We start from the raw sequence: 246290 nt of genomic DNA, 5'->3' as shown, positions 1-246290 counted from the left end.
GCGTCCGGGAGCGGCGGGGCCGGGCCGTGACTCGAGCAGCGACGGCAGGCGGAGGAGGGGCTCAGCGGGGTTAGGGCCGCTCGGGATGAGCCGAGCGCCGCCTGCGAGCGGCGGGCCGGGCCGTGCGCTGAGCGGGGCTGCTGCCCTGCGCGTGCCCACCTGTTGGACCCGGTTCGCCCCGGAGCCCTCAGAGGCGGAAGGTGCTGCAGCTCCGGGGCCGTGAGTTGCCGCTGTCCGCAGCGCTCTGCCCCGCGCTGTCCGTGCTGCGCGATGCCCGCGGTTCGTGGGGACATCGGTGTCAGCGCGGATGGGAATCCTCGGCTTTCCTGGGCCGACACGAGGTGTTCCTGAAAGGCGCGGCTGCCATCCCTTCGTGTGCAGCACAGATGATTCAGGGGAAATTTTTGGGAACAGTCCACGGGTGTCATATCTTGGCAGGGAAATACAGGGCGAGGAATAAGACGTTTGCAACTAGATATGAACTGTGCTTTCTAAGCATGTAGAGACGACTCTTTAAAATGGTGGTGGAGGAAAAGTAACTTATGTAGCAGAAGGTTACGAAAGTTTGGAGGGGCGAAGGTACTTATTGTGCTTTACAGAGTTCTGTGTCTGCTGCCCACGCGGCTCCGTGCAGGTTCCTGGCAGTGCCTGGGAGGGCATCGTGGTTCCACGTGGAGTGCAGCCTTTGTGATGACACCTCCTGCTCCCGGAGTCACATCTGGGGTTTAGCAGCCCCTGTGCTGCAGCTTCTCCACGGTGTTTGGCATGCTGCTTTTGGATGCTGTGAGGAGCCTTGCTGGTTTCCTGCATCTTCCAAAGGTCACAACCTATGGGCACCTTTCCTCCTCATGCAGAACTGTTCTGGTGCCTTTTTAGACTGGACCATTGAAATCAAAGAAGCTCTCGTTAATTATTTTTTTCCCCTACGCTGTAATGTCTTTGTTTCTTTTCTGCTTATAAATTATGTGCTCTATTCAGAGCCTGCACTGAGGAGGAGATGATGCTGAGCATCACCGTTCTCAACTTAAAGTGCAGAGTTCACAAAGTGGTGGTGGGCTCAGTGGGGCCCATCTTCCTCACCCTGGTGAGAGTGGCCAGTGCGTGTGGGGCCTGGTTTGGCAGGTTTTCTTAGTACTAGAATCACATAACTGTCCCTGGAAATCTGCCCCTACACGTGTTTGTTTTTTTTATATAAACTTGGTTCTATCTCAGATCAGCGGTGGGAAAAAGCAGAAGATGCCATAAATTCAGCTGAGCTTGTCAGAGCTGTCAGATTGCCACCTGATAAAGTTCCTGCCTCCTAATGATTACAGCCATCAGCTGGGGAGGAAATGTATGCCAATGGGGCTTTCGAGCAACAGAGCCAGGGTTCAACTTTGTTAGACTTTAATGTAGTGTCATCTGGGGGCTCTGGCTTCGGTGAAAGGCAAAGCTTTGATCTGAGTTATTTCTTTAAAAGCAAACAAACACAAAACAAAACATCCAGAGATGTAGAACGGCGTGCTGCCCCTCTCCTACAGCTAGATTAATGGTGACTGCTGTATTTCAGCAGAGGTCTTCCGTGGTCCAATTTGTTAGTATTAGGAGTCCATAGAGATAATGTCTTTCCACATATAAAAGTTGCTATTGATTTTCTGTTACTGTTGTCCTGAAATGTGCACAGTGTGTCTATGGAGCAGTGACAATCCTCCATCAGTAGCTTTATGGGAAAAGAATGGTTATTGAATCTCTTCCCATAAAATATAATCTCTTTCTCTCTTCCAGAATTTGCCAACCCCTATGGGAGTCCCTCACGTTATCTCTTTGAGAAAATTGATTTTTTTTGTCTCCTCTTTGTACAATTGTGTCTAGTTTTATTTTTAATTTGGCTCATGTGATTTGAAATGGAGACTTCCCTAACACTGTGTGTTTTCTCAGTGCTGTATTAATTCTGTTTCTTATAGATTAACACTTTCAGAATGCTATAAAATAAAATAAAGCCGTTTCTTGGCACAAGCCTCTCTTGTTGGTGAGAGTTCTTTACTCTGAGTCATTGTCCTGCTTCTTTCCAGACGTGTCTGACTGCTTTTCATCTGCTTACAGGTAAATTTGGGGTAAGTTTCTAGAGTCAACACAGACTGATGAGAGAATGTAGGATGCATGACATTAGTAGAGAACACAGCTTGCAGTCCTGTCCGCTCGAGGAACCGTGGTCTTCAGACTCAACTAATGGCAAAGATATTGTCAAAGTTGTCCTTTCCTCTGTGTAGCAGATGACTGACTATGGGACTTTTTCCTTTCAGGAAGGAAACGGCAACATGAATTCATAGATGATGAGTAGGATGCCAAAGCCAGAGATGACAGTGCTCTTGAAGAAATGCTGGGTAGAACAAAAAGGTAAAAGCAACAGCTAATTGAGTGCATTTTGGAGCCTGTAGGACTTCATGTGTTACCTTTCCTCATGAGGCAAATGACGCATCCCCTTGAACTGTAGCTGAGTTTTCTGAGTTTCCTCCTCCTCACTTTTGCATGAACACCTCTCACTCTTGACCTACTTTTTCTGTGCAAGGTTTTCCCCCGAGCTTCGTTGTTCTATACCTACAGGCTCCCACCATGCTTACACATGTGCCCTTGCATGTACATTCTTGCAGATCCAGCGGCTGTCTCATCCTAACCTGCAGGTGACACCATCAAATTAGTCTAGCACTCATCTAGGTTGTCTGCTGCAGTATTTTGTGGTGAGAACAAAATATGTATGAGATGAACTCAACCAGTTAATTTGCATCCAGTGCCATTCTCCTAATGTGACCGTGCAGTAATTGGCTGTTCCAACTTCTGACCTAAGCAGATACATATGGTTAAAATGTTTGAACTGTCTTGCAAACAAGTTGCTTTCACAAAGACTTGCTACTCTAGTTGTTTTTACTGTGTTTTGTGTTCATTTTGATGAAGTGCTCCAAGGAATCACTTCTTATTGTCTCATTCATTCTGAGAAATTCTAACTGGGGTGTGACAGTCCACTTAGGGACTTTGGGAAGTGGATGTAATCACACCTGCACAGAGCCATGCAGTAGAAAGGCCTTGGTTATATTCATCCAATAGCAGCAAAATCTCGTGGAAGGAACTGGCAGGGAGAAAGAAAATCCTCATTAGTAAAAAATGTATAGGAATTACCTAAAGAACCATTTTCCACCATTAGCTCTTTGCATTTTGAGCTGTGATTGTAGCTGGAGGTAGGAGCCTGAATTCCCTACTGACTTTTCCATCTCCAAAGTGTGTCTCTACCTCACCTCTAGCAGAATAGCTGTATGAGAAGTTAATTTCTACTGTGTCAATGAAAATATTAACTGGGTTCAATATTATGGTTTGGCTTTGCTTCTATTTAGTAGAAATACTTTCCTATTTTTGTTGATGAGGAGTAGCTTTGGATGCTACAGGATGTGCTGAAGTCCTCATTACGTTTATGCAGAGTGATGTCACAGGGGAGGAACAACAGCTTCTCAGTTTCTTAAGTGCAAACGTAGTAGTTTGCCCTATGCATTTGGGGGAATGTAACCTATGCTTGAAATAACATATAAACAATATTATTTGAAGTACATATATATTTTTATGGTTATGAGTTGTGTAAGCTATCTTACAGTTAAAATATACAATGGTCTTGTTTTAATTTAAGAGTTGAAAATGTGTATGCTCTTAAAATATGAGTGAGCAAATTGCTGTTGTTGTCATTTTGGTGTATTGATTGGTTGTATTTTGGTGACTCTGATTGTTTTTTCCTTCTTTTTCTGCACATGTGAATGTTAAGGCTGTTGCTGTGTTTTCAGCTGTTTGTATAAACTCTGATGTAAATCTGTTATGCATTTTGGGGTATGAAATTCCTCACTGTTGATCTGTAACGCTTAAATGGAGTGCGGTCGGTGTGGGCACGTGCTGTGTCTGTGCAGTTGTGCTGGGTTCACAGGGCTGTGACTTCTGGCTGCTTTCTGTTCCAGCCCTTATGAATCCAGCAGCAGGGCAGTCTGAGGCAAAGGGGAAGCAGGGAATGGGGACTTGTTTTTTGGTATTTGCTGTGCTTCTGACAAAGAGCACTATATACAGGTCCTTTTACTATTGATGCCAGTAAACACTTAGTCAAGGAAATGCTTGGTGCTGTTGCTTTAAGGTGGCTGGTAGCCACTAGCTGTGTTCAGCATCATCTCTGCCAGCTCTGGCCTTGCTGCATGTGCTGTCAACTCAGCAGTGGCTGGGAAGCTCAGATAGGACCAGATTTGGCATCAGAATAATCACTTCTGCAGGCGTTGTGCCTCTGATGTTGCCAGCTCCTCACTTCTGCTGTTTTCTAGCACGTGGTATTTTATATGACCCTGAGGACAGACAGTTGCCTACCAGGGAAGCCTATAGGTTTTATTTTTCTCCTTTCCATCTTGTTAGCATTCAGGTTTTCAATTGCAGGGGAGCACTGGAAAACAAGTCTTCTATTCTCTGCTGCTATTGCTCAGCTTGCTGGGGCTGGTGAGCGATCTGAGCAGCGGGAGGTAGCATGCTGCCTGTCACCCAGGTGGCACGGTTTGATAGACACAGGTGGCAAAGGAAGGTGCTTATCTGAGAGAGAACTGCATCCAGGAGTTCAGGGTTGCATAGCTCCCTTACCACTTGTGAGCATGCAAGACAAGGGAGTGAATCGCTTACGTACTTGGGTCTTAAAGTTCACTATGTTACTCTTCCCTAAGTGGTTTGTCAGACAGAATGTCTTCGTCATTGTGTTTGAAGATCTCACCCTCAGTGTCAAAGACAGGACAGCTGGAGGAGGAGCAGCTAGAATCCCTCCAGCCCCGGATTATTCCATTTGGCTTAGAGTATTTCCTGGACTTGTCAGTTTTGAAATTTGACTTTGTGTAAATCGCTCTGAGTGTATTAATAATCTGCCACACAATTTGTCTGCTTCCAACTGTATTCATCCGAAGGATGGCAGCAGGTAACTGACTGTCAGCAAACAAAGGAGTGGATGATTTTTCCTTTGGTTTGTTTGTTCTGAGACAGATAACACAGGGTTTCCTGTGGTAGATGGTGGGTGCATACCCCTCATGCACCACTTGCTTTGCAGGGTTGGTGTGGCTAATGAGCTGTGTGTAATAGTTCAGTAAATAAGAGCTTTTGTAGAGTGAATGTACAAGCAAGAATATAATTTCCCTGACAAATAGTCCTTTAGATAAATGTTAAATATAGACTGTCTCTGTCAAAAAAAGGTGATGCTTATCACTTAGCGCTGATAAGGTTCATAGACTTCAAAAGGCTTTTTCATTTTTTATTTCAATAAGAAGCGTTGTCTGTATAGGGATATCCTGCCCTTGCCCACAGTGCTGACAGGTCTGCATTCCTGGTTTTGCATTCCTTCTGTCCCAAGCTGAAATACTTCATGTAACGTTGGGTTCTATACATAACTGACATCCCTTGCTTGGCAAGCAGAATCAGTGGCAAATTGTGTTGTTGAATAATAGGGTTCTTCCTCACATCTCAATTTTCACTCTGCTACTGAAGGTGTGGGAACTGATTTACTCCACTTCAAGTACAAAAAAAAAAGTACGATTTTCTTCAGAGGAGGAAGCTGAGGTGAAAAGGAAAACTCACAGCTTCAGCCATCTCAGTGAAGGTGCACTCTGTGGGCACACTGCTTTTATACGCTTCGCATTCCGTGAACTCACATATGATGCATGAGAAAGAATTGTTTTAATGATGAAGACAAGATTTAGATTTAGGCAAATCTAGAAAGCAAGCCCTACTCTGTAGGAAAAATGAATGAGAAAATACTGAAGTGTTTTTTTTCTTGACACTGTCACTGTCCTTAATGGCAGAGGGAGGATCTGTGCCGTGAGATATTGACAGGCACCCAAGAGATGCTTGAACAGCTGTGCTGCCGTGGCACCACTGTATGCAGGCCTCAGCTGATCCTTGTTTGTGATACTGGAATTGCACTTTGCTTTAACTATTCATAAACAAACATCATTTATTATAAGGGAAGTTCCTTCTCATTGTGAATTTATAGCATGGCAGAATCCCAGTCTTGGCTGAGTCCCTTAAAGAAATAAGATAATGATTTCAGTGATAATGCTTTTCATCTGAGAACCTTGAGCATTTTCTTGTTTGTTAATGACCTTTCTGTGTTAGAGTAGTTCAGTTTGAAGAAACCTACAGTGATCATCAAATTCATCTGGCTTACCACTTTGGGTCTAACAGGGAGACAAAACATATTATTAGGGGCGTTATTTTCATGTGTGTAGAATAAATAACAGGAGGGTGTGATGAAGCCTTGGGTTGATACCTGCAGGGCACATTTTTGGGTGAAGGGCAGAGGCTGGGTCATGCTGTCACTGGGAGCTCCTTGGGAGCAGGCTGACTCAGTTAAATTTGACTTTCTCTGTGGCTTTTGGTTCCTGCATCCGTGTGGCTTTGAGCATCTTCTGCCTCTCCGCTGCCATCATCTGTCTTCTCTTTCTTCAGTTCTTTGTTTGTCATCTTCTGTTACTCATTCTTCTGTTTTCAGTGCCTGAGGCTGACGTTTTAATGCCTTGGTGACAAAAGTTGGGCTCCTAAATCCATTTTTATTCAGTTAATACAGACAGCAGTCCAATTTCAGAGGAGTTAAGTATCCTGGAAAAGGTATTTATTTAAAGGTAGGAACAGAAATTTAGTAGTGTTCCTTTAGGGATTTGGGCTTTAAACATACTTTCCCATTATATTTACTTCAACTGTTGCTGGAGATCTGATACCAAACTAACCTGAAAATTACAGCATCTTGCACATGGTGAGAGGAAAGTGACAATTGCAGAACATGCCAAGGCAGTAAAAGCAGTTTTGCAGGCAATAGGGTTCTGGATGTGGGGGTGAAAATGTTTCCAGACAGTAACAGCCAGCACATACAGCTTGCCTCGGGATGACAGCTTTAAAATGAATGAAATGTATTCTTGGATGTACCTTATTGAAGGCTACCCTAAAATTATTAATAAAGCCACCATGGACGGCAGTCATATTACCTCCTTAAACTAAATAATTTGGTTGTCTTATTATAACAGAATGCAAAGAGAAATGTCCTGAATATAGTGTAGGAAATTGTCTTTACTAAATCTAGCGCAGCATTTATGAGTGTTGTATATATTATTAGATTTTGCCAGAATTACATAAACGGGGGAAAAATGTTAATATAAGTTGACTACCAGAGTAAATCACTGCTTAATTATTTTTTTCTGGCTAAAATTAGAATTTGATATAATGGTCAATAGCCATTTTCTTTAATTTTGGGATCATCGTTTCTAATGGCTTGTCCAGAAGAACTGGAGCAAGTTGCAGCAGAATTGAAAAAATAAATTATCTGAAGTTTATGGTGATTTACTGGTAAATCCCCTTAGCTGGAAGCTTTAATTTACCTCATATTTTAGTGGGTTTTTTTTCCTTTTCTATCTGGCTTATGAGTCTATATTATAGCAGAATAGTAATTTTCTTAGTGCAACCGAGGTGCTTAGAGCATCTACAGTGCACCAAAGTGAAGGCAGTCTGCCCCAGTCCAGAGAAGAAATGAAGCCCTAGGGACTGCCACAGAAGGAGCCGTGGGTCTGCAGCCGTGTGCCGCAGTGCAGAGCGTGGCAGGCATTCCCTGCTGCTGTGGCTGCAGCAAAGCCACCAGGCTGACACCCGTGGGCACCACTTCTGAAGGTGTTTGAGGTCGTACCAGGATAAACAGGGCTCCAGAACAGCAAACTGCCCTGTTGGCCACGTGTTTTTCCCAAAGACTCAGTGCCAGGAACAAAGCACTTGTGCTGTTGGCTTGGGTTAGACAGGGGAACGCCATGTTTAATGTTGAGGCGGCTGGCCGAGGCATCCACAGAAACTTCACAAGGCTTTGCTCAGCAAAAACATCTTCCTCCCAGGTCTGATACAAGGTTCAGGCTCCTGAGCTGTGCTTCAGTCTCGTATGAATTCCCTCCAGCCTGCAGAGTTCTCCTAGAGATTATTTGGACATAGTTTGTATTTGAGGGAAATAAATGGGTTCAGAGTTGCAGTAGGAATGGGAGGAGAATGTGTGCAACCCTGGACCTTGGACACTGACTCCCTGCTATGGTTGGATGCAGTTCTATCCTGCATGAGTGTGATCCGCTGCTTTTAGTTCCTGGAAATGCATATTCTTCTCCAGCTTCCACGCAGCATTTCAGGCACGTTATTTGGAAGGCTAAGTCTTAAACAGAGCACACATCTGTGGAAGACCTTTCAGAAGAAATGTTTGTTAGGGGATACTGACCTCGTTTTGATGGACTTGAGAACTGGCAGTTATACTTCACACATACAGTGAGGTAGCATTGGATTTATGCGTTCCTGTTGACTTGGTTGGGTCCTGTGGCTTTTTTTTTCCTAGATAAAACAGCTTTTGATTGTGTAGGTAGAGTGAGGAAAGGGCAGAGACATTTTTCTGTCATTGTGAGGGTTTTAAAACATCTCTATTTGTGTAGATTTTTACAGGATGTTTTATTTTTTGAAAGAACACTTGGCATTCCTTGCTCCTAAATCATGGAGTAACTCTGAAAACAATTCAAAAGAAATGGGGTTCCAACATTGTCATTATAGTTATTAAAACTGTCTGAATTGTTTTCATTTTCAATGCTTGCCATAGCAACTGTGGATGTGTAATTTGCTGAATATCCATACCAGGGCATTTGAATGTATTCCTTACAGTTTGACTTCTGCACATAACTATGCATGCAGAGTCATCAATTAACCGAGCCAGACCCACACCCGTTAGGAAATGGCAGTGAACATTTGTTTAAGGTACTTCGTGGTGTTTTACCTCCCTCTTAAACAAAAACAAAATCAAAACAGTTGGAGCTTTTATCAGTATAGCATTAAAAATTATTCTTGATTCAAACTGCAAAACTGCTGGCATGTCTTACATTCTCGTTGCTGCATGTTCATGCCTGTAGAAGACCCTCAGTGTGTCTTGTACCATGCATACAAAGTCCTTTGTGGGTCAGAACCTCTATGCTTCGATAGTGTTGAAACCATAATTTCAAATTTTAAGGAGCTGGGGATCTTTGAAGATACCAGCAGTACTTAAATTGAAGTGCTCCTTTATTGTGCAAGGAATTGCATGGAAATATTTGGGACTGCTGGTACGTTTGATGAAAAAGCCATGTTCAAAGAAAAACCACATAGATCACGTTGTTGAAATCCCTTATGTGCTACTGTTAAAATTACATCATTTCAGATATAAAAGATTCAGTTTATTAGGTTTTTTTCCCCTCCTGCTGTAAAAGCTTACATTAAGAAAGAGAAACTAGTTCATTAGCCCATATATAACAGAGTTCATTCATTATTTCTAGAACCACTTGAAAATACCTCGCTCATCTTCATCCCTCCAAGTTCCCATTGTCGTTGCAGACCAGGAAGGATCTAGAAAGCCAGGCAGCATTCTCAGAGATGCTTCACAGAGCCAGGGTAGGTCACGATGTTTTCTGGAATTGAGCTGTTTTGAATTAGTTCAAGTGGAAGTTCCTCCTTCCCCCAACTTGCAGTGCTGAGGGGAGGCAGCTGGTGTCCTAAACAACCTTGTCAATCAGGCCACATGGACCTCATTACTCTAATGAGCTGCTGAAGCACATAAGGAACTACTTCAGCTTTGAAGAGAAGGAAGACCTGGACACTCCTGTGCACATGTGTAGCTGATTTTTGCATTCAATTATATTTCTGGGTGATCTCAAGGTCTAACCCCATGTGGAGTACCTTATGGTTATTTGTTCTCAGGAGTCTGTAAGGGAACAATGCAGTGAGGGCTGTGGCTGAAGGAGCTGATGGTGCTGGCCTCCCAGAAAGGACCTGGAAGCCTGTTTGTGGCACCAGTTGTTACCCACGTGCTGGGGGTGCCCTGGGTTCTGGTGTGTGTTTCAACCACAAGCACTGGCATCAGCAAAGCTGAATCTGAATGGCTCCATCATTGTTTTGGGGAGCAAAGGGGGATCTTTTCAACTAAGATGTATTAGCTCTCCTTTTCTCTCATCTCTTTTTGTTATGTAATCTTGCCTGAATATCCAAATGGAAGGAGCTCTTGCCCCTTCTGAACACGTCTTCAGGGTGCTGTGAACATCTGAAGGGAGGCAGTTACAGCCGACCCCAGCGTGTTAATATTTGTGTAGGTTTCTCACATGAAGTACACCACATCAGCTGTGTGACTGTCAGCACTCAGCCTGCTGTGCTGACGCCTCTGTAGCAGTGTGCCTTTCACGCTCCACGAGATTAACAGTTGCTGAAAACAGGAAAAAGGAATTTTCTTTTCTTCTGCCTTAGAAGAGACCCATCCTACCATGCTCATCTTCTGCCTCTGCGCGGGAATGGCTTCAGACCTTGACAAAAGCAGGAAGTCAACAGGTCTTTCTAAAGAAGTTGAATTCTCGTGAGAATCTAAGGGAAAATATCCTTTTTGAGCGTTTAGTCACATCAAAGGAAACAACCGTTTCAATCTTCATTTGCATTGTGCAGGCATTAGATGTGGTCCAGTTACACTGAGCTCTGCTTGAGAAGGCAGAAGTGCCAGTACTCGTCAGGCTTTGATGAGATGGAGAGAAAACTCAGCCAGGCAAGTAATACATCACTCTTCCAAGGCACTTTCCATTTTTAAAAGGACAGAACAATTTACTTTGTTTCTTGGGAGACTCTTTACAGCAGAAGCTCCTTGACATCCAATTCTAAGAAGGCAGACTGAGCATCGATCCCTTGGCCATTATGTTCCTGAAGTGAGGCTTAACTTGCAGCGAGCTCAGGACAGCTGCTGGACCGTGGCTTTGTTCCTATGCTCAGAGGCAGCAGAACTCCTCAGGGAGTTGTACACAGCTCTGTGGAGATCCCTCAGCCCAAAAGGACAGCAGGAGGGTGAGCTGAGCTGCTGCTGTGCTCTTGCTGCAGGAGTCAGCCAGCTGCTGTGGTCTGTCAGTGTGTCACACTGGGTCGGGCTGAGGAGCTTCAGGTGACACAGCTCACAGTGCATAGCAGTTACGGGGGTTTTCTTTCTGCTCGTGCCCTTAATGAGGGTGTTATCTTTTTCACTCAGTGTAGCCGTGCTGTTACATGAGTTAGAGAGCAGAAAGTGGTCTGTGAGCACCGAGGGCACGTGCAGCTGTGTACCATCACCTCTGCATCACCCTTCCCACAGGATGTGACATCCCACCGCGGGTTCGCTCCTGCCCGATCCGCGGCCCTTCCTGCATCTCCTTGGTGACGGTAACGTGCTTTGTCTGCAGAGCAGAAGTCCTCATCAAGTGCGGCTCTCGCAAGGATCTTTCTGCTCGAGCTTCGCGCTGTTATCCCCGCAGTGTGCCAGAGGGCCCACGTGGTTTCCTTCTTAGCAGTAGCAAAGAGACGGGGAATTGACCCCGCGCTGGCGGTGTGCCGTGCACGCCTCCCGGAGCAGTGCCCGGGGCAGCGGGGCCGCGTTGTCGGGGACCGCCGGAGAATCCCCGCGACGCCCGAAAGCCTCGCGCTACTCAGACTTCAATTCATTACTTTCATATCAGTAGTCTCTGAATAACTGTGTTTTATCGATGAACCCTCAGTACTCCGCCCGCGAACCGGAAGGAGCGGAGCGCGGCCGGTGGCGGCGGAGCTGTGCCGCGCTCCGGTACCTCCCGGGCCAACAGTGCTGTGGGGCGGGGCTGTGAAACTTGGGCGCGGGTGGGGGGGTCCCGCCGCTCCGAGCCCGGCCCGCTGCCCCCGCGCGGGAGGGCCGCGACCCCGGGCCGTGTGTGCCGCGGGCGGGGATTGGCGGCGGGGCGGCACCGCGCGCCAATCGCCGCCTTTGTTTGGGGTTACGGGCGCGGGGCGTGCGGCCGCCGGGCCGCCGGCAGCCAATGGGCGGGGCGGGATCTGCGGCACGGCTCCGCCCCTCCCGCCACCCCATTGGTCCCGCGCGCCGTCGCTCCGCCGGCGGCCGTTCCTCGTTGGCCGCCGCCGCCGGCGGCGCCGTGCGTCAGCGGCCGCGTCCCTCTCAGTGCGCGCCGCGATTGGCCGCGGCGGCCGTCGCTCTCGCGGAACCGCTTCCCGGTTGGCTGTCGCGGCCGTCAGTGCGGCGCCGCGTCCCGCCCCCACGTCCTCCCGGCGCGGCCGCTTAGTGGCTGCGGCGCGTGTCACTGAGGCGCCGCCGGGCGCTCATTGGTGGACGCCGCTGTCCGTCGCGCCCATCCCCTTCGGCCGCCCGCCCTCGGCCCGCCGCGATTGGCCGCCGCGGGTGTCAGTGCAACGTCTCCCCCAATGGGCGGCGCGGGGTGTGCGCCGTGCGCGCGGGGTGCCCGGCCCGGCGGCGGCGGCGGCGGCGGCAGCGGGAGGAGGCGGCGCGCGCCTGGGTCCCGGTCGCGAGGAGGCGGAGGAGGATGTGGCGCGCGGAGGGGAAATGGCTGCCGAAAACAAGCCGGAAGGTGAGCGCCGCCCGAAGCGCGCCGCGCCGCGCCGCCGTCGCCGGGCCTCCGCGCCGCCCCCCCGCGCTGCCCCCGCTGCGGGGCGGCGGCGCCCGGGGCCGAAGCGCGAAGTTCCGTCGCGGAGAAGGGCGCCCCCGCGGGGCCGGGCCGGGGCGGCGGCGCCGGCGGCCATGTGCGGCGGGCGGGCGGGCAGGCCGCGTGCGGCGGGCCCCGCGGTCGGGCCGAGCCGGGCCGGGCCGGGCACGCCTCCCGCCGCTCGGCGGCACGTGCCCCTGCCGCCGCCGACATGGAGGCCGCGCCCGCCCGCCCCGCGCCGCCGCCTCCCGGGGTCACGGCGTTACGCGCGGCCCCGCGTCCCCCGCCGGGCCGGGCCGGGCCTGCCCGCAACGCCGCCGCGCGCCGTGCCCGCCGCCGCACGTGCCCCGCGGGCGCGCGCCGGTGACGAGCCGGGCGGTTCGGCCTCCGCGGCGGCGGGCGGGCAGGGGCGGAGCGGCGCGGCCCCCCCGGAGCGCACGGCCCGCAGGCCCCGGCCCGGCCCGCGGCGCCGCGCGGAGGTGAGTGCGGGCGGTACCGGGGCCGCGGCGTCGACCGCCCCGACCCCGCGGCGCCGCAGCGCCCAACTCGGCCGAAAGTTGGCGGCGGGGCCGAGCGCGGCGCCCGCGAGGGGGTAGCGGTGCTCCGCCGGTGCCGGGCGCGGCGCTCCGGGCGGGCGGTGCTCCGCGGTGAGGCGGGGCGGGCGGCGGCCGCCGTTCCGGGGCCCCGTTAGCGCCGGGGTCCGGCGGAGCTGGGCCGCCTCCGGCGCTCGAGGAGGGCGGCGGTGTTCGGCCCGGTTCGCTCCCGGCGGTCGCCTCGGCGGGGCTCGGGCTCGGGCTCGGGCTCGGGCTCGGGCTCGGGCTCGGACTCGGGCGGGAGGGGGCGCCCCGCGGGCGGTGGGTGGGGGCGGCGCGGCCGCGGGGACCCCGGGGGCAGCGGACGGCCCCGGGCTGCGGCGCTGGCGGAGCGGGAGGGCCTCGGGGCCTCCATCTGACGGGCACGGGGTGCTTCGCCTCCCGCACCTCAGCCGTTGCGTAACTGCCGTGGGTACGCGTGCCTCGTTCCTCTTGAATTTTTCTGCCTCCAGCTGCGTCCCCCGCTAACTTCGTGTGAGCGGGCGGGCAGCGCTGCCCCGCACTCCTTATCCTGGCCCTGTCAACCCATGGACAGAAAGCCCCTATAAGAGTTATGTCTCCATCTCCTGATGGTTTTTTTGTTCCAAGTGTTTTTGGGAATCTTGGGAGCTGTGGCTATTTGTGGCCGTGCCACCTTTGCTTTGCCTTTTGCCCCCGCCATGCCCGGAGTGGTGAAGCCTCAGTGCTCTACAGAAATCTAAATTTTAAATAGTGGCGGCGATTATGAGAGTATGTTGTCGGTTTCATCTTTTATTAATCTCTTTGATGCTCCCAAATTCATTAGTTCCATCTTTCCTGTGGTCTGGAAAATGCTGGGCTTCGTTCTTTTCCCATTGGCGTTGAAGTGAATGTTTAATTCCGCTGAAGCAGTGAAACACCAACTGGCAAACGCTGGTGTATGTGAGGGGCGCCGTGGGTTTTACCTTGGCTTTGTCATTCGGATGGTGATGTTTCAGTTCTTCGGCTGTCAGCAGCGCCCACCTCAGGTTGCTTTTTATTTCCTGTTTGGTGCCATTTTTGTTGTGTTCTCACCGGTACCTGGTCGTGCTGGTCGGGTTGCTCATGTTCTTGCAGAAACTGAGGGGTTGGATCCATGGTGCTCGGAGGAAGCAGCTGTGCAGTGGGCTGTGTGCCCGCGTGGCAGGGCTGAGCCTGCTGCTGCTTCAGCCCCTCACCGTGCTCCGCACCGAGCACCGCGTGGCCCCGCAGGATGAGCCCATTTTGTGGTGCTCCCAGGGGGCTGAGACAGGAACCCTTCATTCCTCGGTGTGCCAGGAGCTTTAACAGGCACAGCATTGAGGTGTGCTTCAAGAGAAGTGTTTCAGCAGCACTGGTCTACTCCTTCCCAGCAGTGGCTTTGGGGCGTTCGCTGGGGGTTTGGGCATTGGTCAGATTTTGTTCTTGAGTGCTGGAACGGGTTTGCCAAGGAACAGCTTTTGAAACCAAAACGTTTTTGATTTTGTTGTTTGACAGCAAGTATTTACCTCCCTTTGTGGAAGCGTTGTGTAATGTTTTCTGACTCAAACCTTCGCTTGCTGTGGGGCTGAGGCACTCTGCTGTCTCACCTGGTGGCACCCGGAGGAAGTTTGACATTCAGTTCACTGCAGAATTGCCCTGAAATTTTGGCTGAATTTCAGCAGCTGAGGTGTTAGCAACGTCTCTGCTGTCAGGGGCAGAGCTGAACTGCCTTCTGCTGGAGTTGGGAAGCCTCAAAGTGCCTGTGGCACAGCAGTGGGAACCATGCCTCTGTTTGAGGGCAGTATTTTTTTATTGTGACCGTATGGGTACAGCTGTTCTGTGCTTGAGAGGACTCCTGATGCAAGACGTGGGTCTGCAAAGCTCAGGTTCCCTAACCCAGTTCTATGCCTCCCGTTTTTAATCAGTTTCCCAAGGACTTTTACTCAGTCCTGTGGTTACTTTGGTATTTTCTATCTGCCATGGAAGGTTTCCTATAGGTGTTGTACTTGGAATTCATTTTCTGTATCGGCGCACAATGAAAGCGTTATGGAAATGTAAGGTTGCACCAAATGTTTTTAGGATGCATTTCAGGACTAGTTGTTAAGTTTACATCGCTGGCACTCTTAGAAGTTTCTTCCCAAGCATGCAGTCATCCAGAGGTGCTACCAAAGGAGGAGATGAGGAGGGGAAGGAGCTGCTGGCCCCCAGGCAGCCTGCAGGAACAGGGAGCGGGAACGTGACCTTCCTTGTTGGCGTCCCCTCTGTCTCTGCTTCAATCAACCAAATATATCTGCAGGGAAGAAAACTTCCCATGGAGAGATACACAGCTGGGAGAGTGCATTGTGGAATGCAGTGCGCGCTTCGTTAAAGCACAGAGCTTGCAGCAGCCTCATGGTGTTTCCTGGCTTTCCCGTTCCACACCTGGCTGACTTGTGTTGTTTTTTGCCCCCTACTTTGACTCCTATAGCTTCTCTAGCACCCTGTGCCCTTGGGCTCTGGGCTGTATCTCCCGTGTTGTAACTCCTGCAGGCTGCTCAGCCCTGCTAAGCACAGCAGCTGTCCTTGTCCCCAGCAGTGGGGGTGTGTACCCGGTGGTGGCGGTGCTGGCTGAGCAGGAGCTAATTACCAGCATGGTAGTGCTCCTGTTCTTAATGGGAATGGAGAGCTGGGCGTCCTTCTGCTCTTGTCTCATTGTCACCTCAAAGGTCCTTAGTTTTTGGGTTTTTCTCCCGAATAGGTTTCCAAAACTGAAGACTCAAGTTGCCCATAGTGAAGAATAACTATATACATATATATGTATTGTGTCTGGTGACTGCTGTAGTGTGTAGGCCCAGCAAGGCTCTGTTCACTGCCACCCAGGTGAAGTCACAGATGGGTTTTTGCAGGAGCAGTATAGCAAAACTCATGAAGGATAGATGAGCCCAGTGAATATTGGCACGGCCGCATGCGGAGTGTGAAATAATTGCATTAATTTATTCTCACTGAATACAGGTAACTTCTCTTTTTGTCTTACTTCTTCGTATACAATCTGTTGGAAAATTGACTCAGGAATTGTTGGAAGAGGAGGAATTGGTTTTGTTTTGTTTTTGGAAAGAGGCGTTTCAGAAGAGCCAGCTGGATGAGAAACGTGGCTCAGGCGGAGGGACCGTGGGGTTGGTGCTCGGGGCTGCTGTCACTGCAGGAGGAGGTGCAGCGTGTGCTCAGTGCTGCCCTGTGCCAGGCCTGGGTGGGTTGCACCTCTGGCCGAGCTGCCTCGTTGCTCCTCCCCACAGCGGAGTGCTGAGGGGCAGCTTTGGTTATCCGTGAGCTCCCGTTGCATTTTAGTGGCTGATAATAGCAGCACAACTTTAACTGCTTGCAGAGAAGCACCTGTTGGCAGCACTGAGATGCCTTTCTGTTGGGTGGGTTAGCCAATGGCCAACCCTTTAAGTTATTCCTTCATAAAAGTGAGTATTTGAACTTCTCTTTGTGATTTTATGGGCTCGTTGTTTGTCTTTACATGCGCTGTAGGGCTGTCTGCAGACCAGCACTTGGTCCACGCCCGTTTGGCCGTTCCTGTATTCTCCATCTGTATGATGTATTGGTAAACTGTGGTAGCTAAGTGGCCTGGGGGTCTAAATTCACCTTCTGGATCACAGGAAATTTAGGATCCAGTTAGAAAAAGGAGAGGGAGTGTTTGGGAGCGGGGGTGGAGCAGAGACTCGCTGTGATTTGCTGTTGTGCACTTCAAGGTTTTATGGCCCGCGTTGCATCCGCTGGGAGGATAAGGCATGAGGAGCACGAACAAACCCGAAACGTCACGGAGGGTTGATGCGGTATAATTAATGTGGAACTTTCTATGAACTTCATAATAGTTTCACTTCCTTAATTTGACACGAGTGTTTGGCTCGCTAATGAGGAATCTTGACCACTGCGAATGGAACTTCAAATCTGGGTTTCGGTGCGGGGTTACAGCGCGATGCGCTGCAGCGGCGTGAGGCACGGCGGTGTCCTGAGCCGGCTGCGCTGCCCCGGGAGGCGTTCCTGAGCTGAGGCCAACCTTACACTAACAAACAAATACCACGTCATAGAGCTTTCCTGGCAGATCCTCCGTGTGCCAGTGCAGCTTTGCTTGCCGAGCACTTTCCATCGACGCTGGATGGTTCTGCAGATCACAGCGTTGTAAGTCACACCCATAGCGAAGTGCATACATAAAAAACATAGTGCAACTTCTTTGGTTTTTGTTTTTGTTTTTTTAACTGCAGAGGAAAATTTAGTCTGAGCAGATGTGGGGTATTCCCTGTGTGGTGTTGGGGTTGCTCTGCGGGTCCGACACGAGCGCTGCCTCGTGAGGATTCCCCCAGCTTCGTCAGGTTGGTGGGTGGTGGTGGGTGCATCAAGTTAACTAGAAAGGATGGGTTTCTTTGGGACCCAACAATTTATCTTCTTTTTTAGTGGGAAGGATTGTGGTTGTTTTGAGGAACCTGAGCAGCGCAGTGATGCCTGGAGGCACTGAGGGTTTTGCTAACTCGTCTGCAGCAGTGACCACCACTGTGACCACTGATGAAATCTCTGTGTGAAGGAGGAGTCCGAATCTTGGAGTGGAGACCTGGTGGTGCTAAGGCCTGCCAGCACCAGTGGGCACAGCCAGGGGAACAGCCCTTGTCTTCTGTGCCAAGCCTTGCCATTTGGTCCACAGTCCTCCATTTGGAGATGTGGACTCAACCAAAGCAGGGTTAGTGCCAATCCCGGCAGAAAACAGCAGGCAGTGGTTGTGCTGCATCTCATGTGCTTTACCAGCAGCACTTCCAAGTGACACATTTCTGTATTGAAGCCGGATCACAGAAGTACAGTAGGTAGATGCAGAAGAACCATTTCCAGGTTGGGGTTATCCCAATTAATTCCACTGGATAGAAAGGGAACTTGTAAAGCAAGTATGCATGCATTGCTTGGGGTGATCCACCTCTTAGTCCTTGCGGCTAGTTGGCCATTTCCCAAGGTCAGACCTGTTTTAGGGACGATCACATTTAGCATTCATTTCACATAACGTGGTTATTGTGTGTCCTTCTGACCACGCACCTGAAAGTCTTTATCAAGAAGGCTCAGAGGTAGGGAAGCTGGCGGATGTTCTGGAATGAAGAAATGTCACTGCAGAATGCAGAGAAGGGGCAGATGCGTGGCAGTCACACTGCAGGATGAGCCTCCTGCTGCTGCAGAGCAAAGGGATGAGCTCCTGGCAGTAGGAGTCGGAAGGTTTGAAGTCAGCAAGTTCTGAGAACTTAGACCAAAACATTGTGAGGGGATCTGTCCATAGGCGGTTTCTGGATTATTAATACTGATAACTGATGACAGTGGAAGAAAGTTAATAAAGCGAGCTGAATAAGTGTAGGTCTGCCAGCCTTGCAAAATAATGGAATGAATGATATGGGACTTGACTGATACGGAGGTAAGGGGAAATAATACAATTAATGTCAATTAAAATGTGCCTATGGAAAATAAGCTGATGAGATGTAACTGGGGATGTGGTTTGGCTGATAAAAGCAATAATGTGTGGTGTAAAATACTTGGCTTTCTTTATGAATTGAATGGAGTGCAAAGCACTGTTTTGAATGAGAAATGAAAACGACACCAAATCGGGAACGTTGAGCAGCTGCTGGCTGAACTGGGCCAGTGCTGGGAGGTGCGGGGTGCTGAGCTGTGCTGTGGTCCCCTCTGCCCATGGGGTGTTAACTGGGAGGGGGCTCTGGCCCTGTCAGCCCCACACAGTGAACACTGAACTCCCAATCACTCCTGGAACGCACAGTGCTCGTAAATTAGAGAGCAGCTCACGTTTATCATACACATCACTGCTTATCTTGTAAACTCATCTGCTGTGCTTGCACGAGTAGTTGATTTAACAGCATGTATATTGTTGAACTTGACACATCTAAGAGTATAATCAAGCTCTAAAAATACCGGGCGTGTTTAGCTCCTGGTTGCACTCCTGCTCTGCTTTCTGCAGTGATTGCTGCCTGGCTTCTCGTCTGTTGGCTGCAGGTCACGGCAAGTTTCTGTACTGCACATAATTAGAAAGGAGTTTTATCATGATGCTGGCATCTGTTCAGTGACATAAAATGATGAGATGTATAAAAGGAAAAAGTTGATTTTTCTCGCCCTGTATGTTTCCAGATGAGGGATGACTGTAAGTTAGTTCTGTAGGGTGAAATGCAGATCAGAGGATCCGCGTGCGAGGGATTCTGGGCAGCAGTGCACCAGGAGAGTGAGAATAGCAGGGAAGGGAAGGAGGGGAGGCTTAAGGGAACTGCTGGCGGTGCTGCCCTGCTGTGGGGCTGGATGCAGCTTGCTGTCAGGCTCCTCTTGCCCGGGTGCTATGCAGTGTATGGCAGAGCCATCCTGGTCTTGGTGCTTACCCCTGCTGGGCTGCTGGTGGGGCTTTGGTTTTTGGGTCCCTTTGCTTTTAAGGGACATCGGTGCACCTTTATTTCCATCTCTAGTGGCAAAAAAGAATCCCTTTATGTTCTTTGGTATTTATGCTATTGAGACTCGGGTATAGTGAGGCAGGAAGATTTCCATCCCTGTATCTTTCATTTTGAGGAACTGTGTTCTGCTTTCTGAGCTGTCGTGGAAAGAAAAGTAACCTGTTTCTGAATGGGCAAAGTGCATCTTAGTGTTTTAAAGAAACTAATAGACCTTGAGTTGCGTTTCTGCTGCTGCTTGACAAAATTACAGCAGGTAGAGGAGCTCTGCAGTTATTTACTTGCAAATCCCATCTAGTGTGGACTTCGTTTATGCCTTTCCTGGCAGATTGTACTGCTGTGGTCACAGCTTCTGTAATGGCTCATTGCTATTGCTTGTAAAAAGTTCTCACGTAGAGAGGCAGTGAGCTGAAAGAGGCGCAGGTGGGCACGTGCACATGCCTGTGCACTAGTCCTTTAAAGCTGTTCTCAACTTTGCAGCCAATAAAGGGTAAAGGTGGGACTTAAGCAGAAAGCCATATTCTTGGCACAGGGGCTCCTTGTAACAGAGGTCTCCTGACAGAAACCGCAGGTTCTGTTCCATGTATGTCATGTGTGTTCTCTTCTTTCCAGATGATCATGGGAACAGCAATGGCAGTCATGTAAAAATCTTTTTACCGAAGAAGCTGCTCGAATGCCTACCAAAATGTTCAAGTTTACCGAAGGAGAGGCACCGCTGGAACACTAATGAGGTAATTAAATCTGCTGCTCTTAAACAAACCCATCTTTATCATCACGGGTTGTTTTTTGACAACGTGCTATGTAAGTTACAGAATCTGAGTTCACTTGCTCTGAAACGTATTGTTTAAATAATCAAATCATATTAAATGTTGGAAATGAGCTTTTAGCTGTACTTGAAGGCAGATGTGGAAGCTGACTAATGGTGTGGTAGGAGTCTGTGTGTATGTGTTTGGGGACTGCTGAGTCACTGCCTGAACCACATGGAGCGCCTGAAGGACCCAGTCAGCCCTGGGAGCACAGGTGGAGGTGATTCACCTGCGTGACCAGAAGGGTGGAGCCTGACTCCTCTTGGACCTCGTGTACGGGCTGACTGCCACTGAGGAAGGATCTCTTGTTGGAGATCCTTCCTATGGAGTTCTTGCCCTGCAAGCCCAGGTCCTCAGAGGGGGGTGGGCATCCCTTCTCCTTCCTTTTGTAACACCTCCTTGTCTGCACGGGTCCCTTTGCCTTTACACTGTGTCACTTGTCTGAGTCAAATTATTTTTGTGTCATCTTAGGGGTGTGTTTCAGAATTGCTAGAAGCTTGGTGTCCAGGCGCTGTGTTAAGTGCTGCCTTGCCATTGGGAGTGTGTGCAGCTCCGGGGGCTGCGGGGCCGCTGGGGCTCCTTCCCAGCTGCTTGTTCTGCCGTGCTGTATGGAGACGCTTCAAGGAGCTGTGCACGGCCTTTCTGTGGGTTGTGTGTCCTTAGAGTGCTGCTCAGGCGGATGCAGAGGGCGCGTGTTGCACGTTAACCTGCCGGCCCGGGCTCTGCTGATGGCTTTGTTGCATCTGAAATGAGATGCTGCAAACACTGAGCGCAGGGGTCAGGGAGCAGCTGGGGTTTGTTCGTTCCTCTACCAGGGCATCACCATGGGAACGCAGGCAAATAACTTTTTCTGAGCACTTTCATCTGTAGATTGAGGATAATGGTCGTGTGTTGCTCTGGGTTGGGTAATGAGAGTGGAGGAAGAATATCCTCTGAGAGCCGGGTAAGTTGTGGTTGACTTTACGCATAGCCAAATAATGCGGTGAGCAGCAGGAGACATGGAGCATTTACAACCACTTAATGCTGAGAACATGTTGCTGAGATGTTTGCTTTGAGTCCGATTACGCAGTTTTAACTAAAATGTTCGATGGAAATATATTTCCATATCAAAATGTCATCTCTTCTTAAATCAAGTTCATGGTGTTTTTCTGTTTCACAGAGAAGGAAGTGTTCCTTCCAATTTAATTTTTTTCCCCGTGATGCACAATCATCAGTCTAGCCAAAGCCATTTAATTACAGATCTAGGTTTTTTGAGATGCCTGTGGAAGTTGTGAGCTTCTATTTATTTTGCTCAGGGGACTAGAAAGGGATCTTCACATGGTTCCTCACACGAGGATGCATTAGTTAATTGCCAGAAAATTCTGCAGACCCAAGTCCTTGAGAGGCACAGACAGCACTTGGGTACTGCTCATGGCTTGCTGTGAACTTGTGTGAGCTCGTGCCAGCCCCAGAGCTGGGGGAGCAGGCCTTCCCCACGTGGGCTGCAGGGCTGCACAGTGCTGGCTGTGGGGCTGTGGGGCTGCGTGGTGCTGGCTGTGGGGCTGCAGGGCTGGCACTCATCTGCACTTTGTCCCCTAACGGAGGCGGCAGAGGTCGCGGGCTCGTTAGCTGGTAATCGCTTTAGGCAGCGAGAAGTGTTGTCTGCAGGAAATTCATCCTGCTTCTTCGTGTAGAATGATCAGATTATGGAGGCACCGGGAGCTTCCCACGCCGCAGTGCTCTCGGTGGTGCAGACAGGTGTGGGGCTGCCGGGGTAACCTTGTCTTCGTGCCGTGCCTGCCAAGCGCGGGGTGCAGTTCTGAGATGCCTTTCATTAATGGGGTTGGCAGCCACAGCCATTAATCATCCTCGTAAACACTTAATGACACAGTGAAAGGGAGACGAAAAAGTGAAACACCCGAAGTATTACTTAGCACTTCTGTTCCTGGGCGCGTGCTGTGCGGGCGCGCCCTGAAGGGACGAGCCGGAGCTGTGGCGATGCAGAATGGCAGTGGACACGTTCACACTTGGCTTGAAGGGTCCTGCAAGGGATGGCAGTTTCCTAAGGAGTATTGACAGCAGTTTCTTCATTTCGTTTTTTATAAGTTTCATGGTAATGTGCAAATAAGAGCAGCTGTAATTCATTAACGTGTGAAGAAGAGCAGAGCCGTGGCTGAGCTAGCTCTTGTGCTGTGGCAGCCACGTTCCCGCGGTGGAGGAGCTTGGAGCAGCACTGCTCTGTGCAGTCCTTCCATCCCTCGGAGCAGCACGCTTTCCATGCAGTCAGTCTGTGTTGCAGCCGTGCAGAGTGAAGGTGCAGCGCAGTGTTTTGTCTCCGATGGTGTCTTGCATTCTTGCTTTGCTTGCAGGCTGGTGACATTCTTCCTTTCCAGATGACATTGAGTTATTTCCCATCTCTTCTTTCTGAAGTGCGCAGTTGTAGGCTTTGCCTGGGGGTGGTGAGGGACCCCGCTGCAAGGGGAGGGGAGGCTGAGCAGGGTGTGAGGAGGGGACATTGCACTGCTCTAACCCAGGCAGTGGCACCAGGCACTGTGCTGTCTGTGGGGGCAGTGGGGCATGGCTTTCTTGGGTTTTCTTAATGCTTTGAGGTGCGTTTTAGAATCGACACTTGTTTGTTGTCTCTTTTTCCTGTAGTACACCTGTGGCTTTCAGGCTTTGCTGGGTAGCATGGCACGCTGTGGTGCTTTGCTGTGTTTGCATGCTGGTGTGCACGTTGTTTAGCAGTGGTGCTGCAGAGCTGCGTGTGAGCACAGCCCGTTCCCACGCTCCTTGGGGCAGCACACGGCTCGTGCTGCACGCGTCGCCGTGGTTTGAGGCTGAGCAGTGAAGGAGGTGGAAATGTGTTTAACAGAAGCACTTCATTATGGGTTTATTTTGTGAAATTAATGAAATTCTGCGCTTTGCTTAATGTACAGAGCAGAAGATGTGCTATTGGCTTTGCTCCTGCAGTTTCTCAGTCGTGTTTACATAATTAGTGAATGTAGTGTGCGGGCTCCGTGATTGAGCAGAGCTGAAAGGTTATCACTCCTGGCAACGGCAGCAGAAGCCCTTCAGGACCTGCTGCACCCCCGGGGGCTGCGGGACGCAGCTCCTCCTGCTTCCCCTGAGGAGGAGCCCACTTATTTCCCTTCACCTTTGTCAGTGTGAGAGCTGACTGTAACCGTGTGCAGTGAGTCTTCAAGGGCAGCTGATGTGCAGTTCTGTGCTGTTAGCGTCGTGCAGTCCTGCTACCAAACTGAGTGCTGTAAAGCAAAGCAAGGCGGTGGGAATGTGCCGTTTTAGGCAATGCTTTGCCCTCCTGCTTTTATTCCAGGTGAGCCTGACTACCCTGCATTAATTGATAGCTGAAGGAAGAAAACATCTTAATTTGTTAGAGCTTATTCTGGCTCAAGCCAGTGCCATTCTAGCATGACATTGGACTGTGCATCTGTTTGTGTTTATTGCAGTGTGAGGGAAATGCAGAACTCTGCAGCCCTGCAGGAAGGGGCAGCGTGGGGGGCAGGGGCAGCCCCAGCTCAGCCCAGGGCTGCTCAGGCACAGTGCTGCCGTGGTGATGTCTGTTGCTGCAGAGAAAAAAGGGAAAGCTGCCTTCCAGGCATGAGGGTTCTCCCTTTAAAGACTATTTTAAGGGTTTCCCATGTTGGCAGAGACGCCTGAAACCATTTAAGATGACTCTGTTTTAGATCTGTGGGGACACTCGTGTCTGTGCATTAAAGCTTCTTTCAAAAATACATATCTATTGGTAGGGTGGGTGCAAAGCTTTTAATATCAGGGCAATAAAGCTTCTGGAAGCTGCAGGGAGCAGGGAGGGTGTTCCTGAGGATCCAGCTGTTTGCCCAGGAAGGCAGTAGGAATTAAGGAAGATTTCTTTGCCTGTCAAGCAGCTCCCCTTCTCCGGCGTGGCAGTGCCCAGTGTGTGGGTAGCTCCTGCTCCGGGCTCAGCTCGTGCCTGTTGTGTTGGCTCAGCTCCCTCTGTGTGAGGCACGGCCTGGAGCTGAGGTGCTGGGAGGCAGCGATGGGAGCACAACTGAGCGACGGTGTGAGCTTTGTTGGTTGGGGCAGGTAAGGCAGAAATGAGTGTGCAACTGAGAGCACCTCTTGTCCAGATGGGAACTGACCAGCAAAGTGTGCCTGTTTATTTTCTCTGCTAAAGAGCTTCCTTATTATGGGATTTAGGTCTGTCACTCAGCCTGGCATTCTTAAGAGCTTGGGCTCATTGTAGTTGTTGCCAGATAAAATGAAAAAAAAAATCATTCTTTTGAAGATGGGAACCAACCTATAAAGGACGAATCCAGAAAGCTCAAAAAGCAAATACTTGTTTCAGCCCCTACCTGGAAATCCATACAAATGCAAAGCTGATTAGTCGTCATGGGTGGGTTTAAATGTGCCCATCAACTTCTGGATTCTCCGCCGTCTGCTTCTCCTCGCTCACATCTTCTGGTGCAGGCACTGCTCTGAAATGCCCTGTCAAAAAGCACAGAACCCTGCAAGGGGGGTACGGAGTCACAGTTGCATTTTATGTAAACCATTCCTTGGATATGAGAGGGCACTGATTTAATAGGTGTTCGTGTAAGGCAGGCCGTGGTGCTGCATTGGGCCCCTGGCTCACAGGGCCAGAGGATGCACTGCACTGGGAGCTGTGCTGTGTGAGGAAAGCGTTACAACAAAGTCAATCCACAAAGCCAATTTCAGTGTCTCTTTGCCCGAGACTGGCGTGTATAAACACAAATGAATTGGTTCACTTGTCAACTGAATAGAAACAGGATATTACATTTTGTAAGTGATTGAAATCCTGTCTTTTCCATCTCACATATGGTACTTCCAGGGGTGACTGTTTCATTTAGAAGAGGAAAGTCGAGGAGAAAAAGGAGCACCAGATATCAAGGAACAGTCAGCAGTGGTGAAAGCGCAGATCCCCCGTGGGGACGGTGCCTGGAACAGCACCGAGTGCAACAGAAACTTGTTTGGGGCACCAGGAGTGACCGTGGGGGCTCTGCAGGAGTGGGGGGAGAGTGTCCTACAGCAAAGGGGAGGTGGAAGAAGGGTTTGGAGCTGAGTGCTGCACCGCACGCGGGCAGACACTGCGTCACGAGGGGGACTGCGTGCTTCCCAGGCGTGTCGGGGTCGGCTGGTCGGTGTTTTTCCTCTCCCCATGGTGTTACACAGATGTGTGGGGCAGGAGCGGGGCAGGAGGATGCAGTGCTTTTTCTGGAGCAGTGCACACGAGAGCACTGCGTGCGCTTCAGCTCTGAGCGTGCTGATCTCTCCGGCGTTGGTGGCTTCTGCCCCTGGCACGGTTGGCAGGGTTTGTGCCTGCTGCAGGCAGGCTGTGTTGGTGCAGGTGAGGCTCCTGAAGCCCCACGCCTGCAGGGGGGGAAGGGAGGCAGCGGGAGCCGGGCTGCGAAGGGCTGCGGTGCCCTTGGTGGGTGTCTGTCTTTAAAGCTATCTGATGTAAATATTACGCTCTCTGCATAAATTTAGGCACATAATTGACTGTATCTTGCTGGAAAACGGGTACCAAAGATTTTTTTTTATAGCTTCTGTGTAATTGAAATTCTAGCAGGAGAGGCCTTTGTCTCGGCAACCACGTCTGAATTACTTTTTTATTGTAGTGTTAAACTGCCACGTTACGATGTTAGTGACTCAGTGTAGGTATGTGTCAATACTTACAATATTTCCAGTTTCAAGAGCTGTGCTCACCATGAGGAGCAGTGGGTGCTGGGGGGCTGTCCCGGGGGCACAGCTCCGTGTGCTGCCCCTCCGGCGTGGCTCTGGCGCTGGCTCAGCAGCTCTGGCCCTCTGCAGTGCTCCAGAAGCAGCTCTGGATGGAAGGCGAGGCCGTGGCTGCGGGAGGGCGGTGTCCCAGCTGCTCTGTGTTGTGTGTGAATGTCAGCGTGTGCTTTGATTCCATGCAAGGTGTCAGTTTTACTTACTGGAGCTCCTTTGTTTTGCAGAGATCTTGATGCAGACGTCCTTTTGGATTTCTTTTTAATAATGTGTGACCCTTCACCTTTGATCCCCTGACCTGCATTACTTTGGTAACCATTTCATTTTTTTATTTCATTTCACTTTTAATTTTGCTGTGCAAGCTGTAACATTCCATCGTTTTAAGCTGTAGTGTTCTTTGACTTCCCTGGGTATAGCTTTCCTTCTGTGAAGGTGTGTGTTGGCTTTTCTCAAATAAAAATGATTGCAGTTGTTATAAGAAGAAATAAAGTATGTTCTTCTCATTGGCTTTTGCTTTTTAAGTTTAATGCTGTGCATTTTGCTGTATAGTACATTGCTTTGATTGTGTTCTCCCAATACTTTATCTAATTTACTTTGACGTTTCTGTACATCTTTGGTTTTATTTTGCATCTCTCTACATTTTTTTGGTCAGTGATATGTGTATGATGTTTGCTGTGGTTTTGTTGTTCACCGGTCAATTCTGACAGCCCATGGCCATCACAGGAGCAGTTAAGGTTCTCTTTTGAATAAAAGATATCCGTTGCTGTTACAGTTCTGTTCCACGTCCCGAAGATGACTGCATGCAGCCCTCAGCTTAGAACTGACAGCTGCTCTAATAAAGGCGTTTTAGGCCATCACTGGGAAATGACACTCAATCACAGCCCAGTTTGCTTTTATTTTTGCACTCAAAGCCAAAAGGGAAGTTACTGGTGCTGAGATCATCAGTCGTGGTGTGCTCATGGAGGCAGTGCTGTGTGTGTGGGGACCCCAAAGGGCAGCAGCCATTTCTTCCACTGTTCTGGTGAGGGCTGGGATACAGATGTGTTTGTCTCGTAAAGGACAGCACGGGATGCACTGAGCATGGCCCCACTGAAGCACAGATTATTTTTTAAGTGTCTTGTTACTTTATTCTCTAACATTTAATGCTGAAGTTTTAATTGCACACGTCTGAAGTTGCAAAATGAGTGCTGTAATGGATTTAGGTCTTCTCTGAGCCCTGTTGCTGCTTATAAAAGTTTATCTCTTCCATTAGAGCCACGAATTAAAGTTCGACCTGTAGGGAACCATTTGCAGGAGATCCCAGCGGGCCTTACATGGCCGCTGCCAGCATCTGTTCATTGCTGGGGGACACGAAGTGCATCCCAGAGCCCTCCTGCTGGTGTTTGCTCCTCGGTGAGGCTGTGGCAAGCATCGGTGCTCCGAGGAGCACCGCGACGGCTGCAGCTTCTCGAGCTGAGAAGTGAATCAAGTCCGCTCCTTCCAGCAAAGCTTTCCTGCTCATCACATCGAGCCCCGACATCGCTGCTCTGGCTGCCCCTTCCCGGACACACTGCTGAGCTGGGGTCGCTGGGAGGAGCACCGCGCGCCCACCCGGCGGGCAGCAGGGCAGGGCAGAGCCGGGGCAGCAGCGCTGCCAGCGCCCATCTGCTCCGACACAGCGGGGTCGTATGAAGCTTCCTCTTGATTTGCACAGTCACCTGTTGCAGTGGTACAGCACTTGTGAGCACGCTCTGAACGCTGAGTTTGGCTATTTCCCCCGTGCTGATGGACGTGTTTCTTTTCGGCCTGATGGTTGGAGCTGAGGAGGACCACTGACAGCCTGCTCCCTGCCTGAAGCGTTGCGCTTGTTTCCTGCTCTCCCGTCCTGCTCCAAACACAGCTGTCAGCGTTGTGCAGACCTGGAGCTGTCTGCCCGGGATGCAGGGGCTGCTCCTGCTGTGCTCCCCTGGGTGGCTGAGCTGTGTAACGCTGCCCCTCTTGGACCTTATCCTCCAAAGCCACCTGGAGCTGTTTCTCACATCTTCAGAACATGGAGTAGTGTTCTTAAAACTGTGGAAAAAATGTTGATTTTGTCCAAGAAAACTTGAAGACTATTTCTCTCCTCGTAACGTGTTTTATGTCAGCAGCACTCAGACTCGAGTGCTGTGGCTCTCTAGGAAGCCCTTCTTGAGAACCTTCACTTGATGTCAGGCAACCAAAGGGAGCCTTGCTGCACTCTGCAGAGGGCTGTACCCCACTGATGGAAACAGCAAGGGGAAACGAGCGAGGAAAGAAAAAGGTGTGATGCTGGAGTCAGCAACATAAGGATGTGTTCAAAGGAGGCTTGGAGGGAAGGGATGGCTGGGAGGGAACAGGCTGGGTGCCTGGAGGAGCCGCGCTGTCCCTGCACTGTGACTCCCACCAGGTAAGCACTCCTCGCTGTGCAGAGTTCACCTCGCAAAGTCCTCGTGCCCCGGGATGATGTGTTCTCATTGCTTCTCCAAATGTCTGCAGCTGCAGTTATTCTGTCACTGCTGTTTGCTGTGGTAATGGTGAATTCTGGTCGTTTGTGTGACATACAACCTGGGAAGTTTGCGCTGCAGTGTTTCACGTTTCCTTTTGAGCTCTCCAGAAGGAGCTCCTTTCAGGAGTGCTGCTGGGCCGTGCAGTGATGCAGCAGAGGTGTTGGTGCGTGGCAGGCAGCGTCAGCTTTCGGTTCAGTGCTGATACCAACGCTTAAAGTTCAGCTGTAGGAATTGTTCTCAGTTTCGTGTGTAAGCAGCACTGAGCATTAGTGAGCAGAGCTGCTCTGTTGGCCATCACCATTTTCCATAACCTGAATTCTTTTCTCAGGTTTCTGCTGCGCTGTTATGGGATGACAGTAAATCTTATCAGCATTTACCCTTTTATATCCAGAGATTCCAGAACTCGATTCCTTTTACTGAATGTGGTTTTTCGCTAAGTAGGAAATAAAACACGTTTTAATCAAATACTTGATCAAAGAAGTGCATAAATGCCACAGAGCTCTGGTAAGGCAGAGAGGCACTGTCGAGAGAGATGTGCTCCGACGTCGGGAGAGCGCTGCGTGGGAAGGATCCTTTCTGCTTACGAGGTTCTTCTGCTATTCAGAACAGAAATACTGATAATATCCACTCCTGAAACAACTCTTAATACTGAAATTCATGCAATATTTTCTCTCGCTGGATGCTTTTATGTGCTGGCTTTAGCATAAGGCCAAATGGCTGAGATGAAATACTTCGCACATTCTCCAGATTTAGAGCCCTGCATGTGTGCGTTTCAGGTAATGCAGCCAGAGCAGAATTAACCTCATCTCCTTTATTCAGTCTGATAGATGTACTTGTGTATCAGCCTCGTGGTCGTGCTGGTTGCTTAATTAAATGCACATGGGTAACAGACAGGTTGCTCACTTCAGTCTGGACTGCTTTGACAAACACGTGTGGGTCGCTGTCGGCTCTTCCTGTTGGTGCAGCCCGTGTGAGCACGCAGTGTGAAGGAGCACAGCATGGGTTTCCTAAAAGAACAACACTCCAGGATCTCTCTCAGCACACTGAATTTCAGTGGTTGTGTGCCTCCCCCTCTGAGTGTGTTTCGGGCCGGCCTGTGGACGTGGCCGCTGCTGTGAGCTCCCCAGCCCTCACTGCTTGCTGCTCTGCCTATATATTGTTTTGGAAAGCACTGAAATAATTTAATTACTGCTATTGCTTTCATCTTCAAATCCTCAAAATGCATTAAGGACTTTGATCGCTGAGTTGGGATCCGATGCCTATTGGGCAGCCTTCCACGACTCGCTTCTGTGCTTCTGTTTTTACACTGCTGACAGAAATAGCTCATCTATACCCATCAAAGTGCAGTACTTTGCTTTCTTTGTGTGCTAGCACCAGGATTCTCTGCCTTTCCTTTGCCCTTAGCTGCATGCCTTGGGTGAAGAAACAAGTGATAAAAATGTGGCTTTATTTCTCCTTTAGGCTTGGCTTATCTGCTTTTCAGCTCTTCCAGACATTGAACGTTCCAGTTTGTTTTTATTTTCTCTGGATTCCTTCCCACGAGACAGAAGTGAATCCAGCGTGGCTGGGTGGGAGGAGCACCCTGGCTGGGAGCACGGCAGTGAGGCTGCTGGCAGCCTGGCTGTGCCGCAGTCACTGCTGGTTTCTTTAAACTCCTTCACTGGCACTCTGTGTTTCCTCAGCCATAAAATACGGGTAATTACCTCCTTTGTAAAATATTACGGGGTCTACAGGTAATTGTATGAGTGAAGTGCTAATTACAGTGATTATTACTTGGACCTAGTCTAGATCTGGGAGATGCTCTTGTTGAGATGAACATGTGAAACGAATCCTGCAACTTGCCTTGGCTCTGTGCAAGGGGCCTGGAAGGGGCTGTGCTGCTCACGTGTGAACTCCCAGTGAGAACTGGTGCTCATCATTCTCCCAGGTCAACCTGCTGATGTCCTTTCTCCTTTTTCATCACAACTTGGCAGGGGAGCAGGCTGCTGAGATGCTAGGGAATGGTGAGCTCAGTACTTGTGTCCACGTGTCATTTGATAACGGAGTTTATGCTTCTGGCATTCACTTTGTCTCCTGGAAACAGATGAAAGCAGATTGGGAGCAGTACTCTTCAGGACATGGTGTGTGGGTTTGGGCCAATCTGCACACTACCTTATGGCCTCCATTCCTCTGGGGTTTCTGACCTTGATGCAAATAAAGCTGTCGTATCAAGCTGGTTTTTTGTTTTTTGTTTTTTGCAAGTAAAGGACAGCCTGCAAGATTTTATTATGTGATGCTTAATTTGCCCTTCTTGATGTATTTAGGGCAGATTTGCTTCATAGCTGGGAATAGCTTTGCTATCTGCTAAGCCAGGTTGAAGAAGTAATGTTCTTTAAGGTAAACATGGAGTGTTCTCATCCAGAAAACAGTGCTGCTGCTGCCAGGGGTTGTGCTGCCATTTGACAGCAGTAATAATGAGTACTATCTTGCATTGCACAGAGGCTCCCGCCCAGTGCAGGCGTCCTCCTGAGCACACCTTTTGTGGCACAGTGACACAGAACACGTTTGTGGTCTCAGTTGTTTCACTGCAGCCCTGGGGTGTTCCCATCTGCTGCTGCGCTGCCGGGCTCTCCGGGGTGGGTTCCTGTCCTCCAGGAGCAGCAAACCATGTCTGTGCTCTTGGGGCTTCCTCTCTGTGCCACAGACAGCAGTGATGGCTGCAGACGTGGATTTGGTGGCGAGCTGGAGTGGTGCGATGGGCAGCTCTGATGGTTCTGTGGTTGCAGAGCAGCTTTGACCTTCTAAGGGATGATTTCAGTCACTGTCCAGTTACAGAGGCTTAAGCTGAGGCTTTCCAGCAGCGGAGGGATGCAGTTAGAGCCAGACATTCCTCTCTGACAGCTGATTGCTGATTGATGTGGTACGTTGAATTTATGCATATCGCATCCCTGGAATATTTCAGTTGTTGGCAGTGCAAAATGCATCTCACAGTTTATTGTAATGTCACTTAGGGGATAACTAAAGGAAATGAATGGTTTCAAATTTGAGTATTTTCACGTTCTGAGCTTAAAACTTTCTACGTCACAGGTGAAAAACCCATGAAATACTTCCATTTCTGTGTTGTTTCCCCTCCGAGGCGACGTGCTCCCTGTGCTGTGTCTGAGCTCTCTGACTGCTCTGTGTGTGTGGCAGTGTACTTTGCTGCTGCTGATGCTCATGTCCGCTGCTTTTTAAATGCTCTGTTTTGGAAGCCAAGTGCTTGGTCCATAGATGCATCAACTACTGAGGGTAATTAATTTGGTGTGGGATGCCTCAAAGGTGTAAGCACGCGCTGTGCAGGTGAGTGGATCCGTGTGCGTTGTGCTGAGGTTCGGCCGTTCCTGCTCCCAGGGATGGGTTGGCAGCAGAAGGGCTCTGGGAGACGTAACTGAAAGATTCTTTCAAGCAGCGGTGTAGTTTTGTCCTCTATTTCTGGCTGATTTTAAGAAATCCCTCCTTCCTTAAAGTGAATACCTCCTAACATCAGAACTCTTCAGCTTTAAGTGCAGTTAAGTGCTGCTGTACCAGTTTGACACTGCCTTTCTGTTGAATGCAAAACAGTTTTTAATCTTCTCGTTTAGATGTTTTAATAGAAAGCAAACGTTGAACTTGCTTTGCTGTTGCATCCAAATCTTTAATCCACGGGAGCGTCTATAATAAAGGGAGAGCATGGCTTTGTTGAGGCGAAGCGTTCCCGGCCGTCAGGGATGCGGGAGCTCTGAGAGCACCATTTCCCGGGTGCCCGATGCTTCAGGCAGTGGTGCAGTGGTGGCTGCGTGGTGCTGGGCCCGGCTGGCTCTGCCGCTCCCAGGTGGAGCTGGGCTCCGTGCATTCAGCTCCGCAGTTCGGCTGCCCTGCACTGCGCTCAGTGCCGACCTGCGTGTCTGTGGGAGCAGGTAATCCAGGCTCAGCGCAGCCGGGGCTGCCTGCTGTGTCGGGAGGGGTGTGAGGCGTTGGCACCTGGCAGCTCGTGCCTCCGTCACAGCGTGCCGCGTTCAGCTGCAGGGGAAGCAGAAGCGGGCGCAGGCGGAGGGCTCAGGTGCTGAGCAGGTGCGGGTGTCAGCTCCGGTGGGGAAGGCAGCAGCAGCAGCTATTGCCACACAGACACATTACTCACATCAGTGGAAGTGGGGACTTCTCAGACTGACGGGCGCAGAGGGGCTGAGAGCGCTGCGGTGCCCCGGGCTGAGCGCGGGTGTCTGCGGTGGTCCTTCCCCAGGTGGGAGCTGTGTGCCACTGCAGTGCGCTTCAGTGTGAGCTCTGTGAGCTTTGCTGCCATCGGTGCAGAGCTGGCTGCAGCATCCCACATGGAGTGTAGTGAATGCACTACTTGGTTCAGCGTTTGCCAGATTTCCACCATTTATAGAGTGCATTCCTATAGGTTTGTCTGGATGAATAAAGTGTGTGATACCCAGGCTTGTAAGTTGTCAGGCTCTAATTATGTAAGTGCTTTGTTATAAATAGCTCGGTACATCTGGCAAGCCTCAGTGCACGCCGGGCTGGCGTACGCTGTGTAGGAGCGATCCGGTGGTGTGTTGGTGTTCCCCGTTCTCCTGGGGCCCTTTGATCCGATGCACAGTGCTCCCCCGGGACTGCCAACGTCACGAGCAGATCCTCTTCTGACCTTAGCTGCAGCCACAGGTCGCTGTGGGGCAGCACATGGAGCAGAGTGGAACGGGTCCGTGTGAGCCGCGTTGGACCCCACGGATACAGAAAGCGAGGCTGTGCCGCGGGGGGAAGCATCGCTGGTAGGTTTTGTCATATAAACCCACAAGTTGGGCGCTTATAATTGATGCATTTGGATGAAGGCAGGTACATGGAGATTACTGAAAAGAACAGAGCGGGGCCGGGGGGACTTCTGTCTGCATTCCTCTCGTTTCTTTGGTTTGTGGTGCATACACAGAAAGTGTCATTTCTCAAAGCTGCACCTCTGGGAACGCTGCTTGTCCAGGCTGGAGCTGCGATTCACATGGGCACTGCTCTGCTCGGCTCTGCTCGGCTCAGTGGGGCAGATGGGGAAGGGGTTGGGTGGTCCTTGCACAGCACCACGTGTGGTTTGGGAGCTCCCGTGGAAGGGCCGTGTGCATCATTTTTGGCAGTCGTGTGTTCTTAAAACACTGCATCATCTCCTGGTGGACGTGACTTTGATTTATGGGAGCAGAGAAAGGCAAAGTTGTTCTGTTGTGTGCTTCCTTCCCGCAGCCAGCTGAGCGGGTTTTATTGGGTTACAGAAAAGCAATTTGGGAGTGGGGTCCGGTGCGGTGACGGCAGCGGTTCGGGCAGTGGGGGGGCTGGGAGCTGGGCCTGGGGCTGCTCTGATTGGCGTTGTTTGGCCAAAATGAGACGTGTTCTGTGTTCAGGGTACGTAAGGACACGAGCAGAACTGCTGCTCATGAATGGCTGGCCGCGTTTGGGCTCTGTCGCTTTGGCTGTGCGGCAGCTTCTGAGCTTTCCATGCTTGGAGCCATCCTCAGTGTTCTCCTTCTGGCGGAGCTGGCAGTGGCTGCTTTCAGCCCCAGGGAGCAGCGCTGGAGCTCCGGGGCTCCCCGTGCCCGTAGGGATGGGTGGCAGGCAGCGGGGCCGGGCGCTGCGTCAGACGTGTGCCACCAAGCAATGGAGGTGTTCTGGAGGCAGCCAGGTGTGCGTTCCCCTCTCGGAGTGCCAGAGGTGGGATCCTCCTCCCGCACAAGGCCAAGTGACTCTTAATTCATCCCCTGGGATTTCACGTTGAAATGTGTTCGCTGCCAGCTGACAAAAGAGTCAAGCGCAGATTTATTACGCCGGCACCTGCAGTAAAAAATGACAGATGATGAAAATGTATTTAATTATCATTCAGTGCCACATCTCTGTCTGCTTCAGTCTCGGTGCTGCAGCTGTTGGCACACACTTTATTTTAAAGTCAATGTGCTTATCTGGAGAAGAGCCCGATCTCCCTGAGCAAACTGACTGTTGGGAGAGGGAGAACGGGGAGCTCTGCCGAGGAGCAGCTGAGCAAACGCAGATGGGAGCTGCGTTCCCTGCACTGATGGTGCGATCTGTTCGGCCCCGGCCACGTCCTGCCCGACCCATGGGAGCACGGTGCTGCCCGGGGCCTTCCCGTGCCCCCAGTGCCCACTCGCAGAGCACTGTGGGGCTCTGCCCTGTGTGGGGCAGTGGCTCTGGCGTGTGGGCACAACTAAGGCATCGTGTGCCAGTAATTGGGACAGCTGTTTAAGGGGAGAGACGTTTCTCCGTCAGAGTTACGGCTCGCAAGGTCAGGGGAGATGGAACGTGTCATTACGAGCTCATCAGCGGCACCGGGCGCTAACGGGGCTCGTTCCAAACGAGGAGAACTGCACATTCCTCCTGCATTAATTTTTATTAAGCGTTTTATGTTTTAATACAAAGCTGCACGCTGTATGGGGAGCTTCAGCGTGTTTTGTATGCGCGATCTATTTTGCGGGTACTCCGTGGCCTGTGCCAGGTGTGCCAGTGGGACTCAAACGTCTCCGCTTTGGGCACAGAGGAGTGCAGCACTGGGAGCTCTGGGGCCGGGACGTGGGGCTGTGTGCTTCCAATGGCCGGACTCTTCCCCGCTGCTGTGTGCTCTCAGGACCTTCAGCTCATCCCTAACGCAGCTTTCACTCCAAAGTTTGGACTCTGCCCCACATCCTCCCAAGCCCTTCCCTCTGCCAGGCCCTGGGCTTCTCCGTGGGGTCTGTGCTGGGAGCAGCTGCCCCAGGGCTGGGGCTTGTCCAGGTGTGTGCAAGGGGGAGCTGGCAGGGCTGTGGGGGCACAGGGCGCCCTGCCATTTTCTCCTCCCCCAGCCTCTGCACGCAGGTGAGTGCTCCTTGTTGGGGTCGCTGCTTTGGTGCCCCGGTGCCTTTTGTCGGCCTTGGGACTTCACTGTAGGAGCTGTTGTCTTGGAGCAGTAACGCGTGGGGATTAATAACGTGCTCTGTAACTCCCTGATAACAGCAGCATCGTGTCTGTGGAAATTGCCAAGGTAGGAGACGTTGTTTTTCATTACCGGGAATGGAGGAACACCTGATGTATGCGGACTGTTGCATAAGTCACTGCTGTTGTCTGCAACACGCCGTGCTTCCACAGGGCCCTTCGCAAACAGAGCCCGGTGTTACGGGGTGCTTCTGGGGTCACTGCCACCCCCCAGCTCAGCTGGGGCTGGGGATGTGTGGGTCCTGTCTGCTTGCTGTGCGTGGTGACCGCTGCTCTGGCTGTCCCTGAAGCTCTGCCGTGTCCGCGCGTGGGGCTCAGAGCCTTCAGAACCGTGGGGGCTGTGGGGATGGCTGTCCCTGTAGCACGAGGGCTTCCTGGTGCCGTACGCAGTGATTAACTCTGCAACATCAGCGTCACATTACTTGATGGGACACTAATGCAGGAGTGCCCTGCCGAGGGCCTCGCCGCAGCTGGTGTGGGCAACGCCGAGGTGTGCACAGTGACCAGAAGAGCAGAATTAACTTCTGCACAAAGGCAGACGTGGAGAGGTGAACACACTGCCAGAGGAAACCACTGAGTCCTCTGTATCCGCAAGGACATCGCTGGCTGGGAGAGGCAATCCAACCCTGGGTAACCTGCTGCTTGTGTCAGGGCAGTGTGCAGGCTGTGGTGTGCGGGCTGGGGATGCTGAGCCTCGTTCCTGCGTGGGGCAGCTCGCCCCAGCCCGTGGCCTCACCCCGTGTGCCCTGTGCTGCGGTGCCGGTCCTGGTGCAGCCGCTGCCTTGCAGGCTCGTTGGTGATCGTGGAGAGGTTTGTTCTTGGAAACAAATCGTCTTGTATCGATATTAATTATTTACTCTTGATATTATTGCCTCTGTATAATTGATTGCGGGGAGATGGAGCTCACACTGGTGGCAGTGGGAGCAAGGCGGAAGGCGCGAGGCTGTGGGGCCGCTGCCGCGGTGGGTGCTGGGTGTCCTGGAAGCATCCCCACGTCGGGGGGTGGTGGGGATCCCCGTGGGCCGGAGCAGTTGGCCCAAAACCATCGGGGGAATCGGACTTTGGCAAAGGTGGAGAGGAGTCGTTGAAATACATTGATGTGCTTCCCCAGCGAGAAACACGTCACGCGGGACGGAGGTGCAGACACAGCGGGCGGGGCAGCCCCGAGCCCCCAACGTGAAGCACTTCTTAGTATTCATGAGAAATGCTTGTGACGGCCCCACCACGAGTAATGAGAAACCACCTGCAGCTCGGAGCAGTGCTTGATAATGCTGTAATTAGATTTGAGATGCAAAAAATCTCATTAAAATTAAATAACATATTTGTCACTGTTTTAAGAGGTACAGATTGCCGAGAACCATGCTGGTCTCTCGACCTTGAGTACTTCGCTGCAGTCCTTGCTGGGAGAGCCTGAGAACAATGGCAGTGCTCGGGCAGCGATGATGCTCCGATGCTCGTGCTTTGGCTTTGAAGTGAGGTGGTGGTGCCGTGCACTGACAGCTCCGTGCTGCCAGCACAGCTCCCTGCCCACGTCCCGTGCCTCTGTGCCCACGTGCAGCTCGTGGCAGCCCACGAGTGGGGCTGAGCTCAGCACAGAGCGTGTCATGATGGGGAAGGCAGTGCGGGGAGCAGCGGGCCGGCCGACTCAGCACTGTGCACACTGCAGGGCGCGGAGGGGAGGACGTGGCTCCGGGTGACAGCTGCTCCTTTCCTCCTTGCCCCCGTGAGCTGCGCCTGCAGATGCAGTTGGGCCGTGAATGTGTGCAGTGCAGAAACGCGGCGGCCGAAGGCATTCATCTCTATCTCTTCAATTTTTGATGAAATACAATAAAATGTGTTTTAAATCCCCTTCCTCCCTCCTGCCCGGCGAGGAGCGTGCAGAGCTGTAACGCTGTCTATTAAGAAGACTGTAATTTTCTAAAATTAATTTTTAATGACTAATTTGTCTTGTTTTCAGATGCTTTACACAACACCTATTGTTCAAAGCACATTCCCTTCCCAGCAATGTCACCGTGAAGGAGAACTGCGTTGTTGCTGGGCCCCCCAGCTCTCGGTGTTCGGGGTGGGGTGGGTCTGGGTGGGAGATCCCCCCCAGCAGAGGAGCGGCGGTGGCGGGGCAGCGGGCAGCAGCTGGGGGTGTTTGCCATCCGGACGGAGGAAGGATGATGTTACGGCACTGCTGCTGCTGCGGGGAGCGCGGTTTGTTCCGAGCAGCCCCGTGTGCCGAGCTGAGCTCATCGCATCGCTGCGTGCAGCCGCGGCAGCAGTGCCGGGGGACACCGGGATTCCCCGCCCCGCAGCAGCATGTGTGCGAGGGAGGGAGTCTGGAAACTGAGGCACCTAAAGGGGCAGATCCAAACCCCCTGGGTTCTGCCTTCCCGCGGGGACGTGTCGTCCACCCCCCCCGTGAAACGGAGCGGCTTTCGGGGTCTGGAGGCGCAGTTCGTGTGCAGATGAAGGTCGTTTGAAAGGTGTAACGTAGTAAACAGCCGTTATTTCATTTTGATAGCGGTACTAAAATTATAGCGTTGGTTGAATTATTTTAGTGTAGGACCATTACCGTTCCCTGAAACGCTTATAGGAATTTTTATATCAACGCTGCAGCCCCGAAATTAGAGGAGAATTAAAAATCCCGCGGCCGTGAGGGGATCTTCTGAGCCTTTGTTCCCTCGCTGCTCCACCACAGAGGGATGCTGCTGGCGGATCGCTGTGCCCCCTTCGCCCCAGTGATGCGTTTCTGCTCTGGCTGCACGCTGTGGGAGCGCTGCCCGCGCGGGGCAGATCAGCGGAGTTACCCGTCTTCCTTGGAAAAAGCGTAACGCAAAGCAGCACAGACAGGAAAAAAACGATGGCAGAGTGCTCCGGGGAAACCCTGGGGAGGTTTCGTGGATGTGCAGGTGTGTGCTGGGCCGGGTGTGAGGCCGTGTCCACAGCACCGGTGGTACAGTGCTCCCACGGGGGGGAACGGGAGCCCGGAGCGCGCGGTGCTGCTCTGCGTTCTGCTCTGAGAACCTGTCCCTAACGAGGAGGACCCACGCTGCGAAGAGCTGAGAGGGGAATGTGCCCATGTGCGCATCCCGGTGAGCTGCTCCTTCCCTGTGACTGGCTCTGATCAGCACACCGTCCCCATCGGGGCACTGACAGCTGGCCGGGGGTGCTCAGCAGCTGGGAGAGCGCTGCAGTAATGCTTGAGAAAAGCTGAACTCTGAAGTGGCCGCTCTTCCAGCGAGCTGTATGGTGTAACTGCCGCGGGATGCGCCCTCTGCCGTTCTCCTCCTTGGTGGGACACCCAAAGCTCCACGGCACTGAGTGGGTCAGTGTGTCCAGGCTCCCACCCAGCAGGCACACAAACGAAAACACGAAATACAGGGATTGTGAGCAGAAAGCAGGTGAGATCCAGTGCTGTTTCCAGGAGCACTTCCCTCTGAGCTCAGCTGCAGCTCATGGCACCTCCGTGTGCCCCCACGGGCGCACTGAGCCCACGTGGAGCCCCCCACGGCCCTCGGTGTCACAGCCCCAGCTCTGCTGTCGCCGCTCGCTGGGCTCCCACGCAGGGGAGCAGCTCTGCACTTCAGATCCCCCTGCGTTTATTTTCTTTCAGGAATACGTACAATAAAGCTTCGAGCTGATAGAATGAAAATAATTTCTACAATGAGGGTTCCAGCAGATCCGAGCTTGCCGGGTGAAGGTGGCTAGACAGAGTAAGGCAATTACGGCTATTATTAGCACGCGGTGGAAGGATTGATGTACAATGGGCTGTGCGTAAGCAGGAGCCGTCAGACGTGAACTAAATTTTAATAGTGAAATTCTCATAGATTATAGCTTCCTTCATTAACATTTTCACACTTCGCTGACTAACAAATGAGGAAAAAGGGCTTTCTGTACCGGTGGATTTATAATGCTCCCGACGCTCTCTCTACCTCTGCGTGTGCCAAAGCTTAATCTGCCCTCACCTTGGCTGCAGAGGATTAACTCCTCCTGCTTCGAGTTCCCCTCTGCTTGGGGGAAGGGCTCTGCTGGTGATGCCCCACGTGAAGGAGGGGGACAGGTGCCCACGGCCTCGGTTGGCTGCCGGAGGACCAGAGTGGGACCACGCGGCCCCGAGCTCTCCTCCCAGCCCCTGCCACCACTGTGCTGTGCTGCACACCTGGCAGGGCCCAGCAGAGCAGCCACGGTTCTTTGGTGCAAGGACGTGGATGGGAGCTCATGTAGTGGTCTGCAGCTCTCAGAGCGGAGGCTGTGCAGTTAGCTCAGAATAACCCAGGAGAAGCAGCGTTGTTCCTCTGCTCGAGGAGCATGGTGTTAGAGGGGAGGAAAAGCCGTGTGCCACGATGTCACTTGGATGGGAATGCTTCCAGCAGGATGCTGCAGGCCTGCTGGTAGCAGTGTCTGCATGCAGAGCTCGTGCAGGCCACATGCACACTGCAGCACAGTGCCTGCAGCCCGGCTGGACTGTGGTGGAGGGCACTGCGTGCACATGTTCAGGCAGTATCTTCACTGGGAATCTGCTGGTGATGCACTGGTTCTCAGCAAAGGGGAACCCCTGGTGCATTGAGTGCAGCTCTGGACGTGCTGGTTGGGATCAGTGGCTCTGGGAGGCTGTGGGGACACAGCTCCCCATGGCAGAGCGCGGTGCTGGGGCCCCTGGGAGCTCCTGGGGATGTGGGGCATGCAGGGGAAGCACTGCACTGTGCTTCTGGGATGGGATGCCCTCAGAGATGGGTATCACAGCCTGCTCCGTATTTATTATGGGCAACGATTTGACTAAGGGAGAATTTAGATTAATAACGTTCAGCCTGGAGAAGTAATTTCCTTTGAGAAAGCGATTTACATGCACTCTGCCAAAAAGAGCCGTCACCGCTCTCTCTTGTCGTGTCAGCTCAAATAATGAAGTTGAAAATAACATGGAAGGTTAATAGGTCCTACTTATCTCCTTAGAGCCGAAAAGGAAGATTTACAGTGTGCAGTCTGTTTTGCATATATCCACTGGAAATGGAAAGGCTTTTCCCAGACAAGATTGATGGGAACCCGTGCGTAGGGGCGTTGGCTGTGCCATCGCTCATCACGATGCTGTAAAGCTCTCTGTCCTGGGGCTGCTCTGCCCCAGGGTCAGCAGCACGGGCTGTTGGAGGCTGCTGGAGCTGCCATACAGGTGGGGATGTGTGTTATGGCCCTCGGGGCTGCGAGCAGCCGGCCGTCCCCGCTGTCAGCCACAGCATGTTCCCTTGGTTAGAGGTAGTAATGACCTTGTCATAACCAGTGAGGACGCTGCTGCGTTATCTTTCGGTAGAGCTGGAAATCACTTGAGCCTCCCCTATAATTACACCTTTCTTCCCCTTTAGGAGCATGTATTACGTAGGGATGACAGTAGCGTGTGCAGGAGGGGGCAGTGCTCAGGCGTTGGAGCTCTGTCACTTCACAGTGCTTCTCCTGAATTCCCACACAGAGTGGTGCTGCGTTTTGGCCGCTGAGGCTCAAATCGTTTGGGGCAGCAGAGCTGTGCGCAGGTTACAGCAGCAGCCGAGCAGCTTCAGGATTCTGCTGCCTTCCCACACCCTCCATGGGCTGGTGGGTCCTCCAGACTGGAGGTGAAAAAGGGAGTTGAGAATGAAATAAATCCTTCCCTCCTGATGATTTAAAGCACATAATGCGCTGAAGCCCACTTTAAAGAGTAACTCTAAAAGGGAAAGAATTTTTAATAAATGTTCTGTCTAGCACAAACTGTAAAATATTCATTTAAGTTGGTTATTTCACATTACTGAGTAAGTGCAAGAAGAATTAAATTTCTGAGCGGCGTAAGGTACAATTCTGTAATAAAATGAGCCATTTAATGAATGAAATATTTAACGTAATTTGCATACAGTAAGTGATGGAATGCAGCACGTACCAAATGCAGCCCTGGGTTGGGAGGGCAGAGCGGAGGGCCCCGAGCAGCAGCAGCCACCCCTGGGTGCAGGCACAGCACTGCTGTGGGTGCCCCACGGACCACGACCCGGCTCAGCAGTGGGGGTCGGGGCTCCAGGAGCCGCCTTTCCCGCTCTGTGCAGCTCCCCGTGCCCCTGAGCACAGACTATTTTTAATCTAATGCTGTTGAGATGCACATGAGAAGCTGGGGGATCTCTGCACGCCAGAGGCTTCTCCGGCAGCGCAGCGCTCGGTGCGGCAACACGGAGAGGTTTGGGGGCTGCTGTGTTTCAGGGGGACCCGCGGGGCCTCTGGCTGCAGTTCTGTGCAGGTCTCACCTGGGCCCCAGAGGGCTGTCCTGAGATCAGCCCCACCACGGAGCTGTAGGGCGAGGGTTTGGGGATTGTTGAGCTGAGAGCACAGAGGTCTGTGCAGTGCAGTGCTCTGCAGCCGCTCCGGGCTCGTGTCGGAGCTGTGCTGGTGCATGCAGAGCACGCACGCTGTGTCCTGGAGGGCCTAGAGCCCCGAGCCAGCATTTCTTCTGAGCGATTACGAGGTAAATTGGGGCCAGGTAAGGCAGCAAACACCACAGGAAAGGAAAATGAGGTAAACCTTGACGTTTTCCCGTAAAGGCAGAGGAAAACATTAGCGGGCAGTAGGTGACCAAGCAATTAGTGCTCAGCAGGTCACTGCAGGGGGAGATAGCTGCTAATTTATGTGTGCCCATAAATTGCAGTTCATAATCAAAACAGCAGTGGGGCTGGGTTCTCACTTATGTCCAATTAATACAGGATTTCCAGTTACTTTTCCTTAACTTAAGTGCTCTGTAATTCACTGAATTCTCTCCTTTCTTCTCCGTAAGTGACCATCATTCTGGAAACTGTGCAGTGCAATCACGCACCCCAAGGAGTAAAAAAGATATCTGCCTTTAAAACGATCCCCCAGTGACCAAAGCACTCTGCTGAGGGCAGGCAGGACCTCCCGAAGCTCATCACTGCAGCAGTTGGGTGCTGCCCTGGGCTCCCACTGCGCTGTCCCACCCCGACCCATCCCCCCGGCTGTCCTTGTGCTGCGTGGCCTGGGGGTGATGCCCCCATCCCCCCGGCTGTCCTTGTGCTGCGTGGCCTGGGGGTGATGCCCCCATCCCCCCGGCTGTCCTTGTGCTGCGTGGCCTGGGGGTGATGCCCCAGCTCGGGGCATGGCAGGCTGTGTGCATTGGGTGCCTTGTTGCTCTCATGCTGGTCGCTCACCTAGTTTGGTTCGGACTCTCAGCGGTTTTTCCAGCCTGTCTGATCTTGACTTGCAAATGCCTTCTGTCACATTTAAATTTCATCTTCTCTCGGCTCACTTTCCTTCAAAGGTTGTTGGTAAATACTGAGCAGTGTGGGGTGTAGATGGAGGGCTAATTACAGACGGAGTGAGGTGGGGAAGCTCCTGGACCTCCTGGATGTCACACTGCCTCGAGCAGCCACGTGCTGCCAGCCCGGGGAGGGGGGGGGGCGGGGGGACCTCGCACAGCAGAGCAGATCCGTCTCCTTCTCTTCGTTGAACAGAATTGAAAAATGGTACCTGACTTCGGTACTTTATGAAATTAACACATTTCTGTCAGCGTGAAGCACACTCTCGGATGCATGTCCTCTCGGTGGCTGAATGTGGAGCTCCTCTGAAGAGGGAGGGTTGTTTTCATCTGCCCCGACAGCGCGCTGAAGCCAACAGGAGCATGGAAGCATTCTGCTGCTGTGATGGGCAGTTGGGGTTCTGCTGAAGAACTCTGCCCTCAGTCGGGGTTCGTTTCTGGAGGCAGCCCCAGGCATCACGCTGCAGGCCCTCAGGTCCCGGCGCTGCTTTTAAAAGCTTTCTCAAAAACTGAGAGCTCAGAGGTTGGAGCTGGGGGAGCTCAGCGGTGGAAGGACGGAGGTGTGAGAGGGGCACAGTGCTGCCCGTGCCAGCAGCGTCCTCCGCAGGGCTGCGCGGGCCCTTGGCCTGCCTGTTCTCTCCTAAGTGAAGTGAACCTCAGGACTCTGACAGTTCCCCGGTGGGTTTCGCTGTTACTTTCTGCCCTAAAACTCCACATAGTTGGTGGGTGAGCCTCCGACGAGAAATAGATGGCAGCAGCAGCTCTGCCGTGGGGGTCAGCTGTGCTGTGGCTGCCCGGGACTAATGGCGCAGGATTAATAACACTGCTTGTTTAATATTCATGGCCTGCTACTTATGGAGACCAGAAATATTTTCACTTTTATGCGCTGCACAAAGCTGTGAAGGGAGGACAGTTTCATTGCAGCTGTGAGCGTAATGAGTTGCACAGGAGCTGATCCTGTACATTAATCAGCGTTTGTTAGCTGTTTCTAGAAACTTGACCTATCGTTCCCATTACTGCTAAGAACCCACTGATTTACTAGATCAGATCTGGCATGTACACGCAGGACTTGAAAACCACAGCCCAGCAGCACTAGGTTGGAATTGGAAATTGCAGCCAGGTTCTAATACTCATTTTTCATAGGGTTTTTTTTTGTGTGTTTTTTTTTAACCTCAGGTAAGTAAAAGAAGGAGGAAAATCTTAATGGGCCAAGAACACTAAAAATGAGGAAAGAGAGATTTAGGTTTGCAGTACGATTTACCTGATTACCAGCACAGGACGGAGAGCGGAGCTGAGGAGCGGGGCGGGCACATGAGTACAGCCACGAGCTCAAAGAGGCGGCAGAAAGGGGAAGGCAAACCAGGCCCCTGCCCCAAGACTGCTGTGTAGGATCACAGAATCACTGGGGTTGGAAGAGCCCTCTGAGATCCCCAAGCCAAACCCCAGCCCACCCCTGCTGCGCCCACTGGCCGCGTCCCCAGGTGCCACCCTAACCCTAACCCGCCATGGCGGTCTGTGCCAACACATCACTGCTCTTCCTGGGAAGAAGTGGTCCCACATATCCACCCTGAGCCTCCCTTCTGGGATTCCTGAGAGTACTACCGCTATTATAATTCACACGGAGCAGTGAGGATCAGCGTTCATGCACACGTGTTATTTAAGTATAAGCAATCAATGTAGCAGCCTGAAAACACTCTCAGACTATTGAGTCTGTAGAGGAAAAGCAAAAAGAAGGTGAAATATTAGCACTACTTTTCAATGGCTTGGAAATCAATAGTTGCCTGCTCATATTTTCACTTCCATTTAATTTTTTTCTCTACACTCGAGCCCTGTTTTCGTGTACTTTTCTAACCCACCCTGAGAGCCACGTTTATATCTGCTGCTGCTGGGGACCCTCAGTTCTGCTCCAAACCACTTCTCACCCACCCGGCCTTCAGAGAAATGCTTTTCTGACCATCAGTGTGAGACCGCAGTGCTGGGCCGCGGGCGGACGGGGATGGAAACCCCCCCAGCTCCACGCTGCCCGGAGGGAGGTGGGCGTCATTCTCAGTGAGCTCCGTAATGGGATCATTTATAACGTTTTAGGTGATAATATCAACACTTTCAAAAGGTCTTTGTTATCCCATTGACATTCTGGTTTTCGTTTAGAGATTTATTTGGATTAATTAGGTGGATGTTTGGGAAGGAGAACAAATACGCGCTGATGTTTGATTTCCCTCACGCATCTGTGTGATGAAGAAAAATGGCAGCAGAAGGCCTCCCGCTCTGTGGGATTGTCTCTGGGAAGGTTTGTGAGGGATGTGTGGGTCCTAAAAATAGAAATCTGGAGCCTTACTGCTGCAGCCAAAGAGTTTTCGGGTCTGTGTTTGGGGGCGACCTGCAGGGCCTGCAGAACTGGCGCAGCAGTGTTGGCTGCGGTCACACGCAGAGGCACCGCTTCCCCGTGCTGCTTCGGCTCTTTACATCTGCAGATGCTGCATGGCAAGAAGCTCATGATCTCAGCTAAGAGACAGGCCTGCGGACTGCAAGTAATGAGTAATTAATTTGCATAAATATTTGAAGAGCATTCATCTGGTGAAGTTTCTCCTCTTGTTTACTGCTGTGTTTAATGCAGGTCCGCCTTCCATTTAGATGTCTTTGCTGCTTGAAATAGAGCAGCACCCGGCTCTGGCACAGCTCCCCATGGCCTCTGCCATTGCTCTTTCCATAGGTCTCTTCCAACCATGTAGCAGAAGTGCTCAGTCATGTCCTGAAGCAGTGATGGAGCACTGGTGGGAAGGCAGGGCCAGCCCAGGGGAGCTCAGGTGCATGTAATGCATGATGGAGCAGAAGGGATGGAGCCGGGATCCAGCCCTTCCCAGCCCTCATTTAAGGGTTGGCAGTGGAGGTGAGGGTTTCTTTTGCTGGAGGTCCCTGTGTGGCTGAGGCCTTCTGAGGGCAAGCAGCTCTTTTCTCTTGTTCCTGTGGCTGTTGTTCTGGGCCTTGTCCTCACTTGCTGCAGCCTGGGACTCTGCCTCCCTGCTCTCAGTGCTGTTTTCCGTTGTGTTACAGCATTACAATTGGTCTCTCCATAGTTCTCCTCCCTCCGTATCACTTTGCTTGGTTATGGTGCCCCAAAAGCTGCAGCATCAAGTTTTTATCAGTGCAATTTGATCTGCTCGCAGGCACAAAGCATTAAGAATTATTATAAGGACGATAGCGACTGGCTTGGATAAATTTTATTTATTTTTGAGTGTTGTTTGCACAAGGATATGGGGGCATTTATGCTGTATTTTCACAGCCCCTTAGACAGCTGGAAGCGTGTTCTATGTATATAGATACAAGAGGAGTAAAAGCATTAAATAATCATTTAAGGTAAACTTACTGCATTATTTAGATAGGTGCCAGCTTCCAAGATAACATTTTGCAGTAATTAAGATTTGGGCACAGGTTGGAGAGCACTGCTGAGCTCAGTGTGGGGCAGCTCTGCTTCGTCAGAGTGTGGAGCAGAAGGGGAAGGCCCTGGCTCTGCTGCTCTCTGCTCCGTGGCCGTCTGACCCACGTCATTGCAACGTTTTACCATGGTTTAATATGTGTCTTTTGAGAAGGATTTTAATTCCTGGTTTGAAATAAGAAAACTCCATAAATCAGGCATGGAATCTTTTAACATTTACAGTTTTAAATGAATTCCTGTTGAGAGTCTCTTAAGCCAGATTTATATCTGGTTCTGCATTGAACTGTGTCGTTATGTGGGACTGAGAAACTCTTACAAAAATTAGGCATAATGCAGAAACATGCTGAAAAGACAGTTCTGCAGGAACGTGGACCGTTATTACAGTAGAGAATATTGGAGTGAAGAGTATGCAGAAAGGGACAATTAGTGCTGATGGTTTCCTCCTAATGAACCCTGCGGGGTGAGGGGATTGTGACGTCTCCTGGCAGCAGGTGAGCTGGGGCTGCTCCCACCTCCAGCATGTTCAGGACTGGGAAAGCACTGAGGAATTGCAGCTAGATGCCCTCACAAGTGGGTATGTATCGGCTTCCCATAAATAAACCTCCGCTTCATGAGCTCGCATACCTTATACATTTATTGCTGTTAATGAAAAGTCTATAGCAAGCTCGAGGATTATGAGAGCGGTGCCTTGATTCTGCAGATGAAATTGCCTTTCACCAGAGAATGTGCCCGTTTGTATTGACAGAAGTTAATGTAAATAGCTGTGCAGTTTTCCCTTGCTATAGATCTCCTCTGATATCTGCTATTGGATCGTTCCATTGATAGGGGCTTAGCTTTAAGCACTTCCTTACCTGCAATGAGCTCGTGCTTGCCATTAAAAAATGGAAATCAAGTGAGTTTGAATTCTTCCAATTTAGGCAGAATATAAAACGTTAAACTTGGTGCATTTGCTGATGATGTGGTACTTAAACCTGAATAAAGGAGGGAAAAAGATTAAATTAATAACACGGATACTGCCTGAAGTATTACTGCAGTTACCACTCATCCAACTTAAATTAACTTTGCTGTTGTACTGAAAAAAAGCTGGAAGAGCTAAATATTCTCAATTTGTCTTTCTTGATTGAAGAAGACAATAAAAACATGAGGTACTGACTGGGAAATGCTCAGTAACAGCCTCAATCCTCAGCAGGGAGAGGGCTTGAGAGGTGGGGGGAAGGACAGTGGATGGAGCTCGGGGTGTGGATGGCAGCACTGGGCTGAGCCTGCGAGCTCTGTTGTGCTGCTGGTTAGGCCAAGGTCACTTAAAGAATGGTAATACAGTTGTGTAATGATTGCAGGTGTTTGCCAGCTGCTGTGAGTGTTATTTAATACCACTTGGTTATCTGGACTGCCTCTCAGTTTCGGGTTTGAGGCTGTAACCCTCTGTAAGGCCACGGGGTGTGATGCAGGCAGTGCGTGGGGCTGCAGCCTGAGCCAGGAGGACACATCTGTGTGCACGTGCTTTCCTTGAGGATAACCTATCGATGTCCCTGCTCATTGCAGGGCCCTTAAGGGTCCCTTCCATCCCACATGTGTGTTGGAGGCTGGTGTTGTTCCAGGGCTGCCAGTTGTTTTGCTCTTCTGCATGTTGAAGAGCTAAAGGCAGCCGCCCGCGGGGGAACCTGACGCGCTCTCCTTGCGGCAGCAGATTGAGTACATGACATTACTGTGGAACTTCTTCACAGTCAGATGACTTTATCAGCTAATCAGAGCTCAGGATTTCTAAATGTCATCTTATAATGTCTAATTAAGGTTGCAGTTTGAAGACATCATGTACTTTAATTGAAAACTGTAAGAGTAATCTATTCAATTTTTTTGGTTAAATTAATAGTACGGACCTTTAACAGATGGTTAGTAAGACATTGTTATTAATGAAAACACCCTACTGTTTGAAATCCAGCCACTCGTTGTCTTGTGTAATGGGAAGAAATAAGGCATACATCTCCCAGCCCAAACACAGGTTGCACTGCGTGTGTTACTCCTATGACTGCACTCAGCAGTGCCAGCGCCGCCGCTGTGCGGTGATGGGATGTCCTTCCTGCAGGGCACAGCCAGCGTGTGGACGTGGCAGTGCGTGAGCCTGCTTCAGCTGGAGCCCCAGCAGGGCAGTGCTGCTCCAGCACGTTTTTCTCTTTTCCCATGGGGCGGCCTGTGCCGTGCCACTGAGCATCACCCGGACCTGCTGCGCCCCACCAGCTGCAGAAGCTGTGCTGGCAGATACTCGTCCGCCCAGCACCGACCTGATGTGTGCTTCTCTGGTCTGCACTGAAAAGTTGTTTGATTTCTTGTGCTTCTGGTTCCTCTCCAGCACTGGGGGCTGTTCCTTTCTGTACTTGATGGCCCCTCCAGGTGAAGCAGCCAGACAAACGCAGTCATGTTGCATTTGTTGTCCTACTGATCTCAACAAGGCAGCGTGAGCTTGCTGTGTGCAGCTTTCAGATCTGCTTGTATTTGTAATATTCAGAACGTTAATGGCTTTGAGGATGGAGGCTGCTAGGAAGTGAGAACTGCTTGATCCTAGCGGAGAAGATGCTCTGTAATCATCACAACTCTGTGTTTTTATTTGAGTGGCAGGACAATAAAAAGGGTCTGTGAGGTGGAATTTGCCTCTGTAGCAGTGAGGATGTGGAGATTTCCTAAGAGAATAAATGTGCTTGCTCAAGAGATCTGTTTTATTAGCTCTGTGGTATGAATTCAGAGATGTATATGAGCTCTCATGCTTTCTCTTAAAACATGCATATATTCTACATTTATTAATTTGAATGTGCATAATTCATAGAAATTAATAGCTTGAAATGTAGGTATTGTTTTTAAACTAGTGATGTATTACTTTGAGACTACACAGTAGCCTCAGGTCACTGGCACAAATGGTGGGAGTTGTGGTTTGGTTCCAGGTTCTTCTTTACAAAGGTCAGCTGGGAATCTCTGATGCATTTGAAGATGCAAAGAAAAAACAGGGGGGGTGGGGAGGTCAAGCTGCTCCTTGAGCAAGTGGAGCTGGACTCGAGCATCAAGTACAATTAGCTCAGCCAAGGAGTGCCTGCACTCAGTGATTTGGGGTTGGCCATTCAGGATTATTGCCTGCGTGCATCTCCTGAAGGCTGAGATTGCCTTCTGCCAGACAGGGCTGTGCACTGTAAATCTCAGAGCGTTTTTATAGCTCTTCTTAATTTATTTTTTCTTCCAAGCAGTGTCTTTGTTTTGCTGCAAGTCTTTCAGCTCAGAGCGGAATTAAGTCTGCAGCTTTCCTGCGAGCAGGATTTGAAGCAGGCTTCCCTGCAGTCAGCCAGCATTGGATCCCTGCCCGTCGTGCCTTCCTGGCTCCGTGCTGATGCTCTGTGCAGGGCTGGGTGCTGGGAGTCCGGCTGCTGAGTGATGCTCCGGGTGAGGGCTGCTTGCCACGTGTCCAGCTGCTGTCTTCCTCCAGCTAGGCCTTCCTGGAGGGTGAGATGATGCCTTGCAGCCCAGGACTGTGTGCACGTGTGCTAAATTTCTAATTAATCAGGCTAAATGCTGACAGAATGGCTCCCGTGGAGCTAGTCATTCATCTCCGGTTGATGCCATGACAAGCCCTGAGGAAGCTGAGCAGGACAGGAGCTCAGCTTCAGGAGTACAGAACGTGTTTTCCCTCCATCTCTAACTTTCTCAGCCTTGGTGAGCAGTGTGCTGGCTGCTCTGCAGTGCTCGTGGCTGTTCAGTTGTTGGTCTGTCAGTGTGGCTGTGGGCAGTGGTGCTGCCACACGTCTGAGTGCTGTGTGTGAAGGAGCACTGTCACGCACTGAGCCTTACCCACGCTGCAAGGTGAGCGCTGTGTGTGTCCTGCTGGCATGCAGCAGCTGGATCAGGTCTGCTGCAGCTCAGTGTTATGTGCCCTGCTAAAATACTGAAGCACCGAGGAGCTGCAGTCACGTAGCTGTGGTCAGAGAGCACCGTTCTGGTTCTGCCACCACTGCAGCACTCTGGGCCCCGTGTGCTGACCCTGCAGCCATAACATGATCAGTTATAATTGCATTGCTCAGGTTCCACTGGGCTTAACAGTGGGACTGCTGTGGGGAGGCTGTGGAGAGCAGCTTCCAGGGCATCACTTACAGTAAATCCCAGCACTGGGAGAGGGATGGGCGCAGGGAAAAGGGAACGGCCACGACCACGTGTCCTTTTGGCTTTGCTCTCTTGATAATTGAACAGCAAAGATGAGGACAGAGTTGGGTTTTCAAAGCCTGGGTCTTTCTCTTCTGACCTTGCTGCTGACACGCTGCCTTTTGTTTGTAATCTTGGGCAAGAAGCGACTGAGAGTTGGTTTGATAGGATCCGAGTGCAAACAATGGCTCGCCTGGAAGATACGATGAATGGGATTTAATTGAATTTTTTGTGAAGACATTGATTTGACCCTGTAAGACACACAGACTGAATCATTATGGGAATTAACACACATTAAAATGCGGGGATTTTTTTAATCAGGGAGCTTTTATTGTGCATATAGTTTTGTTTTTAATTATTTAATGACTTTGTGTCTCATAGTGATAAATCTATTTCTTCCCCCTTTTCTAAGGGAAAAATGCTGTTGGTGTCATAAAGTGGTGTGAGCAGTGCTGGTGAATACTGAATCCTCATTACCAGCCCTGCTTGTACTGTGAAGCTGAGCACCCATAGCCTCACGCTCCCAATGAGCATCTTCAGCTGCTGCTGAAATATCCACGCTGGACCACTTTCTTCTCATCCTTTCAGTTTTCTTTCCTATGTGTATGGGTCACGTCTGAGCAGGAGTGCTCTCCTCTCCATCCAGAATTGAAAGCCTGGTTTCCTCTTCACGCTCCGCATGCTGAGGGCTGTGCTGGTTGTTGGCAGCAGGAGCTGATGGGCTCAAGTCTGGCAGCCCTCAGCCCACGTGTGAGTCAGAGGGGCTTTGGAATGGGAGTGGCAGTGGCTCTTGTGTGGATGCTACAGGAGCAAACCCGAGCAGGTTTAGGTTTGGTGGGGGCTGAGGTGCAGCTCAGAGCCACTGGGAGTGGGAGGACTGGGTTGGCTGGCTCCATCTGCTGCTGCGGTGCGCTCTGACCTGCAAGCAATCCCCTGCTTGCTCTGTTCTGCTTTCATGGCTGCACGTGTCTGTGTCTGGAAGGTCGGCTCTCCATCGCTCGCTCTTTCTGCTGCAGTGGGTTTGCTGCTGCATCTCATCACTGCGGGTACAGATATCCCTTTGTCCGCTTATCTCTTCTAGCATTAATTTGTTTCGTTGGTAATGTGACTGCATTAAGGGTTGCTCCACAGCCCCCGAGCTGCCAGCGCTGCTGTTGGCTTGGTGAAATGAATTTCTTTACTACTTTAGTTGGGTTTGGGGGTGTGATGATGCAAGGCTGATGGACACTTCAGCACTGGCTGCTCGTTCAGCATCTGTCCTGGCAGCAGCTCGTCCCTCCCAGCAGAGCACTGTCGTTCCCCCAGGCCTGCTCCTGTGCTGTGGGGCACCCTCAGCCTTCTGCCAGCCCTGCTCACTTCATGCCTTCTGCTGAAAGCTCTTCTTTTTTGTCTGCCTTTTTTTCCCTCAGCATTTGCTCCAAGTATCACTGAGCATCACTGAGTCATCTGTTTCTTGCGGCTCCGCTACAATGTGAGGTGGTAGACAAGAGATTATTTTCCCAGATTCTCGTTGCTTATGTAGTGACAGAAGTTGGCACATAGGTGTCAAACTGTAAATAGGAATTTCTGCTCGTCTGTGCTCCGCGTCGTGTGGAGCAGTTTGACTGGGATAACTTGCAGCCATTTTAGCAGGAGCACTGCTGAAGTGCTTTGGTCTCATGTATGCTGCAGCTGTGGGCAGTGGGGCAGCAGGAAGCGTTCTGCTGGCCATGGGGCTCAGCCCCATAGTGTGTGCAGGGGATGCTGGGGCTGTGCTCATCCTGCCCTGCCTCCCCGGCTGCGTGGCTCCTGCTGGTTCTGCGTATGGGGAGCACACGGAGCGCAGAGTGCTCTGTCTTCTTGCCGTACGTGTTAAGTTTCTACCACTGCTGTGAGCTTGGTTTTCCTTGTTATCCAAGGTATTTCCTCTGGAGGAGGGAAATCAGGCTGTAATGTATCATTAAGCAGAAGGCCTCTGGGAACTCCTATCCTGGCTGATGTGAATCCTGCTTTTATCCTGTTAGAAGAATTGAATTATACATTTTGAATTGTCGGAAGATGTAGCTCTGGGTCTGGCTGGAGCCACTGTTCCTGTATTACCGGAGCAGGGGCAGGAGGTCCCGGGCCGCCTCGGCGGGCAGCGCGCAGCGTGCACTAGCCGTGTTGCTGTGGCCCACTCGTGTCCCTGCAGCACTGCTTGCTGTGTGTTCTGTGCTCCGTGTGGGGCCGTCCCAGCACTGCTCTGCTGCCGTGGGGCTGACACAGCTTGCAGAGTCAGAGGGCAAAGGCACTGATGGTGCGTTCAATGGAGCAGTGCTCCGGAGCTGGGTGAGCACGGCCCTGCACTCTGCTTTAGGGAAGTGCTTTCTGCCCTCAGATGTATGACCACGCTTTTCTTGTGCTCTTCTTGGCTACCTGAAGAAAGAAAAGCCCTCTTCACAAAAGCAGGAGCTGTATGCCTCCGGCACACGGGCAGTTATGTGGCTGTTCTTTATCTCTGACGCTTCCGTTTGTCTGAGTGGGATGATAATGGAGACTTTAAATCTACTTATTCTTTTGTCTGCTGAAATGTGCTGAGCAAGTCCAGGTCAGCCGAGTGGAGGTGAGGGAAAACAATTTTTCTGCCTTTAAATAGCAGCGTTTTGTTGCTGCAGTTCTTCTCTTCAGTGACAGTTTGGGGATGAAGACCTCAAGCACGCGGCACTCAGACCAGCTGGGAAGGGAAAGGAAATAAGGCTGTGGGTGAGGACTTGGATTTGTGAGCCCGAAATGCTTTGCTTTTTGGTGCTGACAGTGCCGTGGTTCGGGGTTGGTTTGCCATCAGAGCTGCTCGCTCCTTCGTTCTCCTCGTGGTAAAGGAGCATCGTAAGAACAGGCGCAGTCCTTGGCCAATGTGAAACGCACAGAACCCGCGCGTTGCTGCGGGACCCCGAGGGTGGAGCGGCACAATCCCCATCTCTGCTCGAGGGATCTGTCGCTCCCAATGCCTGCTCACACCACCTGCCACGGGCAGCTCCACCTCAGTCATCAGGGTCTGCAGCCTCCACAAGCTGCGCCCTTGGGTGCGGGTGCACACCACCGCGGAGCGCCGGGAGGACGCGCTGTGGGCCCCACGCGGCAGCGTTGGTGTGGAGCATCCCGATGGCAGTGCCTCTTTCTGCACGCTGCCGGTGTGTTTGGAAGGGTGCAGGGGCTCTGGGAGGATTTATTTGCAGTGTAAACATGTTGGTTAGGAGTCATTAATATGACATTCACACAGCTCTAATAAAGCACGGAGCGCGGAGATCTGGCACCGCTGAAACACCCGGAGGACATTACGGATGAGTCTTAAAACCAAGAGTATTGGAAACAAGATATTTTTACGTCTCGTTTGGGAGCAATATAATTGCGTTGTGTGGCTCCAGCAGATGCTTGGGCCAGCTGGTTGGAGAGCACTGCGGGCTTTTTTTTTTAGCTTTGGTGCTCTACAGATAAAACCCTGATATAGAACTCTCATTAAAAAAAATCACAAAGCCCTTTCATGGTGGGAAGTCCAGGCCTCGTGTTGGCATTACACACAGCCTGAGCCACAGCCACCCCACCCTGCACCCACGGCTCTGGTGTGGGGCCCACGGCCCCACGGTGCTGCTCCTCCCCCCCAGCTGGGCTGTGGGCTGTGCGGCCCTGCAGGTGGGAGCAGCGACTGCTGCGGATGTCACCCCCTGGCTTTTTATGGCAACAATTAATAATTCAGCAATTCTCTCCGCAGTGATGTTGTTCTATTTATAAATATTTAATTCAGCTTCAAGTGTCCGTGTCTGCACTGCCTTCCCCCCTCCGCTGTCGGGTCCCAGCGTGGGCGCTGCAAACCCTGCGCTGCCTTTCTCCTTTCTTGTTGTCTTTGAGGTGGGCTGTGGTGCTGTGGATCTGTGCTTGTAGGGTGGCACAGCCGAAGCAGAGTGGGAAATAGTTGCACTTTTAGCCATAATAAGGCATGCTCTAGAACAATTCTTAAAGATCCCCATCCCCAGACAGAAATGCGTTGTTGTTATTGTACATTGTAGGAACTTTCATGGCAAAAGGTGTGAATGTGGTTTGAGCTGCAGGTGGACGTGGGGCTGCACTGGTTGGAGGCGTTCAGAAGGGTTCTGTGTTATCAAACTCCCAACTTTCCCAAACAGTGACACCAATAACTTTTTTTTTCTGCATTTCTTTTCAGGAAATTGCAGCTTATTTAATAACGTTTGAAAAGCATGAAGAATGGCTAACAACCTCCCCTAAAACAAGGTAATGCTGCTAATAATTCAGCCTCTGAAATGTACATTGACTGATTTCCACTGACTACTTGACTTGCTAATCAATTCGTTGGCCACAAAGTGAGAACTCCCAGTCATGCTTGATGGCTTGTGACACCAAAGTCTCATTAATTGACTTAATGAGCGTTTTATTGAATGGGATCAGATTGATTAAAAATAGAACAGCTGCAGTGTTGACAGGTTAAAGTTTTAACTTGATTGTTCGACATTTAATTGTATCCCCTCAGATGAACGGGTTTTAAGGACTCTGAGTGAGGTTGCAGGCTATTCATCCTGACAGCACTCCCTGCAGCCTCCAACTTTAAATAAATAAAAAAGCACAAAGCCTTCCCCTGTGCTTTGCCTGTTGAAAACGCATTCCCTGGGATTGTTTGCATTTTGGTGTTTTTCTTGTTGGGGTTAAGTGTTTGATGGCGAGGAGATCCCAAAAAGCCAAATTAACAGACGTGTTTGCAGTTTATTATTCAGTAAATGTCATGTATTCTTCTCACTGCCATAAATGTTTAACTTCTCCAGTCCCATGGGCACCGGTTCGTTAAGTTTAGGCTGCAGATGTTTTCCTGGTATTTCTTGCTCTGTTAAGACTCCGAGTTTTGTTACTTACAGAAAAATTACACTTGCTTTCCAACACTGCTTTGCCCCCCCACATTTCAAATCCACCTTCTAAATTGGGAACCCATGTTCTTCTGTATCAGTTCTGTGGTGGTTGAAGGGCCAAGAAATGTGGAGAGCAGACCTTTCCTGCTGATGACAGCAATGAGTTTCTTTTTTTGTCTTTGGAGTGTGTAAATGCTATGTTTCACTCTGCTCCCTGGCTGCACTACATCAGGTAATACAATAATATTAGGAAAGATTATTTTCTGACCTGGCTGATACTCCCAGTATTGGAGATGATGCTGGTATCTTTGTGGTGTTGTGCTGGGCAGCCCCATTCCTCGGCCAGGAAGCACCATGCGTGGTTGGGGCACACACAGCACTGTTCAGGGCAGATTATCAGAGTTTGTAGTGGTGTTTCATGACTTTAAGAATTTGTTTTGCTAAAGGCAGTGCGTGGAAATGCTTTTCCTATTAATATTACAATACCTGCATGTTTATACTTGAAAGAAGTAATGTCCCAGGAGACACGGAGTTGTGATGGCTGTTCAAGGCCCTTCTCAAATTGTTGAGTTTTGATTTTTTTTAAATTTATTATTATAATTAATTGGAGCAGTTTAATGCTGAGTTGATACAATGAGGGCTCCTGGTATTAAAGAATTAATGACATCGATCTTGCACTGAACTGGAACATTCTCTGTTCTTTGTTTGCTGCTGTGGGTGCTTCTAATTTCCTTTCAGAAATTTAATAAAAATGAATCGCACCACTGACACTTAGAGAGTTTCTTAATACAATGATATATAGTATGATTTGAGGAACCACAAGACCTCCTGCCGCTGTCCCAAGGGGGCTGCTGGAGTTGTGCTTCAGGGTCAGGTTGGTGTCTGTGCTGCTGTCTGCACGAGGAGCCCTGGGCAGGCTCGTGTTCTGGGAGCGTGCTGTAGGATCCTGTTGGCCGGGGCAGGTGGGAGAAGGGCTGGGGATGCCCCATAGCCCTGCTGTGCACAAGCACGTGCTCGTCTGCTGATGTCTGCCTACTGAAAAAGCTCCTCCAGCCTTGGTTTCAAGTGTGGCCTGGTATTGCTTAGGGTTCCTTTAAGCGTGGGTAGTTGCGATCTCTGGCTTGGTTGTGTGTCCCAGAGTTGGGATATTGCGGAGCGAGGTGTGTGAGTGCTGGCTGCTGGGTTTCATTGCGGTCGGGTTGAAGTTGTGGCAGAGGAGCTGTCAGCGGCCGGCTCAGCGCGGCGTGGCCTGGCAGGCAGCAGGTTCTGCAGTGTCTGATTGCTGATCTTAATGCACGTGGTGGGAGCAGAGGGGACAGTTCATCCCGAGCCGGAGCTGCGTGCCCGCACCCCCTCCTCACTGAGGGGCTTTGGTGCTCACGGTGCAGTACGAGTGGGATGCAGTGGTCCTATGGCAGTGCTGTGGTGGGGTTAAGGGAACTGTAAGGGAACTTTTAATGGTCTCTGAAATGGCTTTTTTATGAAACTTCTCGTTAAATGGCTCTAGCTGATAAAATATGCTAATAAATATACCGGAATATTATTAAAAGTGTCTTTCAAGCTTTCCAGTTTATCAACAGAAATTAACAAGCATCTCTCACTACGCATCGACCTTGATGTCTCCTTGTAATGGTGTTTGGTTACTTGATAATTTGCCAGATAATCCGCAGTGGGTATTCCACTCATCAGTGCAAATTGGCGAAGCTTTTTTTTTTTGCTAATGCAGCAATACTGAAATCTCTGACATTTCCAAGTCAAAATGCAAATCATTTAACAAAAATTACTTGACATTTATATATCAAGTAGAACGTAATCGTTATTTACACTGGCATTTCAATGACAAAGCTGGCTCTCTTCGCCCAGGAGTTCAGTCCTGTGGAGGTGCTGCTGTTGGCTTCCCAGTCCTCCAGTCGCTGCCTCAGCTTTGCACGATGCACACCTTGCAGGGCGCAGTGCTGTGTGGGCAGCAGGAGCCGCACGGGGAGTGCTCCGCTGGGCGCAGGGCTGTGGCCGCGCGGCCTCGTGCTCACAGAGGGAGTGCTCCGCTGCTCTGGGAAATGCATTTCGGGAGTGTGGAAGTTGCAGCGCTGCTGCAGAGCCCTGGAGGTGAATGCTGCTCGGGCAGTGCTGCAGGAGCTGATGCTGCAATAAGCCATCGCTCACACCGAGGGAATTCCCAGGTGTGGGTTTTAAGCCCTGGAAGGAACCGAATGCCATTTGTAGGCAGCGAGACTTGGCAGTGATGAATATTTCTGGAACGAGAAAAAAGTTCAGTTGCAGCACACCCATACAAATCAATAGCGATTTGCATACGCTGTCAGTATCCATTTGCAGTAATTTAGTCGTACTTATGCTACCTACTGCGTTATTTTTAGCAGCTTTATTTCCCTCTCCTGGCTTAAGGAAAACAAGCGTTGCTTTTCATTTAATAGACAAGGACAGTGGGGCCATGCCGCGTTTCCTACTGATAAATTCTGACCCAATAAATCACCACGTTGTCAGGACCCGCTTCGTCGCAGCAGCTCAGGAAGGTTTCACTCCGTTGGCAGCATCTGGTGGGGACCCCCAGAGCTGCCCTGACCCCCAGAGCTGTGCCCGGTGAGTCTGGGCAGGTCCTCCCGTTGGGCTCTGTGCTCTATGGCATCGTACACATATATCATAATTACATTACATCTCCAGCAGCCATTTCTATCGGAGATTGCCGGGGGCTTCGAAAGATAAGTTGAGATTTTGCAGTATATTAATTTCGTATTCAATAATTAATAGTAGAATTAATTGAGTTATTCAATTTTCAGGTAAAAAAAATAGGGTGATAAATATTCATAACTTATTTTATTAAGGGAATTTCCATTTCCTGTGTCATTAAAGTGAGATTAGCTAAGGTTGGTTTTAGTGAAGGCTGAGAACAGCAGTGCTTCAGAACCCATTGCTGTGCTGGGCCGTGCTGCGTGTTGTGCTGAGGCTGCTGTGTTGTGTCTGTGTGTTTGCTGCATTTACTCAGCTTCTGATGAAGGGGCGGGGGGAGAAGCACAGTTTGTATTTTTTTATTATTATAAAAATCTCAAAACTTAAGAAATGATTACCATAAGAGGTGCCCTCGGCCCCCTCGTGAGCCCTTTAATCTCACCCTGTTGGCTGCTGGTTACGTCGCAGTGCTGCTGTAGTTCACCCTGATGTTTCAGTTGTGCAGTGAGAGGCAGTGCTCCTGGTCACAGATGAGCTCCTATTTTTGGCTGCTCGTGAGAAAACTGTTGAAGAAAAGCCCTGAGTTTCCTGACTCTGAAGCTCAGTGCGGGTGAGGAGAGCTCTGAAAGGGCTTAAGGCTCTTTGCTGCTGCCCAGGCCTGAAGAAGTGCCACACTGGCACGTTCCTGGCTGCAGGTTTTGTAACGCTACTCTTTAGGAGGTGAGAAGCTGCTGCTGTGCTGTCCTGGAGCAGACGAGGTGGGGGATGGGCTGCGGTGGGATGGAAGGTGCTCCTGAGGCTGGCAGCAGTGCAGCAGAGTGCAGGACACGTTGGCTGAAGGTCACACGAAGACAGCAGCATGGTGGCTGGTCCCAGGGCACCCTGATCTGTGCTTGTTCACAGCAGTGAAGAACTCAAACTCTTCTTAGAGATCCAGCTCATACTTTGGAGGGCCTCGCTCATTCTTGCAGCCCATCCATCCCACAGGATGTGTGACCCTCAGCCTTCCCCATGTCCAGTGCTGAAGGTCTGTGTTCCCTGCCCTGCTGACAATTCTGTTTACATGTTTGGGGTCCTGTATGACCTATTTTTCCTCCATGGAAGGAAATGTGCGAGCTGTCAGCTTTTGCTAGCTTGGGATGCTGCTCGACATAATCCCTGCTAAATATGGCACATCTCCTTTTACACTTTAACGGTTTCATGGCTCTAAATGCTTTCTTCTTGCTGCTCTCAGTATCCCCAACTTCTTTTTTCTTTCTTCCCTGAAGAGGATGAACTGTATGGGGATGGTTTTAATGGACATTGATTTGTATAGATTTTTAGCCCCTGTGGTCCATTGGAGTTGAGAAGCCAATAATTAATTATTTCAACAGCTCGTTCCTTTTGTTTTAAAATGACCAAATAGCAAAATTGCTGGTAGCCATCAGGACACGTGGCCCAGATCTGGTCGCTGTCTGTAAGTATTTCATTCAAATGCTCTCCATGAATTATTCAGACAGGGTGGCAGGTGAACGCTGGTGCTACTGGCAGGCTTGTCTCACGTTGTGTTTAACTGGTGACTCAGGAGAGTGGCAGCACTGTGAAGGACAGAGCTAGGGATCTGCCACAGACAGCACGAGCCCTGCAGAACGTGGACTCATCAGGAAGAGCAATTATCTGATAATACAGTGATTGAATTATTTGGCAAACTGCTGTCTGCCTTGAGCCCAACCCTTGGAAAGCTTTGTCCCATCGATAGACACGGTCCATGCAAACATGTAGTGTTTCTTTTCAGTCAGAAGTGGCATGCAGAATTTGGCCAGACTCCGATTATCTCTAGGTAAAATCTAAGAGGGACTGAGAGGTTGGTGGGGGTCTCAAAGGCGGAGTCCTCGTGCGGGGCTGTGTGGTCTGAGCTTCACAGACCATGAGCTGAATCAGATAATGGCTGCTGTTGTCCTGCTGGAAGAAAGATTAAAAATGCATGTGGAGATTTTGTTTTGGTCTCCTGGTGGCCAGAACCAGACTGTCTGACACGGTTACGTACCTTGTTTCTAGGGTGAGGAGTATCAGGGAGTAGGGATGGTTTTCCTGCTTCAGAGAAGCTGTGCAGAAGGACTGGGAAAGCAGTGTTGGTTCAGAGTGTTTTGGAAAGTAGCAAAGTTAAAACTTCTGTCCTGTTTGAAGTGCTCTGTGGCTGAATTTATATTCTAGTATGATAGCAAAGGAGCGTCTTTTGTCCAGGAGGTGAGATATGCAGAAATAACCTTTAAGTTGTTCTTAATTAACCTTTAATGATATTCTCTCGCTTCTCCAATACATTCTCTGCATCAAAAACAACATACAGAGAGTGTCTGATGCTGCTTGTTGCATCTCAATGGCCCTCAAATAGCAGCTGATTAAAAACAAACTATTTATGGGTTTATTTATTGACAAAGACTTCTTTCCTCGAGGAAACCTGGTGCTGGAATTTAAATGCTGATGGGGAAGGCATGTCTTATGGCCAGAATGTGGATGCTTCTCTTTTCAGACAGGGACAGTGCTGGTAGTGTGATGCTTATCATAAATACAGCACGATTTCAGCTGTGCTCTGGTGTCAGTGAGTGCACGCTCAAGTCCTATAACTGTTTCAGCACCGTGTGAGAAGAGCAGCTTTGATTGAGGGGAGCTGTGCGTAATGGAGGACCTGCTATTCAGGCTTGAAGAATACAAATTGATTTGTATAACAAACTGTGTTTGTCAGAAGATGAGGAGCTCACTGCAGAGACTGATTTTTGTGCTGAATAAGAGTGCGTGTAGGTAATGAGTAGGCTTTATCTTCATGTGGAACGAAGGATGATTTGCTAACCAGGTATCTGCTGTGTCTGACGGATGTGCCGGCTGCTCACATGCACGCTGCTTTGCTTGTGATCTCCTGTGCTGATTCTCCTCAGTGGGTTATGGTCCTGGTGGATATTTACAGAAAATTCCTTTCTTTCCCCCCTGGAGGTCCATCCCTTAAGCCAGGAGTTTCTATTTTCAGTTCTTGTGTACCTGAACAGCAGAAGGCTGCTGTTCTCATTGCGAGGCACTAGCTTCAGCTTCTGGTTGTATTCTTCCCCCTCTCTGAGCTTGTGCAGAACTGTGCTTTTACGGCTGAGGTGGTGCCATCGTAGGCTGTTTTGCACTTCTGCTGCCAGAGAAGCAGCAGGAAAGGTGACATCTGCAGCCCAGGAGGCATTTGCCTTGCTCTGCTGTCTTTGAAGTCAAGGAGGATGCCATAACTCAGGTGATCCATGGTGAAACTGGGACCTGTGGCTGTCACCACAGCTGACACCTTGCAGTGTCTCCTTTCTGTTTGCTGTGTGTTCTCCACTGCTTGTGGGATCTCTGTGAGACTTCGGATGTGTCCTACTCCTCCTGCTGGGGGGATAAATGTTTCATAAGAGCAGTGTTTAGTGGTGAGGCCTGTGCTGCTGCCTGTGTGCCCGCACACATGAGAACGCACTGTTTCATCAGTGGGTTCCTGCTTTGTTCCTTGCAGAGGTACAAGGATCCTGCAGCCCTGCCACCGGCACGGGCTCTGCTGGAGCTCGGAGGTTGGCTGCTGCTCCGGAGGAGAGAACCACCACACGGCCTAGAGATCTGTAAAGTGCTTTGCAAATATTCCATGGGAATGTGGAGAGCTAGTGGCTCTAACAAGTGGCTGTCACCTGCTGTGTTTACCTGTGGAGTCAGCGCTTTTGCATCACTTCCTTTAAGCATATTAACACACTGCATCTGTTTTGCATTTAAATGGAAAGATTTTCCAGTGTTGTAATGGCACGAGTGGGGCTGATGTACAAAAGGACAATTGTGGAAAGGAATGTGTAGGGCATCCGTCCCTTGCTGGGGGCAGATGCACACGGGCTGGTGGCACTGCGATGGGTCTCAGTGGTTTTCATTTGCCCTTGGTGTGCAAAACCCTGAAGTTGAACTCTCATGAGATGACCGTGAGCCTGGGACGTGGTGCGCTGGGATTCCTGAGGGCCTGGTCCCCGTGAGCTGCATCCCGTGCTCAGCCCGGCTCCCAGGAGGAATCCTGTGTGAATTTCTTTTTAAGACAACATTCTTCATTTTAGACATGTTGCTTCCAAATTGCCAAGTGCCTATTTGTTCCAGACAATTGTGGATACAATCAGCAAAGTAAGCAGCGCTGTAGGCTTTAATTATTCGACTAATGGGCAGTGACTGATGAGTGGGTGCCCCAGCTGTGCAGCCCTGTGCTGCACGAGGGATCTGGTGCAGCAGTGCTCCCTGCAGCGCTCCCATGTGCACACCGAGAGCTCACAGCCCTCACTGGGGCTCTTCAACCACAGCAACACCGATAGTTTCTCATGGTTGGAAAAGTGCTCTGAGCTCATGCAGTCCATCCTCCATTCCACCCCCACCACTGCCCACTGGTGCACGTCCCTCAGACGCCCCCTGACCCCAGCAGCCCTGGGCAGCCTGGGAAGCTCTCCCTTATGACAAAGCTCATTATTAGTGTCCTCTTCCTGATGTCACCGTCAGGTGCTTAAGGACACATTTTTCCATTTCCTCTACTGTTGCTTTTCTGTGCTTCATCCGCTGACTATTATGTGAGTGATATTCTGTTTCCCTGTGGCTTTATATACTTTCCTGTGGGTATAGATTGGTTTTGCAGTGTCTGTACATCCCCCTGCTTGTATTTACAGGAATCTGCTGTGGGAAACTCCTTGTCCATATCAAACCAACAAGGAGCACAGCTGCAGCTTGCGGGGTTTGGCTGCGTGTGAGGCTGATAGGAAAGGATGCTGCTGGTAGTCCTGCGGACCCCAGGATTTGCTCAGTGTTTCTGATAGCTCATTACCAAATCACCTTATGATGATTACTTTTCAGTCCTGAGTTCTGTAGCTTTACAGGAGTCCGGCAGCGATTCTCACGGGGGTGCAGTTGGTGAGCACTCCTGCACTGCAGCAGTGCTCAAAAATAATTAAATGTTAAATTCCACGTGGAATCTGGTGGGTCGGCAGATGTAGCGGCGTGTTAAACTTTATGTCACTTAAAAATGCTTTTCGAGTACATCAGAGGGAGATCATCCAGCTGTAAAATTATCTGCTTTATGACACTGCATCACAGCTTTGGTCTTATTTTAATTAAAAGCGTACCTTAAATCTAACGTTCTCAAATGGCTTTCCCCATGCCTTTTTGTCTCCTGTAATTTACTGTCAGAATGCTGAATTTCGTGGTCCTTCTGAGAGCTTTTGGTGCTGCTCATGGTGGAGGAGAACTTTGCTCATGGAGATGTTAGCTTGTGCAGGGCAGTGCGTGCCATGCTGGGTGCGTGCTGGACTGCAGCTCGGTGTCACGGGCCCGTGGTCATTTGATGCTTGTCCCCAGGTTGGGGTGGGATGGGATGCATAGGGGATGTGGATCCTGAAGTGGCCTCGGGGTGAGGAGCCGAGCAGCAGAGCCCTGTGGTGTGCTGTCTACAGAGCACAACTACAAACCATTAACCATGCAGGTTCTGGAATTAAATAAAGCTCCTGCTCCCAAGGCACTGCACGTGACGATTCACCAAGTTTTGCAATGTGATTTATGTTTAGCTGTAGGATTATTGTTTTCTATTGATTCTGAGGGAAATAAAACAGCAGTAAAAGCCCATCGTAAGCCTCCCAGTGGAACCTGGTAAGTTGAAGCTTTCCTACAAGAAATACTGTGGTCTCTTTGGTGGGGGACTTCTGAACCAGCAGCCCCACATCCTGATAGCGTCAGGTCCCCAGCTCTCAGCCCAGGCCTGGCCAGCTTTGCCTAAAAGTGACTCTGCTTACCTGGAAAGCACCGACGTTGCAGTCCTCCCTAGCATGCCATCCTGGGGTGTCTTGTTTGCTTCTTGCATGCCTGGCACTTTTACAAAATGAGTAGTGAAATCTATCGAGTCTGTCAAAGCTGTCATGGCTTTTTGCTGGGGAGCTGAGCTGTGCCAGTGTGTACTGCTGGTGTTTTGTTGTTGTTTTCTGGCCTAATTTAGCGTTGCTGTGTGCAGTACAAGAACAAGCTGGCTTTATTTTTAAAACAAGCAGTGAGGATTTCTTGAAGATGACTTGGGATGCAGACAGGGGCGAGCAGTGCTCGGACTGCACCGTGTGCTGTGGTGGAGCAGAGGAGGAGCTCTTGTCTGCACTTCCTTGTAATGAAAATGAAGGCTTGGTGGATGCAGTCAGTCACATATCCCTGTGCTGGGGTCAGGAGCCATGGGCACATCGCATCTGAAGCCTGGATACCAGGCTGCTGGTGTCCTTGCTTTACAGGGAGCCCAAAGGCAGGGCATTCCCAGTGTCCAGCTGCTGGTGCTGGGGGTGCCACAGGGCTGTCCTGGCCCCTCCAGCTCGGCTCCTGGTGGGCAGCAGTGCTCTGCTTTGTCAGGATGCACCCGACTGCTGCCAATGAGAATGAATTGGCCGTAGCGATATTCCTGTATTTGTTATAAGTGTCAATGATGAGCTAAATTAAGACAAATAAGGCTGTTGCACTCACTGTTTAATTTGCAGATTTTTAATGAGACTAATAACATCTGTACTTGTTCCATCTTTCTGCTGTCTGGTGGACTCCTAGCAGGGCTGACGGTTCACGTCCAGCTTGCTCTTCAGCAGCACTGAAAAAAATGGGAGTTTGCAAATGTTGTATTGAGTCATTTGCTTTTGCCTGTCTTTACCTTATACTGGTGGGGAGGTGGTGCAGGTGCCAGAACACAGCATTTACACGTGGAATTGTACACTGCACTGCAGCAGCAGAGATGGGCCCGGCCCGCCCTGCTCCCCCAGAGTGGTGACTGCTGTCTCCTGCGGTGCTCCCATCGTAGCTGCTGTGATGTGTTGGTTTGAGGATCGAAGTGATGCTCAGCAGAGTCCACGTGCTGCTGTTTCAGTGCCCTCTGACAGATGACCATTTGTTTCTCATCAGCTGAGCCTCCAGCAATGCAAATGTGTTGTGCAATGGGGGTCTTCTTGCTGGATAAGCAATTAGCTAAAGTAAACTACTCAAAGGGCAGATCTTGCAGGGCTCTCACTCTGTAACAAATGAATTCATTGACTTTGTTTTGTGTTTGTGGCACGTTCCCTATATTTTACTTAACTTTCTCACTAGCTGAAAAGCTCCTGTGCTTCCTCTTGCTCTTTGCTGCCGCACTGAGCAAACAGGATACTGTGACTTGATTTACAGAGATACACATAAAGGAGGTTAAGTGATAAGAAGACGTATAAAGGCTCTCTCAATTAGGAGAGACAAAACTTCTTTCAGCAGAGTGTCTGCGAGTATCTGTGGCATCCCCTTATCTGGGGTGTCATCAGACATTGGCTGCAGCTCTGCAAAGCCTGGGCAAAGCAGTCTGTGCTAAAACTGCAGGAGGCTGTGGGGTGGAATGGTGGTCTGTGCTGTCCTACAAAGGGCTGTGATGTTGGAAGCACTCAGTGTGGCTCAGAGCTGCCCTTAGTGCTCCCTGCTCAGAGCTGGGAGGTGAGTGCTGAGCACAGCCTCCATCCCCAGCGCATCCATTGGGTGCATGCAGTGCTCGTGTTGAGCACTGCTTTGTGCGGCCGCGCTGAGCATCACGTCCTTTGGAAGTGGCTTGGCTGAGCTGGAACACTGAGGAAGCAACTTCATTAAAGAGCAGTTACAGAATGATGAAAGGTGCCTGCCGTGGGAATGAATGGAGCCGTGGTGCTGTGCAGCTCGCTTTCATTGCAGCGCTGGCCGGGTGTTTTGTGTGAGAATGGTGCAGGGCACGCAGGAGCTCACTGAGCTGCTTCCAGAAATGATCCCTTTAGTGTGGGGTGGGAAGCTGGCAGCACTCAGCACCCCCTGCCTGGAAGCACCCGCAGTGCCCCGAGTGCGGCACTGCCGTGTGCCCGGGAGCCGCGCGGGGCTCCTGCTGGAGGGCAGTGCCATAAATCTGGTCGGGAAATGCTTTCAGTTCTTAATTTTATAAACTAACATCATTCTGTTATTAATTGCTCTCTGTGATTTAAACTCTGAGGTGACGTTAACACCGAACAGATTTTAAAGGTTTTATTTGAATCTTCACGCTGTTATTAGCAGTGCATTACCTTAGGTTATAACACACAGCTTCACCTCATGCTGTCGGAATAAGGATTACAATTTTCTGGCCCCTTTGGTGTCCCGGGTGACTCATTAAATGATCTGGCCAAGTCGTTGGATTTATTTACAGTAAGTAAATTAAAGCTGCAGTACAGATCTTCGCAGTGTAACGGGATTTGTGAGCAGCTGAAGGAGGTTGAAGCTGTTGGACCAGTTACCACGAAAACATTTTGTGTGTGAGGGAGGATTTGCTTCACTGAGCAGCACATCGTCCTGGCCGGGAGACGCTCGCGTTGTCTTTTTCATCGTCACACCTCTTGTTTCTGCTTTGTAGTGCTCGGAGGGAAGCTCCTGGGAAGCACTGGGGTGGTGCTGTGGGGCAGGGGCAGTGCTGGCCCAGCAGGAGCGGCCTGCTCGCTCACAGCCATCCCAGCAGCTCTCACTCCTGTTGGGTTGATGCGTTGGAACTTCAAAAGTCCCATCTGTATATGGGAAATCACTGCCTGAACTAGCTCTGAACCATCACTGAGATTCCTTGAAGCAGTTTGGTTTCAAAAGTAAAAATATGACACACAAAGCATCACTGCTTTATTATTATTATCTATCAAGTTATTTCTTTCCTAAGCCCTCCTTCATCAGCAGTAAATCTGTTTCCTATTCCGTCTCTGTTGCCTGGTTCACTGTGGATTAGTGTTTCTCGCACTGCCGAGCGTTTTTGCTCTGAACCAAATCTCTCTTCTCACAATAGATTGCCATCATATAACATAGGAACTATTCCTCCATCTCTTTAAAAGCCCTGCTTCATTAGCTCAGTGACTGGTTGGTAATTTGCAAAGTCACTTTCCTAAGTTTTAATACTTGCTGGCAGAGCGTCCTTGTAATAAATGTATTACATCTCAATAGCGTTAGGATTCCATCAGAAGTGGGAAAAATCAGAAGTGGTTGTTAGGTCTGACCTCGGGATCAGCCATGCCAGGGGAAGAGGGGATGGGATGGAGATGGGGACCTGCGTGCATGGGAGTGTTTTATATTCATGGAAAAGGCCAGCTCCCTGCTATTCAGAACGCTCAGTTGCAATGAAAGTGAATAAATTGTGTGTGCCCTTCCACCCCTGGCAGTAAAACATTCCCACCATCTTCCTCCCAAAAAACTGACGTAAAATTAAAGGTGGTATTTACATATTTCAGCGCGGTTTCAGTTTGGTCAGCGCTGCTCAGAACGTTGGGAACACTTCAGTTCTGCTACCAGGATGGCACCATCCCTGGAGGTGCCCCAGGCCGTGGATGGGCCCTGGGCAGCCTGAGCTGCCGGGGGCACCCAGCCCACAGCGTTGGGCTGGAACTGGGGGGGCTTGGAGGTCGCCCAACCTCAGCCGTGCCATGGCTCCATGCTGCGGCTCTGTGATGCTGTCACAGTTTCACTCTGTTGTGGCAGTAGCTCCTCGTGCCCTGCAGGGCCCGTGCTGACCATGGCTGGTTTAGTGCTGCACAGCTCTAGATGGAAGCGCTCTGGAATACGTCACTTTATTTCAGGAAAGTATTCATGAGAGATTTTTTTTTTCCCCTAAATGAAAATCATAATTAAGTTCCTTAATTATTTTCATAAATTTCACAACATATGCATACGTGGGGACGTTTTTTCTTTTTCTTCCTTTTTTCCTTTAGTTGCTTTTTAAACGAAGAGACCTTTCTTGCTGAAACAAGAAGGATGAGATGGCAGTGCTGGCTTGCACGCATCCTGCATGCTCTGAGGGGGACGGTGCAGTAACGCTGACCCGGGGAGGTGCTGCTTTTGGCAGAGGAGCACTGGCTGTGTTTTGGTTGGTGTTTTTAAACCTGCCTTGTGCCTTTTTTAGCAGTGCTTCTGGTGCCAGCGTGTAGGGAACAGCAATCACCTGACTGTTCGCTGTCAGCATGAGCTGAGAAAATAACAGAGGAAAGAGCCAAACAGTGGGTCTTTAATTAAAGAGTCAGCCAACATTTACCCTTAGATGTCTGGCACGCTGCACGAGGCTTTGAAATTGCGATTGCAGCTTGCCATGTGGGTGTGACGTGGAGTTTAAAGAAGAGATTCACACTCACTTAGTTGATCTCAAATTAGGGTGCGATGGAAAAAGGATTTGCTATTATTAAAAGTCAGCTTCAGCTAAATTAATCTGAAAACATGTAATTTTATCTCAACTAAAAATACCACAAAGTAATTAAATTCAGAAATGGGATGAGCTGGGAAGGTATAAGGAACGATAACCATCCGAATAAAACAATAATTGAGTTGCATTGTAAACAAAGTCCTGTAGGATTTAAGGTGCTTTTAGAAAGTTGGTTCATTATCAGCTTTTAGTCAGGGATGCCTCACGGCTTGGCACGTTTGGAGACATGGATGCTTTTGTGTGTTTGTGTGTCAGCACATGAAGGACCATCCGTGTATGAGAGGGCGGTGATGGGGAGCTCTGAGGATTCCTGGGTGGGGGATGGAGTGAGGACGTGGGCGCAGTGCAGCTCTTGGCTTGGCCAAGGAGCCGGGTGCTGTGGGATGGTGGGGTGCTGGGGACCCTCCCGTGACCAGCTTGGAAGTTGTGTGTTGGTGATATTGCCTCGCCTGCGTGGCACCACTGTGTTGTATTGTAGATCATTGAGGTTGGAGAAGACCTCTAAGGTTTGCAGTCCGATTGTCCTTTCACCACCAGCAGTGCCCACTGACCCCGAGCACTGTGTGTCCCCTTCCCTTAAACACCCGCAGAGATGGTGGCCCCGCTGCCTCCCCGAGCAGCACTGCACCACTCCTTCATCTGGGAAAGGTTTGCAGGAGAAAGGCAGAAATGTTTCCTTCCCATTTGCTAAAAATACTTTGCTCCTAATTCTGAAAAACAACTTTATGGGTCTCCATATTTCACAGACCATAACTAGATTACTACCTTTTACTGGAATACTCTGTGTTAATGAAGACCGACTGGGATTACATAATAGATTTCCTCTGAAGAAGGCATTATGTGGTTATTTTTTACTGTCTGGCATTCTAGTTAATTGCATTGTCATCATTAATTGATGGAACTAAATTGGTATAAATAAATAGATTACTTTCTCGAGGTTAATCTGGAAGATGGGATGGGCTCCCAGGGGTGCTCAGCCACGCGTCCCAGGCAGCACACGTGGTCAGTGCAGTGGAAATGGAGCACGAGGGGTCGGCCCCACTGAGACGTCTGAGAGCTCACCTGGAGCTGTGAGCATTAGGAACTGATGAGGGGGCGATGGTTCCTTCTGTATGGGAGCAGCAGTTTGAGCGGTGCTGGTCTCAGAGCTGTGGTTGGGCTGGAGAAGGGATCTTCCTCATGTGAAGGAGCGATGGGAGCAGGCAGACAGATGTGCCTGAGCCCATTTTCCTGGGTGCTAATTTTAAGGGCATGTAAATGCACGTTGTCTTTAAAATGTGCAAACACATGGATGCTCACGTAGACAGAAATAAATTATCAAATACTGCAAGGCTCAGCTCCTGCTGGCCTTCCTGTGGAGCAAAGTTGTGCTTTTCACAATTTTAGGAGGTAGCTGTTGGCATCTTTGCAAGTTCGACTGTCATACTTTTCTGACCAAATCAGAGCTGTAGGTCTTTGGCATTGTGACTGTGTCCACCAAGAGAGCAATCAATAACGCAGAATGATAAAGCAGTTCTGGAAACCCCATAGGTCTATTTGGAAATACAGATGAGATGGACTCCCCTCAGCACAACAACAGATATTGGGATGATTAATATGGAAGCAGCATAAAGCATTCATGAGTTGTGAGAAGTGATTCTCAGTAAATCAAGTAATGTCCCCGTAGGAGTAAGGACAAATTGAGGGCTAACAAAATTGATAAAGGTTCTTGAGCAAGAAAGAGATGAACACCAATTCTTTCAAAATTATATTTCAATGAGTAAGGTTGATTCAGCCATCCTTCCCTGTGCCTTGTACTAAGATTTAGGTCTATAACACGTCATTATATCAAGAAATAATTTTCCAGAAGCCCTTATAGCATTTTGTATGCATTTTCTTTAATGACAATTTTGATATTCTAGCTTTTTTCCTATGTTGTTACAAGGAGGTTTCAGTTGCATGGCATACTGACAAGTTGATAAAAATTCTTTCTGATTTTTTTTCAGATCTAGGGTAGAGTTTTGAACCATCGATGTATGAACTATCACATTATTAAAAAACGGTTCCAAATAGTGTTGTTAGCCTGCAGCTTGGGCTACAGATTGAGCTCTGGGACAACATGGTTTCCAGAAGCGTATTCCTGTTCAGTGAGCCTGATGAAAAGGTACAAAAAACAAGTTCTGACTTATTCCTTTGATAAAAGCAAAAGAGCTCCTCTGTCGTGTCAGAGAAAACCATGGGCATGAAGGGTATTCCCATTACTGACCAAAAAAATACCAGGCATGATTTCAGTGGTAAGAAGGGGGTGGCAGGATGCTGTGGGGCACGGTGTGGTGTTGCGAGGCGTTGCGAGGGCTTTCAGCCCCATTTGGGGAACTCGGCCCAGTTGCCAGGAGTTGGACTCTGATCCTTATGGGTCCTCCCAACTTGGGATGTTCTATGATTCTGTGATTCTGAGATCACATCGGAAATGTTAAAAAGCCATCTGGTAATTGAACTCCTCCTTATTAATTCTTTCTTGTACGGATACTTTTGTGATAAATTAATTTCTAAGTGTGAATTTCCAGCTAACAGAAACCTCAGAGCCTGAGTCCTATCTTTCATTTGGAGATAGAGGAGAATAAAAATCTTCAGCGGGCTGGTTGTAGCTTTATGTGTGTGTCAGATAGCAGAGCAAGGAAGACTTATCCCAACAAAAAAAAAGTTTGGAGGATCACCTTTAACTGTACCCAACAAGCCAGATGGGACTGGTGCAGCCATGCCACGTTGATAGTCTGAAACTGCATCCTCGGCGAGGGCTGATAGAGTCTGTATTTACATAGGGAGTGCTCTGAGCCAAAGGCTCTGTTTGGACTCCAAAATCCATGAAGCTAATGGAAGTTCTTCCTCTGACATAAAGGGTTTGGAGTGAGGCTGCTCTTCTGCAGAGCTAATTTGGAAAGCATAGACCAGTGCTCGCAATCAATATGGCATATATTTATCCGAGCAAAGTACATCAAACCACGCTGTGTGCAGAGTGATTTAAAGTAACGCTTAACCTATAGCCTCCCTGGAAATTCTTTCAAGCTCTGTAATGAAGCATTTCTTCAGTAGATGTTTATTTTCCTTTTGTTGATATGTTTATGGTCCTGAGATGCAGGTATTTGAGTCACGAAGCATGTCTGATAAATGGAGGCAGAGGAACGAGTTGTGGCGATGTGGGATGCTTTGTGGTTTTGCCAATGCAGGTTCTGGCACTGCTGCTCCTGCTTCTGCATTTCCAGCCTTTGAGAGGTTCTTAATGTTCGATATTTTGGGCCATTTAAGATCATAATGGCACACAGAAATTGTTTCCCAAAAAAAAAAAATTGTTCTGAGTAAGAGTTTGGCTGTCAGCGTTTTCCCAGAGCGCTGTTTGTTACTGCAGAGCACCCTAAGATGTGAACTGACAAAGGAGGGCATCCAAATGGAGCTATGGAGGGACGGTGGGCAGCCCATCCCTGGAGGTGCTCAAGGCCAGGTTGGCCCTGGGCAGCCTGATCTGGTGGGGCACCCAGCCCACAGTGTGGGTTTTGAAGGGGATGGTCTTTAAGGTCCCCTCCAACCAAAACTGTCCTATGGCTCTATGAGAAAAGAGCAAGGAGTGCTCCTGAAACTAAAGCACAGAGGGCCCTGAACCTTCCTGGAGTGTGGCACGTGGTGCCAGCACAGCTGGGAATGTGCTCCCACAGTCCACTGTGGCTGTTTCAGTTGTCAGCATTTCCTGGTTCTTACAGAAGTGCTTCACTTGGCTGCCCATCAACAGTCCGGTCATATCACACTGATATGTGCCTGTTCAGTTGTGTTTGGTTGGAGCCGTAGGTAATTACTCTCATAGTTAATGAACAACATTAGTTTTATTGATGAACACTGAGGCTTCATGCTGGAAAGAGGAGGTAAGGATTAAGTTTTATGGCCTACTGCTGCTATGAAAAGGAGCATCGAGACACCAATTAATGTCCCCTTGATGGGATTAGTCATTGCATTAACTGCAACTCTGGATAGAACTGCTAGGTCTGTTATTTTGGGTTTTAACCTCTTGAATTTTGTGGTTACCAGGTAAATTCACTTTTCTCTTAAGCGCAGATTATATTTAATGCTGAAGAAAGAAATGCAGTGTGTTTACGTTTGTGTTGGGTTTGCATCTCTTCCTGCATGGGTGAGAAGACCTCTGCCCAAGTCTTTGTTTCGTAAGGGGAGGCTTCAAAGGTCGGAAGATTTCAGATGGGGGATTTGGGGTTCCTTCAGCTGCCAACTGAGCACCTCGACCTGGAGACGTGCTGGAGCGCTGCGGGGGGGATGCTGGTCTGTCGCTGCTGGAGGTGGCTCGTTCTGGGCTCTAATCTCCTGGTAAGCCATTGGTGCGGTGGAGGAGGGATGTCAAGGCAAATGAAGACTTGCAGAGCAGCATTTCTCAGGGGAGAAATAACTTCTGTCATCGGATTTTTTTTCCCTGTTATAACAAGAAATGAGAGATGAGGTATTTCTAAAAGTTGATGTCAGTCAGAAGGAATCGCAGCTGACAGTCGCCATGTGTCTCTCCTACCCTGCAAGTAGGAGCTGTGATACAAGGGCTTCAGATGCTGCACATAGCACAGAGAGGAAATTAATAGAAGGTTTATTTGAAACCCATCATCCGGAATGTTTGATAGCACCCAGATGGAGCAGAGCTCTCCAAGATAAAAATGTGCTGCCTGGATCTCTGCGTGCCGTGGCTTTAGCCGGGATGGGAGGCACTGGGAGCTCCTGCACAGCACCTCCTGCTCTCGGCAGAGCTTCCCTTCCTCCTCCTGCGGGCAGCAGAGAGTGTGGGCACTGCAGGTGGTGGCTGCTGCTGGTGGACGGCTTCAGGAGGAGCTGACAGCGTCCAGTGGGGCTGGGGATGGACTGGATGCGATTCCCAGCAAAGCAGTGCGACCCGGAGATGTGAACTGAACAGATGATGCTTTTAAGCAAATTGACTGAGTACTGGATGAGGGATTTAGGGGACTGCATCGTTCTTTTCAGATGTTATTATGTACGTTCTGTGAGTGTAAAACGCCCCGTGTTGGCCGCACGCTATTTTTCTCGTATTCAGAGAGGTGTGTGATTTCCCAGGGGAATCGTTCCTCAGTCCCCCCTCTTTAGTTTAATTAAGTTGAGGAGAATATTTTGAGAGGGGCTTTCTTTCTCAGCGTGGCAGAGTACTCCTTAGGATAGAACTCCTGCCCTTTCCCCGCTGCCATCCCGTGCAGCCGTGCTCGTCTCGCTGCGCTGACGCTGTTCGGAGGCGTTTTCTGCTCTGGAGCTGTGGGTGCTGACGGCTTCTGGTAATCTTCAGACCTTCTTTTGTGGGTTTGCTGCTGTGAAGGACAGAGCATCCTTAAATACTGTGTTGGTGGGCAATTGAAATGATGGTGGGATGATGCCATAAAAGCCATTTTTGGAGCTGTGGACCTCCTCGGGGAAGGGTTCTCTTTCTGTCTCTTTTGGCACTGCAATATCTGCAGTTCCCTTTCGGCAAGGAGAGCTCCCTCGGCAGTAAAACATGGTTTTCATTAAGCAATATGTCTGACATTTACCAAATCTTTATGGACAATTTAGAGGGAACGAGTTGCATTGAGCAGCCTTATTAATACTGCAGTAACGTGATTAGGGGAACATCTCGGTCATTTAGGCCGCGGGGCTTTAATTTACGAGCACAGCAGAGAGGCGGATGTGAAGCATCAGCTGACCAAAATATCTTAACCTTAATTTCTTTTCTCTTTGCTCTCTCCTTGTGTGAGTTCCACGTTCACAGCAAGATGAGAGTGCTTTGGATTTTTTAATCACATTATTTGCTGGGATAAGAAGCAGAAGCCCCTCCGCTGGGGCTGGGGGCAGAAGCGGACACAGCTCTGTTCAGCCCCGTGCTGACGTTCCCTGCAGAGCCCACGGGGACACGCTCAGAAAATAAGTGTGAACGTGGAATGTGGTGTCTGTTTCTGGGCCATAGCAGGAACAAGTTGGGCAAAAATAGCTCTTCTGCCGCTGTGCCCATTTATCTGAGAGCTGTGGTGGTAAATAACAGGAGGAGAGAGGGAGGCATCTCAAATCTCATCAATACTTAAGACAAAAGGCTCTCTGCTCTGCAATTATTCTTCCTGTCCTTTTCCCTCCTTGCCCCAGGCCACAAACAAGCAACCTAAATAGAGATCAGGCAGCTTTTAAATGCCACAGACTCATAAAAGGAAGGAAATTCAAAGTTGTAAGGGAGCCTTCTCTTCGCATGCTGGGTGCTATTCCGGGCTGTGGTCAGGCAGGCTGTCCTGCAAGCCCCACGCCGCGGGGCCGGCGGAGACTGCGCCGCTGTGGGCTCCGATCCTGCCCTGCTGGCCCGGGGCTGCGGGAGCGTGCTGGGCTGGGGATGGGATGCTGCACAGTCACATGAAAATGCTGTTTGATGACTTCGTGTTGTCCTGCATTCGTGAGCCGCGGTGCTGCAGGCTCGAGGCTAATCCAGCAAGCTGCTGTTAACGTTCCTGAGCTGCTGCTGTGGATCCAGGAGCAGCTTTAGTGCAGGAGAACGATTGCTTTCTGTGAGTGATGCCGTGCAGAGGATCCCACCTTACTTAGGATGCAGACTTACAGGCACCACTGAGCAGACTGGTGGGAAACTGCAGCCCCAGAGCAGTTGGTGCTCAAAGTGTGCAGCTCCTTCCCCTCTTTGAAGGTGCAGGTGAAGCCTCTGCGTTTGGCTTCAGCAGTGCCACCTCTGGAGGAGACCTGAGCTCCGTGCCCGCTGTCCCAGGGCTGCTATCAGCCCTCCATCTGCACACATCAGTTTATTGCCCTCGGCTGTGCTTGTGCAAGAGAGATAAGCGCAGGAGATCTTCCCTTTCTATTTTTTCCCACAGGAAGAGAAATATAGCAGCAGTGTATATCAGGTTAGAATTGCCTCTCATTTTATGAAGATATCTTTAGAAACCAGCTGTTTTCCACAAGCGTTGAGCCGACTCGATACGCTGCGGTCGGAATCGACAGCTCCAGAGGTGCTTAAGAGATTTTGGTCCATCGTGTTTTATTTTGTTTTGTATAAATTTTGTTAACTGCTTTCCAGTGACCTCTGACTCTGTTCTTTTTTTACCACAGAAATAAAACAACATGAAACTGATTTCAGCCTTGCAAAATCACAGCAAGGTTGCACAGCTGAACCTCGTGCTCTTCTCACCCACTCCCTCTGAAATGAGGAGTATTCGACTTCCATGTCAAAAATGTTCATGATCTCTGTAGCAGAAGTGCTCAGTCATGTCCTGAAGCAGTGATGGAGCACTGGTGGGAAGGCAGGGCCAGCCCAGGGGAGCTCAGGTGCATGCAATGTATGTGATGGAGCAGAAGGGATGGAGCCGGGATCCAGCCCTTCCCAGCCCTCATTTAAGGGTTGGCAGTGGAGGTGAGGGTTTCTTTTGCTGGAGGTCCCTGTGTGGCTGAGGCCTTCTGAGGGCAAGCAGCTCTTTTCTCTTGTTCCTGTGGCTGTTGTTCTGGGCCTTGTCCTCACTTGCTGCAGCCTGGGACTCTGCCTCCCTGCTCTCGGTGCTGCTTTCCATCGTGTTACAGCATTGCATTCTCTGCAGGCTGGTGGGACTTGTCACAGTTAGTTGGTAGATTTGTTGTCTCCTTTGCAGGATGGAGGAGAGGAGGAGTTGCTGGGGAGCACTTGTGGTTCTGTCACAGGTTATTATAGGGTTAGGGTTATAAAACATTTGCGTGTGCAAGGAAAGCATCCCTAATTTCTGTACTGACGAGGGCTTGTATCATTGCAGCCTTAGGAGTGTACCCATGCCATAAGGTCTGTGATCTGAAAGGTTTTCTTTAGTTTTCACCACATCCCATCCTGGGAATTAATAGGAATGCAGGTGAGAAACCAACCATGGGGAAAGCAGTGTCACGGGGGTGTTCCCCTCTGTCTGGAGGGACTTTTGTCCGTGCTGTTTGTATGGGTCCAGGAGCTGTGCTCCATCGTGTGTCTCCGGCCAGAGGCTTCCTATGGAAGTTGTTTATTGCAGCTGCTGCTAATGTTGTTGTTTTTCTTTCTGTTCTTGGTGTTCTAAAACCAAATTACTGTGACTAATGTACCACTGTAAATTTCTGCAGCATCTCCAGCACTGCTGTCTGCGTGTGATGCATGGTGTCTTTTTAGTGCATTTTTAATATTACAGCAGAAATGCCCCTTCAGTGCATCAGCTCAGCGGATGGCAGAGCGTTCAGTGCAGCACAGCACGGGGGGGGGAACTGATGGACTACGGCGGCATTTCTTCATTGATGCTCTGTGGTGTCAGTGCGTTTCTCACGAGGAAAATGTTTTCCTACATCTCCGAGGTCACACTGCTCAAAAAAGAGAGTTACCCCACGTCTGCCATCGGCCGAAGTGCGAGCGGTCGATGTGATGGATCAGCTGATGCTTTTCTCTGCAGCTCCTTGTTGGTGCTTCTTGGAGCCAACGTCCGTGTCCTGGTGCTGTGTGAGGGGCACAGGTTTTGCCTGGCTCTGGGGCAGTGAAAACAGACATTTCCCACCACAATAATGCCCTTTTATCCCTTCAATTTCTGTCTTTCTAATTTTGCTTGTATTTGAACCCAAAGATAATAGCCCTTGTGAAGACATCGTTGTACTTCTTCCCTTTTTATTCTTGGCACACAAACTTTGTTCCGTGCAGGGATCCAAAGTAAAACTTCATAGGTTGTAAAACATACTTAATCCAATTAAAAGCAACAAAAGGTGGGGAAAAAATGGTGCCAGATATGGAATATTGCTTTTCTGCAGGGATCTCATTGCTCTGCAGTATGCTGCTTCCGATGTTCTCTTTGAGTGTCTTTTGCTTTATCTCATTCTTCGTTGTTTCTGGTTTGCAGACCACAGAATGGTTCTATGATCCTGTATAATAGGAAGAAGGTGAAGTACAGGAAGGATGGATACTGCTGGAAGAAAAGGAAAGATGGGAAAACCACCAGGGAGGATCACATGAAGCTGAAAGTCCAAGGAGTGGAGGTAGGAGAGCTTTGCACGTATTCTCTCTTTTTTTCACGTGGAAGCTTTGAATGTATGGGATTGGTTCTCACCAAACAGGTACTTTTCACAGCAATTGCCATAGTTTTACGTATGCTTATTAAGTATTGCTCTCAGAAGGTGCAGAAATAGATTTTTCTATTGAATTTAGACCAGAATCAGACTATGCTTGAAAGAACAGTTTGAAGGAGACTGTTGCTCTGCTGAAATTCCTTAGCAACTCCAGAAAAATGAGACGGCTCGTTTCACCTGACGTGGTATTTCTGGAACGAGCCTGTTTGTTCTGAAATATGTCATCGTTTGACATAACCATTCTCTTACAATCTGCGTGTGTGAGGAATGAGCTATTGGATCTCATCAATCACTTCTGATGCGCAGATGTGGATAAAAAAAATATGGGTTTGTACTTTTTTTTTTACCTTATTAAATGGGAACTGTGTATTCTGGTAGCTGAGGTTCTGATGCTGAGTTAGTTCTTAAGACAGCACGGCTGTGTTCCCGACCTTGGGCCAAAAGGATGGTCACGTGTTCCCAGGCAGGACATAGCTGTGTTATCAAGAAATACTCTGATTTCAGTGAATGAATAGCAAAGCTGTAAGGGTGTATGTTTGTATAATCTGTATTGATTTCTGTAGTTAATGGGCTGTGAGCACCGCTGTGGATCTGAGGCTGCACCCACTCACGTGGGCATAGTGCAGAGCAAACTGTGGTGTTCAGAGGAGCTGGTGCTGCTCGTGGCTGGGGGTCCTGCCCGTGCTCTCCAGGTGGATGGCAGCGTTGGCCCCTGGTCCCACTCATGGGGTCTGTGCTGAGCTTTGGTGCTGGTGCTGCGTTACGCATGCGGTGCTCTGAGCAGTTGAGTGCGTGGGATACGTTTCTGCTCCCGCTCCCTTCGGGCAATTTGTCATTCTTACATTCTGTCTGTTTTAATGAGGTTTTTGGTTTTAAAATAGTATTAAATGGATTGCATTATATTACACCAGGGAGACATAACTTTGTTCCATAATTTTTACATCCAATAACAATGCTTTATTATGACAAGCCAAAAAAAAAAAGTCAGCATAATAGAAATTGTAGTTTGTTTTTGTTTAGTGTTTGCAGAATGGGATTCAATTAACTTCCATGAACTTTTAACGATGCAGAATACCAAAACCTGTGCTGCAAACTTTAGCTATAGGACAGCGGCCACTGACAGCAACACATAACACAAATATGGTGTTACTTAATGATCCGTGATGTGCAAGGGATGGGGAATGCAGAATTTGAAGGTTTCTTTTGGTGACTGGTTGCTTTCACCACTTAAGAAAATAAGGGTCAAAGTAATTTCCTTCTGATTTGAATGTGCCTGGGTTCAGCCACTCACTCTTCTGTCTTTCTCCACTTTAAGAGCCCCTTAGTACTTGCTCTTTAACCTCCAGGAAGATACTTGTGCCCTCTAATCCAAAACATCTTTCCATCGTCTTATTGTGACACCTAATGGGTAGAACCTGGGTCTCTTTGCTTTGATAAATGTGGGACTCACTCTGTGCTATGGTGCAGAGGTCTCCTGGCAGATAATGTGATGTCCAAGCACAAATTTGGTTCCTGCATCAATGCTGTGAACACTTAATGGGGTTTTCATTGGCCCCCAAACTGTGGAGCACAATTTCTACATAAATCTATGTGTTAGGTAACAAGAGGTACCAGAATCCACATTGATCATCGAAGCGTGTAAAAGAAATTAACATTTTCTCCCTTGGGGTATCAGAACATGCAAGGGAAGCGATGATTCAGATAGCAGTGACTGATGTTAGGAAAGACAGGAGAAAATAAACTCACGTGAACAACCAGAGGGAGATTCAGGTTGCAGTCAGAAAGTTACAGATACTTTGGAGTAAAGAGAGTTGGATCCATTGCAGAACTCACTCCTGTACTTTGAGTCTGTCCCCCTTCGCTTGTCTTTCAGTTTTGTTGACTTAATTCCAGCTGAAAAAGACAGAAGTGACTGCTAATAATAACAGTCTGGGTCCGTGCACCATTCTCATGTTTTCCAGTGGCTGCAGGACAGCTTTCCCTCCGGGACACGCTCAGGCTCACTCCACCTTGCTGCACCACGGGTGGTTTTCTCTCCATCCTGCTCTCTTGTCCCATTGCTTAATGCTTGCTCATTTTGCTGACAGCGTTGCATCCAGTAATTGCTACAGATCTGAGTTCTGTACCACGTAGAAAAAGTCAATTTTCTTGACCTCAAAATGCTACTTGGAAAGAATTATGTATTTTAACCTTTTTAATTACTTGATCAGTACACCCTGCGCTGCTGCTTCATGGATGGAGTACATTATTATGTTTCTGATACCATCCTAACTGGAAGTGATGTTCTTTACTTGGACGCAGGCAACAGATTTAAAATAATAAAAAAAGACCCTTTTAAAAGTTGGAATGATATTGTTGTTAACCACATTAGAGTTTAACAGGGCATGAAATAACTGTCTGCCTTGTGGCACTGCCAGATCATGTTCGCTGTTCTTGCAGCCAGAAGATAAATAGGTATCATGGCCACAGTGATGGAAAAATACAAAGACAGCCAAGAACACAGATCGTATCCAAATGAAGTTTTGAGAATGGCAGTTAGTAGGGGGAAAGGAAAAACGTGTTGGCCCGTGCGAGGGCTGACCAGCCAGTTCTGTTTGTATGAATAGACTTTATCATTAATTGCTTTCTGAGGCTGATAAAGACAATGGCTTCTCTGTCTGTCCCAGTTCTGGGTAAGGAAAAAAATGAAATAAGTTTACCATGGGTACCTGAGGATCTCTGTGATCAGCAGCACTGCATGGAAGGGTTTGATGAACATGGACATGGAGTAAGGAAGATCTGGGGAGGGGAATAAACTAATTAATCAAGCAGACGTTAAATGATAACTGCCTGCAATGCTTAATACTGCCTCACTTAGCATTGCTATGAGTAAGGGGTTCTGATATTACTTGGTTAATCTGGTGCACAATCCTCTTAGAAAATGCTTGATAAACCAGAAAGAAGTTAATTTGGCCTTTCCCTTAATATACATCTTTGTGCAATTCTTTGTGGAATCTATTAAAAATCTCCAGTCCGTGATCCTTTTTAGAATTCTAATTAATTAGGATCCCTGGTGATATGTTCCTAATCAATTCACATAATTAAAAATTTTAACTAATAAATAAGGAGTGAGTTGAAATAGCTGTCAAGTAATTGCAGGCTGGTACTGCTGCGATGTGCACGTGGCTGGCTCAGCTGTAGTGTGTTGGTGCTCTCTGCTCCTCGTGCCTTTCCAGGTGTCTGCAAACTGCACATTCACACGAGCTCATTGCAAACTGCTTCTACAATTAAAAGGCAGTTGTGTTCTTACAGTAAATATCCCTGTGCTTTGGAAGGCTGGCACAGATGCTCTTGCTCTTTATGCTGTATTGAAGACAGGTTTGTTCTTTCCAAATCCCATTGCCTGAAGAGAAGCTGGAGAAAATGGCTCTGTTAAACTTCAGGCAGAGCAGTGACCTGCTGAGTGTGAGCAGCAGTACCTGCAGTGCAGCTGTGCCAAACTGCTGCTGTGAACCTGGTGCCCCACCAGAATCCAGCAGTGGTGGCAGCAGCAGTGGCACCGAGTGCTCATCCTCTGTTTCCATGCTTGTGTGGAGGAGGGAGCAGTGCTGTGAGCTGGACACCCTTCTGCAGCCCTGGTTTGGTGGCAGGGCGGGTTCATCTGCTTTGATATAGTCTGACACCACCGATTTCAGATGGCAGCGATCAGAGAACAAGATGAATGTGTTGAGCCCGTAGATTTGAGATATCTTAATGTACAGATGTGGTTATCTCGGTACAACGTGACAATCTTGGTGAATTCCTTAAGAAAAGGTAAAACTTGATCTAAGTCTTATTAAGAGAGGAACTCCCTTGCGGGGATGGAGATGCAGAACACCAATTCTGTATGCAGGACTTGTACTTAATTATTATCATAGCAGTCCCTTAACACTGTTGCAGATTAGTCCACGAGGACATGAATGGAGATTTCAGATTATTCAATTACTGCAGAACCCCTGGAACATCTCTGGCAGAACTGCACCAGTTCCTCGAGTGCAGTGCCCATCCGGCGGGGTGGGGTGACCAGCTCTCACAGCCACTGAGCTGGGAGTGTACATCACGCTCACTGCTCCTCCCATGGGGCTTTTCCACATTATGCAAAAAACCCATTGTGGAGTATTAAACCAAAAATGTTTTTACCTTTCAGTTCCCCATCAGTGAAATGTACGTGTGAGTTATTACTGGAGGGTGAAAGCAACAAGCAACTTCTGAGATCGCACGCTCAGCAGCACTAATCCTGTAAACTATTCCTAGGGCAGCCTGATCCAATTCGCTTTAATTTACATGGGCTTTACTCCCCCTCAGAGGTGAGCTGTGTAGTTTGCAAACTAATTAGGATTACATTGTTCAGTCAGGCTGCTTAATGCATTCCAGAAAAATACTGCGGAATGGCTTTGGAGAAGAAATTAGAGTTTAATGTGAAAGGCTTTCTGAAAATATTACACACATATGTGCATACATTAACACAAAAAAGCACAGCCCTGAAATGAAAGGAGAAAAATTGCTTGGGAGTAGTGACAGTTCCTATACAAATCTATTCTTTATCATCACTATTAAAGATTTTTTTTCCTTAGGTCGCTTGAAATATTTAACTTCTGCCGTATGATTTCTAACCAGGACCTCCCTTCATCTCCTGCAATTCATGGGAGGGCACAGAGTGTAAGAGCGTTTCCCTGGTCACGGTTTGGGTCCCACATCTGTTTTCACCCATGAACGTGGCTCCCAGCTCCTGCTGCTCACGGAGCTGCTGGAGGGCACCTTCTGCCCACGGCACCCCCTCAAGGGGACGTGCATTGTCCTTAGGTCTGGGGTGTGTCACCACGAAATGTGTTCTGAAGAGGTCACACATATCAATTGTTTGTGTATTGGGGTCCCAGCGCGTGCACTTGCAGTGGCATGAGTTCACAGCAACTGTTGGTGTGTTGTGGTGTCATGACAGCTTTGACCCCATAACCACCCAACCTTCAGCTGTCGTAGCACATTCTGTGGTTTCCAGCTGAGCCCTGGGCTGCCAGGAGCAGGGGGAGGGCCGTGGGGGCGCGAGGCCTTCAGCACGAGCAGTGGTGGCTGCCACTCGTCTGCAGTAACGGTGCAGGAGATGGCTTTGTGAGGACCACCCCTTTATTCCTGTTTAATTAGCGGGAATAAAGCCGGACCACGTGCAGCAGCATTGCAGTTCCAGTTCCGTTCACTGAAGTCTGAGCATTCTTCATTTCGTGTTTGAAGGCAGTTTGTACGTCAGTTGTTCCAAGGGAATCCCCGTGGATGAATGACATCGGCGCTGGGACAGAGTGCAATTGGGTGATAGATGCTGCATCGCAGTACTGAGAATCGTAAGGAGGAGGGTGGGCCGAGGACTTCTCCTCTCAGTGATCCTTCTTAAATAAAACATGAGAGCAGTGCAGCGATGGGGCCGAGCAGCAGCCCCTCCTGCCCTCATACCTGAGGTTGGTGTCACCCGAAAGACTGCAGCACAAATGCGCGCTGACATTTATATTGACTTTTTCCATTTAGAGAAATTTGAAATTAAATATATTTTCTGCCAGCTCTGTGGAAAAATCCATTTATGAAAGCAAAATCCAATGGGAGATGTAAAGATTGGTGGGCAGAAATGAAATATTTCGAGAATAAAATATATGGAGATTGGATTGTTGGATCTATGCTCTGTAACGTGTTGGGGGCTGGAGAGGAGAGCCGAGGTTTATTGCTCTGAACTTTATCCCAGTGGCTGCAGTTTAGATGGGGAACTTTAGAGCCAAGTAAGCGTGAGTAGTCGGGGGTCAGGGGCAATATTCTGCGTTCACTTTGCCAGACCACCTTTGGCTTCTGCACGTGTCCGTATACGTGCGTGGGAAGGACTCGGGCTGGGTTGGTGTGGTTTGGGCTCCTGGTGCTGCAGTGACCTTGCAATAGCCACCGTGTTTCTGTGCCACTGAAGAGAAACCGCTGCAGAGGGGAATGCTGCACTTCCACAGGAGGTGCAGAGGTTGAAGAGGTTCCCTTTTTTCTGCGGGGATCCGTGCTCTTGCAGAGAGGATCCAGATGACGAAGCAGTGTGTGTCTTGTAATCTCGTAATTGCGCTGTTGGCCGTGACGGAGAGAAGAACTTCCCCTGCGAAGGAGGAACTGCATTGCTCTGCTGCACTTCGGGCTCTGTGATGTGTTTATAGTTAGTTATTTATTTGGTGGTGTGTTAGGAAATCAAATCACATTTGCTGTATTGCTGCTAATTTTGTATGCATCAAAGATGCACTAAACATTTTAATTTCCTGAGTTCGTGTTCAGAAGACAAAAGCGTACTGTGGGAGGGGAAGCAGCAAGACGTGAGTCACGGCCAGAGGTCAGGAGGTCCTAAATGAAATCTGGTATTGTCTTCGCACGGTAGAAAATAACCCAAGGGCACAGGAGCTGCAAATGGAGGGTGGGAATGCATAAAGCCAGTGCGGTCCAAATCGATTGATTCACTGGTAGGTGGTGTGGGGTACAGCTGTGTGGGACTGGTGTGACCCAGCAGTTCGGTTAAAAAGATGGAAAGAAAAGCAGGAACTGTCTGGAGCGCAGGAAAGTTGGGCTGTCGGCGGTGGTGCTTTGTCTCTCCCATCTCTGTGCTGCCAGTGGGGTTTCTGTGCTGTGCTGAGGCTGAGACGTAGCATCTTTTGTTAAAATTTCCTTTAGCTGTGCACGTTTACTGTGTTTTGGTCCATAGCTGTAAATATGGGAGTGGGGAAGGAGCTGCTGGGCGGACCTGGTGGGTGCAGCTCCTCCGCGGGGCTTTGAGCTATTGGCACTGTTACCCGTATCCAAAAAGCAATTTTTGTTATGTAACAGAGGATACTTAACACAGTTAATAGGAGGGAAGCGGACAGAACGGGGTTCAGTTTGGCACTTGTCTCTCTGTGTACGCTCCTTGATGGCTGCCGCTTTGTGGGGTGGGATTTACTTGCCTTTTTTCAGACAAGAGATGTGAATTAGCCAGTGTTTGCACACCTCTCTGAAATACAGAGCATTAGCTGCAAACTTATACCCTACTGTAAGAAACAGAACTGGAACGAGGGAAATGGAGCTCTGTTGGCCTGTTCCCATTTCTAAAGCCTCGTCAGAATGACACTTAGAGTTCAGGTCGTTCCTCGGGGCACACTTTTACCTCTTCCATATGTTCTCATGTGCACTCACAGTCCTCCAGTACACCAGTTCTCCATGGCAAAGCTGCGTGCACGAGGGCTGTGGGACTGAACCCCCCCAGGGTGGGGGTGGCAGCTGGCAGTGCTGGCTGCCTCGTGCGCTCCGTCCGATGGTTGTGGACGGCGGCGATGGTGGTGGTGGTGATGATGGACGGTGTTGTGGACTTGAGTGGCCAACTGTTTGCAGAATAAGAAGCGCCTCGACCAGCTCTTGGAGAATAACCTTGTTGCAAGAGCGTTTAAAGAAAGAAAAAGAGAACAAGCAGACAGTCATCTAAGCTAAGGAAGCCCCGGGAAGCGTTATCCCCTCGCAGCGTAGCTGTGATCGCTGGCGGCGTGGTGGAGCTCACAGGGCTGAGGTCGGAGTGCAGCGTTTGGGGCCGCAGCGAGCCAGGGATCTGTTCTGCAGCAGGGAAGCACGAGTGGCCCTGTCAGCAGTTAAGGTAATGTAGGAAATGTGTATTACTGTATTTGAGGGAAAAAAATATTGTTCTGCTCCCTGCTTGTCTCAGAAACGCCACGGACATCAGGTTGCGTTTAGCAGCCGCCTCATTTGGGCGGAATATCTTTCTGTTATAATTGTATGATAATGTATTCGTTGGTTTTGGTGTTTCCATATTTCTACTGCCATCGCGTGGCTGCCGAGGATGAGCAGCACTCTGAGGGCAGCAGAGCCCCGGGGCTGCTGGCAGGGATGCTGCAGCGTGTGCTGCTTCAGACAGCTCTGCAAAGGGCCTGGGGTTCTGCGGGCGTCTTCGGGCAGCCCGGTCCTGGGAGAGGCATTGCTGCCCCCGGGAGAGCTGCGGGGTCATGCGGGCTGCCGGGCTGCCTTTGGGATCTGCCAGTGATGTATGGGGCCACGAGTCCCCTCTGGGGCTGCTGGTGTTTCCCACCCATTGAATCTTAATGAGCACTGGAAGGAATAGCACGCCCACCTTGGGCAATCTGGTGAGACTTCAGTTTTTCACTCTTTTCTGCATTGAGGTAAGAAGATAGTGTTCGTGTGAGGCAGACCTGTGTGCTGTTCCACTTCAGAGGCTTCAACTCTCGGCTGTTTTGTGTGGGACCGACTGCTATCTTCCTAAGTGCTTCTGCTGAGCACTTGAGGGTGGGGGACAGTGGTGGTCTGTGAGAGCAGACCCTCCCTCGCCAGTGGCCGAGGACAGCGCTGCCCCTCCGTGTCGCTGGTTCTTGCCCCACACTGCAGCAGATACGGTGCGTTTCCCATAAAAAGGGCCCATCCTTGTAAGGACTGCAATATTTTAGAGTACTATAAATGTTCTGAAGATTATGTCTTCTGTCTGACCTAAGTATATTTTATAATACCGCGTGGGTGTTTCTGTTTACGGTTACACTTTGCCTGCAGTTTTGATATGCCTATTGCCATAAACAGATTCTGAAGAAATGAGAAAGAATATATGTATACATCAGCACGGGAAGGTCGTTACACAGTGCTGTGGTTTGGGTGCACTGGCTGGCGTTCCTACTGCTTTGACTCAGAGTTCAGTGTGCATGATGTAAGCAAATGCTTCGCCCTCTGTGTGCCCTTTTGACAGCCAGGCCCATTGTCATCCTCGGGGACAGTTTTCCCAGCAGTGTGTAATGTTTCTCATCATGGCCAGAGACATTTATTTTAGTTCATTTCTACGAAGTAGAAACAAGCTCCTTAGCTTGAAAACACATCCTCCTCTCCTGCACTGCATCAGTTCCCTTCGTACACATCCTCTTCGCAGAAGGCTTTGCCCGATGCTCATTAGACCTAATTTTAACAACAGTTCTGCTTTGTTCAGCTTTTTGTAGGCTCTAAGACAAAGAGGCACAGACCCCTTCAGAAAACAAATCTGTGGCATCAGGTGTAACTGAACTTTCTCCAGAATGCATGGGGCACCTCAGGAGTGCTGGAGGAACACGGGACCACTGTTCTGTGCTCGGGGCCCTTTCAGGTTTCAGTGCCTTTCCAATGGCTCCATGTTAGAGTAATGAAGAACACAGTCATAATTACAAAACATGGTCCATTTTTATGTTTAATCGTGAACTTTCTTGTGAACATTTACTGAAGTTTGTGTCCCTGGCTCCAAGCTCTGTGGAGCAAAGCCACGATTGTTCCATTCCCATCCTTGGGGTGCAGAGTGGGCAGGGAACAGTCCCAAACACAGAGGCCTCTCTGTGTCTGTTTTTTCACACTTTGGAATTAACATTTTTTGTACAGTAGTGGCATACAAAATATGGAAAAGTTTTGATGCAAATCTGATATCTAACGTTTTATTAATAGCTGGAGGGCATTGGAATTTAATACTTATGTGAGTTCTCATGTCAATTCAAAGCATTTAAAAATCCAGCAGTGGTTGAGATTGTTCTATATATAGCAACTTTATTTGAATAGTCTACGTAGCTTTCAAAGTAAATATTAATTCCCTTATGCTATAAACTGTTATTTATCATGACAGAAAGCCATAAAGTTATTTTACTAGAATGTAGCCAGTAAATTGCACATCCTAGATGAGATACAGCACACATTGAATTTCAGCAGCAATTACCCAACATACTTTAGACAAGTCAGTATTAAACACACTTGAATATGAGTTGCAGCCTGAGCTTATGCAGAAAATCCTCCTTAACCATTCTCCAGCCAAACCGAGATGTCAGTGGGAGATGGCCCTCAGGTTGCAGCAAACACAGCCCAGAATCAGAGACCAGAGAGCACAGAGCCACGAAGCAGTAACTCATGGGTAGCATTCCTTGCATTTTGACTTATTTAATTACCTAAGTTACTCGTTATAAGTGCCTTATAATTGCCCGACTCTGAAGTACTGCAGGAAGTCGAGGTTTTCTTTGTGCTTTTTTTCTTACTTTTTAAGACGTAGAACATTTAGACTTGTACAAAGCATTTGTTTAAAAAGATTGAGTTTTACTAATTTTTGTTCTAAATGAAGTTAGTTGTCCCATTCAGGAGCATGGACATCTGGTGTAAGTGGCCAGAGAAGCATTTCTCAGGTATAAGCAATGGTGCAGAAGCAGAGGAGCTGATTGCTGTACCTCCATGCGGCCATTCTGGATTTGCTTTAGAAATTAACATGCAAAGCTGAAGGCAAAAGTAGACATAAGCATTTCATGTATTTGCATGAAAAGTGGGAAGAAGAGAGACTTAGCTTTGACTATAAGATAACTGGTTGCTTTCAATACCAGAAAGATTCAAACCATGAGATCATTGCTGAGGTCAGATAGCAAAGAAACTTGTCAGCATGCAACCAACTAATATCTGAATTGGAAAAACACCTCTGAAATTGCTCAAACTCTTCATTAGACAAAGGAAATCTCAAGGGGCTTCTAATGTTAGGTGGTGAAAATCAAAAAGTCTAGTGATCAGTGTCCATTGCGGGAGGAGAAACCCAAGCAAAGGATTGTTAGCTGTAATGCTTCTTGATATCTTATAATCAGAAGGGTACGTTAATTAAAATATAGATCACAAGGTCAATAAGAACTTCTGTGATCATCTGACCCGTGTAACACAGATCAGAAAATTCCACCTATTGATTTCTGATTTAAGCCTTTACTTTCTTGCTGAGCTACTCTTTATCTTATAGGATGTTGGCCACAATTTAAAAATATGAAAAGATGGAGAATCCGCTGCATTCCTGGGATTAATGCTTGGGGCAGCGGATGGCTTCTGCTGGTCAGACACTTCATTTCTCACTACTCCAGATCTGTGGAAGCACAGCTTCAGCTGCCAGGCACACTGCTCAGGTCGTACTGCTTACCCACCACCGCCCTCGTGTCTGTGGGATTCCTGACTTCCAGAAGTTTTTCCAACTGATCTGTAAGGTGTGTCTTCCCCGTGTGTGCTCCTGGGGAGGCATGCTGTTGGAAAGGGTACTTTTCTTCTTCTTCAAAAAAAAAAAGCAACGTTCTGTTCTTGTTTGAAAAACAAATCTTGCTTTGGTTTAGGTTGCCACGGACAGCTTTCATAGGACAAAACACCAGCAAATTCTGAATATAGGTACATCAGGGGCTGCTCTTCTTGGCTGATAGTGCTGTGCAGGCAGAGTCTCTGGTGATGAAGTGATGCACACGGGGAAAAGGTTCTGTAAACTTGGTCTGTGTGGTGTGAAGGAATAACACAACTGGTGGCAAGAGTACCAAGCTGTATGGAGAGAGTGTATCAAACAGATAAAACCTAATTACAGTATGTTATAAAAATATCATGATGGAAAATAGCAGGGTAGAACAGAGTGCACTTCTGCCAGGATCAGTGAAGCTGAAGAAGCAGCATGCTACAGGTCAGGCTGGTGAGTTAGCACGGGAATGAGTTTGGGAAATCAATGCATGTCCATTGCAAGTGCAGGTTGGAGTGCTCCAAGTGCTGCAGAGGAGTTTGTGACAGATGAGTCACCCCACTTCTGAGCGGGGAGAAGCAGCTCCTCGAGAAGGACATCCTTCATAACGCTGCTAACGAGGCAGGAGGGAAGGGCAGTCAAACCGGCAAGCCAATTCCCGGCCCAGATGATAGGAAGTTGCTTGACATACTATCCTTCAATACAAGTTTGGTTTAGTACAAATATGCCCAGATGCCTTGGAAATTAGAACAATACAAGAGGGAAAATTTGAATGTCAAAAGGCCGCTGACAGATTGTCTTTGTCAGGAGGATGTGTTTGAGTCTGGCAAGTCTGGGACTTCAGCAGAGGAGCAGGAGTCAAGGCCATGCCCTGTTCAGTCCCTTTGGCAAGCAACATGAAACCCGAGAGAGTTGGTCAAAAACAAGAGCCTGAATTTTAATGTGTATCTATAAAATGTTTCTGGCAGTGTTGCATAACAGATGGGTCAATTCTTGTACTTTCTGCTGCACCACATTAGTTCTTTTATGTATTATTTCTGATCTGATAGAACATAAGTAACAAGCCCTGCACACATGCTCAGGTTAATATTATCTCTTCCTATGGAGATCATAATTTTAGATAAGGGGCATGCGAAGGTTGGAGAAGTAGAGGCTCTAAATATAGAAGAAATATTAATGCATGAGCTCTGAGCTGTTATTGGTTAGCATGTTTCTTGGAGGCATCGCAGCAGAGGGAATAGTGTAACAGCACACAAAATGCTGAGGCTGCTCTCTCCCCAAACGGTTCTGGCTTTCCTCTTTTTTAAGCTATTTTTGTCATTCTTTCTAGAAAAATACTCATGTTTTCTTATTCATTACAGTTGTTAGTGCTGAAGGCCTTCCTGTATACTGTGATAGCCCTCTTGTTGTTTCAGCCACTTCCCTTTGACCATTTAAACCAGTTCAGAATTGTCCTTGCCTGCCGGTCCAATTCTGCCTCTTTCATTCATTTCAGGGATTTCATATTGGCACTGTGGCTTTTTCTGTATTTGTTTCAAGGCCTCGTTCTTCTCCTTTCACGTTTCAGGGTTTTGCCCCATTCACAGTCTTGTCCTGATTTCTTGCTTCATTCTGTAATCCCCTTCTCTCCTTCCAGTTTAATTCCCCGGTCCATCATTTCCCTCTATTTTCAGCCCTATCTGTCTAAGATTATACCAAGCATCTTTTCTTCCTTTGTCCTTGTATGCCTTCTCTGTACAACACTGCATATTTTTTGGGGCACACAATGTACTTTCTTTTTTGGAGGATACTGTGTACGTTTACAGGCTGTATAAATGATTAACCATGCTGACGACAAAATGTAGGGCATGATGTGTTTTTGGAGAGGAGCTACATTGCCATTGAGAATACACTGCACCAAGTGATGCAAATGCCTTTCACCAACTAAAAGAAAGGCCTCGGACCTTCACAAAGTCCTATTTTCTATAGAGAGAGGCTCACGGTAACAAACAAGACCTTGAAGTGCTTCATCCTTGCAGGCACGGGGCTTTATTGTGTGCAAGCAGAACTAGCTCAGCTCTGGATTTCAGGTTTTGCTCCCCAAGGACCAGCTGAGTGGGGTGGGAGCACTCCTTCCTCTGCTTTGTGCGGAAGGAGAGCACTGATTTATTTACCAGCACTGGGAGCTCCTCTGGAGCTGAACTAGAAGCAAATACACATCCGAGTTGCTAGTCGTAAAGCGCTGGAAGAGGTTGGTGTTGGAAGCTGTCTGTGTAACAGCCTGAGCGTGAGGGCTCCATTTCCAAGGCGTCCAGCAAGGTGTGGCAGCTCCCACCCGGGATGTCCTGTGCCGTCGATGGGTGCGGGACGTGGGACGGGAGCAGCGTGCCGAGTGCTCCTGGGAGAGCTGCACCCAGGCCTGCTGTGGCAGGAGCAGGTCTAACTGAAGAGCTGCTTTTGTGTACAGTGAAAGAGTTTCAGTAACGCTTTGCTCTTTCATAACGATGGCCCAAAATGCGCAGCGTCCATGTGGGAGCCATGCCTGGCTGTGGGGCTGAGCTCAGGGCCATTGCTGCACGGCGAGGCCAGGGGGGTTGGACAGCTCATTTCTGCAGGGCTGGGCTGAAAAGTCATGTCTGGAAGATCTGGGGAATAAAAGTAAGGCGCAGAGTTGATTTCTTACGCCTTCCCTCTGTAATTAATCAGCTGTTACAGTCTGCCATTTAGGCTGAATGGGAAGCAACACGTTTCTGTCACTTCAGTGGCTTTGGTTGAGGTGTTTTCCCACAGGTCAGGCTGGCAAATATAACCAGGTTTCGTTTCCTCTTTATTGCTTCCCTCCCCTGGTTAGCAAATCAAGGAAATGGGCAGCACTGACAGGAACAGCACGTGCCATGGGCAGGAAGGTGTGAGCAGTGTGACAGTCCAGGAAACGTGGAAATGTTTGGAAGCTCCAGGAGCCCAAAGGTGTGGAAAAGCACAGCCCTGCAAGGTCAGCACGGACGCTGGGACGTCCTCCTGGCAGTGCTCACCAAGTGCTGCTTTTGGTCTTTACCAGAGCACGGGGAAATAGGCACATCCCCAGAGCGGAGCACATGGTGAAGTGTGGGCAGGGTGCGGGATCTGCGCTGTGGATGGTGCTGGTGGCTCTGCCCATTGTGTGCTGCGTGGTTCACTTCTGTAAATGCTGTACCTCTGTGGGCGTGTGGCGTGTCTGTGCCGAGGGCAGGATCTTCATTCTTCAGGGTCACCGTACTCTGGAAGCTTATTCTTTGGTTCTGGGTTGATTTCAGCATCGTACCCCCAGAGAGATTTGAATGCTATTTGAAGATGTGCTTAAATGCACCTAAAATAAGCGTATAGCTGCTGGAAAATATAAAGCAATTATTTTAATCACATTTTTAGTTACTTAATCACGATAATTAGTTGTTAGGGTCACAAGGGCCGCAAGGAGCGCGTTCAGCTGTAGCAGTCTCGTGTCATCCCGACTCCTTTTGCTGGTTTTAAGCCCTGCTGGAGCCCCGTGCTTTGCCTGCTGCCTGGGCAGGCTGATGGGGGTGGGCAGAGCACCGGCCACGCTGGGGAGCCTCAACTCACCAGAACGGTTATTGCTAATTATTTCAATTCCCAAATATATTTCTGTGGCAGGTGTTGAAAAGTGCTACTGGTGTGTGAGCCGTCCTCCTCGGGGTGGGGCTGGGCTGGCTGAGGAGCTGTGTTGTGTCGGTGCAGTACAGCTCCCTGTTCTTCACAGCCAACCACTTCGAGATTAAAAATGCATTTGTCTAGTACTGCTGAACCTAAAAATACACTCTGCTACTTGCATAGCTGCATTTCTCTCTAGCACGTTATCACCATGCTTTGTTTAGATTTGTTCACCAGTGCACACCCAGAGCTACACAGTTAGAATGAGAGTCACAAATTTCATGTTAAAATAAGCACAGATGTCAGTTATTTCTCTTGTATTCTGGCTGTGCTGCTGGAATTGTATGAGATGCTCCAGTCTTGTTTCTCACAGGTGAATACTTAGTGTTTATCATCATCTGAAGCTTTTCAGGCACTCATAACTTGGTTATAGTCCCACGTCAGTGTTGACGGCTTACTACATACCAACAGAAATAACCGTAATTAGTTCTAAGTGTGTTACTGGATCCAGAGTTGTAATGAGCAAATGGAGTAGCCTTGTTTGCAGCTGTCCTCTGACGCATTGCCTGGTGAATTGTACAGTGGGTCCTTGTTGGCTTTGGGTGATTTATTATCATTTTTTTGCCAGTACAGTTTACTTGAGAATCAAGCCCAATGTGATGAAATCATCCTGGAAAACATGGCCGAGCCAAGTGAGAGAGTATTAAAAGCCCTTCATACTGTAGTGCCCTGATAAAGCGTTTCCTACCAGGAAACTTGGAGGGATGCACTTATTTTATGAATGACTTGAGGGAGAGGAAAAATCCCCACCAGGAAACCATCAGGGAGGATGGATTTAGTTATGTTTTGTCAGTAAACAAAAATGGGTACATTTAAGACTTGTGCAGATCCTGTGGGACCTCTCTGACTGATGCAAAATGACAGTTGTCACAATATTCTGTATAAATATCAGTCTATTTGCAGGTGTCTGTTCTATTTTTAATGTAATCTCACCTATCTTGCAAAAAGTGGGAGAAATGGGTGATGGATGGAATTTTGCCTATATCGATCATGTATATTGCTCTGACATTTACAGGAATTCAGGGCTGTTAATACACTTAACCAGCTGTGTGCTGCCATGGCTGTGCACATCAGTGCTGCCGAGCTGAGTGCTGCACAGCCCTGCGTGGGGACACAGCACCGCGTCCTTTTGAGCAGATCATAATTTAAGGTCAAACTGAGGTGCTCTGTCGTGTTCGTGGGGAGAGTGAAAAATGGAAGGAGGGTTTGTAACCCCGCTGTGACGGCAGGTGCCGCGGGACTACGACCGCTCTGCGGCGTTTCCATCTCTTTACCTTCCCTTCTAGTCGTACATGCTGATCGGATATTAAGCAACCGTTCTTATGCTGCTTTTCTTTTCCTGGTGGATAACTTGAGCCTTTCCTATATTAATTTGCATATCTACATATATATACACATACATATTTTTATGGCTGTAATTTACGTGCGCGCATCAGTGAATATTCATGAGGGACGTTTGAATTTTAGTTTATCTGCTTCTTATCAGAGACTGTGAAGGTACTTCTGAGCTCAGGCAGAAGTTCACCGTGGTGGTGGACACAGCTCACAGTGCGGCAGAGAGGGGGTGGGGTGCAGGGGCACTGTACTGGTTTCTATCGAAACCCACCCCTCACTCAGCAGCGGAGGGCCGTGTTCAGGTGATGAGAAACTTCTGACAAAGTGTGAGCTAAACCCCCTGTGAAAGCCTCCGTGTAACAGGGCACACAGTTTGAATTCCCTGTGGTGTTTGTGAAGACCTCTGGTTTCAGGAGCCTGGCTCTGAGGATCCCTGCAGCGAGTGCTCCCTGGCAGACCCGTCCTACGCTTCAGTGGTGGTGAGAGGTGTGTACTGTAATGTTGACCTCTCGTGGAGCGTGCTCCCCGATGCATTTACATGCAGTGCTGAGTTTGAACAGCCTCAGACAGCCTTTCTGTATGACTATAGAATAAAGAATCTTTTGTAGCCTGCTCAAAATCTCCTAGCTCTGTTTACATTTGAAGAGGCACTGCTGTGGAATAGAACATATTTTTATTGCTTGCATTTGTTACTAAGAGCAAAAACCACGTGCCTGGTTACAGCTTCCAAGTTATCAGTTGCAGTGGACGTGCTCAGTCATGTCCTGAAGCAGTGATGGAGCACTGGTGGGAAGGCAGGGCCAGCCCAGGGGAGCTCAGGTGCATGCAACGTATGATGGAGCAGAAGGGATGGAGCCGGGATCCAGCCCTTCCCAGCCCTCATTTAAGGGTTGGCAGTGGAGGTGAGGGTTTCTTTTGCTGGAGGTCCCTGTGTGGCTGAGGCCTTCTGAGGGCAAGCAGCTCTTTTCCTTTGTTCCTGTGGCTGTGGTTGCTGTTCTTGGCCTTATCCTCACTTGCTGCAGCCTGGGACTCTGCCTCCCTGCTCTCGGTGCTCTGTGTTCCATCGTGCTATAGCACTGCATCAGTAGATGAAACAGTTTAGTGGTAAATTGCACCAAAACTGAACGCCTCAGTTAACCGTGTTGTGTCAGCATCTGATTGCTTATACGCATTAGCAGAAAAACAAAAGAGCTATTTAAAAATGATTTTTTCAGCAGTGTGTGCACGGGATGAAATGAGCAGGAAGTGGAAAGTTGCTTTCCTTTGTTCCGTGCCGAAAGGGAGACCTGTGTGATGCTCAGACCTGACAGAACAGCAGAAGGATGGAAGCTTTCCGAGCTGCTTATCCAAAGTGTTGCAGTGGAAGGGCACTTTGCCTTTCGCTCGCATCTGAGGTGCTTTGCTCGGTACCGAAAAAGGTTGAGGAGAGCAGATGCAGTCTGACTAAATGCTTTTTGGGCTCTTCAGTGGGGTTTTCTTCTTGTGTGATGCTCCCGTAGTGCTGCTGTAAGCAGGAGAGGTCTGTTCGTCCTGTGTGTGCTCAGTATCAGCTCTACTCAGTGCATCTCTGGTGGTGGTGTGATCCACAATCAGCCAAGTCAGCTATTGCCATGCTGCACAGCCCGAGCTGCCAGCTTTTCCCCAAGGGAAGTCTCTCCCTCCTCTCCTAGTGTTCCCAGAAGACGGCCAATTAAAACTACAGATGCAGTTTAAAAATACACTTGCCAGATGTTTGTTTAAAATGACCTACAACTGACAGCAAAAATAGAAAAGGCCGAGCGTGTTTGATGCCGTAACGTACCCTTTCTGTGGGCTGCCACTCTGTATGCTAATGGAGCACAGCTGAATTCCAGAGCCAGACCTGCCAGGCCATAAAGCAAACTGCTCTGAAAGCAATGCATCAGTAATTCTTATCACCTGGCATCTGGAGCGCCTGTGAAAGCCGACTCTCTAACTAGAACATGGCATATCATGATTTAGGAGGAAGCTCTGATTTTGCAATCTGCAGGCAATTTGGGCTGATGGATCTGCTTGCTAAAGCAAATACAGGTCTGCTCAGGACAAACAGCTTTGTTCTGCAGAGCCTCAGCTTGGAACGCTGTGGTACTGATCCGGCTGCAGTGTGGCTGTTGGATTTGTGCTGTCCCAGCGGAGGCACGCGCTGCTCACGGGGTCGGGTGCGTGAACTGCAGTTTTGGGGTCAGATATTGAACTGGGGTTCATATTTTGTTTTCTGACAAAAAATAAAAAATAAAATTGATAATTGTTTCCTAATCAATTTTCTTTCAAGCGAATTGACTTTGTGTTTTCCTCAGTATAACGATTTATAGGCAACAAAATGCCTATTGGCTCATATATCGAAGAAAAAAGCATGGATTAAATTACACTGAAAAATAGATATTTTCACTCTGTAGTTATTTCAGACAACTTCTGTAGCTGAAGTTGAGCTGCTTTTAGATGCTGATCCTGTGAGGCATCAGGCTGATATCTTGTGCCTCTCTAATCACCCGTGGACCCTCTGATGTCCGCACGTCTCCGTTCTGTGCTGTGGCTGCGGTCGTGCCAGGGTGCAGGAAGCACTTTGTGTGCATTGGGGAGCGTTGCTGGTGTGACTCTTGTCTGTTTTTTACCAGTAGCCATCAGGGGGAGCGCTCTGTGGGATGCAGCTGTTACCCCAAATCCCCAGGGGATAATGTAGGGCTCCCAGTGTTACACCGCTGGATCCCCACTGCAGGGTCAGCGTCATGCTGGTGCGGGCTCTTCCCAGACCCACTGCTGTGTGTCCCTGTTGTACTGGTTCTTCTTTAAAAATCGTTGGCACTGGGAAGATGTGGGATTACGGACTGGAAGGCCAATAAAAGTGTTACTTATTGGGATTTTAAAATAGCAGTACGTTCTGACCTTCAAAGTGAACTCTCCGAAGTGATCTGTAGTTCTTGAAATCAGCCTTTCCTGCAGCCACTCAGAGATGTAGGGGCTGTTGAGCATTGAAGAGGGGGAGTTTTCCTTTTGCTTTTACCTTTCCCCCCCTCGCTGACAGAGCAGGTGGTTCACAGGACTGACTTCCTTCCAAGCTCTTCTGTGTTCTGTCTGCTCTCTCACTCTGTGTTTTCTGTGCCTGTGTTCTGCTTCCTTCGTGGAATCCCAAATGTTGGAAAGGAGCTCCGACATCATCCAGTCCCGTTGTCCACCTGCCACCAATCTTTTCCCACTAAACCACATTCCTCAGTAGAACACATCAGTGTTTCTTGAACACCTCTGGGTGCTGTGACCCCCCCATGTCCTAAATCCCAATGATGGGAGTGAGGTGCTGGTGTCCGTATGGGGATGCAGAGCAGTGTGAGTCCCCTGGCACAGCCTGGCAGTGGGGAGCTGCCACAGAGCAGTGGGCAGTGCTGTCCTCCTGTCAGGTTATCCCATCAGAGCACGGTGGTGGTAAATTGCGTGAAGGCTGAGAACTAATCCTGCCCACAGTTAACCCTGAGGAGCTATTGGTGGTGGTACATGGAAGGAGTGCGTTTTGTGCTTGAGTTGCAAGGTGAGTGTTCTGCAGGGATGCTCCAGAAGGATGCTGCAGAAATGCAGCTGTTTGTGCACAGTTCTCATCCAGTCCTGCTGGCCTTCCGTAGCACACAACACGAGAGGTGCTCGGAATGAATGTCTCATAGTTCTCCCTCCTCATAAACATCATCTGCATGCATTAGCTGCAGACAGCCTCAGCTCAGCAGTTTGGTCAGAGTCCAGTGGTTTCTCTGCAGAATGCTAAATCATGTCTGTCTTGGTCTGGGCTTTTTGCCCTCTCTGAGGAGTAAATAAGACTCTGAAAGGGACAAATGTTGTGGCTTACACAGCAAAATGAAGCTTAAATGCATTAATAGTAATATAAATGCTTATTATAAACTGAGGGCTCTATAAAATGAGAAACAGTGTTTGATTTTTTGAGGTTAAGAGGTCTCTTTTTACGTTGGCTGCTGAAAAAGAGCATCACGGGGATTTGTTCTGATTTCATAACACTGCTCTAAATTTTTGGGTTTCAGCAGCTCCTGATTTACCTTCCTGCTGAGTTCAGAAGTGGCTCTGAGTACACAGGGCTTTTTTTTCCCTCAGATCCAGAGACATGAGATGCAAAACCTGCTTGGTGTCATGCACAGCATACGTGAGATTCCTTCCTCTGGTTCTGCTGTCGTGCTGCCCATGCTCATGTTGGTCTTACCCAGCAGTGCTTAACTGACCACTGAATGCCACGTTGTGTGTGCAGGTTTGCAGCCCAGTGCATTGCTTGTGATGTGTTCCCTGCCTGGCTCTGAACCCCTCCTGTGGCAGCACTTGGGGCTCGCTGGGCAGCCCCCATGTGCTCAGAGCCCAGTTAGCTCACCCCCCGGAGATCCATCATGCTGTGCTTTGTGTCTGTGCTGCTGTCTGGTGAAATGCAGCACAAGGGGCTGAAAGTCACAGTGTGAATGTCAAGTTTATCAGTTTTATTTCCAAGCTGTGTGGTCAGTCTTGATTATGTTCATACACTGCTGGGAAAGATGAGCGGGGAGGAAACCCACTGCTCAGGTAGGGAGGTTTCCCAGCGTGGCAGTAAGACTGTCACACAGCTTGATTTTAAGGCCAGTGATCCCCAGCATTGCTGGTGATTAATTGCCTTTTAATTCAAAAGTTTTTGAAAATAACTTTGAAAATGATGTGTAATTTAATTCCATTACATTCTTACTTCCTGAGCATGCTGTTAGGACTTCTGTTTTCAACTCGTTTCCTCTGCAGTGTGCTTGTGAACAGGATGTTGAGCATTTTGTGGTTTCTGCAGGGCATGTAGGTATGAAGAAAGGAATGTAAGAGGTAACGTTAAAAGGATTTGCACTGCTGGTTTCTCATGAGCAAACCCGAAGCTGCATCGCCTTGAGAAAGGCTGAGCATTGCTAGATGTTAGTGAGCCTCGGTGCCCCAGGCCCATTGTGATTCAGCAGTGGCTTCAGCCAGAATAATTCTCTTGTGGGGATGCAGTTTATTACAGCTGTTCCTCCCGGTGCCCCTCCTGCATTCTGCTCCTTGGATAAGTAAAGAGAGTTCTGCTTGAGCAAAGCAGCAGGTTTTTCTAACCAAGTGGGCTGGAACGTGCACGATTTCTTCTTACCCATGAAGATGGTAGACTTTTTTTTTCCATTTATCTGCACTTCTGATTGCTTCTCGTGTGCTCTGGCTGCTTCTCAGCCTTTGGAATGGTAATTTTCCCACCTTCCCACCTTGGTAGGGATGGTCAATGAAATTGCACTCTGCTGTTTTATCAAGGTGGCCTTGTGAGCCTGGTGAAACCAGCCTTACTTCTCAAGACAACACATCACACGGCAGGAGCCCTGAGGATCTTTTTCTTCTGACCTCACTCACCACTCAAATACTGTCCTGTGGATATCAAATGAAAAGAGTACAACCTTATTTTTTCAAAGATCAGCCAATCTGGCCCAAAGGTATAATAAAATTCCAAACTTTGCTTTTAGGAATCATCTTTTATAAGCAATATTTTTCGGAGTTAAGTGGTAGGTACATAGCTGTGAAATAAAATAACGAGGATCAGTGCCTTGAAGCTGTGCAGAATTTTGTGTTGTGGTGACTTGGTTTCATGGGGGGGGTTACATGATGTAAAGATGCCCTAGAAAGCACTTCAGTACCAACGCACTCTGTCCTGTCCTGCTGCTGGTCCCTGTGTAACATGTTTGGGTGTAAACTGCTGCTCCCCATAAGAGTTCAGATGCTTATTTGGCCTGAAGCTCTCTGCCTTTGAAGTACAGGTGCTCTCCGGTGACTCCCATTGATGTGGGGGACTGCCTGGGTTTGTTGGGGTTAATGCAAAGGCAGAGGTGTTGTGTGCTGGCCCAGCACAGGTCAGCTGTGAGGATCCCGGTCCACACTGGGGGAGAAGGAATGGCTTCTGAGCAGTAGGAGTTCTGAAATATGCTCTGTGCTCTGGCTGCTGTGCGGTGAATGGAGGAAGTGTTATTTCCCGATGTGTAAGGGGGATGCTGTTTCTCATGCACTGTCTGCTGCCACTAACAGCCGTGTACCTTAGAATGTTTTACAGCCAGGTGGATTTAGACAACAAATCCAGTCTACAACATGAATGTGGCCATTCGAATTCTACACTTTTACACGTTAATGACACCACAGAATAGTGACAATCATACGAAGCATCATTTAACATTGTTTTGTACTCTTAGGTTCATTTATATGTTTCCATTCATAGTCAATGGCCCCACACCTTCAGGAGAGGCCACAGAAAGCATGTGCTTCTTGGAGGTGTCTTACTCCACACACACACAGCTGCGAGGAATCCCCTGCACTGTAGAATAAGCTCTTCTATTTTACTTTGGTTCAGCACTTATGGAAGTGTGAATGCTGTGGTGTTATGGCCTAATGATGAGGTGTAGACCAAGGGAAAAAGCAAGCTGAGAGCGCCCAAGTGAACGGAGCCTTTGTACAAGGGAACAAAGTGATGTGCTCTGGCTTTGAACAGTACAGGCTATAAAACAGAAGAGCAAAGAGCAGAAAATTGAAACCATCATGGAAGTGTCAGGTCTGGGGCGTTGAATACAAAAGTCTATCCTGATAAATAAGTGGCATATGCTTAGGATGCAGTGGATCAACACATGACTGGGGGAAGCATTTACGCATTGAAGCCTTACACCATGGAGGCTTTTTGTGAGGTACTGCGCTGCGAACAACAGAGACACTTCTGAAAACTCTGGGAGAGACCTCTGTTCTGTTATCTTCCGAGCTGTCACACGCAGGAAAATCTGCTTGTATCTCTCTGGCCATGTCTGGAAATCACTGCAGAGCCTCTGCAGGGTGGCCTCTAAATCTGGGCATTGCTTTGTTGCTGGTGTTGCACGCCGCTGGCACATTGAAGAGCGGTGTGTTTGGCTGGAGCTTCACAAATGGCATTTACTGGCTCTGTGGCATGGAAAATAAAAACTGATTTCCAAACTTAAGTAATTTTCTGGAATAAAAAAACAAAGCATCAAAGAGCCTCAAAGTTATGGCTCTGTATGTGGAGCTTACGCTGTCTGGAACATGAATGTTAATTTATACATAGTGGTAATCAGTCCTTAAAGGGAAAGGGAAGACACCCAAGTCGTGCCCTCAGCTCCGTGCAGGTCGGTGGGAAGCCTTTGGTGCATCCCTTATGTGTGCTTAGAGCCCTCGACTTGCTAAATGACCTTGAGGTGTGTGTTATCTGCACGTCACAGGAGCAGATATTAGGAATGGGCTTAGTTTTATTTTACGAGGGGTCGGGGCACATTGGGTGGTAGGATGTGCATCCTGCAGAAGGGCCGTGCAACGTCTTGGAGTCTCTTTGTAAACTTTCTGCTGTACCTGCAGGAGACCTTGAACTATAAAGCAGCATTTTATTATCGGCGTGATGCTGGACTCTTGCTGTAATGCCAATGTCAGAAAGATTGTTAATAAATAATGAACAGCAGAATGAGCCAAGGGCTGACCTTTTGTAGAGCACCATCTGTCACAGGAGCTTCACTTGATCTTTACTTCCAGTGTTGATTTCTTTTCCCGTTCCCCTTTGGGGATATTGTAGTTTTCGGTCTTATGAGCAGCTTTTGTCTGACTTGTAAAAACTCTTGTAAAATTGAGAGGTTCTCAGCTTTCACGGGAGACAAATATTTGGGGAACTAAATCACGAATATTTGTGGAGCTGCCAGCAGCTGTAAATTATCCTCCTCAGACCAAGCAGATGTAGCAGAGGAAAGTCCCTTTAAAAGTCCGTGGCTCTGGTGAGTTAGAGGGAATGTCTGAGAGCTTCCTTGGGACAGTAGATTATAACCTGAATTTACAGCTGCTGCGTTTTCCACCTTCTATATTTCCTGGTAATGGTAAAGTAGGGAAGAAAAAATACAGGGAAAGAGTTTGCTTAGCACGTATTTTTCAGATGGGGCTTGCTCGTGGGACCTTAGATTGATTTGGCGTGAGTGTGGAGGTTACCTGTGCACAAGCAAATGGGCTGTGGTGGGTGAATGCTCCCAGCCCACTGTGTGTGCCTTGTTGTACAGTGTGGGAGGACACTGCAGGGAGGTACGGGCACTGCTATTTCAGCTTGTTCCTAGGCGAGTCCTTTCTAAAAGCGTGCAGCTTCACTCCCGTATCTCCTCCTGTATAAAGCTGCCATAAGGCAGCGTGGTTCCAGCGAGCTCCCTCCATTCCTGGCAGCAGTGCCATCACTTGAAGGAAATGGTAATCGAGTGTGTTACAATACAAAATTTCCATTGTTAATTCTTTGTGATTTGAACATCTTGAATCGTGGAATCTAGATATAGGGAAAACGTATCCTGTGACTTATCCTGTCTTTTCAGCCGGAATTGGATTGTGCCCTGAGGTGTATTTTTTGATATTGTGTGGAATCTGAAATGTTTCAGATGATGAACCTTCCGACACTTGGCCGGGAGGTGATTTTAAAATGTCATAAATCACAGTGCCATGAAGATTTCATAGTGTTCCACCTGAGCTGAAAAGGAATTTCCTTCTTTCTACACTCGATAAATTTTTGTCCATCTACAGAAATGTTGTGTTTTCTCCCTCGGTGTCTGATACTCCTTTTTGTGCACAACTCCAGCTGCGTTGTGCTTTCTTTGCTGGGGCACAGTGGCAGGGATGCAGTGAAGCTTACTGCGTATTGCTGACTGCTTTTTGTTCCTTCTCCTCTTAGTGTTCATTTGAAGGTAGTTTGTGTTTAGCTCATTTCAGTCTCTGTATTGTGTTCACATTGACTCCTTGCTTCCTGTGACTAAAGGAAACTAATTTCCAGTGCAACACGTTGCGTGGTCCTATTTCAGAACTGTTTTCTGCTTTGATTTGGCTGCAGTTCAGATGTGAATTATTCCCCCTCCTACGTGCTCACACAGAATGATGGTTGTAATTATGTTTGCCACGTGAGAGATGCTGCAGGGATGGACCCAACTGTGTGTGGATCACATAGGTATGACTCGGGATGCTGAAGGCAAGGAGAGTGTAGGAATGGATGAAAAGTTTGGGTGTAGGGATTCTGATGGAGATGCCTTTTGCAATCTCAAGCAGGAAAGCAAATCTTTGTGCTCAGGAATCCTCCGTCGGCGGTGTCACTGTGATGTGACCTTTAGGCAGTGCAGCACGGGGTTGGCTAACTGAGAAAGCAGGGAGCTCAGAGAGCAGCACACGCCTGGTCCCGATGGCACCAGGTGCAGCACTCAGCCAGCCTGGGCACAGGCTGTGTCCTCTCCACGCAGGGTGGCAGCTCAGGGTGTGCTCTGCTGGGCAGGCTGCGCTGTGTCAGGATCGGTATCTCCAGGAGTTAATTCTGGACCCGGCTGTGCATCAGTAGCCCTGCAATTTATGCAAGAAGTGACCTTTGCCTGCATTTTTTTTCCCGTTTCTGTCCTCCCTTTACAGTCTTTTTCTCTCCTAAAGAGTGCTGACGGGAGCTTTCTTCTTGTCATTTTGGAGATCGTCAACAAATTCTGTGGAGAGGTGACCTCCATTACGAGAGAGAGATCGGCATTTGGACGGAGCCCAAGCTCGAGTGCCAGAGCCCTCCTTTGACTGGCAAGGTGACATTGTGTGTCATATCAGCATTCACGACCAGCTCCCTTCTCCGCAGAGAGTAATTATTTCTTTCGGAGAGAAAGGTCCAATTTGCTGCAAAGAACAGAGCCCCAGGTAACAGCGGCAGGAGCCTGCCCCGAGCTCCCTCGACATGAAAGCGGTTCAGAGCCGAACCTCGCGTTGCAATAGCCACTCCTCTTGATTTATTAGCTTTATTTTTACTTTCCCCCTGTCAGATGGGGTTGGGCAGTTGACACTGCAGCTCAGCAGGCGGGGGCTGCTGAATTGCAGGTGACACCACTGCTGGTGCTGCAGCTGCCCGCTCCATGCAGGATGCTTTGGTGTGGACTCTGCACCTTTCATACGGATCGCAGGGTTTATTGCTTTAAACTGCTGCTCAGCTGAAGATAATAAATGCTCTTCAGCTTTCTTGCAGCATTAGTATTACAGTGCAAGCACAGGGAGGCAGCCAGGAGCACCTGCGAGCAGAGAAACTGCCATCTCCTATCCTGAATTGAAATGAGGTACAAGAAGAGAGCTGTAGGTTTCTGAAGGCAGGGTTCTGGTAACTTTATTCTGGGGGCTGCACGTTGTAGCTAAGGTGAAGCACTTCCTGGGGAAGCATGCTTGTGAAGCCCTGTAGGGGTCTGCACTGTGGAGGAGCCACACGAGTGTCCCTTGCTGGGTCAGACAGAGCGCAGCGTGGGACGCCGTGCCCAGCAGAGCACCGTGCAGCTCTTAGCAGCCTCTTAACTTCTGCTTTTAATTGAGCCTACAGTTTTGCTGACAGGACTGCTTCTCACAAGAATGAGAGATTCTGCAGTCCTCTTAAACAGAGGAAACAACTTTATTCGAGTCAAAGTACATGGAAAGATAAAACTTGAAAGTCAATTGACTCAGATGTGGGAAAAAAAATGCAGCTTGGTTATTATGGCACATGCTAAATTTTAATAGCATTTAGAAAGTGTTTTGTGGGGTAGAAAAGAGAAGCAAGCCTATCAAACCTCAGCTGTGTTCTGTTTTATAGTGCAGAACATTTTTCTACTACCATCCAAAGGCTTTAAAACGTAATAACACATGGTTGAACCCAAGAGTCGTAAGATATATGTTAAAAGCATGCATACAAGGGAGTGGAAAGAGTAATTCCACTGCAGAGCAGGTAGGATTTAAGCAGCAGTGCTCTCAGCAGAAAACCCTCCTTGCTTTCTTCTGCTTTGCAGATATTTACTGACACATACCACCGCCTGAAGAACAACATTTTGAAAACTTTTGACGTAAAAATGTGAACCTGAAGAGTTTGAACTGCTGCTCCTCATCTCTTGAGCAGGCTCTGTAGCAGCTGATGTCTGGTTTTCATTTGTACTGCTTGTTTTTCACTGTATTTCCTCCTTAAAGACACAGTGCTTCTTTTGCACAGGTCTGTAGTCCTCTTGTCTTTATCCACTGACAAGGAAGCCCTTCTGCACTTGCTGCACACGGCTGCAGAGCATTATGCTGGTGAGCCATCCCTCTGTTAGCTGAGTTGCTCTGCCTTGTCACTGTGTGCCTTGCTCTTAGTAATGGCACCAAAAACTAAAGACTCAGCTGCATTCTGATCTTACTTCCAGTGATGTAGCAGCTTGTGAGTGGCTTTCCTGGGTAAATCAGTTGAAATGTTTATTTGCACAGCACTAGCCATGAACTAGCTCTGTTACTTGAGGTTTTAAAAACAGAATTCTTAGGTGTCTCAGAGCAGATCTGCGGTGCTCTGTGCTCCAGCCATCCTAAATGCTGTGCGTATTGCAGCCGTCACCCCCCATCAGAGGTGTGAACAGCTGATGCCAAAAAGACAGAAATCAGCCGTGCTGGAATGGTGTTAGAGGGGGCAGCTGTCAGCTGGGCTGGAGAGCTGGCTGTCCTGGCAGCCTGTGGCTCTCGCCTCGGGGGGGCTGGCGTAGCTCTGAATGGATGCACTTTGGCAGATAAGCTTCTGCTATTTATGTATTTTCTCCTCTGTCTGACTGAGTCTTAAAAATGGAGCACGCTGCTCATGCAAGGTGAAAAATCTGTCTGTGCAGCCTTCGAGTGGAAGGAGCACTGCTTCTCTCTGCGTGCTGTGTGTCCTGGCTCACAGGAGTCACCCCAGGGGGCACAGTGTGGTGTAATGGACCTTCCGTGGCAGCTGGGACACCAAATCCAGAATGTACCTTTAGAAGCACTGCTATGGATGTATTCTTTAGGTAATGTTGCACTGATAATGTCAAAGGTTATGCAAAGTAATCACTGGGCCATCTTCCTGGATGTGTGGCAGGAGGATGGGTTGACCAACCCTCACGGCATCCCTGTGCAGCAGAGTAGCAGTTTCTTTCTTCAGTCTTCAGGGCCAGAAGGACTGACGCTAATCAGCAGGTTTTATATCCTGGGTTTTTCTTTCTTTTCCTGCACTGAAGGCTCCTCCTGTTTCTGTGGAAAGTTACAGCACCCATATGCAGACTAGCTCATTTCTTTAAAAAAGCTTTTCCTTCGCAGTAGCAACTCACCTCTGGCTCTTGGCAGCTTAATGGAGGTGAGATCTGAGCGTATTAAAACCCTTCTGTATAAATCTGGAAATGGCTTGCCTTTCAAGCAGGAGTCTTATCAGATCAGGACTATCTGAGAAGTTAATCTGACGTCTGTTTCTATGGAATCCATGTAATGCTATGAACAACAGCATTCCCTCCTTGGTAAAGCATCCCTTTGAGGAGGAGAGAAAGGAGAACAAGGGAAGGAAAGCAGCTCTTGCTTGGTGAAAGTGGGAGACCAGCAAGGCTGAACAGGCACACAGCTAGTGAGGTGGTCTGTGTTTCCTGTATGGATAGCGTCCTGTGGGTCAGGCTTTAAATGTTTCCATGCATGTTAGTTTACAGGTGTATTTAATGATGTTGCTTGTGCACATGACTATTTGAATGCACTCGTGTAATGGGGAGTGGAGCTGTACTGTCAAAAATGCAGCAGTGACTGAAAAGACAGGAGAGCACTTCTTTCTCTTTCACTCCCTGTAGCTCTAGCTATGGAAACCTACACATTACCTGAGGAGCAGTATTAATCCTCAGCTCCTAAACAAAGATGCTGCCTTTAATAGAGCTTGCTTTGAAACATAACTCATGGAGTTGTACAAATACCTCATCAATAGTGCAGTGGCTCATTGCATTGTCCTTAGTGCATGGAATCTTCATTATTTGCACTGTTGATAAAAGGCAGCATTTTTAGCAGATCTGCACTACTCCATTTAGCTGAGAACAATGATTTATTCCCCCTCGCTATTGGACATCCTCTGTTTCCCTGGCTAATAAAGAACACTTGCTCTGCGGGAGTGAATGGGGAGGAATGGCTCTGTGCTTCTCAAAGGCAGAAAAAGAGCAGAACCAGGCATAGAGAGTGGGAAAAAAAACATATTAGAAAAGCTGCTTCTCCCTGTGGAAGGCATCAAAATAGATGTGCGTGTGTAGGAAGGTTGGCTTTGCCTGTGCTAAATGCAGAAGGTGCACTGAGTCTTGCATGCATGGCCTGTAGGTTCTGCTGCAGTGTGGCAGTTTGTGGGTGCTGGAGATGCACCTCCTTCTCCAACACTCGCTGTTCAGTTGTTATTTCCAGTTGACTGCTGCTATTGAGATCTGTCAGCTAGCCAGCTTTTAATCCATTAAATGTGTGTGTTGCAGATAATGGATAGTGCTATTCTTTTTATATTAGAATGCTGTTTGCTACTGAGTAAAATGCTGTACAAAATTTTAAGTACCTTATAAATACATTACCTTTGTCAGCCCAACTTTGAATATCCTCAGAGCTATTTCCCATAGAAACCAGTTGGCATTAATTATGGTCACATCCTCTAGTTGCTTTTTAATTGAATCCCGCGTTCGTTTTTCCACTGCTTTGCCTGGGTCTGATGTTAGACCAGTCAGCCCAATGCAGATGAGTGAGAGGTCCATTCATTCTGCTTGACCTTTGTGGGTATGTTTTGCAGGATGTAGGCTCTGGGTGTAACTAAAAGGTAGCTCCCTTGCTGCAAGGACCAAGCGCAGCTGTGTGTTTGTTTCACTGCGTTACATAGTTCTATGTGCTGCATACAGATATTCAGTATAGTTAGTAACTAAAACCAGCCAGAAATAGTGTTTCTGGTTACCTTATAAAATGCAAAGAGCCGTGATGTAAAAATAATCTCCCTTAGCACTCCTGCAAGTGTTCAGCATGAAAATGGGGTGCGCTGCGTGAGATAAAAGGCTGCAGAATGGAGCAGGAGGTGCAGACAGGACGTGGCTGAGTGCACGGCCGGCCCGCAGCGGTGCTGCCTGCTGGGGTGAGCAGTTGTGCTGGGTGTAGCGGGAGGTGTGCTGGGTGAAGCGCATCAGTGCAGTTAACACCATCCTGGTTTCAGCGGGGATACAAAAGGACCAAAAAGTAGATTAATTTTTTGGCTTCCTCCAGGAAGACATTAGAATAAAGCAGCAGAGAAGCCTGTGAATTTGCTTAATCCTAGAGAAAATATTCTTGCTTCAAGCTAAAGAGCGTTCTTATTTGGGAGTATGTTTGCAGTTATTTGCAATGCGCTAATTACCCGGTGGCAGAACCTAAGTGGGTGTAAATTGTCACATCTCTGCTGACTTCAGTGGAACTGTGGCAATTTGCACTTCATGAGGATCTGTCACCCAGATTGGTGCCAAATTGGAAAATCTCTTTGCTCTAACTTGGCTGGGGAGCCTCAGACTCGTGGGAACGCAGAAGCGAGCAAGCTTCTTCGGGGCTTAAAATTCTGTGTGTCTCATTGATTTGTCAGCATTTGTATTTGTTATTCAATACACCACAGTAATGTGTAATGGATACTTGAGCCATCGCAGCCGACGAGAAAGAAATCCTGCTTCAGATTGCCACTGTTACCATGGAAACTGCTGCTGTGCCCGCAGCCCTCCGTGAGCTGGAGAGGGGAATTCTGTAATAATTCATACAGAGGTAGCAGCACATCCAGCCTTCAGAAACCTCTCTGAACTTGAAATTGCGGTGACGGTCTGTGCCTTTCGTTGCATCTTCTGACGTGACAGTGCATCTGGACAGGGCTGCCCAAACACCATGACAGCTGAACCTTGCATTGCAGAGCAGCACGGAGGAGAGCAGGCTCCGTGTGACGGTGAGCTGTCAGCAGGGAGCTCCAGGCAGAGGGGCATAACTGCAGAGCTGTTGGCCGTGTCACATCCTGGCGTTTCCTGTCACAATGGCTTTTAATTGATGGATCCAAATACCGAAGATGGTGTTGTCTGCTCCCTCCGCAGCTTTCTCAGCTCAGTGCCATCTTGGAGGCAAAAAAAAATGGCTTTGCAGGGGTTGGTCTGAAATGAAGGGCAAGTGTCAGGAATTGTAGAACCACAGAATCGTTAAGGCTGGAAAAGACCTCTAAGATCCCCAAACCGAACCCTGACCCGTCCCCTCTGTGCCCACTGACCAGGTCCCCAAGTGCCACATCTCCTCCAGGGCCGGTGACCCACTGCCTCCCTGGGCAGCCTGTGCCAACATATCTGCAAAGAAATTCTTCTTATCCAACCTGAACCTCCCCTGGCTTGACTCGAGGCTGTTCCCTCTTGTCCAGACAGCAGAAAGCATCAGGTTCACAAAGAAATGAACTGGAAATTAGTTGTGCAAAATGTGTCTGGGGACCTGCTGAAGCTTCCTGGCTGATCTCTCCCGTAACAGAGGATTGAAGTCTGGCTGCGGTGGCTTCAGGCTGTGAGGGTTTTCTCAGTCTGACATCTGAAATGTGACATCCGTGTGGGGAAAGCCTTGCTCTTTGAGCCTGTGGCTCTGACTCAGTCCTGGTGAGCATCACGCTCAGTGCCTGCATAATGGATGCAGCCCTGGTGCTTCTGCAGCAGCTCTGTGTGAGTCACCTTACCTGAGTGTGAAATGCTTTTTCTGTTGGTTAGAGCCAACTGTGTCTCACACCACTGAAGTTGCTCTGCCAGGTGACTGCACAGGCAAGCTGTCACACGATGAGAACCAGAGAAGGCACTGCGCTGCAGTTGGCAAACTGTGCTTTCCACCCTGTGTCTCTGCCTCCAGTACAGGTTCGTTGGGTTTTTTTTCTCCTTTTGTCTAAAGCTGCTGGTAGAGACCTTCCTGCCTGCAGCCCTCTTCCAGGCACATTGATCACAAAAGCTTCCCTATAAATTCTGGGTGCCTGTTGACCTCCTGAATGGTTTTCTCTTGGGATGTTGCAGTCAGGCAGCCAGCTGGTTTTCTGTGTCTACAACTATAAAAGTGTTTCATGTAGTGATATCACTGGCTGGATGATGCCAGGAGCCTTGTGAGCCTCTGCCCCTGCATCGAGGAAGCAATTCTTGCATCCCCTCTCTGTCTGTTCGTTGGTGGGTACCACCAGTGGTTTTTCAGTATTTTAACAATAAAACTTCCCTACAAATCACTGGGTTGTAGAAGCTCTTCTAAGGTGATTTCCTGTGCTAATCCTTCCCATTTTTCTAGGTAGTTCTTGCTGGCTGGAGTTATTCATGTCTTGCATGGCTTTGTAAGCATTGGTACTTGGCACTGGGGGGGCTGAAATGATACAACCTTCTCTTACCTTTCTTTTACTGTCTCCGGGTTCAGTTGTGTGGGCTTTGTTAAAGAAGATAAATTCACATGCAGGAAGAGATTTTCCAGACTCTTGTTTGTTTCCTTGGATTTGATAGGACCAGAGGGAATGGGCTCAAGTTGTGCCAGGGGAGATTCAGGTTGGAGGTACAGAAGAATTTCGTCTCAGAGAGAGTGATGAGGCTCTGAAATGGGCTGCCCAGGGAGTGGGGGAGTCACCTCCCCAGAGGTGTTTGAGAACTGTTCAGATGTTGTACTGAGGGGCACGGTTGGGGAAATATTGGTGGCAGGTGGGCTGGATGATCTCGGAGGACATCTCCAACCTTAGTGATTCTGTGATTTCTCATCCCTTTCCCGTTTCAGGGAAACCTAAATATTGCAAGACTGCATTTCCGGATGAAAGAGGGACAAATGAGATGGATGGGGAGAGCAGAATGGGCTACAGGGATGGCCTGCTGCCAGCACCTTCTGATTTACAGTATCTACCTGCCTGGCTCTAGTTTATGAGTTAATAAAAAATATATAAACATTGATGATTTTTTTTAAGGTCTCAGGTAGCAGATTTTTATCCACATTGGACCTAATTCATTAACGTTTTGCTTGTATCCTTATCTCCATGTGGCTTCTCTGTTCAGCTGTATGGGTGTGTTGGCTGCACAGCATTTATCAGCAGGGATGCGGCCAACTTGCCGTCTGGGTGATGTCCAACTGCTTGAAATACTTTCTGAAGCAGCGGCTTTCCCATGAGCCGTGCATGTTTTGTCTGTCTCAGCATTTAAGCACTTCTCGTGGGGTGGAAGTGGCTGCGTTTGCTGGGAGTTTGCTGTGGGAGCCACAAGCCAACTCTGTCCTGTGCTGCGTGCATCTGCACGCACAGTGCTGCCTCCTTCATGCCCTAGAGACTTCTTTGTACCCTGGAGCACACGTGTGTCATGGACCAGAGCACAGTGAGCAGTGGATCTTTAATTCAAGTTCACCTCTAACACTCGGGCTTCTTTTTACTTCAGTTTCCAGCCCCTTGTGGTGGATCCTTATCTTCAGAGATGAGCTTTCCTCTGAGACTTTGCTTCTGTGTAGGAGCTTAAACGCAGGGAGGCACCGAGAAATGCGCACTGACCGCATCTCCTGGCTGCTGGCAGCAGATGCTCTGGCAGCACTGTGTCTGGGAGCTGTGTTGTTAATCACCTGCAGATAACTGTGCACTCTCTCACGCTTTGCTTTGGTTGTGAGCTCTTGTGAGTGTTTAATGCACAACCCTTCAGGCTCGGATCTGGCAGACACAAGCAGTGCTGTTAGATGCCTGCAGCTGGGCTGCTGGCTCCGCCAGTTGTGCACTGCATTCGGTGCTCCTGCATAGAAAGTTTCCCTCTTTGTCCTCTGGAAAGATGTTTCCCTTCTCTTATTTCTCCTGATTTTGCCCCGAGGGCTCTGCTGTGGTCCCGTTTTCCCTCCATGAAGCGCAGTATTATGAAGCTGTGTTTAAATTACAAAGTATGTGTTGCTGAAAGGAGCAATCTGCAGTCATAACTTCAGTAAATATGTGGTAATGCAATGAGTTGTACAGTGCCACCGGCAGCAGTGGAGTTCTGGGGAGTTACACTGAAATCTAAGGAAATTAATGCTTATGATATATAACACTCGGGATAAGAATACCAAAGTGGAGCACCTTATGTTTTGACATTTCCATTATTTATATGCAAATTCAGTCTTCTCTGCAGAGCTTCCTTGGAGATGAAATATTTTACAAGGAAGTTAAGGAAGAGGACACAATATGTTCCGTTGCTGTTATCCCAACTTCCTTCCAGCAGCAGTACGACATTGATTTGTGAAAGTCGCATCAGTTTTATTTAGCACTTCCCACCCACTGTGATGACAGAGCAAGGTGTGTTTTTATTAAGCAAATGAGAAAAAGGGCTTATTTCTGAGAGTTCCAACAGAAAATGATATATATTTGAGGTTAATGACTCTTTGGTGGTGTTAGAAAGGCAGATGTGATCCTGGGATGCTGGGAGGAGGGGTAATGGATGGCCACAGGGCGCTGAGCAAGGCAGTGTTGGTATGTGCAGTACCACACGGGGGAGGACAGCGGTGTCCAGGGAACCTCAGCTGAAAGCAGAACAGAAAAGGACAACTCAAACTTAGGAGGAAGATGGGTTGCTTTATGGGAGGAAATAAAAAACTCATTTAGCTTGGTTAATCTGGCAAAACAAAGGCTGGGAGGTGGCATGGTCACCGCACCCACAAATGTCACAGAAATAAAGTGAGGTGAGAAAGCCAAAAGCTGTGTAAACTGAAGGACAGCATTGGCCCCGGGGTTACCTGGAGCAAGAACTGCAGTGCGTAGAAACACAAGCTGAAGATGATTTCTGCTTGGTAAAGCCTTGAGGTCGTGGACGCTGTGGGTGTGGGCAGCTCGTGTTAGGATGGAGCCGGGTGTGGGCTGAGCAGTGGGATGGCTTGGAGTGTCCCATGCCATCCTGGGAAAACCCTTCCAGTGCTGCCCCACGTCAAGATGAAGACTGGGAAATGTTTGTTGCAGAGAGGCTGAGCAGATGGAGGTGATGCTTGGTGCTCCTGCTGAGAAACTGGCGATGCTGGTGAATGCCACCAGTATTTCTTGGAATAAAAAAGCCTGCACAGATATTTGCTTTGGGCTTTTCGCTGTAGGTTGGAGTTTGTTTTGACTTGCTTTTTGTTTGAGTGTCTTCTCTGTAGGGATGGTTGAGGTGTTGAAATTTCCCAGTCAGACACCCACAGCTCCATCAGTGCTCACAGCCCCTCCAGCATGACCTTGGCTGTCTTGGGGAAGGGGCACCAGCACCTCTCCAGACAACCTTTGCCAGTGCCTTACTGCTGTATTGCAAAAATCTTCCTTATTTCCCATCTAATGAGAATGGGATGCTGTTACTCTGCAGGTTAATCCACTCAGCAGGGACACTGCCAACATCCTAATCCTGTGTGACTGGTGTCTGTGGTGTCCAGTGCCATAGAAAGCAACAAACAGGGCACCCCCAGCTCTGCCCACCGTGCACCCAGCATGGGAAGCTGGCACACGTGTCTGGCTCACAGCCCTTTCCTTTTCCCAACCACGTCTCGTGCTCAGACTGGGGCCTGGCACAGCGAGGCTGGGGGGAGGGGGAACCCTTCCCACCATTCTCTCATTTTCCATAGTAGCAAAACAGTTTGATGAGGTCTGTTCTCATAGAATAAGGTAATTGATATAAGCAATTTCAGTTCCCTTGAATATAACAGACCTCAAGTGTGAAACCTTCTTAGTTAATGATCAGCATAAAATAAAAGTCTTTTTTTAGTGTAAGTTCTCAGTTAATTTTACAGTTCAGTTGAAGTGAAAATATCATTAAATAGGGTAGCATTAAACTTGGTACTCATTGGACTTCCTGTCCTCAGTGTGAGAGGAGCTCGGTGCGTGGGTCACACGGGGGGCACCTGCAAACCAAAGGATGGATGAGGTTGGGTCTGGTCTGCAGTGTGAGGAGGAGATGTCCCAAGGAGTGGTTCTCCCTGAGTCCCTGAGGATGCTCAGCAGGTGATCATAAACAGCTTCAGCCATAGCACACAGCAGTCTTCCTCATTTCTCGACTATTTTACTATTTTATCCCAAACTAAAGTTGCACGTGCACCTTGAAATAAGTGATGCTCACATTTTAGAAACCAAATGCTGTCCTTTATGAGGTGGCATCCCTAATAGTGAGCGATTGCAAAGGTAAGGCCTCATTTATTAAGAGGGTATGAAAAAAAGTAAAGGTTTGAAGATAACTGTTACTGCACTCAGCTGTCCTTCTGCTTGGTTCAGTGCTGACTTGAATCAAGGCTTCAGTGTTGATCTGAAAATGTACTGGTTGAGGGTAGCTATGAAAGGAAGGGTGAATTGTGAAGGAGGAAGAAGGAGAACCAGCACGGGTTCCCTGTAATCGTTCGCCATCAGCCTGGAAAGAACAAGGAGCTTTGAAGGGTGCAGTCACCACGAAGCTTTGTGTCCCTTACAAAGGACGAAGGATGTGGTTTTAGCTTTTCATCCTGCTGCTTTCCTTTCCTTCAAGGAGAGTATTAAGTACACATTGTGATTGATTTTGCAGTGAGTCAGGTAAGAGCAGAGTTCCTTCCTGAAGGCAGAATAGGTGCGTGGCCACATGTTTGCAACTGCTAAAGCCAAAACGGGTACTGCTAGAGCATACCAACACAGCGTTACAGCCAGTGAGCACGGAGGGGTGGCAGCAAAACAATTTCCAGTTTAAACATTGAACACTGTAAAGAAAAAGGTAATGAGGAAACAGTTCTTTATGTAATCTGTTTGGACATCTCTTAGCATTTTGGCACCTCTAGACAAGGAGCATTGAAGATAAACTTCTAAACAAAAGCAGAGTGGTGTCTGGTTGCACTGTCTGAGAACTGGGGACTTTCAGTTGTTTTTGCATGACCACTGTTGAGGACCTGTTGGCTTTGGTCATAATGGAGCGTGCTGTTATGGACTGGGGACTTTGGTGTTTTAGATGCTGGAAAACCAGGGGCTGGTACTGGGTAAAGTTGGATTCAGGAGTGCAATACAAACAAAAAGAAAGTTGACCTCTAGCTACTGATTTGAGCTTCTAAAACACTGAACATCTTTTTCTTGACACAGGGAAGGGGCAGAATGAGAGATTGGTGAGCTGCCTTTAATCTGCATGAGAACTTGCTGTCTATTTTTGGGGCATGTCCCCTCCACATGGCAGCAACCCAGAGCTCCTCCTGTCAGAGGCATCCTGCCGTGGTGCCCAGGGAAGCTGCAGTGTGGTTCGTCTGCTTTCACCTCAACAATATCACATCTTCATTAGCTGCCGTACTGGTAATCTGCTGCTGATGGAGATGAATAGAGAAAATATTTTCTAAATATTTCTGTATGCATTTGCATTAATCTTATGTTCAGAAGATTAATCTTGTGGGGCGACCTGCAAAAGGTGTTAATTGCAATTTTCGATGAGAATCCATCAAAAGTTTGAGGAGGTGCAGTAACACGTGCGGAGCGGCAGCGCGGGTCCCGCGGGAGCCCCGCTGTCTGTCGGGGTTTGGTGCTTAATGGAAATGAAAACATTTCTTCTTAAAAGCTCTCCGAAGCGCAGTGCAGTCCTGACCCAGCGTGGGCCACGTTCCTGCCCTTCGGCTTCAGTGTGGGACGAGAGTGGAAAGAACAGATGAATTATTGAATGACTGCGTCCTCAGTGCTGTGCCGGTGCTTCCGGAGGCCGCTCGGACTCTGTGCCCACAGAACCAGACGTGGGGGCCGTCACCAAACCGTCAGCAGTTAAACAAAGCTCTCGTGCAGTTGGAGACTGCATCCCAAAAGCGGGGAGCTGCCCCCGCGCTGTGATGTCCCACTGCTGCCTGGTGCCTTCCTGCAGAGCTTCGCTGCTGCTGTCCGGGTGCTGTGTGCTGGCCCTGCAGAGGGAAATGAGCTCCCTGCAGTCTGTGGGATGGAGGTCGGGATGTGGTTGCCCTTATCTGTGGGGCTTAGTGTGTGCAGTGCAGGAGTACACAGTGCATTCGGTCTTTCTGTTGTGGTGTAGCGCTTCGGAAGCCAGCAGTGACCGCGTGCCACGGAGGAGCTGCTGCTCATGTGTCTCTTGTGGGAGAACGTGCCCTGGAAATGCATTTGTCCATGAGGATTTTGTGCTTAAAGCTGTTATAGCCCACGTAGAGTGGTGCTGGGTGGCAGCAGGGTGAGGTGCTGACAAAGTGCCCGAAGCATCACGCTGCCACGCAGCTCTTGGTCCTGGCAGGGGGGGAGAAGGCTGTTTCCAGTCAGAGCTGGTCAAGGAGAACGCTTGGTTCTGCTTGGTCAGGGTGGTTTGTTCATGCTATCAGCCTGATAGAAACAGACCTGGTGGAAGTAGGAAACTGGCGACGGTTTACATGTGCTCAGATGTTACTGTCAGGCTTTCGGTGGATTGTGTGTGTTGCTTGGAGTCATCGTGGAGAAGGAAATGGCTTTTTGCTGTATTTCATCCGCTCCGTACAGGAGTGTGGCTCCCGGGTCCCCCTCTGCTCTCTGACACCTGCATAGGTCCAGGGGGTCTGGGAGAGCACAGTGCCAGGAAATTCTTTTAGGATTTATTTTTGATTTATTAATATTATTATTTTACTTTTTTTACAGTTACCAATAATGAAATTTGGCACAAAAGTGAAACCTCACATGTTGTGTGACTGCTGTCGGTACAGTGATGATTTATTGTCCACTTTTACTTATGAAAGCCCACTTGGTAAATTCCCTGTGATCTGTAAACCCGCAGGCAACGTGTGGGATAGAAATGATGAATTGGACGACTGAGGGAACAGATTTCTGCCCACTCCTGGGACTCATTTCTAATGACGCCTTCTGTAGCAGTAACGTACGGTTTGGGGAAGCCAGCAACACAGTTTTCTTCTGATTTTTTGGTCTTGGTTGGTTTTCTTTGAGCTTTAAATGTGATTTGGTTTCAGTGACTGAGACAGCACTGCTCTTGGGTTTGGGGCTAATAAATTTCTGTTTACCAAAATGAAACAACACTTACACACAGTGTCCAACAGATCGGGTTCGTCGGGAGGCGATGAGCTACTTGTGGAAATATTGATCTTTTAATCTGTATCTTTAGCCACTGAAAATTGTAGAAAGCATTTGAAGTTTCTCTGTGCAGTGGCTCTGTAAGGGAGGAGTGCTCTCAAGGGATGGATTCCACCATTGCAATCCTGAAGAAAGCCTTCAAAAGCCACAAATGGCACAAAATCCTGCGGGAGAAGAGGGCTGGGGAGGACTAGAGGGACTGCAGAGCTGTGCTGCTGTGCAGCACGCACCCACGCGGGGCTCCCTGCGGCTGCAGGCCTCCACCAGCACTTCTCACCTGGCGCCCAGGTGAGCTCTGTTCTGCCATTCCGAATGAACACAGTGTCGGTGTTCTTCTGCTTATGGGACGTCAGAAGTGCTCCTCTCTGCTGGCTGTAAACCTGGGGGGCACTCATCTTGCTGTTGGGGTTGGTGGGGCAGGATATCCATTTGTTGATTGCAAGCAATAGAAACTTTCTATTTCCACGACAGCTCATCTGGAAAGATGTTCTTAAATGCTTGCTTCCTGTAGTTCCTGCCAACGCGTGTGAGCGATAGCAAAAGTCTGAGGATTTTAAATTGGAAAGGAGATTTAGTATTGGCATACACAGTAATTTGTTTTAGGTTGTGTAAATGCTTTTCAATTAAGGGATTCATTGGAAAGAATATGGAGTGTACTTGGATTCGGTGTTTGGGATTCAGGGGCTGCTGAATGCATTAAATGAACTGACACAAAGGGTATTCTCAGTGCTGGAGAGGTGGATGCTGGCTTCTGAGCTGGCATCCAGGCGGCCCTGCTGTGGCCGTGGGGCTTTCCCACAGCGTGCAGTGGATTCTGCTGTGTGTGTTACTGCATGTCTGCGGAGAACCGAGTGATCGTGAAGGGAAGACTTGCTGTGTTGGGTGTGCTGAGTGTTGAATCACCAACTCCGGTGCTTTCTGGTCTTAAATAAATAAGCTGTGAGTAGAGAACAGGACCAAGAAGTTGAGTAGCTCACAAAGCACCTGAATGTGTCATTTCAGAGGCAGAGCCCGGGGATGATGCTGGGGCTCATTTTGCACAGGAGAGGCTGCCAAAAAGATTTCAGCTAAGACTTCTGTTCCATTCCAGCACAAAATTAATCCATGACAAATCTGTGTGTGTAATTCGTAGCTCCCAAAAGTTATTTCAGACACTCAGATATTTATCAGTTGGATTTGGTCTGCATCCCTGCTGCAGCTCTGTCCCGTGCTCTCCCTACCACCATCATTGTAACCCACACAGCTTTTCTCTGTGTGTGAGAGGTATTGGATCAGGAGCTTTTCACCAGCTCTTGTGTAGTTTCCCTTCTGGCCCTGTGCTGTATTGGTCTTCTTACCCCCAGAAGGACATTCCATAGAGTAATAGCAACTTCTGACTTCAGCACAGCCTGACTGCGTTATGGCCGCGCCGGAGGTGGGAGGGCTTCAAAAAGTGGTGTTTGATGTCACTTTTTGGGTATTTGATGTTTTCACTCTAAGCCAGCATGACCTTTCCCACCCTCCTGGCTCCCTGTCAGGTCCCCATGGGATTCGTTTCCCCATAGTCTCTGTGGGTGTTTCTATTGAACGGTGCACCTGAGAGCACCCAAATAGGAACATAGCTTTGCAGTCTGTTTTGAAAGGTTCAAGGTCAGACAGAATATTGATGCTGTCCTCCTTGATTATTCTTGCCCAAGCTTTCGTCATAACGCTGCTGTGCTGCGAGTTGTTCAATTATTCAGCCCTCCCTTTGAAGTCCATCTCCAGCACTGAACTCTCCCTTTTTCCCAGTGCTGACTTCTAAAGCCTCGATGTCCAGCAAAAAAAAAAAGTCTGTTTCCTTTTTATTCATTCTAAGTTTTTCAGACTTTAATTTAATCAAGGGATCCTTTGTTCTTTTATTACGTTTCCTTAGAAATAAAAGTGTTCAGTCTCCTCCCCACCCTCGTTAACCTCTGCTGAATCCGTTCCTCTCCACTCTTCCAGCAGCCAACACAGCTGCTCATAGTACAGGTTTGTATCTGATTTTCCATTTATGTTGCAGTAGACATGATTAAAGCCTTCAAGTAAAACCACAGCTAAATCCTGTCGTAGCCTCGGCCATTACTTTTTTGTTCTCCTATTAGGATTTTAAGCATTTCTTTGACGTATTTTTATTACTGGATTAGGAAGAAAACACTTGACTTGTTTGCAACATTCTCATTATATTCTCTTTATAACATTCCTAAAAGAGAATAAATACAAAATGCTTTTGTGTATTGTGGTCATATTTCAGTCTGACTTTAATATGCCGCGTGATTTCCCAGCTCACAATTCTTCCGACCTGGTGGTGGCAGTCAGGAGATCCTCCTACCTGGAGAAGGGGCACAAGCTGCTGGAGCCCGAGCGAGGTGCAGGTCCTGGCTCTGCTGCAAAGCTCCAGTGTAGGTTTCATGTACCCAGGTCAGGATGGGCTGTGGTGAGAGCTCTGTCTTGTGTGGGCACAGCAGCCTTTCCCTTTTGTTAACCCGTCTCTGATGCCAGGGGCACCGGAGTGCTTTTCTCTCACCTGGGAAGAAGGGAGCCTAGGTTTTACATCAGGCTTTGTCCAGCCCTGTTCTTACAGATGTCTTCCCAGCTCAAACTGCTTCGTGTTGGACAGGGTGTTGTGAAGCTGTCCATCTGCAGTGCAGACTGTGCTGTTTGTGCCGTGTCCCTGTTGGCTGTCTGTCTCCTGCTTGCTCCCAGGACAGAGGTAATGCTGTGGATGTTAGATCTTAGTAACCATCCTGCTGCCGTGTGCCCGCCTGGAGCTGGGCTGAAGGGGAGCACTGAACACCCAACGTTTCCCTCTTTCTCATGTTTCCAGAAGTGCTTTATAGAAGTTGTGCCATGTGCTTATGCTGCTCATTCACCACCCCGTGTTTTTGTTCACGTGCCTGCAGGCAGCAAGGACCTGCGCTGGTGCTGGAGCAGTGTTGCACACTGTGGGATCTCTGCTGGCTTTGGGTTTTGCTGTTTGGTGGCAAATGGGCGACAAGAAATTAGTTGCATGGCAGAGTCCTTTGTGTCAGGTTAAGAGGTGGTTTCAAAAGGATATTTTGTGCCTAATTGACTGTGACTGCCAGCCCTAAGGAGGCTGATGGCTCCTGGAAGCCGTGTAATCCTGCCGGGAATCCATGCACGCTCCCATTTGAACTGTTTTGGAGGTGGAGCTGAAATATTTGTTCTTCTACATCTTGCAGTTTTGTCCGTGTTGAGGCAACATCCCTTTTGTACAGTTCTCACTAGGGCTGGGGTGATTAAGCACTTAAATTGATTAATCAAATTTCTTGTGATGAGAACTACAGTCATTCATTAATCTGAATGGGATTATAAATAAGAGTTGGCAGGTACAGGAGACAAACATGTTGACAGCTAGACCTGGTGGTTGGAATACAAATTGCACTATTGCATCTGGAGGGTTTTAACTCCTGGCAGCTCCAGGACATGGCTTTCCTGAAGGTAAAATCAGGCTGAGATTAAGGTATCCCCATACTCACAAAGAAATATGCAGTTGTGAACAGACAGCAACTACAGGTAGATATGTGGGACTGCATACCGATTATCCTACGTCAGGACCCGGCTGTGGATTTTGTTTCCTGTTTAATTCAAGAGAGATGTTATGAGATTAGCTTCAGTCAGAATTCAGAGGTAACCCAATTGCAGTGTGTCTAATATCAATTTGGGCAGTAAATGAGCAGGCTAGCGGGGGTGGTTCCTATGAAATTGTCTTGGAATTGGCAGCTCTGCAAGTAAAATGCATATCAAATTTTGCACTTGAAGAAATGCTGTCTAATGTTCCCTTTTTGGAGCAGCAGAGCCTCGTGATTTTAATATTGTGACAGAGCCCGGGACGTTGTTTAGGTGACTTACAAAGAAGGATGTTGAAACTCTCACCACGTTGAAATCAGTGGCAGAATTCCCGTCAACTGCAACAAGACTGGGATTTCATCTTCAGGGGATTAGGTGACTCTGCACGTCTTGCTGCTGTCCCCAGAGTCGGGCAGGAATGCTGCAGAGCGTGCTGAGATTAAAGCGATCGTGTCGTGTTGAACCGGCCTCGTGCATTTCTTTTCATAAATATTTAAACAATTCTTATTAAAAGAGTTACTGGCATAAAACATTAAGTGCTTGGCAGCACGCAGCGTGCTGCCGTGTTGTTTCAGCTTGTGATAGAAGGTCAGGGAGCTGCTCGCTGTCCAAGGAAAGAGCAGCGATGGGAGACATCACTGCTGCCCACGTCCGCAGCGGACGGTGCTGCTGCCATCTCAGTCTGTGTTCACCTTCAGGGCGGCTCTGGGGTTCCCTCTCGTCCTGGAAGGAAGGAAGGACCACAGCAGCTCCTCAGCCCTTACCCCACATCTGCAGCTCAGGGCCCAGCACCTCTGGGTCTGAGTGCTGCAGTGATTGCTCTGCTTGCCCTCACCTTGCAGGAGGGGCTTCCACCTTGTGTTGCAGAGAGCCTGAGCCCCGTCCCCACTCGTCATTCTGTGGGTGGCACAAGTAGGAACTTATTCTGTTGGCTGCCTGCTTCTGTGGATCAAAGCCGTTTCCCTCTGGCTGATACAATCAAACCCAGTAATGGTGAATGGATCAGCAGCCAATGCCCACTTCCAGGCTCCCTAAGAGAGGCAAGGACTTGCACTGAATGTAAACAGCTTGCTCAAGAAGGCCTGACCTTGGACTTTAATTTACTATTGAGCTGCAGGTAAGAGATCAATGGGTGAGTGCCAGAGGATTCAATAGTGAATGGATAGTACCAGAAAACACGCAGGCCACCAGCATAAAGAAAAGGTGTAGAAAAGAGAGCTTGGGGCACGCTGGAAAATGTGCAGCTACTGACTCTTTATTATTACAATAATTCATCATTTCCTTCTGTGTTATATATGTAGTGCAGTTTGGCACATCTCATTTTTCCCATGCACTGAGGTGATACGTAGACACTCTTTGTCAGAAGATCAGATTGGAAGGAAATGGCAATCACTGGGAAAACCCGAGGACACGCTGCAGCACGTCCCACGGCAGGGACAGCGGTGGGACGGTGTCACAGGAGTAATGACAGCGGTCAGCAGAGGAAAGCCCGCCGTCCTTGTGGTGGTCGTGGAATTCCAGAGAGGAAAAAGCTTTGAAAAATCACCCGTGGAACAGTGAAATAACCCATTCGATATTGAACACTTCAGAAAGTGCTTCCTAATGAGTTAGGAGGTAACAAGAAAAGTCCTGGGTGAGAAAAGCTCCCTGCATGGACCGGGCCCCTCTGGGAGCACAGCTTGGCCCCGAGCTCTGGGGACACAGGGAGCACACAGCAGTGCCATTCCCGGTGCTGAGATCTGAGTATTTCCTGTGGCACAAAGTGAAAATGTTGGGGGGAACCTGAACTCTGCTGTTCCTCTAAGGTCAGCAGTGAGAAAACCTGCTCAGTGGTGGTTTAGTCAGAGATTTGCTGCGGTGGAGATAGCACAGCAGGCGATGTTGGATGCCTCTCTCTCTTGTGAGATGTTTTTCCCTTTTAGATCAGAATAAACCCCCGAGTGTCACCCGTGTGCCCTCCTGCAGAGCTGCTGGGATCAGCACTGTTACTGCTCCGTGTTTGTGAAGGCTGAGCTGGGTCTGATGTGCACAGAGGGGTGCTTAGGTTGGTTTCCCCTCTGGTACTCATCACCTTGGTATTGTTCTGAGAGTTGGCAAAAAAAAGAATCTGCTCCTTTGGCCAAGGCCCCGTCGTTGCTCTCCCCCTCCCCAGTTGCATCTTACTGCTCAGGGAGAAAAAGGAAGATTGATGGCATTAGGATCCCTGTGTGGGGTGTTGGCATCGAGTCAGGGGATTTCAGAGTGGCATGTTGGCTTTTCTCGCTGAATTTTGATTAATGGAGCAGGCTGGAGCTGCTGCTGTCTCCCAGCTCCTTCAGCTGACAGGGGCGAGTGTAATCTGATGTTTAAATGGATTTGGAACGTGTCTGTGGCTTTAGCATCCGTGTCCTGAAGGAAAGACCATCTGCTACGAGATAACCCGATCTCAGAGGGCACTTCCCTTGGATTTGTTTGAGAGGAGGGATGGCACACACTGAGGCTGAGGGTTTTCCCCGGTGCTTACCAATTTGGTGGCAAAGTGGCAGCTCAGCTGAAAGACCTGAGCCTGCAGTTGCCCTGCTCTCCTAACCATGCTCTGCCCCACGGACAAAGCTGACAGAGAATTTTGTGGGTGCGTGTTACAGATGCAGATGGAAAATGGCTCCTCCGTGTGAAACAAACACCTTAATACAGACAGCCAGCAAACGTCTGCGTGTGCTGTGTTCTGCCTTCCCTGTGGCTAGGAGCTAACGTGGAGGCTGAGGTTGAGAGCAGAACTTGATTGGACTCAGGTACCGCTGTTAATTTAGGAAACCTGTATCTTCAGAATGCAAAGAATGAACCTGAGGCCTCATTTGGCTTTCCTGGGAGGTCTGATCCACAGCAGCAGCAGATTCTGCTGCGAGCCCGATGCTGTTGCCTGTGGAAAAGGAGAGGCACCAGGGCAGCAGCACTGTGCAAGAAGCCAGGGCTGTCCCTTGCTTCCCCTCGAGCCCCGGGGCCAAAGGGCCTCATCTGCTCCCCCTGTAACCTGTATGGGGCACACTTAGGGTGTGTGTAAGCTGCTGGGATACTGGATGTTGAATGGAGCCTTATGCCATAAAATGACTTGAGTTTATTTTAATAATTTAGAGCCACAGGTCTTACTTGGTTTGTTCTCTAAAGATTGATTTAGCTTCTTATTAAGGGAATTGGGAATTCAGTGTGAAAATCTGAACAAAATCTAGACTTTTTTTATATAAATATCCACTAGTATAACTCACTGGGGAGGGAGAATTTCAAAGCCTGACCAACCCCATCTTGAATTTTTGATTCCTTGCTCTCCTGTTTCCATTCCCGAGGTGTTCTTGTTAAGGAAGAACACCTCAGCATTATTGTATTATTTTTAAATAAGCTGCAATCACTTTAAGGAGCTCAGGATGAAAAATCCACTAATACTTTGATTTTTTTTTTCTCCAGTTTTCAGGAGTTTGATAATGCAAGATGCGAAGTGCATATAAATGGAAGGGTAGGCAGTTCTAAGTGCCCAGCTGTCCCTCTCTGTTCAGTAGAAGCCCTTTCTTATTCAATTATCAGTCATTTTCAGGAAGGTACGAGGCGAAGCCGAGCTCTTCCCCGCTCTGTAGGCTCCTTCAGACCATTGCCTCCCAGCAAACATCCTCGTGGTGTTTTTGGCAGGAGCCTTCATCTTGCTTGCAGCCTGCCAGAGGGCTGCTGGGGTATGAAGCTGTGGCTTAAACCTCTGAATGCCATGTAATTTGTGAAGCCAAGCACCCCTGGAAGGTGACTGTGGCTCCCAGGGGCTGTCCCGTGGTACCCACCACCATCCCAGTGCTTGCTGTCAGGTGGCACCAGTTTGCAGGCTGGTTTTGACGTGGAACCCATAACCCACTCCTTCCAGTCGCTCGGAGACGCTCTTTCTTTGCTCCTGGAGATCTTGTAAACTTAAAAAGAGAGTTGGGAAAAAATGGCTGTCTTCTGTCCAGGCCATTAATTCAGCATGCTCAGGACAGAATTAACCTTGGCAAGCCTTGTAGAGGAGAGAGTAATTCTAACCTTAAAAATCTGCTGATTAAAGCTGGTTTCAGGAATTCGATTTCACTTAATGTGTTGGCTGAGAGCCCAGCCAGCATTAACATAGCCACAGACACACAGGCTTCGGCATTTTTTACCTCCCCCCATTAAAAAAAAAAGAAAGAAAGAAAAAAAGCCAGAAGGCACAGCTAATGAAACCCCTTTTGTCTGAGCAAAACATGGTTTTAAAGACCCCTTTAAGTGAAAGCATTTTGCATGCCATAGTAGCCTGGAGTGGAGCTGGGGGATGCACAGGGCACAGCATCAACCAGCATGAGGAGGAAGCCTCCTCTTGCACCTGCTTTGTGCCATCGGCCCTTCTGGGATCTGTCGCTTGCTTCACTTCAATTTTCTGAGGTCGATGTCCTCTCCCTTCTGCCTCGGGCTCCGTGTCGGGCAGCGCAGCGCTGGATGCTCACGTTGGGACGGCCTGGAGCTGCACTGCCAGGTCCTGGCTGGGACACGGTGACCCTGAGCTGCTGAGCTGCTCTCCAGCACGAGGACGGCTCTGAGTCAGCACAGCCACGCGGTGCAGACCTTCAGAGAGGCACAGGGCTGCAGCGCAGCCAAGGATCGCTGTCAGGGATTATCTTAAGCAAACAGTCTGCTTTTTTCCCATGCTGAATGGCAGGATTAAGATGTTAAGCTTTTCTTTGAATTCTTTTTTTTCCTCTCTTTTTTTCCTCCTTTTTTTTTTAGCATGTGAGTCGTACCTTTGACACATTTTGAACCATTGTTAATCTTTGCCGTCTGTGTTTTTAAAAGAGCTCTGTGATGGGAGCGGGCACGCCTTAACACCTTCATGTTCAGGCTGACCTCGTGGGTGGTGATCTGCACCCCCCCGTGCCGTCCCACGAGGGCACCCTGCTTGTGCCGGGGTGTTCAGGTTGGGTGCTGGGCTTTCCTCTCCAGCAGAGGCTGCCAGGGCGTGGTGGTCACTGTCCCCGGAGGTGTTAAAGTGAGGCAGGTTAATTAGGGATGTAGGTAAGTGGGTGAAATCCCTCTCAGCTGGATTCATTTTTTCCTTCTGCAGTTGCAGAGTCCTGGCATGCCTGAAAACACTCATTTTTGGAAAATGAATCACCTTTGGCAAAGGGGAATATATGATCATGCACACACCTGTCCCCATCCCCACGTATTAAAAGCTAGTGCAGTCAGAACATAATATTGCTTTCTTAGCAATAAAGCTGTTTTGTGGACAGGGATTGTACTGGGATCCTTTAAATTAATAACAGTTCGGTGTGTTGGTTTGTAATGGGCACAGCTTCCACCTGACAGCGTTGTTTTAGGATTTTAACGCAGTGGAAATTTGATTTTGCTATGGGAAGAATTATTTACCCTTACTCCTTTTGGGTAATTGGACAAGCAAGGTTCATTTGAAATAAGGAATAAGAAAAAGAAAGAAGAAAATCCCAATGTTTTTTCATTTTGCTGCATGAAGCAGTGAGCAGGGTCACGTGCCCTCTGGTTTCAGTGCACATAGCTGGGTGACAAACCAAGAGGCGTTGGGCTGTTACGTTAAAAGAAAAAGAAAGGAAGTGTTGAACCGCTCGGATGCAGAGCAGTGCAGGCAGGCCCTGCTGTTCTGCCGTCCCTGGGGATGGGCGCCGGGCGCTTTCTCTGCCCGTGTGGATGTCACTGCCCAGAGGGGAACCACGGCTCTGCAGGCAGAGCTCCCCGCTGCTTTCAGGACTGGCACGAGGGCCGAGAGGATCTGTGGGTCAGCAGCTGGGGCTTCTGCCCATGTATAAACAGGAGAAGCGTGTTAAGTCCGTCCGTTGGGTCTTCAACCTGTAGCAGTGTTCAAAACGTATCCTCCTGAAATGCTGGCGTGACGCGAGCTGCTGTTCTGTTCTGGCAGCGGAGCCGAAGCCCTGGGCGGACTGCAGCCAAGACCGGCGTGACAGCAGATGCTGCCTGGGAAACCTGCTCACCATGAGCCCAGGCAATGATTTCCTTCCCTAACCCTGTCTCTGCTTTCTCTGTTTCTGTCCTTAGTGCTTGTACGGCTGTTACGTCCATTCCTCCATCATCCCCACGTTTCACAGAAGGTGCTACTGGCTTCTTCAGGTAGGACGATGATGGATTCCTTCCTCCTGCTATTGTTCCACGTGAAGCTGCATGGCTGGGCGTTGGATGGTTTGGGGATTTTCTTGTCTGCAGGTGATGTGGATTTCCTTAAGGTGGTACGTCTCTCCTTTCTCTAGATAAAGTTTCTAGCAAATACCGAGCTGCTGCCAGCTTATATGTGCCCTAAGCGGGGTCAGCTGAAATGGGACTTTTTCCAGGTTTTAGTTGTGTTTCTCCATTTTGGAGCCAGCCATGCAGCAGGATTCGGGAAGCCAGCAGCTGCAGCAGTGTGCAGTGTCGTGGGAGAGAAAGCAGCGCTGGGGACTCGTGTGAGTTCTGTGTAAAGCTGATGGCACACAGCTCAGGGTGGGGGTGGGGCAGTTGGTGTGGGGGGTTCTGTCGAGTTACTTGCTGACTTTCCTCCTCATTGCAGTGGGCACAGCAGAGCCCCTCGAGCCCTCTGAGCTCTGCAGAGCGTGGTGCTGGCCCTGGGGCCGTGGTGGTGTGCTCGGATCCCTTGGCTGCAGGAGGGCTGGAGCCAAAGGTGTGCTGAGCTCCCTGTACTGACTCGTGCTGTTGGTTATGACCACTGAATATGCGGAAGGAAAATGGAAATAGTCCTGTGTTTTCTTCTTGGTTTCCAGTCACGTTTCCATGTTAAAAAAAAAAAAAAAGATGGAGCTGTTGCTGGCAGCTGCATGAAAGGACACCCACAACATGGCAGTGGTGGCCGCTCTGAGGAGTCATCAAAGGGACTGTGCACAGTGTCACTGTCCTCTCTTCATAAGAATGAATGCGTATCCCTTTCACTGCTGCAGTCAGAGTGGTATTTTGCCCCCATGGGGGGAAGTGCTGGTGAGTGAGTGCTGAAAGTAGAGTGCAGCCACCTCGAATCCATCACCTTAAGGCCCTTTCTTGCAGCAGCTTTTCCCCACTGCCTGCGGGTTGGATGGAGCAGGCAGTGAGACAGGGAGCTGTGCAAAGGCACGACTAAAGAAGCCATTAAAAGTTCACAGTTCAGTGCACTGAACTGAGCAAAATCTCTAAACTTAGAGTCCAGTTTGCCTTGGGCAGCAGACAGCTGTTTGTTTTATTATTTAGCATCTGTGTGCTGGTGCTGGTGATGGATGATGTGACACGAGAATTCAGAGGATATTCTAAATTCATCCCAGGCTGCAGGCACTGCACGGTGCGGCACAGTGCTTCTCCCAGCTGTCCCTGCTGAAGGCCATGGGTGGAGCAGCAGACAGCTATCACCCCCGTATCTAATTACTTGCACTGCAGCATCAGAGAATCTTGCCTGTATCCTGAGGTCTGGCTCTTCCATGTTCAACACTGAGGCCATCTGTGCGCTGATAATCGATGGAGATGGGCAGACTTGGAGCTGCACTCCTCGTGAGCCCCTTCGTGCAGGACGTTTCGTTGTGGATGTGGTGTGTTTTTATTTAGAAACAAGGACACATTGTGAGTGAGGAACGTGAGTCTGTGATTCATGAGTGCATCTTCCAGGTGTAAGTGGACATCCTTCAGTCGCACTCTGAAGGTTATGCAGAAAGAGAAGAGCCAACAGCAGATGATGTTCTTTTAAGGTTTGCACAGTGCTTCTGCGCAGCTCCGTGGTGACCCTCTGGCTCCTGGAGGGGCTGTAGCACGCGGACAGTGCTTGGGGTGCAGTTCGGCATAGTCCTTCCAAACAGCACCAGATTTTCTGTCGCTGGAAAGGAAAAATGTTTGTACCCATAATGACTAATGCAGGAAAATGTGGATTCTCAGAGAGAGTCTATTTTCAAACACTGGCACAGCTGAATACCAAATGCAGAGTTCCCTTCTGTGCGTGGTAATTGGCACCCCAGGAATCTCAGATGGATCCCGTGCCAGGTTCCCGGGGTGGCTGCTGTGTGCAGTGGCTGCTGGGAGCAGCTCTGTGCCCACTCACAGCTCTGCTCTTGTGCAGTGGGGCAGTGGGGCAGCAGCGATGCCAGCTGTTGGCATGGCATGGCTTGACCCGTCCTGTTCTGTGCTGTGCTGCCCTTGGCAGAGCACTGCTGACAGATCAGGGCATCCTCTGCTCAGCTCCCACTGCCCTGAGTCAGCTTGACAATTTCTGCCTTTTAGGATATGTGCTGGAAATATTGCAGGCTCATGAAAATTCTTCAGACTTTTGCTCAGTGATAGTTTTTGTTCGGGTACAATAGAAATATCCAGGCAGTAATGTGTGTGGCTGCACGTGCAGGTGCTGCAGGGCAGGGGAGCATCGTTGGGCACTCAGTGCAAAGAGCCTTTCTGCCTTTTCTGGCAGGGGATGTGGGGCTGTCAGGCACTCCAGGTGTCAGCTCCACGCCGGCCTGCTATACTTGAGAGGGGTGGGTGCAGCCCCATTTGAAGATGTTTCAGTCATCCTCAGTGTTCCTGCCCTGGCGTTCAGAGAAGCACAGTGCTGTGCTCCAGTTCTGTGATACTTTGCAAGGACAACTGTGCTGGGTATCTTCTCTGTTTCTTAATGAAACTTCAGTGTTCTTCTGGCACGGTGACCTTTACCTGAACACGTGGGCATACTTCAGGGCAACTGCAGCCTTTGAAACCCACCTTCAGCCTTTTAAATAGCAGAGATGTAAACATAGATGCTTCCATGTCACATGCTCTTAGGTTCTGTTAAATTGAAGGCTATTTTTGCTTTACTTTTCCTCCTTCAGGTTTTCCTTGCTTCTCATAGGGTGCTTCCCGTCACTGAAATTGAGTTCCATCTGGTGGAGCTCATCGTGAGCTGTCTTCAGTGAGCTCCTTCCCCTCCGCATGAGCAGAGCTGTCCCTCCATCATTAGAGGACAGAACTCTGAGGGGGCAGCACCCGTGAGCCCTCTTTGGGGTGAAAAATGTTTTTCATGACCAAAGTCTGTAGTAGGTGGAATTGAACTGCAGCTCAGAGCAGGCTGTACCCTTCTGTCAGCGGATGCCTTCAGCTTGAGTAGAGCGTGGCTGTGTGGAGATGCAGCAATAACCTTCCAGTGTTCAGCAAAGGGGGAAGGAGAGGATTACAAATGAAGTGGTGTTGGGGAGGCTGGGAACGGGCGAGCAGGAGTGCTCTATCTTTTGTAACGTTTTTATAAATTATTTATTAACACACTTGCTGCATTTTCCTTAGAAATTGGGCAGAAAAGCAAAACGTATGGCCGGCAGATTATATTCCAGAAGAAGGATGGCACTGATTAAAAAACAATTTCCAACAATTTCCAACGTATAACTTTATTTTAGACGAGTACTCTGCTATTTCTGTATCGCACTCCACCATTTTAAAGAAAATCCAGGATTCATTCTTGAGATATACGAGGAGAGTGACAGTAATGCAAGCAAAGGAAAAAGCAGTCGGAGTGCTTTAGCTGTTGCTTAAATAATCTGTTGTCATTTATAGAAGAGATGCATTTCCCAAACTGCTCTGGGACGTGCTTTGGTTGCTAATCAGCAGGAGTTATTGTAGGGGTGACATAACCAAGTCCCAAACATGGCTGACTGCTGCAGAAGAGGAAAGCAGGTTTTATGCTTTTGGCTCTTTGTGAAAATGATGCACCATTTGCACTTTACATCTGACTTGGGGGGATTGAAAGCGGCGCATCCGTCACTTTATCGCTGCCGTGTGCTGTGGTGCAGCTGATGCAGGGGGAGCAGCACGCCCGTGCCAGCTGTGTTAGCAGGCAGAGCTCTGCGTGTCCTTTGGGTGGCACAGCACCCGCGTGGCACTGCCCGTGTGCAGACTGCTCCCAGCAGCTCCTTCCAGCAGTGCCTGCGTTACTGGAGTTGTATTTTACCCCCGTGATTACAAAAACAACAGAAACGAGCGTTTCAGGGATGCCTGGGACCCCTGCTGGGGTGCTGCAGAGCCGTAGGATGGCTGAGGTTGGGGGGGACCCTAAAGCCCCCCCAGTTCCAACCCAGTGCCATGGGCTGGGTGCCCCCAGCAGCTCAGGGCCCATCCGTGGCCTGGGGCACCCCCAGCTCCTTGGGCAGCTCACCCAGGGGGATCCCACCAGAGCTGTGTGTGCTCAGACCCGTGGTGTTACACCAAGGGATCCTCACTGTGGGGATCACAGCCACGCGGCAGCACAGCTCAGTGGGAAATTAAATCAAACCAACTCCGAGTCACTGATTAACATTTTCTGTATACTGGGGATTAGGCTTTTGGTGACACTTAAATTGAATTCTAATACTATTTTGGAATGTATAATGGGCTGAATTTACTTCACCTCAGGTTTGAGTTAATAGCTTATTAAATTAGGCACCTTGCAGTAGCAGAGTTGTTTGCTGGTGTAGGACACTCAGCCTTACAGAAGGAATGCAGCAGTGTGCTGATCTCATCTCGTATTCCCTGCTCAATTATTAGGTCTGCAGGTGCCCAGGAACATGTTACACTGTCAATTGAAGTTCCACCCTCACTGCAGAAGCGTCATGAGGGAGAGCTTGGAAATCCGTAGTGAAGCCAATTAACTATTGCCAGCACTGAGGTCTCTCGTTCCAACACAGCACTTCTTTTTTCTTTCTTTTAATATGTGGTGTTGGGCTCTGCTGTGAGTCCCCTTTCTTGGCCTTCTGTCTGTTCAGGCGCTCTTCTCCGTGTTCCAGGTAAACCTGCTCACCTGCGGTCTTGATGCTGTTCTCCTGCCTGCGTGAGCTCCCTCTGGTTACCCAGGCTGCTTTCATTGTCAAAATCATCTGTTTCTGAAGGAGTATCTGTCTGTCCCTCTTTTGATGAAGTGAATGCCTTCAGTCACCTCCCCCAGGCACTGACCCTCAGAAGGCTCCTGCTCACACGGGCACAGCTCCAGCATGGCACTGGGATGGCTCAGCATGGCACTGGGATGGCTCTGGTGTAGTGTCCAGGACTCAGCAGGGGTGTGCAGCCCTCAGTGTTCATCATTGTTGCCCATCTCTTTTCCTGCCCTGTGTCACACATCAGGTGCTCCGTAATCACAGCCTTTGTTCACGTTTGTTTCTGCTCGTAGCCTCCATCTGTGTCTTCTTTAGGGATTTTGCTGTTCTTAAGGCACAACACCAGTGTCTGTACTGCTGAATGTCACCACGTGCATAAACTTCCACGTTCTGGTACAAAGGTGCATGGAAGGTCTCTGGTGAGTTGTGAAGACATTATGGTTCCCACATTTGGTATTTAATACGTTGGAGAATTGTTGCCTTCCTGAAATGTAGCAGTCAGATTTTGCTCAGCTTGGGCTTCCTTTTCTTTTTTTTTTTTTTTTAGATAGAGAATGAAAAAAAAAACACAAACAAAACTGAAAAAACCCACCACCAGTGCTCAAGGATGGCAAACTGAAAAGCTGCATCTGTCCTGATAGGAATTTGCCTTATGTATGTCGTATGAAACCTGGTAGGAAAAGGAATTCAGGTGGAAAATAAATCCCCTTTTCAGCCTACACAGAAGAGAATGGAGCCACTACATCAGTTTTGATGTGAATGGGTTGAGTAAGGTACAGAAATCAGCCCTGAACTCTTTCTGCAGTGCTTGGCACTTGCACAAATAGCTTGAGCCTGAAAAGCTGTTATTCTTTCAATTTTATTGAACATTAAATCCATCACAAAAATATGCAGAAAGAAGAATGAATGCAACGCCTTTCAAGGTCACTTATGAGGATTGTTTCTTTGGAGGTAATGCATTGGGCTTTCTGTAATAGAGTAGCGCTGGTGCAGGAAGCCATACATTTCATAGCACCAGCTCCAGACCGTACAGCAGTGTTCCTCTCTTTGTGAGAAAATAGAGATGCAGTGTAACCTGCTACCTGTGCAGAGAGGCACTCTGATTAACTGTGATTATAATTATTATGGGATCTCATGTCTTAACTGCTGTTCGTTGACCTTTTCTTTAGTGTTATTTTCTTCTTGGGTGCCCATGTACTGCACATCCCAGGACACGTGGAGCAGTGCGGTTGGGGGCCCACGTGAGTCCTGAAAGGCTCCTGGTTTTAAACCTTTGTAGTATTTGCGTCCTGCTGATAAACCTGAGTGTGTTTGGGAAAAACAGTATGCTTTGTCCCAAGTTTATGTGGTCATAAAGGACAAGGAGAGTGTTTGATAGATGCTGAGAAGCTGCTAGAAGAAGCTGTCTAGAACAGCTTGTTCTGTGTGTAGCACCACTCCTGGGAAGTCTTTCCGAGCTCGGAGGACCCGTTGCTGTGCCCGTGCAGTGGGACCTGCTGCTGTCCCAAGGAACTGCTGCTGCCTTTCCTGGCTTTGTAGAACGGTGCACCACGAAATCGGTGACGCCGTGTGAAATCTGCAGTCCCATTTGTGACCTGTGTCGTGGTTTGAGGGCTCTGAGCTTGAGGGAAGGAGCAGTAGTGAGTTTCGGTGCGGTTTCCTGAAGCTGCAGGATTACGGTGAGCTCAGGACTGGAGGAGCCATGCTGTTTGTCACGAGGCTGAGGATCCATCTTTGGGCGATGAATAACCCGTCCCCGCTGTGACCTTCAGCACTGCCTTTGTCTCAGTGCTGCCTCTGGTGCTTCGGCAGCCGGAGCTGCACGGGCTCCATTTCCAGCTCGTGTTGCAGGGAAAGGGAGGAGAGGCAGTGGAATGGGTTTGATTAAAAAGTGCTTTTGCTTTTTCTCGGGAAGGATATTTGTAGTGAAAACCGTACGTGAAATTTATACCCCTCTCGTATGATTTTGACTGGTTTTAGTGCACAAATTCTCAGTAGAAAATGTATTCAATAAAAATTTGATGTGGAACTATAGCTCAGCAGAATCTTTTTTAAGGGATCCAACTCTGGAATATTTATTTTGTATCTGGTTTCAGTTTTAGTGCCTATTCCTTCTGCAGATGCCCTCGTTAGCCTGCTAACAGCTTATGAAGAGCAAAGTCATCAGTGCCTCTCACCCCCATCTCTGCACCGCGGTTCTTCAGCGCCTGCCAGGGCGGCCTGGGGGAAGCACAGCTGCACAGTGCTGAGAGGGCTTTGCTGGTTGGCTTTTTAAGCAAACAAATCACTGCTCATTGTTAATGACGAGACTAGAGGGCTTACAGCTCACTGGTGGAGAGCGGGTTAGGCCTGCGGTACGCAGCACTTTGCTGTGCTGGTGGGCGGTGATGGGGCTGACAGGAACTTGGGGAGCTTGAGTCTACTGTGATGCCGCTTTAGCAAGGAGAGTGCAATAAATTGGGATTTATTCTCCTTTGATGCCAAGAATGCAAAAGGAGACTACTTAGGGGAGGTACAGAAGGGATCTGGGACGGCTGCGATGAAGGTTTCAATCTGAACCTGACAGCTGTGAGTCGCTGAAGTGTTATGTCTTGCTGTGGAATAATGTGTGTTCTGCGTGAGGAAGTGGAATAGCCCCAGCATTTGGGATGAGCCAACTCAGAGGTGGTGGGAAGGAGTGATATTTCCAGCCTTTGTGCCAAAAGGTTCCCGTTTGTTTCCACACTTGGAAGCAAGCGCTACTTCATTAAGCCACAAGTGATGGCTGTGACAGCAGAGGGGGAATTCCGCCTTCAGGCACCGAAGGATGGAGCAGGATGCAATCCTTCCCTGATCGGATTTGGAGCAGAACTGCTGCAGTGCTGGGAGAGGCAGGGAAAGGCATCCCGGGGGGAACGGAGCCCAACGAGCACAAAGTGAGCCACCTCCAAACGTAAGGCTGAAGGGTGAAGGCTGTGTTTGGCGTTTCAGGGTCACGGTAAAGGTTTCTAACAAGTTTCTGGCCCAGCAGATTGCAGGAAAGCAGATTCTGAGCAGTGAGATGGAGCACTGCCTCTGTGAATTATTGTTTTTTCAATACGTTTTTACACAGAGCTGGAGGCTCAGAACACTGAAAGCTTTTTCGTAATGTTTAGTGATAAACTTTTGTCTCCTGTGAGTAAACAATCTGCTTTCTTAGCCACTTTTTTTCAATTTAAACGGGAGTACATTGAAGCCCTCTTGCAAAAACATTTATTATGTCAAAGCAAAACCGTAGGTTTGGGGTTGTGTTTCACTGTTCTTTTTTTCTATACTTCTAGTGCTCTTATATCAAATCTTCACTCCAGAAATACTGCCCCGAGGCGTGTGAAATGGCACACGGCTTTATGAAATACGCCCGCGCCCGGTGATGTGCCATGTTTTTATTTTGTGACAGTCCAGGATTCAGTGCACGGCCTAAATATTGTGGCATCCTATTTGATTTTTGGATTGTTAGATGGACGAGATGCCATAGCTCATGGGCACTGTGGCCATTTTTCCTTGTAGTTTACTCTTTTTGCAGATTACTGTCTGTAAGTTTCAAAATGGAACAGGATCCCTCAGTGCTTTATAAATTAGGGCCATATTACTGCAGCACCCAATAGTGCTGCTATATTTTAGAGGGTGTCAGAGTTTCTATTATAAACCTCATTTTTCAGAGGTTTATGGCTCGGCTGTAAAGATTTGCTGTATGCTGGGACTCAGAATGGAGGAGCTGCATCTCAGCTTCACGGAGGGTTGGTTTGCATGCGTCTGTTTTACGTGGAGGTCCATGCAGTGATATTAAGAATCAGTCTTTCTCAGCACTGTCTTTTTATTTCAAAGTGAATGACATCAGAGTTGGAGAGCACCCCGTTCTTGGCCACCTCTGCTACTTTAACTCTTCCTGTTCTGTGTGCTGAGGGATGGGACCTTCCCAAGAGCAGAGTCTGACAGATTCAGCTAGCTCACAGGCGCCAGTACAATAGAAGCAGTATGAATTGTAAGTGCTGTTCTTGCTTGTGGAGGGGTCCCTGGCCTCCACTGTACCAATTGCCCATAAAGATTTCCACTCTATGCACAACCAAGTGAAAACGTGCTCGCAGCACAGGCTGTGCCTCCAGCATGACCTGCACGCCTAGCAGTCTTTTACCATATATCACCTATAGGATTTTTTATAGGCCTGAGATGCCAAGTCGGAGTGAGGCTGGCTGCAGCTGAGTGCATCTTTTATGGCGTTTCAGCATGCATGGGCTGCTTGCTCCCAGCAGGAGACCCAGCAGCACAGGGGTGCACCAGAAGGATGGGGCTCCTCCCAGGAGCTCTCCTCCCATGTGGATTGGAGCTTCAGCATCAAGCAGGTCTCTCTAAACTGTCTCTAAACTTGGATTTTGCTGTCCGTAGCACATTTTAACCCTTATGCCGTCATCCTGCATTAATTCTGACAGTCAGATTTCCTTTCAGGTGCTGCGGCAGCAGGAAAGCATTGAGAACTGCTTTGGTTTCAAGTCGCATTGAGTTACCACAGGAGTGGAGTTGTGCTGCCTCTTTCCCAGGTGCTCCTCAGTGTTTCTCGTCTGAATTCAGATCCGAGCACAGCACGTGGTGTCTGATGACTGCACATTTCTGGCTGTGCAGCGTAGGGCTGTTCTGCTGCAGCTAACCCTTAATCTGGCTCCCTTCAGAGTGCACAGAGCTTGAACTCCTTCCTGAGCACACCTGCACTGCCTCGTTAACTAATAGCATGTTTTACATTTCTTTCTAATAAGTTCTTTTCGTTACGGAGCTTGTTCCTGCAGTAGGAAAAATTGAAATGCTTTGCAAGAATATTATAATTAAGACATAGCGCGACAGGAAAGAGTGCGTCGTACTTTGAAAGTGTCTCCCTCTGAGCTGTGTCATTAAAGGGGAAATCTGTGTGCAAACTTTGTGATGGCGTGTGCTTCTGAAGGCTTTCCGCCTGAGGCGCTGCGTTGGCCTCATGTCGTGCCCCTTTGTGTAGGATCACTGAGGCTGGGAAAGGCCTCCGAGATCACCAGTCCACCCCACTGACCGCGTCCCCGACGGCCTCAGCTGCGCACTGCAGCCCTGCAGGGTCAGGGGCTCCAGCACCTCCCTGGGCAGCCTGTGCCAACGCGTCCGTGTTTCACAGAATGGAGAGCTGGAAAAACATGTCTCTAAAGCATCCGTTCCCAAATGTTTGGTCTCACCAGGCCAGTAATGGCTCTCAGATGTGCTCGTGGCCAGGCAGGGTCACGGCAGCGAGGCGGTTTTCATTCATTTGGCTCCACAGGTTATTTAGAGCCCCACAAGCCACGGTTATCTCTGGGAACTGCTCCCGGCTGCCACAGAGGCCGTGCTGATGGCGTCAGAGGTGTGGCATACGGAGCTGCGGGAAAGCCAGCAGTGTGACAAACTCCGAAGGTGAGAAGTGCGTTTAGGGATTTGGTGTTCGGAGCTCAACTCTTAGAAGCACTGAGGAGTTGGGATCAGTTTGTTTGGTTTAGTATAAAATAGCAAGAGTGGAACTAGAGCTGTAACGTGCTGTTATTTTAGGTGTGTTCTGTGTGTTGTTTCCATAGCTTAAAAATAAATACAGCTCGTATGTACAAGGCTGTTCGTAACGGGGAGGTTAGTTTTGATGAACTCGTGGGAACCAGGGATTGCAGCAAGATTAAAGCAGCACTGTGCGGGTAGGACTGCTCAGCAGAGAGGAGTTAATCGTCATGTCAGAATTTGTAAATGGATTTCATTTTCTTTGACAAAATGTGATGTTTATGAAACCAGACAAAGCCTGGTGTAGACAAAATCTTGGAGATGGAGTTGAAGGGAACAGAGGATGCTCAGGAGCAGTAACATCTGAGCCAAGGAGGGGAAGATGAGTGCACACACGCAGAGTTCGGCCCTCTTCCCCTTTCTGTAATGAATGTATTGTGAAATAGCAGTGGTGCTGCATGTCCAGCGGTGGCCATGGGCACCTTGAGATGTGTTCAGGGCTTCAAGCCTTGCTGAATTGACAACCCAAAGTGACAGATGTGTTCACAGCTGATTATTTATTAGATGCATAATTAGTGTGAGATGATCACAACATTTTAATGTTATTAGTTTTTACACTCTAAATGTAATTGAATGAGCTGGTGGTTGCAGCACCCTGGTTTGAGCTCTGCACTGGAGATGCTGCTGTTGGGCTGCGGACCTTTTGTGTTCCAGTTCATTGCCTTGAACTTCTGTGTTGTCATAAACTTAGAAAATTCAGTTTCGGACATTCTGGATTTGGTGATCTTGAAGGTCTTTTCCAACCTGTTTCATTTCTGTGATGATGCTCAGCTGTTTCCTGCTGTAGGCATCGTGCTACACTCTGAGGTGCACAGTGTCTGCTTGTTACATGTTTGAGGAAAGCTTAGGAAAAAAAAGAGACAAAATTGCAGTGAAACTGTTGGGATTTTATTTGTGTTCATTCTGAAGGGGAGGAAAGAGCAGGCTTTGGTGGAATTTCGGAGTCATCCTATCAATCTGTGATGCTTCTAGGGCATGTAAGGAGGAGTGTTCTTCAATATACTGCAAACAATGGATGAAAATATTTGGTATTATAACACAGCTTATCCCTAGGCACTGTGTTCTAAACAAACACCTTCTGCCTCTTCTGATGAGATGAGACTTTGTCTTGACTGTGGTTTCCTTAATTGCATCTTCTTTTCAGTCTTTGCTGGGAAGCATACCTTGTAAATTCTGTATTGTGATTAATTTATATGGAGGATGCAGTATTGAGTTTCACAGCTTCTTTTCCCTTGTAAATATATTCATTCCTCGAAGGACCATATATTTTGGCATTTAGACCTTCTACACCAATAAGAATTCAGGTTTGTCTAGCAAATATAAAAGCAAATAAGCCTGGGAATGCAGCATTTCTTTAGAAGTATTTCTTTGTGCCGTACTGCGCTGCTGATCCGTGCTGAGGCACTTCCAGGCGGGCATGCTGATGGCTGCACATGCTCTATCCATTTTCCATCAGAATAACGTAGCAGATATCAAATCAGGAACGTGGACACGTCTTTCATTTGGTCAACAGGGCAACCTTAGAGCAGAACGCAGGGGCTCTCTTCCAGGGAGGATTCCTCAGGCACTGGCATTGCCTTGTGTGGGTACTGGTGCAGGGAGAGACCCAGAGAGGTAAGCAGAAGTGGCACTACCAGCGTAGTTCAATGAATGAGAAGAAACAAAGGAAAAGAAACAGCTGTTGTATAATGGAAAACAGTTATTTCTGCAAGTGTTGGTTTCTGAGGCGTTTTATGCTAAGTGAGTGTTGCTGTTCGGTTTCTGGAGATCAGTTTTAACTTCCTGGTGTATTTCTGCTTTCAGTAGCAAGTTGCAGGGTATGAGTAAGCTGAGCCTCTGCACACCAACCTAGTTGTCTTCATTAAAGCAACGATAAACTTAAAAAGAGCAAATCCAAATGTATTGGATTCTGTTCATTAAGAGACTGACGGGTTTCTGGCTTTGTTGTCTTTTAATACACCAAGAACAGATGCAGGTTGACAAGTGGCATCAGCCAGGGGACACAGTTTTATAAGGTTGTGTTGAAGCAGGGCTTGGAAATAGCCAGCTGAAATCTAATTTGTAGCCAAGTGGAATAAATTGGAACTGATAGTTATTCAATTAATGGCATGGGCGGCAAGGTGAGGTCTCCTCTCAAAATAGCAGAATAAGGTTTCTTGACAGGGAGGTTTGGGAAAACAGGGCATGGCACCAGGTTTTCAATCAAATTCCACCATTAATCATCTAAGTAGCAGGAGGGAGATGTGATTATTATAGAGAGGCTCAGCAAAATGGTTTGATTGAGCACTTCCCAAAAGGGTGAAGTGTGATGGAATCTAAAACCAAAGCAGAAGTGCCCACCTGAAGCAGAAGGTTTCCTTGCAGCATACGTGGATGCCCTGTCCCACAGGACATGGCAGCAGAGGCTGCAGAAGGAAATGATGGCATCGCTGGGACAGAGACAGGCTGCGTTTTGCTGTTATACACTTGGACCTCTTGCAGACTGCCGCGGTGCAGTGTTTCAGATCTTTGCATCATCTGCATAGTGATGAAGCTGCCATCTTTATTTCCACCACAGCAAGCCAAGAATTGTAGAAAGGCTTCTTTTTTTTTTTCTTATCAAAAGGAAAATGTCTTCCTATGCAAATAGCCTCAGTAATAATATTATCAGTGTTGCCTCAGGCTTGCACAAGCTGACTGGAAGAGAAGCTGAGTTTATGGTTTTCAGCAAAATGGTTTTAAGCTTTATCAGTTCAGTGTATAAGTAGGAAAGGATGAGTTATTTTACCTGGGATAATGGGATTCTTTGGTTGCATTGAAGGGCAAGCCAAACAAGTAATTCAACTATGAAGTTCATGTCTGCAGCTGAAAGCTGAGCAGGTCCTCTCTGTGCTGCTGTTCTGGGGGCACTGGGGACGTGAACCAGCACTGCTGCGCCCCGAGCCAGGCTGCAGCTGCACCCCTCCTCTGCAGGCTGCCAAACCAAGAGCAAGACTCGCTGTTGCTTCTCCAGCACTGAGCAGTAGTGCTGGATGTTCCCTGGGGAGGTTTTGGCACTGAGTCTCACCACTGTGAATAGCTGCAGTCACAAATGTGTGCGGGTTACCTCAGATGCTGAGCTCAACAGGAATGAACCACGAAGATGAAGTCTGAACTGTGGAACATTTCCTCGAGTTGTAACAAGAATGTGGCCAACGTCTGTGGTCCTTCATTAGAGAAGAAATTATGTAAGTGAGATTTTGCTCAGTGACACTGTTTTGGTGACTGCGAAGTCATTAACGATTTGATAACGGAGCTTTCTCATTATAAACTTCAGCAGAAAGAGAGAATTAATTTTTCTGTGCAGTCAGAAGTTCTCTGAGCAGTTCGTTCCCTTCCTGCATAATCAGACCCTTGCATACATCATCAGCCCCTTCCCGCTGGGGAATACGTCAGCTGAAGTCACACTCCTAATTAAACTTGTGCTACAGAAGAGAAGTGTAAAAATAATGCAGAGTAACAGTGGTGGGCCTGGAGGAATTTGTAGGAGTACTAAACGAGGCAGAAGGTAATAAGTCATGTGGCTTTCAGATCAGGACTCCAAAGGTGAGTTTGCTAGTGGCAAATCTCTTCCACTTTTACATAGGATGATTTCTATGAGCACGAACGCCAGGAACAGCGTTGGGTTTCCTAACAGCAGTAACACACGGAGCTGGCTCTTGATGTACAAGCACTTCGTCATCTCCCTGGGAAGCAGAAGGCAACCAGGACAAAAAGTAATTCTTTCTCTGTCATCGCTCCGTGTGGTCCCTTTGGAACCTATTACCATGTACACACGTCCCATGCTCCGTGTTTTTATGGAGCAGTAATGGTACTGAAGCACACGTGACTGTAAACTGGAGATGAGTAAAGAGAACCGCTGCTGCTTCCTCATCCCATCACGGCCTGTTAGCCCTGACTGCAGCAGGGAGTAAAGGAGTGGCCCCTGCCTCTGTGTGCACACACGTGTGCGTACAGCACAGCCAGCGCACACGCCTTCCCCCCCAAGCAGTCTGTCCTCGTTTTAGGATGCCTCAAAATATGTATAATTGCATTGTGAGGAAAGCAACTTACATAAATAGAGAAAATGAGAAAATGTTCAAGCGGTCTTATCTAAAACGGATATCAAATTTACAAGGCAGACAAAATTTGTGCTCTCAACAGTGCTTGATCTCACCAAGTTGAATAGTAGTAATGATGAATATTTCTCTTTGGCGGTGTGATATTGACAGGGGGATTTACTTGCCACGGTTGTGTTCTCAGAAAGCTCGGGAGAGCTGCAGGTGTTCTCTCTTTCATATTGCATTGATAGCCTGATGGTTTCTTGCTGACAAAACTTCCACAGTTCTTAATATCAGCCTGTCTGCATTCATCAGCTGCAAAGCTTTTCCCTCCTGTCGTACTCTGGAATAACATTAGACAGAAAATGGGGAAGGCGTAGGAAGCCAATGTGATCATTTTTTAATCTAACCCCCATGTGCTTGGGAGCTCCTTGTGCCGTGATGGCTGGAAATTGTGATGCAAAGTGGAGAAGGGCTAGGTGTCATTTTGGTGAAGCGTGCAGCAATATTTTTCAATATTCTGCCTGTGTCCAGCTGCAGTGTTTTTAGTAAAGAAAAGAAAAAGCAGCCGATGCACCACTCCTGTGCAGGTCCAGATAGGGATTATGCTTTAGGAACATGGAGTGACGTTTCGAGGGTGCTGCGGCATCCATCCCATAATCAGTGTCCGTGCCCTGCTCCAGCATCCCTTCAGAGTTGAAGGTGGAGAAGTGTTGAGGCATTAGTGAAGAGTTTACAGCCAGAAGCTGAAGGGGATTGAGCAGAGATTTGATCGCAGGCTGCTAATTGCATTTGCATTTAGGCAATTGTCGCAGACAAAAGCTGAAGGAGATAATGGCACCTCCAAGCTGCAGTCAGCAGATTTACAACTTGGAGGTGTGTTTACAGTTTGAATGGATAAGCACCAGATAGGAACAATAGGGAGCAAGGCATTTCCCTGTCAGTTTCAGTTGGAGACTTCTGGACACAAATGCCCTTTTAGGGAAGCTCAGGTTCAAAACACAGCCTTCTATATTTACATGTATTAAAGCAGTCCTACTCAACCAGTACTGCTATAAAACTGATAAGAGGAGGGCAACATTAATGGTGGCAGAGGGTATAAACCGTCCATAGAAACACCATGGATTGCTCCAAGCAGAGCTCTCAGATGTCTGCATGCAGCTCTACTCAGATGCAGCGTTTGTTAAAGGCAGAAAGAAAAACAGGAGGAAACAGGAGCCCCAGGGGTTCCAGCACCTCTCCCTGGGATGTGTCGTCCCCTTCCTGGTGACCATTCACTTACACTGCACTGTGAGCAGGGCACAGTGGGCAGCACTGTGAGTGCCACTGGGGAAGCACTGAGGTTAGAGATGGCATGGGAACGGTGCAGAGGAGTTCCCCTTGCAGGAACAGTTTGATGGAACAGAGGAGACACCTTCAGCACAGTGCTCCAAGTGTCTGCTGATCTCCACTGCTGCGCTTCGCATCTGAAAACGTTTTGAAGTTGAGATGTCGATAAAAAGAAAGCTTCATAAAAACAATGCCAACAAAAATAAATGAAATCCTTTTATCTGATTCCCAGCTGGTCCCCCGAGGTCTGGGAGACATGGGGCAGGGGGACTGCAAGGTCATGTGCAAGCAGGGAGCTGAAAAGGCTGCTTTATATCTGCATGAGCAGTTAACTGGAGCACACTGCAGACTGTTTATGGCAGGAGTTGGGCTTTACAGTGGATTGAAAAGATTTTAAAATCCATCTGCAAAATATCTCAAACTTTAGTGGTGTTGCGTGCCCAAAATAACGTTCGTCTTTTAATGTTTGATGCCCTGGGAGCCTCGGGGGGATTAAAGGACTCCAAAATGGCAAGAGGAGAGAGGATGGCTCTTGGCACTAATGGGGCACTGGTAGATGGGTGATATGGGAGCACCTGCTCTCTGCCAGGCAGGGCCAGCAGTGCCAGCCCACCAGGACAGCACTGCCCATCCCACTGCTGCTCCTATGGTCCTCCATTGCAGGCAGCAGTGAAGCAGAGTCACACCTGCCAATATGAAGCCATACCTCTATGCATATGACAAATCTCTTTTTAATTGCCTCAAGGAAGAAATCCATTAGTCTTCCCTTTACGTGAGAATCATAGTAAGATTGGGCTGCTCATGGGCAGGGTGCAGTGCAAACAGTGCAGGCTCTGCTGCTGCTCTCAGTGTGCATCACTGTCTGCCTGGGGCATCAGATCCATCCAACAGAAAGGAGCTGCCTGAAATCCCTCCCTGCCCCTCCTCAGTGGGGAAGAGATCCCCACTGACACAGGGAACGGATTACAGCCGGGCACTGATTGTCAAAGAAATGAAAAAGAGAGACCAAACAAAACAAGTAATTTAACTTTGATCTGTAGAACAGAATCAATGAGTGGGAACTGAGGAGCAACACAGGCAGTCTGACAACCCTGTACAAATTGTACTCTTTTACTGTGTTATTTAACTTCGTTATTCTTTAGAAACAAATCTCTTTCCACTCACCTATTTGCGTGCAGAGAAATCCTGTTAATATTAACATTTATTATAGGGTCCAATTGTTGAAATTTCAGCAAGGAGTCCCAGTTCAGCATCCAACCTGTAACACAAAATACTTCCCTGGTCACAGGTCTTTCTTGCTTGTGGGACCAATAAGTGAATCCTCATTTGCAAGTTAGATAAATCTTTTGAATGTATTATTGATGCAAACAGATGAGGGTTTGGGCTCTAGACAGTACCTAATGAAGCTGACTCCACACAGGCTGTTCCCACTGAAGGGTGCCAGGTTTCAGCGTGCAAAGATTGATGCCTGTTTCATCCCATAATGATCCCGTGCCTTGCACTCCCTTTACACATTCCTTGCCTGGATGCAAAACGAAGGGCATCACAATGAGTAATTAATTACTGGGGCTCCACTGGCAGTTGCTATAAAGAAGATCATGACCAGCTGATAGCTTGTGACTGTATCTGCCCTTGGATCTCTGTGTAGACTCCAGTATTGACTCTTAATTATTTTTCCTAGTGAATACTGCTGATCAGATCCTTTGAAATAGGGCTGTGCTGTTACCTTTTCTGAATTTTATTGCTTTTTTCAGCTGTGGACTCCAACGGGTGCTAACAAACTTAGCTTAAAAGCCTTCTTTTATGCATCTGACTTATAAGTAAGGTCAGCATTGAAGTAAATGCCAGAATGCCAGCTCAAAGGCTGCGGCAGTAAGCAGGGAAAAGCACCTTTAACCTGTTGAAGAACTGAGCATTTCCTTACTCTGACAAGAGAATCACCTGAGAGCAAAAGGTCACTCTCCTTTTATACCTCTAAGGAAGGCATTTCCAGCTTCAGGACTATTACCCAGAAAACAAATCAGACGTTTTAGGCTATAGGGTAGGGCAAACCTGCTGCATATGCTTCAAAACCGCATCCACGGGATGTAAGAACCAACAACATCTACACTGAAAATGAATGTTTGTGATATTGTAAAATGGATTCAGCCCACGTTAATAGGATCCTGTTTTCTCTCCAGGCATTTCTGATCTTGGCTCAGTTCTCCAGACCGCATATGTATGCATGCTGTATCTGCAAGCATCCTGCAGAATGCAGAGCACAGCGTGCATTCATCAGTGCTGTCACGTCGGCGCTGTGGATAGGGGCTCCAGCCTCAGGTCACGGCTCTCACCCTGCTCATGGATTTGTGGAACTACTTTGAATGTGTTACTTAATCTCCCCATCTCTTGGAGCCATAGCTGCAAAGGAACCTCGTCTGTCCACATGGCAGCTAGATGCAGATCTTCGGAGTCTGTGGTGGCAGAGGCGTAGCAGCACTGGATATGAGAGATGTATGTGTACAGCGAATGTAGAGAGCCTGATGGGACTACAGATTTTGTTTTCACTGATTAGAGGCAAGTGCAATACTGTAGAGATCTTCAAGTAGCCGGAAGATAGCCCTTACATCTTCCAGAGTTCTTTGTTGGTCCTCCATAAGCGTGCAAGTGAGTGAGACTCCAGTGGGTGACATTCTCTAACACGATTTAGGAGGCAGGCTCCATGCCTATCAAAGCTGTCTGAAGTGCTGGGGGAACATTGTACATGTACAGTGTACATGTACTTAATGGCTCTCCACTCCTTAGCTACTGCTTTTCAGTGCTCTGACTCCAGTGTTTCACAGAGATGACATCCCAGAAGTACCATCCCTTAAAGGGCCACAGCGGAGCTCCTTCTCCATACAGGATGTGCTGTGTGGAAGGTCATTAACTGTAGAAAGACATCATTGGTGCAGGGCAGGGAAGAGCAGTGCTGGGTTGATGGGAGCCCACACACAGCTCCATCCCATGCCTTCTCCCTTGCACAGGGCCATTGTGTTCCTGTGTGTGAGGACCTGTCAGCAGAAAGGTGTCCCCATGGAAATCAGTGCAGTATGAGAGTTAATGGGCTGCTGGCATGAGCTGCAGAAACATCTCCAGGAAGACAAGTAAAGTGGCACTGAGCTGGCCTCTCATTCCACGGGCACAAGGGAGAAGAGCTTGTGAAGTTTGCTTTGAACACCTTATTTTGAGAGTGGCAGCTGGAGTTTGCCTGTTTCTCAGCTTTGATCCTCACCAGCAGCAACTTGAATTCATGGATGTAATTGCTGGTTCTGTCCTCGGTGCAAGTGGTGACCAACTGGCCAGTTGGTAATGAATAATGCAGCGGATCGAGGGCTTCAGAGGGATGGTTGTGTGGTCAGGGAGGTCACAAAAACTATTGTCGAGGCCCAAACACTGAATGGAGCTGTAGCAACTTGATTAATTGACCAAATTAGAGAGGCTTTGACCTGCTTCTCAGAAGTTTAATGAATTAGTTGATTAGTGATGGAAAGTTGTTCCACACAGAAAAGCTGAGAAGGTCATTGGGCTCCAGAAAATGACCTGCACTGGAAACTGCCAGAACGATGCTCTGGGACAAAATGTTTTCCTCGCTCACGGGGTGAATGAAATTTCCAGATCCCGTGCAAAGTAAATGAAGAAAGAACGCATTGAAATCCTGCAGATCGCACTGTGCATACTGCTCCTGTCACTTCGTAGCATCCCAGCAGCAGTGAGACTGCAGTTAGACCTTCACCTAGAAGCTTTGCTACCAACCCACACTGCAGGATGATGCTGCACGTCTGCTTTTTGTTTGGCATGCTGTCGTGGAGCACCGGCAGCTTTAGGTTCTTTGTGCTGAAGAGAGAACCATTTTCTGTAGAGACACTGAAGTGCAGCAGTGCACATTTGGGCTCCTGCCGGTGCTCAGGATTTTGGGGGATAAAAAGCACAGCTAAGATTCAGCACAGGACGGCCGCTCCAGGTTGGAGGCAGGAGGTTTGGTGTGCTACAAAGATGGATGGAAGAGAGCTGCTGGAAAACGTGCCTGGGTGAGGCTGCTGGCTCCAGGAGGGCGTCTGGGAACAGGGCCGGTCCGTGGGAGAGCTGGAGGTGACCCCACAGCACTGCTCTGCCTTCCCTCTTGGTTTCGGGGATGTGCCAGCACTCCGTGCCCTGCTGCCAGGTGTGGGGAGGCCGTGGTGTGCTTCCAGTTCCCCTCGAGGCACTCAGGTGTGGTTTCTAATCAGGCGGAGGAAAAAGGGGCCGCTGCTATTAGCATTTTGGAGCTTGCTAATTACGAGCAGTTGCACTTTTAAAATGAGTTTCCATTTACATTTTTGCCAAAAGGCAGCTGTGAAAAAAGCCCTTGGACTAAACTATCTCCTTAGGGGGTAAAGCAACCTCCAGGATATTTTAATGGATTCTTGTCAAATTACTGATCAGAATAAATCCAAGCACTCCTGGAGACCAAATGTTTCTTCTTAAACTCTCCAATAAAGAACAGGATTGATCCAGAAATGCCACTTGTGATTTAACAGCTTAAAGGTAGGGACGTCAGGATGTAATTAGTAACCGCTGATTTCTCTTTCATTTGTTCTTTGTTGCTGGAGTGACGGTGTGACACCTCCGTGTGACTTTCCCAGTCACTGGTGGTTCAGTGTGGGCTCTGTGCATCCCTTACCCACACGGATGGGAAACCCGAGAGAGGGATGCCTCTGACTGCCTTTTTCTGCTCTGCTTGCTGTCTCCGCACTGCCACAGCCTCTTCAAGGTGACTGCTGCTGCCCTCTCTGCATCAGGAAAGTTGTGAAGATTATCCCAGCTGCGCTCTGCTGGGCTGGTGCAGGAACTTAAACCAGCAGTGGAAGGAGATGCTGTGTCTCAGGGGACTCCCCCTCCGCCAGCCCCGTGCCCTGGGCTTTGTGCTGTTTTTCCTTGCGAGGAAATGCAGGCACAGAGAAATAATGAATTGCAGTAACTCCCTACTGAGCCACAGAGATGAGTTCAGCCCTCACCGACTCTCGATGCTGGGCTGCCTTCCCCTCCTGCACCGAGGCTCATTAGAATGTATTTAGGTGCACTTTCTTCTCACCAACCTGCACACGCAGCGTTAACTCCGTCCCTGCTGACACCAGACAGCCACAGGGACATGTCCTTGTCCACCCTGCTCTCTCCCCCAGGAGCAAAAACCGTTTTTGAGAAAGCTGCATATTCTCCTCTAACGCAGATGGTTCAAACCAGGACCTGCTCTTGCTGCCCTGTGACGGTAACAGTGTTCTCTTGAGGAAAGTCACCAAAAACGCAGTCCTGCTTACAGAGTTAATTAGCAGCCAACGTCAGTGTGGTAAGTCAGTGCAGTGTGGGCTGCTGCTGACTTTCTGAACTCAGATGTACTGGAGTGGAAAGTCCAGAGCTGCAGCTGTGATCTGAAGAGGCCTTTTATAAAGGGATCTTCTTTGGAAGGCAATCGTGCAGCAATTGTAAAATTAAATTTCAGGCAAACAGCATCCATTGTGTTTGAGATTAATTCTTCTGGAAATTCCATCTTCCATTACTCGGGGTATTGCTTTGGAAATTAACTCCTTTGTTTCTCAGAGGCAGAATGTGATCCTATAAACAGAAACAGTGCTGCGAGTTCAGATTTTGAAGTCACCAATATCAAATATTGGAGAGGCAATCTTTGAAAAAGCATGAGAATGCTCCTCCTGCAGCTGCAAGAATCTTACCATGCACCCAGCAGGGTAAGAAGGCCCAGTCTTTTTTTTTTTAATTATTATTAATACAGCACAGCACTTTTTAAGGACCACCTGCCCTGTTCTCCATCCCAGCCTTGCACCGGGGTTGGTTATTTCTTCTGTTTATACTTGATCCGCTGAATGTGCATAGCATTCAATTTCCTCTCTGCACCCTGCAGACTGTTATTCCTCACCAGCAAGGGGATGCATTCATTCTGCCCCCGATAACTGTGGATGGAGGATAAGCCCTTGCTGTTAGCATGACTCCAGCGAGGTGCACTGTGTGCTTTACTTGGAAATGCCCAGCCTTAGCTGCTCCTGGGACAGCTGGAATGTAGTGTTGCAGTGAGTGGGCTTCCTTAGAGGGAGAGGCAAAGAAGATGCGTCAGCATTTCAGTCTGAACTGTGCTGAAGGACTTTGCTGAGGTCGTGGAGGGGTTAGATGAGCATAAATGCCCAGTGCAGCTCAGATTTCACTTTTAATGGAGTGAGAAACATCTGCACTGGGAAATCTGTCAGTGCCAAGGAGAGGTGCAGAAACCAGGTCGGAGTAAGTGGTCCCCCGTTTCCCATACTTCAGCTCAGTGAATCCATGTAAATTTGCATTTTTGTCAGGATGCTGAAGATGTCTGTGAGCGCTGTTTCATAGCAGCAGTGGTCACAGAGTCTCAAACCCAGTTCCTGGAGCAGAAGGTTGGAATTCTGTAGTTGTGCCAGCGGACAGTGCTCACGGCTGTGCTGTCACATCCTTTCCCAGCTGTATGGGTATCAGTCATTCTGCAGCTGTGTGCTCCAGGAGAAACACAGTGTTGGACAGGAAGAGCTAGGAGCTGACAGCAGATCTCTGCAGGGCAGGCACACACACAGGGTTACCTTCCACTTTGCTGCTGCCACGCTAGGTATCCAGCCAGGGATGCAGGGCAGGAGCTCCTCCACTGCTCTGTGTGGGCACTCAGTGCTGGTGAGCTCGTGCTGGGAACCATGAGCCACTGCTGTGGGGGGTGAAGGTGGGCAGGTGTCTTCAGGCATAGATGGTGCAGCACAGTCCTGCAGGGAGCACTTCTGGGCCTGAGTGATGCCTGGACAGCACATCTCTGGCTGGTCTGGAGGAGAAAAAAAGGAAAAATCCAGCTCCCGAACAAGTCAGAATGACTGCAAGCAACAGGGGGAGAATGTTGATGCCTCTCTGATGGGAGTAATACAGCATATGGACAGTGTGAGGCTCCTGGCACCTGCAGGGGACAGACAACAACATTAATGCCTTTTACAATCTGTCAAAGCAATTGCTGGGCAAAGCTCTCAGTGAGGCCTGCCCTGCTGGGCTGTAGCTGGGTCAGCCCCACCAGCATCCCCCTCCCCCTGCAGCCATGCAGATGAGTAAGGACATATCCCTACAGGAACTGCATGCTCTTCATGTGCCACAGTCGAGCTGTGGGTGCACAGTGCAGGCTGTCCTGTCCCAGAGGCCCTCACATCCCTGCAGTTTCCTGCTCAGAGTTGCAGCATTACGTGTCCTTGTGGAGTCCTTTGTCCATCGCTGTTTTTGTAATGCTCCTCCAAGGCTGAGGAGTAAACGAGTTCAAAGAAGGAATTAAGTGACCCAATGCTTTGGAAGGGATTAGCAACGACCGATGCTGCCCCGGAGGGAGCAGGGAGCTCACTGGTACCAGCACAGCAGGCTTTGCTGAGTGGCTGGAGTCCCCTTGCCATCTGCACGCTGTCCTCAACGCTGCTGTGCTCCCGGCCTCGTTACCAGCTTCCCAGGGCTGTGGAGGAAGCAAACTCTTGGTGCTCATACTCTTCGTTTGTGCTGCCTTAGCCATTTTTTAAAAGAGAGATCTGCATTAGTCATATTCTACAGCACTGAGGTGTTTAATTCAGCACTTTTTCTGGGTAGTTTGAAGACATCGCCCCCTGCCCAAGCTCAGTCACTGCCCCCTCCCACAACAAGCTGGGAGAGAAAATGCCACCTCATTCCCTGCAGAGCTGTGCCAGAGGGATGCGGTGACACCAGCAAACAGCTGACAAAGGTGCTGCATTTAGGAAGGATGACTGCAGAGCTCTTCCCCTGCCCGACCTTCCCCCACAGGATCTCCTCACAAAGTCTTGAAGAGTGATTGTTGAGATGCCCTGATTAAAATTTAATGAGGCTCGATATTACTGAGGGCCCTTTGGTGTCAGTCCTGCATTCATCAACAAATAAATAAATCAGCTGGCAGTGTGGGGGTGAGCCCCATCTCCCCCAGCAGCCCAGGCTGACACCAGGTCCACCTCTGCAGGAGCTCGTACATGGGGAGCACAGCTCAGGCCAAGGTGGGGAGCTCAGAGGCTGTTAATTTTCCCCCTGGCATCAGCTGGAGCAGGGGTTCCCTTTTATTTGTTATTTGCATACTTTAGCCATTGGAATTGAATTTGTGCCCATTAAAAGTAAATTAGCGCTGCCTGGAATTTTAAGCAGGCTCTGGCAGAGCAGCCCATTAACTCTATCAGAGCAGTTTCTGCAGATCCTCTGTCTCTGAACCAGGTACACAGTCGATGCTGGAAACTACTTACTGCTGAAGGATATTTGCACATTCCTGAGGGTAATTGAGAGCTGACGTCAGAGGTGATGCATTACGGTTTCTGAAAGCTGTCACTGTGGCACAGAGCAAGATTTATCTTCATAAAAAGTGTGGTGTAAATTATAACCAAATTGCTTCACAGTTCCTTCATCTTCACACTGCGTTGTCCTCCATGTTCTCCCAGTTCCATGTGCAGTCACCACGCAGCAGCCGTGGGCTTTGCCCATCACCACCACTCTCCATGGGCTTCTGTGGCCACTTCCTCCCACACTGTGTCCCCATCCCAGCCACCAGAGGCCCACATTGAGTTGCTTGTTCCTCTCCTGGAAGAGATTCAGGACTCAGGTGGCCTTGCCAGCCTGGGCAGTACTCCTTACCCAGCATCTCTGTGAGTAGGTAGATGCTCCATATATGATTTGCTGTTAAAATCATTGCTTCTGTTCAAGAGTCTTTAATGAGAAGAGAGGAAGTACCTGAACAAAGCAGCACATCTTGATTATAAAGTGTAGAATTCAATTTAAAGCTCATTCTTTGCTGAAAAAGAAACCCTGCACGTTCAATCAGCCAAAGATAGAGCACAGTTTTTAAGACAAAGCTTGGCTGCCTGCTCCCAGTAGCAGCCAGGATCCCTGGATTCTATTGCAATATATATTGGATGTTCTTCATGATTACTGAAGAAGTGAATGGAGCATCACACTGGTGTTCTTCCAATGTTCCATCCTTCTCAGCTGTCCTTGCTTCAGCCATTTCCCAGGCATGCTTCCATCAGGTCCCTGCATTGGCTTAATTTTGCTTGGCTCTGTGTGTGGGTCCATACATCAGCAAAATAACCAGGCAACATCCTCATCTGAGCCCTGAGAAATGGGTCAGCAGCATATAGAGGCAGCTTTTTTTTTTTTATTCTTCTTCCAAATCAGGGCTTCTCTGTTTCTGGAGCATTCAAAGAAGTGTTGTGCAGAGCAGGAATGGGTCTGGTGCAGAGGTGCTGAAGCCAGAGGCTGAAAAGCAGTGCTGGGTCACAGAGTGCCCCAGGATGTGATATTGTAGGATGAGTACCTGGAAAGAATAGCACCCACGCAATATAATGAAGATAGACAGTATATTTTTGGAAAGCTTATCCAGATGGCATAAAGACAACCAGCAAATTAAAAAGGACTCACCAGTTACTGAAGGTTGAGGCTCCACTAGAACTTCACAAGAGAGGGATCTCCAACAGTGAACCTTCCCCACTGGTGGTCAGCCCTTAAATGGGGTCTGGGAGAGGTGGAGCCAGACTCCACCCCTTCTGCCACACAGGTACATTGCCTTCATCTGTGGCTGACTCAGTGCTCACCTCAGGTGATCCATCAGTGGTTCAGGCCGTGATTCGACAGTTCCCATACAGATGTAAAGTGGCCAACATGACTCCCATGTAATTGCTTTGAATCCAATTAATGCTGCCTGAGTAGATGTTAGGAATTATAAAGAAGGAATAAAGAGTCTGAGCTTGTCACTGAAACTATGATAATATTCCTTCAAAGGAGGCATATTTGCAAACATTATTAATTACCTGGGGAACAGTTCAGTGTTCAAACTGAATTAAGGGAGAACGCTTTTTTGTGATTTTGGATCTGATTGAGAGATTTCAGTACTCTCAAATATTGGAGCCTTTCTTTGTTATAGACCTGCCAGCAAAACGTGGAGTTTGTCTGCACCGAGTCCCCCACCCCCAGAACCAATTTACCAGGAAGGATATTATGCAGTAAAATACCTGGGGCCAAAAGAGCTTTCAGAAATGTTTAGCATAAGTTCCTCTAATCAGAAAAATACAGGAATGCTTAGCTAAAATCCAGCTGTCTTGATTCGGATGAATGTTTGGCGTTAGGATGAGTTAGAACCTTTTTGGCTTTGGTTATTCTTGGGGTTGCTTTGTGGGATCTGCTGCTGGGAGGTGTGCATCTGGCAGCCCCCACCACTACATGGCCCTCCTCAGCCATGGAGCTCATGGGGTCATTGCAGTTGGACTACATTGCAGTCGGTTGCATTGGACTTAAACGGGATGACCCTTCTAAATGCTATGATGCCATGAAATAGTGCAGTGTTTTCTGCTTGGGGTGGGCAGACACGTCCAGCTTTGCAGGGGCCTTCACACCTGAGTAGGTTTAGGGCTCTAATTGCTGTGATGCAGAGCCCAGCTGTAGGGCTGCTTTTATAAACCCTGACCTTGGTTGGTGCCCTTCTTTGAGGGGGAGGCTTGGCAGATGCAGTGTCCTTTGTTCTGGAGCGTGCACTCAGCATTTCTGTGTGAAGCTGAGGTGAAGGGCTTTTTCTTAAAGAAATGTGGTGGGTCTTTTTAACAGTAACATTAGTTCTTGTGCTAACTGCATTTGAAAGTACTCTAAGAAGGTGTTTGCCACTTTGCTCAGCTGTGAGCTGATGACGGGGCTGAAAAGGATTTGGGGGGACTCAGCTGAAAATAACACCGTCCTTTGGCTGTTGAGCTGCTGCTGTCACCAGAAGATAAGTTTTATTTTACTTTCTAAGGTGGTAAAAAAGGCAGCGAGTTGGGCAGAGTTGCTCGCTGTGTGTGAGGAGCCCGCAGTAATGTTCCTGAATTGCTAAGCAACTGTGGCCCATTTGCTCGCATGGAGCAAATTGAAACATTGATTTATCTATTTGTTTTGCAACGAGCGCTAGGGCTTCATTACTGCCTTCCCTTGGGGTATACTCCCACATGCTCAGACTGGAAATTAACTCTTCTTACCAAAAAAGTGTGTGTGGTTTTCTTCTTCATTGTGAGGAAAAATCCAGAGGTTTAATGTCATGCTTGCTGCCTGTGTTTGCACGTGGCTGTGGGCCACTTCAGGAGGAAAACGTGCAGCCTGTGTACCTTGGGCTGCTAAGTGGTGGTATTGCAGGTCTGATCCAGGATGTCATTTGAGCTTCATGTGCCATCTATAGGTCTGTGATGTATGTTGCTTGTAACTGTACCACAGCCAATTACTGGGAGATTCACCATTCGCTGCAGGCAGAAGGGTGAATTCAGCAGCAATACAGACAGAAGTTTTAAACGCTGCTCAAAGTCAAGTGAGAAGGTGAAGTGACATCCCGAAAGCTAGCAAACAGCAGGTGACCAGGGGAATGCAGGCATTAAAGGACAGCAGGAATCTGCACAGGAAGAGATGGATCTCATGGACAGATGTACATGTACAAATTTTGTACCACAGAGGTAAAATGCAGTGGTCTTACTCTTGCAAAACTGTACAAATGCTTGGCTGCAGCAGCCCTGGTGAATGAAGCTGTTGCTTCCCAGCACTGTGCTTGAATCATAGCAAATCTGTAGCCCAATAGATTTTGTTTGCACTTAGCTGTGGGTTGTGGCAGCTGTGGGATCCTCTTCTCGTAGGAACTGGAGCTGGGGCTCTCTCGCAGCTGCTCCAAATGCCATCTTACTGCCCAAAGGTATTTTTAATTGTCATCTGGACTGGGATCTTAGCTCCAGAAATACTTACAGCAAAATCGCCTCAGGACTTTTTTCTTTTCCCTTAGAAACATAATAGCTGAACTTTCCTGCATCTGTGCTGTTCTGCCCATTTCTCACAGTACAGCTCCCCAGGCTCACAATGCAAAATAAAACTTCTGCTCTGTGTTTGAGAGCCTGTACCATGCACAAGCTGCAGTCCCACAGGCAGCTCGCCTTGGGCTGGGCTTTTTGTGCCTTTCAGGTAGCATTGCTCTCTAGAATTTCTCCTTTAGGCTTAAAGGAAATGCAAATAGACAGGAAATCTGAATAATCTGGGAAGAGGATGCATCATCAGGTTTGAGGATTCTGGCCTAATAAATTAGGTAATAGAGGCAGTAGATTTGATTGTCTAGAGCTTCCACAGTGTCAACAAACAAAAAAATATTTGATCGTTAAGCCAAAACTATGTACATGATTATTTTTCTTTAAAATTCTTGTAAGTGCTGCTCATCCTGAGGTTTCCTTTTGGACTAGCTGTGCAATCAAGCTTCTGGGCTGTGCTTCAGATAGCCATTCCTCACATGCAAGATGCATTATTAACGTGCACTTAAGCAAAACCCAGCAAATGGCTCCCCTTCTCAAAGCTGGATGTCTCTGCTTACATCAAAAACAGCCAGCCACTAAAATGAAGTAAAATATGGGGTTATTTAAGGCTCAGTTAACTGTCTCCTGTTCACTGTACCTCAATGTAAAAATGATATTGGAAAGCCAAGGCATCACATTTCTTGGTTCATCTGGAAATTTTAAGAGATCAGTGTGTGGTTCTGTGAAGCAGGTGTGATGTGATCTGATGTGATTTTATCCAGTGACTAATTGATGTCTGGTACCTCACTTGAATGAGTCCCAGAGGGTGGGACATTGCAGAATGGGACTGGGGCATCCCATGTGTGGGGCTCTCAGCTGAGGCGTCCAGCAGCACTTGGAGTGAGTCACGGGTCATCATTTTTCCGTATTCAATCAAGACATATAGACAGTTATTACTCAGGTTTATTTATGTAAAAACAGAGCTGTTCTCATAGCTTTACCGACAGTCATATTGTCACAAAAGCACATTTTGGCAATAACATTACAGTCTTAGAAAGACCCCCCATGTTCAGTTGGTGGTCCTGAGAACACTCCTTGTGCTGCAAACAAGGCTTCAGCGACGTCTGAGCACAGCTTTGTACTCCATAGGAAAGGCGAGCATCACTTTAAGGAAACATGAGTTATTCCATAACGGAAATTAATAACCCATATTCTATTTGATGTTATGTCCTGGTAGTACATGAGTATTACACATGCTGCGTATCCCAGGGCAGCTCTTATGAGTTGATAAATGGTGACATACTTCTGTTTGCTTTCCTTTCCCATGAGGATGTTTCAGTGCTGGTGGAGATGCTTTAATCCCTTTGTGCTTTGGTCACAGCATCCAGGATCCCATCTGCCCCCAAGGCGCTTCTCAGCACGCAGTGAAACGCACCTCCCTGCACAGTGTGTACAGCTGACAGTTGTCATGTGCTCTCACTCTTCTGGAAAAAAAAAACAACACAAAAACATGAGCAGAAAGCTGGGCTGGCTTTCCATCGTGTTTTCTGTTACCCATGAATTCCAGCTGTGAAGCCAGGGCAAGGAATGTACATTGATGTCGAATTCTTTCTAAATCACAATCAAGCTTAAATTCTTCTTATTCTTCACTGTAAACCTGTTCCACAGTGGGTTAGTGGATCAGAGCAGATTTGTTCTGTTTTATTTATAGGTTATTTCCTTTAGGTTCTTGCTGCTTGGCTGGATGCTGCTAAAGAGGACTCCATGTTCCAGCCGTCTTTCTTTGCTGTAACTTTTAAACTATTTTTGTCCATAGGAATCCCATCTCCCTAGTTCCCTTCTCTGCTAAAATCAGCACACTGGTACTGCTGAAATATTTTCAGGGTGTGCAATGCCAAGATCTAACTATGATGAAGAATGCCAAGCTGTTCTGTTAGCATGTGAGCCCAGCAGCGCTGCAGCCCCGGCTCTGCCCGTGCAGAATGGGCAGCCACCCAACACAGACACCATCCTGCTCTTCTCCCAGGGCCAGCATACTTCAGAGGACATCCTGCAACAAAAAGGCTGTTTTCATCTGCCAGGAGGATGGCCTGAGTACTGCTACAGAGCACTGCTCCCTTTTGAGCCAGGTAGCAGACCTCCTGAAACAGAAGCAAAAAAGCAGTTGGAGTGCTCCTCCCCCACACCATCCCTCCAAAGCAGAAAGGGTGCAAGACTCCCCCAGCACTGACAAAAATCATGCTTTCCCTGGGATAAGTATTCCTTTGAAATATTCCAGCAAGCTGGCTGCCACTTGTACTCTTCCCTTTTAAGCCAAAGTGATGCTGCCTCATGTGCTGTGCTGCGTGTGTGTTGGGATGGTTTGTGGTGGTGCCTCCTGTCGGGTGTCTCAATGCAGTTTGGGATCATTTGCAGCTCTGAGGTGTGGGTTCAGGCTGCCTGTTCTGCTGAGCAGCAGCTGGAGGATAAAGACTTCCAGATCTGATGGCTTTTGGTTATCAGACAGCAAGGTAATAGCTAACACTCAATGCAAAGCCTAAATCTGGCCTATGAAAATAAATGAGTTCTTTCTAAAGTGCTTCAGTGCTGAGACGCATCTAAATCAGATTGTTTGGCATGGGGTGGTTCTCTGCCACTGGGCTAGGAGCTGCTCTTAAGCATTAACTCTGTGCGATGCCTGAGCTGAATACCCTTCAGAGCTATTTAAGATGTTCTCTTTTCCATTTTGGTGCTATCTTTCTAAATTGTACATTAAACTTAGCAGGGTGAGTAATGCATCACAGCTTCTCCATGTCAGGCTTAATGTTACTTACTCAGCTGCAGCTTCATGTTTACAGGAGGAAGCAAATGCAATCCCTCCTCCTCCATTTAACCACAGGCTGTGTGCTGGGGGAGCAACCCTGGGTCCCCCCAGGCTGTCGAGGCACTCTGTGCTCCAACACGTGCTCAGCTCTGTCTCTTCACCAGGAGCTCATTTGCCATAGAGGAAGCAGTATAACTTAGGGTATGAGAGTGGAGTACTGCCTCTGATGAAGGCAACCTTGCTTCATGAGACCAAGGCATATCATGCTCTGATGGCTGTGAAAGGGTTTTCAAGGTGAAAGATACCTAGAAAATGGTGTTTCCCATCAAAACCATCTTTCTTTTCTGTGGAGTTTGGGTGCTTTGATTTTACTGTGCGAGTAAATCAGCCAAACCATCCAGAGAACTTCAGATGCCTCCCAGAAGGCAGCACGCAGGCAGAAGCTCACAGTGATTTATCAGCATTGGCTTGTAGGTAACGAGGGCCAGTCAGATAGCTGCTGTGCTTTGAGGTGCTCCAGGAAAAACAGGTAATTTGCTCCTCTTCCTTGCCACTAGGTCCAAAGACTGATAGTGTTTGGTTAAGTGCAGGTTTAAAATTGAAACCCAAGCAATTTTATTTCAGTGGCTTTTCAGCATGTTGTGCAGCAAGAGATAGCTATAAAGAAATGCATCTGTTTCACATGCTGTGTGTAGTGCTGAGGCACTTTTTGGTGAAATTACTAGGTTTTGTTGTAATTCTGTTCTTGCGTCTCCCCTCAGACAAACAGTGCTGTGTCTTGATGATGTAGTGCTGATGATGAGGCTCTTTCTAGAGCTGCTGTACTTCTGAAACACTGATGTTATGAAGGGAGGACAAAAAAAAATTGTTTTTCTCTCACCATCTCTTTTGTTATGTTGCTTTTTGCATTTTCTTTAACTTGCTCCCAGGAACTGCTGAGAGTATTCATCATTGCTGCCACCGCCTTTAGCTCCATCAGTCTTATTTGGACTCCCCCACTTGATCTCCCTGGCTCTTTGGCCAATCCAGGCACTTAATATGCAGATGGTCTGCACTACTGGTGCTGTTTCCAGCTGTCCTTCTACAGTGTTCCACTTTGTTTGCTTTTGATGTACATATAAATAACTTGATGCATTTGGCAAGTTGCAGCTGTGCTCCTGAGCCCTTCCTCAACTGTTTTTTCTCTGCCTTCGTTGTAGGCATCAGTAAGCAGGTGTGACAGTTGGTGTTGCTCTTTTAATGCATGCAGTCACTCACATGTCTTCAGCACCTGAGCATTTATTCTGAGCAGCAGTCAGCTTTTTTCTTTTCTGCTTATGTTTATATTTCTGTAGCAAAATGCTGCATGTTTTCAGCAAAATTAATCAGTGTAATTATATGTGATTTCCAGTGTCAGGTTCAGCTGAAGCATTCATTGAGGGCGGTGATTAGCCCTACCAGGATGGAGAACTTACCTGTGCCTGGAACTTTGAAATACACTGTTTAAGCTCTATTCATAAATCGAATATTTCCTCCAAACTGCCACTTCCAACCAATTTGAACAGAAAATGGAATAGAAACTAATTGGCAGCACACCTTGTTTGTTATAGATTGCCTCTTTGCTGTTGTTGGCAGAAGCTGCCATTATTCAGATGGCAGGAGGGGGCTGAGCAGACATAGGTATTTAGTAATGAGACCTCTGAACTTTTACTTGGCTTCAGCAAATCATTTGAGCCGTGCAGCTTTTCAGAGCATTTTAAGGACATTTAGCTCCAAGCAATTAATACAATTTTAGCTCTTTAGAAAGCAGTTATATAGAAACAAAGTTCTTGCCTTGTGTGTGGGGGGAGGGGAAAGTTCAGATCAATTAAAACAATTTACTTTGTTGCTAATGACTTCAGACTGTTGTAATTTATAGGTAAATAAGGGACTTCAAAAGCTCGTTCATTCATTGTGCAGAGGAAATGTTAACAAGCTCTTGGATGGATTAAGTCTGCAGTTTGGTAGCAGACTGCACAACATTTAGAGTAGGCTTGCCACACAGATCTAAGGATTCCAACTTTCAGTGAGTAATTAAAGCTTCTGATCAGGTTTTCAGCATTCAGAGAAATGCAGATAATGAGAGCACTCACCTGTAGAATTAAACAGGTAAAAAATCCAAGCAGGGTGTCCCTGCTGGCTTTAAGGTCTTACTTATCCTACAGACAGGTCTGATGCAGCTTCAGTTTGCCTGCGTGGTAAAAGAGGCTGTCACATGCCAGGGACAGCTAAATCTGTCAAGCTCCACACCGTTTTCCTTTATTAGTTTTATTGGTTTTATTGCCTGCCTTGTGCTCTGAGGGATGATGGTTGTTCAGTGACAAGAACCTGGAAAATCATTCAAGCTGACAATGCTTTCTAGATTTCATTTTTCCTGTGTCTCTATCTTTAAAAGAAAAAAAAAGAACAAATTGAGAACTTATCTTCAAATTCTTGGAGCTGCTTTTGTTACCACCCAGATCTCACGAAATTACAATATATGCTCACCTGCAATCCGAGTAACCCTGGTTGTGGTGGTAAATCTGTCATGCAAGAAGCTGTACTTTGCTTTTCAGTGAGCAGAGCTGAGATAGTGCCTCCAAGATAAGTCCTCCCCACTTGTCTAGCCCAAGGAATGCTGGTGGGTGTGTGGAGCAGAGCCTGCACTGCGCACACCATGCAGGTCACCCCTCTGGTGCCTCCAACGTGTCTAGCACGTGTTCTAGCTCTTCCAATGAGAGAAATACTCAGAGGACTAAAACTTCCATATCCTCATAGTTCTTGACCCTCCTCGTGGCCCAGGTGGCACAGCTCCCTGAGGAGCTGAGTGTTTGGCTGCTGGCAGTGTTTGCTGAGAGCTGCATTCCTGCAGGCAGTGTCTGCCTCACACCCCTGGGAGCTCAGCACCTGCACTGTGATCAGCACGGGACCCAAACCATTGCTGGATGCTGTTGGTGGTGAATTTGGCAGCTGCTTTGTCCAAAGGTTTCCCTGGGACTTAGGGAACCTCGCATACCACGAAGCTTCAGCACACGGCTCATGCAGCAGCGTTCAGCTTAGTGTGCAGGCTTGGTTTTGAGTAACTTCGTAGTTAATCAAGTACTCAGCAAGCATAGTTGTCAGTGGACTGTGCTGCGTGGGGGTGAGGAGCTGCATGGCTGTGCTGGCAATCCACAGTATGCCTCTGTAGCCTCGGATGCTACACTCAGATAATCCTTCATGTTTACTCTCTTCTATGGAATAGAGAAACAAGATCCAATCGGGGTACGACAGATCTTCCTAAAGGAAACCCCAAAGACCAAGAGCTGTACGATTAAAAAGGACTCAAAGTCCTTGAAAAGGTATGATAAGGAGATAACTGTTCTCATCAACAGGTCAGAGCTGCATAACAAAGCTTTGATGAGGTTCATGTTTCCTTTTAAGATTTCAGGGCATCCACTTGGGAGTCTCAGAAATCCGTGCAGGAAGCCTGGAGAGCTAGATTCAGTAACAGCCAGCAGCAGGAGCTCTTAGATGCTAATCTCTGTTTGTTAATCTCCTCAGTCTGGGGAAATGCAGGACTTCTGAGTGATACTGAAGAAGAAAGGTGTCTAATAGTCTTTCTCTTGCAATTCAGAAGAAATTCAAGTCTGATACTTCTTTGTCTAGGATTCATTGTTTCCAGTCTAAATGCTGTATCAGTTCCCTGCCGGTTGCTGTGAGTCCTTTTAGGACATTGTGCCGAACAGGTCGGCACCAGCAGATGGAAGGGCTCCCCCTCTGAGGAAGGAGACAGTGCATCTTTGGTGCTGCAGGTTGGCACATCCCTGCTGCCTGTCCTGGTCTTGCTGTCTGGCACGTCTCCAATCTGGGTAGAGCATCGCTGGCCTTCCTGTGCATCTTTGATTTGAACCTTTTTTTTTACCTGGGCCTTCAATGCAAAGTAAAGGTGGACTCCAAAATGGAAAATATGTACCACAAAGGAGAACTTTGGACTCCTTGACACTGGGGGTTACTTTCGCCTAGAAAAATGATAAAGGCACAACAGAACCTTCATTGAGTAACTGTTATATAGCAGTGTCAGAAGGGTTATGCCATAGGAACAAAAATATTGCAGGACTATCAAAGCAAACATTATGAAAGTGTTCTGGATGTTACTGATGCACTTCTCCTGGGAATTGTATTACCAGTCACTGATATCAAAGGTAACAAATTTAAAGAATCTATAAATGACAGAGCCCTCAGAGCCTGACCACAGTGTAAAGTAAAAAGGACTCATCGGCTGTTATGTACCAGGGAGACAACGTGGAGCATTTGATGGAATTTATCTGCCATTGCTCCGGGTGGGCAGCGAGGTGATGCATCCTCTTCTGGTAGCCATGCATGAACAGACTTGTGTGGGGCTGGGAGTCCATGGCACCCTCTGAAATGCTGAGCTGCTTCCCTTTTTCCTTCTGACACCCATCCAAACCCTTGGGCAAATCCTTCGCGCTACCTTTGCTTCTGTGTGTTGAGACTGATGAGCTGCGGCTGCAGAGTGTACAATTTTGGAGGGGTGATTGGCTTCCAAATGCTTTTGAGATGCTTGCATACATGTGAAATAACTTTGAGCTCAACAGTGCTTTAGGATCAGTGCTGGGGGACAGCGTGTCCCTGGAGGGAAGGCTTTGCTGTGAGCTCTGGGTGCTTCTGGGCTTTTCTTTTTCAGTCTTTTGAAATGTCAGCTTCCTATTTCTTGGTCAGCCTACAACATTGCCATTTAAAATATATATCTTCAGATACATGTTGAGTTGCTCTTAATTCATAGAAATGCATTAATATTTAAAAGTTAATAGGCTTATTTAGGCAAGTGAGACCATCAGAGGAGAAAATTGCACCATCTGCATTCAAAACAGAGTTGGAAGCTGCACGTTCTGCTGTTAAGAACTGTGAAAGCGTTTGGTGAATGTCAGAAGAGCTTTGAACTCAAATTTATTTCAGAGCAACTATTATTGCATCTCTAGCTTGGGTGAGCTGGGAAAGGGGAGGAGCCACTGGAGGCATGCTTCAGTGCTGGTATTTCTGGAGGATGGAAGTGTTTTGAGTTTAGCTCTGTCTAAGCCTGTTTGAAATGTGGCAACTGAATTTGCATCAGAGATTGCTTTAAGAACAGAGGGAGGAGGAGTAGAATCTGTGCTTCTGGATGATGAAAATAAAGCAGGGTCCTTAGAAACGTCAGCAAGGGGGATCTCTGTCTCACACGTGTTCTTCCTTTGATAGGGGAAATCCAGTCTGAATACAGGAGTAAATCTTCTGCAGGGTGAGAGTGCAGAAAGAAGCTGGTGCTGCTCAGTCATGCTTGCTCTCTGTGCATCTGTTCTATGCGCTGTACTGATGTGGTGCGTTCTGCAGCTCCTCCTGCAATGGTGGAGCAGAACTGAGCTGTGTGCCCTGGTTCTCGGGGGCAGGATGTGTGCTGGGAAGTGCTGCTGTGGTCACACGGGAGTGTGGGGAAGCCCTGCAAGTTGGTTTTCCATTGGAGAGCCTGCAGTGCCCTAACTGCAGCCACAGCCTGGGTTAAAGGTGGTTTTTGTGGCGTGTCTTAGGTTGGAGGGACCTTAAAGATCATGGCAGAATTCTCTTTTTCCCACCAGCTCTTGTGGAGCCATCTTCTGTTGTACTTTGCTGTAGTGTAGGAGATGTTCTTCTGAAATGGCCCAGATGACTCTGAAATCACTTACTGCTGGGAACTTTGGGGGCCATGGGATTACAGCGCTCCATTTTCCTACATTCAAAGTGCATATTAAATAAATGTGATCCCCAGGAGAATTCAGAGGCAGCTCTTTGTATATAAAATACTTTAAAATATCTCACATTTGATGATGTGTTAGTAAGCGTTTGGGAAAACCTGTGTTTTTCTAATGCAGCCCCTGCCCTGCAGTGGCTCTGTGCCCCCCAGTCATTCTTCTGAGACATAAATTGCAGAACAGTGCAATTACTTTTCTGATTACACTTTATCTTCCCTTACCAAGGTATTAAAGAGGAACTGGGGAGCATAATATAAAACATACAGCCCTATGAAATCTTGATTCCCTTAAAACATTTGCAGGAAAGCTCACATTTACCTGTGTGTACAAAATCATTTTTTAGACTTCCCAAGCCCTTTGCAGTTCCTTGCCTTGTGTGTGGTACGTGGATCAGCCCATTGCCAGTTTCTCACTCAGAAATAGGTTGATTTAAAAAGAGTATCTCAGGAGGTTTTAACGTGAGGGACTGGTGGAAGTGCTGGGGTGGGAGTTCTGCACAGTTCTGTTGGAATCTTTTTGGTTTTGCTGTTGCAATGAAACATTAATGTATTATAATGCATCAACCTCCAGGTTGTCGTCCATAGCAAGGCTTCAGCTGGAAATTAGTTGAAGGGGAAGACAGTGCTGGTGTTAAGACCAATAGTCGTGTCTAAAGCAGGGGTGAAATTGAATTGGCTGCCTCTCAAAGCTGCAGAAACCTTTTGCTTTGTGTCTCCTGGGTGATAATCTGTTAGGTGGTAATCCAGGCTGCCCCATGGTGCTGGATGTGCATCGTCTTCCCTGCAAGCTGAGAATGCTTGGTGTGATTTGAGGAATACAGAGCAAACTTCATGAACCAGAAAAGAAAACCCCTTCTTATGATTTCAGCAATGAAATGAATGGGAAGTTATAATTCCATGAATGTTCTCTTTTAGTTTCTGCTGTAATCAGTGGTTGTGTTGCAGAGAAGCCAGCCCTCCTGAAGGGGGTTTGGCCCCCTTTTGTTTTTCTAGCAAGATGTACAGTTGCAAAACATTCCCTCACAGCTCAGGAGTATTTTTCCAGGTGAAGTATTTTCAGTTGTGGTCATTGGTGGTTTGGAAGGCCCTGCTATTGAGGTTTAGCTTTGAGCAGTTGGGACCTGGCCTTTCTTCATCCTGGCATTTTCAGCACTTCAAGGACTGGACCATGCTGTTCTGTGTTGCCTGTCTGCTACTCTCTGGGAGCTAGAAAAGCTTTTCTTGTTTCAGCTTTTCTGCTAACACCAAAAACACAGTCATGAGAAGGGCTGGTGGAACAAACAATAGCTGATTTACTTGGTTAATTTAAATGGCACGTAGTGGGTGGCTGCCTCTCTGCTGGGAGGTCTACAGCACCATTACGTGCTATTATTACTTTCTGGGTAATATATACATTTTCACTATAACATATTTTTTTCTCCTTCATTTTTCATGAGAACTGGCACTAGATTAATGGTTAAGCCATAGAAGAAAGGTAACGCCACGCCAGTCTGATTTATTGACCACTTAGTGCTGATGAAGCTGCAAACTAGAGTCAGACAGATGTTACAGCAGCATTTTTCTTTTTCCAAACTAACAGCTTTTTGTGTTTTTAACCATTTCTTGCACCAACTTCCGCCTCTCCTACAATGTCAGGAGTACTGAGACAAGTCCCTCCACAACCTGCTCTGTAAAATGGCACTTGTGAAACATGCCAACCTTGAAGCTGAGTTTTAGAGGTAGACACAATGAACAAACCTGTTGACTTTGTGTTTATTTTATATGCTTTTGACATCTCCTTACATAAAGTCAAGTGCCAACCCACTGCTGTGGCCCACGAAGTTCTGCTGCAGCAGGCTGGGAAGCCTTCCCATCCTGAACTGACGACAAAAACTCCCCCTCACCCGAAATAACACCGGGAGCACACGTGTACCACTGCACTGCCCAGCAGCACTGTGTCCTTGCTCTCCTCTTCAAAGCTTCCCTGAGAGCAAAGAGATGTCTTTCTATGAAATCTCTGAAGCGTATTACTTTTTATTACTTCATCATCTAAATCACTAATTAAGTTAAATTAGCTGATGGAGACTATTTGGGTGTATAGGTAATCATTTTTATTATCTGGATCTTTCCTGAATTACACATGAGGACAGCCATGTATTGAGGCTTCCCACACTGCTCTGGGCTTTCCTTGGCCAGGTATCTGCTCACTGCTCTCCGTCTCTGTGGGTTTCATAAGTGAGAGCTCCCATCAGCACACCCTCTGCAAGCAAATGATGGATCGCGTTCCCAGTGCTGCTCAGAATGGGGCTCTAACATAATTAATGAAACATTAGAGTTTTAATTACACCATTATCCTATTTATTTTTATAAATAATTCCAAAGCAGTCATTTAAGTTTGTGAACTTAGGAGTAAATGACTTAAGGGAAAGAAATCAGCTTCTCAATCTTGTTATTATCTATTGTACGCTATCCCAGGGATGCTGTTGGGGAGCTGGCTGAGTTGTGTCTGTTGCTGCTGTTAGGATGATTCATTTCCTCACTGTGTAACACTGCTGAGCTCCTGCTTGAAACGCCCGTGTCAGTGGGACAGCGCTGCAGTGCATCAGAGCAGCACTGTGTTTCCTTTCTTTCCCTCAGCTCCTGTGAGGTGCATTGGGAGGGAGAGCAGAGCCCTAAACAGCCGTGCAGGAGCAACTGCCTTGCAGTTGTTCCAGAATTTGTTTGCAGCAGTTCTGCAAAGGACACAGTCTCCTCTAATCCCAGCACTTGCAGCTTGCTGTTCTCGTGACAAACCTGCAAATTCTCCGAAAGATAAGGAGTTACAGGCTTGTCTGGAAGGGACCCTGGGGGCACTCTGCCATACTGTGGCCCCTTTGGCTAACCTCTTCCCTCCGTCTTTCTGCAGCTGTAACTGAGAAGTGCAGCTGTTACTGATGCTCTCAGGTGAGAGCTTCATTTACTTCCATATATACGAAATAATCTGGTGTGGATTTGAACTTTTGCTATATCTTTTGCAAGAGCAGCTCTGGTCTCAAGGGAGCCTGGTACATCATGGAGTCTAACCACGATGCTCTCTTGTCCTCATTTTAATTAGGAAAGTAAATCCAGAGAGCATCGAGTCTGGTAGAGGTCCAACTACGTAACCTGTGCTCTCTGCTCTCCCTGTAGAACCCAGACATTGTGTTGGTGCACTACCTGAACGTTCCTGCCATCGAGGACTGTGGGAAGCCCTGCGGCCCTATCCTGTGCTCAGTAAATACAGACAAGAAAGAATGGGCAAAATGGACAAAAGAGGAGCTCATTGGACAGCTCAAACCCATGTGTGAGTATCTGGGCTTTTCTTCCCTTTGGATGATTAATTTAGAGTACAGTGCCCGTCCCTGCCGCTGACCTCTCTGAAGGAGTCATTTGTCACCATCAAACTCAACTTGTATCTGTGTGCACTTTCTTCCTGGTGAATCTTATCCATGTATCAGTTGTCAGCTCATTCCACATTAAGTTGTTTTTTCTGAGAACTTATTTACATACTAGGAGAACTGTCTAGAGTGTCCCAAAAAGGATTATGGTAAGTTCCCCTCAGCACACTCCATGCTATGGAAGAAGTATACCTGTGGTCTTACATTTTTCACATGCCATTTCTAGGTTTCTACTTGCTCACAATCCAGTCCACTGTCTGCCCAACAAAACTGGAGTCAGGTGGCTTGGTGGTGCAGAACTTCAGTGCAGTCACCTGCAGGATAAGTTTGTGTCATAATCTTCTGTCCAGCTCCTCTGTACAACATGGTTTGAAACTCAAGCTTGTTCTTGGAAGTTTTAAAGCTTAGGAATTTCTTCTAATCCCATCTGAAAAAGCAGTGGATAAGGGTGTATTTCAGGACACGTATCATTTACTACTGTTCTACACTCTATAGTATAAAAAGAGGGCTGATAAGGTGTGTAGGGTGACTGGGAAATTTCTCCTCGACACGAACAACTCTGTGACCTCATGCATCCATCTTGAAGCGTAATGTTTTCTAAAACATCAGTGATACGGTATGGGTATAGTTTCCCTTGAAAATTCATCTGAAAAAGCACATGGAGTTGGGCAATGAAAGATAGACTGGGCATAAAGGGGGGTCTCTAATCAAGAGAACATTAATTGCAGGAGCCACAGTGCCAAATCTTGGTGCTTACGTCTGAAGCAACAGTACCATGTCTGCTTCCCTCACTCACCCCTTCCCCAGCTGATGCTGCTTTTGTGCTCACTACTGTAAGTGCCACTCGCCTCACCAACTGATTCTGCTTTCTGTTATCTTGCTTCTGCACCTCGAGCAACTAACTTCCTTGTTCAAACAACAACCCCATTTCTTTTTTGGTCCCCTATTTATTTTTCATGCAAAGTTGGAGAGAAGAAAGCAAGCAGAAAAAAAACACAACACATTTGCTAAACAGAGTATTGCCCTGGGACCAATAAACCTTAGACAGAAATCCAGGATGTTGAAAGGACAGCTGGGGCTGAACAAGAGCCTTAACATTAAACAGGAGGGGAAGCAGCCACTGGTTTGGGGGAGGGGAATTATAAAAAAAAGAGGCTTGCAGTGCATCAAGAAAATGACATGAAAACTACAGCAAAGTAGCTGTAAATTTAATAACACTTGGCTTTTTTATGTCTCAGGAGGGAAGAGTGAAATTCTGTACAATTATTCAGAGTATGTATGCAAGTACACGTCTCTGTTTATGGATACGTATCCAGGGAAAGCACATCCTTAGAAATGCAGCTACTATAAAAGCATTATATTCTGATCAGACTCAGAGAAGACACAGATAACCATGTTCAGGGAACACAGAGGGATGCTGCTTGCCAAGAAGCCATCAGATTTCTTTCCACTTTGGGGTGTGCCATGAAATTATGGAGCCAACTGTCTTAGTTCCATCACATTTTCACGTGGATCACATTCTTTCAGTGACATCAGTTTGATTGCCTGATATGTCCAGATTTCTTTGCCTTAAAGCACATCTGTCAATGACTTGTGAGCATCACACCTTCCCTACGTGCCTCCTGTTGTGGCTTGGTTTTGTTCCCGTGGACTTTGAAGTTGTGTGAGTTTTCTTAAGAATTTCACATTCAAGACAGGTTAGTGATGGAGTAGCCAGGCTGTGCTCAAAGGGCTGAGGCTGAGTGCTGTATCTGTGAGGAGATTTTTCACATCTGTGGGAACTTTGTCAGAGACACCCATACATCATCTCAGTGCCTGATAGGAACAGTGGGCCTCAACGTGATCCTGTTCTCCTGCTTTCTTCGCTGGGGGAATGGAGGTTCCACATGGTAGCAGTTGAACTGTAAGACCTTTGGGCATTTCTTGTCTTGTGGGTGCCCCCATGGGTTGCTCTGCGTGCATCAATAAAGCAGCAGGAGACTCGTGGAGGTGACTGCATCCCTGTTGCAAATGGGAGAGCACTGAGCACTCAGAGCCCAGTGTGGAGTTTCAGTATAGCGGCACAAACGTGATTTGAAGAAGTGAGTTGTTGGGTTTTTGTTGCATTTTTTTTTCCCTAGGCTGACTTAAATTTATGTTCAATATCAGTAGTGGTTTAGGATCCTTTATACTTAAAAGTTAATGGTGAAAATCATCCTCGATAGCACAATTTCCCATCCGTTTGGCAGAGCTCCAAAGTGACCCCCAATGGAAGCTGAAGCCTCCCGTGACCCATTTACCAACAACTGCTTCTCCTTGAGGGCACCCAGATAGGTTTTGCCAACAGAGCTAAAGATCCGCGTGGAAAATTACATTCGCAGAATCCTTAAACGCGAAGCGGATGGGAGACCCCACGCGCGCGTCCCCGCGGGCCGTGGGCGCCGTTCGTTGTCGCCTGCTGCCCCCTGGCGGCCGACGCGAGCACTGCAGCCTTGAACTTGGGCGGCGTGCCGAGATTTCCTCGCGCGTGTCACTGTGAACACGGGAGGAGGGACGTCCTACCCGTCCTCTCTAAGGGTAACTGAACCGCGCGAGAATCTCGTGGGTGGCAGCCCGGCCCGCGGCCCCACGGCAGTGGGGGTGGAGCTAGGTGACCTCTAAGGTGCCCTCCAACCTCAGCCATTCTGTGCCATTTCCCATTAGCTGGTAATACTCCCCAGCAGCTGTTTAAGGAGAGGTTTCTTTTTGGAAGAAAGACTTTAAAAAACGGTAAAGATTGAACCTTCTGTACACAGACATGCAAATTCAGTAAGCAGCGTTAAGAACTGCTAAATGTGAGAGTTCACCTGCATTCCCAGGCTCAGGAAATCTGGCTGTGCAGGCAGTGATGGGAGAAGCAGAGGGCTGGGAAATCAAAACTGAATTGTATGTAGGTGTCTGGATAGGTTCAGGAAGATCACAAGCTTTGGCTTCTGCTTGATCCTTGCAATAGACCCGTGATGGATCTTTGTTACACTGGAAGGACCTGAAAATAATAGGCAAGGTGCTGTAGGTATGCAGCCATAAAACTGTCTGTGGCTTCTTAGCTTCCAGCTTGCAGCTTGATTCAGGTCTGGCAAGAACCATCGTGAATACACAAACTGTGAGATACGATCACTTATCAGACTGCTCTCTTTAATACTCTGCTCATCTCTGCATTTAGTCATAGTGGGAAGCAAGCTCTGACATACTGCTGTGAAATAGGACTTCTGTGCACAGCAACGTGTGTCTGAGCTTGCTTCTGCAGCCAATAATTTTGGAAGTAACTGGAGATAGCGTGGCACGAAGTGTCTCAGTAGCAATTACAGTTCAGTGACTGTATCCAGCACAAAAAATACTCCGAAGACTTCAGTGCTGCTTCATCTCAGCTCCACAGTTTTGGTTGTTTTACTTTTTTTTTTTTTTTTTGCAAAACTGCAGTTTTAACAGGAACTGCATTTCTTGTTAAGCTGAACATCACGTGTGGCAGAATAATGTATTGAGAATAATAAAATGAATGTGAGTGGAGGAGCTGAAGCAGGAAGCATGAATAAACCAAACCTTACGTGACAACAGGTACGGAGCGTTGCGAGGAAATGCAAAATGTGAACGTACTATAAAGCAAAATCTGTTGGGTGCAATAACAATAAATGTGGTTGTCAAGCAAGTGTAGAGGGACTCATTACTAAACCAAGTGCAACACTTTAAATAGTGATGGAGGAGAAATACTAGTAAACCTTATTTACAGCGTTTCTGCAAGTTTCTCAGCCAATGAAAATACAAACTGTAATACAGAGCTGCAGTGAGATGAGATGCTGCTAGGCAGTGTTCTGGGGGGTGAGGAGGCAGTGTAGGAACAGGTGATTCAAAGAAGCAGATCCAGGACCCCTTCCCACCGGCTGCTTATGGCTTACCAAAGAGAATAGGATGCTCACATGCCATCTTCACTCTCTGACAGCATTGTCAAAGTGTTGTGGGCGTGCCCTCGTTTGCTTCTGGCTTCCTTGCATGAAGCAACTTGTTGATGGACGGCCTGCAGGTCTTCCTGGCTGTGTGGTGAGGATCAGTTCCGTGTGCTGCTGCTGGCACTTCATGCTCAGTTTGAGGACTTCACTGTGCAGGGATCTGCAAATGGAGAGGTGAAGTCAGTGGGATTCTTACCTTTGACCTGGTGTTCTCTGGTTAAGGATTTTAGATTTTAGGAGTCTGCTTTTCAAGAGTACGACAAAGACACTGAAAAAAGCTTTTCAAGCCTGAAGTGCCAGGGAAGGGGACACCACAGGAATAGTGCTGCCACCAGCCAGCTCATGGCAAAGTCCTCTTGTGAACCCTACTACACAAACAGGATGCGCACAGAGTGTGCACGTAGAATTGCTTAGAGAAAAATAAAAGAAGGTTCCAAAGTGTTCCTTACAATGAATGTTTTACTTCAGTGAAACACAAACACTCTGATGTTTTTTTCAGGTTTTTAATGCAGTGGGTAAGCCTATGGATAGGAAACCAGGAGAAGAGTCAACCAGTAACCATTACTGTTACTCTACGTAGGTTTCATCAGCTCTGAGTAAAGTCAGCAGGAAAGACTTTCTGCTGTTCTTTTGGGATGATTTTTGATGTTTTCTGGTGTGTTTTGAAGTTCCTGATGAGTTTTACTGTTCTCTTCACAGTTCATGGCATTAAGTGGACGTGCAGCAATGGAAACAGCAGTTCAGGGTTCTCAGTGGAACAGCTCGTGCAGCAGATCCTCGATAGCCACCAGACCAAACCGCAGCCTCGGACACACAACTGTCTCTGCACTGGTACCTTGGGTGAGTACCACAGGAAGGCATAACGTGCTTGCAGTTTAACCCAGGCTTGGAATACTGTTTGCAGCACTGAAATGCTGAGTGCTGAATTGTGGAGTATTGAGACCCAATGAGTTCAGAGGAAATAGAAGGCTTAACGCATCTGGAATTTGTGTTTTAAAAACAAACAAACAGTGAGTACTTTGTACTGTGCCCTCTGTATGTGATCTGCTTAGAAAGGTGTGCTCTCTTCTACGTGCTCCAGAATTTGCTCTTCTTCCTGGGTGTTAGAGCTTTGCACAGCGAGTAGGAAGCAGAATGATTCATTTTTCCATCTCATCTGCTTTATAGCCACCCCTTCCTACTACTTTGGTCAAGCAGAATATATCATATATTAATTAGTCTTCAGAGAAATTTCTAAAGGGAAGCTGTCTGTGCTTCAAAGGGTTTATTTTTTTCTGCTTTTTTGGGCAGTTGTGTTACACAATCGAGATTTTAAGTAAGAATGATGACCTCTGAAATACCTGGGTTTGGATTAAAATTCAAGCCTGAAGGCTCAGCATTTGATCCAGGCTTGCAGATCTGAACACGAATCCTTTTATGCTTCCCTTTGATGTTTTGTCTTGTGCTAAGTCTGCCTCATGGTTTTTAACATAACAGTCTCACTTTGTTTTGCAGGCTGGCACGTTGACACACACATTCCCAGTTCCTTGCAGTCATAGGCAAAGACTGCAGTGTGAAAGCTTCTCTTGTTCCTGTTCCTCTCTGTACCTAAGAGAATAGAGAGATTTAATACTGCATTTAGTCTCAGAAGCGCTGTCCTGAACTACTTTAAGTGACCTGATTCAAATCTTGAGTGCATAAAAGAGAAGTTCCCCTTCAAGGGCATGGAACAAAAGCTTTGGCAAATTACAGTGCCTATGCAGACACTTTGTGTTGCCCAGAAGATGGCATTCATAATTGTAGCCATTAGCTACGAGGAGGAGGTTTCTTTTCCCCATTAGTCATTATACAGTACAATAATTGTTGTCCTTACTGCATTCTAGTGACAATGAATCAATTAAAGAACCACATCAGGGGCTGGGCTGTTCTTTAAACAACAAGTGGCATTCTTGCACTGGAGTTTGTGGTTAGGATACCTATTCAGAGAGAACAGTTTACTTCAGACTGCTTGATTTCCAATCTCCTGGAAATTAAGGTGATGTTCATCTTCAGTTGTCAAAGCATCTGACATCGGCCATTGGGAAGAGCAGAGCATCTGTGTCACCTGGCTGGAGATCTTGTCCATGGTGCAAATGGAGCAGGGCCTGCAAGGCAGAAACCCTTTGCCGTAGCTGACAGCAGTGGTCCTTGCTTTGCAGACTTTGCCTGTGTTGAATATCTCTGAAACTTGGCACAGATGCTGATTCCTTTCCTCTTTATTTGTTATCAGGGCAGGAGGAAGTAAGGTGTGGGAATGTGCTGTGTGTGCATGTGTTCATGTTTTGAGGGTTGTCATTGTGCACAGTGGATCGATGGGTTAGATGGAGAGGAAGCTATACGTGGGCACGAGCAAGAAATGACTTTTATTTCCACAGTGCCTCTTGCTCTCTAGTGTGTGTGCTTGCTCTCTCCTTCCCTCACACAAGCACCTAAGTGTGGCTTTTCTTTGCTATACCTGTAAGAAGTGTAACCAGCATTGGTTTAATTTTTTACTTACCGAATGACCAACGTTGTTTTCTGGCACAGGGGCAGGAAGCAGTGTGCATCACAAGTGTAACAGTGCCAAACATCGCATCATTTCACCAAAGGTCGAACCAAGGACAGGTGGGTACAGCACTCATTCAGAGGTACAAAATAACGATGTCTCTGAAGGCAAGAACGAGCACAGTCATGGCAAGGCCTCCAGCCGGGAGAAGAGGAATGGCAAAGTGGCGAAACCAGTGTTGCTCCATCAAAACAGTACTGAGGTCTCTTCCACCAACCAGGTGGAGGTCCCTGACACAACCCAGAATTCTCCTGTGTCCATCAGCAGTGGATTAAATAGCGACCCGGATATGGCGGATAGCCCAGCAGTCACTGGCGTGTCCAGCATGGCTGTAGCATCAGTTATGGGAAGCCTGTCACAAAGTGCCACAGTATTTATGTCAGAAGTCACCAGTGAAGCTGTGTATACCATGTCGCCCACCTCCGGCCCAAATCAACACCTTCTGTCCTCAGATGCAGCTGCTCAAGGACTGGTACTTGCTGTGAGTTCAGATGGACACAAGTTTGCTTTTCCAACAACAGCCAGTTCAGAGAGCTTGTCCATGCTGCCCAGCACTGTCTCCGAGGAACTTGTGCTCTCCACAACTTTAGATGGAAATAGAAAAATTCCAGAAACCACCATGAATTTTGACCCAGACTGTTTTCTTAATAATCCCAAGCAAGGGCAGACTTATGGTGGAGGGGGTATGAAAGGTGACAGCATCAGCACCAACATAAGGCAGTCACCCACCACAGAACGTAGCTTCAACTTCAGTACTACCCTCACAAAAGAAATTAAAACCGAGGACACATCTTTTGAACAACAGATGTCCAAAGAAGCATTTTCCTCCACTTCTGCATCTAACACTCTCACCCTCACTACTGGTTCAGGTTTGCTTCCATCTGGAGGAGGTCTGAGCCCAAGTACCACCCTGGAGCAGATGGACTTCAGCGCCATTGACTCCAACAAGGACTATTCTTCCAGCTTCAATCAGACAGTCCAGAGCCCTCACGTTCATCAGACCCCTTCCCCCAGCTTCTTTCTGCAGGATGCCAGCAAACCTCTTCCTCTTGAGCAAAACACCCACAACAACTTGAGTGACACAAGTGGCTCATTTGTGAATACAATAGGAATCCCCAGTGTGAAAACAGAGTCCCCATCCCAAACCACTTCCAACTGCAATGGCACAGTGGAAACCAGAATAGAGTCCACCTCTTCTCTCCAGCTCATGCAGTTCCAAGCAAACTTCCAGGCTATGACTGCAGAAGCTGAAGTTCCCATGGAGACCTCCCAGCAGGCAGAAGGGAATGAAAATCTACTTAAATCAGGGGATCTTCAAGCCTGCAGCACAGAGCACTACTTGCAGACTGAGACCAATGGAGGTATCAGGAATGGGAACAATCTCCCTATTCTCCAAGGAAACATGGTACAAGGACTCTATCCTGTGGCCCATCCCAGCTTAAATAACTCCTCCAACATGGAGCTTAACTTGGACCACTTTGACATCTCCTTCAGCAACCAGTTTTCTGATCTAATTAATGATTTCATATCTGTAGAAGGTGGGAGCAATGCCCTCTATGGACACCAGTTGGTGTCGGGTGACAGTGCCGGACTCTCTCAGCCTGAAGACAGTAACAGAACAACCTACAACCAGGCTGAAATGTGCATTCCTTGCTGCAGTCCTCAGCAAGCCAACATGCAGCTCAGCAGCACAGAGAATGGAGCCAGCACGATGGCATACATGCATGTGGCTGAGGTGGTCTCGGCAGCTGCAGCACAAGGCACTTTGGGGTTGCTACAGCAGAGTGGGCGCTTGTTCATGGTGACAGATTATTCACCAGAATGGTCTTACCCTGAGGTAAGTTAGGACTTATACTCCTTAACATTTACTGCCTTAACCTTACTTGCTTTGTTAATAACAGCTCCAAGAACTGTTTTCTTAAAGCTTTGACAAGGTTTTTAAGATATTTCTCTTAGAAGAAAGAGCACCCGAGGCCATTTGCATGTCTTAGTGTACTTTTAATTAAGCACTCTGTCACCCTGACAGGGCCCTTTCTTCACCTACAAACGTCTGAACAGAAATGTTTAGTTTCATTGGAAGGCCAAGCATTTCCACGTGATGGCCTCGTGTGCTACTCTGTGCAGGTGTACTGTGCTGATCTGTATGTGATGGATGTTGATAATGATGCAAAGTGGTATTTATCCTATGTCAGGAATACATCCTGCCACAGCTTTGCACTCTCCTCCTGCTCACACGTGTGAGAAGAGGAACGCTCCTGTCACGAGGGCTGGCATGGTGAATGGTGGTGCCCAGCTCCCCACTGGGCCTCACTGGGGGGGACAGGGACCACAGGAGGAGCTCGATCCTACTTCTGCAGATCTGTGCTGGATGCAGCTGGTGCCTTTCCTGCCAGCAGGAGAAGCAGATGCCAAAGCTGTGTGCTCCTGTGGCTGACACAGCACTGCTGAGACCCATGTCAGGGCAGGGAAAGAGATCTAGGATAGGCTTGGCTCAGGTTGATACAGTTGGGGCTGAGAGAGCCCTTTGCAAATGCAGCCCTGCTTTTGCACGTCCCCTTCAGGGTCACCCCTGTGTCATCATGCTTCCTTTGTAACAAATTTCGTGATACCCAATAAAGTGTAAGGTGTATCACTGCCAGCAGGATGAGAGAACAGAGTGAAGAGAAACAAAGCTGCTCTGTTATGTCTGTATTTCTCCTACAGTGTGAGATTTGATGACCAAAGGAGTGCATGCCACAAGGTATCCCAAAGGCCAGGCTGCAGCAGCAGCTGATGTGAGCAGAGCAGGCCTGGTGGGGCAGGTGGACAGTGATGTGCAGCCCTGCAGAGTGCTGGGACATCAGTGGTTACTGGTGCCAAGGGATCTGTGTTAGCTTGGTACTTGTATCTGCCCTCGTGATTTTGTTTGCTGTTCAACCATTTCAGTGCAAAGTCCTCTCTGGATAGGGCTTTTTTCATAATGGTTCCTTTTTTTCCCCTCTTTTCATTGTAGGGAGGAGTGAAAGTTCTAATCACTGGTCCATGGCAAGAAGCCAGCAATAATTACAGCTGTCTGTTTGATCAGATCTCAGTGCCTGCATCTTTAATTCAGCCAGGAGTACTGCGCTGCTACTGCCCAGGTAAGGAGTGCCTCTCCTGGAGCTGGCAGCTTCAGAGGAAATTCTTGATTTTAAATATATGCAGAATAACTGATCCCCATTGATTGGCCTTGGCTTACTACTTGAAATGCAAGTTGGTTAATCTTTGGGCACATACCATCCTACGTCCTGCCAGAAGAGCCTACTGTCTGGCTCTTAAAAGTGCTCCAAAACCTGCCTGTTTTAAAGGACAGATTGACTCTGCAGTTGTCTGCTCACACAAATATTGTCCAATGCTCCCTCTGCTCTCGTTGCATCTGCTGTCAGCCTGCCCAGGGGGAGTTCACCAGCAGGATCACGTTTTGCATTTCTGCAGGGAGGTCTCTGTCTCAGCACTTGTTTTTCTCTTTTAGCTCACGACACTGGGCTCGTGACTTTGCAAGTTGCCTTCAACAATCAGATCATCTCCAATTCTGTGGTGTTTGAATACAAAGCCAGAGCTCTGCCAACCCTGCCTTCCTCCCAGCATGACTGGCTGTCTTTGGATGGTAAGAAGTGCATGATATTCTTTAACTAAGCTCACCAAGTGGTAGCACTGTGTATGAAGGGAGCAGCCCCTGATGTTGGGGAGGGATGCAGAGGGCTGAGCCTGTGTTGTGGGGAAGGTCTGTTGCTCAGTGCTTCATTAGTGAAAGCCCCCTTCCTGTTAGCAGAAAAAAAATGCATGAGTGATCAGAACAGAACTGCTGTTAACTTGATGTCAGCTCTGAGGGATGGGAATTTGGACTTTAGGTTTATGTGATAGCTGTGCTTACATTTGGGCAAACCCTAAAATGCATTTTATAGAGGAGAGATATGGGAGGAGGAATAGTAGAACATAGGAGTGTGGAACATCGGGCTGGAGGAACTGAATATCTCTGCTTACCTGTGCTCCCCAGTGCTCCTTCTAAAAGCTATTGGAGAAAATGAGAAGTCAGTGCAGCCCCCAAGGAGGCAACTGATCTGCTGGCTGGTCTGTTATTTCTGTACTGCTGCATGAAATACATTGATTTTCTCTTTGGCTGAGAAGTCACCAGGGTGATAGTTTGATCAAGATGGGCAGGATGTTCGTTTCCCTTCCTGAGTGTGTGATCACTAGAGCAGCTTCCAACTCAGACCAAGGAGATCTAAGGAAGAAAGCTGGTTTGTGTTAACAGACATGACAGGATGGAAAAGAACAAGCAATGCTGCTTTCATCTTTTTTCACCTGAGAGCCAGCTGCTGCAGCACTGCATTTTATGCAGTCTTAGCAAAGCCCTTATGTTCGTGGTAGGTGACCCATTTGTTAAGTGCCTGTTTGCTCTGCTCTGTACAGGAGACAAATGTGGTAGGGTCAGATCCTAAGTCTTCAGAGATTTCGTTGCTGAAAAACTAATATTAGTGGTACAAAGCGTTACACAACAGAAATCACAGGAGCAGTTGTTTGCACAGGACTGTGCTGAAGACAAGAGCAATAATGAGCTAATATACCAGTGGTGTTTGTTGCTCAGTCAGTTAACCTCATCCAGTTCTGTCTGTGAGCTGCCAGCGCAGCAACTGCAGTTGGAGCACAGAATCATCACAGAATTGCATGATCTTGGAACTACTGTGGATATATTACTTTTGATGCGAGTTTAATAACTTCAAAATATTGCTATCACTACAAAGATTTGAAACGTGTGTTACTGTGTTATTGTTATGTATACTTTGACAGATTTGGCAAAGGTGTGGAACTGATTGACTTTAATGGGAGAAATACTGAAGAGTTTTAAGGTTAATGTGTGAATGTATAAATGTAGGCAGGCTGTGTCTGAAGGGATTTTGGTGGGCTCCTTTCTTCTGTCTGGGAAGCCGAGGCAGGAAAAGCTGCTCTCATTAAGATATCAATTAGATGCTTCCTCCGTGCTGTTAGCAGCTGTGAGTCTGGGGACTGTCACACGGTCACTGCTGACAGTCACTGCTCATTAGTGCGGACATAGATCGTCAGTGGAGCTGACTGTGGGATCTCTCCGATGCAGCGTGCAGAGGGGCTGCATCTGGAAGCTCCTCTTGGATGGTTCCCTGAGTGCTGCCCGTGGAGCTGCTGCTGTCTGTGCTGGGGAGCGGGCAGCTTTCCACGGTGTTGTGATGTGGAAGGGAGGGGGACTGCAGCAGCGAACAAATTAGGGCATTGCTAACGGGGAAAAAAAAGGAAAAGGACCACTGCAATGCAGAGGCCCTTCAGGGAAAAAGATGGAATAATTGTATGAACCGTGAGCTGTCGGAAGGCTCTGTCCTGATGCACAGTGCTCTGAGAGCAGCAAATGATGTTCTTTTTAATGGACCGGCAACATCTTTGCTTCTATTCCAAGAGCACAGATGTGAGTTTAGCTGTAAGCTAATGTGGATTGATTCCATCAGCAGGATAAATACACAAACCCTCGTCTTCTCTGTTTGCTTTGAATTGCACTGCATTAAATCCTTGTCCTACTGCTGGTTCTGGAGTCTCGAGGGAAGGATGTCAAGGGCTCTCCGTAGTCGCAAAGCACTGACCGGAATTTTAATATTCTTTTTACTTAAATCCAAAGAAGCACTCTGAGTGCCTTTGTGCTACGGGGTTCGAACGCATTTGATTACTTCAGCCACGTGAGCACTGCAGGGTTAAACTCCACCGTACTGCAGGAATGGTGTCATCCCCAAATCCCTTTAAAATAAAGGCAAAGGCATCCTATATAGGGATGTGTATTTTCACTCTGAGGCAGTGATAAAGCAGCTGTCTTTTCTCAGCTCTGCAGATACTGGAAACCTTTAGCTTCAGGAAGGAGGAATCACACCTCTATAGAAGTTTCCATGTTAGAACCAGCAGGAAAAAATGAACGTGAACTCATGGGCTCATTGGGGTGCATCAGTGCAGCTCCCATCCCTGAGTAGTGCCACGAGATCCCCCTGTGCAGCATCTCAGCACGATCTGCCCCTGCTTCCTCGCGTTGCTGTCGGTAGAGAAGTGCTCTCAGAACAAATGAAAAGCAAACAACACCCCTTCTGACCTGGAGGACAGAGACCTTACGGTGGCAGACAGCTAGAGAATTGGAAAGGCTTTTTAGTACAGGCTTCCAGTGTGTTTGCCTCCCACTGCAAAATTTGTGCATTCACAAAACGCCTGTAGTTGTGTTTGCTCGGCATGGGGTGTGATCGGGCATTTGGAGGAGGCCAGGATGTGTGCTGCTTGGGGCTATGCTTGGGCACCTGCAGGAAAGAAGATGTGAAGGAATAAGTTAAATTCACACAGTTTGGAAACATGGGTAGGGGACACGTGAGCTGGCTGAAGGTTCGGGTGTGTGTAGGACGGGCAGGGTTGTGGCTGGTACTGAGTGGCCCTGATAGGGGGGAGTGACAGCCTGCAGGTGCTCAGCCAGCTCTGGCTGTCCTTCCCAGGTGGAAGATGCAGAAGTTCGGTGGCTCGGTGCTGTTGGCTGACACGGACGGCCGTGTGGCACCCAGCCCCCAGGCTCCGTGTGCAGCGGTGGTGGGATCCTGTTCATGAGGACCCGATGCCCGTTTCTAGCATAGAAGTGTTGTGAGATGGAGACAACACGACCTTGCAGGCACCGTGCGCTCACGCTGGTGAGGTCTGAAGATGCGTGGAGGCTTTATCTGTTCCGTGTTCTCGTTGAGATTTGCGTTTTCGGTCCCTTTACGCACAGATGCTAAGGGCAGGCAGCTCTCGTGCGCCTGGTTCAGGAGAGCCGCGCTCCGATGCTCCGACCGCCTTTCCCGGTTCGGCTGCGGTGCGATGCGCGGGGATGGGAGCGGTGCGGCTCCGGAGGGCTCCGCGGGACCGCACGGCGCTCCCCGGGGATTCTATGTTGGCTTTTATGGACGCGAAGGAGCCGTTAACGTTTATTAGCTCCGCGCATCGGGCTCGGAGCGCGCACGGAGGGACGAGAGCCGCAGTGCCGGAGCTCGGGCGCTCGCAGCCCGGTGCTGGCGGCGGTGATGTCACCCGGGCGGGGCGGGGCCCGGCGGCGCCGGGAGCGGCGCGGAGCGGAGCGGGGCAGGGCAGGGCCGGGCCGCCGCACACAATGGAAGGCGGCGGCCGCAACCTCCCGCCGCCCGCAGCCCCGGGCCGCCGCTGAGCGCCGCCGCGGGACGGGGCCCGCATCCCGCACCCCGCACCCCGCCATGGCGGCGCCGCGGGGCCCCGGCGTGGGCTGAGGGCGGCGAGTCCCGGGGCAGCGGAGCGGCGGTCCCGCATCCCCGTGCAGCCCGGAGGCGGTGCCCGCCCCGCTCCGGCTCTGCCCGCCGCCGCCGCCGCCTCCTCCTCCTCCCGCCGTCGGAACATGTCCCTGCGCGCCGCCGCTCCGTGCTCCGCCGCGGGGAGCGCTCCGCTGAGGCTGCGGCGCGCCGGGGAGCTGCGGCTGGCTGCCGGCATGCCATGAGCCCGGCGGGAGCCGCGGCACACGGAGCCGGGCCCGTCCTGCCCCGCCGCCGGGCGCGGGCTGGAGCCGCCGCCGATGCCTCTGTAGGCGCCCAGGTCAGTGTCCGAGAGCGGGGATCGCCGCTCGGTTCGGCTGCGGGCTTCGGGAAGGGCTGCGGGACGGTGCGCGGTGTTGGTTTGGGGTTTGGGGGCCGTGCCCTCCTCTGCCCCGGCCCTGCGGTCGCTGCAGCGTCGCACGTGCGGAAGGAGCGGCAGCGCGGACCCGCAGCTCGCGGTTTCCTATCTGAGAGGGTCTTCCTGGAGGAGTTGGGGATGCTGCAGACACATCTGCTCCGCACCAAATGGTTCCCAGAATTGTTTTGCAGGGCGCTTCGTCGGATGGAGCAGGGATTCTGACCGTCTGGGCTACTCCCAGTTGAGACATGGGATAAGCAGGACGGATGTCTGACTGCGAGCTCGCAGTGCCGGGGATCTCAGTCCCGTGAGGAGGCAGGTGCTCTGAGCACTGCGTGTCCCCGTGCAGATGAGCAGTGTGCTGTGGGCTGTTGCTCCCTGTGTGCTTCCATGCACATCCCGTGCGGTGCTGGCACCTGTGGGAACGCGCAGCAGATTTCTGACTGCCTGGGAAGTGCTTTGTGGAGGTTAAGGACGGAGATGGCCACTTGAGGGGGGAACGTCAGCCTGTCCCACCCATCTCCTGTTGGGTTGTAGTGGCATGATGCTGAGATCATCTCTCTGTAGCACAGACCCTCTTCCTCTGCCTCCTGAGCTCAGCATGAGTAGTGTTTTCCTGTTCTTACGGCATTTCTCTCTGCCTGACAGTGACCTCTCTGATTAGCAGGGTTGTCCATACGTCGTACAGTATGAAGGAGAAACTGTAAGTGGTTTTATTCAGTAGTAGAGAGCTCCCACCATTAAACAGCTTTTCTGTGGGACCTGATGAGGGTGTTACTGAAGGTGATGAATCCTCAATAACAAAGCAGGTCAGACCAATGCTGTGACTTGATTGGTATTTTAATGGTATAGAGGAACTGGTGGTGTATGCAAACAACCAACCATTTGGAAAATAGGAAGAGAGTGGTAACGAAGTGTCTTTGGGTTGTGTGCTTGTCCAGAAGTGTGCAGAGCTGAGAAAAGCAGCTCAGTGGTGATCCTTCAGACATGGTCTGAGCTGGTGCCCACCAAATGGGAACGCTGTTTGTTGCCACCTTGTGTAGCTTGAAAAGAGAGAACCCCTACACAAAATACTTTGGGTAAATAAGTGTCTTTGGAACTGCTCTTGGATTAGGAGGAGGGGATGGAGGTGTGTGCTGTCACAGCACTTCAGGTGTGAATGCCTTCTGCAGCACAAGGTGTTTACCCCAGGTTTGGTTCTTCTTTTCCCTGTGCCACTTAGGGTGGGAGCTCTGTCCTTTAAGTCTCGAGCATCTTGTCACTGCTGCTGGCCGGAGTGACCCAACGGCAGTGTGTTCTTGGTGGTTCTGTAGGGAGGCTGTCCCACCTGGTGTCAGCGATCTCACATGTTCCCAGAGGTGATTGTAACCTTCTTGTGTGGAAAAAACTTGGAAGTGTTGGAAAGCGCTGTGGTTCAATGCCTTTTAACACAGGATCTGTGCAGGTCCAGGTTAATCTCTGCGTGGGTCGGGTTCTGGCTGAGCAGATCCTTCTCCCTCTCTATGCTGGTGAGTCGTGCTGCCAAGGCATGGCCCTGGAGCAGCTTGTCTTCTCAGGAGGACCAGACCCTGCCAAGAGGGACCACTGTGGAGAGTTTTGCTGCGCTTCCCAAGTTTGTGAGTCCGTGGGACGGCATCTCACTCTGTGAGGACTGAGAGCACCAGAAGTGAAAACAGCTGTGTGGCGTGAGGGAACAGGTCACCTAAATCAATAAGGGTAACACTTCAACAGTTAAATTTGGAGAATTAGAATCTCCAGAGAAGACAGCAAGTTCAGATTGTTTTCTGTCACTTATGAGGTGTGTCAGATACAGAAATGCAGTTGTTTTCATCAGCTTTGTTGGAAGCAGCCTTGAAGAACAGTTTTAGAAACCCACGAGGTCTGCTCAGTCTTCAGATTATGTTACAGTGGCAAAAGGTATTCAGTACATTCTATGTTGCCCCAGGTTTTAAAGGGGTGAGAGTACGTGGCACAGGGTTAACCTTGGGCAGCACAGGCATCCACACCCATCTTTTCTGTGCTTGGAAGAAGTTTGGGTGCTTCCAGCGCAAGGAATCAGATTTCCTGTGTGACATTGCCAGAGAGAAGCTTGTTTTGATGGTTCGATTTGTATGCAATTGGGTGTCTGTCTTCAGTGCATGGATACTTGCCACGAGACCCCTTGTTGGAGATAAAAGATAAGAATGTAGAAACAGGGGTCATATATTTTCCTTGCAAACTAAGGGCTGGCTGCCTGCGGCCTAAATAAAAAGATTTGCCTGGCAAAACAAGAAGTAATAAGGGGTAAATGGTCATGGATATCCTCTGTGGTGCTTACAGCCCTTCTGTTGATTATTGCAAGGTAAAGCAGTTGTTGGTAAAGGTGAAAACAAGTGACTGCACCTTCCTCCCCCCATTTTTCATTTGTTTCACTTTCATCCCATTTTTGTTGTTGAGACTTGGATGATAATGCATTTTTGGCAGTCAGCACTCTGAACCCAGGGCTGTATAAATGGGCCGTGGTGTTCTCATGCCAGTTTCCGTGGCATCAATTGCATGTTGCATTTTCAGCACTCTGCTGATGCCTGTGCAGATGCTGCTTGGCAGATCCCGACATGGAGACTGTAGAAGCGATAATGTTTGATGGCAGCTGGCACACTTGGGGCTTAGAGCATAGTGATCCCTATGAGGCGGTGTGGAAAGGATCCTGAGCGGTGTTGCCGAGCACCCCATGAAGGAAGCGTGCAGGAGCTGACAGTTGCACTGGAGCTGTATGTGCATGCATGCAGGTCCCAGAGCTTGCTGCTGTGAGCAGGTGGACCCCTCTGACTCTGCCACGGGAGCAGAGGTTCTCTCTGTAGCTGTGTTGGATTCTCAGCAGTGCAGGAGCTGTGCTGACTGTATGCAAAGAATTCTGCTGCTGCTGTCTGCTGGGTCTTTGTTCTAGCTGCTAGGTAGTGCATTACGTCACCTGGAAGATGGGCGGCATACAGACTTCGGTGAATTCCCACCCCATTTCCATCTTTGCTGCCTGGAGCTTTCCAGTTCAGGCTGGGGAAACAGCAGCAGCCTTTGTCAGCCTTCAGGAGTGCTCCCTTCGCTCCGTGCTGAAGCTCCAGAAGGTTTAGTTGCCTTCCCACTTCATTAAAAGCAGCATGGCTCTGATCTGGGGACAGTGGTGTAGTGACAGTGATCCCTTGGGTAACTTCAGTCAGTCCTCCAGCAGAAGGTGTGGGGGAGCACTTGGTGTGAGCAGGAGGAGGAGGGGAGCTTCATCACAGAGACTGCAGTCCTTCAGGGAGAGCCTGGAAGATGGGTGCAGGCCTGGGGCCCCCATTTCTGTTCTGTGATGTTTGGAGCTTGTTAAGAAAAAATACATGTATATCAGTATTGACCTCAGTCTGTGCTACCTACTGTTGTATCTCACAGAAATCGTCTGCTGTTTCTGACCATACAGAACCTTTGTCTGTGTGAGGTTGGTGGCATGGACGTGACAGCTGGGCTGCGTTGCTCCTCCTAGCTCTAATAAAACACGAGTGCCAGCAGCCCAAACCGTGCAGGCGTGGGATGTGCAGCAGATGTGGCTGTGTCCCCACAACATGAGCTGTTTGCCACAGCCCTGAGCCGAGGGAGGGCTCAGCGACGCCGGGTCGCTGTCGTCTCTGCAGCATACGTGCTCTGCATGGCGATGGAAGGAGGAGGCAGGGGAGCAGACTGCACTGCAGCACACTGCAGCACTGCCTGAACAAAGGCTTGCTGAGCAGCAGGACTCTGGGCACTGCCTGCGGTTGGGAGGCAGAGCTGTCAGAGTGCATCCGCATGATGCGTTCCCCGAAGGCTTTGCCATCCACGGGGCAACTGAACTGTTAATCAGGCAGTAATAACAAGGCCCTTTCCAGCTAGGCAGGGGAAGACCCTGGTGAGCTCCCCTGTGCGCAGTGGGAAGCGGCGTGCTGGCGTTCTCCTGTTCCTGGCTCGTGAGCAGCTCATGGGTGGGACTGTGGTCAGTGACTGAGGTTGGAAGGGACCTCTGGAGGTCATTGAGTCCAACCCTGCAGCTCAAACACGGCCACCAAAGTGCTGAATTGCTGTGTGTTGGAGCTGCCCCCATGTCTGCTGCCAGGGCACAGCGGGGCTGGCTGCTTTTGCTGTTGTTACCTAAATGCTGGAAAGGCAGCAGGTGTCACAGCTGACATCAGTGACAAATGGTTAGGGAAGGAAGGGAGACTTAGGGGTTTCATTCCTCACTGTTAATTGATGTCTAATTCTTGGGTCAAACAGAGGTTATCCATGTGGATCTGCCACGTGGGAGTTGTGCTGGCGTGGACTTTGGTTTACCTTTATGGCAATTTTTTCTAAAAATATCACTCACTGGCATTGTCATACTTCAAGCTGCACTGCTGGAAGCAGTGAACTTAAGGAACTTTCTGTGGGGCAGGTGGTCCTGCAGCCGGCTGCTAAGGGCTCTGTATACAGGTCTCTCAGACTGGACTTTCAAGATAAAGCGTGATAAAAGCATTTAAATTGTCGTGCACGAATTCCCATTGCTGCTAGCAGGCTTTGCTGCAGTGGCTGGGCATCAACACAAAGATAGCTCCCAAGTTGATCTCTCCAGTCTCAGGTTTAGCAATGCCCTAATTCAGTATTACAGCCTCATTCTCCCCATTCAAGCAATACTAGCTGCATCACAGTGCTAGCTTACAGCGTGAGGAAAAATAACTGATACACGCTTTAGACTCGTGCAGAGACCGCAGGACTCTGCTTTTCAGGAGGATGTTACTGCTTTATCAATGCCCATCCCCTGAGGTTCCTGGTAATCTTATAGCAGGTGCTTGGCTGCAGTTGTAGTCCAAGGAAGTGTGTCTTTCAGGTCAGGAACGTGGTCCTTTTTAACAGCCTCTCATTCTAAATGCAGGAGGAAGCAAAGCAGTCTTTTTCTTCCAGGTGCCGTTATCGCGTAGTTTCAGGAGAAAAGCCAAGCTGAATTCAGTACTCCTGTGAAAGCAGAGAGAGCATCTCTAAAACTGAGAGGATTGATTCTGCTGAGACACTGTCTGAACAATTACATTTGCTCAGGGTTTATTTGTATTTTCAAACCTGAAGAGGCAGCGTGCTGCAGAGCACGTGTCTCCGTGCGTTACCAAGTGGAGCAAATCTTTGTGATTTTCAGGGCGGTTGATCGCAGCTCTCTGCAGTGGGCTGCCAAAAACTGAGCTCCCTTTTCGTGGAAATAACCTTATTCTGCCTTTCCTCAACCTAGATAACCAGTTCAGGATGTCGATACTGGAGCGCCTCGAGCAGATGGAGAGGAGAATGGCCGAAATGACAGGCTCCCAGCAGCACAAGCAAGGAGGAGGGAGCAATGGGAGCGGGAATGGAGGAACGCAGGTGCAGGTATGGACCGTGCTGCATCCAGTCACAGCAGCTTTGTGGTTTCTTAACAGCATTTGTGTGTGATGGGGGTTGGAGAATAGTGCAGTTGTTTTGGCTTTTTTTAAGCAACAAGTCTTTGTGGATGTCTTTAGGAGCAGTTGGCTCTCACTCACATTTTCCACTGTCTCAGTACTTCTGAAAGTGAAAGGTTGCCTGCTCAGGGCAGGTGCAGCTCTGCTCCGTGGTTAAAGTGGGTTGTGTGTGGTGGTTTCAGTGCGTTTCTGGGACTGGAACCTTGGGCAGCTGCTTCGAGAGCCGCGTGGTGGTGGTGTGCGAGAAGATGATGAGTCGTGCTTGCTGGGCAAAGTCCAAACACTTGATCCATTCAAAGACTTTCCGAGGAATGACACTGCTCCACCTAGCTGCTGCCCAGGGCTATGCTACACTGATCCAGACCCTCATCAAATGGCGGTAAGACCCGGCCTGCTGGACTCGTTGGTATCAATACTGATATGACTGAAACACACGTAAGCTCTGCTTGCTCCAGATTTTTGGTTGTCCCTTACAAACAGCCAACTTCTTCCCGTCCCCTTCTCTGGGAGGACCTGTATCTTGTGATGGAGCGCAGCCACTGGAGTTATCATATTTAAAGTCTCTATTGTGGGCACCATAAGTAGTAAATGTGTGTCATGGTCACGTGTATGGCCACTTCACTGTGGTATGATGCACTGGGTAAAGCTGAATATTTAGGAAATTATCCTGACTTATCTTCAGTGTATAATTTGTTCTGTTGTGTTTTTTTTCTGCAGCACCAAACACGCAGACAGCATTGATCTGGAGCTGGAAGTTGACCCTTTGAATGTGGATCATTTCTCCTGCACCCCCCTGGTAAGCAGCAGGGACAGAAACTTCTGAAAGTGTCTGAGGACCTTCTGGAGTCCTTCCTGATGTTATTTTCTACTCTTCAGAGTGTAACATAAAACAAGATATTTCCTATGTGTCCTTGCTGTGTAAATGTTAAAATGTGCTACCATCTTCCTAGTGTTTTGTTGAGAGAGTTCTGACAGAAGAATCACATAACAGTTGGATTGGAAGGGACCTTAAAGCCAACCCCCTGCCATGGGCTGCTTCCACCCCTCCTTCAGGCTGCCAGGGCACCTCCAGGGATGGGACACCCACACCTCTCTGAGCAGCCTGTGCCAGAGTGAAGAACTTCTTCCTAATATCTAATCTGAAATCCTTGTAATGGAGTAATGTGATGGCAGGGGACAGACAGGTGGTTCTGATCTGTCTTTCTTCCAGCATCTACTCACGAGTGTTGTGCTGGGGATGAGCCCTTTACATACCTTCTTTCAAGTTCTCTCCTTTCCCTGTAGAGGTTGTAAAGTCATAACAATGTCTTGTTTGTTGGAGTCATGAAATCATGACATGTAGAGCTTAAGCAAAACACCAAAGCAGGTAGAACCAGAAGTGCCAGATTACAACAGCAGAGTGTTTGATTTTACTGTTCCCAACCTTTAGTTCTTCCTGTGTGTTTCTAATCTCAGAGATCTCTGTATGAGGACATTCTTTCTCTGCAGCAGTCTTAGTGTGCCTGACACAGCTGAAAATCAATGCACTGATGGTGAGAAACTGTCAGCTTCCTATGGCAAATGGAGGTTTCTCACTCAGCAGAGAGAACAGCATGCATCTAATCCTCTGTAATGGCTTTTTGCAGAGGACATCTATAAAAGCCCATTGCTGGTGACACATGTTGTGGTTTGCTAATCAGGTTTCTGTGACCTGAGGACAAGACTCCACTGCATTAATAAGAAGATAAGGAAAAAACAAGTCTCACAGCGGGTCAATTGTGGTTTTTTTTCAGATGTGGGCATGTGCCCTGGGCCACATGGATGCAGCTGTTGTGCTGTATAAGTGGGACCGCCGAGCCATCTCTATTCCTGACTCCCTTGGGAGACTGCCACTGGCAATTGCCCGGTCTCGGGGCCACGTGAAGTTGGCAGAGTGCTTGGAGCAGCTACAGCGTGATGAGCAAACTCAGCTTGGACAAAACCCCAGAGTTCAGTGCCCCTCAAGCACTGACTCCAGCACAGAAAACTGGGTGTCCCAGTGGCACAGTGAGCTTATTGCCTCTCAAGAGCCTCAGAAGGGAGTTACTGTGATTTCCAGTACCAACACAGGTAAGAAAAACCAACGGTGCCGTTTCTCGTAGGTGATATGTAAAATCCTAAAGCAAGGAGCTCACCTGTAGCCCTGCTGTCCATGTTAATGTTTTGTGGGTTCCCTGTTATGTGTTCCATGCTCTCGTGTAAATATTGAAAAAAGGAGTGAGTGAATGCTCCAGGAAGGTGTGTATATCTGAAGAATGTTCTGGATAATATCCTCTCTGGGCGTTAATTCCTTTGCATACACTATTGGGTGTTGCACAGCACAGCATGAACTTCAGTGTGCTGCTCTGCAGCAGCAGTTGTTGTTCCTACAGCAGTCACCTGTTGCATACTTCACTTGACCTTTGATCTGTTTGTTTTTAGAGCTGAGACGACCGAGATCAGAACCTTCCAGTTACTACAGTAGTGAGACTCAGAAAGATTACCCTGCACCCAAAAAACATAAGCTCAGCCCTGAGTATTTTCAAGCCCGGCAAGAGAAGCTGCTTTCCACTGCGCTGAGCCTGGAACAGCCGAGTGTCAGGAAGCAGAACTCCAGCTCCAAGCAGTCCACCACTGAGACAATCAGCCCCAGTGAAGGGATAAGGGACTACGGCCGGGAGCTCTCCCAGCACATCCCAGAAGTGGCTGGGTACCGGGGCTCTGGCAGCCAAGCAGGCGTCAAGTGGAACCCAAAAGACATTTACATTGGTGTGTCTGCAGTGCAGTTAGTGGGGAGCCAGAAGAGCACTGCGCAGGGGAAGGACACTGTGGGCCATCGGCTACGCCAGCGAGAGCAGATGAACGTGCTGATGTTGGCTGACAGGGAGTTAGTGGATGCAGAGCTCTTGTCCTATAGAGACAATGTAGGGGATGAGGACTGCTTACGCCACATGGATGACTTGCAGGTAAACAGCTGTGGCTCTGGGGTGGTGGTGTGCTCACTGTATAGTTTCTCCTGTTGTCAGAGGGTGTCCTTCCACCCTAAGTGCACGGTCCAATGACACGTACCTCTCACCAGACCTCTTAGGTTCCCCACACACTCGGGAAGAAAAAGGTCTGGGGAATGTGAAACCCTGCAGTGCCTCATCAGAAGAGATGGAAGTGAATGAGCTTTGGGTAATGATTTCTCCCTGGTGCTGGGCAGCATGTCTTTTCTCTGAGGCACAAAGCTGGGTTTGTCACATGCAAACACAAGGCTCTCGTTACCAGGCAGCAAAAGTTTGCTCTCCTCTCCCCCAGGTGAACATGATGACACTTGCAGAGCACATTATTGAAGCTACGCCTGACAGGATCAAGCGGGAGAATTTTGTGCCAATGGAGTCACCGCAGGTGGAGAGAGCAGAGAGTGCTGCCATGAGCACCACGATGAGCTGGCTGGCCAGTTACCTTGCTGATGTCGATCATCTGCCGAGTGCTGCACAGATTAGGTCAGTATGAGTTGTGAAGTTGCTCTGGGCTTTTTGGGTGGGCTGCGTGCTGGGCAGCTGCAGGTGCTGTTTCTCGGTGGGATTTAATGTGAGTGCTTCCAGCCCAGGGGTACACAAATGTATCGCTGCCAACACAGCTACGCATTCGTGGAAGAATGGAAGTGCATGCAGGAGAGGAAGCGTAGCAGTCATAATACCACAAGGGCTGACTTGTAACTTCTTTTCCAATGCCAAACCGATGCAGTGCAGTACAGGCAGGCTTAGAAATGCGGGATATTGGTCACAGAGACAGAAGGGAGCTTGAGTCTCTCCCTTAAACTCATCAATGTTTAGTTCCTTATCTGTGATGCCAGTCCAGCTGCTTTGTGAGTTAATAATTCCTCCTGTGATTGGTGTTTCAGAAGTATGTATAGTGAACCCTTGACCCCTTCTTCAAACACCAGCTTGAGCCCTGCAGGCTCACCCATCAGTGAAATAGCTTTCGAGAAACCCAGCCTTCCTTCGGCAGCGGACTGGTCTGAATTTCTGAGTGCATCCACCAGCGAGAAGGTAGAAAATGAGTTTGCACAGTTAACTCTGTCTGATCATGAGCAGAGAGAGCTCTATGAAGCTGCCAAACTTGTCCAGACAGTCTTCAGGAAATATAAGGTACGTGGCCGAAACATTAAATGCCTTCCTCGTTAGATGTGAGAGTACTGTTTGTTGCAGAATAACATGTGGGTAATACCCTCCCCAGGGATGAAAAATAATAATTGTATCTTCCATAACATTTTCTCCTAGCATTCACTTGCTGGTGTTTGCCTAGCATCTGCTTGACCAGAGGAAGCACGCCGTGTCGTAGCACGTGTTTTGTGCTGGCATAACTCTCAAAAATGTCCTCCAAATATATGTTGTGGCAAGCTGCCTGCTCAGCATGGGCGTCAGTTTTGAGGGTTTTCTCTCTTATGTGAATTGGGCATAGAGGTGTCTCTGGGAAATGTGTAGTCGTGAATCAGACCGTGTAACAGTAGCAGGAGTTGGTGGAAGTCGGTGCCCTGCAAGCTGCTGGGAGCTGCTTAGCCACTGTTTAAAAACCACTGTCCTGTTTTGGTGCAGTCTGATGATTGCTGCTTTGCTTTTCCACACAGGGTCGTCCACTCCGGGAGCAGCAAGAGGTGGCTGCCGCTGTCATCCAGCGTTGCTACCGAAAATACAAACAGGTAATCATGGAATTGGTTTCCTGAACCAAACAAGTGCCACAAACACAGCCTGCAATGGGAATTACCTCGTTTCTCCTGTATGCTTTTTACCCTGCTCAGGCAGAATTAAAAAGGGAAGAAAATACATATCTCGAATCTTAATTCAGAGTATGCTTCCTTGAAAGGATTTTGTTCTGCTGTGAGATAGAGGGCAGTAACATATCCCATCCTGGCCAATGTGCATGCTATAGTCTGGTGAGAAAGTTCTCTGACTAGTTGCTTGCCAAATTTCATTGTGAAATTGAAGTTGGTTTTGCCTTGGACAAGGGCAAAGATAAAAAAATATAGGTTGTTTTATTTTGCACATCTTAAGCTATGGGAAGTCCTGTGCTTAAGCTCACTGAGCTTGTTCCAGAATGGAGGCTGTTCTCCAGACTGTGGTTGGAGACAAGTTTTTAGGCTGAGTTCTCAACCCCAGAACAAGAAGTTCGTTTTGGTTCAGCTTTTTTGGTGGAGGCTCGTGCCTGCCTCGCTGGTTTTGCCGTGCCTTAGACTCAAGCTGTCTGCTCCCACAGGGGCACGTGATGTAAAATGACAGGCAAGGTGCTGTACTCTTTTCCAACCTTCAAAACCATTTATTTGAGAAGTGTTTCTGGTGACCGGTGACGGCATCGTGATTTACATTCAAACTGCCATGTCTCGGTGCTTCCTGTAAACAGTGAAACTTAATTCCTTTCAGAAGCTGCTTGGCAAACTGTTCTGTCTGGGATCCTGGAATTTCCCAGGATTGCACCTTTTTGAAAGAAGATGGTTTAATTTTTTTTAATATATATATATTTTTTCCAATTCCTTATTTGTAGAACTAACATTAACTGTGTATTTTCTGTTTCTCCCTAAGCTTACTTGGATAGCCTTGAAGGTAATACAAACACTGTTTTGGGAACTGTTCCCTTTGGGTCAAAAGCTTTCATGTTCAGAATAAAGCAGGAGAGCCTGGCGTTTAGTGAAATGTTTTTATAGCATCTGTGGCAGAGAAATCACTGACAAACCAGACCTCTGTCAGAAGAGATTCAGGGGCTGCTGTGCTACAGCATATCAGCACAGAAGTACGCTGGAACAAAGCGAGTCTCCTGCTTCTACAGAAGCTCACAGAAGCAGTGATGGGCTGAGGTGCAGGCAGCGTTTTGGAGCTCGTTTCCAGAAGAGGAGCTTTCCTTTGTTGCTGCTTGTTAGCTTTCACTGGGATCCTTGCCTTGGCATTCAGGGAGCGTAGGGGAGTGCCCGTCCCACCCATGTCTGCACTTCGCCTGCTGCCCAGAGGGTTTTTGACCATTGGCCTTTAATGAAGCTGTGCCATGGATTCCTTAGACCACCGTCTCCTGTACATACTGGGGACGCAGCCAGTCTTACTTTGGTCACAGCCAATAATTTTCTGCTGTAACGACAGATTTTCCAGCTGTGCAGCATCTTGCTTTAAGCATACTGCAATCAGCTGAGCTTTTCCCAGAGCTCGCCAAGATGCAAGGGGTGCTTTTCCTGGAGGGAATGGATCCTCAGGGTCGTTTTCCATCCTTAGCTTCCTCCAGCACCATGGATTTGTATCAGCCAGGTGCTCTCTGTTGGGGTGAGGCAGAGGTTGGGTCATTTCTCCATCTTCCATCTTCCCAGATAGGGAAAAGAGGAGGAGAAGGAGTTGTGGGCAGCCCAGAGCCTCAGGAGCAGAGCAGGTAACGCCATCCAAGTGGGTCTCAGAGCCAAGTGCAAACACTGCTGGGCTCTGTATGCAGAGATGTGATTTTCTCTTTCACACACCTTGCTCAGCTGCTGTGTCACTGCATTACTGAGATCAGCACAGGCTTAAACCCTTCTATTCAGGGGTTTGTAACTCAGCCACAGAAGTGCCCTGTGGGCTTAAAATTGGAAGGAAAACCTTGGCCAACCTGCGAGCAGACTTATTTAAAATAGCTCGTTTAAAACTGCTGTGTGCTCTATTCAATTACCTATGTATAAAAGCAGGAGAAGGAAAAAAAAGAAAAAAAAATGGCAAAATATAACTGCACCTAATGACTGCTTCAATTCCAAAACGTGAAATTTGGTAAATGGTGGTCTGTGATAACGTTGGAGGGATTTTTTGCTGTGCGATGATGTTGGGTTTTTTTTTGTTGGTTTGCTTTTTTGTTCCTGTTTTCCCAGTAGACACATGGAGTCCTTTGAAATACCTAAAGACGGTGCCCTGTGCAGGGCTGTGTCTGCATCCCATCTGCCCCATAAAGGGAGCAGATGTCATAGCTCCAAAAACACCCGTGGACAACTGGAGTTCACAAAGTTTTGAAAACGATAAAGCTTTCAGTGTAGCACTCTGTCAGAGTGTCAGTTCAGAAGTGCTACAGCAACTTCTGTATATTATTTTGCATCTCTATTACTCTTATAAAAGATGGCTGTTAAAAAATAGGTGCGGTGGTGTTTGATCTCTGTTAAGCAGCCACGTGCTTGCTTGTTTTAAAAGGAAAAGGGTGTAGAATTGAGATTAAAAAAAAGGGTTTTGAATGTGTGTGACAGCTTGTACAGGTTTGCAGGTTCAGTTGGTGCTTATAACAGGCTTCACTGAGAATAAGCTTTTGTGTGACATAGGCCCTGTTTTAGACTTGCTAAATTATTGTGGGTTTTGGTTGAAGTGAGAGTCTAATGTTATTCCATTTGAAATGTTGAATTTGCAACCCAAATGTTTGCAGCACTGTCTGATAAAAGCTGATTGAAGTTGGCTCTTCCAAACATTGTCCTAGGGAAGTGAAATACACCTGCAAACAGCAGATCGTGTTCTAAAAGTAACCCATTCATGCTTCAGCAAAGGTGTTCAGCGAGGTCGTGCCCGCAGCTCACAGCTCTCATCTGCTGTCGCCGTTTTTCTCAGGGTCCCAGTCAGTGATAGGCACTCATTGCTTTCCATTGCATCTCAGGGTCATAAGAGCCTTTTGCTGTAGGAACTTCTCAGTGGGGTTTTTGGAGTGCCTCAGCTTCTCTTTGTTTCTCTCGTAGTATGCACTTTATAAAAAGATGACGCAAGCTGCCATTCTAATCCAGAGCAAATTCCGAAGCTATTATGAGCAGAAGAAGTTCCAGCAGAGCAGAAGAGCTGCAATGCTGATCCAGCAGTACTACCGCAGCTACAAGGAATGTGGGAAGAGGAGGCAGAACCGTCGGGCAGCCACCATTGTGCAACAGAAACTCAGGTGAGCTGCTGGGGTGCTAGAAACCACCAGGACCGAATGTGTCGTTGGTTACCCTGATCAGGGCTGTGCTGTAATGGACACAGGCTGGTGGGATGAGTACCACGGTTCATAGGATAATTGTTCTTGCATTTAGTGCTAGCCTCCCCTTTCTCGTTTGTGCTTCAAAGTTGGGTTTTCTCTGTGTGTGTGTATGTTTAGAAGCAGTCTGCTTACCAAGAAGCAGGATCAAGCTGCTCGCAAGATTATGCGGTTTTTACGACGCTGCCGCCACAGGTATGACATTACCCTTTGGTACATGCCCTTCAGCAGAGCGGTGTGACAGCATTCGTGTGTGTCAGCAATGAGTGCAGTGCAAAGGAGAGCAGAATCAGTTCTGTTCAGATCTTTTAATCGGTACAGCTGCTTTCAAGGTGAACTGTCAGAAAGGAAATCTCTAAGGCAGGAATGGCTCATCACACTGAGCTGCACTGCTGGTACGGCGCAGCAGCCACGGTGTGTTGGGCAGACTCAGAATGAAGAAATTCTGAGTAAAGGAAGACATGAGATTCTTCAAGTTGGACTTGAGGAGGTTTGAGGGGGAAAAAAACAAACGGGTATTTGAAGGATAGCTACAGTGCATGAGTGCTGCACAGACCGGTGTGCTACACGGAGCATTTGTGGTACGTGCTGAAGCACAACACGCAGTAACGTCTGGGATGCACCAGAAACAATTTCAGTGTGGTCACAAGGGTAATTTGGTAGACTCTTATCAAATACAGCTTCTTTTTAATGCGGATAAGTGGAAGCCGGGCAGTAGACAAGTTAGTTCAGCCACTCCACGCAGACCTCAGTAACTTGGAGTACAGGTGGACGTGAAGATGACTCTTCTATGCCTATGGGATATCTTCTGTGCCTGTCTTCACTATGGGAACCTGAGCGTGCTTGCCCACATGCTTCCTTGTGCCTAGCACTACTGCACCTCTGTATGCAGGGTGTCTGTTCTGTTTCCCAGTTAAAGGACACCATATAGCAGAGGCTGCAGACATTCTCACCACACATGCATTTCATCCTCTAGCAGCTGGTCAGACAGTTGGCAAAGAAGCACAAGTAGTTCACATTTTCAGTGGGGTGTGTGGAAAGAACTGAAAGGTTTGGTTGTGTTCATTAGGCAGGTTGGTCCTGCTGAAGTAGACAGAGACTTGGAACTTCTGTTGTGTCCTCTTAGGTCTGCCTGAGGCAGCGTGTGGGGAAGCCACCTGCCTGCTGTCATCTGTGGAGGTTGCACTGCACTCACATTGTTAGATCTCTAGCTGTCAGCTAACCTACCTCTTCAGGAACGCCTGTAGTTCCAGCGGCTTTCTTGCCTTCAGTTCATTTTGTTCCTCTTTCTCAGCATTTCCTGTTCGTTTTGCAGTGCAAGACTTACTCATTTGCATCACTGAAGTTAGCAGGCAAATCCTTCCCTTTTGCCTATGCTTCGATCTTTCTTTCGACCAGTAAAAGCCTTGCTTTTCCTTCTGAAATGGAAACAGTCAGTCATGATCATCTGCTTTCTCCAAGCAATCACAAGCATTTTGGTCTGAACCTACCCTTGTTGTCTGTTCAGTATTTCCAATGTTTGGAGAGAATGATAGGTGCTCTGTGGCTGGAGCTCTTCTTAATGGATGAGTAGACGTTGCTGAAAATAAGAAGGATGTAAGTTGTGGTTGAGTGTACTTTTAGAGAAGATATTGGAACTCTAATGGCTGAGTGTTAGCAGACGACATGGGGACAAAAGTGGTCATTCATCATCATTCTGATAACCAGACACATTCTTTCCATTTAACTTTGAAAAAATAGTTGTCCATCTCTTGTTATGTTGACAAAAATGTGGTAGAGGGAATGCATCAGCCATAACATGATATCAACGTGACTTGTCAAACTGTTGCTTGTAGAGATGAGAAACAGAACTTTTCTGACCCCACAGCAGATCTTTGTCCATCCACGTTCCTTGTCCAGAGCTGTCAGCTGACTTAACTTTCAACCCAAATTTCATTGTGACAGCTGCTGCGGGTTGGCCTGTCTCCTGTAGTCCTGGGTCAGACAGCCAAAGGTTTGCATATTTGTTTGGGAAGACTCCTCTGTTTAGTGACCTCTGTTTAACTTAGAGCTGTAAGAAAAACGGAGAGTTCTGAAGTGGTTTTGTGTTAGCTGAACAGAATCCATGTATGGTCCATCCAGTCAGCTTTCACCAGGAAGATAACATACTATTTCATATTCATTCTCTGAATCGTATGAAAATTTAACTCTTCTGAGAAAGTATCTACAACACTACTACTGTGATTATGATCTACCATGTTTTCTGTGGAGTAGTGTTTGAATTGCAAGGAGGGAAGGAAGGATGCAGCTGGAAATACCATGGGGATGACAGTATTGGGATTATTTTGTTTATATCCTGCCCTAAAACACCTGAGCACAGGACTGCTCTTCCTTGGTAAAGAGGAGAAGTCTGTTAGGTAGGAGGGGGGGAGGGTTTTTATCTCCAGGCAAGCACAAGTGTTATCTCCTCTCTGAAGTGAAACTCTTGGTAAGGTATGGTTATTGCCATGTGTATGCTAATAGCTCTTTGGTATTGTTTTGCAATCTGAAGCCCACTGGTGGACCATAGGCTGTACAAAAGGGTGAGTGTAGCTGCCTGCTAGCCAGTTCCTCTCTTCCATTTTAAATATTTTTGCTTTCTGCTTGCTTGCATGGGGCTGCAGCCAAGATACGCCAGTAAGTTTCACCTCCATTAATGATATAAACAGAATCCTGTATAAACTAACCCTACTGCAATGACTAACACTGCTGCTTTTATAACAGGACAGAGCTCCGCAGTAGATAATACCAATGCATGAGTGTGTGAAAAAGGACGTGTATTCATCATGGGCATGCTTAGGTGGTGGTGTTGATGGGATATTTTACAGTATCCGAAGTAACTACTAGTAGATCTTGGAACTTGTCTGGGTCTGCATTTACACACCCTCACTGGGTAATAATGCCTTTTGTCGTGAGAATGGGATGGCGTTCAGGCTAGAAGCTGCTGTATGGGTGCAGCTTGCACTAGATGGGTATTTGTTTCTGCCTGAGCCAAAGTGAAGCTGAAGAGCTCTTCACACTCCTTTTTACATCCTAAGATGGCCAATACTTACCTCCCAGAAGTTGCTTGTGGTAAGTCACATGCCTGCTCAGTTAATTCACCAGGGTCAGCTCTTTGATAACTGCTTCTCTGAACTGTTACTGTCAGTCTACGCTGTGGGAAAGAAAAACAATGAATAAAAAATGCTGTAACTCTTAGAGTAAGTGCTCTGTGAGCTTCTGTTAGATGTCATTCTCAGCAGACTCTGTCCACACTCTCTCCTGTGTGCTGGGTCATGCTGGCAGGCTGCTTTGCTGCCCAGCAGAAGGGTGGGCACGCACTGAAGCATTCCAGCCCTGCAGCTGCCTGATGTGCTTTGGCTCACAGGCAGTTCCCAGTCAGAACTGGGACTCCCAGTCAGAGAGCAGATGTTGCTGCAGTTGCAAGATGCACTGAAGCTGATCTGCAGTGCAGTCAGGACTCTAGTACAGGAGACAATGGGGAGCAGTCTACATGTGAAAAACCTTGGTGCACATATGTTGGAAGCTTGCTCATTCCATGAATGGTTGTTGGGCGATAATTTATTTTCCATGAGTACTGGTCAAGGCTACTTCATTTGTTTCAGCCTTCTGTTAGCATGTGTGCATGGGAAGGAAAACAGCAGCATGGCTGCATAGCATTGGGTACTCCTCAGGGAGGCTTAGCACCCTGGCAGCGTTGGAGGAGCAGGTGCAGGGTCTGGGCTCACAGGTAGTGCCCAGCTCCCTGCTGCTGAGCGAGGCCAGGGAATGCCATCCCGAGGTGTGTGCTGTGACCGTGCTCGAGTGCCTGTGGCAGGCTGGGCATCAGCATTGCACAGATCCTCAGTACACTTTGAGACGGCGAGTCAGAAACTACCAGAAAGCAGATAGGAGATTCTGCAAGTTTTTCAACATTTGCAAGTTCTGGTTTGAGCTGTGAGCAGTGTGGGGTAGATCAGGAAATTTGGGGGCTGCCACTCCAAGGAGACACCGTAGTGGCTGAGGCACACAAACTGAAAGGAGCCCGGAACCTCAGCTGTATTGTTCTTGGAAGTGCTTGTGGCCACACACTTAACCCTGGTTTTATATACAGTAACAATGTTAGGGCCATAGTTGGAGGTTTCAGTAAAAGCAGTCAAAATCTTTGAAAGAATAATGGAATGAAAATGGCTTTGAGCCAGAAATAAGAAAAGTCTGGGTAAGCAAAACCCAGCTCCTGTGTGTGGTTTGGTGGTCTGCCCTTGGCTTTATTACTGCTGTGTGCAGGGACAGTTTCTGGTGCTGGTAGCTTTTCCAAAGGAAGGACAGTAATCCTGTTCTTCAGATAAAATGCTGTAGGACTGGGTGTTGATATCCTGTGCTAGAATGTGTCACATCTCATACCCATCTGATGGTGAAGTGAGGAGCTCATGGGAATATCATTTTGCTGGTAATACAAGAGCACATTGCAGGCGGATATATTGATGTACATGTATGCATTCATGTAAATTGAGTGCATTGCAATGTCCTCCCTTTCCCGGTAGCTCTGTTCTATTTTTGAGGCAGTGATTTGTCATTCTGTATGTTATTGCAGCCAATGATGCAGCCATTTGGATTTGCATCTAAAGCCCATCACCTAAGAAGCACAAATCAGGAAAAGAGTATCAATCATGCAAAATTAATTTGTTCCACGGTGAGGATTGGGCAGTATGCAGGGGGGAAGCTATGACAACCTTAACATATCTCAGCAAAAGTTGTTCTAGGTGCACGGGTGATGCTTTCCTTACTAAAGACCATTTGGCTTTGCCTTTATATGATCTTTCTGTTGGGCTTAAGTGTATTTTCTTTCATTACCTGGGAAAGATTAGCTATAAAATATCAATAAAATCTCTCTCCTGAAGTGTACCAGCTGCTGTTCTGACAAAAAAAAACCTCTGTTACGGCAAATAATTCCTTGCTGCCTTGAGTTTGTCTAGCAATGTATGTCTATCTGCTGTCTCTGCACGCACATATGAGAGGCATTTTTGGGCACTCTGACATGCACGAGCTGATGTGTCCTCACTTGCTGAAGGAATGTCTGACATGAAGTTGTGTTCTGTGCACTGTGCTCAGGTAGTCTGCATATGCAGATAAACAGTCATGGCATTTGCTTCCATGTTTCAGTTTGAGACAGATTTTTTTCATGAATTTTTCCAGGTTGATTTGGGTTACATTACACCAGAATCAGTGAAACTGGAGGGGGAGAGGTTTGTTTTTGTCCAACTTAAGTGAGACTAAATTGAAAGTAGAAGTTAAAGAACTTCAGAGATGAAAAAAGTCCATGGAGTATTGCCTGGGAGTGATAGCTTTCCTCAGGGGAGCTCAGTGTCAGCTGGCCTGGTGAAGTCATCCTCTGCTGCTCCCTGTGAAGGAGACCTTTGTTCATAGGTGTAGGACACAAACACATCTGCCTGAGCTGCGCTGTGGGCTGGGTGCTGATCAGGAGCAGATCCTGAGGAGCAAGGCTCTTCATGCTGACTGATCTCTTTGTGCCTACAGCAAAATGTCTGTCCTCTCTGGGACAGAACAAGTGCTGCAGTTGTCACCTATGGTGAGCAGAAGATATTCACTGATGGCCTTTTCGCTGTAAAAGTAAATTCTCCTTCTTTCTCCCTCATTTCTTGTTATCTGATTAAGTGCTGCTCTCCAGTTTGGGGAGCTTGCATGTAGCACCTGAATTCAGTTCCTGTGGTAAGTATAACTTTGTTTTGTACCTGAGAAAACAACCTTTACTATATTTTGTTGTTCTCTGCATAACCTTCCCTTTCTTGGCGTTTCAGTGACAAACCTTTCCTACTCCGGTGCAACTAGGACTTCTATTTCATTTTATTTTATTCTTTTAATATATGCAATTGCATTTAAGTACGTGGTTTCTTCTTAATAATATTGAGAATGGTGGAACGTTATCAGGGATTGAAAAGTCCCATTTGCCCAAGTTTAGGACAGTGGGAGAAAATGTATTGGGATATGCATCACTGTACCTGCAACAGACATTTTCAAAGTAATTTCTTCTTTCATTTCCCTCTTGCAGGGGCTGAATGTGTTTGGAGCTCAAATGTGTGTGTTAAATTGCAGACCGCATGCTCTGGGGTGTCATTCTTATTGGGCCTTTCTGTCTTTTTTGTCTTGCAACCCATATGAGATATCTGGAAAAAGGCAAGAGCTCCCTTTTCTTAAATGTCCCACAGGCTATTTCAGCTCTCAGAGCAACAGGTAACTTGACAGAAAAGACTCCCCTGGCTCCTGCTCCCTGTGCGTTACACTGATCTTCAGCATTGCCAGAACTTACTGCTGTAAAACTCACAGATTCATTAAACATCTTCTTGGCTGGGCATTATGGAGTCAGTTCGATGAAGCAGCTTTGTGTTACGCTTTACCATGGAGTCATTGTTTGCTGTAATTCTTTGTAAGTAGGCCTAATTCATCTGCTGACACACTCCCATACTAGACTTGGGAGGGCGTGTTGGGAGAGGAGCTGCTGCTCGCTTCTGGGGCTGTTGCTTTCCACATTGCTTCAGCACGTAATGATGCAACCTCCTGTGTGGTGCCCAGAGTAAGTACTGCTGCTCAGAGGGCAGAGGCTTGGTCTGACAGAGCACTCCTCTCCAGGGTCAAGCTCAGAGGTGAACTCATCTTCTTGTCCCCTCTTATGTGTCAGTGCCACGGCCGTGATTGAGACCCCTTAGCAGTCACCATCTCTATTGCACGTGCTTTTTCTGTCCATCTGCTCTTATTGCTGAGGGAATGACCTTGTACTTTAGAGATGCTTACATCTAAAGGAAATGTTATTTGAGGAGGTTTTTGCTGACGGCTTCGGCAATGAAAAAACAAATGTGCAGTCCTTGTAATTCTGTGCATGGTTCTAGCAGCTATTGAAGTGAGATGGGACTTTGTGTTGGGAGCCTTGGAACAGCCGGGGCCCGGTACCCTTTCTGGTGCACTCTGGCTTGCACTTGAACTCACCACCAGTCCTCATGCAACTGGAGGTGCTTTCAGAAGAGATCTAAACCAGTGCCTATGGACATCTGCTGAGATCTGTACACAGTCTGTTAGCACATGGCTGTCATGTGTATCATGTTTCACAATTAGTCTGACGAATGAAACTGAGTTATCTTCTCTAAGAACATTCTTCTTTCCTGCAGTAGTCTGTACTGTTGTGTAAAGTCCTTTAGTGTGCTTTCCCTTTAGAGTACTTTATTAATCCTTGTAACTGCAAATGCTACACTTTAGCTTTTTTCTTTTATCTGAATTTTGAGAGTAGAAGTACAGGAACCAAGGTAGATTGCCTTCCAGCATGCAGGCAGTGCTACACTGCTCACTTAAAAGCTGTCCTAGCAGCACTTCATCAGTGTATTTTTATTTTTAAGGGTCCTAATTTGTACAGTTTTTTCCTCAGTCAAGTTAGTTGTTAACAGCATTTGAAAATGTGGGAGGTTTATTACGCAGAGGATTAACAAAGCGGAGATAGGAATCCTGGGCTCGTGTTGACACTTCATATTGCAGTAACAAAATCAAAGCAAAGAACTGAGTGAAGAACTACTTCAGTTCCACTCTGGCTGTGCTGTGCTGCAGTTCCTCAGCAAAGCAGCACTGCCTCAAACCTGAGGCCAGGATGGGGGAGAGCAACTCAGGGCATCCCCTGGACCTTGCTGTGCAGGGCTAGATGAGGGAACGAACACCAGCCCCAGGCTGCAGCTCCTCCTGCACACCGGCTGCTGCTCTGGACAAATAAAGGATGCCTGGAACCTGTCTGCAGTCGCCATAAGTGCTTGATCCTGTTTACTGTACACAGAGGTTAGTTTAATTAAAAATAGATGTAGTAGCTTAATAAGTTGGGGTGGTCATCATCTTGAAGTTCATAAATGTGATAGAATCCGTGGTTTCTTTCGAGCCATTTTATGCTGAGCTGCATCTTTCAGTGGTGGTACCCATGTCAAATTTTCAAATGCTGTAACTGTACTGCAGGGAAGTTCAATACCAATATGTTCTTGGGTTTTTAAGTAATAATTATTGCACTTGCAAAACTTTCATAAGCCTGAAAATCTGTCAATGGACATAAAGCATTTTTGACCAAGTAGAGTGTTGTGTATTTCTCAATAGATCTGTGCTAGTGCAAATGTTGAGTGTAATGGTAACTTGTAACTCAGTAACTAGTAATACAGTATAGCTGTAATAACTTGCCTTGGCATGTTCGAGTTAAATAGACCCTGTAGGTCTGCACCAGTACAGATACTGCATGCTGTAGGTTGAAGTTGGCAGCAAAGCATGTCTTGCATTCTTCCTGCAAAAATGCTTTGTTAGCGTAGACCTTGCATGCTGAAGTGCTGAAGTAAGGTGTAGCATGTCTCAGTGGGAGAGCCACTAGCTTAAATAATGTGCATGTTCTCAATAAGAGATCTACAATAACAGCTTAATTTTACATTGCAGTACTGAAGTGCAACAGAAAACACTTGGAAGTTGCACTGCTAATCATGCATTTATAGATGGTATCTTGAACATATATATAGTTAATCTAAACCTTAAAAATAGACTGCTGCCCAGAGGCACATGTTTTTATGGTGCAGCAATTACCTTGGTGCAATTTCTGTTTCTAAGTTGCGCAGTAAAAAAGCCATTACAGATTTCAGATTTCAAAGGAGAGGCTGCTTTTCTGTTACAGGAAAATTAAATGTACTGAAATTGGTCAAATTGTCATTTGTGAACGTTTTCAGTTCACTGCACCAGCTCTCATATATTTCCTGTAGTGAAAGGATGATGAGGACTCGCCAGCAGGTAACACTGTAATACATCACAGCCCCCTGGAGGCAAGCAGGGGCTTGCTGTCTTCTGTGCTACGCTCAAGCCCTCACTCAGAGCTCTGATGTCAGCAGGGCCCCTTAGATGTCAGCTTGTGCAGAGACACGGTTTCCCTGAATAAAATGTCACTGTAAACTGAAGGAGGAACTGAGGCTCAGCACAGCACTACCCAAGCAGGCAGTCACAGCCAGTGACTGCTTTTCCTCCTCCTTTCTTGGTGTCTGGGAGAGCTGTGTTGAGGCTTCCTCTGTGCCAGACTTAGGTTTCAGGAGTGCCAGTGCCTCTTGAAGGTAGGTCTTCAGACTCTGAAAATGGCACGTGCATCTGGACTGTCAGAGTCCTCTGTCTTTCCAGGCATTATATTCTCAAGCAGTTTGAGATAACCAACAAAGGTGTGACCTTACCAGTTCCAGTCAGTGTGATTCGTTCATGGACTCCTGTTTCCCCAGGTTTCACAAGTTCAGTGTCTTTTAGTGCTGGAGCTTTCAGTAAGCTCAAAGTTAAAAGCAGCCAGCTCCTCCTGACTGATGTAATTGTGTATGCGGAAAAATAAATAAAACAGTGACAAATGAAGGTCAGTTTACAGCCTCAGCAAGCTGGTAGAAGAGCCAAAAGATAAGGCATGAGTAGAGGTCTGCTTAAAGAGGCTACAAACTGACATTCCTGCTACTTAGCTCTCCTGAGACCTCTTAGAGTCTAATTTATATTTACTTAGTTTTCACTAAATTTGTTCACTTCTAGTTGGATTCTGTTACATAGATTTGCAGCTCCAGTGTGATTGTGACACACCTTCAGGTGCAGGTGCTGCCCAGGAAGCCCTCGCCGGTTTGGTCGGGCTCCTTTGCAGGGAGCCTGAGCTGACATGCACACATCAACGCCACGAGGAAGGGGTGTTAGAAAATTAGCTTGTGTGTCCAGATGTGTTTTGCCTTGGATTTCTGCTGTCCCACTCTTGCGCTTCCAACTGTTTATGGTGTTGAGAGCATTTCTCTGGGAGGTGTCTCTTTTGTACTGGAAGTTAGAGGGAGGAATCGATTTGATTTTTCAGTATTGAAAGTGTTTTGGATTAGAAGTGTTACATAGCTCCTCTTTGTTTTTTCAGAGTGAAAGAATTGAAAAAGGCCAAGGAACTTGAAGATAAGCAGCAGCATCCCGTAGCAATGTGACATTGCTTCTCAGACTGTTTTCATTTTCTGTTTTTAGCAGAGACATGCAACAACAACAAAAATACCCACTGCAGTTCTGGAAATACCATCTGCAGGATTTTAACAGTAATGTTTTGGTCATTGCATTTGCACTTTCATGGACAACATTTAATTTGTTCAGCAAGACATCTTGGAACTCAATCTTCTGTTGGATCATAGGAATAAAAAAAAGACACCAGGAAGAATTTGTGAGTTGCTTCATTCTCCGAGAAGGAAGAAGCGATTAATTATCCTTTTCATATAGGGCTGTATTAAACAACATGTGGAACTGTACAAATATTATACCAAAAATATTGTTAAGAAAAGGTGGGAATGCACAAGCAACACAAGAATGCTGTTCCTGCACTTGTCAGTCATCTCCAAGAAACTGAAGCTTTGAGAGTCTCACTGGAGGGGCTTAGATCAGTACGTCTTTATTGGGTCCATGCATCCTCATCTCCTTCGCACATCTGTCCTTTGTGTTTATTTAAATCTCTACAGCACACTTAATGCAACTTTTTAAATCTGCAGGTTTTTAATACATCCCGTGGGAACTTACAGAAGGGGTTGGCATGTGAGATAAACGGGTAATGTGCAAGAAGCAGAGAGCAACTTAAGCAAGTTTTAAAAAGTTTCTTTTAGGTATTTTTACTCTAGAACCTGCAAAATCGTATTGATTGCCATGTATTTTCTCTCATATTCAGCACTTTATTTTCTAGCCTTACTTTCATGTACTGTTATTTTAATTAAGTTGTTAAAATAATTTGCAAGACATGTAGCTTTTTATCCTCAAACCTCTTGTCATTTTGCAGAGTCACATACATATGTTGCCTGGACATTTTATACCACCTAAAGAGCAGAGTGGTGCTGCATTCTGGCCAGTAAATTACTTTTTTTTTTTTTGGCTCTTTCATCAAATCTGGGCAGTTTCTGTATATATAGAAGGTAGAAATGGAAAATGAGAAAAAAATATTTGAAAGGGAATATATTGATTAATTACTAAATATTTTATTCATAAAGGGTCAATAACTTGGCAAGATAAAATTATTATTTGTATAGTTTTGTCTGAATGAACGAGAAGAGTGTGGATGTATTGTTTGTACATATTGTATATATTAAAACAAAGAGATATGTGCATGAAACTCAAGAAAAAGAAATGAACAAAAGCAAAGCATTAGTGGCTATGGTCTGTAAAATGAAACAAAAACTTTATTTCACTATAAGAAACTTTATTTTAAATGTTCTTTAGAAGAACATTTTTGCTAAAGCATGACTAAATGGCAAAAAAGAGCTACTGTATTTAGACTTAGGAAAAAAAAAAGGCAGAGCAACATTACTTTAAAAAAAAAAAAGAAAAAAAAAAAAGGATATGTTTACATTTGATTTTGGCTACCAGGAGTTCAGTTTGGTTGAATTTCAGTTATTTATTCCTTCCTTCTTTTTGCCCCCCCGTCTTGTCTTTTATTTTCCTTTTTATTTTATTTATTATTATTATTATTATTTTTGCCAATGGTGCCAAGTAATGTGAATGCTAATATTGCTTAAGAAAATTACGTTACTTTTGCAAAGCAGATAATCATAAAAGTACAAAAACGTATCTAGCTTAACACCATACACTCACTCCAATAAAGAACACTTAGAATGAACATAAAATGAAGAAAAAAAAAAAGAAATAGTATGAAAGTAGAAAATATCTTTCACATTTTCATATCTCCTGCTGGAAGTCAGAAAATGTAATAAAAATTGCACAAAAAAATTAAAAAAAAAAACTAAGTAAAATTCAAAAAAAAAAGATGCAAACTGATCTTGTAGGGGTGTCATGGTATATTGCTATTTCCACATAGTGAGGAGCCAAAGAAATTAGTGTTGTTTTTTTTTTTTTTAAATTGAAGTACTAATTTAAAATGGTCACAAATTCTCACCGATGGGAAGCAGGTTCTGATCTCGGTTACCCAGGAATGTAAGGGAAGTAGTTCCTGAAGCTGCCTCGTTGCTGTGGGTTCTGTACTTCTGTCTGAGATCAGGAGCTGCTCCTCTGTGTCTGTTTTGGTAGCAGCAGTTGTAAATTTCTGAATGGACTGGTGTCACTTTGGGATGGTTTGTTTTGGAAGAATTGTTCTTGCTTGATCCCGGCCACCAACTGCAGTGTTTAAATGGAAGGCTTGCTGTGAAGCCTAAAAATACTCACACATAAGAAGCTTTTAAACTGGTGTCTTTAAAAGAAGAGTAAAAACAAAGATTGTGGCGAAAAAGAAAAAAAAAAGAAACAAAAACAAACCTGGGGTCAGTGCTCTTGGTGCCTTTTCTATAATTGTACCTGTTTTTAATTACTTCTTTTCACTGCCAGCATTGAATTACAGTAGATGTGTGCTATAGCTCATTATCAGAATTATCTTGTACATTTCTGAATTGCTGCTTTATGACCTGATTCAATTAAAAAAGAAAAAAAAAAGTAAAAAAGAATGGTTCTCATGCTGTGGCTTTGGGCAGCTCATAGCCTCAATTTATTGTATGGAATTGGGACTTTATGTGTTAAATTTTCCTTACACACAAAAACAGAAATGCAGAAGAATCTCCTTTGGATGAATAGGAAATGCTCTGTATTAATACTGGAAGAACTCTAATATTCTGAAATTGAAATGTTGCTCCACACATTAACCAGTGCGTGACGATATGAATTGATCTTTTCCTAACAAGAGTAGTGACCTCAGTGGAAATATTTTAATTCCCAGTATTTGGAAAAACGATTCAGTAATATACAGAGCTATTTCAAATTACTCTTCCAGATCCATGGGCCTGGTGGTGTATCTACTAACCTAGATCCTGCTTCAGCAAAATGTTTAAGCATGTACTTGGTGTTAAACATGCAAGCAGTTCCTTAGGGTCAACAGAAATACTTGCCTGCTTGAAGCCAAGTACAGCTTCTAAGTGCTTTCTTGTGTCGGGTCACGACCCTTCAGTGTATCACTGGGGAGTTACAAAGACTCCCACTGAAGTGAAGTGATTCCGCTCACCCTTTACTCCATTGTGGGACTTGTGTTTTCACAGAAGATAAACTAAGTGCAGCTTCCCGGGAAGGTTCAGATTCCCAAGTGCCAGGAGCCAGATCTTCTGTCCTCTGATCATGGAATTGCTCCTTTGTGAAACGCATTTGACAGCAGTAATACTGTGTGAAAGAAATACAAAATATAACATGAACCCCCTCTCTGGTTGCACGCTTATGGCAGTTCCACACAATAGCTGGTGCCCAATGGGGGGTCCCCAAGACTTGCATGTAAAACTAGTATAGATGTCTTCTCTTTTGTAAGTTTTATTTTTGTAACCGTGCATGTAAAGCATCACTGAATCAATGGATCTGTTGAAGAACTCAGCTGCTGGAACCATGCAAAATGTTTTGAATTGCCCTTAAAATATGGAAAATGTTTTCTGAATGCTTTATATTCTTTCTGCTGTAAATTAAAAACAAAGAAAATTTCCCCATACAAAGCGTCTGCCTTTTTTTAAACGGTTTCTTCTGCTTTAGTTTAAAAAGGTGACATTCCTTTTAGTCACTGTATGTAGCCAAAAAACGATGTGTTGTGCTACACAGGCTGCCTGTAAATACCATCTGTTTTCTTACTGGCTATAACTGGAAGAGTCCAAACTCTGTCCACCTCTGGATCTTCGGCCTTTTGCATATGCAGATGCCTAACAGGTAACGCTCGATAACACAGAAATATTGGCAACAGAATTAGTAGCTGCCTACTGCACTGCGCAGGAACATGGGTGGTGTGAGCCGATCTTTAATAACCGAACCGTGTGCTCTGCAAGGCCGCGCCTGTGCTGTTAGGAGCGAATTCCTCCAGAACTACAACGAACCATAACGCCGTCTCACTGAGGACGCTTCTTCTGACTGCAGTGAAACAAGTTCGGTGACGGATTATTTCCCGCTTTCTCTTTTCGATGTGGGAAAGCAGGAACGGAGCGCTCCCGCCCCACCCGCACCAGAGCGGACACTGCAGCGCGGAAACCGCCCCGCCCGCCCTCCTGACGTAACTTCCGGGCGCCGCGGGGCACTTCGCACTTCCGGTGGGGCTCCTTCCGCGCGCTGTGGGTGCGCAGCGGCTCCGACCCCGCGGGCGCGATGTGAGTACGGAGCGGCGGTCGGGGAGCGGCCCGGGAGGGGCGGCGGAGGAGGCCGGCCGCAGCCGGGCGGGTGAAGCGGGAGCGGCTCGGCTCCGGCTCCGGCTCCGGCTCCGGCTCGGCCCGGGCTGCCGATGTCGGCTGGGTGCCGCCCGTGGGTGGAGGCTTCCCGGGGCGGCTGCGCTTCGAGCCGGGAGAGGCCGAGCGCGGCCTTGGCTTGAGCTGCGCTCCTCGAGGCGCGGAGCGGGCCGGCTGCCGCAGCCCTCGGCTGCTGCTGGAGGGGATACCCTGTCCTGGCTTCCCCGTGACAGTGTAGGCAGCCTTGCCGGCTCGAAGAGTGTTTCCCGAAAGCACTGCCGATGTAGGAAAAGAAACGAGGCGACATTTTCTTGTGTGTGTTCTCTTTGGAACCGCGGAAAGTGGTTTCTAAGCATTCCTAGCATTAAAACAGCACGGAAGCGTGCCCTGAGTACCAAAACACGGGCGCGGTTATTACATCACACGTGGGCTGCTCTTGAGCCTTGTTTTGTTAGCACAGGGTATTTGTGGGTGAGTCCTTGCATGCGTTCACTTCTTAAGCGTAAATTTGAATTTAGTGTTCAAATGTGCAAAGATAGCCAGCACTTAGATTCAGCCCTGAAAACAGGGAAAAACGAATGGACTTAAGGAGCTATACAACACAAAGTCATTAGAGCTGTGAACAGGGTATGAGAAATGCACACAGGGACTCTTGCATTGATTACAAGGATACACAGTATTGTCGTAAGTAACAAGAATTTAACTGCCTGGGGTTATGAGCTCGAAGCTTACTGGAGGTTAACTGTTATATGTGCTGAGTGCATTTTCCTTGTGCTTTCTCTTGCTCGATGTCAATTGCTTCAAAAGAATAGAGACAGACAACCTCTCTGTACAAGAACACAGAACTCTAGCTGTGAAAGTTCTTGTACTCTTTTTTTTTTTTTTTTGGTAATCAGTTTTGAAGCATATAGTTTGTGTTTTTACTGAGAAACAGAATGCTACTAAGCCTATGTTCTAGAACCTGGGCTCCTTCTGAGCACTATGGGGTTGTGATATGCTTCAATATAAATTATTGTATTAGTTAATTGATGCTCTCTTTTATTACATCAGTCAATTCATTGGCAAGAGATTAGGGATGTACTTTGACTTAGACCTACAGCCAGCTACTAAAACATCACTTTGCCAATAGGAAAAGAAACTTCTCTAAGTTTATTCTAAGAACTGAAGTTTCCTGCTTTCAGGAAGGTCACAGAACTTGTGTACTGTAAACATGTCAACGTAAAAGCAAAATCTCTAAGAAAAGCTAAGCAGAATACTGATTGCTTTCTTTACTGCAGGTCGGCCAGTGTCCCTGGAAACCCAAATGTGGCTGCTGCCGGCAGTAACCGTCGGCTTCAGCAAACTCAGCATCAAGTGGATGAGGTAAAAATCTAGATAAGTGTAATCCTTTTCCATAATAAAATCTGGTATGTAAAATAGAGATATTGGCCAAAGTCTTCTATATGAAGGTGAAACCTTGTATCATTTAGCTTTCTTTGTTGTGTGTGTCATCTTAACTCTTGGAAAGGTTCAGAAAAATAACAATCCATTCAGCTGCAGTAAGTGGAGAAAAGGTACTAGTGTCCAAATGCTAGCTGGGAAATCAGAGCTTGCTACTTTGGAAAGATAACAATCTTTGCTTTTATGGAGAACAAGCTTGCTTGTCTTCATTAGCAAAGGTTTACCTCTAAATATGACATGTCCCGATTCCTGGGGGACGCCAAAAGCCATTCTGGATACTAACATTGTTTCCTGACATGTGGTTGACTATTGTGCTTGAATACCTCAAGTCATTCCAGTGCTAGTCAGGAATTACATCCCAAGTTCAAGGGAATATCAGCACAACTGGCAATACTGACACTGTGAAGTAGGTACTAGGGACTTCCAGCTGCAGGTAAACTTCATGCTTATGTTTGGATACCCTAAAAGGCGAAATCAAGCTCCTTACATGAGAACATCTGTTGCCTGCAAATTAATTTTAGAATGGTTAATAAAACTGACAACTTACTGACGTAGGTTGTTGACATCATGAGGGTGAACGTGGACAAAGTGCTGGAAAGAGATCAAAAGCTGTCGGAGTTGGATGACCGTGCTGACGCGCTGCAAGCGGGAGCTTCCCAGTTTGAGACCAGTGCAGCCAAGCTGAAAAGGAAGTATTGGTGGAAGAACTGTAAGGTAATCATGGCGTGTACACTTATAATATTCAGTATCACAATTAATATTACAATCGGTATCTCTAAAGGCAGAAGTAAAAGGGACTTCAAGCAGTGTTCATTTTATAGCATCTAGTTTTAAAACACAGCAGAGGTTAACTGAGATAACCAGAAGGTGGATTACTAGTCACGCTGCTTGATACGAGAGGCCTTGTGTGAGTGGGTAATGGCCAGAAGGAAATGCTACAATAAATAATCTGAGGCTTTGGGGTACAGGAGGAAAAGGCCAAAAAAGCATATCAATGTGCAAGTAAGCAGAATGACCTCATTCTGTCTCTTTAAGTTGCAGCTGTTGGCAGAGGTGAGAATCCTCACTGGTGAGAAGGAAAGAAAGCAGAAAACGTGGTGTAGAATAAGAGGAGATAGGATTTTTAAGTTCTTTATTCCTGCTGTGTAGTTGCCTGGATGGAGTCACAGTAGGAAAGAACTTGGGTCTATGCTGATTTGCCTGTGTTACAAAGCCTGCCAGCTGAAAAGGTTTTAATTACTATGCTAGATCTACCACTCACAGTGAAGATGCTTTGCAAGGGCTGCTGTCCTGTACTCTGAAGGCTATTGAATGCTGCTGTGCAGTTCATACTAAGTGACGTGGCTTTTTTTTTTTTTTCCACAGATGTGGGCAATATTGATAGCTGTTGTGGTCATTATCATCATCATCATTATTGGTAAGTTTCACCAGAGCAGAGTTTTCCTTGAAAGTTAGATGGGATTAATTCACAGGCAGCCAGGATACTTGATAAAAGCTACAAAGTTGGGTTAAATAGCAGTGACTGTTTTCACTATTGTTGACTGCAGTAGTGTTGCACACCTGCTGCAGAGGCAGTAGTAACTGAGTCTCAAACACCCGTGAAGGTGAGGGCCCCCTGGCTTACAAATGCTGCTCATCCAGCTGTGTGTTGTGGCAGTGGAAGGAGTGACCACGTCTGTCCTTGGACCAAGATTTGTATTTTCAGGAATCCCTCTTATCTGTAGTATTCAAAAAATGTAACGTGCAGGGCTGTTACAGCAGAGGCCTGAAAGACTCCAACACTCTGTTTTTGTTTTTGTAGTCCTGAGTGTGCCTAAATGAGTTACGGAAGGAAACTCTCACACCGAAGGTGCCTTTCCTCAGCCTTCCTGCTCCAAACCCGCTGTACTCTCAGCCCATCTACTGCTGTTTAAAGCGAAACTCTTCTGATGATTGAAACGTTAACTTTACCTGGTTGCCTTAAGACACTCCTGTAAGTTACTAACAGCCACAGCCCGCCGCCCGTACAGTGCCTTGTGGAGCCGGAGCGCGGTGCCGGTGAGGAGGATTGGATCCTGGGGGCTGCGTGCGTCCTCGGTCCTCCTCACCCGCCCGCCGCGCCGCAGTGCCATTGCGGGGGGTCCTCCGCAACCCCCGCCTCGATGGAAGTGCCTCTGCCGGGCCCCCCCGGCCTTCACTGCGCGGCAGCCGCCGCTGTCCCCGCCCGTTCCCCGCCGCCCGAGCTCTGCCCGTCTCGCGGGGGCGGGGCCGCGCGGCGCCGCACGTGGCGCTGGGGTTGGCGCGCGCACGGGGGCCGCGTGCAGCGGCGCGTGAGGGGCGGGGCGCCGCCCGCGCCGCGCGTGCGCGTTCTCCAATAAAGTGGCTCCGCACCTGTTCCCGCCTCCCGGCTGTGTGTGGGGGAGGGGGGCGGGGCGGGCGGCGCCGCACGTTGCCGCCGTGTGTGGGAGCGGTGCGGCCGCGTGCGCGGCCGTTACGTAACGGCGCCGCGGAGGGGTGCGAGGCGCTGTCCGCGTCCCCGAGCGGTGATGGACGGCGGCGGCGGCGCGGGGCTCAGCGCGGGAAGCGGCTCCGACGAGGACCGGTGCGGCGGGACCGAGTGCGGCGGCCGCGAGCCGGGCGGGCGCTTCAGGTAACGCGCGCTGCTGCGGCTCGGGGCTCCGGGAGCTGTGCCCGGGGCGATCCGTGGAGCTGAAGGGGCCCCGCGGCGCTCGGCCCCTCCGCTGAGTTCGGCCGTCCGTGGGGCGCTGGGTGCGCAGGGAGGGGATGCGCAATGGGAAGAGGAATCAGAAAGGTGCGATGTGGAATGCAGCGGACGGGCCCTGGGGCTTCCCCTCCTGTCCCGTCAGTCTGACGTCGTGCCATAAAATGGTGGCTCAGGGAATAATTTCGTGTGAAGGGGAAAAGTCTCCTCTATCAGAAGTTCCCAGCAAAGTTTAACCTCTGTTTTGGTCAGTGGTCAGCTGGATTGCAGCCAGACTCACAAAGATCTGATGGTGATGATCCAAGAAATCAAAAAGTGTTTGCCTGAAGAGAAAAGGAGTTCCAGCAAGCCTCGTACCATCAGTGCCCTCAATTATGCCCTGCGGTGTGTGCAGCAGGTCCGAGGTGAGCACGGACAGCATCGGGAAGCACAGCAGCCATGTGGCAGCTTGGTTTGAGCGGATGCGTCTCACAGCAGATAGCATTAAAACAAATGAAAGCAGTTCATTTATCCTGTGAACAATTAACTTGTTGAATTGCTGTAGTTTTTTTTAGGTTCTGAGCTGAAATGCCCACTTACTACTTCTCCTTCATTCAGTAGCAGATAGGTGCCTACTATTAACTTCTCACACACGTTGAGAAAACAGCATTCTTGTTACTTGGAAAATGTAGTGGGTAGTTTGTTTTCCAGCAGAACTAAGTAGCTGGTCACTCTTTTGCTGTCACTTGCTGTCCTGTCTACTTTGTGAGCTCCTCTTCTGCAACAAAGGTCACTGCAATGGTATAATTAATCCTCCTTTTTTTTTTTCCTTTGTCACTTCACAGACATTCCTCATCTCACCTTGGGCTTCACCAAAACAATGACAAAATTAGGAAGGCTGTGAGAAGTATTTTAAAAATGGTCTTCTTACTGACTTCTTTGTGTTTGTTTTGCATTTCCTGTTTCTTCAATTAGCAAGCAGTGAGTTTTTCCAGGCTCTGAATGACCGAAGGATGTTCCAGACAGATGTGATGACGTACAGCATAGAAGAGTTGGTGACAGTTGCATCGGAACACACTCCAAAAAACAGTGTAAGGAATTCAGACACACTCAGGGGGTTCATCGCTTTCTGATTTCATCACCTTAATATCTTTTTAGGGAAACATAGCATGTAAAATAAAAAAGCCTCTAAAAGCCAAATAGGTTATTGTTCATTGTGGTAGATCAATGCTGCTGGTTGTCTGTGCTGTCTTGGCATACCCAACAGCTGTAAGGGAAGAAATGCTTCTGTTTTCTGTTTTCATTTTTTTTCCCAGAAGCAGTCATGATCTGTGAGAATTTTAGAACTCATTTGCAGCATAATAATCTCCTCGGATGGTACAGCAGAATGTTTTCATAGCTGATCCAATCCATAATTGTGAAGGTTTCTGGCTTCTGTTTGTGTTCTTGGATTGTTTATCGATTGATTCATCAGTTTGCAGTTTGTGTGGTGGCTTCCAGCTCTATTTCAAAGAAAAGTGTTGAGTTTCAGTAGTATTATGTGCTCTATCAGGAAGTTCTCAGATTTTTGTATGTGGAACTGTGATGAGTAATGTGAAATCTGTGGAGAAGTCTGTGGCCAGTTAACCAGTCATTCTGGAAAATGGCAAGCACCTGTGGAAGCTGTTTCAGTTTTGATATTGCAGTCTTATTAGCATGTGTAAGTAATAAGTAAGCTATGACAGTGTGGGAGACTGTAGTAGCTCACATGTGATTTTGTTTGGATGCTAACTTTCGAACACACTTCCATAGCTCTGTGTTTATGGTGTGTGGTGGTGTGTGTGTTTTGTGGTTGTTCCAGTGGGCGTGGAGGAAGTTTGACTTGTTTTTTTTTGTTTTTTGTTTTGTCCTTTCAGTGTTGCTGCCACGCTTTTAATAAGGTTTGTTTTCCAGGACACCTTTGTGGCTGTGTTTTCCCTGCTTTCTGGGCGCATAGTGCATATTTCTGAGCAGGCAGCATCCATTCTAAACTGTAAGAAGAAAGTCTGGGAGTCCTCCCGGTTCGTAGAGCTGCTTGCCCCTCAGGATGCCAGTGTGTTCTATGCACACACTGATCAGTCTCACCTGCCGCTTTGGAACACAGAAAGTCAAACAGGTGGGACTTGATGATCCTCACAAATGCTTTATCTGTCTTTCTGTCTTCACAGAGTGGGGATAGAATGCTTGTTTGCTCTGAATGTTTACGCTTGCAGTATGCACAGGCCACACTTGGTCTTTTTCCACTTGGAAAGGTTGAGTAGCTTTGCAGCTACTCCTGGTCTACCTGAAATAAGTAAAAAGCAGACGTCTTTTACTCATAAGCAGATAAAAAGCCTGCAAGTAAAAGGCAGTTGCCATTTTATTCATTCCAAATGCTACCGCTTTTCCAAAAAAGAAACAGAAGGTCCAATTGTCTGCTTAAAATGGCTTGTTTTGCAGCTTAGAATTGATTAGCTGCTTTGTTATTATGGTTCACTTGCAACCTGCTGTGAGAGTAGCTCACTGAACCCAGGTTTTACTGGGTTTTGATTGGCTGTTTAGTGCTGGATGTGACTAAATGATAGTTTTTGAGCCATGTGTTATTTGTGAGTGATTTTGAGTAGCCAAGACTCTGTCTTTTGTCCACCTTGCTGATTGGAGCGTTCTGGCTTCAGATCTTGGAAGTCTGAAGTTTTCTCTGAACTCAGCTCCAGGTCAGCCATTTCTCAGAGCAGGCTGTAGAAGAGAAAGAAATATTTGCGGACTATTGGCCAGGCAGATCAGCAACTGTTGTGTAACAGGTTGTGAGAGTTTGGTCTTGCTCAGAAAGCCTGGGGAATACAGAGTTCAGAAGTTCTGATAGTCATGGCCTCTTTTAGGATATGAACTGATACCTTCAATGTATGTTCTTCTTATTAGCCTCTCTGTATGAATATGCCCAGGTGAAATCCTTTTTCTGCAGGATCAGGCAAGTATATTATTCTAGTTCTGCATTCATGAAGGCTGGGCACTGGGAACGGTGTGGGGCACAGGTGGTGGTTTGCTATCTCTGTGACTAGCATGAGCTTTTTGAACTCTGTCACAAGTATGGCTTACTGTGTTTAATATCAGAACCCAGCAGGATGTTTTGAATATCTTCTCCACAGTGATGGTTACACCTGCATGGGGTAGAAGAAAAATTGCTCGTGAACATTTCTTATAGTCTGATCAGCTTCCTTCAGTACTGTTGGGTGGGAGAAGAATGATCTTGTGGAAGAAGTCCCACTCCTCCAGTTTGAGAGTGGATGTTTTGCTTAAGTTTGCTTGGTAGTCTGTGGCACAGGTAGTAACAGAAACTCAGTCACCTGAGTTCCAATGCAAGACATGAATCATGAGATACCACTTTCTGTCACTGTGGATGGAATCTTTTGCTTTGTGCCAGACTAATGTTAGTGCCAAAAGAGTAAAAAGGAGTAAAAAAAATAGACTAGCCTGTAATATTCAAAGCAGTTCTTGAGAGCTGTTCTCTTGGTTTCTGAGCAGATAAAATACTTATTCCACCTGTCAGTAGATCACTGATATAGTCACACTTTTCAAAAACTTGAGCTCTAAAATATCCCTTCAAGTCTTTTCAGTTCAGCACTCGGAATAAGTGTAGCAGGGCAAATGCTGGTTTCAGTTTGGGTGATTATGTAGGATACATAAACATTTTGCAATGCTTAACATTTTTTTCAGATTTTCATACATCTTTCCCTCTTTCACGTAACAGACCCTTTCAGTTATGTGGGCCTATAAGTAAAAACATCTTTTCACTAATGTACACAAGGACTAAGTACGAAAATGATTTTTGTTAGTTAAACTCTTTCTGCTGTATCCAAATTCTACTTGTTTCATTGAGGCTGGAGAAGTCTTGCTTAATTAGGCTGATGGAATGAAACCTGAGACACATTTTTTGCCTGAAAATAGTACAGAATAAACAACAAATAAAAGAAAATACATATATGTATTTAACTTGAAGGAGAGCACACAAACAAATGTTTGGTTCTCATGAATACATTTGGACTGAGAAGTAGAATATGGTTGTTAACTGTTAGAATAATGGCTTTCAGGAGCAGCCTCTCAGTGCATGTGCTGCGTGCAAAGTACATACTGCTTTTAAGGGAAACAAGATCAGTATTGCTGAATGCGTTAGCCTGTGATTGCAGGGCATTGTGCATAGGATCTTGAGAGATTCTTCCTTCTCACATGGTTCTGTGCACTCTGCATGATTTACTTGTGCATGGCTTTCAGTACTGGTGTAAAGCATCTGGGCCTTGATGCCAACACGTTAATCCCTTTTGCTTTTCCTCAGAGGTGGTAAAGATCAAGAACGAGAAATGCACTGGTATCCATTCCGCATCACTCCATACTTGGTCCACGTGTGCACCTCTGTCCTTGTGGATGCTGAGTCCTGCTGCTTAGCTTTGGCTGAGAAAATTCACTCTGGATATGAAGGCAAGTCAGGAGAGTCCAGTAAAAAACAAGCCAATAGGAAAACAGTTGATGAATGTCAGCTTACTTTGACTGGAATTTGCACTTGGAAAGTTCACAGGTGTAATCCAGTGTGTATGTGCATTTACACACATGCCTATCCAGAATGTATGATTCTTCTTCGTTAGGTCCTGAGACCTTTGACCTCTTCTCACAATATTTACATTTGGGAGAAGTTTGTATCACCTAAAATTTTGTAATGTCTCTTTGAGAAACTGAAACTGAAAAAGTTCAGAAATCTGTAACACTTGATTGTGAGCAAAAGAAATTTAGAATTTCTGTTTCAGTGCATATTTTGTGTTTCAGTAAATACTTCTTTTTCAATTAGCTCCTAGAATTCCTATGGATAAAAGAATCTTCACCACCACTCACACTCCAGGATGTATTTTTCTTGAGATAGATGACAGGTGAGATTTGGATCACAAGGATTGTGAAGTTTGTATGGAGAGGTGGCAAAAAATCCTCTGGTAATGCAGCTATAAACAGTAAACTATTTAACTGTACAGTTGGCAGTAGTTAATTGAAACAAGATCATTTTGTGTTAATTTTCAGTAATTATTTGTGTTAGTGCTCATTAAAAAACATTTGGAACTCCAAGAACATGATCAGCTTTGACTAAAAATGTGAAATTAAACGTAACTGCAGTCAGTTGTCCTTAGCCAGGGCAGTGGGGGACCTGTGGTGGTAATAGAGATAGTGAAAAACCATGTTGTACAAAGGTTTGGGAGTAACAGTGCAGGTTGCAGCTTTCGTGAGCTGCCTCATATAAACTCGGTCAGACTCAGGCTGTCTCCTGGAGAGCCTCAGGGATCTTTTTACAACACACTTTACAGCATCAGTGTCAGATTTTTTACTGACGTTTTGGTCTGGAACCCCTTTGTTCATGATCCCTGTTTTGTTTTTTTCTTCCCCCTTTATCCCCACCTTTGCCATGTGTAGAAGCCTAAGAGTGCTTCCACTTTACCCCTCTGGGAACAGAGATGTTTGTCATTGATATTTGCGTGTTTATGTCATACTGGAGGATTAATGAGGGACTCTACTGGCAAATGAAGGTTAAGACTGTAAATATTCAGGACTGAATTGCAAGCAACGGTAGTGTGTTTGTGTTTCAGAGCAGTGCCTTTGTTGGGTTACTTACCACAAGATTTGATTGGAACATCCATACTAATGTATTTACATCCAGAAGATCGTCCTTTGATGGTCGCTGTTCACCGTAGAAGTGAGTACAATGGTCATGAAAGGAATTTGTACTCCTTCTAACTTTCTTTCTGTTCTTTCCTGTTGCTTGCTACTTGACTGGTTTCCAGTCTGGACAAAAATGAATAAATTTAAGTCACTAGTTAGATGTCAAGGCAGTACCCCAGTCATATATGTTTGTGCAAGCACTGCTGTGCCATAATGTAAACTAACCCTTGTTTCTTGGTTGTTTCTGTTCAGTCCTGAAGTTTGCTGGCCAGCCTCCTTTTGAATACTTACCCATTAGATTTTGCACTCAAAATGGGGATTATGTCATCCTGGATACTAGCTGGTCCAGTTTTGTGAATCCATGGAGTAGGAAAGTAGTATTCATCATTGGCCGACACAAAGTGCGAACGTAAGTCAGTTGTACAATTGAATTAAGATGTTTTTTTGTTGAGCACTCCATAAAACAGAGCCCAGTGTAGCATTACTTCTGTAGAGCATTAGTTCTCTTTGTTAAGTATGAAAATAAGTACGTTACTTAGAAGTATAAGGGAAAACCTACTTTCCTAAGCTATGTGTGTGCACAACGTTGATGTCCAAATACTGTGACAATGAAAATGCCTTAGTCTCAGAGTACCAGTTTTAGATAAACAAAGTAAAAGCTAAAAAGGAACCTAAAAAAGTAGACCACTTTAGGAAGTAATTAATTGATGTTTGTTTTTTATTTGCTTTTTTGCTTATTTACCAGAGAAAGAAAACACTAATTGATAGATAATATAGCCCAAATCCAGCTTGTTTTCTTCTGGAGTGGTTAACTTGCTAAATATTTAGATTCTGCACCTAATTGATCTCTTCTAAGAATGGAATTAGTGTGGAATGCTTCAGTTAATATTTTTCAGGTGTTTCTCCCTAATTTCCAAGATATTTGGAAATACAACTGTCTGATGCTTCCTCTTATGTGGGTCCTATCATAGGAAATGGCTTTTCTGGTGATGACTTTTTTTTTTTTTTTTTTTTTGGAGTGTGAATTTGTCTTACAAGTGAAGGAGGCAAAAGGGTGGATGCTTGTCAGCCTTTACTCATGTCATTGTGCTTGGTGTACTGGCTTTCTGAAATCCTGGAGCTTTACATGAAGCACTGCTTTTTTATCACAGCCTTGCTACTTTAGCTTAGCTGTTGGTAGAGCATATGACATCCCCTTTCTGTTGGTTCAGACAAACGGTCAAAGTAAAATACAGGTGATGATAATTAAAAAAAACCCTTCTAACTCTGCTTATAGCTCTTTTCTTTATCAGATTACAATTAATGATGAAATTTTGTTGACTCTCTAGAAGCCCTCTGAATGAAGATGTCTTTGCTACAAGAAATCAAGAAGCTAGCAATGTTGAGAAAGAGATAAAAGAGTTGCAAGGGCAAATTTACAAGCTGCTTCTACAGGTAAAGAAGATGAAAATCTCAAAACTCTGGTTTGCCTTTTGAATGAGAGGCTAAAGAAAGTAGGGACTTTACGATTGATTCTTTAAAGTAATGTTTCGTTTGGAGACAGACTTGCGTGCCAGATTTAAAAAATAAGGCTCTGGGTAGCCCATCTGATTAGAAGAGTATTTGACATGTTTTCCAGGTCTTTGTGTTGAAAGATAATTCTTCGTCCTGGAACAGCTTTGAGGATGGTGGGATTTTGTTTTCCAAAGCAAGTGGTAGAACCCAAAACTGTACTGATCTTTCTTCTTTTTTTTTTTTTTTTTTTTTTTTGCATACTAGGAGTTCTGTGTTCTCTTTGATTTTTTTTTTTCCTTCCACCCCCTCCCCCAATACAGCCAGTTCATAGCAATGTTTCCAGTGGTTATGGTAGCCTTGGTAGCAGTGGTTCTTACGAGCACTATATCAGCATGGCATCTTCAAGCGACTCCAATGGGAACTGTGCAGAGGAAACACAAGAACCAGTAAGTCTTTAAATATGCCAGTGCCTGTGTAGTAATAGAATTGCATTTTAAAAAATGAAGTCTTAATGTGTATGTATGTATATAAGAATTTTAATTAGGTGGAGATGTAGCTGTGTTCAAGCTAGGTGTACTTAAAAAAGCCAATTATAGAATGCTGTTTTTTGTTTTTTATCTTAATTTTGCTGATTAAAAAGAGCAGATAGCTTATGCAGTACACTGAATTAAATAGAAGGCTTGCTTAAAGATCAGCCTTCTCAGAGAACTGCTGGACCTGAGGAAAAAGAAAAGGTGAAAAACACACACAACTAGAAAGAGTGCTGGTGTACAAGATGAATGGGGGGTTCTGCTGTGTTTGGATTTTTCCTTTTGTTTCTCAAGAGGACATTAAAGTTTATAACAAAACTTCTGTAGGAGTGGAAATAACCCTGTCCTAAAAGAAGGATTATGATTGCTAATTTATTTTTGAGACTACTGGGTAAATAATCAGCTTTACACTTGCTCTGAGCTTGCATCAATGTAAAGACATTCAAATGATGAAGCTGTTTGAGCTTTATTGCAGTTAATTAAATTAGCCATGATTAGTATGTTTACAAATGCTGGTGGATACTAGACTTAGGCTGACAGTCTACTTCCTTTCAGTTAGGAGAATTAATAGCCTCCTGTGTCCACTTTTATTCCTTTTATTCTGACCTTACGTTTTCTCATACCTCAAGATGACTTTGCAACAAGTGTGTGCAGATGTCAACCGGATAAAGAATCTGGGACAGCAGCTGTATATTGCATCAAGGAGCAAGCCACAGCATGGAAACGAGCAGCCTACGAGTTCAGAAGTGCTCGAAGGTAATGTGATTATGATCCTTAAGTTAACATAAACTCTTGTAGGTTTGGAGCCATGAGTTTGGCTGACTGGTGATATGCTGAAGCACTTAAGTTAGCATCTAAACATGGCTTAGACGTGGGAAGTTGGTTTTTTTGTGGTGTTTTTTGAGATGAAAATGCAGAAGAACTTCAGTAATGAGAGCTGTGCTGTGATAGGCCGAATATGCTTGTGAGTGTATCTGTGGGTGATTGTTTAGATGCCTTTGAGAAAAATCATTGAGAATTTCTCCTTTTCTAGGGAAGAGGCACAATGCTTCCCATTTTCTCCAGACCTTGAGGAGTAATAGTGCAGAAGATCCAGGCAGTGCACTTTATGATGATTCAAAGAAGACTCCACGTGTTCCTTCCTATCAGCAGATCAATTGTGTTGACAGTATCATAAGGTAGGAAACTACAAAGTGGTCATGGTGAGTAATACTAAAGATTCAATCAGTGTAAAATAATTTTGTATGCAATTTGAGAACATCCATACAAAACTGAAAGGTAATAATAATTCATAGAATATTTGAGTATTATTAGTTCAGTGGATAATGTCTCTTAAAAAAAAATGCAATATGCTTATATTTCAGGTATCTAGAGAGCTGCAGTATTCCACTGCTGAAAAGGAAATGTAAATCTTCTACAAATACATCATCATCTTCTTCAGATGGTGACAAGAAAAACCAGCAAAGACTGCAGGAAATCAAGGCATTGGAAGGTAACGCAAAGGATGCTGACAATCATAGCGGAAGCACTGTGATTTATTCATTTCTGATATGCTACTGTTGTATATTTTAAGGTTTCTTTTCATTGTTTAAATTATATGACACAAATGGAACAAATATTTTGGTTACAGGCAGTAAATATCCACTTCCTTGTCTAGATCATGCAATTAAGGAAAAGCTACAGTAGTAAGTCTTTGAACTTAGAATTCATCAAAATAAGTACTGCTTGCTGTTGCTAAATAAGCCTTCTGTAGCTCACTGGCTTTATGCCTCCTTGTACTGGTATATGAATGTTACGTTTATTTGTGTGTATAACTATCCTATCTTATTTAACTATTTGCATAGTTGAGTGGTTGCTTCTGAACAAGTCAGACTTGATGGCTTAGAAGCAATTGAAATGCTTGGAAAGGAATTCAGTGTAGAAATCTTAATTTACCAATAGGTACTGCTGTTCTTTCATCAATTAAATCCCAAACTCCAGTATTTGCTGATCAGGAAGAGGTGCTAAAAATGCAGACGAATGAAGGCATCGTGGGAGCTCCTCTGCCAGACATGACCCTGTCCAACAAGTCTCCGAGTGTGGCATCGGCCACCAGCCAATGCAGTTACAGCAGCACTATTGTGCACGTCCCACACCCTGAATCAGGTACTACTCATTCTTGGAAAACGTTGATTAGACTCACTCGTTTTTAGATTGAACAATATTTTCAGACTAAATTATGCAGTAAGAAACCATTGTCCAATTGAGATATGTTCTTATGAATTTGAACTCTGAAATACAATTGAGACACTTCTGGAGATGCTGTGACAAAAACTTGATCCTGAAAATGTTTTTATAAAACCTAGATTTCACAGTGCACTGTTTTCCTTTGCACTTTAATTTCATTATGTACCTCTCAGATACAGCAGTGAGCTTTTGTTTGGCAACTGATGATAAAAATAAACGTGACTAATGGGCTGATGTTACTTAATGCAGAAAGAAACACACAAATGAGTATTTCACTGCAATCGTAAGAGGTATGAGGAAAGAAAAAATAATTTGCTCGATTTGTGTTAATGTAGCTATATTTGAGTATAAATGATGCCCTGCATGGTCTGTCTGCTCAGTGCCTCAGATGTTTGTTTTTTGCACCCCCTCTGCATACTGTGGCTGTTGACACCAGAAGGCTAGAGCAGAGTGATTGATTTATTTTCTTCCTTCTACAAAGAAGTGACTACAGTGGAGAATACTCCTGTTGGAAATGAACACATTGAGCTGCTGCCTGTGAATGCTCACAATCCTATGACGGTGGCTGAGGAGCTAAAGCCAGTTGGGTTAACAAAAGAGACTTTGTCAGCCCACACTCAAAAAGAGGAGCAAAACTATGTTGACAAGTTCCGCCGGAGGATCTTGCTCTCTCCATTTAGGTCGTACCTTCAGCGGGATAGCAGAAGTAACAATGGACATTCCTGTGGCCAAGGTAGGCAGCACCCTTGGAAAACAGGGATTTACTGGGCTTATTTTAAAGAAGAACTTAACAGTGGAGTCTCATTCTTGTTTGTGTGATTTATTGAGAATTTTACTATGGGTGAAAACAGAGTACTTCTGAATTGTCAACTACTGGCAATGTCATTGCCCATGCTGAAGATCTGCTCCATTTTGGATGTTGCTGTTTTAAACTTTTCACGAAGCACCCAGATACTGCAGTAAACCCCAGAAATCCGAGGTAGCTTATGGCCTCCTTTTGAAAGAATATAAAATATCTGAGGTAGTCTAAAATAAAAGGAAAATTGGTGATAGGAAGGAAAATACTTTGCGTATGTCAGCAAGTCCATCACTGTAGTGTGTGGGAGAATTCTCTGGAAGAAAGGCTGCTCTCTGAATAAACTACACTTAATCATCTGGATGTTTTTTTTTTTCTTCTTTTTTTTTTCTCCTAGGTCTGTTATTTCAGTGGGTGTCTGTTTTTTTTCTTCTTCCTTAGGAAATTCTCATTCAAAGGAGATGACTCCAGCCAGCTGTAAAAATGGCAAAAATGGAAAATTCAAGCGCCAGAAACCTCAGAGACAGTCTTCAGATAGACGATCTTACAGTAAGAATAGAAACAGTCTTCCAAGTGAGAAGAGAACCGTCCAGAAGCAGTCATTTGCTCCCTCGGAACTGTCCCGTTTAAGCTCTTCAAGTACAAATGTCTTTCCTCCTGTGGGATTTCCTGTCTATTCAGGTGCACTGTCTAGTTTTCCAGGCTCTTCTGTAGGAGAGGAACTTGCCCTTTACTCATTAAAACCAGAGCCTGTGTCACTGTCGCAACTATGCTGTGAAGCACCATCATTCCCAGCACTTTATTCCCCAAACATAGGGATGTTTATGGCCGTGTTTTTTCACGGATTCCCCATATATACTCAGATGCCTCAATATGCCTTTCTTCCTAGCACTCAGAATGTTTATCTCCCTCCTTCATATCCATGCACTACTCTACCTCCTGCCCCTCCTCCTTCAGCTCCATCACCAATAGCCCCAAGCTGTGAGGGTCAGCCCTGTCCAGTTTCTTCTGCCACATCCACTGAGGATCAACCAGAGAGCCAGCATGGCCAGGCCCTACAGCTGAGTAGCTCACGGAGCAGCTCCCCACTTCAGCTGAATTTGCTTCAAGAAGAGCTGCCAAAATCTGTGGAGCCTTTTATTAGTACTGATGTTAAAGCGTGTACAGAAGCTAAATGTGTAAGTAACATACATTTTTAGTGTCAAAAAGAAACTGACTTCCATGGTGTACAGTCTCCAGATACTGTTGCTTCTTTTACCAATATCTCTGTAGACTGCAGGGCACAAATAGCACAGGAGGCAGAGGAAAGCTATATTTGAGCCCATGGGAACTTGTAGCGGTACAGAGTTGGTGCTTAGTAAATGTCACAAATGTGAGATCTTCTGGTCTAGGCTGCTGCAAGCTGCTCTGCTCAGTACTTCGGCAACATTTTTTTTTTTCCAATAAATTGTCAGCAGAAGTTTTGGGTGGGCTTTTGTGCATGTGGAACTTGGTTAGGGCTACATGGTTCGCATCCTTTTTCACCGAGTCCCACAGTCTCTGTGGAGAACCAAAACAAAGGGAAGATACTTTTCTAATTACTCCCTCTGTCTCCCAGGGATGCAGCTAATGACTGAAGAACAGGGATCCGTGTGGGTCGGTTTCCATACATGGGCATAGAAAAGGCCTCTCCAACTACCGCGGTAAACTCAGAGGCAGGAATCTGAGCTCTGCAGGCAAGGAAAAAAATGTCTCGGGAATCCAGATTGTGCTGAAAAGGTCGGATCAGCTGAAACTGCAGGGTAGGGTCCTGAAGGGGAGTTGGTGTATCTGTAGTTGCTCAAGCTTAATGCAGTGATTCAGGGGAATACTTTCCTTTTCCCTGTAGGGCAGCATTTGATGTACGTGGCTGCTCCGTGCCACCTAACAGAACATGGAGGAAACTGACTGTCTTGTCAGCATAAAATGTTGACTTAATGCACAAGTACAATATCTTGAAGGAAACCCAGTGGGAAAAGATCTGCAGCATGAACCAATAAGTCCAGATGCTTGTTGGTTTCACATGTGTAGAGTTTTATCAGGACTTCTGACAACCATTCATTTTCAGAGCTAGAAATTCCAAAGCTGTTGAATTGATGTGAGAACTTAGTCAACAAATTCAATAAATGCATGAACTTCCTTTTTCAAGCTTAAGGGTGACTTCCATGGATGTGTTTGTTTTGATTTTTGTTTCCAGGACAATAGTCCGGAAGATAGTGGTAACAGTGCTAGTAGCCATTGTGCTTCCAGTGAATTTACTGACCGCTTACTACCTGAGGACTCCCAGTCCTGCACAGGTTCAGCAGCATCAGGCAGTGGATTGGCTTTATCTAGTTCTTTAGGCTCTCACTCCTGTGAAACTTCTGGTGGTGGCGCAGGTAAGGACGTTCAAGATCTGGACGTTTGCTATTCTGATGGTAGGTGGGTTGCTGACATGGTGCTAAGTCATAAACATACCATGATGGGAGTGGGAAATCACAATAAGGGGTTCTTTTGTCGTTATTTTTCACGAGCTTTGAGTGTTTGAAGTAAAATTTGTTTCCCAATAGTCAGAAATAAGAGTCCAGAAGCTGTTCCTAAAATCTCTAAGTCAAGCTTCTAACTTCCACTCATTAGCAGTTCTTTTTTCCTAGAGAGTGGTTTGCATCTTACTTGAGTGAAGGTAAATCTGTGTACAGATTGAAACAAAAGCAGGGAGGCTGAAACAAATCTAAAGAAGAATAAGTAAAACCTTGGAGATCATGAGTAGCTTAATAGAATAGACATTGTCTTTGAATTTTCAGTAAGTGGTAATCTTTTACCAGAGGGGTCATCTGAGGGGACCTGCGTTCACCTTATTGGAAATAGCTCTCAAGAACACACTGGTGAATTTTACTAGTTGTGCTGGATTATCAGGAACTGTCAGACATCTGAGTTCATTTTTTCATGGTAATTCTCAGCAGGTAGTGGGAAGAGCAGAAAGTATTTTGCCAATAATGATTCTTCTGAAACTTTCAAAGAAGGGATGAATCAAGAAGCAAAAGAAAAAGAGGCATCTCATAAATCTAAACATGAGTCAGCCTGGGTGATGATGGATCGCACACCTGAGCAAGTTCTAATGACATACCAAATGCCTAACAGGTTAGAAAACATCAACATTTTCTGACATATAGTTTGAAATTGTGCATGAAAGAAATGTAGGGTTAAAAACAAGATCAGCATACATACCAATAAAACTCAAAGGGGTTGTGCTGTTTTTCACTGGCTGATGTTTAAGGCTAAAGTCGAGACACAGTTGTATCCCACTGTGATTATCAGCAATGTTTGCCTTGCTTAATTCAGTGCAGATGCATTAACAGGAGTCTTTTATTTTTCCTTATTTTTCTTCTTTCCCCCCCAGAATTAAAGAGGACGTTCTAAAAGAGGATATGGAGAAGCTGCTAGTCATGCGAAAGCAGCAGCCTTGGTTTTCAGATAGGCAAAAGAAGGAACTTGCAGAAGTGCATACATGGATCCGGACACAGACTGTCCCACTACAAATCAGCACTCAAGTAAGGAGTTGAGAAAGGAATCAGCATCTTATTCATGTCTTAGCTAGCTAGTGGTAGTCCTACTTCCAGCTAATATGATTTTAACAGCATGGGTGTCACTGGTAGCTGTTACTTGTGAATGTTGGAAGGCTTGAGACTACTAGCTAAATGTTGGAAGTGCAAGTGCCTGCTTCTGAAAATAAGATCTCTGTATAATCTGTTTTCTTTTTAAAGATTTCATTCAATTCTTGAAAAATGTCAAGAGATTGCAGCATGTCATGCTACCAGGATGGATTTTTTGCAATACATAGAAGAGAATTTAAATGATTATGTCCTTGTTCCTTTCTAAAGGGATGTGTTACGTGTGACATCAGGGAAGCAACTTGTGAGGCTGCAATGGCTGATGACAATATGGAAAACAAGGGAAAATCATTTCCAGTCTTGGAACACTGAAGACATCAGTGCCTGTGACAGTAAAACTGGTAGAAATAATTCCCATTCCCTTTTCCTTTGGCTTTGCTAGATGCTAGCAGCAAATCTCTCCAGCTGTCTTTTCCCACCATGAGCGCTCATACACGAAACTAAACTTTTCTCCATTACTCCCTTCACTCCTGGCTGGATTTTGAGGACAATCTTTCTCTGGGAGGTTGTTTCCCTTCCTGATGTCACAAACTTGACAAGAATGAATGGTTATGAACGGATTGTGTTTCTAACTTCTGATTGCTCAGTGATGAGCAAAATATAAAGATGTTTTTTTGTTTTGTGGTGGTGGTGTACTGTTTCTTTGTTTTTTAACTGGACAGATAAGAGTTTGAAAAGATGCAGTGGTTAAGGGCTTACTTTGGTACAGAGGCACAGAGGACTTTGACAGATGCACACCCCCAGTTCCTAGCAAATCTAGAAGTATAATCTGGGGATCTTCATTCACTGTATCCTGTGCTGTCTTTGGTATAAATGGTCAGTCTCACCTGTACGTATAAACTTGACTATATTATACCATTTCTTGTTGGAGTATGTTAACCCTTCCTGTACTAACTACTGCATGAACCTGTGCTCAGTAGAATCACATGGAAGCAGAAATCCTGGACAGTTTTTACAGTGGTGTGACCACTGTACTCCACCATCACATACAGTGCAGGAGCATGTGCCTTGGAGTTTAAATTCAAAATTCATAATCCTAGCTCTGTCTTAGACACAAGATTCTTTAAGAGAAATGAATTGGTGAATCAGTGCCCCGTGTGATAATGACACTAAATTGTTTGACCAAGAACACACTCTTATCTGCAAGACTGGATTTAGGACAAAAAATAGTTTTCCAAGCTATTCTCCACCCCACAGAAACAACATCATCTAGCAGCCAAATGCCTCATCAGGCCTTTTGGGGTGGACCTTATTTCTCTGAGCTTTTAGGAACTGGTTGTTTTTACTTTAGCTTATATCAGTTTTTCAGCCTTCGTAGCTTGCTGAAGTAGGCACAGTGAAATCGAGCTTTGATGTCAAAGAGCAATGGAGTAAATATTGCAGCCAGATGTGTGCACAGAATTTTATGTGACTGCTTTGATTGATACAACTAAAACATTGGAAACATTAGAGACAGTTGAAAACTTCTCAGAAAATCTTTTTTCATTTGATGGCAAGAAAAGAAGATTCAAGTACAGCAGTGATGCAGTTCTGCCCCCTGTGGGGGTCTCAGCAGTTTGGTGGATTAAGCAGGCTTTATTTGTTTGTTTGTTTTTCCTGTTAAAAAATACAGTTTTATGTTTGAAATGGGTTAACCAGTGTGCAGATACTGTCATGGTGTTGGTATGAACAGGAGGGGGACCCCGGTGTATTTTTGCAGTGTGTGATGAATGTATTGGTGAGGTTATCCTCCAGCTGAATCAAGTTTTAATTGACAATTGAACGAATATTTACACTAGTTGATAGGAATATTTCATTGAAGTAATATTCAGCTGTGGTTTAATTTACAGTTGTGATTTTAGCTGTGCAACCTACAGGAGCATCTGTTTTTATAAATAAAACAAAAAAATACCCTGCCAAGAGCTGTTTCAAGCGTGTTTACTTTCATTATTGGGTAATTTCTAGAACATTAAATATTTTATTAAGTGTTTATTAGGTGTTATTTTCTGATTGAAGGAACAGTGGAGGTGATCACTGTTGGTTTTCTGTTTGGTGTATTTTTTGTGGGTTTGTTTTTTTTATTTTTCAGGAGATGCTGTTTTGTTTCTGAGTACGTCCCAGAAAGGAGAGCACACACTATTACTGTGAGTGTAAGTTGCTGGGGTTTGGCATGCAAGATTGAAAGCTTCTGTCTTGCTGATTCTATTAGAGAAGTGTAAATGAGAACCATCATGAGAGCACTTGAGCCTCACCATGCTGAGAACTGTGTTCTAGAGGAAACACAGAGAAATGGTTCATGGGTTATTGCAGATGTGTCCTAGAGCAAGAAGGCTCTTCATTGCAGAGAAATAAATTTGCTGATCAAAAGTGGTCAATTTGACTTAGCACCCTTCCCACAGTCTGTTTCTTTTGTAGGGAGGAAGACCTGAAAGAAAGCTGCTGGGAGCTGTAGTTACAGCAGCCTTGGGATGGAGCTGAATTTGCTGCTTCTCTGTCAAGAGCTGGACAGACTCCCTGATCTTGGGCACTGGAAATAATTTTTTAATACTTGCAATACCTTTTTTCAATTATTCTTCATTATGGTTTTACTTAGCCTGTTTGCTGTTCTGAAGTAGGCTTGAACTGTTGTTTTTCTTCAAGTCTTCATAATCTCTACACCTTTTCCTGCCTCTGAAATAAATCTTTGATAGTTATTCATTTAGATAAATTTGAAGCCTTTTCCTTCAGGTTTGTATTGACTGATGAGGTGGCAGGAAAGGAGTAATTTCAAGCCAGACACCAACTTGCTGCATCGTGTAAGAGGAAGATGAATGTTCAGAAGGCTTTAAATACCTGTGCATTGCATCCAGTTACTCTGCATTCGTAAGGACATTTGTCTTTGTTACAGCTGGCTTAATCTATCTTATAACGTATCTGATGCGAACAAGTTCTATCGAGCCTGTAGGCCTTGTTTAAGCAGAACATTTAGAGATTTATGAGGTATACGCTACATTGATCTCAGTGATATGTATCACTTAAGCAAAGTTTAATTCAAGCTCTCTGTGAACCTTGATTAGTGTGAGATGTATGCAAAGTACATAGTGAACAAAGTGGACTTCGCAGCTCAAACTATTGGTGCATATCATGAAGATTGATCTTGCCTGGAGACAGTTCTTGAGTCTTTAGCTTTATTCTTTGCAGATGCTATCAGGATGTACCTGGGACTGAGATGAAGTATGCTACGGCTCAGAAAACAAAGGTATCTTAGAATGTCTCTGGTTGGAAGGGACCCCTCAGGGATCAAATGCAGCCCCTGGCTCCTCACAGGACCACTCAGAATTCAAACCCTATGTCTCAGGGCATTGTCCTGAATGCTTCTTGTACTCTGGGAGTCCTGGTACTGTGACACCTGCCCTGGGGAGCCCATTTTGTGCCCAGCACTCTGATCAGAAGACACTCAAATAATCGTTCTTCGCTACGCGTGTCTGTAATGGACTTGTTTATGTTTTTCAGTAGTTCTTCCTCACTATCCTTGGGTATTGGAATTTTGCTGTTATCTCATTCTGGTCCTTCTCCACTGACAGTGCTCTGAGTTAAAGTCCTGACGTTGACAGCACTACTGTTTACCTTCCACATTGTGCTCGATAATGATCAGCTACAGTTAGTATTACACACTGGCAATTGTGTTGTCCTAAGCAGCTGGGACTAGTCAAGATGCTGCCAAGAAACAGACTTGGTTGGACTTTATTTGTGAGTAGCATCTTCAGAGGTAGTAGGAATAGATGCTTGATCCTTGCATGTGCTTATTCTTTTAGGGGTGCCTTGGGAGTGGCTGGAGGGCCTGGGCTCCAGCTATGCTGCCATCCCTCAGTGGGTCTGTGTTATCAGAGCCCTTCTTTACCAGCATTTCCAATTGCATCAGGGGATCACATAGGAAAGGAGAAAGTCCTCTTGCTTCTGAACTTATGCATAGTTTTGGCCACTTTTTTAGGAAAATAGGCAAGTGTCATGGGACCCCATGAGAATCATGCTTCTCTTGCCTAAGTTCTCATTGTGTTACATATTTGTCATTTTGTACCATTACTTTCATCCTGCTGTGCTGAATTCTTAAGAAAGTATTACTCTGTTCACGGAATATTTGCAAAACATCAACAATTTATTAATTTCCAAGTAGTGTAGAGTCTAAAGTTAAGAGCTATCTTCAAATTTCTTCATTCTGATTTCAAATCAAGCAAACTTATGTACATGGTTTCAGACATATATATAAATTATGCAGCCAAAGTCAGGGGCATTTGTTCTGTTTACACGCAGTATTTCCAGAAGCATTCAGAAAGGTTGCCACGTTTCTTGTACTGCTTCCTGTCCTTAGACAACAAGCGGCCCAGCAAAGCAATTCGTGGGTGATTTCCATAGAAAGTCTGAAATCAAACAGAGTCAGACAGGTTACTGGTGGCTGCTGAATGTCCCCTTTGAGAAAGTGCTCTCTTCACTACCCTCAAATGGTGCACCTCAGGTTTAGATGATGTACTAACAACAGTGCACATCTTCATTTCTGTTGATTGCTCGATGGGTAAAATACAAAGACTGATGTTCTCAATGTACCTAATGGCAGCTCTGATAATATCACATAGCCTGTGCTGCAGGGGGTGGAAATGATGTGTGGGTTATGCTGGTTGGTATACTGGGTTGGGCTGCTGAATTGGAAATTGGCCTTTATTTAGAAAGTTGGTTTAGTGGGGGGGGAAAGCACATTGGATTTGTTTGAATGAATGAAATCTTCTTTTTGTTTCCTAATTTTGTTCTTATTGTGCTTTCCTTTTTCTGCCCTGCAAACTTAACTGCTAGGTGATTCCAACTTCAAGAATACTGTGGCACACGTTCACCTCTTATGTTAAGTCTGTGGATATTATATGATGTCTTTGTTACAAACCCATGTAGTTTAAAATATGAGGTCTTAATTTGGCAAACATTCAATTACTTACCTCTTTGATATTTTTCCTTGGGTTGTAGCTGATGGAGGTAAGACCTGGTGGAGAGGAGGCAAAATGTTTGTTGTTTAGAAACAGTGGACCTACGTATGTCATTCATATCTGGTGTGACTGGTGGACATGCAAACTATTGGCACGCTGACATAATTTGCTCTGGTGAAGCCTCACCTGCTTTGTTGTCTTCAGCCAGTGTGCCCAAGAGCTCCTGCAGAAACTGAGGCAGGGAGGTACTTTCTGAGCTGCCCGGCTGCTCCAGATTTAGTCTTGAATCTTCATCAGCTGCAAGTGGAAGATAAGAGGTGGTCATGTGGTAAGGGTCTTGTACCTTGAATCCCTGTTTTGTTCCACGTTGGATGATTTCTGATCAGGTAAGTTAGCTCTTTCTGTTGCAAATGATCTTAAAATCATAAATTGACCATCCTCATTTAATGACTATTAGAGGGAGTAGTTAGAATCTTTGTGTGGGTTTTTTTTTTGGTTGGTTTATTTTTTAATTCATTTATCAGCTAGTTCCTATGCTGGAGCTTTTCTATGACTGAAGACAAATTTTACTGTTGGAGACTTATTAAGCTACTCTATTTGCCAACTGTTAAATGCAGTAACATGGGGGAAAGGGCAGGAATGAATGCTGGAAATCTTAAAGTTTGGCAACTGAACTTCCTGGTATGTTTCCCTCATCTCTCTCAGTCAAAGTGTGTATAGATATTACTCTTTCTGAAATAACGGATTGGTGACACCTGATGGAATTATTTGGACGTGAGTAGAGAATTTGTAGTTCTGTAACTAACCTGCTACCCCAAGGCAGGTTGCAAACAGGAGCCCTCAGTGGTTTCATACTTGAGGTAACAGCAAACTTCTCTGCTAATAAATAGCAGCCATTCAAAATAATGGATGTTGAGAGAAAGGTACTGCAAAACTCTGTGGATTTTTTGTTTGTTTGTTTTGTTTTTTTTAAAGATGTATTTCTGGATTATACTGTGGAATTTTAGTTGCTTTTACCTGTACAGATGTGTGTGGCTATAGCTCCTTAGTAGGATTTGCATACAGGAAATCAAACCACTGCAAATAATCCCCCAACATTTCAACCATTTGTTATAAAGATATTTGCAGACCTTTGACATCCAGGCTTAGTTTGTCAGGACAGTTAGCACAGTGGGGATTGCAGTGTAAGACTCTGAAGATGAGTACTGTGCATTCCCTTTTCTATGCAGAGAGAAGTCTGTATCCATCTCCCCATATTATTTTTTAATTCAGAATGGTGTTAGCGGGTAATGTTGCTTTAAGATGTATAACAAAACAATCTAATAGAGAGTTTTTTCTGACCCAGTATAATGACTCTTTGTATTCACAAGGAAGATTTAATTAGCCTAATGGATATCTTCAAACAAACGTGCTGGTTGTAAATGGTTAGTTAGCTTGTTCATCCTATGATGTGGTAGATGCTATCTGTACTGAGACAGGGCTGCTTGTAAATGGCAAATTACATTGTGGAGTGCTTGAGAAGATGCTGGCTTAGTGAGTCCAAGATTTGCAAAGCAAATAGGGACGGTATATAGATACCTTTTAACTAACAGTGTCTATTTCACCTGCAGAGCAGTAATGTAACAGGTGCTGTTTTGTAGCTAGCTTGAGAGAAGAGTTCCTTTTTTATTTTCCTGTTCTCACAGAGCTGTTTCAGGAGCACTTCTAGCACAGGTCAAGTCTGATGATGATAACCCTGTAGACACTGCATGCAATTTAATGATACATTTTAGTCTGGCTTACAGTATGACTTCAAACTTTGAGAACAGCTTTTTCAAGCAAAGATTTATTCTTTCACTGTGCAGAGTAGAGCCTGCATTAGTGCAGGCTCAGTACAAAATCATGCTCGATACAGTGCTATTTTTGTATTGTAAGTCAGGTTTGCCTGCACCTGATGGAAGTAGGAATGCATTAATCTTTGTAGTAGGCTTACCCCTTTCAAAATGCAACTTCAGTTAAGCATAGCTCATTTTAAAGTGCAGCAAGTGCCTTACAGCCAAGTTTTTGTATATTACCTAATGCCTACTACTGCTGCTTCAGAGATGGATGCTGCATCTGCCAGCTCGCCTTCGTTCACTGCAAGTCTCAAATACATTGCCCCTTAGATTTAAAAGCAGCAGGAAGAAGTGTAAAAGCACCCAACCTCCCCATTTTACAAAACTGTTGCCCACCAATGACATTACTTGTGTGGACAGTGTTCTGAAGCCATTCCTGCTTTTTCTGCAGCTGATCAGCACAAAGGTCCCCTCTGAAAGCATACCTGCTTCTACTCTGGTTTTCATGTTCCATTTGCTCTTTAATGACTGCTAAATCCAAAGGACTTACCTGAGAGTTGGTAAGACATCTCACTGGCATTGATGACGGGCAGAGAAAAGAGAGGACAGGAGAAGCTGATGATAATGAGACAGCAGAATACCAGCTTATGCATTGTTGCTCTCTTGAATGTATTTCGTCTTGTCAACGCCTGTAATTCGGAACTCCAGACTGTTGCCTCTGCTCCCTGTTTCACTCGTTATATAGCCACTCATGACCTCATAAATATGATCATACCCCCCTCCCTCCCCCCAAAAAAAAAGAAATCCAATGAATTTATTGTCTATTGATTGCAAATGGAAACCACTTTGCATTGATGTAATTTTTCAAGGTAACACTTCATGGACAATAAATTTACTGTCTTATAGCATGGTGTACAAAATGGATATTATATCAAACCAAGCACAGTAAAGTTTATGAATCTGGCATAAAGAAAAGTAACTTCCAGTTATAAATCATGAGTTAACAAAAGGGTCAGACGTTGGTTGAAATGACCAGGGCAATAAGATTTATGAGCCTTAGCAGGCTTGACGCAAAGCATCTGATACGAAATACTTTTTTTTTCTCTTTTGTGAAATGGATGGATGGATTGTGTTCGTGGCTCTTGTGCCAGATGAAGCAAAAGAGAAGGGGAGTTAAAACATCTAGTTAATTTACAAAGAGAATGACAGTGGAAGGAGCTTGTTTCTTTCTTTCGTTCTTGTAGCTTTTCACTTTATTTGTTTGAGACATCCTTATCCAGTGTACCCCTAGAGAATCATTTTGGCAAGGAAAGTAGATCTTCTGTGTGGAAACTTACTTGATACGTATAAACTGCCTTGGTTGATGTTAAACTCAGGTCCCTCCCTGGACTGGAAGTCCTATCCATTCCCTTTATCTTCTGTTTCCTTCACTTGGAAGTAACTTCTTTATTCTGCGTGTACTAACTAGCTGCTTTTCCAGTTTGTATTTTGCCTTTAAAGTAAATGCAGTAGCTGCTGTATGTAATGTATAATCTCATAAGATTACTTTCCTTCCATTTGGCATCGTTTGCCTTCTCTTAGAATTTCATTCTTTACATCAGAGGAAGGAACTGGACTGGTCCCTCATCTTCGTTCTTTATGAAGCATCCTATCTATCTATCTAGAAACTTCAGAATAAAAATAGATTTTATTATAATTTTCCTAAAATAAAAAAAAAAAACCTGTCTGTTCAGATTGGTAATAGAGATGCAGTAATTTTCTTCCTTGCTTGCCTTTCTTACCAAACATTTGGCCTTTCAAATCCTCTTCAAAATACCATTAAATCTGACTACTGCTACTGTTGATATTCCTGTTTTTTATTTGTGGTAATTCTAAGTCACACAAGGAATGAGCTTTCTTATTTTTCCTTCTTTCTTTGTTAACATTTGTTGAAGATTCATTTTTATTTTGTAAATTATCTGGCTCCTAGAACTGTTTTAAAATCAGCATCACCATGTAAGTTCAAATCCTCTGTTCTGAGTACAAAGAAGTGGAAGAAGTGGCAGAGGACCTTTAGTGGTCCTTTCTAGTTGAACTTTTCTGTTGTCCTTTGTGTACAGATAGGTACAATATTGACTTCATACACCTGTAGCATTCTTTCTGGAACTATAAAAACTGTTAGTGGATGTTGTGGAAGTCAGTGAATATGGTAAAAGAATTCCCCTACAGAATTATCCTAATATGTTTTATGTGCCTTTGCCTTTGCTTTCCCACGAGAGAAGTAGCTGGAGAGGAATTCTCTCCCCTCATCTGAGTCATGTAACTCCTTGTTCCAAAACTGCAGACAGTAATTAGGTTTGATTTGATGCGTGATCTCACAGTTGGTGCTGGATGCTCTGTACAAATGCTTCTCCTTCAGTGAACTATCAATGACAATGGCATTATCAATATTCACTCTGAGCACTCTCCAAGGAAAGCTAATGAAGCATTCTTCACAAGCAGCTTATGTCCTTTGTCTTCTCACAAGGAAGACTCAGCCTCTTAGAGCAATCATGACGTGCGTCATGTAGAAGTTGGGCAGCTTGCCCACAGCTTATTGCCTTTACTCAGATTTGAAGTTGTCACTTAAACATTCTTTCCTCTACCAAAATGTCAAAGGCATTTTTCTGAGGGGACAGTGCACACGTCATTATGCAAAGTGAAGAAACAGCTCATCCCAAATAAAGGTACAAAGCCCTGAATACATGGGTGAAGGAAGGAAACGTGAACGGCGTTTTGAGAAACAAAGATCTGATCTGCAGAAAGCTTTTAAATTTTATCAAAGCTACTATTTTGTGCAAAAAAAAAGTCGTAAGTTCTTGTTTCTGCTGACTGGCATTCTTTAACTTGCTTTGGTTTTATGTAAAAGAGCATCAGGAACAACTGAACAAACTCAGAAACTGAACAGAAATTAATCTAGCACTGAAAAAAGTTGTCTCAAATTATCAGAAGAAACAACTGGTTGTGATTTAAAGTGATGACTCATGAAAAATAAATTGCTTACAAAGCCAAGGGAGAAAAAAAAATGGGGAAAACCCTGCCAGCTGTCCACTTCTGAGTTAAGCACTAAGGCTGAAATCTGATCAGTGATGCAAAGGATCTTTCACCTCTGTGAAACTGCTTTATGCTGAGTAGGCACAGCTTAACACCGTACTGATCACACGATGTGTCTCAGCTGTCCTTCAGAACACCTGCACGTGTGTGTGTGTATGAGAGAAAAACTGCTTGTTGCATTACTCGCTTTTCTGCCAGGGCCTGGCGTATTATGTAGGGTTTTTGTGGTTTTGCGGGCTTGTAGCAGATTTTTGTCCACTTCTATTTCTAATTGTAATTATTCAGCTTTGTTATGCAATAATTAGATGGCAATAAAATATCATAACTTGGCCACGTGTCACCAGCTTCCTTTTCTGAAGATGCTCCTTCTGTCCGCTGTGTGCAAACCGATGTAGTGCGTGCAGTACGAGCACGCGTGTTTGAACAGCTGTACGGTGTACTCGCTATGCACAGCACTGCTTCCATCTTCTGAAACTCTCTCCTAGTTTTTTTTAAGACCTCAGGTTCTGACCTTTGTGTTTTCTTGTTCTGTGGTGGCCTGAGGGTTTGCAGAAGTGTGTGTGTGTGTGTACATGACTGCATGCCTTTGCAATAAATGAGGGTGGGTGGCCTGTAGACCTTTCTGAAGAAGATCTGTTTCTCTATGGAATTGGCATGAGGTCTAAAAATTTAGTCTGGTACAAGATCACAGCTGCTCAAACATTGCTTCTTTGTTAGTATAGTTTCCACCACTTTGGAAAAAAAAAAAAAAAGAAAACTCATTTTTTTTCCTTCTTTTTTTCCTCCCCTGCTGGGCTGGCACACTGTAGTCCAGGTATATTCTCCAAGTCAGGCTTGACATACTGGTCCTTAACTCCCTTGTCCTCTCACTACTACAGAATTAGCACATTAAAGCTTCGCAGTGTTTGACATGAAGGAAAGTAAGTCTGGCATGACTGGAGCTTGGAAATACAGCACATCAGTATCTTGTGGGAATTGAGTTCTGGATAATGGGGCCACAAACAGAGGAACAGAGACCGGATCGTGAAATAAGGTTTGTTCCACGAAAGATGTAATGGAACTGACTATGTAATTACAGTTTCTTTTTAAAACCAAAGGGATGAGGATGGTATGAGGAACCTTTCTACAGAATGGGATTCTCAGCCTTTCTCCCTGCCTGATCAGCACTGCACAAGGTGTAGAACAATGCAGTCCTGCTGAAGAGCTCCAAGTCAGTGACTGCCCATAGTTATGCTCCTTTTTCAGACCAGATTGGACCAAGCTGGAGGGCTGGGTTGGTTTTCTTTTGAGATGTGTGTTTACTTCTGCAACACTGCTGCAGCTGCAACCTGTTAATGTATCCAGATTGGGCTTCCTTGAGAAGTGTGTTGGGATGTGCTGAAATAACAGCTGAGAGAACTGTTGAGGCTGAACTGGGCTGTGTGTACATTTATCTGTTCGGTTTTCTAAATTGAGCTAAGTGAACTTTTGGGTCTGTCCCCTGCTGGATTTAAGGGCAGCGATAATGAAATTGCTGCCCCAGGAGATGGCGCTGAGAAACCTTCTGAATAAGCTTCAAGTACCCCACGGTTGAGTGGAGTGTAGAATTAACATTTAGAAGTCTAAGGTCACTAATTTGGATGAAAGTAACAGTGGTGTGATGGGTTGGTTTGTTTTTGGGAGGTGAGGTGGGAATTAAATAAGGTCAGAGGTCTTTTCTTCTGTAGGAACTGTCTATAAAACGTATTCCTTAGAACTATTTGCTTCAGTAGTTCAGCAGCGTATGCTCACAGCCCAGAAGACCAAGCAGATCCTGGGCTGCATGAAGAGAAGTGTGACCAGCAGGGCGAGGGAGGTGGTTCTGCTGAATTTGAAGATGGTGCATCGATCCATTATCTAAGTAGCAAGAGGGAAGGGCTGGAATCTGTCGTGGGGATAGGACACCTCTGATGAAATGGCTTTTGTTCTGCTTTTCTTTAGTTTTCAGATTTTCTTACTTGTACACAAATGATGTTTTTGCTGGAGGCTTAGGATCATTGATCAAACTCAATTTTTGCAAGATACTGTAACTTTTCTCTCTCCTGGAACTGATTTTAGAGGACAAATTTCAAGCACTGATCAGTGCTTGGATGAGAGCTACTGACTAATTAAGGAGGTCTCCCAGTGTTGGCATTTTTCTGTCCTATTTAGCGTAGGCAGTAAATGAATGTCTCATGCAAACTGTCATTTTTTATTTTTTTTCCCCACTTTTCTTTCCAATTACATAATCCCTTTAATCCTTAATTTTTTTGTTAATTAAATGGAATCTCCTCAGACTTGGTGATTCACATCTCAGGACAAATATGTGTATTTAACAAGAGGAAAGTTGGCATAGGTCTTACCGAGCAACTTGAGGTTTAAAGCAGTTCAAGGTTATTGTGCAAATGAATGCCCACTCCTTGGCAGTCGGCCACCCGGGAGCTTCTCTTGGCTGTTTGAGAGATGGATTCCAGTTTTTCAAATAATTCCTGCTACAAGTGTTACCTGTTATGTAGGGTGGTATAATTTGTGCTGCCACTTCACAGTGAGCCCCTTACCTGTTCCTTGATTCCACCTCACGCGTGTGGGCAGGAGTGTGGTTGTAACCTGTGCTGCTGGTGAGTGCAGAAAGTTCCTGAGTTGTAATGACAGGAGGTTACTTTTCATGTCTGTAGGCTTCTTCTAAATCCTTGAACTCAGGAAGAGATTGGCTTTTCTTTTTATTGAAACTGAAGGCTGTATTTGCAGTGAACCATCAAGCATTTTCTGTAGTCACACCTGTACTGGTATAGATATTTATTGAAGTGTATGGTGACAAAGATTCATTATTATGGCTGGCTATAACAGTGCCAATGTGAATCAGAATAAATAAATCAATCTCTGGCTTTCTGATGCAATTTTACCTTGATGAGACAACTGTGGTGCTGAACTGCAATGCTGCAACTCTTTTGGAGTAAAAACCTTTTTCCCATCATTTGTTTCATGTAGCTTTACACTCTATTTTCCATCTAGTTTGAGAAAAGCACATTAAAATTAAGTTTTGGTTTAGACACTGATGTGTAATTTGTTTAGAATTCTGTTCTACTCTTTCAAAGTTGTTTTTAAAAACATCTACAAAATGTCTATACTGAGTAAAAGCAGTGCAGTACATTTTTGTCTGCTTGCAGCCCAGTGTCACATTCTCTTTCAGATTAAATGGTTTATAGTTTTCAATGGAAAGAATCAAAATTTCAGTGCTGGAGAATCAAAATTTGTGTGCAGGAGAAAAGCAAGCTAACGTAACCTGAGGTTTGGTTTCAGACTGACTTAAATGGGTGACTTGAGATTTCATTACAGTTTTGAAATGGTTTGTTTCAGTTTAGATTATGTAAACCGGGAGCAGCTTACAGGGTGAAGTTACAATTTAAGGATTTATTCAATCAATTTAAGGATTATTTAGTTGTGTTAGTGTGGGGTTTTGCACTTGGTTCATCAGATAACTGAATTATTTTCTTAATGCAAGCAGGAGGTATTTGCACCAGTCTCAGTGGATTTTGAGCTGGTATTCCTTTCCACTAAAATGAAATCATTTTCTGCAGTACTGCAGTTAAATCTGTTGCTTTAACTGGCAGGCATGCAGGAGCTAGAAGGTGAATGGAAACACAATAGGTGATATCATAACTAACTATTGCCAGATTGAGGTTAGAAGGAATTTCCATTTTATTTGTCGACTGTGTTGGAAGCTCTTATTGACAGTGAGGGCAGTGACAGTGTCTGGCAGCCTTGTCCATGCCAGCTCCAGGGACAGAAGGATGCTCCGTCTGTCTGCGATACACAGCTAACAAAACGAGAGCAAACAGAACTCCACACAAGTATCCTGAGGGACAGAGCATTCCCTGACAGGTTCTGCAGAAGGCACCGTGTCAGGGAAGCTTCTGAGAGAAAGTATGAAGTAATGCTCACTGACAGAGTTAGACTTTGTATTTTTTAAGAGTGAAACTTATCTCTGCTTAAAATGCAGGGGGTGGGGTGCAAGTTAATTGTTAAATCATCATTTCTTTGTGTTACATCTCGGAGTGGACCATTTCTTATGGAGAATTCTACATGGTTAGTCAAAGATGACTGCACACTAGCTTTATTTTAGGAAAATAGTGAACTACTTTATCCGGGGAATGCACTGTACAAGAAAACATCCTGTGTCTTATTTTCTTCAGTAGCACTGATTCTGTCTGGAAGCATCTTGAGCATGACACCATGTCAGACAGAAAGGGATTTTTCTATAAAACAGTGCATTTTCTGGAAGATTTGATGCTGCATCTGTAGTCATTAAACAGTAGATCTTGTTTTCCTCTTTGAAGCAGATGTGCAATTGAAGGATGGCAAATGGGATCGGAAGGATGTGGACCTCATGGTGAGCCAAGAGATGCTTGTTGCTAGGGCAAAGTATAAAAGACCTGATAAAAGGCTGAAAATAGGAACTCATAATATGCTTATTAAAGCTTATACCATCTCTATATGGTTCAGAGGACCTGTTACAATTTGGAGTCTGTCAGCAGATGTATTGGGCATAGAAACACACAGGTGTGCCTTGGTGGTGTTTACCTGTCTGTAGAATAGAGGGGCCAAGGGATGGGAAACGTTTTGCTTTCCCAAACCCTTCAACTCTGGCAGGGAACTATGAAGTCAAGATACCTGACGAGCAGGGCTTTCAGTAGCGGTGCCAGAAACTGTGCCAGGAAATGGTATTGGTTCTGCAAGCAATAAAAAAGCAGCAGGATTCCCTCCTTAAACTTATCTTTCAAGAGGACCTGTCTTCTTTTTCCATGCCTTTAGAATTCTGGTCTGACATCACCAGGGCCTCCCCACATAGTCTGGCCAGGAGAACACTTCCCAGCTTCCAAGAAAAACAAATGGAAATGTGAAACGCTTACATCTGGTGTGGCACGTTACCTCACTTTCAGCCAAATGTGCTGCTCAAGAGTCGTCATGGAATTCCCAGTTCCTTTTTGCTTGCCGTACAATAAACTAAAAAGGCTGCTGAGAAACAAAATATTTACAGACAACAGAACAAACAGCTCTCTCCATTGCAGCTCACAGAGTTAGGATCAATTGCATTTCTTTCAATAAAAGCTGATGACTTTATTCAGATATTAAAGAATCTGTATTTTCAAGAAAAAGCTATAAATGAAGCTATGATGCACATGATGCCTTAAAAAGAAAGGTACAAACTGGAGCTCTTCAGGGTAATAAGAAGTACTTTGACTCTGACTCTAAAGAGTCAAGTTTTGAGTGGTAGTGTTTCGCAAAGTAAGGAGAGTTCTAAGTTATAGGATGTGAATAACTGGAAATTAAGTTTCAGATTAACGCTGTTGGGTAAGCAATGACTTTCTTGTTTATGTTGATATATGGCTCTGGAACTGTTTTGTAGAGTTGGAGAAGAAAATGTGAATTTTTATAACTTATTCCTGCAACATTTCCAGAAGTAGAAGTGTCTCCATGATATTATTTCAGATATGGACCTGATATATTGGTCCAAAACAGTTTCCTACTCAGGAGCAACTGTCACGAGACCTTTAACAGAAGAAAACTCCTTTTAGAGGACATAACAAAACTTGCAAATTGATATGCAGAATGCAGTAGACTTTTAAATTTTGCCAACTGCTCTCTTTCTTTCCTAGGAGAAAACATCAGGGATACTGAATTGTTACAACCTTTGTACATTAATTCTCATCCTTTATGTGTGGACTATGAACTAATGAGAAGCAGAACTCTTTTATCCTATCCCGAGATATCTTCCACTGCTGCAAAGATTACTCTTATAAATACTGGTGAGTTTTCCTATTCCTTTCCCTCTCTTTAAGTTTGTGTATCTGACTTTATTCATAAAGAAAAAAAGACTTGAGAGGAAAGGAGACTTGGATCAGGGATACAAAATGAATTATTTATTTACATACACTTAACTTTGGAATCCAGGTTTCTATACTTATTGTCTACTGTACATATAAAAAGTTAAAAAACAGCAAGTTTATCAAAATTACTATATAAAAAAAATCTACCTTGATTTTTGTGCTGAGTAGAAACATAAGCTGTCATTCTTCAGACACAGTAGTATACTGAAATTGCATAAAGGAGAAAATCACCCTTTACCTGACACGTTGATAGGTTTTCATTCTATTTTTGAATAACATTTACTGAAGAAATATTTGGCTTTGAAAAAGGTTAAAGATGTTGTCATTGACAGACTTGTCTTTTTTCTTTCAGACCAAAGTAACAGCACTTGATCAAAAAGTCAGATATCCTTTCTGATGTTAAAATCTTTCCAACCTCAGAGACACAGAAATAGAATCAGAAACATATCACATTCTACATATACCACATCTGCAACATGCACGTTTACATCACCAAAAAGATGAAAGCTGAACGATGTAGGACTGAGGTGTTGCAGTCTAAGTGCACAGCAACATACCTTCCTAAGAGCAAGTCAACCACAACTTTTCTCAGTGTTTCCACTGCCTCTTTTAAAGCAATTGCTGTAATACAACAGCAGATACAAGCTGTTATAAAAAAAACTGCAGCTCTAATTTTTTTTTAGTTTTTCCTGTCTCCTACATAAGTTGTGTGGTGGTCAGATACGTTTCCACGGCTGCTGACAACTGAAAGTCTGAAATGACACGAGATCTGTATTTGCAGAAGAAGCCCAACGCTGTTGGGTTTGAGGCATGTTTCAGGAGGAGCTGCAGCTCTAGACTCCAGGACAGCTGCTAACAGTAATGTGGAGCCCATGAGTGGCACACGTGGCTCTCGTATGTGCTACAGATCTACATTTTAGGGACAAATGCTTTCAGGCTGCTCAGGTACCATTTATAGGAGGAGCCAGAATGCCATACTGCCCTTCTGTTATTTGTTTAAAGTACAGTAGTACTACTACTGCTGTATGATTCCCAGTCCTAGATAACAGAGTGAACAAACTAGAAAAGATGTGCTTTTTCCCTAGAGGATGGACTACTTAGCACTCTTAAACTCACGGATTATAATGTCATGTTCATTCTAAGAGGAAACAAATGTGGTTGACCTGGACAGTCCAATTCTTAATTCTCCAAAAGATCTCTGAATTCTGTGGATTTGCCACAGTCTTCATCTTCACCTTGTTCTTCCTCAGGAAAGCGGCAGCTGCAGGTCTCTTCCTGAACTGATTGTTCAGGTGTAGTATGCACTAAGGAAAGAGAGCAGAGTTCACTTTCTGTTGTTTTTATTCAGCCATGCAATTTCACCCTTCCTCAGACACAACTGGAGGAAGGCAGCAAGAAAAATAATCTTATGGATAATCCAATAATCTACTTCGAAATGATTCCTCTACATCATGATTTTCTAAGAAAGAAAATTTCTCATAGTTTGTTTTCCCTAATTCAACAGGGGCTGTGCCACAGTACATACAAATCAACGTAACAAGGGATACAATGAAAAGCTGGGTTAGATGGCTAATCCATACCTCGGATTAGATAGCTAAGCACATTATGTCTAAACTTCTAGTGCATTTCTCTGAGGCATTCAAGATGAAAACATATCTTACCACAATTTTATAAGGACCCTATGCCCCAGTATTTAAGTACCAAATACAGAATTAGTGTTATTTGTCAGAAGAAGTGACAAATACTGCAAGTGAGCTGAGAAGGCATCGAATGCTCAGCATATCACACATGTGGCACTACATAGAGAACACATAAAAAGTAGGAAAAGTTAGGTAATACAGGTACTGCAGAGTTCACTAAACAGAAGCATACTCAGGTAGAGTCATACCAGAGCTGATAAATTAAGTTAGATGCAATTCACCACACCTTTGTGTAGAGCTGTGGCAGGGCAGGGCTAGACTCAAGCTGGCTCTGCATCTCTGCAGCAGCAAGTCCTGATTGCTGCCACAGTGCACTCGTGACCCCAGCTTTGGGTGCAAAGAAGACAGAGGAATGTTCTTTCCAGTGGTGCCCAGTGCCAGAAGAAGAGTCAGTGTGCATTAACTGGAACACAGGAGGCACTGTCTACACATCAGGAAGTATTTCTTTACTGTGTGGATGATGGAGCACTGGCACAGGCTGCCCAGAGGCTGTGGAGTTTCCCTGCTTAGAGATTAGTCCTGGGCAGCCTGCTCCAAGTGTCCCCCTGCTTGAGCAGGGTTGCTTGAACCAGAGGGCATTTTCTGACTTTCAGAGGAAAGAAAATGATTATTGTTATCTGTAACTATCTTTTAAAGATGCTTTAAAAAGATACTTAAAAATGAATTCCTGATTCCTGCTTGGTTTGAAAAACAGAAATGGAATTGAGGAGCGTATCTGTCTTACTTTTCTTGAAGACAGCGTGTAGTTTCTTTTTCTGCCAGACACTGAGGCAGACACACAAAGGCAGCAGGAGTGCTAAGCACAGCAACCCTGCTACAGCGAGAGAAATCCTGATCATATCCATCTGGAGGTCCTTCCCTAGGAAGCAAACAACATTCTTCAAGAAGTGCCACAGACCAAAATTCTACTGCACATAAATCAGGCAGCTTTCTTGTCCTCATCTCAATAGATCTGCTTCTAGATTAGTCTGCAGTACTGGAAACGTATGAGAAAGGGCTCCAGCTCTGAGTGGTGAATGAGCAATAGTGCGTTTCACCGTTAGTCATGATTCTTCAGCTCTGTGCAGTGACTCACCTGGCACAGCAATACGAAATGGAACTACAGGAGAAGTGGTAGGTAAAGTGGTGGCTGAAGTGGGATTATTTAAACTGCGTTTGCAAATCACATCTTTTGTTGCAGTTCCAGGCTCCAGAACCTGGTTTTCAGAACACCTGGAAGACATTTAAAGTAGGAAAAAGTAAATGAAAAGAAATCCAGTCAAGTTATAGCATTTATTTTTGTTACTTACGCTGTCCAGTTTTTACAGGAGCCATCAGGCTGATCATTGAAAGTTCCATAGTGGCAATCCTGGCAACCTGCAACAGACGAGGACAGGTACGTGTGCAAGGTGAGCATCTGAAACAACACTGGAAGTCCTATTCATAACTGTTTGTACGGTATTATCCACATTCATAGAATTGTTACTTTATAAGTTGTTCTGAGTACACAGTCATAGCATCACAGGATGGTCAGGTTGGAAGGGTCCTTACAGCCCCAGCTCCTGCTGTGGGCTGGCTGCCCCCCATCAGCTCAGGCTGCCCAGGGCCCCATCCCACCTGTCCCTGAGCAGCTCCAGGGATGAGGCACCCACACTTCTCTGGGCAGCAGTGCCAGGGTCTCACCAACCTCCGAGTACAGAATTTCCTCCTAATATCTAATATAAATGTCCTTCCTTTTAGCTTAAAACCATTCCCCCTAGTCCTGTCATTACTGGACCATGTAAAATGTTGGTCTCCCTTTTGTTCATAGGCTCCCATCAAGTACCAGAGCACAAGGCACATCTTTCCCTGTGCCCATCCATGTGAGCTACCCGAGCTTTGTACCAGTACAATAGTCAGGTACGAGAAGAGTTGTCGTGCAAAGGGAACCAAGTGAAGCACAGCTTCAGGAGATCGGGGATCTTTGCTGCAATTCTTTCTGTGCAAGAGGTGGTGAAGGGAGACCTTACCGCTCCCAGTTCTCTCCTTGCCCGGTCCGCAGCTTCTGTCGCAGCGGGAGCAGCCCTCACTGCTGCAGCGATATCCCTCCTTGCACGTGCACTCAGCATCACTTACTGGTGAACACTCCTTTAAGTATTTGAATCTTCCTGGAAGGAGGAAATGAGTGTGATGTTACACGTGCCTCAAGCACACAACCTGATGCAGCAAAGGTCCAGATCCTTTGCTCTCACAGAAATTTAGCTGGTCAGTTCAGCGAGAAGCCCTGCAGATGAATCACATTATTTTGTAAGCAACATTTTCCATAGAATCCTAGAATCATTTGAGTTTGAGGGGACCCTTAAAGGCCACCTGGTCCAACCTCTGCAACAAACAGGGCCCACAGCTCCATCAGTGCTTGGAGCTCCTCCAGCCTGAACTTGGCTGCCTCCAGAATGGGGCACCACCGCCTCTGAGCCCAGCCTGTGCCAGTGCCTCACCACCTGCATTATATCCAATCCCTTTCAGTTTGGAAGCGTTTCCCCGCGTGCCATCACAACAGTCCATCCCCCTCAGACAGACAGGCTGCTCTCAGCTCTTCCGCAGCTGCACAGCCCCGGCTCTCTGCCTGTCCTCGCACGGAGCGTTTCTGTGGCACTGACCGCACATCGCGCTGCCGGCGATGCCCTTCAGCGCAGAGCAGCGGGGCCGGACCCGCTCCCTGCCCCGCCGTGTGAGTGCAGCCCGGGGCACCGTCGGCTTTCAGGGCAGCGCGGGCACTGCCGGCTCCCGCCCGGCGCCCGTCCAGCAGCAGCAGCAGCCGCCGAGCCTCGAGCGGTGCGCGCCGAATCGCAGCTGCTAACGCAGGCGGCCTCGCCGCGCCCCGGTACCTTGGCACTTGCGGCACAGGTTGCAGCTGCCGGCTCCCGCCACGCTGGAGAAGGTGTCGGACGGGCACGGCCGGCAGCTCGCTCCGCAGCCCGCGCCGGACACGAAGGTACCTGCGGGCAGAGAGAGACGGCGGCTGCACGGGGGCGCCGCGGCGGCCCCGCACCCCAGCCCGGACCCGGCCCGGCCCGGCCCTCACCCGCCGGGCACGCGGCGGTGCACGGAGCGGCGGCCGCGCGGCGCGGGCTCAGCGCCAGCGCCAACAGCGCAGCGCGCAGCAGCGGAGCGGCCGCTCCCATGGGGTCGGTGCGCGGCGCTCCCGAGTGCGCGTGTGGCGGCGGGCGTCGGCCCTTAGAGCCGCACCCGGAGGCACCGCTGCGTCAGCACCGGGGGCGGCGGGGAAACCCCGGTCCCGCGGGGCTTTCCGGGCTGCGGCGAGACCCCCTCCCCCCCAGCCCTGCCGGGCAGCGCCCGCGGGGGCCGCCACCTCAGCGCTGCCG

The 246290-nt window shown here is 47.2% G+C and overlaps 5 protein-coding genes across 14 annotated transcripts; 3 read left to right on the top strand and 2 right to left on the bottom strand.

Annotated features, from left to right (window-relative positions):
• Positions 1-12244: 12244 nt before the first annotated feature.
• Positions 12245-203028, top strand: CAMTA1 (calmodulin binding transcription activator 1). Of its 10 annotated transcripts, none has more exons than XM_065737856.1 (23): positions 12245-12445; positions 20078-20237; positions 54545-54612; positions 76995-77130; positions 125688-125759; positions 164933-165086; positions 169842-169982; positions 171687-173542; positions 174698-174824; positions 175196-175330; positions 184631-184764; positions 185018-185214; positions 185553-185631; positions 186608-186923; positions 187275-187798; positions 188133-188320; positions 188722-188968; positions 189448-189519; positions 190397-190417; positions 192535-192728; positions 192927-193001; positions 195337-195367; positions 202741-202937. In XM_065737856.1, exons 1-23 carry the CDS (start codon positions 12381-12383, stop codon positions 202771-202773), a joined length of 5025 nt encoding a protein of 1674 aa, XP_065593928.1. In that variant the 5' UTR covers positions 12245-12380; the 3' UTR covers positions 202774-202937. The 10 variants fall into 10 exon arrangements, with proteins under 10 accessions (XP_065593928.1, XP_065593929.1, XP_065593932.1 ...); XM_065737860.1 differs by having other exon boundaries at positions 12248-12425; positions 20119-20237; XM_065737857.1 differs by lacking the exon at positions 190397-190417.
• Positions 203029-206914: 3886 nt separating this feature from the next.
• VAMP3 (vesicle associated membrane protein 3) lies at positions 206915-210459 on the top strand. Its single transcript, XM_065737884.1, has 5 exons — positions 206915-206947; positions 208300-208384; positions 209018-209176; positions 209828-209879; positions 210264-210459. Coding segments are annotated over exons 1-5 (318 nt in total). The 5' UTR covers positions 206915-206945; the 3' UTR covers positions 210284-210459.
• A 528-nt stretch (positions 210460-210987) lies between these two features.
• On the top strand, positions 210988-226168 carry PER3 (period circadian regulator 3). Its single transcript, XM_065737885.1, has 21 exons — positions 210988-211091; positions 211416-211567; positions 212118-212233; positions 213075-213276; positions 214059-214107; positions 215470-215612; positions 215977-216055; positions 216761-216867; positions 217086-217242; positions 218162-218267; positions 218648-218773; positions 219487-219613; positions 219891-220035; positions 220222-220349; positions 220799-221002; positions 221565-221816; positions 222321-223057; positions 224095-224275; positions 224837-225017; positions 225277-225427; positions 225758-226168. Exons 1-21 carry the CDS (start codon positions 210988-210990, stop codon positions 225857-225859), a joined length of 3549 nt encoding a protein of 1182 aa, XP_065593957.1. The 3' UTR covers positions 225860-226168.
• A 3638-nt stretch (positions 226169-229806) lies between these two features.
• On the bottom strand, positions 229807-232942 carry UTS2 (urotensin 2). The gene is made up of 4 exons (XM_065737780.1): positions 232840-232942; positions 230662-230772; positions 230488-230531; positions 229807-229923 (listed from the first exon to the last, which is right to left on the bottom strand). The coding sequence occupies exons 1-4, from the start codon at positions 232940-232942 to the stop codon at positions 229807-229809; spliced, it is 375 nt and encodes a 124-aa protein (XP_065593852.1).
• A 7977-nt stretch (positions 232943-240919) lies between these two features.
• Positions 240920-246111, bottom strand: TNFRSF9 (TNF receptor superfamily member 9). The gene is made up of 7 exons (XM_065737838.1): positions 245990-246111; positions 245793-245903; positions 244935-245072; positions 244236-244302; positions 244022-244158; positions 243671-243805; positions 240920-242550 (listed from the first exon to the last, which is right to left on the bottom strand). Exons 1-7 carry the CDS (start codon positions 246087-246089, stop codon positions 242426-242428), a joined length of 813 nt encoding a protein of 270 aa, XP_065593910.1. The 5' UTR covers positions 246090-246111; the 3' UTR covers positions 240920-242425.
• Positions 246112-246290: the final 179 nt, after the last annotated feature.

The sequence above is a fragment of the Cyrtonyx montezumae genome, unplaced genomic scaffold (assembly GCF_038088225.1).
Source record: "Cyrtonyx montezumae isolate F1298 unplaced genomic scaffold, pur_monq_1.0 scaffold_21, whole genome shotgun sequence".
Taxonomy (NCBI): Eukaryota; Metazoa; Chordata; class Aves; order Galliformes; family Odontophoridae; genus Cyrtonyx; species Cyrtonyx montezumae.
This window is presented reverse-complemented; position numbering and strand designations above follow the sequence as displayed.

Coding starts and splice junctions, on each gene's coding strand:
- VAMP3 (XM_065737884.1), top strand. Junction 208,385..209,017: donor CTCAGCATCAAGTGGATGAG/GTAAAAATCTAG, acceptor TTACTGACGTAG/GTTGTTGACATCATGAGGGT. Junction 209,880..210,263: donor TATCATCATCATCATTATTG/GTAAGTTTCACC, acceptor TTGTTTTTGTAG/TCCTGAGTGTGCCTAAATGA.
- CAMTA1 (XM_065737856.1), top strand. CDS start 12,381: ATGTGGCGCGCGGAGGGGAAATGGCTGCCGAAAACAAGCCGGAAGGTG. Junction 188,321..188,721: donor CCGAGTGCTGCACAGATTAG/GTCAGTATGAGT, acceptor TTGGTGTTTCAG/AAGTATGTATAGTGAACCCT. Junction 195,368..202,740: donor ACCATAGGCTGTACAAAAGG/GTGAGTGTAGCT, acceptor TTGTTTTTTCAG/AGTGAAAGAATTGAAAAAGG.
- PER3 (XM_065737885.1), top strand. CDS start 210,988: ATGGACGGCGGCGGCGGCGCGGGGCTCAGCGCGGGAAGCGGCTCCGAC. Junction 215,613..215,976: donor AATTCACTCTGGATATGAAG/GCAAGTCAGGAG, acceptor TTTTTCAATTAG/CTCCTAGAATTCCTATGGAT. Junction 224,276..224,836: donor AACTTCTGGTGGTGGCGCAG/GTAAGGACGTTC, acceptor GGTAATTCTCAG/CAGGTAGTGGGAAGAGCAGA.
- UTS2 (XM_065737780.1), bottom strand. CDS start 232,942: ATGCATAAGCTGGTATTCTGCTGTCTCATTATCATCAGCTTCTCCTGT. Junction 230,532..230,661: donor GGCTGAAGACAACAAAGCAG/GTGAGGCTTCAC, acceptor CCTCTCCACCAG/GTCTTACCTCCATCAGCTAC. Junction 229,924..230,487: donor CAAGGAAAAATATCAAAGAG/GTAAGTAATTGA, acceptor GTTTGATTTCAG/ACTTTCTATGGAAATCACCC.
- TNFRSF9 (XM_065737838.1), bottom strand. CDS start 246,089: ATGGGAGCGGCCGCTCCGCTGCTGCGCGCTGCGCTGTTGGCGCTGGCG. Junction 245,904..245,989: donor CACCGCCGCGTGCCCGGCGG/GTGAGGGCCGGG, acceptor CTCTGCCCGCAG/GTACCTTCGTGTCCGGCGCG. Junction 244,159..244,235: donor TCCTGTAAAAACTGGACAGC/GTAAGTAACAAA, acceptor AATGTCTTCCAG/GTGTTCTGAAAACCAGGTTC.